Here is a 236809-nt window from a genome sequence, read left to right as displayed (position 1 = left end):
AAGGGGTTATATGCTTGGAGAGGGAGGTATTGGAAACTGTCAGCGTGCATACTTAACTCAGGAGGATGGGGGGAGATATCATATTTTGAAGAACTGTACTTCGTTCATGAAATTCATTTCTACTGATAAATGAATCATCTGTTTGAGCACCTACCATCACCTTGCCCGTCGACATACCCAAGTTCTTTCCTCAACTCTCCAGAGCTTATACATCCTAGAGGACCAAATCGATAAGTTCATAAACACATGTTGACACAATGAGGCTTCCCATTGCTCTGGGCTCTTCGAGGTATAGGGCTCCGAGATAATCCTGAACCAGGAGACTTTTCTTGGATGCTTCTATCGTTATCAAGCAATTGGTGAGAATTTATTGAAGCTATTGTCCTTGTTGCTGTTTGGTCGATAGCAGCCGAAAGCAAGTCACATGATTCTGCATGATTTCCTATAAAACATCAAGGAATGAATGCGTTACTGGCGTGATATCTGCATGCTTCATTCAGGAGACGAAAGTTTGAAGACTTTCATCATTTTGCCCGTCCATGCACAAATAGCAAGTGAGTGAAGGGAGTAGTAAATTAACTGATCATTGCACTGTGAGTAGATGGGGATTGAAGCTGTGACTCGACTCACATCAAATAGTCGTTAGTTTTGGGAATCTACTACGCTACAATCCGTGGGCATATCGAGGTTATCATCCATTCAACGTAAATGAGACAACTCTCAATATCTCGGAGATCCTGGCCATGAATTGTGAGAGTGCCTCTATCGGCAACAACGACACAGGATACCTAGAAACTAGAGTTCTCAACCTTATTAGTGATTTTGGCCAATCACCCAACTCAATCACGACCTCGCCAAGCATTTCATCAATTGATCGATGCTACCACCACGCGACGGCCCATAGCGTTCTGATGATACGATAGTCAAGATCCATAAATTGAGGGAATTATTATAGCTTTTTTTTTTTACATGAGCTTGAACCTTAAAAAGCCAATTGAATACCGGTATGCGTTTCGATTGCCCAATCATCCCATCGAATAATCTCTAATTGTGGTATGATTGGGTGAATGTGGGGTCTGTTATTGTCATAACCTTACATCGTATTGTCAAGTCGGTAATCATCGTCAATTGGTATTCATTTTTGGCTTAATGACATGTTATCAAAGGTTCGGAATAGGTTGGAATGGTCGCGTGTGACATGTAGCTAGAGAAAAGGAAAAGGAGGGGGCGGAGAGGAGAGGAAAGGAAAGGAAGAGAAGGTGACAGGGGTAAATTCCCCGCATTGTCCGATTCCAATGCTAATCCATAAAAGGAAAGGTCAATTGTCCTCCTCGTAGCTACCCCGCATTACAATCCAACACGTGAGGAATATGGTGATCTTTTGCTTGCTCGTACGACCTGACCTTGTTTCCAATACTTTATAACCTCTTCTTCCCCCTCTTCATCCATTCAACCTGAATACCAAACTTTCATCAAGTCAATCATCTTCTTCAAATCTTCATCAACAACTTTAACCACTTAACCAATTCAACACCATACCATTTTGATATACCTCTTCAGTCGCAATCATGTCAACCGCAGAAATTCCTATCATCAAAGTGTTATTCACACTTCATGCTGGCATGGATGCTTTGGATTTCATCGGTCCCCTTGAAGTTCTTAGCCGTGCTCAGCATGATGTTAATGATCCAAGTAAGTTTAATTCATGTGCTTTCATGATTGAAGATGCTTGAGGTCGAGTGCATGACTCTTTGTTTGTTTTTCATATCTACCTTTGACAACCTTCGTTTGTTCAATTGCTAACCTCCAACTCTGTCATTACAGAATCCAAGGCATTCGATTGCAAGTTCGTTGCTGCCGAGGAATTTACTGTCTCCAATCAAGGAGCTGCATTCCGTGCTCACTTCAATTACAAAGATGCTTATGCCACTCTTTCACAATACGATATCCTCATCGTTCCAGGTGGTGGATCTGATCAAGTCCTCAAAAACAAAGCTGAACCTCTGGGTCTCATCAGAGCTTTCTCTGATTTGCAGAAGAAGCACCCTGAGAAGGAACGCACACTTCTATCCATCTGTACTGGTTCTCTCTTCCTTGCTCAACAAGGTATCCTTCATGGTCTTTCAGCTACCACTCACCCAGACTACTTCGCCAAATTCGAGAATATCAATAGTGAGGCCGCACAAAGAGACTTGGCAGAACGTTGTGATGTTGTTGAGGAGAGATATGTGGTGAACAATCTCCGATTCGATATCGATTCTCCAGAGGAGAGTCAATATGTTCGTCGCAAGTCTGATGCTAGACGTCCATCAAATGCTCGTAAGGGTTCCAATGCTTGGAAGGAATCAAACAATCGTCGTGAAAGTAATGCTCGTAGAGCTGCTTTACGTCTTGGTGGTCTTCGCGTTATTACCACCGGAGCCATCACTTGTGGACTTGATGCTAGTTTGTATCTTGTCAGCGTTATGGTCAATGAAGAGACTGCTGGCGAGATTGCTAAGTTTATGGAGTATGAATGGAAGAAGGGTATTGTTGTTGATGGAATTGACATCTAAGGCGTTTGGAGTTGGAATGAAAGAATGTGTTCTACATTAAAGCATAGAATGCAATGGCTAGATAAATAGCTTCGGATGGTAATTGGGAACGGAATGGATGGATGGACGGATATGGGTTATAACGATATGATATTTCAATGGATATTTAGCTTAGGTATACTTACAATCTCAACTTTTTTTTTGCTCTATATACTATTTTCTCAAGATGAAAGATGATATCAGCGCAGTTTGCGTTTAATATTGAGATGAGATTCACTTCTTTGTAGAACCTTATCTTACTCTTACTCTTACTCTTAAAGGGATGCTTGGACTATCTATTCTAAGTAGGAATTTATGTAGGTACTTATCTTTCTTTCTTTCTTTCTTTCTTTTTGATCGATTGATTGATTGGTAGGTTTGGTGGGTTGGTGGGTTTGGAATGAGGGAGGTTGGAGGGCTATGAGGGTAAGAGGGTGAGAGGGTTATGGTTCTGTGGATGGCTGGTGTAGTAAGATACTTAGGTAGATATATGAAGGGTGCGGGAAAAGTAGATTGTCTCGCTCTTACCCAGATAGCTCTCACTCACTTTCATACTTTTTGATGTTGTGTTGCAACTCTACAGATCTCGGTATTTCTGGATTGTGTGTAAGGCAATTGATCACTCATTATTAGTTCATCTCATCGTAGTTTGTTGTTCTTTAATTCTCACTTTGATAGTGTTACTTTGACGGCGTTTTGTTGGGGGGGGTTAAATATATTTGATTTTTTGTATTTTTTATCTTTTTAACTTTTTTATGTCTTTTTGATTTTTCGTCCTTTTTTAATCCTTTTTCTGAATCCTTCTTTCTGTTCTTTTTTTGTCTTTTTATCTTTTCATCCTTTTTTTTCCTTTCATATTTTGAATCATCCATTACATTAAACATTAGATGGAGGTGAATGACAAGAGACTTCCCTAGGTATGTATGGATGACCTCCTAGAGCTTCTATAGCTTCTATAGCTCCATGAACTCCTAACTCCAAAGCACCTATAAATCTCATAATCCCTATAACTCCCTGAACTCTCAAAAATCCCAAGACTCCTAAGACTTCCAAAAAAACTTCCTAATATCGAAGCTCAGTCCACTCCTCATCTACTGCACCATCTTTCCTCTCAACCTCAGCCTTGTCCTCGAGTTCATGCGTGATATCTTCCATGCCGCCATTTTTTCCTTTCTCGAGATCATCCATTTCAGCATCTTGTTTCTTATCACCACCCATATCTACCTCGACTTCTTGATTGACTCTCGTCTCCAAGTTCTCAGCGTCTGTTTGCGAGGAGTGCTCTATGCTAGAAACTGTATTTGGGACTTCTCCCTCCATCTCATCTTCAGCTTCTTGGTTTGCCATCGAATCATCCTTGATAACCTCTTCTTGGGCCGATCTCCTTTGCCACCCATCAGACTCCCTCAGCTCCTGTTCTTTTCTCAAATCATTTCTGACCTGACTTCTAATCTCCTCTTTTAAATCCGATTCTCTACTTCCCCTACGATCATATATCTTTTCCAACTCCTCGGTCCAATAATCCTCAAAGGCCATCATATGTGTCCTAAACTCCTTGAGTTTCTTGTTTTCCGCTTCCTGCATTTTACGGACTTCCTGTTCCAAGATGTCATACATTCTATTGATCTCTCCATCAATAGCATCGATTCTCTCACCCTTCATCTGTACCTTTTCCGCTTCGCGTTTGAGTTTTTCAATCCACACCCTCAAAATTTCATTACTACTATCATGCTCGTCTAATCTCTCCAAAACCTCCTCCATTTTTGCTTCTTGGGTCATAATTCTCGTGGCCAAGATATCAGTTTGTATCTGGCGATCCTCCTCCATCGATTGTGCCCTGCTCCGTTTGTTTCTAGCTTCTGCGTCTTTGACTCTCGATACGGCTCGTAAGACACCGACTTGTGCTTGGAGCGACTCCATAACTTGTTCCATGCGGTTTACTCGTTCTTGCTCCTTCTCTAATGCAGTTCTAACATTGACAAGTTCCACTTGTGTTTTCACATGTTCGTCAACATTAGAGGTGTCATCTGTTTCTCTCACTTCCTCGGAGGATTGTTCGATTTTTGTGGTTCTCGCTTCTTTCGTGTCGTTCGTCTCGCTTTCCACTTTGGTAAGTTTGGTTGAATTGGTCGATATGGTCACTTTGGTAGTTTGGGCATCTTCGTGTTCACTTCTGTCGCCTTGCTTGACCGAGTATCTCAATAAAATTGGCATGAAAGTCATACCGAATATATATAAGAAAAACAAGATAGCCCAAACTTGACGACAGCCTTGGTACCATAATAATTCCTCATCAGTGAGAGGAGGTGATAGAAAGATGTATAGAGGATCAGGAGGACAGGAGTATATGAAGAAAGTAATGCTAGCAGCCTGGGTGACGGCGTAGGCTATTTCGGTTGCGATCTTTATTGATCTGATCATGATGATAGTGTTGGGTGTTGTAGCTCTTGGAGATGATGTGGATGTACTTTTGATGTAGAATCTGAAGTCTCGAAGTTGATAATGGTGTGAGGCAGGGAAGCCAATATGAAATAATGAAATTGTTTTCCTGAGTTGAGTGGTGGTTGTTGAGAAGAGAAAGAGAAAAAACTTGTTCAAATTGGGGACAATTTGAAGTATTTATATGTGTGGTTTTCCAGTAGAAGTCTGACGTTGAAGCCATTGACACTTGCTTAGACATTTTGACAGCTTTAGCTTCAACGTAACTCGATTGGGAGGAGATCACCCCCTCAGTAATACTAAAATAGAATATCAGAGTTGATCGGCGAGAGAAATTTTCGTCTGGTGGTATACCTAACGATGAAATTTGGGAAAAAGTTGTACTAGGTGATCTAGTCAATCTCTCAATAAGTATAGTCTATGAAAAAGATCGACGAACGTTAAGGAGTGCTGTCATATTTATAACTTTCTACAGTTTGGCGGGATAGATTAAGCTTTTTTCGGTTAGCTGCTACTCGTAGATGACAGGTCTCAATAGCTTCCAAGGTCAAATATCACGCCATAGAAATCGAAACGTCATTTGGAGAGGCGTGGAGAAGGCGCCGTTATCATTATAGTATGAAGTGAAGCTTACAGATCCCCCAAAAGTTGCATCTGCCATATGAATATCCATCATTAACTTCGTAAGCTAGATATACATTTTGACGCCATTGAATCATTCGGACTGTCCTCATAGGTCTGAAAATTTCTATCGAGTAGTTTCCTCTTTTGTAAATGACTTAATGTAAAAAAGAAGAATCACTTCAGTAACGCATCTGAACAGCTAGAAAATTGAGGAAGAAGAAGTGGTGATCCTAAGCTAAGATGAAACGCAATTCACCTAATCACACAAACTAGATGAAATAAGTGACGTGGAGGTGAGGATTAAGTATTTCCTCGCATATAGAAAAATGGATTTTATAAAGAATGAACATGATTACTATTGAACTAGTCATACCCCTTAGAGTTTTAACGTTAAGCTTATAATATATTATATATCTATTTAGGCTAGTACTTTCTTTTATTACTAATATCATAAATGAGTATCTACAAATCTAAACTTTTAAATTCCTTTTAATTAATTACCTTAAATCTTTCGAATTATATGTAGATTTTGATTAATTAATTTACCCTTCTAACCTTTAGCTTTTTAATTTTTAGTAATCCCTTTTACAAGTATTCATCTTAGGCCTGATTTGTTTATATATGGTAATACAGGCTATAAGGTGATTGGTATGTTTGATATATCGAGGTATTTGATGTATAATTGAAGAATCTTATTAGTCGATTGTTTATAATTAAGATTCCTAAGATTTATATATAGTTAATTGAGAGCTGTGAATATCCCGATTGGGCTAAATGCTTAGCGAATCCTATAAAATCCGAATTAAATCGAATTTTTAATTTTGTTAAATTGAATTAAAAACTGATTGAAAAATGAATCTAAAGTATATTAAGGAATGAAAACGAAACTTGAAAAACTGAATCAAATTTGATTTGTCGAAATCGATTGAAAGGTGGGTTTTAATTATATCAAAAAGTAGGAAAACTTGAAAGAGAATTTAAGATGTAAATATGTTGAATTGATTTACTGATTTTTTTTTGAAAATTGAAGAGATGTTAAAGTTGAAAACGGGAATTCGTTTTTATGTAGGTCATTAGAAAAATGGATTTTATAAAGAATGGATATGATTATTATTGGACCAGCCATACCCCTTAGGGCTCTGGCGTCGAGCTTATAATACATTATATGCCTATTCAGGCTAGCACCTTCTTCTCATATCACCTTGTTCGAGATTCATTGCCAGACGTGTAGAACACGGTGCAGTCTGGCAATCGACGCTCGAAGTATGAAAAGTTCCCGTATTATAGTGCAGGTAAATAGTATGTAAATCTTGATTGCAAGTAGCCCTCTGTGATTCCGGTCATGTATCTTGCGATTCTCAAATATATGTGAAATTGCCAAAATGACCATACATATGAAAGTATGTGAGAATTAGTGGCAGCTCGTGAAGAAGGAATGATGCACGGGAACTAGATTTGGCCCAAAAGGAAATTGAAGATGGAATAGGAAGAAAAAGGATGACAAGGTTGAAATGAACAAACTAGTAGGTCTGAGTTTGATCTCCAATTGACTTATTTCGACATATCTAACTTCGAAGAGTTCAATTAGATCGTCGTCTCAAGTAAAAAGTTGAATTGATCGGAGCAACGACAGCTTCTACTTTTGACTCTCATCCAAATCGGCAATTCGTTTTGTATTCATATTTCAACTTCGAAGACAATGCACGTTTTGACGCTGATTGACAAGTATGTCTTCGTCATTTATGTGGTTTACACCTTGATTGACATCGCAACCCCGATCTCATCAAGATTTTTGGAATTAATGATAAGTATTACACGCGATCTTTGAGGTCTCAAATTCCAAGAGGATAAATTTGGCTCGCTCTACGTTCGTTCATTTTAGTATGTTCTCAATCAATGGAGCCTTCTCGTTTGGAAGAGGCAGTGCGAAAATCCAAGAGAATCACTTCTGCCTCGACGATTTACCATTAGAGGAAACACTTCAACACTTTCGCTGCTCGCAGGATTGCATATTCCGTCGCTCAGAGAATGAGTCACCATGATATTACATCTTGAGCGAATTGATCATAGTATGGTGAAGATGATATCATCTTCACCCGGGTCTCTGCGGCATTCGACAAAGAAGAAAAATTACGCTACACCCGTTGCGAAAGAGATAGGGGAAACTACCATTCGTCGCTGCATGGAAGACCTGGTTTTAAGGACCAAATGTTGTAGAAATTTCCTCATCTGAGTCCACAGTCAAAGCTACTTTTCGAATGATTTTGACCTAGTCTTTACATGTGAATCCAAAAGAAATCAAAGCCATGGCCACGTTCTGCTACAAGATTTCATGTACCAGATACTTGTCCTATCAAGCTTACTTTGCTGTGTTGGGCTTTCAAACCTCACTCTGGGATACTCTGGTAATTTGAGTCCGCCCATAACAAAAAGGGTTCTCAGTGAACAGATGTAGCTCCATATTCTCGATCACCTGAATGCTAACGCATGGAGTGGATGGGGTTGATTTTTACGAGACAATGGAAGCGCGATTACATACGACTTGCTCAAAATCCGATAAAATAGTTCGAAAAGAAGCGCAAGACGAGCCTGCAAGTCTGACATCAAAGAGCGACTGAGGAGGCTGGTGATGAGATGAGCCTTTACCTACTCAGTTCTCTGTAATACGTGGTCTGAGAGCATAGCTGGAATGAAAGGCTAGCCCTCTTGGATGAAAGGTCATGAATATTGAACGCAGTGAAGCTCCCATGGAAATTCTGGTAATACGTATCAAAACCCAATAAAATCAATCCATTATAGTAGTCTCCAACCAAGCGATTGTTCCACGAGAACAATCCGCATTTCCAAACTCTCGCCCAGCCACCGGCTCGAGCTCAACATTCTGTTTCCGCGGATTAGGGATAGGAAGATAACTCACAACCACCCACGAAACCGAACTGTGCATTAAGTCAGAGGGAAGGGCATGAGAGCAATCCGGCCAACACCAAAAATGAGTTGCCTCATTGAATATACAGAAATCATTCTACGAAGTCATCAACACCCTCATCGAGTTATGCTCAGAATTCCCGAAACAAATCTTCTTCTTGAACCCGTCGTTCAGGGTTAACCGGCCTAGTCTATGCGACTATTGCTCAATATACCTGGGTAGAATGCGCCGCTGGTCAAGAGAAATTCATTATCCACAATCTCTCCCCAAGGACATCAGGCACATGCTTGGGACAATGAATCAGGGACGGAGATCCAATATTCCAGCACCTTTAGTCGAGTTGAAAGCTCTCACAATTGGCATAAATCGGTGGAATGAAGTCTGTACCCTGCAATAGGTATTTGCGTGTCCCCGCTACCATATATCAAAGCTGAAAGCTGAAAGCAGAAGAGATACTCGATTTTATTTATTTATCTCAGAGCCGCGTGCCACTAGTGCGTGAGCTACACGCCCATTCCAGGGAAAATATCCATAATTGAATATTGGAGGATAGGTTGGAACAAATCATTCCATTTAATTTCATTAATATTTCATTAAACAACCCAATCCATCCGGCCGACTCCGTATCCCCAAATCGCCATCTCCCCATTCCTTTCCAACTATTTTTCACCCAACACCATCTAATCTAATGTCCTCCTGTAGTAGGTAAGCCCAATGCTACCTTGAAACTATCATAAATCAACCATTGGAATGCTGTTAGTGTTCCAATCATTACAATTCTAACAGGTAGACCATTCCAAAGACCTCCAAATCCAATGTTTCCATAAATCCTCGTCATAGCCTTTCCAGCTCCTTCACCAGCTTTTCTATCACTGTTAAGTTTCGACACCATAACATCTGCTGGATGAGAGATGACAGCACAACCAATACCAGCAATATAACCACCGAGGAAAGAAACTCCGGTTTGTTGGAGACCGGAATAAGAGGATTTAGGCTTCCCCAAATAAGCGTAGATTTTGTTAACGGTGGTTTCAAAGGTTGCGAATTTCACCATTGTGTAAGGGATTTGTCGACCCCAGAGAGGATAGAGTCCTTTGTAGAGTCTATTTTAGGAGCATTTAGCAAAAGATTCCGAATCCCAAGAGATCTCTCGAAAGTAGAGAACAAACTTACCCTCCATAACCCTCCTCTTTAATAACCTTTGACATTCCCTCTCTCAAACTGTTTGCAAAAGGCGGCAAAGTAGTTTGCATCCTGACCTTGATAGCTTCAAAAGGACAAAGTGCCATGTCGGCCAAAAATTCCGCACTAGCACTGGCACCCAAGAAGATGGCGGTTTGATTCGCATTTGGGAATAATTTCTCGCCATATAAATATTTGAATACTTCATAGAAGCCGTATTTTCCACCACCTTGAAAACAATATCCCACGAATGTAGGAGACCATCCGAAGAAGACTCCGCGAAGACCTTCGGCACGGTAAATTTTGGACCAGGCGTTAAGGTTGGAGGTGTAGAGTTTGGAGTCGACTTGACGACGACATTTTACAAGATCAAGTGGAGTGACGGCGGTATGGGTTGGGCCACAGGCTGAGAGGAAGAGGTTGTTAGTTACGGAAGATCCGAAAGAGGAATTGAGAGTGTGCAATGGTTAATGGAGGGGTGAATAAGAGGGGTCATACCAATTATACCACCAAGTCCACAAGCTGCGAAGTATTTTCCACTGTATAGCTCGATCTTAGGTTGCGGAAGAGCTTTTTCGAGAGAAGGCATTTTGAGAGAGATCAACTGGTTGATTTGGGGAGAACTGGTTGAGGGTTGGGGATGTTTGTGTAGGTAGGTATTGGATGGAAATCCTTATCGCAGCTGCTCTTGAAGTCGTGGATTGTCAAGAACTTCACAATGGTAAGAAGTCTGTGTATTAATGATGTATAGAAGACAGGATGAGAGCAAGAGTAAAACAAAGTATTAAACACAAATTCTTCTCGACAGAAACTTGGAAAAGACACAATAAATGAGTGGTTCTTGGTTCTTGGTTCTTGAAAGTTCCAAAATTTGGTAGTAGACGTCAAATGGGTGGTGCCGATGTTTCTTGATAAGCTTCCGTCTCCTGTGTTGGTTTGGGCTGTTCCCGAAGTTCTACGAAGTACTTTGTAGTTCAATCTACAGGGGTAAGGTTAGCTATTCTATCAATGATCGGTTGTTAACCTTACGTCATTTCAGGATAGAGCGGATGTCGGAGTTTAATTCGCCTTTTGCATTGGATTATGATGCACATACGAATAGGGAACGTCGGAACCTTGGGACGGGAGGACGATGGATGGTAGATATTTGAAACGGCGGAATGTATATCAAGTGTATAAGTTATGTATAGAAGAATTGAGGTTTCGACTTTTACTATTGATGATCAGGAATGGTAGTGATGGAAGATGGCGGGGGGGGATGATCTACGGTCACGTGTAGGATGTTTCCGACTTGGCCGGTCCGAGCTTGTACTTTATTTTGGGAGGGTTTCTAAGCTTCCCTTCCCTTCACTTCACTTCACCTCACTTCCCTTCACTTCACCTCACTTGCTTTCTCTGCAGAGGTTGCTAGTTTACCCACCGCAACATCTGAGAACAAGGCTTGCCCTCTTCATGTTCATGAAAGCGGCTTCCTGGATCGGACACTGGCTTTTCAAAACGTGTTTCCTTAGGATGGGCTCTGATCATCTTGAAAACCTCGTGTCTTACGTCGTCATGTTGTGTGAGAAACAAGTCAATATTCTCGATCGGCCAGCCCTCCAGTTCACTTGCCCTACTTGATCCGCAGAGAAGATAGCATAGGAGAGAGACAACAAGTCGAAACATCCCATAGCTCTTGCGAGGCGAGTAGTGATAGAGACTTTCCATACAGTCTGGTTTGTTCTTACGAAGGCTCGGTATCCAATTTGTCTTCTTCATGTTGGATGTAAGCGCATCTGATATTGGGTCCATCAAGTCATGATGACAGAACTTGTCTGCTAACAGATATAGTTCTCCAGTGCACCATTTTCCGTTATCGTTTCTGCCATGTTTCAGCGGTAGCAGCTGGTCTGAGTAAATCCACTATATTGAACAAGCCATCAGTACGCAATACGGGGACGATCATACAGACAGAATAATATTTCTGCTTCATATAATAGAACTTCATTTCAAGGTAGGAGGAGATATAACCATCTGTACGCAAATGCATACTTTGGAAAGGTAGAGGGCCAGGCTTATTTAAATCACAGCTCAGAAAACAATACTTGCGGAGACAATTGTGTTGAAAGCATCGGGGTCATCTTCAGGTAAAGTTGCGGAGTTAGTAGCACCCTCCGTAAACTTTCTATTGAACATCTTTTTGAAGTATGGAACTTTTATTGGATGATCAATTTGTGGAGCTTGAAATGACCTGAACCTTCGTCCTTTCCGACGTGGATATTAACCATTTCCGAATCCATGAAACTCGAGAATAGTCAGTCCTCGGTGCAATCTAATCTTGGGGATACTTTGACTTACTGTTGAATCTCGACAGATTTCTCAAATGATTTATTGGCATTGTGTGCACCCATCTCTGCGCCTTTTACCTCCCCGGTCACTACGACAGTGTTCGGATCTTCATTCTCTGAGCCTTCCATCTCTGTTTCCGGCGTTTTCTTCTCCGGTGTTTTCCTTTCTGGCGTTTTTTTTCTCTCCAAAACCTTAGAAGCCAAAGTTTTGTCATTTTGCTTTGATGTGTTTTGAAAGAGCGAGGGCCGTAGCGGCAAGCCCACTTGAACTTAGCGAATAATACTGCCATATAGGTATTTAGCGTCTGCCACCTGGCGCCACCAAAGTGAATACTGCTAATCACAACTTCCCAACCCAGAAATATTCGATCCAGTCTTTTGGACCAAGTAATTCGTGCCCAGAATTGATTGAATACATCGTTGTCGTCAGTCGAGCGATTGATAGTAGCAGAGTGAATCGCCCCTTGAACATTTGTAATGAATGTTTGAAACTACGTAGGCTACAAGGTCTTAAGAGGGTGATCTAGGGTCAACTACCAAGAAAATTTTCAGAGCAGTCGCCTTGTGTCCCATCCTGATTATGGAAAATACCTATGTTGTGAACCAGGTACTGAAAGACTGAATTAATTGTCAACCAGTAAGATCGGAGCCCCAAGCCTAGTACACAATTCCTTCTTAACTGACGTTACGGCATCACTGGTGCCATATCTCACAGCACGGAGAAACAAATTGATGGTTTCTGTTATCAGGAGCAACGTACGGGTTACTTTGCATCACACGCGGCTCGTGTTTATAATTTCTCGCGAAACTCATAAATAGCGTCTTCGAATCTATCTTTAGTAGAAATATCAAGAAGAACAAGATGTCGACTGTCACAAGTTCTATCACCCCACCAAGCACAACAATTTGAGTTCTCTGTTAGTTGTTCTGCTAGTAACAAATACTCAATTCAATTCTGGAATCTGCCATTACGACCCAACCGTCTTTTCACCAATCGAACGCTCTGGTCAGGTCAAGTAGCTTACGACACGTATGTATCGAACTCCGATTTTATTTACCGTCATAGAGTTCGTACCAACTTATCTTTAAAAAGAATTGGCAACCAAACAATTCTTAACGAAAACAATTTCGCATCAGACATAACGAAACTCTTTAACTACGACTAAGCTTGAAGGGAAAACGAACCAACATGTCGGCTAATTCCACAATTCCGATCGAGGTAGATCGGTTAAGCACATACGCACACTCATCTTCATCTTCAGAAAAAAATGATGATGCAAAAAATCCTCCCTCAACTACAGAGGATGGGATTGCCCTCGCAAAGGCTAAAATGGACCGGGATGTAGCAGAGCAGAAGAGAACAGAAGCTGTATCCTTGAGGAGATCTCGAGGAGATCATCCTGAATTTCTTGAGTAAGCTAATATATGTTTTGTCACTTGAATCATACCTTACTAATTGCGTGTTAGGATTATGGGATTAGAAATTGTCGATATTCATGTGGGACCACAGAAAAAGCTCTTTCGAGTCCATCGAGGTATACTTTGCGATAAAGTGCCATATTTCCAAAAGATGTTTTCGAGTGGCTTTGTCGAGGGGCTCAAGGGTAAAGCATTCTTTCCAGAAGATGATCCAAAATGTTTTGATTTTTTCATGGGTTGGATATATTTTGGTACTCTGCGAGTTATTAATGCTTCTACCGCATTAGAAAAGGTTGAGTATGACTTGAACCTACTATCATTGTATACTTTCGCAGATAAACTATGCCTACCTGAGCTCATGGATCTTGTTCTCAATACATACAAAAACACCTATGAGAAATATAACAGATTCCCCAGGGTAAGTTTGGTCAGCGATGTATACCAAGTGACACCAAAAGACTCTCCTCTTCGAAACTTTATGTGTCACTGCATGTATTTTATTTTTGTTGAATACACTTCTGAAGATATTCGCAATTTTTGGATAACTGAGGACATGGCAACGGCATGAGCATCCACAAGGATTTAACCATCGACTTTCTTAATCTGATGAGATCAGATGCGCCAGGTTTTGCTCCTCAAGATCCAAGAGCCCTCCCAAACTGCGATTTTCACTGCCATAGAGAGGATGAGCCTTGCTCTCAAAGATCAAATTAAAAGATTACGATTACAAAAGTCTTGTGGGGTTAGCTGTGTACCAATTCTGCAATTCACTACTGATGAGTGTTTTGACTCTGCGCGGACATCTTGAGTACTACAAAGCTAGTTGAGGATACTATCCAGATAGGTATCTGTTGAAGAGGGAAACACTTTTATTCATGATCGATTCAGTCTTTTATTTGGATCTGAAATCATAGACATCTATTGTCCAACAGTTCAAAGCTTCAAGCTATCTCACAGGGCCGGGGGATGCAGTCCCATACAAGATTACCTGAATGGTATCTATTTTATGCTAGTCGGACACATAGAAGCTATCACGTATGAGGTATAGGGAAAAGACTATGAATGGCGATTAAGAATTGAACCTTGGCGGGCATGGGCTTATTTTCTCACCAGGGATAATATGCAAACGGGATTTTCTCGAACATATCACTTTTTCAATCACAATCATTTGTGTGCGGCGACCTTTATGAATAATGATTTCATTCCCTTATGTTGATAATTTCATGTTGATTATGAAGATTGTCACCTTTAGTCCTTCCATTCTATGCATCGTAATCGAATAACTGATTGGTTTCATCAAGTGATGAAGAGAGCCAAGCATTTAGCGAGGATTGAAATTTAGGGGAGTGAATAAGTGGAGCATTGAAAATGACAACATTCATAATTGTAGCTCAATCATTACATTCTAGAAATCTTAATCATCTGCTTCGACAGCTTAATGCTGAATGGCATTTTACAAAATGTTGGACTTACATAATTGACCGTCTGCTATAGATAAGTGTCTGCCAATAGCTATTCTAACCAAATCCAATCCCCAGCAACAACTATCAATATTCTCCACCCAAACTCCCAAAACTCCCATTTTATTATTATTAGAAAAACATGTCTACAGAATCTCCACCCCCGGAATCTCCACCCACAGACCCCCTACCCTCAGAATTCCTCTACGGATTCAAATACTGTCCCCACAAAATAGCCCACGGTAACACCTGCGGTATCTACCACTCAGGTCTCGGCTCCGGCAATCGAAGCACGTGCGCGTGTCCACCGGGTCTGGTAAAACTTAATAGAGAAGTGAGGGATCTGTTTCCAAAACATCTTTGTCCGGAGTGTGAGAGGGAGTATTTTCGACTTCATCCGGGGATTCTTGCGAGGATGACGCCGAGGTGGATTTTGGAGAGGGAGGGGAGGGGGAAGGGGAAGGGGAAAGTGAGGGGAGGGGGGTATGAGAGGATTTGAGAATTTGAGGATCGGGGATTTGGGGGTTTGAGGAGAGGATGGTGATGGTGGGGGTACGGGATTGTGGTGTGGGATGGGAGAGTTGGGATGAGAGTAAATCGTATTGCTGAAGTTTGGGAGAATAATCTATGTGTGTGTTTGATAATCATACATGCTGCTTGAGTTGCAAATTTTAATGCGCGAGTGTGTTTGAATAACATTCACTTGATTCAATTCTCATTAAAGTAATATAATGTCTGCGCGTTATCAAGCCTGTCAAAAAATTCTTCTCAGAAGTGAATATCCCCTCTTCTGCCCACCCACAAAGACCCCCAAAACCTCAATCCCCTTCCAATCCAATTTTTTTTCTCCCAATATCTTCAACTCCAAATCATCAAAAACTACCATCAGAAAACTATCAAAAAACATAATCTGACTTTATGGAAGAACGAATCACAACTGCCGATGAAAGGCCAAACCCAAGGATCCATTTAGAACCTGGAATGCAGAATGCGCAAAGGAAAAGAGGCCAGCACGGCCAAGAGCTCCAGATTTGTTTTGTGAAGATGGTGCGGTTTGGGTATTTATTTGTTTGGAAGGTTTGGATGGGGGATGTGATTGGGGGGAGGGGGTGGTAGGATACTTGGTGAGTAAATTTCTGTTTCGGATTACTATGTGGATGGTTTTCATAGTGTATTGCTGTGCGCGTTGGGGCCTTTTGTTCCTTTGGTTTTCATATGAAGCCATTACTGATACAGTGGTGCGGAATGAAATTCGAAAAGACGTGTTCATCAGCATCTACACATGATTATTCGGCATCAGTGGAGAATGAATCATGATTACTGGAAGGCTCACATCACTTTGCAAATCACAATGTCAAAAGTAGAACGGATCTTTGAGAAGTTCCGCGATAATTCTACCTGCCTCGTTGGGCTACGCGATTGCAAGAAGATATATGGCTTTGGGAATGATGGTTCATGTGGTGGTCTCGGAGACAGGACGGTGAGGATCAATGTGTGTTTGTGAGCTACGCAGAGCAAGGAAAGATCATGTGTGGATTTTTGGTGAGGGTAAGGATGCATTTGGGCTTTTGAGATCTTTCAATGAGAAGGAAGAAACAAAAGAAAATGTCGAGGCAGGTAAGGTGGCGCACGAGAGAGGAAATCGCCTGGTACTAACAATTTAATCCATCTCCTCAGTTCGATATGGATGATGATCGATCCAGTCACGAGACTCATGCATTGATTAACAATTCGGAAATTGGTATTATTATGATCGAGTCATTTCTGCGAAGACAAGAAGAAGCTCTGATTACTCAAATTACAATTCTTCCCTATCTGCTTTTCTCTATTCCTACCTTCTCAAAGAATACCACACTCACCAACTCCCCATCTCAATAATCGCACAGAACATCCCCTACAAACCCCAGAAATGTGTACACGCTACGGTTTCAAATGCAACAACTGCCAAAATAAAAGACTCGCCGATGCAAAAGAGATAAAACCATGCACAAAAGCCACTGGTCATCGACTTACACCTCTCCTTGTTCCGAAGGATTGTGCGAATAAAATCCCCACAGTAGCGACTAATATTGTATCGGAACCTATTCACGGCTGGTGTACAAAATGCTACGAGAGTACTAAGGAAGCGAGTAAGAATGAGAAGGTTAACGGATATTCTCCTGCTTTGTGGGGATAGATTTGAGACTTAGGAGTGGAGGTGTTGGATAAGTTTGGGTGATTATGGTATGTATGTTATGGTTATTGATTTAGTTCTGATTAGTATCGAAGACAGTCTCACGGACTCGAATCGCACATTTTCGCAAATGTTAACTCTGTAACTGTTTTGCTGGATGTCCTTAACCCTCTCAGTTTCGTCTACCTACGTTCAGTGATCAACTCCTAAGTCTCGTCCACCATCTCGATATTCCGTCTCAACACCGCCAAGTCTTCCAGAATAAGTCAACTACCCCACTTTCCGACCACCCCCTGTTTCCGACCACCTAAAAAATTCATATTATCTACACTTAAAACTTTAATAACTCAATAACTATTGAACTTCAATGAAATCGCCTGTAGAATCACTTTCTATAGCACTAGAGCTATCATCTACCTCATCTTCACGATCTCCAGCTTCAATTTGTGTACGCCTTATAGCTCTAATCCCTGCGAACTTCGAATTTGGAGATACCACAACCTTTCGCCTTTTTCTAGGTAATGCTTCATCTAATTGATATTCTAGCTTTCTAATCTTATTCTCTGCCTCTAAGAGTTCATAATCCTTAGCATCGAATCCTTTTATAATCTTGCGAAATAGTAATCTTCGTGTTGGCAAATCGATCTCCTTCTCTTGAATCATTATATCTCTATATTTTCTGATATCGGCTCCTTTTTGAGGGGTTTTCCATTGAATAAACGATGAATATATATTCCATTGAAGAATAGGATCATCATCAGATTCAGGATTAAGTGATAAAACCTCTCTATTGCTATTTTCAAGCAAAAGTCGACTCATAAGAGGTTTAGCCATATTTTTGGGCCAAAGACCACTAGCTTGCCACCCAGACTTGATATTTTGAATAGTTAAACCTTCTATTCTAGCCTTCTGATAGCAAGAAAGGAAATTGCGCTTTCCAATTGGTGAGGAATCGGATAATAGACTTAATTTATTAAGTTCGATTCGATATGCACTTTTTAGGGGTGAGAACACAGATAAATCGAGTGGTTGTAGTACGTGTGACGTATGTGGTGGGAGAAATAAGAGATATATGTTGTTATTAAAGCATTCTAACATAAATGCTGTAGTTTCATGGCTTCCGTGTCCGTCCAAAATGAGGAGTCTTGAATTTTCCGGCTGAATAGGGGTAGTTTGAGGGATATAGATCTTTTTCAGCCATTCTAAAGCTGTAGCATCTGTAGTCCATCCATTTTCTGTAGCGGTAAAGTTCCAATCCTTGAATAGAGTCAAATCTGTTGGAAACCATTGTTGTTGAACTGATTTTCCCTTATATATTACAAGGGGAGTAATGCTTTTTCCATTGGCTGAAATGCATTCTATAAAAGAGGTCCAAATTCGAGATCCAGGTTGCTTTTTTTGAATAAATCTTCGATCAGTGCTTCCTACTACTAGTCCATTAAGACCCTGACCCTCCATTATACCTGCTTCATCCATATTCCATCTGTTGGCCGGCTTAATAGCCTTGATTTCAGGGATTGCGAGGTTCCGGAACCACTTCTTAATAATATCAGATGTAGCACCTGAAACTCGTGCAGAATCGATTTGATGTTGCTTCTTAGTTCCAATATTAGGATGCCTTCGAAAAAAGCTATGTATCCATTTCTTTCCAAGTGAGGGATCCTCCCCTCGTACAATAAGGAGGTGCTCTGCCATCTCTCTGATTTGACGATGTGTAGGGCTAGTACCAAGAGCTTCCTGTACTAATATCCATTCTGCTAGTCGATTCTCCTGAATTGGAGATAACTTTTGAAGTATTTGGGCGCCTTTTTGATGCGAAACTCCACCATATATTCGATCGTGAAGTGTGGTACGTGGAACACCATAATCCAAGCTAGCTCTTCGTATGCTTGCTCCATTTGTAATCGCTCTAAGAGCCTCTGCGATATCTTCTTCGGTATATCTATTCTTCATATCACAATTATAATAATATCAAAATTTCAAATCAATTGATTAAAGCGTTGTTGAGTTATTCAAAGTATAAATTTTATAATTACTCAAAGCGGTGTGGTTTTTGAGGTGGTCGAAAAGAGGGGGTGGTCGGAAAGTGGGGTAGTTGACTTGTGCGCTACAGTTTTTCTCCGTCAACTTCTCTTTTCTTTCTCTATTTAGTTTTGGTAATGAAAGTTCATATCTCAGCTGGACTGAGACTTGATATGTTGGGGGAAAGGATGCCCATAGCATTTGTCAAATAAAACACCCCTTCTCAGCTGGATTGAGCTAAAGTATGGCGTTTTAAACTCGAGGGCCGAGCAGGAAGGAGTTAATTTAACTGTTTCTTTCTTTCATTACAGTCGAAATTTTATGTGTATTCAATGATAGCTTATTCTTAGAAAACATCTGTCAGGCATGAACTACATGATGACTAGATAGCAAAATGCGAAATTGTTTAAAAATTACTCATACAGCTGTGCAAGCTTGTGAATGTTTGTTTGAATATGTTGTAGAAACTGATTCGTTCTAGCTGGGTTGTTTTACTTTGACCTCGATCACCATCCAGCTACTTCTGCTTCCTCGATATCCCATGAGTGGTTTCGCAGTTAAAATTATGAGTGTAGATTGCGTTAAAGTTATATCATGCTAACGAAAAGCTTCCCTCGATCACTGAGCCGAATTCGCAAAGTGACAAATTCGTAAGGTGACAACTCATGAGAGGATTTTCCAAGCTGTTGCAAAGATTCTAAATTTACAATCAAGGTCGCTTTTCTTAGAGGGGGTGGAATTGAAGAAGATTACAAGAGGCTTTCGAAATTGGGTTTCAAGGGACGTCGTTATTTACGATGTACTTGTGGTCGGATAGATAGATGATAAGGGGTGGGAACAGAGCAGAACTGCTTCATGAAGTCATCGAGTTGCCAAACTATACTCTCGAACACTGTCATCAGCTCAGATCAGATACTTTAAATAGAAAGACTGCCGTCCTTTAACATGAAATCGATGACTATGACTGTAACTTTACCGCAATTTTACAGTAATAAATAACATATTGCATATCACGAAGTTATGACTAGCTAACTAACGTATTTGATTTTGAGGAATAATTGAATCATAGTCTGGCAATGTATTAAGAGAACCATTCATCATTATATTCTTCCCCTTTGTAACAAGACGCACTGAAATATTACCTTCAATAGAATATGAACAACCCACAAACGTTCAATATCATCAACCCTAATCGTGGTTCACATCAAGTTTATTATGAGAGTGTAGACTCGCGTTCAATTTGGCGAAGGTGTCTACAATATCGTCCCCGTGTTAAGGATTTGAAAGTCTTAAATCCACATCGTGATAAAACACGTCAAATGCCCTGGTTTCTACGAAAGCTGCGTTGTCGTAGCCCTGGTGGTGTTCGTAGCAAACAGGCTTCATTATTTAGGTATGTAAAGATCAAACCACAAACGTCCCCAAATCAATTGCCGCAGAATGTTAGCTCTGAGGACAAGGGGCAAACTGACCATTACAATTAGTGACACCAGGAAGACTTCTCAAGGTCCTTCCGCATCCGTGAAGGCCGCGCGGACATAAGCGTCGAAGATCAACTCCTCGCACCGAACCAACTCTTACCTATACAGCACCCTGCTAAGATTCTCGACCCAGCTCCACAAAAGGCATGTGTCGAGACTTCGAAACTTGAGACAATAGTTGGCGAACCTGCAACAGGAAGAGTCCTGTCTCCGGTATATAATGCGAACTATGGTCCATATGAAACATATACACCATCAAACTCAAATCACGAAATTGGTATGGCTTTAACCACACCACAAACAATATTGAACTATTCAAGCTCCCAAGAGGATACTCGAAACAATAACGTCCAAAAGAGAAGCGACAGAGACACCTGTGGTGATGCCAGATCCAATGGTACGTCCTCTTGGGGCATTTTGCAGATTGAAGAGGTAGCAAAAGGCACCGAACTTGTAGACATATCTACTTTGGTGCCAGCATATCTTCAAGCGAAAAGGAGACTTGTTGCCAATAAGATTCCTGCAGATGAAGTTGAGCATCAACCTTTGCCACTGTCAGCTTCAACAAAGAACCTGGTTCAATTATTGGAGATTGAGGCTTCTCGACAGGAGCAGGAGCAGGAGAAGGAAGAAATGGAAAAGATAAATCATCACAATGGAAGTTTACGAGAACCTAGAAAACCGAGGGATTCCAGAAGACGTGGGCAAGTTTGGAATAGTGAGGAAACGAGGAAGAGTTTCCTTGCGATAGAAGCTCTTGATGCAGTTGCTTTCGGATGAAGACTCACTTAAGTCATTCTATATCGTATAAGTAACTTAACGATTTGTATATTGAATTGACAGAAAACATGATGATTGCCTCGAAATATCATTATTTCTATGCTGATAACATGAAATTGTTGATTCATCATATTTAATTCCTTGGAGGTGTGTTCGATCTCGTGATCAATTGCAATGATTTTAATGAGACAACAAAGACATCACTGGAAGTGTTGTATCCAATCCCTCGACAGTATGTTCTTGGTTGGTAATATTCGAAAATTGAGAGAATCATTGATACCCGTGGACGGCGACGACGTAAGTCATTCTTCATTGCTGGCCAAGTGAAACATAAAATCAAATCTGTCCTCAGCCACTTTTACAAGAATCTAGACTTTATTAGGCAAGCTTCGGGCACATTACAGCCTAGGGCCGCCGCTTCTAATCGCGACGATTGTCTTCTTTCCGCTCTTTCAAATTTATTTCTCGGGATCTGTCATGTTTTTAAAGAGTGCAATATAAAGTTTAGAAAGAGACCAACAACTCTTTTATCTACTCATTATTAATATCTCTCCAAAGTATCATTTGGTCGCATTCAATTACGATCTCCTAATCAATCGCCATCATTTCATACCGATTCCTATTTCTAAACAAGGCAAAATGGCTATCAGTCCTCAAGTGTATGAACAATTTTCCCGAAACTCCATCTTGTTGTTTTCTCTCGAGATAGTTACTGATGATTCAAATAGAACTAACTTGATCATCATCCTCGGGATGATGCAAGTCTCGAAACGTGTTCCTCTTGAGGATCCCAACGTTTTGAATCTTGTCCGTGGGATTTACATTCTATCAAACGTCATCATCGCCGGCGTTTACGCTTACACTCAATATTTGATCAACAAGAAGAAGGGTATGTAGCCTAACTCATGGGCATAGCTATTCTGGATACTAACATGCCATTGGTATAGATATGACTACCCTCAAATACGTCGAGCAACCTCAAATGGGTTCCGCCGAAGAACCCAAGCTCGTCACCACCACTGTCCACAAATACGATAGCGATCAAATGAAGGCTCTCTACAAGGCACAATTGATGGGTGTTGGAATGATGGCTGTCATGCACTTGTACTTCAAATACACCAACCCTCTCATGATCCAATCTATTATCCCACTCAAGGGCGCATTCGAGGGCAACATGGTTAAGATTCATCTTTTCGGACAGCCAGCTACTGGAGACATGAAGAGACCATTCAAGGCACCAGCTGGTTTGATGAGCAGTCTTCAAGGAGGAGGAGCTTCCCCTGCACAAGATAAGAAGTCGATTGAAGCTGCTGAGAAGGCAGGTCGTGGAGGTGTTAAGGACGAATAGATGTTCAAACATCAGACATACACGATGTAATGTTTTCAAAGACTGGGGGGTCAGGGACTGGGGATTGGACTTCAAGTCTAGGGTATGGGGCGGTACAACTGGGGGATGGATCGGACAAGAGATTTTTATCTCGTTTGTATCATAGAGACAAGTAGATGGAAACTACCTTTCAATGCCATCAATACTTTCTATATCATACTCTACTAATACATTATGCATCATTGTCCATCGAGTTCCCGATTTTTTTTTTTTGGTGGCTCATTACATCCATCCACCTTGTGGTCTATCTAAAAGTATGAATGACGAATCTTTAGCGCACCCCGAGAACGCCGAGGCTGAACATTTTAAACTTGTCGCCACTTCTAGGATTCAGCCTTGCTACAAATTTACTTTATTAGATACATGGAACTTCAGGAATTTCATTATTGCCATATTTTATACAGTTTGACATCATGGAAAGATCAAATACTCCCCCGCCTACCAGAAGGACTAGATCTCAAGTTACATCACCGCCAACACCGGATGTTAAAAGAAGAATAGTCAGTACAAGGCAACCATTCATATCATTTGACCCCTCATTTACTAAGCTGTTCTATTAGGAAGAAAACAGACTCAAGGCTAAAGCACTCCGCGAACAATCTATAGCTCGTGAGAAAGCGTCTTCCTCAAATGATACCAATCGTACACCCTCGGGTTTTATTGCTACTCCCGATATAACTCTCGCGGGTCAAAAACGCACTCACTCGTCTATTTCAACCTCATCAATTCCCGCCACTTCTCGCGATGCGCGACAACCTACCAACGAGGTGCGAGCCGATGATTCCTCAATGCAAGCTGAGCGGAAGTTTCGGAAATACGTTGATCATGATTTCAGTAAGATGACGGATACGAAAGGTGGATTTTTAGCTGAAGAAGATGATCCATGGAATAAGGCATTACATGCATCGAAAGAGGGAGAGAAACCTGCGCATATGACACTGAAGGAATGGGAAAGACATCAGCTATTGAAAGGGTTGCGGAATAGGAAAGAGGGACCTTTCGAACCTGGTTTGAGTGTACTTGGAGGGGATAATAAGAAGTGCCGGGAATGCAAGAGCCTAGAGATTGATTTCGTGTGGGATGAAGTTTTTAAGTGTAGGGTTTGTAATGGGTGTAAGGAGAAGTTTCCGGAGAAATATAGTTTGTTAACTAAAACGGAGGCAAAGGAGGATTATCTCATTACAGATCGTAAGTTACATAGCTTCTTTGTGACAATGGGTTTGGACTAACATTCTCTGTAGCGGAATTGAAAGATGGAGAACTACTGCCACATCTCAATAAGCCCAATCCGCATAAATCACATTGGCATGATATGATGTTGTTCCTACGATACCAAGTAGAAGAATATGCATTTAAGACGAAGTGGGGGAGTGCAGAAGCATTAGATGCAGAATTCGAAAAGAGAGAAACAGAAAAGAAAAAGAGGAAAGAAGAAAAGTTCAAGAGTAAACTGAAAGAATTAAAGAAAAAGACGAGAACTGAGGCATACAGGAGAGGTCTAGCGGGTGATGGAAAAGGTGGAAAGTTTGGAGATGCGATTAGTAATGGGAAACATGAACATGAATGGGGTCAAACGGTGGAGAATGAAGATGGAATGAGTGTGAAGAGTTGTATAGAATGCGGGATGGAGGTTGAGGAATTGGAATTTTAAGGCAGGAATTGGTATGGATATGGTATGGATATGGGTACGAGTACAGGTGCAGGTATGGCATCGATGTATTGGGTTACATCTTCATGAGTCTTGAGAGCGATATGGAAAGGATTTGGAGTTTGCAATTCATATCTATGATAATCATGATCAAGACGGGAAAGGCGTGCTGGAGTTTGTTAATCTTTCGAGGCATGCAAATGTGCATGAAGGATATCTACGAATCTTTCATCAATCACCATACTTCAACACTTGCTTTTTAGGTGACAGGGATGCACATACACATTCCTTTTTCCCTCTTATGCAAGCCTCCAACCCCCCCCCCCCAGCTCGCTGCACTCGTGTTAGAACACCGATCTCAAAGTTATCCTTATGAAACGCGGTCATTAGGGCTGACACAACACCAATAGCGGGCATCAGAATGTTTTGTCGTGTTGCTACAAATTGAAGTATCATATTGTGGTGGTTTTTCAAATGGTGACTCGATATATCTCTCAGTGTGAGCAATTAAATACAGTGACAACTTATCTATGAGTCTTTTGTAGCCATTTGTCAACAGATCAACACGAAGGCAAAGATAATGTCCATCCCAATCTTAAGGTTCGAGGGGTCTTGTCCAGATTGTATCTATCCGCAGACCCCCCAAAAACTCAAATACCACAGGAGCTATGACCACTTTCAGTTAAAGGCGGCGTCACCCACACCTCCAAGACAACAATACCCCAGGCAAAGCGTTTATGATGGCCTTAAAAGCGGCCTGACACATGGATATCGCTTTAGAATTGGATAGTTGGCATGGTTGGTAGCTCACGATCTCTATTTGGAAAGAAACGCCCTCCTTCAGTCTTCCTTCTTACGATTTTCAATGTCATACGTTTCACTTACGCGACAAATTTGTACAGACGCATCATAAAACTTTTGCAGATTTACAAATCTCATACTGTTGTCTTCTATTGTACTTTAATTATCTCAAACAGTTCTGTGCGCAAAGATGTTCAATTGAGCATTGGTAGTTTACTGGAGAAAAATTAAGGCCTCGTTATCTTTGGCGACCACTCAACATATCTTGCGCCTACCCAGAGTAACAAATGCTCATCGTGCCCTCGAATTTGGATGCGAAATTAGCGCACAAGGCGGATTCTAGGTTATAAAAGAGGGACTGGCCTGGGCCTGGGGAACGAGATGGCCTGGCAGTCTCTATCTGGTATGGGGGGTAGTGGAGGTCAAAATAATGGAGGTGGTAATGTAGGTGACGGAGGGAATCAAGCGAATCAACCTCAAGGAACAGAATATACACTGCAAGGTATGCGCTCAGTCGTTTTGTTCTTGTGGCTAAACTAATTCGCAGTTAGGTGTTATGCGATTCTTACAAACTGAGTGGCATCGACATGAGAGGGAACGAAATGCTTGGGAGATCGAAAGACAAGAAATGAAAAGTAGGATAGCCAAATTAGAGGGCAATACTAAAAAACTTGAAGGGTCAAATGAGAGTTTGAAGAAATTCCTTACAATGTTGGAGAGAGTGGCCAAGGACCGAGAGGCACAATTGAAAGCGATCAAATCTGGTGGTACAGCGCCGGTGCCAGCAAATAAAGAGACCAAGGATAAAGGTTCGCGTCGTAAGTCAATTGAATAACTTGGGATTATTGAAAACTAATAGATGTAGCAACTAAAAGAGAGGCACATAACTCATTCCTCGTGGTTGACGGGGAACCCGATGCGAAAAAGGCTGTTCAAGCGGAGAAAGGTAATATGAAAGATTTTATGGACAAATCTCAAGGAGAGCTCACTTATCTCTTGATCGCACCACCAAATCCCATGCCACCACGAGAAGCCCCACAACCACCGGAGGAGATTCTACCTTTCGGAGTTAGCCAAGCCCAGCAGCAAAACATCGAAGAAATGCAACAGCGATACTCCGGATCAAAAGTCATGAGAGTACCAGAATTATCAAGAGCTCCTCCTGCGCCTTCTCCGACACCTAGCCATAATCCACCGCCAGTCCCAAGTCCCAATAAACATTCTGTACAAAATCCCGATAATCCAGCGCCAAGGTTTTTAGCAGAGCAACTACCTTTACCACAACCTTCTCAACAAGAATGGTCTTCTACATTTAGATCTCCAGAGAAAGCTCAACCGGCAGAGGAGCCCATAACAAAAGTCGACCATTCTTATGACTCCTATGGACGACCTATCGAAAATGAAGAAGCAATAGAGAAGTCAGGTTCTTCTGATACCGATGGATGGGACTTCAATGAGCCAACTCAAACTACAGAACAAGAAAATAAGATTGCGACTCAGAGACCTGATACAGACGTATTTCCATCAGCTCAAGATATACCAAAATCGCCTATTCGTGGTCTAGGCTCACATAGGAGAAAAACCTCCCTGTCAAGAAGAAAAAGTGGCGAACATGAACTTTCATTAAATCCAACACAAAGACCGGATAGTGGTAGTTTCAAAGTTCGATTCGGACTTAGAGGTCACCTAGATGCAGTTCGTTCGGTAATATTTACTGGAGGTGGAAGTCCTGGAGAACCAGAATTATGCACAGCAGGCGACGACGGTACAATTAAAAGATGGATCATTCCCGCCCGCTATGAAGATCAAGGCACATTTCATGTCAGTGCCAATGATTTGGATATTCAAAGTTATTTTACTCATCGTGGTCATGCTGGAGCTGTCATGTGCTTAACTGCTTGGTCTCCATCACAAAACTTTGCCAGTGGAGGACGTGCACAAGGTGACGGATGGATCTTCTCTGGTGGCCAAGACGCTACCGTTAGAGTATGGGAGCGAGGGCGAGTTGATCCTAAGGCAACTCTCGATGGTCATACGGATGCAGTATGGGCAGTCTGTGTACTTCCTGGTACAACTGGGACGATCTTTGGCCAAAGCAATGCTTTTGGTGGACCGGATCGTATTATTTTAGCGAGTGGTGCTGCGGATGGCACTGTAAAAGTGTGGTCTGTAAGCGCTCCTCCACAACTTGTATCGCCTTCAGGTGGAGGCAATCGAAGAGGTGGCAGAGTTCGAGGTAACTCAATGTCATCCGGTTCGGCATTTCCATCATCTCCTCAACCAAGCGTGGCCTCAACTTCGCCTTTCCATTACACATTAATACATTCGATAACAAGACCTAATAGCACCGCATCCCCTACTTGTATAACACCTTTAGCGACTTCGGGCGAATCCTTTGCTGTATCTTATTCTGACGCAACTGTTCTGGTATATGATACAAGAACTGGTGAAGAAGTTGCCTCTATGGCAAGTCTGGAAACATCTAATGGTACCCAATCAACAGGAGTCAATGCAATTGTTGCAACTACTACTGGCCTTGATACTTCCTTGAGTTCTGATTCTAGTCGAGGAATGTCTGAAGATGAGAATGTTGTTAGTGGTGCAACAGGTAGAAGTGGTGGTGTTGAAGGTATTATCATCAGTGGGCATGAGGATCGCTTCATTAGATTTTATGATGCTAATAGCGGTAAGTTACCCCCTAACCTCACCGACAATTCATGACTAATTAATGTAGGTCAATGCACATATAACATGCTTGCTCATCCAGCAGCCATATCCGCTCTATCGCTATCTCCTGATGGACGTGAGCTCGTGTCTGCTGGTCATGATGCTAGTCTACGATTCTGGTCTTTAGAGACACGTAGCTGCACACAAGAGATGACAAGTCATAGACTTATGCGTGGGGAAGGTGTATGCTCTGTCGTATGGAGTCAAGATGGAAGATGGATTGTTAGTGGTGGAGGTGATGGCGTCGTAAAAGTTTTTGCGCGCTAATTTGTGATAATACCCCATGTTCAATATTTTCTCTAATTTCTCCATTTGAGATGAAACGCATTTACATCTTCCACATGGATATATGGAATGAATGAACGGATGGTCGAAAGAAGTGGTGAGGTTGAATGTTATATGCATTACATCTCACATATGAATGTTCTTCGATTTGTTTGGCATTCTTTTTGCATTTTTCACCAATCAACATATCTTCTCACACAGTTAGGGGTTGTTTTTGTGTGGCAGAAGGGCATACTTCAGTCAAATTGTACGTTCATGATCTGAGAGTAGAAAGTAGGGATCGATAAATTTGGAGGGAATATTCCAACCTTAGGTGGAAAATGGCATGTGTTAAGATGAGATGAAAGATGAGATAATGTTTTTGTAGTTTAGATGATACTTTTATTTTTCTTCATTTGGCAGAAAGTGAGTCTGCTGATAACTTTTTTGATTGGCCTTTTAGCATTACTGATGGGAGATGATTTGATGATGGAAAGGAGGAAGAGGAATGGTGGATGTGTAGATTTGATGGGTGAATGCCCGGGTGAGTGTGAGCTGATTCGATAATTTGCGCAACTCGTTCATGGAAGTGGAAGGCATAGAGGTGTTAGGGTTATGTTATGGGAAAGTATAGAGCGAAGGCCAATCTTGTACAAACAATGGAATGAAGATACCTATTTTCTTGGAATCATATAAGAGTTTTGATCGTGTCATGTACGAGCAATCATGTAATGAGATCGAAGTAATGATGGGGAGTGGATTCTCTGATCTAATAATTGGGATCGAATTTGCGCATGGCATCTTGCAAAATTGTGCTCATTAGATATCATTATAGTTTAAGCATTAAAGACGCAACAAACATGGGTATAGATTGCTTTTCACCCGCTCTTCTTCTTAAGCTCAATAATAATCGTCGTCGTCCATCTCAAGATCTTCCCTCCCATCTCCATATAGAATTTCACAAACACCACCTAATGGGACATCCATAACAGCATCCGTACCTCGACTCCAGACTTTCTTCCACGCTCTCACATCAGCCTCTTTCCCTCCTCCAGTATAACCTGTACCCCTTTCCTTCTCCTTCCCTCTCCTCCTATCTTTCTCCCTAGCATTCTCCTCTTGACTAGCATGACTCGCTCCCGCCATTCCCCTCCCATCAACTAAACACACATTCGCAGCCCCATCTATAATCGTCTCCACATTACTCATACCCAGCGTAAGATATCCGGTATTGTAACTCGCGAGCGCAACATAGATATATACGAGGAGCATAACAATCCAGCTCGGTAAGGCAAGAGACCACCAGCGATTAGGATAATAGTAAATTCCTAGAGCGTGGAGGAAGGGAGATGGGAGGTAGGACCAGAGGAGGTAGAGAAGGAAGGTTAGAGAGGAGAAGAGGTAGAGGACAAAACCGTAGTATTCGTAGGTTGGAACCTTTGGGGAGGCCCGTGGGACGGGAGGCTCGAGTTCATCGGCGGAGGAATCGGGGGGTGGTGGGGCGAGAGGGTCGGAGGAGACTGGTTAGGGAGGGGGAGGGGGGGAGTGGTGTAGGAGGTCGGTTGTAGAAGGGGGGTGCGAAGAAATTGTGTTGCAGGGGAGGTGGTGAGGGGGATTCGGAGGATGAGGAGGAGCTCTGTCGAGAATGTGGTCGCGGCGTTAGGGGGTGAGAGGGATTTGGGTGTGTGGGATTTGATTGGTAGTGTGATTGGAAGAGGTAGTCGTCAGGGTCGGGCGGTGGGGGTGAGGAGGATGTTGATGAGGAGGTCATTTTGCTCTGCGATACAAGATGAGATTCTCTCGGTGAGCCTCAATGATCGTGGGCTTAGAGGTCTGCAAGTTTGGAAGTAATTCCGTCGTGATTATATTCAATTGCCGGATAAAACCAGGTGGGTTTGTTTATGAGCTCGATATTATTGGCTCACAGTGGGGGATTCGTGATGGACATCGAAAATCATGCAATCGTCATGCAGTATCACGTTTAACGTGCAGTTAAGAGATCCCATGCGTATCATTGAATGTTGTTGCTGAATATGTTGTGTACATATTTCGAAGACCATAATCTGTCATGCAAGTCGATGATATTGTGTCTACGGCCTTGTAAAGTTAATTTTGACAAGGCTGACATCTCATTTCATTCGTTGGTTACGTAGGCCCTAGGGATTTTAATTCGTTCTAGACCAATCGAGACATAGCCCCTCGCATCTTTCATATTAGGTAAGCGGATTTGTTTCCACCAGTGGGTGCATAGACTCACGGGACAGCTTATATAAGTAAAGCACAATTTCACACCAAGAAAGGTGATTTTGATAATTCAATTAAAATTCGAAATTTCAATGCATTTGTTTGAAATTGAGAAATATGATTTCTAAGTATAAGAATTCTATATAATTCAAAGATTAAATTGAAAAAATACAAATTAGAGCTTTTTTAATCAAATATATAATCTCCTAATAAAATATCTTAATAGGAAGATATAATATCAAAAATTTTGAGCTTAAATTTTGAGCTTTTATTTCTTTTCAATATAAACCATATTTTGACATTTAATAAATCATGAAGTTTTAAAAAATATTTAATAAACAACTATTAAAATTTAATAGAATTTTGAAATTGTTGAATTTTGGTGTGAAATTGTGCTTATTTCTTGAGTGTCCTACGAGTCCAGTCCGTGCAACCACTGGTGTTCGGATTCCAGTGAATTTGTTAGCAACTAAACTCACCATGACATTCACAAGACGTCCTGATATTCACACAATCACCTCGCGCGAATTATATTGCCGGTTCCAAGTGCTCTTGGCAATTTATACAGCTTGCGGAATAGATGAGCAACAGTTCTCCAGATTTTAGAGTTTGATTCTCATATGGTGTACACCGTAAGATCTAAGACAGAGTGTCATCCATGATATGATGGGTCCACTGATCCCACTGATTTTACTGAAAGACGTTTGCTAAATGGTAATCGGCAGTTGAATCTCCGCGAAGATAATCCATATGAAACTGAAACGAAATTCTACCAGTCTTCCACAATTTCCATTGCAACATGGAAATCAGAGATTTCGTACGACTCTCTGAGTATGTACCGTAGTTGGTGAAATTACAGGTGAGGGAAAATGACATGGTAACATGATGGTTGGGAAAGCTGTCTTGTCTTATAAGTTAAGCTCGGCCAAGTTGCTTTGAAGTCTATCATTCATCTGACGGGTTTGCAAGTTATATTCATTCGTTCTGTTCTTTACTTCCCTCAAAAGCAAGCTGCTTCAAACTTTTACTTGTTTAATCTATTTTTTTCCTTGAAAATATCATTACCAACTATCAACATGAAGTACTCAATTGCCATCGCAGCTCTCCTTGCAAGCTCGGCTGTTGCAGCACCAACAACGAAACTCAATGCCAAGCAAAGACTTGCTCAACGAAACAAGAACGCTGCACGTTCTGAATACTATAATGAGAGCTGGTCTGGTGCCGTTCTTACTGGTGCTGTTTATACTGGAGTTTCTGCTTCTTTTTCGATACCCAAGCCACGGGTTGGTACTACAGGAGAGACCTCAGCATCAGACTTCACGGCTTCTACCTGGGTTGGTATTGATGGATATAATTGCAACAACCTCTGGCAAGCAGGTGTTGATGCCACAATTGAGAAATCGACGGGTGAAGTTTCATACTATGCTTGGTATGAATGGTACCCCGCCAATACTCAAGTCATTGAGTTGGGTACTCTCACAGCTGAAGATGTAAGTTTCCTAGTCTTATTGCCCCAATGCAAGAACCAAACTAATAGCTCCAGGTTATCTCCGTAAATATCACCACTAGTGGCCTCAACAGAGGAACCGTTGTTATGGAAAATAAATCCACAGGGAAATCATACACCAAGACCGTTTCCTCGGCGAATACACTGTGTGGTGTTAGTGCTGAATGGATCATGGAGGATTTGAGCGTTGATTCTAGCGCTATCGGTCTTGCAAACTATGGAAGTGTTGTTTTCTCCGATGCAGTTGCTACTACTGCTTCTAAAACGGTCACACCATCTGGCGCGGAAATTTTGGATATTGAGACTAGCTCGAATATTGTCCTAACGAAGTCTAGTGTTACTGATAAGTCGGTTACCATTGCTTATGTTTAGACTAGAGAGACAAGGATGTAGTTTTGTATATATTGGCAGGGGCAGCGTGATTGAGACGCTTAGAATCATTATGTATATAGCTTTTAATATGATTCAGTACATACATGTGAGGGAGCCACCTAGCTAGCGTCCTGTTTAACTGAAGCTTTGTTGTCGGACCCCTATAATTTTTGATGGTTTGATTTTCACCTGATGCTGTCTGCTTAGTTGACATCCGTGTGAAGGAAGTTAATAAAAGCATCAGCCACAATTGGGCTTGGCTGTGGCTTCTACTGTGCGACATTTTCCCCAAACAGAGAGACAACATTTTAATAGTAACATCGCACTATTAATAAGTTATTCTATATACGCTGGAATTCATGACTATATTAGTTACACAACAAACCCCTACAACTGCACACGACTTTCCCATCCATCCACCGGTCTATCAATTGAGGGCGGACGCAATGAAGCTCCAGCGGGATCCCAATCTATTGATAACGGCTCATGGCTTCTGTTATATTTCATCCCTTTGAACCATAGTTCAAACCTTAAATCTGCTGGTGCAATTATTACTCGCACGGTAAAGGTAGCGAGATAGTATTTCTTCCGTTGTCAGAGCTTTCGATTTTTCGGTTCGAATTCTTCCTCATCGACCTCCTTCAAATCCGAGTGCACAGTGCATAGTTTTGAGACATTGGCTGCAGCTGTTCGTTGATCTTCTATATTTTTACTGGTGGGATTGGAACTCACAATGTCTGAAACTCGTGGGTAGATTGTTACGATCTTCGTGGGAAATTACAATCACTGTATCCCATGTTCGATTATTGTCTCCCGGAATAATCTTCCTCGTGAAAAGTCGGTCTCGAGCGGAGTCAGTCTCGATAGTGTCATCCTTGATCATTGTAAGAATGAGGAATTGGTTTGTGGAGGATTTCATTCACTATACCTTTTTTATAATGGGTCAATTTGCATCGTCGCCCATTTCTGCTTCTTGTTGTAAGGATCAGTTACGATGGTTTCTCCTACATGAATCGCGGGGTCGTATTCCTGACGACATAAGACACCATAACTTGCTCTCGCTCTGTGTTTTTTCTTGTGTTAATACTGTCGTCATACAAAAAGCGAAATGTTTGAGATACGAACACTCTAGTTTTCAGAGTCGCCGATCCAACTTTTATTCTTCGCCTTCCATCTATTACCAATCCCTTTACCACTGAAAGTCGTGGCTCTCGAGATTTTAAAATTCATATACGATGCGCTATTTGGCGAGGATTTCGATAGAAGTATTCTTCAATCTTGGTCTTGACATATTGTGAACCTCCAAGACCGCCACTCAAGACAAGGAATTTCTATGCATTTTGGCTAAAATCTCGTTTTTTTCGTTTCAAAATAACTTACCACATCATCATGGCTTCTATGCGTTTGCATCCAATCTAGTTGTTTGTCGATTTTACGTATTATACCAGAAATTTGCACGTCAAACGGATGTTGTATTTCGAATCTATGTTTTGTTAGCATCGATCGCCTTTTATATTCATTCACTCACCTTGAAAGTTGCATTCCACCTTTTTCAATCCGAATTCCCGGGTGATTTAGTTCTTTGTCAATCCCAAGTCCCAATTTATCAAGTCATAAGATATACATAGCATGATTACCTGAAGTCGTTCCGAAATTATGTTGAATAGACTGAAAGGATGAACTTCTCGCTAGTTTATGTGCAGGATTATCTGGAAGTTCTATGTCGGGATACGCATCCAATCGATTCGGTACGAGACGTTCGAATGCTCGATCAATCACTGTCGATCCGGTACCAACACCCTTAACTTTTGCTACCTGCTTCAATGCTGGTCTTTCTGGGCTTGGATCCGCTACTTTGACAAGACCAAGGCTGAGAGAGGTGATTAACGACTATGACTTAATACACTCACAGTGTGTCATGATTTGAATTTGAACTGGTACTTACTCGGTCGTTCCTCCACCTGCATCACAAATGAGGATGATATCTCCTTTCTCAAGCTCGATTTCAGAATTTGTCACAAAATAAACAGCTGCAGCTTCAGCTTCGCTCAATTCCAATTTCGCCGAATGCTTATCTGGATTTTGAGATGTGAAGCCTGCCGCACTCATCGCTTCTATGAATCTATTGACCGTGTCTTGAGCATCCCAGGTGGTGGGAAGGCTAAAAACAAATTCGATCCTTTTCTCTTTCCAACTCCCGGTAATTGCTTCAATACACAGTTTCACGTGCATATAAATCTGATGTGGATAACCCGTCACGAAATATTTTGCTTCGTCAACAGTTTCGGGCATATCTCTTACACCCCCTCCCGAGCTAAATCCAAACTATGCTGATCTAAGTAGATCTTGAAATGCTCATGTACTTTTGCATACTCGTGATATTCATCATCGGGATCACAGGAAACCCCACACGGTTTCATGTCTACCATTCGCATTGCGTGAATATGCAATCGTGGTTGGAGCTTCTGTTTCCTCGGAATCGGAAGGTAATCCGGGCCATTCTTGGATACTTTTGGTGGGATTGCTATTGCTTAAGTTGGACTATACGACTCCTGGGAGTGGTGTTTAGTATTTTCGTTTGTTCAGTGTGTGGTCTAGATTTACCAGTGTATGTCTGTCCAAAGTCAATCCCTACAATGATATCTGGAGCGTTGTCATCGAAGGGAGCCATCGCGACTGATGTGGTCTCTTTTCCGTGTGCTTGAAAATCTCTCCGGGTGGAATCGAGAAGGATGGAAATGAAGAATTTGTGATCAAGAGGAGTATTGATTGATTTTGAAGGTGTATCTTCCTCGAAGAATTTCAATAGTTGCACAGCACAATCATCTTGGATAATTTGACTTTTTAGATACACCTTGTCCAAGAACGTAACCATCAACCAGGCCATTTGTAATCTATTTGACAGTGTCGCTATACATTCAGCCCCCAGATTTCTATTCTTATTTGGAGAATTAGCCAATAACTGGTATTTCGCCCGCAATCTTATCAGCCAATCAACTTCGTTGTTTCTATCCCTGCTTGATTCTATCATTCGAGACTGTCATACTCATGTATGTTCATGCCACCACAAAGTAAGTGGGTGTGAATGCTCAAGAACTAGACTTCACATGGAGAGAATAAATCCTAAATCATGTATCTAAATGGAATTTCAAATATTTATTTAAATATCTAGTATTTAATCTAATCTAGAATATTAAAAAGATCTGATTGTTGTATTTAAATTAGAATATTTGAAATGTTTCATTATAGAATTCATTAGAAGATTGATTAAAAGGTTTCCTTGGTGTGGAATTTATTTTTGTTCGTTGTGTGTCATGATAAGACTTTTGTAATACACCTGTCAGATTGAACTTGCTTCTTAGCGATTCAAACCGGAGAATAAATAAATTTCGAATATCAACTAAGTCGGGTACCCTACTTTCGGGCCACCCCCCTTTTGGGCCACTTTTTACATCAAAAATGGAATTTTTAACTTTCTTATTTATGAATAGAATTTATTGAAAATTTGTATATATATAATTCAAATCGTTTTGAATCTAATCTGAAAATTTTCAATAAATTCTATTCATAAATAAGAAAATTAAAAATTTCATTTTTTAAGATTTTTGATGATAAAGAATGACCCAAAACAGAGGTGGCCCGAAAGTAGAGTACCCGACTTATAATCTTTAAAAAAAAATTCAAAACAGAGTACAGGAAATAGAAACACTAATTACCAATTAGAGCTTTCGAGTTCCCTATCGGATTGCAAACAAAACGAAAGCGCTGAGTTTCAATTCTACTCTCTGAATAATTTTCCAAGTCGAAACAAAGGAGAAAGAAACTCTGATTATCAATTCAAGCCTTCAAGTTCCCTACTGAACTATAGATAAAACAAAAGTAACGAGTCTTAATTCTTTCCTTTAAATTCTTTAGTATAATGTAAAAGAAGAAAGAGAAATACTAATTAGTGACTAATCAAAACTTAATTATTAATTATAAGTATTAAATCATTTGAAAAGGCATCAAGAAGAGAACTATTTAAAGCTAAATAATTAGAATATTTTATATAGTAATGATATAAAATAGAATAAAAAATCTAATATATTTAAGACTAAAGAGTATGCTTATTCGTAGAATATTAGAGTTGAAGAGTCAAAACAAACAGAAAGAATTGATTAAGTACTTATCTATACACCTTGACCACAAGACTATTCAATACTTAGGTACTAACATTCATTGGGTTAATCATAAAGAGAGAACCAAGCAACGATTCAAAGAAGCCAGCCAAGGTGATGTTGGACAGGGAACTACAAAACGCGTTCTATCTGTTTGGCGTAAAGCATTTGGCGCATATTCAGATCATAAATGATTCTGTCGATGTATCTCTCAGGCCGAAAGTAAAAGCGTATGATCATAATAGACGACCAGGAGCAGGTGCACAATCGGGCAAATATATGCGAGTTCCGAATACATTTGATGAGGAAGACGAAGATACACCTCTGAATCGAGCTAATTGGTGGGAGGAATTTGGATTGAGAAGTGAATCTGCTAGGGTTTGAACAATGACTTCTACCATAGAAACGTTAGAAAAGAAGGCGGTGAAAATGTTGCTGTAGCTTCTTCAATTTTGATTTCTTTTGTAACTTTACCTTCTCATCTTCCAAAAAAAAAAAACACAAATTTCACACAACCAACACATCAAGTCAGAACTATCGGCGCAGAGGGCAACGAGCAAATTGCTCTGTTGATCCCATTACCTTTCTATTTGCTCTCCTTTTTAGTTGATATGTCCTTTTTTCTTATTGATTTTGTCTCAAATTTGAACGTGTAAGACTTTTGTTCACTCCATGGAAAATACCTACTTTCGATCTATCGCTGACTTTTTATTTTACCAGATCGAAGCCGCTAATTTCTTAGAAACAAAAACAAGCCGAACAAGTTCTTTTCATAATGTTAGAATTTTGTTTACTCTACTCAATACACTTACTTTCGATCTATTGCTGACTTGTTATCGTGTCAGATCGAAAACTTCTTCTGGCCTGCCCACCCTCTCACTTTATTCTTCTATTCTTTCGCAATTCAAAGAACGATACGTATTCCCGTCACTCACTGTTGGTGAATAATTACTGACGTTTATAGTAAATTCTTAGGCACCATGTCTGATGATGCTTCGAGAAGCATGGTACCGTGAACACCAGCGGCTACCAGACGTATGCATTTGCTTGAAGGGGACACAACAAACAAGCGTGTGAGGTTAGCTGAATCAAACTAGCAATCCACTCCCAGTGGAGCAGAATCTCCAGCCAAACACCAAGAATCAAGACTTGGTGTCACCGCATCTCAGCCTGTGCAGTCAGCACCAGTGGGAACAACTTCTGAAGATGAATCCTCGGCTGTATCGGCTGCTACGAGAATTCAATCTCTTCTGACGACACCACAAAAGATATCAACCCCATTGGATCTAAAGGGGCCCTACACCCCAGCTAATACCATATATGTTGCAAGGCACATTCAGATGCATTTCTCGAAGGAGCCCAAGATTGAGTCCCGGTAGATGGACATGGAAATGAGTCCGAATAGGCTCAAGAATATCTGATCTTCGATCCTATGAGACTCTATAATAAGTATACTAAATCACTTATTAATATCTTACTAATTAAGAGATATATTGATGACTAATATATGTACAATATGATTTTATATTATAAAGTTATATTATTATATCATTATATCTTTATATATCTTATCAAACCGATTTATAATGGAATTGAATGAGATGGAATTATATGAAAGATTGTTGATAAAACAGACTCAATTGATTAATTATACTTTCTTTTTATTAAATAAATGATTTTATAAGATTCGATTTAATTAATCTTATTTATAAGTATAAAAACTATTAGGATTTCATTATAAACTATATAAACTTAGAATATTCTTTAAAGAAAACCTAAGAAAAAGCAAGCAAATTCAGCTCAATTAAGCTCTCTCTTATAATTTGTCTTCAATTCAATTCTTATATTATATTCAATTTGTCCTTCAAACTAGAGTAACTAAGTCTTTCATTATTACTAGAATATTATTATTATTATTATATTCTAGAATATTACCTCCAACATTATTTAATAACTTTTATAATGTTTATAAGAATTTATTTAATAGTTATATTAATGCTTATATATAGTAGTATGATCTAAGTTTTATTTATATACTTTTATACATCTTAAATGCTTTAATATATTTTTAATCATATTAATTCAAATATTAAATAAGTCTTTAATAAAATGAACTTTAATACAAGTCTTAAAATACTTAAGGAAATAATAAGGGGAATATTAATAATATGAAATTATTTCTTTAATATTAAAAAGCTAAAGATACTATATTTACAAATTATAATATTTGTATTTAAATTGAATTAATATAAAGAATAAATTCGAATATTTGAGATAAAGGATTTTATATTTTGAATTAAAAGAATTATATAAAATGTATAAATCTTTAAGTATTAAATAAGAAGATTATATAGGAGATGAGAATTTTATATATAATATATCTAAAGTTGTTTAACAGGCTGTTATATGAATATGTGATTTATTGTTTGGCACTCGTATACTGACTGGGCATTGAGTGTGTTGGAGTGAAGTCCTCGTATTCCAAATACTGAAGGCTTTATCATACCCACCATATAGACGTGTTTTCGAGAATCATGGTCCATTTCCTATGAGTCTATATGAATTTATTTATTTCTCGGTGTTCATAGAGTGGCGTTCTGGCATTATTTTGACTTAAAATTTATGGAGCTACAGCGCAAATGTGAAGTCAAATATCAAACCAGAACTACCAAATTGCCTTTCTCATCTCTTTCTTCTCCAAGTCTAACTTTTAGGTCGGAGTAAAAGCTTATTGAGGAACTGAAGTATGTGAGAGTTTGAAACCAATAGAGTTCCGTGTGTCATACGAATTCATTATTGGCAGAAAAAAGTCTACCAAATTCGTGATCCGTTCCGTGAAGATTGTCAAGGGAGTGTCTCAGATTTGAGGATTGGTTCATTGTGAAGCTTAGTAAATTGAAAAGCCTAATTGATCACAAAATGGCAGTTCTAATACTTTACCGTTAGCCGCGGGTATGATTGAGGGTATTCGGATCATACTACTCGTTTATCATTCCGACCAATTTTTGTGAAGTAACATCTATTTCGACGACTTTTCCAGCTCTCGACCATAGGATGATCATTATTTCCTTCCGTTTCTTAGGACTCCAACAATTTGGGTCTTGAGGGTCATTTCAACTACAGTTTATAAAACTCAGAGCGATGCAACACTTTAGAACAGCCTAAAGAGGAAAACACAACGAAAGAAAAAGAGATATCACATGCATTTAAAAATTATTGTATTGGGGGTACCATTTCCTTCACTTCATCTACTCAGCAACGTTGGTATGTCACTTGAAATGAAAATAGGAATCAGCAACCATTCATATTCCGCAACACATTTCAGAGATCAGGTTTTGGGATAGATACCAAATTCTCTTCGTAAAACCTTCAGGAATTCATCTAACGGTAATTCGTCAGAGTAATTCTGAACCATCCACTATAAAAAACGGTTACTGTTACGTTTAGGTGCAGGCGTTTGGAAATAAAACTTACACTCAAAGTCTTCTGGTGAATCCAATCAGGCTTTTCGGCAGGATTTACAATGAGCGGGTGTTCAGCTGCTTTTTCGGCTTCCTATAAGATATTAGTATGATTTGAAAAGAGTAAAACAGTGAGGTCAGAAATATGATATACAGTTTTCTCTAGTGCCGCCTTAGTTTCTTCAGCTGCCTTCTTCTGTTCAGCCTCCATATTTGCTTCAGCTGCCTATAAGATGTCAATATAATCTGAAAAGAATGAAATCACAAGTACAAGAAGAGAACATACTAATTTCTCGGCCTCCTCTTTCTCGAACTTTAAAATTTCAAGATCAGATGTTGATCGAAATTTCTTAGTTTAATTGGCATTTATGATCTTCGGAGATTTGAATCTTCCATTGAGTGTCAGCTCTCTCCCATCAATCTGATTATGCGTCAAAAAGTTGATCAGATTTTTTTTGCTTCTTTTGTCTTCTCGAGATACTTATGAATTTGTGGTTCTACTGTTATATATGATACTTGTCGGCTAATCATAATATGGCCAATCACTTGTAGGTGATTAGTAGTATTGAATTTGACCTGCAGCGACCTTAATATAATGAAATTATTTTATAAATCAATAGTAAATTAATTATATATTCAATTAAAAAAGCGAAAAGATGAAAATATTTATTAGAACAGCCTCAATATGATTATTCAACAAGATTATTTTAATAATAATAATAAAGATGTAATATAAAGTTAATAGTAAATTGAGTCTTATTTGAATCTATTCGAAACTTTGAAATTGAGTAAATAATATTTATTAAATTTAATAAGAAAATATTATATTTTATTATATTAAAAAATATGAGAACAACTCTTAATCAATTATATAGTATTAAAGTCTTAATATTTAATTAAAAGGTTAATTAAAGCTATAATTTATATTAAAATTTAGTATTATGTATATATTATATAGTTGATTTATTATTAATTTATAAAACAGATTTCATTATATTAGGATCGTTGTAGGTCAGAGTCGGTGCTATCAATCATTTACAAGTGGTTGACCATGTTATGATTAGCCAACAAGTAGTACGCAAAAACAATTGAGGTCTGTCATCTTTAATGGTCGATGGTTTGAAATTTGAAATTGTTAATTTTTTGTTGTTATATGTGTATTAAAAAATTCTCATGGCGATGGTTGAGAGAATGAGATCAGAATAAATTAGTGCGGAATTGAGCGATTGCCTAAATACCGCTAACCAAAACTAGACCTACAGTTTCCTCTAACAGCTCTATTGTCGGCATCTTACCACCAAAATAAATCTTATAGTCTCATTTAGTAATCAACTTGATATACAAACCGAAGATCATGCCTAATCAATTGACAAGGCAGAGACGTAAACAACGCCTGCTTGATCAACCAAGCAAAATCGAAGAAGACAGTAAGTGAATGTTCAATCTTCTCCTTGAGATTTATCTTTATTGTTCAATCCTAACTTCAGAGAAAGCTCCTACTGAAAACATTCCAAATAGCAGTCAATAACCAGAACACTCAGGTCGCAGGTACAGAAAGTAAGTAAGCCTACATTCCCATGTAGAATAATAATACTAATTTTCATATCAGCTTTAACAGGAAGAAAAAGAGTAAGAAGATCTGATATCACAAAGAATACTCGGAGAGCAAAAGACCAAGAAAGAGGCAGAGAGAGGTCAGTCATCTGGACTTCACTTCTCTATTGAGATACTGATGATGCATTTCTAGCCGCTGAAAATACCAAGGAACAAGTCGTGCAAAAGTATTAGCCCGGATTATTGCAGAAGTTCAAAGCAAACAGAGAGGTAAGTACACCACGAAAATTTGAATTCGCATTATTGGTACTCTAACTAGCTTGCCAATTCAGCCGCTAGAAACAAGCTAAAAATGCAAACATGGAGATTACTGTGCCAACTAAAGTTCCCAACCTTTCCTATAAACCAACTCTGAACAAATCTGTTTGTCCGGCACCACCTAAGAACAACCGCGGATCTGGGTCACTTCAGACAAACACGCTGTCTCATGGTTTATCATCCGATCGAATCATCCAGAAACCCCCTGAAACAACCGAACTCAATATTGATACAGCGCCTGAAAAACATCGTCAGCAGCATCTTCATAACACTTGGGAATCAAGGAATAGGGCTGGAGATGATCATGCTGAATCTGTCAGAGAACATTGCGAGAACCCATACGCGGTAAGAGAACAAGATAACTCTACCTATGCTGTCAACCATAGAGATGCTGCAGAAAGTGTTCAAATAACTACTTAGATTGAAGGAAAGATCAAAGAGATGAATATTGGAACAGAATCTGAGACGGAGGCTCTGAAAAAGAGCATAAAAGATCTTGAAAGAGTCATGCTGAACACGGCAAGGCTGATTGGTGAAAAGAGGGCAATATTATATGAGATAAAGGTAGGGAGAAAAAAGACCGAAGCTTCTTTGAGCAAGAAATAGACATAACATTTGATCCTATCATGTCTTAATACTTCTCTTGACTGAATAAATAAACACACCACGAGCTTGCCTCATTTGATCAGCATAATCCTATCTAAACTCCCCCCCCAAACGTTAGGTAGTTCCGAGTCAGAAAAACTCATAGTGAAGCAGAGCGATGATATTCCACTTCTGCGCTTTAGTATCATCGGTAATATCCTTCTCATCATGTCGAAACTCTGAAAACTCTCGAGTCCTTTGACTACCTTGTGACCCTCGGAACCACTCTAAGTTCGACTCCAATTTGAAAATTCACATGAAATTCGCTACCAAAAGCAAACATCTCACGAAGAAGAACATTTACGGTGTCTTATCCGATCTAAAACTTCTCTCTCATACTTACCATCCATCGCCCATTCCACAATCCACAAAAGCTCAAATACACCCCCAAGGAACCTACAACATCTACATCTACTCACCCATCATCCATCATCCCAGATCTTAAGATAAAAGATTCTCTTCTACTCTTCTAGTTCAAAAGAACCTCTAACCACTCGATCCATCCTACACCATTTTCCCTCCTCCCACCTCAAACTTGGCATTCCTCACAATTTCACTCTTTACTCCTCACTCCTCACTCAAATTCGCTCGAGTCTCCAAATTATCCAATCAGACTTCACTTCACTTCAGTCTGCTATTGATAATCATGGATGCTGAGGTGTCGTCAAAACTACCTAACTTATTAGTAATCCACTTAACCAATATCCCTACATCATGCACATCCCTGTATCGTACACGTTTTTAAACTCATTCTACAATAACTTCAATATTTAATAAGATATAAAGCTATAAGTTGTTTAAAAATATAATAAAATATAATAAATTAGAAAAAAAGATTTAAAACTTTTTTATTTAAACCTTATAGAAATCTTAATCTATTAGCCTTATTTTGATTATATAACCCCCTCCCCTTCTTTTATTATTAATTCATTTATTACTATTATATTAAAGGGCTTTATAATTTTCTTAAATATTAGATCTATAGTACATAAACCTTTTTAAAACTTTAAATCTTTTTTAATAAAAGATTCTATTGATTTACAAGCTCTTTTAACCTCCTTTTTAATATCTCTTTGTTACGGGAGCTGCCTCTAGGGTTATGTGAAAGTGGCTAGAGATCTCTCGAAATGGTTTAGACTAAACTTCAAGTAGGAATTCAATAAGGTTATAATTAATTGCAATTCTTATAACTATAATAATAAAACTAATAATTATTCTTGAGCATAAAGCTCTATATTATAATGAAACCTATACTCTTATATGAACCTTTGTTCTCTATTATCCCATTAATCCTATTCACTAAAAGTAATAAGAGTAATAAGATCCCACTAATCCCATTAATAACAATTAATAGGATTAATAAAATGATCCATTATATAACACCCTTCCCATAACTTTTAATAGTACTATTACTTATCTAATCTATACTTACTAGATAATTTGTAACTATTGCTCACCCTATATCTATTGTAGGGTAGATAATAACAAAAAATAGATACCTATTCTTTAATCACTAATTATTTATTTGATTACCTTTATCTTTAGTTACCCTTCAATTCAACTATCCCTACAATACTGTTTTCGTAGGTTTTAACACCAAGGCCTTAGGTTTATCTTATTGTTACGGAGGTACCCGCACCGCAACATGGATTATAAGATAAACCTAAGGCCTTGGTGTTGGGACCTACGGAAACAGCGCTGTAGGGACAATCGGCTAGAGAGCACAGGTTAGATAAGCGGTAGCATCATTATAGATCACGGGATGGACATCACGTGATCAGGAAACCGACTTGTCGAAATCGGCTTTACGGTAATCGACTTGTCGATTCATGAGGTACGAAGATCTATATAAGGGAATGAGTTTCATTATAATGTAGAGCTTCGTGCTCAAGAACAATCATTAGTTTCATTACTATAGTTACGAGAATTGCAACCAGTTACCAACCTTATTGAATTCCTACTTGAAGTCTAGTCTAAACCACCTCGAGAGATCTCTAGACACTTCCACGTGACCCTAGAGGCAGCTCCCGTAACACTTATAATCCATATTGCGGTGCGGGTACCTCCGTAACACTCTTATAAATTAATAATCCATCTTCTTTTATACTACCCTTTCTTTAACTTTAATTATTTTCTTTTCCTTTTTAGCTTTTTTATTAGCCTTCTCTTATATCTTAGCTTCCTTTTCCTACTCTATAGCAAGTGTTTTCTCTAATTAAAAAATTCTAGTTTTTTTAATCTAAAAGGGGAAATATAAAAAAACATTATCAACCTTTTCCTTTATAAGATTTAAATATTTGAAACGAGTTTTTTTCTTCTTTTTCATTTTTAGAGTCTCTTTTAGACCTTTTGCTCTATACAATTGAATATCAATTTTAATTGTATTAATAAAGGTAGCCTTAAAAAGCTTCGAAGTAATCTCAAAATTCTGATTTCGTTGAAATTCTAATTTAAATTGATATAGAGCTTTTAATATATATGGTATTTTAAATTTATTCCCTATAAGCTATATCGATATTGTTGGGACAGGGATCATGTGACTACGCTAGCGTTGACGCTAGCGTCTTCCGACACTACAGTAATACGTTTCGTAGCCCTAGCTTTTAGAACCTCAAGCAATATAACAACAGTGTGAACCATAGTACTATATTGACTTCACCATCCCCATGGTGATACCAACAGATATAGATGGTGTAATAGCTCTTTCTGGTTCTATATTAGGTATAGTAGCCTCCTTGTTGAATAAATAAATACCCGTTTTTTCAAAGGATTGTAGTATATTATGGAAAATCGCAGATTAAGCCCAAGCCACTTTAAAGATAGCCCAAAAATTGTATTTCAATATACTAATTAAACCCTTGTTTTTATATATTCAATTATTGAGTTCTATGCTATAATTCGTTAAAAGGGGGAAAAAGTAGCTTATATTGAGTGGTTGTAGTCGATATGTAGAATAAAGAGGTAGAATTAATAATATAATTTTCAATTCATTATATTTTAATATAAATTCTATATTGATATAGTTAAAATAATTATCTACGATTAATAACTAATATTCTTTACCTGTTTTTAAATGTGTATGGTGTTGAAAAACTTTTGTAAGCTAATTAAGCCTAAAAGTATTAAATGATCACCTATTACTTAAAACTCCGAAATAAATTTGATCTTTTATATCCACCTTATTAACTTATGTATCTTATAAATTGTCTAATTTTTCTTTATAGATTAAGGTAGATGAAAGAATTGTATCGTTAGTAGTTATATATATTAAAAGAGTGATAAACTTTTTTAATTTATTTTATTTAGTTTTTATAACTCTACCTTTTTTATATATACTAGTATTCATTATCCTCTTTATAGCTCTCCCAAAATCAATTAAAAATCCTTTCTTATTTCAATTATATATGTTTTTCGGTGTAATATTATATTTTATAATTTTTTTTATTAATTAAATAAATAAAAGAAAGAAATTAATAAAAGCTTTTTTAAATAATATAAATCAATAATAATATAAAATAGTACCAATAAGATTATAAAAATATTTAAATATATCCATATTATTAGCCTTGATATACAAATTATTAATATAATAAAGATATCAACTTTAAATATAACTTTTATATTGCTTGATAAAATTAATTATTTAATTCTTCCCTATACAATACTTTTTTATTTCTTCTACTAAATTCCTAATTATAACACTTATAGAAAGTATAGATTTTTATATTAACTTATTAATCTGATTTAATAAAACCTTCTTCTATTCTAATAAAAAATATTGATATATATTAGTATAATCTATCTTATAGAAGATAGTTTTACTTTTATATTATTTTGAAAGTATAATATAATCGACTTTATATAAATAAACTATCTAAATATATTTAAAATATTCTTAATCTTTAATATAATCTAGTATAAGTTTTATACAGCTTTTTAAAGATATATTATCACAATATTTAAATGGTAATATTAATATTTTTGAAAGCTAAAAAAGCATGTATGATACAGGGACGTGCACGATGTAGGGATATCGGTTATCTTCACTAAGGTTAGAAAGTGGATCCATCCATAAGATTACACCCGATTTCATAACTAGCTTTCAAAATGTGATTTCATGGTCTCACAACCTTTTAACTAAAATCAATTAATTATAAAATCCTATCTTTATTAATATAACTTCGAAATCAAAAATTTCTATAGTAAATAAAAGCTATCATTTTATTAAATCAATTTTTCAAATTTGAATTGATTTAAAGTAATATAAATGAAATAATAATGATTTTAAAATAATATAATATTTCAAAGGTTTTCATAATTAATTTTCAAAAGAAAGTCTTTAGTTTTTAGATTTTCATTTTCAGATTTCTATTTCAATTAATATAATTCTAAATCAATTGAAAATTAAGTGTATAGTAAGTTTAATTATCATGTATTATAAAATATTATTTTTATTAAAATCAATATTAAATTAATAAAGTTATTATAGAATGAATAATAGAAATATAATATTTAGATGTTCTTGATGAGGTATAGAAAAGTTATGTTTTAGAAGCTAGTTATGAAATCGAGTATAATCTAATCGTACACCTCACTCAAGATTTTCCGAGGTAAAGCTACTATAATACTAACGTGCACCTAGGAGAAACAATCTCGCCTTACTAATCATTATATCAAATTAATGATCGGCTCTTATAAACAGTCAACTAGTTTCTAATCAAGGAAAGTAAAGATCCTTACAAAACTAGTATCCCCGGCCATTGAAAATTTATATAATCTTATTGAAATTAAAAAATTTAATGTAGTTTTTGATACTATTTGATTTCTAAAACTTTACTAAATCTAACAATACATTTTGCTCTAAAATCCTATCAGAATTGGAACTTTTTTTTACCAGAAATAAAGGATTTTGTACACTAATTTTTCATTTCGATGTATTCCTCACCAAAAATATTAGAAAGAACACTTGCTTTCCAAAGACATTTACTTTCTCCAACTAGGAACTAGTCGGCCGCTTATGAGAGCTGATTATTACAGATGGCAATGATAAAGGTATAGATAGCTGGAGGTTTGAAGTAGGTTAATATAGGTATGTATGACTTTTTATATGCTACTTAGCTTTAATCTTCATCAATTTCTTGTGTCGGTATATAACATACATCTTGATCAAGCACGACCCTTACAAAAAGAGCCACCGATTGTTTCTGGCGGGGTATCATCACCCTCACCAATTTCATTGTCATTTGTGGAATCCACGGGCTACGTGAGTATGATAGATACTTTAATTCAAGTAGTTATATATATATCATTAATCTAATTAAGAATGTACAAAAAATTGCAGTAGCATCAGCAATATCAATATCAACAAAAAGAGTAGAAAGCCTAAGCCATCTGGAGGCGCCCCCCTTCTCAAAAACACCAACCCATCCTAAATAATTACATATTAACCCGCCATGCCCAAACACCTAATGACGAGGAGCCTCCATCTTCTTCTCCGTCGTCTTCGTATTATCACTCTTTGAATCTTTCTTAAAAAGTGCACTCAAAGCCCCTAGCTTCTCCTTAAAGCCCTTCCCACTACTCGTCCTAACTCTAATCAAATAATACAACAAAACCGCCATGAAGATATTAAAAACAATGTAGGAGAAAACAATGCCATAGTCTCTCCATCGAGTACTATAGCTCATCGCTACCGATGAGAGGTATTGATCTGCAACGGATAAGGAACAATATTTACAATCTGCTGTAGCCTCGGGGTTATAGACGGAGCCTCCAGCTGCCGCGGCATATGACTGGAGATAGCTACCACAAGTATCGCCAGCTGGTGGTTGCATAACTGCGAGTTCATTGTTGGAACAAATTACTTGACGACCGGAGAGACCAGTAGATGCGATAGCTGAAATAAGATCTGAAAATATGTTAGCATTGATATTTACTAATGGGAGTGAAAGGAAGAACTTACAAGTTAAAGGCGAAACACGATACATAAAGATCCAAAATCCAGGAAGTGCTTTTGGAGGTTGAAAGACACCGTTAAAGGAAAGGGTAAGTGAGAACATGAATGTTGCGATATTACCAGCAGTTTCAGCATCCGGAAGAGCGGCAATGAGCATCTGTGCGAATGTACTAGCATAGACAAAAAATTGGACGAGAAGGAGGAGAATAAGTCCTTGACGACCCGATGGTGGAATACCATTTTTAGTATAAATTGGATAAAAGTAGGACGCAAATACCATGATACCAAGGAGAATTTGACATGGAATTTCGACGGCGATATTAGCGATGATGAAAGCTTTCCAACTGTAGGCTTTTGATGGTCTTTCTCGAACCTCATAAAGGTCTCTTTGTAGAATGAATCTAGGCATAATTTGTTGTACGAGAGTGGTAAAGATAATCGTTATCAGGAAGATGGAATAGAGAACATTTTGGATACCTTGTTGAGATGAATCGGCGTGGAAGAATGAAAATCCAATGAAGAGGGCAGATGCCACACCAAAAAGAAGTTTCGAGTAAACATAACCTGGAGTACGCCAGTATTGTTGAAATACACGCTTCATAACCTCAAAAAGTTGAATGGTGAATGGCATAGCGAATTCGCCATGGGAATTACTATCTTCTTGAGATGACTGATGCACCATTTCTTGTTGAATACGTGTGATCTCTGCTTGAACACCCTTTGCTTCATCACTTTCTTTCCATACTTGATGCCTAGATTTGATCAGTCTCGATAATGACAAGGAACGAGGATCAATCTTACCAATCTTGAGTAGATTTTCCTTGTGCACCAGCACCAACCATTGTCAGCATATATTCTGCTGGATTCTCATCCTCCCCACATTTGGCCGCACCATGAGATTCAAAATATCTAAGTAGAGTCCCCGAATTATGACCGATATCTCCAAAATAGACAGTTCTTCCACCTTTTGCTAAAAATAGCAATCGGTCGAATTCTTGGAATAGAATGGCACTAGGTTGATGTATAGTAGCCAAGACCGCTTGACCATTATCGGCTAACTTTCTCAAAAACGAAACAATTGCCCATGAAGATTGTGAATCCAAACCGGAAGTAGGTTCATCCAAGAAGAGTAAAAGTGCAGGTTTGGCAGCCAATTCGACACCAATAGTCAATAACTTTCGTTGCTCCACATTCAATCCCTCACCTGGAACACCAACCACTGCTTCCGAGAACTCTTCCATGTTTAACATCTTGATAACATCTTCCACGAAATCATACTTTTCTTTTTTGGAAACAGATTTTGGTTGACGTAGCATTGCGGAAAATCGAAGAGCTTCTCTAACAGTTGTGGTTTCAAGATGTAAATCTTGTTGTTGAACATATCCCGTCTTTCGTTGAAAGGATGCGTCGAGGGGTTTGCCACTAACTAACATATCACCAGTGATTACACCCATAGAAACTCTTTGAGCAAGAACATCAAGTAGAGTTGTCTTTCCTGCACCAGAAACACCCATCAATGCAGTTAGAGTGCCAGGCTTGACCCATCCGGATACATTATCAAGAAGTCTGCGAGGTTCATTCTTGATTTTAATGTCATAACAAACATCTTTCCATGTAAATACATCCGTTTGAGGGGGTAATGCTTGAACTTCGTCTCCTTGTTTGTCCGAGTCGTCTCCTTTGACAGCAGAACCATTCCCGGTATATGCTTCTTCGTCGTTCTTTGCAGCTTTCTCGGCGGCCAACAAGTTCGTTGGTACATGTCCCCGACGGAAGACTAAAACTTCGGCTTTACTGTCTGTGGAAGAATTGTACTCTGTTGCAAGGAGGTAAAAAGCTAAAAAGAAAATCATGAATGCAAACAAGAATCCCAAATTACGCCAGATGTGGGAGTAGGAGTACTGAAATTTCGCTTGCAAATAATCATCGCCACTGACTGTAGCCGAGCCAACAACAGAGCCTGCAATAGCGCAAACAAAGTTGGAGCCAGTTTGAACGTAGCCAGGACCTGTTGGTACTAAAGTCGAACAAACAAACTCTCGTCCGTGTAGTTCATTGACGAATATAGCTTCAAATGCATATGAAACTGGATTGATCCATGAAATCCATTTGAACCAAGGATGCATTAGTGGTCTGGGAATGACGAAACCGGTATAAATGATAATTGCAAGTGTAACCACACCAGCTATGGCTAATGCTTGGGATAAAGTTTTCGTTGCTGCTGCAATACTGCGGTATATTTGACTCATCTGAACTGTTTATTAGTATCGTGAAATCAATACCACGTGAAAGGAATAATTACCGTGAGAACTGCAACAAAATTAAAGAGAAAAAAGACAAAGAATGCACCTGCTTCTCTTCTCAGACCAGAGAGAAAGTATAGTGTAACGTTGAAACACGTGCCGATGGCGAATTTCACCGGTATATCAACGACAATACCAGCCAAGGCTTCAGTGAAAGGATGATAAAATGCGTAAGATACTTGTTTCTCTACGATCGGTCGTTGAGAGTATAGAGCGTTGATTTCTGAAAGAGCGAGCAGGGCATTGAGTAATACCGCAAAGAATAGTACACCTCCTTTTTGAAAGAAACTTGCTGTATTACTCGGTGTATTGTAAAAGATAGATCCGATGATCAAAGCCATGATAATTTCTCCTACTATTGTGGTAACAGTGGATGTTTTGTCGTTCCATAAGCGTTGAACTGCTCGCTTTGCACAAAGTTTTGTCTGCATGGCAACGCTGACTGTATATGGTGACTCTGGCCGTAAATGGTCTGCTTGAATATCCTTCCGACTTGCTTTGAACTGTTCCAATGTTTTTCCACCCATTGGGAATTCCTCTTCGTGTGATTTTATTTCGCTCATTACTCTCTGAAAGATCTTCGAATCTTTGAAGTATTTCTCAAATTCTTCAGGAGTTCTAGGAACCTTATTTTCATAGCCGGGTCTTACTTTTCGTTCTGAGGGGTTGGTGATCGAAGTCAAGAAGTCACCAGTGGTTTGACGGCTATATCCAGTCAGTCTTGTTCGAATAATTGCATGTAATCATGACATTTAATTGTGTGCACTTACTTTGGGCACTCCCAGCCCATATCCACGAAATACTGCTTCGCTTGGTCACAAGGGCCATAATAGATCTGCCGACCTTCATAAAGCACGATAGCCTTATCAAATTGATCATAAATCTGCTGACTAGCTTGATAAATGGCAACCAAATGGCATGAACCCCATAGATTGGCAGTCATCCGCAATGATTTTGTAAACTATTATTTGAATTAGTGATGTCTTATTGATCGCTACGCTGAAAGTTTACTTACCTCCAGAGCAGTTGCAGCATCTAACCCACGTGTAGAATTGTCCCATGAAGCGATGGGTGAGCCAGCCAAGGCCATCTCGGCAATACTAACACGTTTTCTCTCACCTCCAGATACACCTCGTACAAAATCGTTACCGACTTTGGTATTGTACGTGTGGGATAATCCATAAACAGCCATAACGACCTGAGTCATATGCTTTGCCCACTCCGAGCGGGATGTTCCCTCAATAAGTCTTTGTTTAGGCGTTCGTACACTTGCAGCAAATTCTAAAGTCTCTCCAACAGTCAAATGAGGGAAATGCTTGTCAACCTCTTGATTGTATACAATTTCACCACGGAATTCTTTGAGCATTTGCTTTTGTGTGATACCTATGATTATTAGCATTATCACTGGTCATTGGGTGTATGAACACAACATACCATTATAATGAATTTCCGATTGTGGCTTCATGTCCAATCCGTATAGTTCCCCCATCAAAGATTTAAGAAACGTGGAACAACCGGAACCAGGTCTTCCGAGAACAATCAACATCTCTCCTGATTTCAAAACACCATTGAAGTCATTGAGGATAATCTTCTCCGGACCTTTTCCTAAAAACTCTCTGAATCTTGCAGGTGCCATCAACAGAGAGGCGACATTCTTTTGCACGTTTATTGCTGATCCGGAACCACATACTTTTAGGTTCTTAAATACAATTCCAGCACGTCTTTCAATGACATGATTCTCATCAGCCAGCCTCACCAACCTATATGTACGATTAGTCTGTGTCAAAATATTCACTTGGTCATGCAAAAACTTACATCCTGGCCCATTTATATACGTCGAAACCTGGGGAGTTGGGATCCAACGTTGAATCATCTAACTTAACCCCATGCAAGGAATCTTGTTTCTCCAACTCATGTGTTCCAGCTGATGCATTGGTTAAAGTTCTTCCAAGTTGAGAGCCCCCGAAACTTGAAGCTATTATCTCTAATTGTTCTCGGTCTCCTGCCCTTATTGATTCGAATTGTCTTTCGCGAGCATTTCCGGTGGTTTGAGCAGGCTTCAATGTGCCATCTGGATCTAGGGAGTCATCGCTGGTTGATGATATTGTTCCTTCGACATCATTCTGTTGATTTGATATGTATTGAGGTTGAGGATTTAGGATATTGTCTGATCTTTCAGGAAAATAATCATGACGCTCATGCTCCGAAGTGGAAGCCATGATCGACTGGTGCGCTCGTCCTGTGGCTCAAGCTCAATTGTCGAATGTCGGGTAGGTAGGTATAGCTAATGTTGTCACTGACAAGGATAGAATTTTGGGATATGAATAAAAAAGGATTGATGATGGATATAAAATTAAGACCAAGAGACGCGGTGAGCTAAATGTTTCTTTGGGCTTCCAAAACTCTGATGAAGATATAAGAGCAAGAATGCAGTTGAAAGTGAGTTAGATCAAGTGCTTTTTCCATCGATGCGCGGAGGGAGTTATATCTCTTGTATAAATAAATAAACAAATCCAACAAACTCAGAAGTTGACCGCCGTTCAGCCACTGTCAAATGGGTAAGTGGCTTACTCCATTGGTCCCAATATGACGGAGAATACACAAAGGAACTCATAGATTGTGTGATGCCGGATCATAAGTGATGTCCCAATTTCCGCTCACCAATGAAAGTTCTATACACCATCAAACAGAACGTCAACCCGAGATACTAGATACGAGATAGCGGTACCTACCGAGCTACCCAGCTCTTAGTATGGAGATTCTAAAGTAGTGGGGGGATGCTTCGCCCACATTATGGAATTCGGATGTTGACAGAGGAAGTGCTGTCGATCTTACTAGGGAATTCCTGTCAGAAATCCTTGACAAAAGATCGGAAAGACATATGAGCGTGCGAATTAATGTGATGAGAGTGATAACAACTCCCTCGTAGATGATTTCACATCCAGGAATCTTGCAAACTTGATGACAGTATCGGAACTTTGACTGGTCAAAAAGTATCCAGCTGACAGATAGCTTCTTCACCCCCAGCACATTCCATTCTTTACAAGTGTTACTTTCCGGCTATTCATAATATGACTAATCACCCTAGGTGGTTGATAGTACCAACTCCGATATGCAGCAACTCCGATGTAGTAACTCCGATATGCTCTATTTTTTCAATAATTAATATCAATTCAACTATATAATTAATCTCATATTGAAGTACATGAAAATAATCATTGGGATTATTTCAATATAGTTACTATATTATCTTTTTATTATATTGTTTTGAATTATATAGTTTCTAAGGATTAAATATTGAGATTAACTTATATAATATTGAAATAATTATATAAGCATGTCGCTTTTCTCAATAGATTATTCAAAATATCGACCTCACAATAATGATAAGCTAATAATATCTAATAAAATAATTCCAATATATATTAAAGAGACAGTCAAGAGCTATAACCTATTATTATTATATAATGTTTGATTGAATTGATATTAATTATTAAAAAATCGAGCGTATCGGAGTTGGTACATGTCGGAGTTGGTACTATTAACCACCTAGGGTGATTAGTCATATTATGAATAGCCGACAAATACAGGGATAACACAATATCTGACAATACTTGACGGAATCATAGTCTGTGATCTAACTCGGTATCAGATGAATGCAAACTGTGCGTATAAAAGCCTAAAAGAACAGAACCAAGTTTTGAATTCAACTACGCCGTTCTGACGGGATAACAGAAGAGATGATAAAGATAATCGTAAGTATATCTACGAGATAGATACTTGATGTATCCACTAGGTAAGATTACATATCTCTACATTATCATGGTTGATGGAGTTGCTGGAGTTGGCAGTTTGAGTGTGAGAACAAAGAAGGGCAAAGAAAAAAGAAAAAGTGGTTGAATGTCAATAGTACACAGCCCTGCCACGTCTACTCCGTACCCCTTCATGGAATCTCGTTCGCTTCGTGCCGTGATGGATCTACACAGGGGTTACTATTGGGATGCCGGCAGTCAATACGACTGGACGACTAGGAGACTGGCAAGACTGGTTACTAACCATAGTAACCTTAAATAAAACGCACATACACACCCATGCAGTGAGCAGTGTAAAGAAAAGTCCAAACCTTATCTCCATCACAATCCTCTTCATAAAATCTTTTCCTTCCTCCGGATCAATGCCCGATTCTCCGTCCTCTGTATCTTTACCCCGTACTGATGATGTAAATGCATTTTTTCTATCCGAACCACTCTAGAGTCTAGAGCCACCACTCTATATGAAAATGTTTAGTCCAGAACCAAGAAGAGTTAGATCTATGGCATTTTGTGCATTCACCATAACACTTATGCATGTCGTTACCGGTGACACGGATGAGATAGAAGGAACTCAATAGGGCTGACAACGATATGGATAACCTAAGTACACAACTGCGCCTTGATGAAGCCAAGGACGATTACTTAATCGCCCATCAACCAATACGAGAGAAGCCTTCGTTCGTATCGGATGGTATCTATCACTCCGCGCCGAGCCTTCAGCCAGGTCGAGATTGTTTTTCTATTGAACAATCATCAGCCACTTACCTCTGCCGAGACGCTATCAGTAGATACTTACTCCTTCGTTCGATCGATTCGCATGTTAAAGATCTTTCTCTACCTCCTCGTTTTCTTCATCCTTTTTCATCCTTTGCAAAGACGATTGATCAATCGAGATTAGAGGCGTTTGTTACCAATCCGAGTTCATTCATTGAGGCTCTTGACTCAATCAGTTGAGTCCGCTAAGCTTCAAATGATATTGTCATATATATACTTGAGAAGATTTCTCTCATAAAAGGGCAGTACCGGTATGATATCTTTACCTATGTGTCAATGATCATAATTTGCTTCATTCTCTCATAAAAGGCCAGTATGATATCTTTACCTACCGATGTCTCAATGATCATAATTTGCTTCGTTCTCTCATCGTTAGTCGCGACAAGGTGTTTTGGTATCACGTGATCATATCATCATCTGACTCGTGCACCTTCCCGTCACTTGACTTAACACCTTGGAGGACTTTGGTAAGATGACTTTTCCCGCCTGCAACACAGTGGAGTATGAGGGAGATGAGGATCAAAACAAAAAGCAAAGAAACGGGTAACATATTCGCAATTCGCAATATTCAATGCTACAATTGCTTTTGAAATGAGAATTTCTTTGCATTGTGTTTCGAAGCAAGGATTCCCCTTTCAAACATGAGCGCCGTGTTCACTATGCATCATGTGCTTGAACAACAGCATGAAACTGCATTTTATCAATTCTGTATCAAAATCAAAACATGTTCAAAGCGAAATGTTACATTTTTTCCTTCTCGAACGTTTTTGCTTCCTTTTAATATTTACATCTCTGTCGAGTGAACTGAGGTTCAAAAGATGGCCAACCATATATATTATGAACTCCCAGCGGATGCCATAGAAATCACTCCTAGACCTCTCACTTCATCACAAGCACAACAACAACCTTCATTGCCTCCGCGGAAGCCTTCAACTCCATCACCTGACGATAATGAGCAATCGACAATTCGAGGTGTACCTGGAGATGATCCATCTGCTATACCTCTACCACTATTTACACGTCGATCGAATTCGAACCTCTTAAGTCAAACTTCAGCAAATTCTACCCACAGTACTACACCAACTCCTTCTCCAAGCCGGCCTCCTATACCCACAGTTGAATCATACGACAGCTCCTTCGAAAACCCATCACCTCTCCCGCCCGACAGATCAGATCCAAATATCCATACCGGCCCAGCTCTTCCACCCCGAAGGATATCTCAACACAATCCAAATGAAGTTTACTACACCCGAGATTCCCATAGGGTGATCGCATATCTTATACCTCTTCCTAAACCAATCGATGTTTCTGATGCAGAATTTCCTCAGGTTAAACTCTCCTACCATTGTACATTGGAATTTCACTAATAGTAAATTAGCGCTATCTAACATATACACCACCCGCTGCTCATCTACTTAAACCAGCTGAAGGCATTAAAGAAGGTAAACGACATAAGGGAAAACGAGTCTGGCAGCGCGAGGTATATTTTCTTCATCTGCGAAATGTGGAATTTGATCACGTGATTCACAGCTGATCATTCTTTCACATTAGGTCAAGAAAGCCAAAACTTATGATGGTAAAACAATGAGTCTCAGAGGACTTCATAGTAAAACCACTAGAGGAGTAGTCTGGGGAATCAATTCCATCAAAAATACAGACATAACATTTCTCAACCGAGTGCCACGAAAAGGTGTTTCTTCCCTTTGCCCATTCCTCGCCAAACTCACACTAATCCCCACCCCTTCTTTTTTAGAAATTGAAGAACTTCACCTGATATACCCACCCACCATTTCTTATTCACCCATCGACCTCCGCAACCAATTCCTTTCCCAATTAAGCCGCACCAAAACCCGTGCCAGAAAACACGCTGCAATATCTACTCTTCTCCTCCTCCCCTCCCTCCTAATCGACACATTCGCCGCCGTAATCTGGCCTTTCGGTGGTCTATTCGAAGTAGACGCCGTATGGGCTTTCACCTCCGTTCGCGGCTATCTCGTTTCTCGCTCTATAACTAAAAGATTATCCTCCCAAGACACAATTCACGATCACGAACAAATGCGCATCCAAGATCGAGAATTATACCTCCGCTTTCATAAATCTGAACAATTGAGAATACTAGAAAGATATGTCAAAGAGTTATGTCATAAGCAGAATCCAAAGAGATTTGCAAGTGCGGGGGTGCCACCGACGGAAACGGAGGTTTTGAAAGCGATGGGATGGGAACCGGATATGAGGGGACGGGTTAAGAGTGGAGAGAGGGGGGGAATGCCGGAGGGTGGGATGAGGGATTGGGATGATGAAAGGTGGCAGGAACGAGAGGCTAAAGATGATTTATTTGGGGTTCTGGGGAAGGGTGCAAAGAGTTGGGATGGTTGGTGTAAGAAGTGGGAGAAAAATCCAAAGAAGGCGGAGAAGAAGTGATGGGAGGTGAGGTGATGAATGTTGGAGAGGAGTGTAAAATGATTGTATGATTTAGTGTAATGTAATACATGAATTTGTGTTCCTAGTTGAGACTTGAACCAGCACTCGACTTGAACACTGGTTGGATAATTAAATCAATACATCTGGTTGACCCAAATGTTCGTACTCTTTTTCCATCTCGTCCCAAATTCGATCACGATCTGCATCTCGTGCTTCTTGAGTGAAATTATCTAGCCAACCATATGTACCTTCTAGAAAATACTTGATTTTCCGTCGCTATACGAATCGTGTAGATAGTCAGTTCCGTATTTTACACATGGTTCATTACACATGAGAATTTACTCACCATCCACTCTTATTTTTCTCCGTTCTCCACTTGTATGGGAATAGCCCAGGTCACATTCTAAGCACTAGACTTCTTTCCGTAGAGCGCAATCTCCAGCAGAGATCTGGTACAAATCCTAAGATCCCAAGAAAAAGTCGAATTATCTATTCTAGCTCTGTATGTGGTAACTCATTAGAGAGCGACTCTTGTACCCCAGACACAGGATAATAGACGGTGTGAGAAAGAGGGATTGGTACTGCGATTGTGGGTGCTGAAAGGATGAAGAGAACGATGGCAACGAGATTTCTGAGGGAGTTGGAAGTAGTGTTTAGGAATTGCATTCTGAATGAGTTGATTGTGGTATAAGGTCTGGTTATCGATTAGCTGTGAGTATTATTGAAAAGAAACGAGCGTACTCTTTGATATTGAAATCGAATTATGGAACTATAGCTTTTCTTTGCCCCTTACTGCTGCAGGTTTTGACCGACCACACAATGCTAATATGAAAGTTTTTTGTTTCCTCTTCTCGTTCTTGAAATGAGCGAGTACTTATATCCTAAATCCTAGAGCCTCTGACTTTTTCGGCGTAGATTTGTTGTTGATTGGGCGGTTATGAGCAATATTGATCTTGACATAAGATACCCACTTGGATATATCTGGTCTTCAGAAATCGTTCTTTTACTAGATATCAGTGGTCATGAATGAGGTGATTCGATGCGTTACGAAAAGTATCCACTAAAATTCTTGTTGAAAGTCGATGAGAAAGAAACGAGGATGACTTCCAAATTCTGGAGCGAGAAAGAGGAAGCAATACTTGCTCTCCCTTTTGTAAAGCCCAGCATATGTTAACACGTTCTTCCCTACATTCCAAAGATCCCTGTTGTGAGTAATTTCACGCGTTATAATGATGGTCGTGTTGAGGAATGCAATACTTTAAGGATTGCTTGGCATAAATCGAGAATAACATGTTCTGCATAAGAGTCACTTGACCCTTAGACGTGATACAAATGAAAAACATGAGGACGGTTCAGTGGCTTGCTGTCATAGATTCTACTCTCACATCAAGTAAGTTGAAAAAGATATGATGGACAATCGACAAAACAACTCAACCAAGTATCAATAAATACCTAGGTAGGTATTCGATAGAAAGAGACCATTTTATCTCCTCTCATTACAATGGAGTATTCTAGACATCGCGCACATCACTCAAAAACACACCGTCGAAACTTCCCATGCCGAACATGCCATATTTTGCCTTAAGAACAAGCGTGATGTTGATTATGAAATAATAATAAATTACATTTGCAAAGCACAAACTGTTGCTCCTGGTAGTTGTGACCCAAATGAAGATAGAAAGACTGTTAGTTACCATGCATGATTTCTTGGGACCGAGAGCAAGACTGATAGACGTAGGTAAAGACATGTTGTCTAGTACATATCATTACGAATGAGATATATATTTTCTCGTGTTAGCTTCTCTTGTGTCAGCCCGCTGAAAAAGAGACGTCCGGGACTAATGATTTTACATGGAATTAAGAGTCAAGAGTGGATAAATCAGCCCTATCATCTGCAAAAGCGCTACGAGGAAAGCCCTAGGATTTGATATCGAATGTAGCTAAAATAGATTTGACACGACTAGATGACCACCAAATCTGATCATCCGATATTTTACTACAGATCGAAATGCTCGAGTCTTTTGAGGAATTTTTGTGCTTTTAAGTGATCTAATCCTCGAAACAAGAGGGTTTTCAGTGGGTAAATTCTCCAATGGTTCCATTTAGATTCAAATGTATAAGTAAGCGGAAAGCGAGGTCAAGGCACAGGAGAGTCACATAGGCTACATAAGTAGGTGAAGTGAGGATTACCAACCAACTATCAGTATGGCTGAAATGTAGAGTGCCTCAGCTTTAGACAGGTTGATGGAACTACCAACATAAAACCCTCTTGTTGACGGCAGGTGTGGGACTAAAAATACGAGGTACAAACAACGGATGAAACTGGAAATTTCAGGTCCATACTGTACATTCAAGGGCCAAGAAGGCAAATTCGCAGAGCCAATATTCATCCTGTCATTGCAAGGGAAGGGATATGAATACAATTTGGAGGCATTGGAAGAGTAGCGAAGATTTATACGTTCCAAAGTGAATCCTTGACTTGTAGTTAAATGAGTACGCTTGAGTTAAATATATCTCAAAATGAATTCAATATATGGTGTAAATCTATGACTACATCTTAACCCTTATAAATGGAGATATCTAATTAATCTAATACGGCTTTCCCTCTTTTCTTGCTTACCAAGATTACCTCGACTACATGACTGCCATGTATGAAGTTATAGGTGAAGCATATTCTCAATATTCACTCGAACTAATTTTCTCAAATTACCCACTTCGAGATTATGAAGACCTCGTAGAAAAACATCAAAGCGGCGTTCGCTTGGAATCAAATTACCTTTTCGAAATGAAAGGCGCAATTACCTCTTTGAAGCCGTATTATTAGCTTAAACCATACTATGTTTTCGAGATATTTCGAGCAGTACTATAGCGCAGTACTCTCATGAAAAATTCGCCTAGTACTCTCATGAAAGATTCACCGGTACGGTGTCGCGTGGTATCTCAAGCTCTCCAAGCACCATAAAAGGTTGAGCTCTCTCCCGCATACACTTTTACTTTCTATCAACACAAAATTAGAACAGAACTTTAGACTCTTCACGCAAAAAAGCATCAAGTCTAACCCTTTCTCTGACTCTTTTTTACCTCGATACCCCTCACATCTACAGGAAGTGAAACGTAACTTCTTTTGAGGAGCAAAGAACTGACACTACTTCAGCTTAAATCACAATCGAAACTCTGACACCTACTGCCTAACTTCAAAATGCTCTTCTTCAATCCAAGCCGCATCATGTCAAACATGATTGGGTTTCTCTCACTTCTCTCATTCCTCTCAGTCACTGTCCCAATCGTCAACGCGAGCCCAATTGTCTCCAATGCAGTTTCCCTTGCACCTCGCGCCGACCCTGGATTTACATGCCACATGGCTCCCGAAAACTACTGCACCATCGGTATCACCGTAACTCCATCGAGAATCGCCGTTGATCTCCCTGAATTCATCTATCTTTTCGACAGTTACTGCAACAGATATGGATTCATGGAATCGGGTTTCAATATCGACATGGCCAGCTGTCTTCCATATAAGGTTGTCGGAACACTAGCAGCCGAAGAAAGGGCCATGGAACGCATTGCAACCAACCCCAGCATTTGCTATGCTGGTAGATGTTGGGGATCAAATGACCCTTGCTGGTATAGAGTCCCTATTAGCAATGGAGAGGACCAGTGGCAAAACGTTTGTGTATTCCAATGTAACAACATGAATGCCCGCCGAGACAACACAATTGAGGCTATTGATGGAGCATTAGTTGATATTAAGGCTCTTGACGGAACAATTGAGGCTCGTGTTGGAGAAACCATTGAGACTCGTGATGGAACAATCGCGCGTCGAGGAGATGTCTGCCATCATGCCGACGCTGGCTATTGCACTATAGCCGTCACGGTCACACCCTCAAGACTCGCTGCGGGAGCCACGGATGATTGGGTTTACCTTTTCGACAGTTCCTGCCGTACAATCGGAGGCATGTATTCGGGCCAAGACATTGATATGGCCAGTCAACTTCCATATAAGATTGTCGGTCACATGGCATTTCAGAACCAACGTCTTACCGCCTTCCCTGACTTCTGCTATGCGGGAAGATGTACCTCTGCGTATGATGGTTGCTGGATTCATTCCGATATTGGCAATAATCAATGGGTCAATCGTTGTCAATTCCGCTGCAATTAACCACAATGTTGACCGTCGAACACACGAATGATTCAGCAATGCTGATGAAAATTCAGGAAAGCTGCATCTATCGAGGTGATCGACTGATTAAAGAAGCAGATCAATCAGTATCGCTGGTAAATAAGCATAGGAATTACTTTTTGCATGGATTTGACAGCTTATGCTGATTTCGGGTATTTCTTTTGTTATCTGATGGCAGGTCTGACATCTCAGAAAGTTTGGGGGTCGTGATACCAATGGTTTGATTTGGTTTCGTATTTGAGGGGCTTAAGCTTTTTAGCGTCGGAATTTATATGTAGCAGACAGGTGCTTCCCAAGGTGAGAACCTATCTAGACTCAATGAAGCTACGAATAGATCAATGATAAAGAAAATACGTTAAAATCAGTCTACTTTCAATATGTGTAATTGTTTATGCAACATGTGTAGAGTTTCTATTGCTTTTGAATTGAATCGCAAAAAAATGAAAAAGTTGAATCAGATTACGTGTAAAATGAGTGTACCTAGGCACAATGTAAGGAAAACGAGAAGGTTGCCCCTAAATGAACATTACCAGTACAGTATATTGAAAGTTGTACCTCGGTTCATTCTTGGTGTCGCCTGGAATTTCCTCAACTACTGAGTCAATCACACCACACCGAAAGAACTTTCTTCCAGTTTCGGTCCTACTGATGATTGATCTTGAAAAATCCTTTAAAACAAAATTATAAACAAAGTTTTCATCTTAGCGAAGGGTATATCCTATAAGGAACCATGGCTACTATACTAGAAACGCATAGATATCAGTGCCGCATTCCGTGCGTCACAGGCGTTGCCGATCTAGAACAGCCGAAGAATGATCTTGAGCCCCCAAAATCACAAATTTTCCTCCCATTCGGTTGGTTGTCTAGCGGTAAACATTTAAATCTATGAGGCAAAGGTAGAAAACCTTCAAACTTGCCGAGGTTAACTGATCATTTCTTGATAATACGGCCGCAGTGGGTCATTAGTTTTGTGGATTTTATGTGGATTTACATCATACTAACCACAAGAACTTTCATCCTACCCAGATATTATTCAGTAGTGAAGGGTATCAAATAATAACATAATAAGGAGGATCTCTCGCATCATGGATCTCTTTCTTCGTCCATCTCAAAGATTGTGATCGTCTCTCTGTTCGAAATCCCCATAAGATTTTAGATTTTTTGCGTGCAATATGTTCGACTTAGCACCCCGCCCCGATGAACCGATCGTTGTCTCAACGACTCATAAATCATATCGATTAGGAAAAGATAGAGGATTACCACCTCATCTTGTTGGTGAACAGAGCAACTATCTCGTCGAACTAACAGATGATAATGACCCTGCCAATGCAAAGTCATGGACTTTTGGAAGGAAGATGAGAACTGCTGCAGTTCTTGGATTTGATACTCTCATCGCATCATGGGGTTCATCTGTATACTCAGCAGCTGTGGCACCAGTTGCCTACGAATTTGGTGTCAGTGAGGTTGTGTCTATTCTTGGTTTGACTTTATATATATGTGGTTTTGCAACTGGTATGTTTATCCTCTGAATTTGTACGTTGAACATCGTGGCTAATGAACATCTTATAGGCCCCTTGTTCTTCGGTCCAATATCTGAACTCTATGGTCGAAAGAAACCCGTAACTTTAGCATGCTTTGTTTTCACCTGCTTTATGTTTGCAGCGGCAACTGCAAAGGACTTCCAAACATTGATGTTATGTCGATTCTTCGCAGGTGTCTTCGCTTCTTGTCCTTTGGCTGTCGTCGGTGGTGCTTTCGCTGATATGTTTGGAAACGAGACTCGAGGTATTGCTATTGCTGCTTTCTCAGCTTTGGTGTTTATCGGCCCCTTCATCTCGCCTATCGTTGGAGCATTCATCACTGTGTCTCACCTTGGTTGGAGATGGACCGAATACATCACTGGTATCATGGGTGCTCTCGCTTTCATTCTCGACATCTTATTCCTCGAGGAAACATATACCAAGACACTTCTCCAAAGCCGAGCAGGAAAGATTCGAAAGGAAACTGGCAACTTTGCCATTCACCATATAAGTGAAGAAGAGATCATCACCTTTGATGGTCTTGTCAGAAAACACTTGTTCCTTCCATTCAAGCTTCTCTTTGGAGAGCCAATCGTGTTCCTCATCACCCTGTACACCGCTTTCATCTATGGTATCTTATACCTTTTCTTAGAAGCCTACCCTATTGTTTTCGCCGAATACCGTGGAATCGACCCAGCAGTTGCAACACTACCATATTTGGGAATGATCATTGGTGTTTTCTTCGGTTGTGGTATCGTCATTGCCTTCGAGCCAAGATATAATCGTAAACTAAAGGCGAACGGTGGTATTCCAGTTCCAGAGGAGAGACTTGTTCCAATGATGGTTGGTGCTTGTCTATTCCCTTGTGGTCTATTCTGGTTTGCATGGACAGGAAATTATCCATCCATCAACTGGGCCGCTCCAACTGTCAGTGGTATATTGACTGGAGCTGGTATCATGACCATCTTCTTACAAGCTTTGAACTACCTTATCGATTCGTATCTCTTTGTCGCTGCCAGCGCCATTGCTGCCAATACCTTCCTTCGATCTTTCTTCGGTGCTGGATTCCCATTGTTTGCCACAGCAATGTTCCACAATCTTGGTGTACAATGGGCTGGTAGCTTGTTAGGTTTCTTGGCTATCGCATTTTTACCAATTCCTTTCTTGTTCTACAAGTATGGTGAAAGATTGAGAAAGATGTCTCGGCATGCTCCAACCGATTTCGGTGTACCTAAGAATCAGCCAGTCGACGAGGAGACTGGCACTGCAGTTACCACTGCTACACCTTCAATTGAAGAGGAGAAACCAAAACAGGTGGTTTAATGCAATATATTATGATGATGGTTACACTGATATGTTGGATGGAATGACTAATATGAAGTATACTTGTCTATGATTATTTTCATGAGATGATTTCACATCGTTGCATTTTGATGGCGTCGTTGGTGTCAATACCCTGGTGGAAGCGTTGCATTTTTTAGATAGAATAGAACTCATACACCTTAATTTATATATCATATATTAGCAATAGGTCGCAGTTTTTGGATTCATATGTGATATATCAATCGTGATGTGTGGGCGAGGAGGGAACGAGCAAGCACACAGATTTGACTCCCGTCACATGACTGGAGTAAAGTTGCCTTGACTTGTGAACCCGTAACAACGGACTGATCTCGTTCTTATCTTCACCACCATGTATAATTACCCCTCTCGAGTGTTAAATTCGATTTCGTACCAAGAGATGACAGGCATATATACCCGCAATCTCATGCGTTATGCACATTGGAATCGATCTGGTTAAGGCAGTACGTGGAGTACATGCTGCTTATTCGGTGGAGATACTATACTCAATTTCTTAACTAGCTTCCAAAACATGATTTTTCTAACGTGGTTTATCAGTAAATGGATTATATCAATGAATGAATCACGTTCATTTCAATTTACATTTTTTTAATATATGTTTTATTAATAATTTATAATGAATTTGAATAATTAAAAAGCTTATATACTTCTTATTATTAAAGCTATTTAGAAAAATAAAAAAATAAGTATTCGAAAAGCTGTAAAAATATATAATATCCTAAATATAACATTACAATATAGAATCAAAGGTTTTACCTCTCATTCCAAATATCAACCTAAATCTTATAATCTTTTAGAATTAAAAGAGAATATTATTTCTGAATATATAATCAATATAAATTCAAAAGGTTTTCCACCTAAATTTAAGAATATAGAAGATATAATAAATTATATTCTTAAATTAAGGAGTATGAAATGTATTAAAAAGCTTTAAATATATTAATTTATAAAGTATTGAATTGAATTAAAGATATATTTTAATTATATTTATAACTTTTAAAAAGCTTTTTATAAGGATTCTAAATTCTTTAAAGAATAGTTTTAATTAGTTGTAAATATATAAGCGAAATATAATATTTTGAATAGAGATTTCTATAATTTCGATGAAATAGGTTTTATGATGGGGATTATATATATAATAATAGTAGTAATTAGTATTGAACGAAATAGTAGAAGTAAGACAATACAATTAGGTAATCAAGAATGGGCTATAGTAATAATATGTAGAAACGAAGAGGGTAAAATTATTCCCTTATTTTTAGTAGTTCAAGAATAAGTTTATCTTTTTAATTGATATACTAAAACAAATCTTCTTATAGAATAAACTATTAAATCTATATTTAATAAATGAATAAATAATAAGATAGATTTAAAATAATTGAAATACTTTAATAAGTATATTAAAAATCGAAAAAAGAGTAAATATTAAATATTGATGCTAAATAAATATAAAAGTTATAAATTAATAGCTTTTCAAATATATTATAAAGAGAATAATATTATATATTTATATTTATTATTATATTCAAATTATTTAATTTAATCATTTAATATTAACTATTTTAATAATCTGAAATGTGTTCACAATAAAGGAGCAGGCCAGTGGAATGCATGTATTATTGACTATGTAGATTAATTGTACTAAGGTAAAATCTAACTACGAAGTGGAAGTGATATATGCACAGTAGCTTAGAGCACGTGCCACAACTTCCAACACTCCCCCAGAGAGCTTACTCTCTCAGCTTCAGTAGTTAGTTTCTTTAAAATTCCTTTTATACGCCCAATAACTGATTGCTTCGAAATTCGTTATTCCTTGATCGTAGGGTTACTGTTTTAATATGGTAGACCATCAAAATCCGATCGTATGCGAACAGACCTTAAGCTTATCTGTTATTCCACGTGATTTTCTTGAAATCATTAATTTTTTTTTTTTTTTTTTTTTTTTTTTTTTTTTTTTTTTTTGATAAATTCGACGTAAGATGAATCCAATGAATCTGATGAAATAGGTGAAATGGGTGGATTCAGTGATTTTGGTCGATTTGGTCAATTTGGTCGATTTAGTCGATTTTGGAGCACATACCACAACTTCCAATACTCTCCCAAAGAGCTTACTCTCTTTGAAACCCCAGCATGTTCTTGAATCTCTCAAATATCACCCTTGCGCATGGTTTTGTTAATCCATCTGCAGCCATATCACTTGTATTGACATAGCTGGTATTGACTAGATGTTTTTCTGTGAGATCTCGAATGAAGTGGTGACATATGTCAATATGCTTTGATCGCTCGTGTAGATGTGGGTTCTTGGTTAACGCTAGCGCTCCTTGGTTGTCTCCGAGCATTTGAACTCCGCTGTTGCTCCCGATATACTGTGGTCGCTCTAAGTCCCTCAAGAGTTGGGCTACCCATTGCCCTTGTTTGGTGAACATCGCCATGGAAATGTACTCAGCTTCTGTACTAGATGTAGCTACAGATGTCTGCTTCTTGCTTGCCCATGAGATTGGTCCACCATAGAACATTACTACCCCACCAGAGATGCTTTTTCGATCGGTTCTATCGCTTGCCCAGTCTGCGTCGGTGTATACTTTGATGGTGCGTTGTAGGAGGTCATATTCTTTGCAAATATCTGATTGAACTCCCCCAGGCCCAAAACGTAGTTTCTGTTTAATAGTTGACCTCAAATATCTCATAAGGTTTTTGAGTGCAACGCTGTGATGTTTGGCAGGGTTAGACATAGCTTGTGCTAATCTCCCGAGACCGAATGCGATGTCCGGTCTAGTGTAAACCATAGGGTGGATCGTACTGCCGATTGCTTGCTGGTATTCGTTTACATCAGTGAGCTCGTCGTCTGGGAGCGTTGGTCGTAGTTGGTTGTAATCCGAGATTGGTATCTTCCTTGGAGTGTGTTGACCATGGGAGATCCCGAATCGGGTAAGCATTGCATCCAGATACTCTTCTTGATCCATAGTTAACACTCTCTCTGATCTGTTACGAATGATGCGCACTCCTAAGATCTTACTAATCTCCCCCAGGTCTTTGGTGTTGAATCGAGCAGAAAGGTTGTGATAAAACCATTGAATATCTCGTTTTTGTGCAGCAGCAGTAACAATATCATCTACATACACTAGGAGAATTAGCTGGCGCGGGTGATTGGTGTATAAACACGGATCCGCAAGGCTTTGTACGAAACCCATCTTGGTTAACTCTCCTTTCAGAAGAAGGCTCCAATCTCTACCAGCTTGCTTTAGCCCATAAAGACTCCGAAGTGCATGTAGAACGCGGCCGCGACGAACATGAACACCTTGAGGGGGTGCTAAATAGATTTCTTCTTTCAAGTGTGATTCGGTGAACGCATTTTTGATATCGAAATGGGAACACTCGAGGTCCTCTCTTGCAACAATTGCAAGGAAAAGGCGAAGAGTATCGAGTCGAACAGTGGGGGCGAAGGTTTCGTTGTAATCTTTACCTAAAACTTGGCTGAACCCTCTAGCCACTAATCTGGCCTTGAATCGCTCTACCTTATTATCCTTCGTCTTAACAACAAATACCCATTTCGTTGAAACTAGATTGCTCCCTTGTGGTAAAATGAACTCTTCCCAAGTGCCATTCTTGACCAATGAGTCTACTTCTTCTTGAATTGCAGCTTGCCAGTCTTTCGCGTGCTTTTTGTCTGCCATTGCTTCTTTATATGTATTCGGTATCTTGATCCCGAGTATTTCCGTTGCTGGTAGAGCGGTCTCAGCTTCTGCTGGTGCATCTGCTAAAATAGTCAAGATCTTCGAAGCAATTTCATTATTCGTCTCCTGTTCGAATTGATGAATATTTGGAATGGCAATCATGGCGTGCTCAATTGATTCTGATCCTGGCTTATTTAAGGAAGCAAGTAAGGCCCGAATGATTTTGGAGTCTCTCTGTTCTTCTATATCGTCGTCATCGCTTCTCTTTCTCTTCCTAAGATTGTATCTCAAAGGTGGTGTGGAAGTAGATGCAGATGTAGATGCAGTAGGTGGTAAAGTTTCATTAGGTAGTGCAATATCAGGTAATACACTCTCAGGTAATGTACTCGAATTCGATGGTGTATGATCAAGTGGTAAAGTTATATCCTCAGGTGCCCTTGACTTCGGTGGTGTATGATCAGGTGGTGAAGTTATATCAGGTAAAGTAACATCACTTTCTTTGTTGTTTTCCCCTGCCGGTCTTGTTAAATCATCAGCCACTTGTCGGATATTTCCATATTCATCTTCATCAAAGCGTGGTATTTCAGTCTTTGTTCGTTTTGGTATTGGCAAGCGCACCTCTATCGAGTCTGTGATTATTTCATTTGGTGATATTGGTGGATCGACTGGAATAGACGATGATTCAGGGACATTCTTAGGTCTGCCGCGAGGCCTGCGATCAGGTTCTATATTCTTGGTACCTTGTGATCCAGCTACACAGTTTCTGAGTTTGAGATCCAGATCCCCTCCTTTGTAGCTTTCGTCGATTGTAACACGATAAGAGCGGTAAGTATAACCTAGCTCTGGTGAATAAACCTTTATATGCTTGGTGGTGTCTTTTGAGTATCCCAGGAATATCCCAACCCTTGCTGTGTCGCGAAGTTTATCATGCCTTTGTCCTTTTGGGATGGTTTTGGGGTTGATATAGGCGTAACATCGACTCCCCCAGACCTTGCATGTATCGATATCTGGTAATGTGCCTGTAAATGCTTCGAGTGGGCTTCGATCGATTTCATTTGCATCTGGGCCAATACTAGTGCGGTTTCGAATGTATACGTCGTGCTCGACAGCTTCGTCCCAAAATTCTAATGGTAAATGAGCTTCTTTCAACATTGCTCTCATGTCGGTTTCTGCGGTGCGTATATTGCGTTCAGCTGGACCATTTTGGTGAGACGATACAACCACTGTAACCTCTGATCGCACACCAGTCTTCCATGCCCGGACGGCTTGAAGAAGCTCTGGTGCATTGTCGGTTCTGGCAGCAATTACAGCTACTCCTGTAGCAAGTTCAATTTCTTGCTTCCAGGCTTTCAGTAAGGGTATTGCATCGCTCTTCTGTTTCAATAGGATGACCCAATTTACCCTTGTGGCGCTATCGATAATAAGGAGAAAGTATCTGTGCCCTCGAATGGTCCTTGGGAAAGGGCCAGCAACATCGAAATGGATCAATTCTAGCCTTTTGGATTTTTCGTGCACTTAGTTGACTTGGGATTCTGTTAGTCATCTTTGTGAGAGCGCACACTTCACAGACATCAAGAGTTGAAGGGACCTTGATCGGTCTCTGGAGTGTAGTGACTTTGTGCAGATTCCTGATTTTGTCAGGGCCGAGATGATTGAAGCGTCTATGCCAGATAAGGTATCTTTCCTTCTCCGTCATGGTTAATTCTTCGACTTCCCCTTTTGTACCATCAATGATCTCTGCAGAGAGCGCAAAGAATGCAGAATCTTCGTATCCTGGTTTCACATGCGAGATGATATACATCCCATCTTTCATTGTTGCTTTGATGATCTTATTATTCTTATCGTTTTCTGGTGTGAAATACATCTTCTTGAGACTGAATGTACCCTTGAGTCCTGCCTCACAAATTCTCTTGGCTGAGAGCAGGTTGACCCCCAATCCAGGTACATATAGCACACCAGCTAATGATGTCCTTGTTCCATCCTTGCACACCATGTCCACTGTTCCTCGCTCATCCGAGTACATAGCTCCCCCACCAACCGTTATCCTTCGTCGCGGAGTACGAATTAGACTTCTGAATAGAGAACGTTGGTCAGACATGTGTGAAGTGGCGCCGGTATCAGCGTACCATTGCGATGGGGATGCCTTACTAATACTTTCTTTGGTGAGATGACAATGCTCAGAATCAGACTCACTATCGACGACACTTTCAGTAGCATCGGAGCTTGATTCGGCGATATGAGCCTTGTGCTCCCTGCGTTTTTTGTCTTTTCGCACTGGAGAGGTGGATTGTCTTCTCTTCTGTTTGTGCTTTGAATCGGATTTCAAGAGACGCTTGGCGCGACGGAGCTGGAAGCATTTTAGGACTGAGTGGCCAGGTTTGTCGCAGAGTTCGCAAGTGATGATGGATGTGTCGGTCTCCGAGCTTGTGCTAGCCTTACGCTGGCGATGAGGTGGGACATATTTCTTTCCTTTTGCAAGGTGTGCCGAGTCTCCAGAGGTCTGGATCTCTGCCTCTTTGACCTGTAGATGCTTGATCTTATCGTCAATGCTTAGAGTAGAACTGACGACACGGATCATATCAATGATGACTTTGTACTCATCAGGGAGAGACAAGGTCAGGCTTTGAAAGAGTGATTTATCTGTACACAAAGCACCGGCTGAAGCATCCGCAGATAAGAGCTTTCGTCGAAGATCCTTGAGCTTATCCCATGCACCTATAATAGTCATATCAGGGGTATCGTCGAAAGAGAAGGTCTTGATCTTGAGGAGGTACTCGTCTGCTGCGATATCATCGATTCTGGAGTATTTGACGGCTAGATAATCCCAAAGTTTCTTTGCTGTATCATATTCGTCCACTAAAGCCTCATCATCGTCAGATAATGAGCGACAGATGTAAGATAATGCACTAGCGTCGTCCTTAAGAAAGGTGGCCTTTTTGTCGATATTGAGTCGAATCTTTGTAGTGGTACTGCCGCTGCCGCTGGAGACTTGAAGTTCTTCGAAATCCTGGATTAAGTTGTCGGCTGCTGCAATCCGTGCATATTCATGCAATGTCTTTTCGCATGTATAGAACCAACCTTTTCCTCGAAGTTGAATTCTTATTTGACGAGTCCAGCGTTCGTGATTCTCTTGAGTGAGAGGAGGGATGCGCTTGGAGTAATCCTTGGATCCAGTGTCTTCGTTCATTTTGAAGGTTCTGCAAGTAGAAAGCTTGCGTCGATGACCTAGGCGTGATTGATGGTGGAATGAAAGAGTGGAAGAGGAACTGTTTAAGACTGCGCTGTCCCGATTGGGATGTACTAGTGTTTGAAGGGAGAAATTCTCTTCAAGGCGGGGTAATTAAGAATAGTGAATTTTGATTTGTAGATAATGATTTTTGAAGTGATATCGAACACTATGTAGCAGGTGATGCTCTTCAGCGTTAAGCTGGAATGAATGGTCTTTTCAGTAATAACTCGTAGTTTTCTTACTTGAGGAAAAGGCGCGATGTAAGTGGTTACTTCGCTGTCGCTGCTCAGCAATCTGTTTGCTGTGCGCACCTCGTATGTTGACGTCGCGTTGCGTAGGAGCTTCTCGTCGTCAACCTCTCCTTTGGCAACGTAAGCTATTCAAAGAGCTTTCGGCCTTAGTCTTACTGCAGAGCTACCGGGCTCATAACCTGTTCACAATAAAGGAGCAGGCCAGTGGAATGCATGTATTATTGACTATGTAGATTAATTGTACTAAGGTAAAATCTAACTACGAAGTGGAAGTGATATATGCACAGTAGCTTAGAGCACGTGCCACAACTTCCAACAAAATGTTTATATAATAATCAAATTAATAGATTTATTAAAATATATATTAATTATATTTTGAAGATTGAATTCTTTATAGCTTTTAAAATTGTATATAAAAAATCAATTGTTTTTTAGAATATAAAATCAGAATTCTAAAGAATAGATTTAATCCTATTTAATTCTAAAACTATACTCTCAAAATTAGATATTTAAATTTATATACTTACCCCCCCCCCCTTTTTCAATTTAGATTAATAAATCTTTCAAACCCCTTGTAATTCAATTAAAGCTCTTTTTTAATTAATATTAATCAAATTTTAAATAACTTATTATCAAACAAGCTCCCCTATATTTATATTTGAGATTATATTAACTTTAATTAAGAATATAGAAAGATTAACTTATAAAAATCCACTTTTAAATATAAAGAATTATATATTTCGAATAGTAAATAAAGTATTAAATAAATATTGATACAAAAAAAAACCTAATTATATTAAGAAGGAATACTCATTGAATAAAAAGCTCTTGATATATTATATCAATAAAAGATTGATATTTAGATTTAATATAATGAGCATTAAAAAGAGAGTAAATTCAATAGAAAAGTATCTTCTATTCAATATTATAATAAATATAAAAAGATAGATTATAATATAAGAATTTATTAAAATAATATAATAGATTTTAGATTATTAGAATCTTTATAATTTCAATTAATTGATTCGATTATTATTGAATAATATAGTTTTGAAAGTATAAATTGAAATGAAAATAACCTATTTACTAATATGACCTACTCACTGATAAACCACATGTTACAACAAACATCACATGACACATTCGCGTATTACATGAGAAAGTCTTGAGGAGCTACAGGCTCCAGGAGCATACAGATCCCAAAGGCTTTAGATAACAAAAGTCTATATAACAAATGAGTTTTATTAGAATATAAAGCTTTATGTTCAAAAACAATTATTAGTTTTATTACTATAGTTATAAGAATTACAATTAATCATAACCTTATTGAATTCCTACTTGAAGTCTAGTTTAAACTATCTCGAGAGAACTCTAAACACTTCCACGTGACCCTAGAGGCAGCACCCGTAACACTACGTTATGAAAACAAAAATCTAAAAACTAAAAAGTTTATTCAAAAGTTAATTATAAAGACTCGTAATATATTATATTATTTTAAATCAACTATTAATTTATTAATATAATTTCAAATCGCTTTATATTTTAAAGAATAATTAAATCGATTAATATCTTTTAATTAATGAAAAGTTTTTTTACTTTGAAACTATATTAATAAAATTAAAATTTTATTTCTAATCGTTTTCGGCAAAAAGGTTGCAAGACCATAAATTCATGTTTTGAAAGCTATTTAAGACATTGAGTGTAACCTTATTGATGACCGCATCTGACACGCCCATCTGATAGTGTGTCGCTATTAGGCCCTGGGCCGCATGATCTCTCTGAGCTGAAGGGAGCCTCGTAACGCTTAATGCACTCTATGCCTGGGAGTCGTAACTTTTTCGATGTGGGCCTTGGTCCTTGGGCCCATTGTAGTATGGTGGGGAGCAAGTGATCTATCGTGTGCACGCTGTGAGATCGTGTTAGCTATACTGTAGAATAATTATTATAAAACCATTACTTATCTTCTCAAATGACGGTAAAGATTATACACGAGATTTTCAGTTCCAGGTTTATACTTTAGTTACATGATAGCTTTCTTCGTTCTCAATCAGGTGAGTAAAGAGAATTTGTAATGCGAATAAATAATAGATGAATAAATAAGCTAGCGGGAAGGATAGGCCACCCACAAATCGTACAGGGAACAAAATAGCAATGCGATGATATATGACTGTGATGGATAATGTTGTTTGAAGTCAAAAATCTCGATATATGAAGATTGAATGAATAATTGATATAAAATACTAATTAGCTTTATATATAAGCGAAATAATAAAATATAAGGGTTTTATTAATTATATTAATTTATTATAATACTGCTTTTAAAATTCTATTTTTAAATAATTCTATAAAGTACTTTTTAGAATTGTATAAGAAACCTCTATTTTATTAAACTTTTAAAGCTTTTATTTTGAAAAAATATAACATTCGAATTTATCAAAATAAAAGAAGTCAATTTATTATTATTTGGTTTATTATCAACCTCCTTAAATATTAAATCTATATTATTACTTTGAACATTTTATTATTTAAAGATAATTTGAGATTAAAGAGTAGAAGTATATGTTTTATATTATTCTAGAATATCTTATAGTAATATTCAAGCTTTTTATTTTAAATAGAATATAGATTTGATATATAAACAAATTAATCATGTTATTAAAATGTATACAACATTTTAAAAACGCTTTAGAAGATTCCTTCTTTCAAATATTTTTCAGATTAATGAGATTATTTGATTTATAAGTGAATTAAAGATAAATAGATGTATACTACATTGAAGAGTTATTAAAGCATTATTTTAAAAGAATATTAATGAATTTACTATTAGATTTATTCTATATAAAGTAGATTATTAATAATATATTGTTTTTCAAAAGCTTTCTATTTTAAAAAAGAATTAACAACTTCAACTTCAATTTATATTAGATTATCTTGATTAAACTAACAAACGATAAGATATTATTCTATAATCTAATGAAACTTGAGTTTTTATAGAAACATATAAAAAGACCTATATTATATATCGAAAAGATAAAGTTTTTAATTTTACATATATATTAGAAAGAAAACAAAAGAAAACTGAATGAATATTTTAAGAATACTTTTCAAGGAAATCAAATAAAGGACTAAGAGTATTTTAAAAAAAGAATTAAGGTTTTATTAATACTCAATCCTATTAAGCATATATAATACTCATTATTTATAATTAAATGAAATGAATTCAGGATATATATTTATATAGGACAGAGTATTAAAGTATATTATAAATACTATTATTCAAGATCTTCTTAAAAACCAAATATTAAATAAAAGATTAAATTTGGAATTATTATCCCATCAACAAAATGAACTATGATACACTTAGGAAAGTGGTAAAAAAGACTTGGAAGATTATACTAGAAGATTATTTAAAGGGATTGATTAGATTTATAAAAAAGTGTTATAAAGTAGTAGTTGTTGTAAATAATATGTATACTAAATTTTAATAATAATATTAATAACTTTGTATATTCAAATATACCTTTACAATACTTCTATCAGCTAAAGTTCATTATATTAATTTTTAAAGAGCATAATGTTTTTATTAAATAAAACCCCTATATATGAGGGAAACTACGGTCGCTTTTTGATGGGTTTTACATTACTTACTCATCCAACCTTCGTAGGTCAGCGTCCATGCATATAGGGCATGACCATGGACTTGACGTTACTAGGTCTTGGCGCTTTGATCAGTGCACTCTCAACCACCCACGTACTTCAAACACCGCGCCAACATAAATGAGCAGCATCTCTTCACTAAATACACCAACATGACGAGCACCGACAGATTAGCATCCGCGCAGAAGAGACAGCGCATAGCGACACCAATCCTTAAAAGCTCGCCTACCCCATCTCAATTGCGTTATGACTGAGTTAACTTTGAATAGAAGAAGGATGGTCTCAAGACGTCAGCAAAACAGAATCACAACGACAACTGAGAAGCTCAAGCGCTAAAGAGGTCCAGCAGCCTCGGAAGGATACTACGTCTCCCTTCCCACACAAGGAAAAGGCATCCGCACTTCATTTTGATTGTCGCACGTAGCTGATATATCCACAGAATTGCCCAACTCCTCCAAAGACTCGCAAGCGACCTCGGCAACCTGAAGTCGAGCGAGATACCGATTACAGACAAATTAAACGGCCTCGGAAACCTGATTGGCAACCGTCACCAGCACGGCAACCTACACACAAGAAGCGACGGCGAGAGACCTTAGATCCCGTTCATAAGAATTCGACAGACCTTTCTCGAAAGCGGGCATGGCCGTACTCTAGAAAAGCTGCCGTTGAGCCTTCAATTGGCGAAGGGGAAACTGATCCAGTCCTCCATTGGATAAAGACGCATAAGTGGCCCAACCGATACTCTGAACAGAGTGATGACAATATAAGCCATCTACTTGCTAAGCAAAAGTCTACAACCTCCTTACGTCGAAAGCGATCAGAATCATCCTCCTTCGTACCTCCCTCGGTCACACCAAGCTCGACTACTCCGAGCGATCAGAAGCCAAGAGAAGTCAAAAGTGCCCCTAACCAAGATGCACGCTATGAGACTTTACTCTCCACCAAAGGAAGCTTCATGGATGAGTCGGATTTAGGAATCACAAAGACAAGCCAGCATACATATCTGAATTTGCTTGATGCAGAACAGACAGTGCCCACTGATTCATTATTTCGCGATGATATATTCAAACGCACTTGTCGGGGTATCACGAACAGAAATGAGACAAGGATCATCCGGGATATCTCATTATTGATTGTGCCCTCCGCGGAAACCCTTGCGAAATACGGCACTGATTCTCTTAATATCTTAATTGAGAGCGTCAACGAAGGCTGGAACAATTCTGATCCTCTAACAAGCATACGCCCCCAGCCTGACTACTCTGTTGGATTCAGGCGTGAGGCGTTTACTAAAGAACAACTGAACAAGCTTACTCCTTACATTGGCAATTTCCTCAATGGGGACCACTCGCTGTTCATGGCCACGTACTATATGTACTTTCCGTTTCTCACATGCGAGGTGAAGTGTGGTTCCGCAGCGCTCGATGTTGCAGACCGACAGAATGCTCATAGCATGACTCTGGCAGTAAGAGGTATTGCAGAGCTCTTTAAATACGTTGGTCGCGAGATGGAGGTACACCGAGAAATCCTTGCCTTTTCAATCTCACATGATCACACTTCGGTTCGAATTTACGGTCATTATCCCGTTATTGAAAAGGGGAAGGATATCACTTTCTATCGCCATCCGATCCACAAGTTTGATTTTACAGCATTAAATGGGCGAGAGAAATGGACGACATATAAATTCACTAAGAACATCTATGATCTATGGATGCCGTCCCACTTCAAACGAATATGTTCTGCTATTGATGCGATACCGGCGGATCTGGATTTCAGTGTCCCTGCACTTTCCTCTCAGAGTTTTGGACTTTCAGGGAACCTCGAACGCTCTCATCTTTCAGAATTAACCGCGCTCGAACCTCAATCGAGGGAGCCCAGCCAGCAACGTGTTAGTGATATAGGAGATACTACTCCAAATACCTAATTTACTGGTATTAGTCACTAACTGCTGGCTGTAACAACATTAAACTCCCCTCCTTACTAACACTGACTTCCTTCCTTACTAGCAATAACTTCCCTCCCTATGTGAAATATATAATAGAGATACTACAGAATAAATAACTCAACGTAGTATAACTACGCTCAAAGTCTAGACTTACCTACTTGATAGATTCTCATCTCTTTTTTTCACCTTTTACTATGACAATTTCACATTCTATTGTTACTGTAATAGGTATAATTTCCAAAGTTCATACCCGGAATATCTAAGAATTATGCCTTCAGAAGAAACCACCCAAGCTCTTCCATTTGATCTTGATTCAATCTGCCTTACATCTCTGGAGAAAATTGGCGAAAGAATCTCTGGAGAGGCTCATCTCGTCAAGGCCTTTGGACGCGATGTCGCTGCGAAGACTATTCAGTCACCGAAACATGTGAGCGGTATTGACATGGAAGACATTGAGGAAACAATATCAAGCCTCTATCGAAAAATCACAGTGCTTCAGTACCTTGGCCGGCATCCTTACATTGTACAGCTCATTGCAGCCTATGAAAAACGCATCTGTTTAATTCCTCTTACCGTGCCGGTTCTTCTCTTTGAATACCGTTCTTTTGGTAAAGATGATAAGCGCCGTCTCCCATCTTCGCAAACCCTCTTTGAAAGTTCCTTTACATTGGTCTACATGTTCGAATCGTTCACTTTAGTATTTCTTTCTAAATACTTGTTACAATTCTATCTAAACTAAATCGTCTGAATATAGTATATCAAATCTGAAATCATTTTTATTATCGAAATCTTTTAAGTAATATTAGTTAAAAACGAAAGCGCGTCGCACACCTTGACAAATCCTGGAAAAGGCACACTCAGATAAACAGGGCTGGAGCATAAACTGTGATACCACTATGTTCTGTGATGTGCCTCGTTGTTACAGCTAATGCAACAACAATGGGGCACCACCAGTTGACGGAGGGAAATGAAGGCAATGACTGGACAATCATTGTCAGCTAGTATTTCTATATATCCTAACAGTCCTTCCAGACTATATGAAGATTTCGTTGTTGAAGCCTTATTAAGAAAATGCCTAATCATATTTTAAACCTTAGATTTGTGCTCGGCCGAATACCGTTTTACGAGATCCTAATAGTATTTCTCACAGTGGCGCTCATAGTCAATCGATATCTTGTATGGTCTCGTCTTCGCCATATTCCTGGACCACGATTGGCACCATTTTCAATTTATGGAAGCTCAAATCAGCATTATCCGGCAGAATGTCAGAAGCGTTGAATGATGTGTGCGAAACATATGGTTAGCATACCTTGATCTGACTCGAATGTGCCATGCTTATTCAGTCACAGGTTCATCGGCGCGTATTGGACCAAAAGATCTTATTTGTAGTGATCCTCATGTCATTCGACGTATGAGTACTGCAAAGTTAGGATATCTTCGATCGAAATTTTATAGTTCTTTCGCTTTCAACCCTGATCGAGATTCCATGATATCGACTACAGATGAGAAGGTTCATGCTGACTTGAAAATGAAGACTGCTGCGGGTGTAAGTATTCGTGTCAAAGAATCTGGTTATGGAAACTGTGTTGATTCATTTGATTAGTATTCGGGCAAAGGTTTTGAAAACCTTGAGCAATTAATCAATAGACAACTTGATGCATTCATTGATTTGATTGAGCAAAAATATCTTTCAACACCAACCGATTTCCGACCTTTTGACTTTGCTAAAAAGAGTCAATACTTCACATTGGACGCAATTACAGATGTAGCATTTGGAAAGCTATTTGGATGTATTGCTCAAGATGACGATATGTACGATTACATCAAAACAGTTGATCAACTACTACCCGCTGCAAAAATTGCAGGAGTCTTCTCGTAGTTGTTAAGTTTATCACGAAGTTTTATTCTCAAATCATTTCTACCTAGAGAATAAGCTAAGCTCGGTCTTGGAAAAATGATTCAGTATGGTTGTTACACCCACACAAGGAAAAAAGCTAACAACCAAAGAGTTGCAAAAGACATTGTTGCGAAGCGATTCGGAGAATCCAAAAGGGTCCAAAATGGAATGCTTGATTCTTTCATTGCCCACGGACTCACTCAGAAAGAAGGTAATTCCGAGACATTGCTTCAAGTGTTCGTTTCAACTATCTTCTCATTTTTCGGGCCTGGAAAGCTAATGCGACACAGAATCGCTGGTACGGATACGACTGCCACGGCAATTCGAGCCATGCTACTTTTTATTACAACTTCTCCAACTTGCCACACGGCCTTGCAAGCTGCTATGGACGAGGGCGTCAGAAATGGCAAAATATCTTCCCCGGTGACTGATACTGAAGCAAAAGCAATCCCTTACTTACAATCAGTTCTCAAGGAAGGTCTCTGAAAGTTTGCTGTAATTGCCGGTCTTCTACCAAAAACAGTACCTGAAGGCGGCGATATCATTAATGGCTTTATTGTCCCAGGTGAGACTGATATATCACTCAGTTCGATTACTATTACGAATTCGAAAGACACGTTTGGATCAGATGCAGATATTTTCAGGCCAGAAAGATGGCTCGAAGCTGACGACAATGAAAAACTAAGGAAAATGACTCTCGCAGCCGATTTAGTATTTGGATCTGGGACATGGTCTTGTTCCGGGAAGAACATAGCCATGATGGAGATGGGAAAGGTTCTTGTGGAAGTAAGTTTCTCTGACATTGGGAAATCTAACAAGCTGACACCAGAAAGTTATTGAGAAGATTTGATATATCCTTGGTGAATCCGACCAATCCGTGGAAATCGTTTAGTGCTGGAGCATACATAGAATCCGATCTATTCGTCCGGTTCGTCAAAAGAGCACATAGATAGATGAGACTAGAAACCTTGTGGATACTTCAGCGAGGTCCAAGATTCTAACTCAAGGTATCGTCGCAAATCTGACAAGGTTCACTTGGAAGCAATCATACATAAATATTGACATATTTATTTCTAGCAAGAAGTCTCTACATACCTAGGTACCAATTCACTTCTAAAGGATAGTCGAGACATCTGTTGTAGCGCGTGCTTGAGATTATGAAGTTGATTTTTATTTTTATTCTATCGATGACCGTACGAAGGTGAAGTCTTTCGAAATATCACATGACTGCACTTTTACCATTCTACATGTTTCGAATACATCAACAACTCAAATGACTAAATTACCACTCCTGTGATTCACAGCATGTGAATATGCGAGAATGATTCATAATACTCCATCAGTATTCTATTGTGTTAGTCACTTCGATGCAAAGCGAAACCGAATTTCTCTACCTGCAGCCGTACAAAGTAAACCTTCGAACCTCCTGGATAGATTTTTCCCATACCGAGTCTATCCATTTTATCCAACCGTACAAATTTTGCAACTCATGTTGGTTTTTGCGCTTTATTCTTCAATATCAGCATGGCATTTTTAAGTACTCACAAACAGCGCTCATTCTTCTCACCATGCAACAGTCTCCTAAATCCCCAAATGATTCCCTACACGATCAAAATCGCACCTCATCCTTCCACTCCCTCCTCAATTTCGCATCCTTAAGTCCTTTACGCACATTTTTAGCCCGCGCTCCCATTTCATCAAATAGCTCATCCGCCTCCTCAATCAGCACCCCAGCCCCTTGTATCCCTCAAATTCACCCTGGCGAGTACGAGACCTACAAATCCGTCAATAAACTCCTTTCAACATTTAAATCTCGTTCCATTGCTAAAGCCCGTCGGGCAAATGCCAAAGCCAAAGCACAGTTTCCTCATAATGAAGAGGAAGATACATATCGTAGTATCCACTGCGGCGATCAAAATTGTTGTTTTTCCTCGCCCTATTCATTTTATCGCACGCGTTCAAGCTTATCTTCATCTATTGCGCGATCTAAAAATCACCGATCACAATCTCGATCTCGATCCGTTTCGAATCCAAATTTACCGCTCGCGAGTTTGAAAGGCGATGAGAAGTCTCCATCCCCGCCGGTTTCATCATTATCCTTACATCCATCTCGCAGATCCCTTACTATTACTGGAAGTTCGAAACGGTCGGCTTCGCTTTTTTCGGGAAGTCCACCGCCATCGGGAAAATCGCTACGGCCTTTGTATGAATACCCTGAGCCGGTTGGATCGAGAAGTTCTAGTTGGTTGGATGGACAACTAGGTATGGAGATTGAAAGATCGAAGAGCGTGAGTTGGGCTCCAGATACGCCGGTCAATCGTCGAAGAAGCGACAGTCAGCATTATCGACCGAGTAGTTTATCTCTATTTTCATGGACGTCAGAGGACATCGAATTAGGCTTAATGAAAGAAAACATACCAGTGAAAGAGATAAGAGAAACAGAGATTGCTTATGAATGGGATGGAGCTTTTGGATGGACACAAGCTTGTAAGGAATGTGGGAGAGAAAGATGTGTCAAGTGCTCAGGGATTGTGATTGAACAAATTGTTGAGGAGGGAGAGACCGTCACTGGGAAGGAAGGGATGTTTAATATTTGTACGCCGTGTGTACATGGATTTTGTCCAGGGACAAAGATTTGGTTGAGAATTAGATGTAAGAAGTGTGGAGAAGTGGGATGTTTAGGGTGTAATAAGGTATTTGCGATGGAGGATTAGGGTGGTTGGAACATATCAATAATGAAAATGGAAATGAGTGGGTCGGACGAATGGTACTCAATAATCCAAAATACAATGCATTGATAAATCTTTCTGCTATTGTAATTAGACACTTGTGTATTTCCATTAGGTATTCTGTAGATCTGCGGACACGAAAATTTGAAATATTTGAAACTTTGCAATACAAAAATCTATGAATCCAGAGATCTTTATACAAAGCTCAAAGGATCAGTGAAATGACCATTCGAAGCAATTCAAACATTCTAATCATCAACTGTGATTGGAGGATGAGATACTCTAACCAGAACAAGGCTATGCTGGGCTTCCAACGTCATTGAAAGACACTCGATCGACTATTGAGTAGTATATTGATAAAACAGAATGAAATTCAGAGCAGGAACCGTGTCAATTTTTTGAATGAAAATCTTTGGAGGGCAGGTTCTAGCCATGCCGATGACCATCTACCGTTCTCTGCATATCTTTTCGTGCCCCCTGTCTCTCTGATCAATGATTCTTGAACTTAAAAAAAAAAACGGCTTCAGACTCATTCATGATAGAATTTTACAGATACCCACACTAGGGGGCGAAAAGCAAGAAATGAATGCACATAAGGGCAGCCATAATCATACTTCAACAATAAGGTCTTCATATATCGGCTTGCTTGCTTGAACAAGCTATGTAGATTGCAGTATCGTATTTCCGCGAAAGAAAAAGGGATCAGGTGATAGACGTGATTTTTATGACAAGCACGACTACTTTCTGATTCTTAATCAAAACAAGAACACCAATTCTGTTCCTTTAGTGTTCATGTAACTTATCGCTCTCGCTCGCCACATATCGCACGTGGACCACGAATTTATCCTCGAGGCCACCCTCAAGTACAGCATTTTACTAACCACATGACACATGCCAGAATGGAATGGGGGATCAACAGACGACCAGCTATGCAACCTAGGACTGGACCGGTCAGGCACATGTATGAGGATTGTTACCTTTTTACTCTGTAGAGATCTAACAACAGGCTCTTAGGGAATCTGTGAGCATCCCTTGAGGTTGGAGTCTGAGATGGTAGGTCCAGGGTAATGGATGAAATATGGGTAGAGGTCTAACTCTGATGGAAGATGGAAGAGTCAACCGTCTTTTTCCGTTTCAATCAAAAGATGCTTTGAGGTATGAGTTGAGTTTACTGTGACAACTGGGCGAACTGAATCGATAACCGCATTGCTTCAGAAATCTTGCAAACGAGGATGTAATTCTCGATTCAGACCGTAGCCTGAGTTTGAGAAATGGGAAGATGTAAAATAATTATGACAAAAGGGCAATATCATGGCCCAGCTGCAACAAACATTTCAATACAATTTCCAGTAATTGAAAAGGTTCGACTTGCTAGCTTTGCATCTCTGATGTCGTGAGTTTTTGCCATCTTTCGCGACCGGCCCTTGCGGTACATAGGATGACGCGCAGATGATGCTTGTTCTACATCTTGTATGCATACCAGGTATAACAAGAGGTGTATGCTGAGTATGAAAATGGGGAAAAAGAGTGTCTAAACAATTCAACAGCGAAGATTAACCCAAAATACTAAGGCCAGGCCAAGAATGTTCTTACCACGTAAAGATGTTAAGTTATCGGATAAACCCCAGATCAAAGTCAAAAGTCCAAAGAAAATAATCCGTGCGCTGGATTGACACGTGATCCAATCCTCAGGTTCATAGATTTCCCCCAGATTGTTGTTGAATCAACGACAAACATCAAACCATGACAGCTTTATGAATACTTAACAACTCTCTTTGGCCTCTTCTTCTCTTTCATCTGTATCTCATGGCTTCACAGGTAAGTCTCTCATCATTAACGTGGGGCTGCTACGAAAGTAACCATCACATGGCGAAATCATGGTCCCTCATGGTAGTGAGAGTTCCTACACAATCTCCATATATCTCTTTCACCACCATCTTCATCTATCTTTTGTACATCTATGTATGATAATTATCACATTCTCTATCATTCTAGTAAGTTTAAAAGCTACCCAGTCAAGTATTGCTGTTGCTTTTCCACTTCTTCTCTCCTCTTTGAACTCTCATCTTTCCAGATTCACACAAGCCTCGCTTCGGCTACCAGTCATCATCAAGGATTCCAATCAAGTAAAGAACGGCTACATACCTTCTATCTTATTACTGTCACTTTTCAAATCAACGCGCCTTCTTTCTGTCAAACATCAACATACAAACTCATAATTCAAAAAACATCAAAACTTACATCTCACACATCAACTTCTACCTCAACATTTAGGTTTATTCTCAATATTTTACAATGGCCGGCGGAAAAGGAAAATCTTCCGGTGGAAAGTCATCTGCTGGAGGCAAGGTTGGCGCAGATGGAAACAAGAAGCAACAAAGTCATTCAAGTAAAGCCGGTCTTCAGGTTAGTATTGCGCAAACTTTGTATTTCTTTTTTCTTTGCTTCTATGAAATGTTGTGGTTCGATTCGGAGGGGGACGGAAACTACGATTTTTACAATAGCTACACCCCACCAAGTCGCGTCAACTTTCGATCTGCGAACAATCCCTTGGAACAATTACAGACCGTCGCGATACACATTAAACTCGATGACCACGAACTCCTTTCCATGACTCAACTATTTGTCCAAAGCCTCGTCGAGGAGGTCTTTTCGACGCGCACCGAATATCAACAAGATGTGCATACGCGAGATAAATTTTCTCATCCTAGGAAAACCTCGATTTCGGAATACCTCTTTCTTTGCTTCGAATTGCGCAACAATTGTTAGATTTATTATATGCTGACAAATTTTGAATGCAGTTTCCTTGCGGTCGTGTCAAGCGTTTCTTGAAGAACAACACCCAGAACAAGATGCGCGTGGGAGCAAAGGCAGCAGTTTATGTTACAGCGGTCTTAGAATACCTAACTGCTGAAGTACTTGAGCTCGCAGGAGTAAGCTACATCTATACCCCACGACTGCATAAAAAAAGCATCCACTGATCAATTTAGAACGCTGCCAAGGATCTTAAAGTCAAGCGTATCACACCCCGCCATCTACAACTTGCCATTCGCGGTGACGAAGAACTCGATACACTCATTCGCGCGACTATCGCTTTCGGAGGTGTGCTACCACACATAAACCGCGCGTTACTTTTGAAGGTAGAACAGAAGAAGAAGAAGACTATCGAGTCCGCATGATTATCGCAAACAAACACGTCTACGATTGATTTTACGCACTCCGATTTTTTTGCGCTATTTCCTTCTTCTCTTTCTAAGGGTTCAGAGTTTGATGGTGTCTTGGGGATATCTTCTTTTTGCTTGGTTTCATAATGGAATTGATTACTTATCATGGATCGGACTATGAGATAGGATTATAAAAGGCTACATGCGTTGATCCATGAATGAGGCACAATTCGGTACGACTTCTCTCCGGATTGTTGTGGACCTCAAGCCGATGTACTATTATCGATTTTGAATGAGATCGGATATTACTTCAACTTCACAATAGTAAATGTGATGTCCAAAATGATTATGCGGTACCTTGGATACCAACCCAATGCTAAATGTTATACATTCCGGCAATTCGCAATCTCCACTTCCTCGAAGAACCTCCCAGTTGCAGGTCTATCAAATTACTCGAATCAAACCCATGTGGACCATTATCGAATATGCTTCCTCCTCTGTTCATCCCAGGGAGTGACCTCATCAAGATCATCCTCATCATCACTATCCTCTACTGTATAAAGCATCTTCAACGGACTACTAGGTGGACTTTCAATCTCTACACTAGCTCTCCGACTTTTGCTTCCTTCTCCTTCTCTCACCCTGAGCCCCCCCAAATCTCCATCCACCACCTCTCCTACCATCTTTCCATACTGCACCTCTGATAACCTCAATCCCGTGAGCTGTTCAATCTTCGCTATACTTTTCCGTTTCTTCACCCGTATGAATTCCCTTACATATCCCTTTTCATCCTCTTCCGTTTCTTCTTCTCCTGCTAGATCGTCTAGTTCTGGAGGATACGGGACTCCCAAGCCATCTTTCGATTCCTGTCTTTCATTTTCACGTTCTTTTCCTTTCGGACTCGTAGATCCACTGCCGCCATAATATATATCTGCAAAGGCGGTATGACTTGTTAGAGGGCTAACAATAAATTGCGCCTCGTGTTCTAATCCGCGTTTCTCCGCTTCCAAATTCCTGCGTCGTTCGCGCTCAACAGTTAAACTTAAATCGGGAGAGGTGATATCGGGCGTCAGATTTGAGGAACTATGGAATTCGCCATGAGCACGAGTAGCTGGTGGTGTAGTAGCTGCTATATCAAAAATCAACTGTTGATCTTCTCGTTCATCATCTATGCGCTGACGTTCCTCGGCACTAATGGGAGAAATGGGGAAAATTAGCTCCGGCTCGCTTGTTTGTCGCGTTTTGGGAGTTACTGCCGATCGTAAGTGTAGAGTTTGACATTCTGAGGGGAAATCGCAGTCGCGGTAACAATCTTTGCCTATTTTTAATGGAGGGATGAAGAGTGGGTTGTTCAGAGAACGAGATTCGGTTTTCAGGAGAGAGATTTCTCGTCGCCAGTGGTTGTAATGTTCCCAACCTGTGTAGTCAAATTCGGCGCGACAGCCACGGGGTTGGCGACGACGTTTCTTCTTCTTTTTGGGGGGGACCAGGGAGGGAAGGGAGCCAGTGGAGGGCGATGGAGACACGGGAGACACGGGAGAGGCAGTTTGTGGGGATGGGGGTGGAGTGGGCATAGAACAGAAGTAGTGGCCGTCTTCGACTATAGAGTTCGCTATTAGTAAATGCCATGCATGAGGGGAAATGAGGAGATCTTACGGCAACGACGAGTGACACCAAGACGATAGACGGAGTGACATATGTGACAGCGCCAAATCCATGGGTATGGTATAGGAGGTGGGGGTTTGTGAAGATGTGGCGAGATGGGTGGGCTGGGTAGCAGGCTGCGTTGGTGGAGTCGTCGGGGTGGGGTTAAGGGGGAAAGGGGTGAGGGATGGGATGTTGCATGTTTGAGAAGAGAAGGATAGCTGGGTACAGTTATGTATTGTGGTCGGCGATCCATCATACCTTATTATGGTATCGTCGTTGCAGTGGTTGATCAATGATAACTTGTTGATGCGCAAATCTCTTGAGAAATGGGATAGAATAGGTGTTGATGTCCGACGGGATATTTCTTTGTTCGTTACTGGGAAACTATTTCAACAATGTACTCGCTCTTGTGTATTGAAAAAAACTCATCCAACGCCAGCGCGATTTTGCCGATGTCAAGAAGTCAAGAAGTAAATGACGAAGCTTTAAGGATTCCAAGTATGATTTCGATGTTCTTCTCACGAAACTTTCCAGGCCTTCAGTCACACATTCCGTGGCTGTGGCGGCAATTATTTGAAAGTAGACTCGTATTTGAATAACCTGAGGCTCCAGCCACAATGTCAATAGCAAGGTTCAAAAAGGACAATCCACTCAAATGGTGATCCTACTTTGCTAATCAAAAATATGAGATGGAATGACAAGAGAATTGAGAAAAAAAAACAAGCAATCGAATAAGAAACGAAAACCTCTATAGATGAGCAATTAAAGATTTACTTTCTTAAATTGTCTCATTCTCAGCTATTTTGTTAGGTTCACCATCTGCTGTTGAGACGTCTTTGTTTGGGAGGCGTGATCTTTCTTTCACAGAATTATTCCGTCTAACTAGATTAGAGGCGTGTGTAATGTATCATTGATAGATAAGCAACAAAGGAATAAATAGTATTGTAATGAGAATGATTTGAAATGACGTTTCAAAATCATATGAAAGTTGTCAATTTATTGAGACTTCCGATCGACAACCCATCGGCTGTTACGCGATATGTAAGATGGTTTAAGCGCTGCCAATTGCGATGGATAGTTGTTATGTGGGTTAAACTAGACTTTTCGGGCAACTGTCTTCTGAACTATATTTCTGGTGGCTCGATATTCAAATTCACGTGTTTGAACATTGGTGTTGAGTTTCCGACATTCAAAGTCCCTAGATACAAAATAGATGTAGACTCCCTAATCTGGTTTGAGTTTCAAGATTCTGCGATCCTATTGGGTCGCTTTCTGGTTGTTGGTGGTCAACCGCCAAGTGTCGGGTGGCCGATAGTTCTCAGCCAGCACCCTTCAAGGTTACGGCGAGTGTTGAGAAATCACGCATCCCGGAAATACAACATCGGGGTTGACATGGCCTTGACGTCGATATTCTCGATAAATAGGTGCTTTATCACTATGATCGACATGTCAGTACGAGTTCTTAAACACTGCACATGATCTATCGTGTGCTATAGATTGATCAATGTCGGTGTTTCGAAGGTATAATCTGTGTGATGTATGATAGGGGAAGTCGTGTCTTCCTATGCGTTCTTTCTCAGTCCATGAACGAACCATCTATGTGTAGGCTATGGGCTTTACCGTTTTGTGATGAACAAAGTCATCAAGCATTAAAGCCTTAGAAGTGTAATTTCTCCAGCGCTGCAAATCTCGGTTTCTAAAAACCTAAAAGAAGTTCCAGCGTATGAGGGTCACTCTCCAGCCATATTGCTGAATTCATTTCAGTAATTATACCACCAACGAGTGATAGCTTAGGATAGATTTGAGAGATATAGCAAGGGTTCCTACAGATATGTCGTGCTTGAAAACTTTCATGTGGGTTATAAATGGACATGCGAGTCAAGAAAATAGCATTTCCATGTGTTTGCGATCTCCAGAGGTATAGTTTGACAGGTTGGAACTAAATATACGATTTTCGAGATCAATGTAGACTCTTAGAATTCGGATATTTAAGGCTGAGCAGTTCCTGAAGTGACGTTGTGGTTGGCACAAGGAGTTCATGGACGCATTTGAGGCATGAACCATTCGTTGAAGCACTTTCAGAAATGATGAATCGACATCATTCTGTTTGCATATCCAAGTAATCGATGTTTGAATCGTCAAAATCATGTAGTTTCGAGAATCCAATCTTTCAGTGAAATCGGAATGTGAGTGATAGTATGAGAACACTAGTAAAGGATAATGTATATTTCAACATTTGGGTTGATAAAAGACCTGCTGGACCATCCAACTTGATTACAAGCCAAGTTAATGATTACATAATATTACCACGTGATGCGTAGCAATAGTTCAATCATGATTCTCGATTTCTCATGACGCGGGTACATCACCCTCGTCAATATTTTTATCATTCATCAATTATCAATTGAGTCTTATCGTCTTCAAAACCTAATTGGCGAATTGAGGCTCATGTTATAATCATCAACAGTCTTCGAAATCTTATCTTCCAATATATATTCAAATTCGGAGACACGACCTCGTCTGCCGGACAAAACAGAAAGAGACTGGATGATCTATAACAATGAGGCCGATCGTCCCATAACGATATGCTGAGATGTCTCGTTGCAAGCAGCAGTCATGCAGGCTTATATTCACCCTTGTTACATTTACGTACGTATCCCCTTGCTTGTCAGAGTAGCATTAGTTGAGATGTCTATGACTAGCTTTTACTGATAGCTCATATTTACAAGGTACTTGATTGTTTCGTATGAGGCCATATACAGTAAACAGGCATCATTCAATCTGTATGGCTGCGGTACTATCATACTCCTGTGCGGCCCTGCATCCAAATTTCACCGTGATTGGGATACACCACGTCTGCCAATGACTCTAAGTGCGGGGATCCGTGAGTTCTGGTGTGTAGTCACCGCATACTGAAGCCACTTGAAGATCTGAATTCCAGGACTTTCATATGGAGTATTTTAGGATATACTGGATTGATTTGGTCTTGTCCTCACAAAGCCCCACCTTTTTCAGATCAATGGATACACATTGGAACGGCGATGTCTTTATGCATTATCTAGATACTTTCTACAGTTCATTACGCTACTCGATCATCCATTCCTGCTGTAGGAACACGATCGATATTAAGATATTGCCGCATCTAGCCCTGCGCCAGCTTTATGACGATTCTGATTTGATACCAACTCTCCATGCTGAATCGAAGGAGTGTTCCCTGTTTCTCCCAATATTGTTAATATCATGAACCTGAAAAGACGAATCTGTCGATACGCTCGGTGTTCTGAAAGTCTCAGGCGGGGTATTGCGTTCATGGATTTGAATCCATTCGCCGCTCTCATAGGTAGAGAAAGTCCTATATCCAAGCCACGCTCTTCTTCCATTATAACCTTCAAATTCGAATTTCATATCGATGTTTCGTAGACGATTTGACTCTGGGACTATTGCTATCATTTCGCCCAGTCCACTTTCCTCAATTTCTCGGATTCTCTCGGCCACTTTTGCAGTCAACAAACTGTTCCAGAGACCTTCCTGCCTATCAGCCTGGTTTAGTAACAGGATAGCTTTGTTTCTTATCCGTCTATGTCGACATTTCGTGGCTACTAGGAACAAGGGCTGTATTATTTCGTTGTCTAGTGTGAAACTCGCGGCTTTACGACAACTCATCTGAATATTTGGAGGGTGGATAATCTCGGATGCCCAATTTACCATTGCCTCGAATTCCAAATGAAAATCATCCCAAAGTAGCTCACTCGATTCGTTAAACTTTGCAGAATGTGTTGTGGAGGTCGTGACCAATACTTGAGTCATAGTTTTGTGCAGGCGGAGAAGGTCCCTCGCCCTCATTTCCATTGAATTGACTTTCTCAATATCACCTCGCTCGGTTGACGTGCTTGAAAATGATTCAAACGCTCGGTTCCAATTCTCGAGATGAGCCAACAACTGAAATTTGGTTTCCTGGCTGGTAGAGAGAGGAAGGGGGACGCCATTATACATGGAACAAGATAAGAGATTTCTAGCGCTATATGTCCAGATTGATTCCATTGCCTCTCGCGCTTGTTCAATGTTCAGAAACCTGTCCGGAATAGAATTCGGTGAAGAGCCAGATTCGCCGTCAATTATGCGTGCCCTGGAAGTTAAAACCGAGGCTTGTGTATCTAATCTGCCGAATAGCATACGGAATATTGAGACGGGAGTGTAGTCCTCAGGCAAATCATGTGAAGCAGGAGTCGAGTGTCCGGAGACTTGTAGCTCTGAAAATATCTTTACTCCGCCGTCGATATGCGCCAGAGCAGAGTCGTGATGCCCTCTTAAGGTCTTCATATGCATCATAAGTTGGGATTCAAAAATTCAAACGAATCGACGGAAATCACAAAGACACTTACCTCGAAGCATATAAATAGTATGCAGGTTGTTAACGCAACGTTTGCCGACTTACATGTATGCTTGGACATGTTCGGTTGCACCAGACAGTTTATTGCCTTCACATATTGACGCACGGCAAAGGAGTTCTCCTCAGCATCTTCCCTTACTTTGGAGATAAATCCATCTTCCAACTCAAACCTCTCATGCAGAGACCCGAGCGCAATAGCTGCATGTCGTACAGCCGGCTCACGATGTGAGGCTTGCAGAACGAAACAATTCCAAAACTTCGAGTCAAAACAACCGCTTAGCTGAGGCGCAGTTTGTTTGTGGAAAAAGTGGAAAGAATGCTGTTCCTGGTCACTGACAGCTAGCGATGGAGACAAGAAGTCGGGAATTATTGTAGGTAGTTGATATATGGCGCATCTGGAAGATTTTGGGACGACTGAAGACGAAATCGCACTAGGCTTGGGGTTTGGACTAGGCGTGCAATGAGCATAGCCGTCACATTGACGTCCTGTTGCGGCACATTTCCTACATCCGGGTCTCCCTTCGTCGCATTTTACATGGCGAACCCTACAAGACGGATGTCAGTTGACAGGTTCGCGCACAAAATCCGGCTTCAACGGTGTTGTTCAAAAGAAATTCGGAAAATAGACGGCTCTACCATTGATGATGTATCATTAAGTGAGAACCTAACTATAAAAAAAAGTATTTTGGCATCTCCAGAATTGATCGATATCAAGAAAGTAGAATGTGAAATATGGACTCACTTGCAAGTTTTGCAACCCGTCTTGGCTCTTGTACTGAATGCTCGAGAGCGTTTAGGAACTTCCTTCTGTATAACTTGCTTTGTCGAAGCTCCAACCATGTTGAAAGAGCGTAGCGGATGTTGATGACTAGATAATTGAGATGATTCTTTATACACTTTCACAATTCTCACACATTCATGTGTTACGGTAAAGGATTTATATTCAACCAACCAGTCCTGATAATGGTTTGATATGAAGGATTTCGATGATAGTGTGCTGGCTGGCTAGGCTTATGAGCAAAATGGGAGATGGACTTTCCCGCAGACAATTGATTCAGCGATTCATATACTATTTACCTTATGCTTAAATGTGGCCAGGTCAAGCTATAAATGATCCACTCGATTCATTTACTGACCGGTCGCCCTATATGACTATGACCGGATGGCGAAGTATCCATAAGCCAGATTTTTTGGAATTTAAGATCATAGTATTGGACTCCATACTGCGCTGGTCTTGGAGATACCGGGATTACTGGACGCATAAGGAACAGGCATTCTTGACAAGCATAGCAGGGTCCACCACCCCTCGCCGTCTCCGTGGAAGATGAGCGAGCTGGCCAATCAGATTCACAGTGAGCTAACCCAAGAACCAAACTTCATAATTACTGGGAGAAGCTTAGGGTTTTGAGAAACAATAAAGATTGAAAATTGTAAGATATCAACGGACCATTTTGGTGAACGGAACTTGCCTCCTTCATTTGAATTCCCGACTAACATAAGTAGCGAGATTCTTCAAACGTTCCCTTTGCCGCTATACTTACTATCACTAAACTGTATTTCTACTTAATGTAGAAACCTATCCGAGATGCAGGGCAACACGCATACAATAATCGGATTATATTTGTCTCCATCTTTCCGGGCTATACTATCACGTCTTTCTCTAGCCCCTTGATTTCCGCCAATCAATTTACAACGTCAACTCCAAAGCCAATGAAATGCGTCATACACATGGAGTATTGTTAAGCCGTATTACAACCCATTTTTGGATGACCTAAGAATGGATATATGAACGCTTTACTTCGGATTGATATTGTTGTTCTTCCTGCAACTCATTAGCTATGTCAGCCACATGATGACGGCTCGGATCATCTGCGAACGTTGAATCGCCTCCTGAAGTTTACTCCAAGAACGATATCCACAAATCCGTCCAACCATTCCAAAGATGAATGAACTTTGAACCCAGGGTTTTGCACCTAGCTATTTATCTGACTGATGGCCAAGGCTCAGATCCACAAACCTCACGTACTTGTGCCAGAATCTGTTTATCTTATCGCTAGGCGCCCCATCAAAACTAAATTTGGTTCGAATTGACAGGCGCCATGATATCGACACTTTGGGAGTTTATTAGCGGTAGCAAAAAGCTTAATTGGGATAAATGCACAATACAGTAAGCAATGGTCACAATTGGCTAAAGATGTACAAGAAAATGTCGGGTGTAACCAACCATCACTTTGTATATCATCCAAAATAATTCTCTCGCTTCACATTACTGGTATGAGCTTTGTATACCTTGCTCCTCCCTACACTAACATTCGGGACAAGATAGATCAATCGAAAGTCCACGAATAGTCCGAGGCTCAGCATAATGCAGAATTTATAGAAGTCTAGCTTAATCTTTTTAAATCACAAAGAAAATAAAGATGATTTTGTGGATGGGGTATACAATCGCCGTCAAGAAGAGCTCTTGGTGGCTCTTACAGTCTTTCGAGAACCAGCAACTTATTGTTTTACCATATCGATGAGCCTGGCCTCTATCTCAGTTCAACCGCCACTTACGCAGAATCGTCATAGGTTCCTGACGTCGCAAATTCATGGTAACACAGTGCAAGATGTTTAGCCACGCAGTAAGCACTGTATTTTCTGGGGCGTACACGTTGACATCGCCAAGTATTTCCCATAAGGAGTAAACATCCACTGCTGATATCTATTTGATCATTTCTAGTACAATGATTTAATTATGACTGAACGTTCGTCACCATTGAAGCATTTACCAGAGTCATATACATGCAACACAGGGCCAAATTCGTTTAATATCTTGGCATAATCCTCTAAATTTCGTTGCAAATAGTGTTGCACGATTTGAATCGCAAGCGGGAACCACAAGCGATTGAAGATGATTCCCAACCGCCATTATCCCCCATGTTACACAATTAAATGCGGGGGAACTAATTAATTAACATTTCATTGACTTTTGGGTGTTCAGCCACCGTGATATCTTCCGGGAATCAAATACGAGGCATGGGGTATTAAGGTTAATCATAAAATTCTGGCAATATGCTTGAAACGACAATTTTGTTGAAAACCACTTCTATATTTGTCCAGACCTTATCAATTACCTTGCAGAAACTGGTTTCATTCGGAACATTCAAATCTACATCAATTCGTGGATCTTGACATTGGTAAAGGAGCTTGCCATGTCAGATCAAGTCAGCAATACAGGTTGTGGATCTACGTATGTACGAGAGATATGACAGTGCGAAGCTTGTAAGCCCCCGTAAGGAGCCTGCGAATTATTTGTTCAAAATACGATATCCCAATTGGGAGAGCACGAGAACTCGCCTCAGATTCACAGAAGTTCATGATGAAAGGATAATAAATTGAATCCTATATATCATTAACCTACTCTTCGTTCTCTAAACTTCTAGAAAGATGGCTCGAATTATTGGTCCGCAAAGTTACACATAATCCTGTCATTCGATAACTTTGATATTTAGTTAAATTCTTTGCCTCCGCAATGACTGAGAGATCCGCCGGTCCAAATTTGGATATCTTAGGTCGGTGCCTAGTCCTGATGCATTCAAATTTCCACAAGTCAACCTCACAGTAATGAAATCGAGCAGAGCACGACGAAAGATGACAGATATTTCATCTTTAAAATCCCACGCTTTTATCTCGTTGACACCTTTAACTATCCGGATTCAGGTCCTGGCTCTAGTCCACATCTTCACATCGGCGAATATCGCAACAGCCTCTTAGAATTTGATGAGCTACATACGTGCTGATTTCCTACGAGAACTTCGCCGTATCAGCTGTATACATAATCTCCTGGGTTGAGACGGCGATGGAAAGGCAGATTCGAGTAGATTGATGACATGCTGATGTTCATTCGCGTACTTAATCTTCTTTGGGAAGTACCGTTCATACCAATTATATGAATTCTTTACGAATAGCTGTTTGAAATCGATGTTTGCATCTACTTCTGGTATTTCCATGGAGAAACAGACAGAGGCGACATAAACATCGTGGGATTGGAAATATGATGGGCATGAGTATCATGAGTGATTAAGGTCGCTACGATATCATATCGTCATCGTGAACACCAGATCATTTTCCATACTCCTCGACGATCTAGTAGTCGTCAAAAAATCCTCCATTTTCATCTGATTTTTTGATCAACGAAGAGATGACGATGTCAAGATAAAGAGAGTAGAAGCCAATGATCAAATCAAACCATCAACCGCGCTTACAGCTTCACTAATCAATACTCTTTGGTCAGGAAAGAAGCAATACTGTGTCTTCTCCAAGAAAAAATACCCTCATTTACAGTGTATCAATTCTTCACGAATCTACAGATCTTGGCATTCCGGTCCCTCGAATCACCGATTCTTAAAGATATCTATCTAAGGTGGCCATCATTTACATTCTTGACGAATCATTACGAATATTCAACGCGGTGGAATCACTTAGAACTGCAAATGTGTTCTGTTATGTCACTAGTTCCTACTCACCTAGGTACTTTTAACAACTCACCAAACAAACCTCGACATATGCTACTCGAGTAGACAGACACAACAAGAATATCTCTATGAAATCTCAAAATAACTTTCGACACGACTAATCATCCATTCCACCAAAAAGCGAGATCGGGTCTCTCATCAAGAAGAAGCAATCAAGAACAATACTCCGCTTGCTTGATTGCTTCCTTCCTTCCTTCCCCTCATCTATTTGTTCCCTAAAAAGATCAATCAGACCTACATCTCTTTCGCAAACACAGCCTCTCTTCTTCTCCTCAACCGAGCTTTGAAGCAATACTCGACTGTGATGGTTAACAATACACATGTGTAACTACACGTATATACCGACATCTCTACGCGAACATCCAAGAACTACATCCAAGACCACAAATCACAAACCCAAATCATCGACATCCAACCACCAAATTTTTATCCCTCAAAACTCCACACCTCAGACCTCGTGCTACCCCCCCTCTCTCTCTCTCAAATCTCAGATTAGCAATTGTCTAAAGACTCATGTACTCATATGACTGACTACTTTTATTTGTCTATCATCCATCCATCCATCCATCCGTCCATCCATCCATCAGTATACACACATCCCTTCGTCCCTCCGTCCTCCCCATCTCAAAGTAAGTATGTACCTTTTAATTTCATTTCCCGTCTCTTCCCTCCTCCCTCCTACTCCCCGAAAAAACGGATGGGGCAAAGGGGGGTGGGGAATAATTAACTAATCTCATCCCTAAATATCACAATACATCATCATTATCATCATCATCATCATCACTCTTTCGCTATTCCAGTTCTTCAATCTACGCATAAGTAGATCTAAAAATTGATCTTAATCTCAATTGGTATTTTCTACTCTTCTCTTATACTGTTTTTTGTACTCTTCTCTTATACTGTTTTTTACTGTTCCGTTGTACCATTCTCTTGAATATTGATCTTTAATATTTGATCTCCGATACTAGTATTTCATACTATTCTGTTTACTATTGATCTTCAATATCAATCAACATAGGTAGGTGTAAACAATCGCACTCACTCAAGTGCTTACTTCCTTTCTTACTAGGTAAGCAACCTCCACACCGCAACCCCTCCACCTGCCACGAAAGAAAGGACAAGCAAGAGACGAACGATCAATCAGCAAAAAGATCTGAAGATTCCTTTTTTTTTTTAAAAAAAAGTAAACGGTAAAATAGCAAAAATGTGAAACGCCATGCATGCATGCGCTATGCCTGCCCCTGCTCCATCTCTCCCTGACGGAAAAGAAAGGAAAGAAACTGCCCATCTGCCCCAAAATCACCGTCACCATCAGCATACCATCAGTATACCATCTTCCCTTCAGCATACCTAGTTCAAATTCAAATATCCACCCCCATCCCCATCCCCATTCTCACAAGAAGTATGATATGAAAATGAATATGAACATGAAATTTTCTCCCTTTATCTTTTCCTTCTTCTTCTTCCTTGCTCTTCCTCCTCTCATGTAATATCACTCCATCCATCCATTCCATCTCTCCTCAGCGGACAAATAGAAATGGAGTAGTTCAAGCGAACATACAAAGAATTCCACGAGCCGAAATCTAAAAAGGTAAAAAACCAACCAACATAATATCCACTCGCAACTATCAATCCACTCAAGGTATCCACCCACCCATCCATTCCACCTAAACCACCTCCATTTCCATTTCCATGGAAAGAAAAACGCCCTTTGACACCAACCAGCCTTAACATCTTATCCCATCCATAATTTTTCGCATTTCGTACTATCCTCATGCACTCAATTTTCCATCCTCAAATCTTCCGCCTCCGCTTATTACTCGCGTTATCATTCCCATTACTATTTCCATTCGAATTCCCACTCACATCACCCATCCCATCATCCGCCGGACTCGTCGATTCACTACTCGCTACCGTCTCGACAATCCTACTCGCTCCATTCCCATTCGATGCCTTACCATTCACACTCCCATCATTCACACCATCCATACCAACATCAAAATGACTTTCTCCACCACCATAGCCACTCCCATCAACTCCATTACCAAAATCATCAAAGTTAAAACTCGGATTCCCGGGACTCCCTCCACTATAAAACGCCTGGGAATCGAAAAATTTATCTAAATCCAGATGTGAATGTTGAGGATCAATGGATTCAGCACCATTAAAATACGAGTCGCCTTGAACACCAGGAATAGAACCCGAAGGACTGAGAGGTGTAAGATTTGCAGAAAGATTTGCGATCCGATCACTTTGCTGTTGTTGTAATCCCATCAAATTTTCAATCTCAGCTTGAGTGTATGCCATCTGTGCGAGATCAGGAGCTTGAGGCGCCGGGCTCACCAGTGCATTGTTAGAACCTGGAGCTGATGAAGTGCTAGCAATGATATTAAGCATATTACTACGCTGTTCCGAGGTAAGCGGAGAATTTCCATTTGCATTTTCGTAATGTGTGAGCATATCTGGAAAGTCCATGACATTATTCTCCGGTCGACTTTGTGAATTAGCATTTTGAATGATATTCAACATATCTCTTTGCGGTTCAGTCTTCGTCGTCGTACCATCACTAGGAGATTCGAAAAGTTCTTCAACGGTTCCGGAACGTGGAGTAGAATACTGATTTCTTGGACTAGAAGCAGCTGTTGGAGCTTCAGTAACCCGACTACTTTCTCGTTCCGGTGGTCCTGCTGTCAATAACTTTTGTGTTTTACGAACCACCGGACTAACACTTCCAGCTGCTGGTTGCTGCTGAGGAGTTCCAAGGTCACCAATATCCACAACATTGCCTTGTTGTTGATGTGGACCTTGTTGATTTAACCCAGTTTGAAACATCCGAGTGATATTTTCAGCTCCCTGTCCATCCAAACTTCTGTTGTAGACCGTAGCAAGAAATGTTAGAATCGCATTAATCGAACTCTCATGACGTTCATGAAGATTCTGAAAAGCCATGGCTTGTTGATAGAGTTGATTATGATCTTTCCTCAGACGTGCGATAGCTTGTGAAATGGTGTTTTGTTGTTTTTGAATATCAGAGATTTGACCCTGGACAACTGCAATTTCTCGTCGTTGTAGTGGTCCAGATTCTGGCGCGGCTGATATCGCTCGATTTGTGGCTGCATTGTTGGTATAATTATTCTGACCAAATTCTTCAATATCTCTTGCTTCATCATCGCTATCTCCATCTCCCATCTCCTCAACTTTCCCTCTCCTCGGTCCCCCCTCCTTTCGAATCTTATTCGTTCCACCCTTCGGTTTATTAATGAGCCATAGAAGATTTGGATGTCCACGCTTGAAGTAAGGATTGTAATATTCACTCGGGCTCTTATTTTTCCTCTCACTCGCCTTCATCGAATTATCGGAAAGTCCAACTCTCTTATGGAAACCATACATGTTCAGTTGTCGCACGAAAGAGGCATAATTATTATGCTTAAACAACTCCGGAATCAACGTTTTCGCAAACTCATCCTCATCCAACACCACAAACGAATCACCTCGATCAGACCATCGTATAAGTTCCGTATTTTTCGATTCATCAAGAAAGCTACAAAAGAAGAAAGTCAGCGCAAACAATCTCAATCGAAGCTCGTAAAAGATGAAGCGCTTACCTGCTGAGCTTCTGCACGAATGGTGGGATCTGCTTTCTCTTTGACTGAGCATCTCTTTTCGCAATAGCTGCCTTTTCCTCCAAAGCTTCAATATCATCATTTTCCCCATTCACCCCATGCCCATTCTGTAAATCCATCATCGAGTCGTCAAAAGCTCCCCAAGCATCACCCGCACCATCGTACGTCCGCGGCGCAACAAGTTGGCGATTGTTGTTCACATTCGGTCGACGAGCCAATTGCGTCGAGTGAGTTTGCGCGGCAATGGAATGGTCGAAAGCAGTGGTTGTTTGCGGTAGGCCGGAATTGGACCCAAACATATTCATATAGTTGCTCGTGGTTGGATCTGCGAAATTCTGAGATTCAGAATTTTGATTCCAGCGCAAGAATTCGGCACTAGGCAACTGGGTACCTGCATTATATGTTTGTTGCATTTGCGGTGTTTGAATCGTAGACGAGGCTCCCGGTGCAGCTCTTTTTCTGGGATTGGTGGAAGACATGTGAGGAGAATACATTCGATGAGGTGTGTGTGCGGGGTGGGCGTGGAAGGTGATCCTTTACCGGATGTGTAGGTGTCGTTGCCGAAGTAGATGGAAGGGAAAGTAAAGGTAGAGAGGTGTGAGGTGTTATGTAGAAATGGAAATTGAGCTGCTGTATTGTGGTGCCGTAGCAAACGATTCACGGGTCCCAAGTCGAGGCTACCTGCAGCCTCCCTAGCGACTTCAAGCGGAGGATAGATGTGCGACGCCAAACTCGAAAGATAAATGGATTGCTCTGTGGTGGAAAATGTTTGCCCTTTAATTTTTGTGCGATTGTCGCGGGAGATTCTGGTAGAGGCTCGGGGCGATGAGTTGATGGAATTGTGCAGGAAGGATTGAAGGTATCTATAAATGAAGATGGCGGATCAAAGGTATCGACGGAAGATATGAGTCAATGGTAGATGTGTTGAGATGATTCTTAGAATAAGTGATTGTTCAAAACAAAGGTTGAAGGAGGTGGAAATAGGTAGTGGGGTTATGTATGATGCAAGTTGATAAAGTCGATATTTCTCTTCGTTGTGTGTTTTGGTTAGGTACTGTGCTTTTTTTTTGTTGATTTTTTTGATGTTTTGATTGGAATTGAAACTTTTGACTACCTAGGTACCCAGATGAAGGATTGGTGGAAAGAGAAAGACGGAGATATAAGTTTTACATTATATTGATAATTTTCAGTATAAATTGATAATTACTCTGTCTATTTAATATAGGAATATACCTAGGTAGAGGGTAGATGGATCAGATTATCAAGTGTACATATGATGATAATAATGTTATCACTTCATACCTCTCTCTCCCTCTTATATACTCACAAGATAGTCCATACATAATATTACAATATATATATATATGTATATAAAATCCCTATCCACATCCATTCCTTCCCTAATCCAATCCGTAACTCCGGAGTATACGTATCTACTCTCTACCTAGTAAGTATATCGTACCTCCAACCTCCATCCTCCACCCAAATCCGTCTTCTGACTTTTGTCACTTCAGAAATTTCAACCCGGCCCCCCAGCTTTCAATCGATGATGACAATGCTGACTAATAACAAGGCTGACAACTCTTCCAACCAACCATGATCCATCCCATCTATCTTGTTTCTCTTCACTCCTCTCATGATCCATCAACCTTAAATCTTTACAATCTTATCAGCCAGCGGAGCAAGCGGACCTTTCAATCCTCTGATCGATAAATCGCTAGTGCATCACAGAAAATCATCGACTTTTCATCTTTTGAATTAGATAATGTTTATTACTAGCTCAGTGGGTCGGGTGGGGAACGGGAAGAAGAACTAATTGGGAGGTATGGTTACTATCGTAAATACATACCTGGCACTAGCAGATAGATACCCACCCAGCTGACAACCAACCCCAACACCAAAGAATCCACACCTCAATCAAAACTCTACTCATCAGTGATCACCTCGATCAAAATCCAATATCAACCCCATGAACCCTCTCCAAACTCCAAACTCCAAACTCCATTCCAACCTCCAATCTCCCAACCAAAGTCTCCTATCACAACCCAAAATCCAAAAGAACCTAAACTCCAAAAAACACACACTCCAATCCCCATCCCCATTCTAAACACACCTACCTACCTACCTCCCTACATACCCAGTAACCATTTCTCAAATCTTCGTCTAATCCTGCAAATTTTGGTTCAGTTTAGCATTCGGAATTCTCCGTCGGTCGCAAAGCAGAGGTAGCCTGACCTGGCCCTGGCCCTGGCCCTGGCTCGTCCGGTAGTAGTTAGTCCATCTATCTATCTACCCCGAAGCTATTCATCCAGATATCTTCCTCCAAAAGTATATCTATCTTCCTTTACATCACAGAGAGAGAGTCGAGATATATCAACATTAACATTAACATTCACATTCACATTAAAATCAACATAGATAATATCTATCCACCCGAACCACCCATCATCTACCTTTCAAAAGTATATCTTCACTGCGTCAGAAGAGATCAATCAAAACGTTAAATACTAATTCATCTCTCCCTCTCTTTTCCCTCCTCCCCCTCCTCTAATACACACACTCACACACACACACATCACAAGGAGTCTGGAGTTCTTAATCCAATCCAAAACCATCTCATCCACATCACATCACAAACAAACTCACACTCAAGAACATCCCAGTATCATACTATCGGTACCTCTACCTATGCCATCCTATCTTCTTATTATACATACCTAATCGCCAGCCACATTACACATTGAACACCTGAAACTCATTCAAAGAAATTTATCCCAAAAAACTATATCTTCAAAAAAGCCACATTCATCTCTCCTATCACACAAAAAATTTAGAAATTTCATCTTCATTTCTACCTAACCTTCTCCTTTCTACCTATCTACCTAAATCCCTATAAATCGGGGGTAAGCCCCCAAACCCCCAAGCTCGCTACGCTCGAAACCTTTCTTTGAAATCTGAAATACTGATCCAAATAATTGATTTAATTTGAGAACTTCCATTCATTGCTATCCTTGTAGACCGTCACCACAAGAGTGGTCCACGGACTACCAAGAGATCCAGGTCTCTTCCATTCTCTCGTTCCTTTACCTTCTGGATTCTTCTTCTTTCGACAAGTCGCCCATCTCCTCATCTTCATTGTTCACTGTCGCATCGTCTGCATCACTTTGGAAGAAATTACTAAAGCATCGATTTAGCTTCCAGAATCATGACCAGAGAGATCTTCCCTCTTTATGTCATTTGAAACCATTCCGTCATGTGAACCATTCATCACATTTCCTCCCATCACCATTACCATAAAGATTTCCTACTTAGCTCCTCTCCCGGCCAAAGCCGACCCTCTCGCTAATTTCTCGTTCCTCTTCATATCCCATTCCCTACCAGTTGAACCTCCGGCTTTCGCCTCTCTTTTCGCCTTCATTTCCTCCCTCAGCGATTTAGCTTTCTCTCTAGGATCAATAACCACCAATTCTTCTTCGGCTTTCTTCCTATAACTGAGATCCTTGCCTAATTTATCCTCTTTGAAACTTAACGCATGAGACATCCACCCTTTGTCATTAAAATCTTCGTCCTCTTCTTCTTCCCCTTTCGCTTCCCATGATTTACAAGACTGACAATTTGCAATAAAGTGTAAATCACACAGTGCAGCTTCTTCATCATCAGCCGTTCCATTTTCCTCGGATTTCGATTCAGCTTCGTCATGTGATACAGGCTTAGCCACTTCCTTTTCAGGTGGTGCAGTTTCCAGTTTCTCTCGAAATGCTCGTAAGATATCTAGAGCTGCTTGATCGTTACTAGCATTTGACTTTCCATTTGCGTTGCGCTTTCGTCCACGAACGGATGTTGCTGGAATCATGGCTTCCAAAGCCGATTTCTTCTTCGCAGGCTCGGCTGCTGTTTGAACATTTCGCTTCATAGATGCCTTTAGTTCCGCTATTTGCGCATTTGTGCGATCTAGTAAAGAGGTAACCTTTTGAACTTGAGGCTCTGGAGAGGAAGAAATATCTCGTTCGAGTTTTGCGGCTCTATTGGGCAACGGTTTGGGGGGTGCTTTTGCTTCGGGTTCTGGTGACGATTGAGGAGATTCTGACGATCGTGCTTTGGGCGCCTTCTTTTTCGACACGGATTTAGTCTGAGATTCCGGTTCCGGTTCATTATCTGCAGTTCCATCATCCATTACAATCCTCGTGTCAAATTTCGCTTTTTTCTTGACGACTGGTTGTTCAACAACTTCCTCCCCATCATCTCCAAAACTTAACAACTGTTTCCCAGCTTTCCTCTTCTTTTTCTTTTCTGGAGCTTTTTTCTCGGGAACCGCAATTTTTGCAACCCTCTCCCTCCTAACCATATCTTTGAACGGATTGACCAACACTTCCACCCCCGTAATCTTCGTAGGATATAACGGTCTCTCTCCATCTCCACACTCCGCTTCCCCCATCCTCGCCAAATTATATATCGTCTCGCCCTCTACCCTTCCAAATAACGTATTCTTCCCCGTCAACTCAGGCGTATCTCCTAGAGTCAAAAAGAACTGACTCCCATTCGTATCTTTCCCTTCATTAGCCATCCCCAACAATCCTCTCCTATTATATTTTATCCTGCTATGAAACTCATCCTTGAAGCCTACTCCTCTCGGTCCCGCATTTTGACCTTTTCGCTCTTCCATTGGCCATACGCCATTTTCTTCAGAAAATTCGCCGCCATCGTATATCGATTCCCCACCAGATCCAGTACCTGTAGGATCACCACCTTGTAGAATAAAGCCCGGGACAAGTCGATGAAATACCGTATTATCGTAATAGCCATCGAGGCAGTGTTGCAGGAAATTACGAGATGCGAGGGGAATTTGTTGCGCCCAGAGCTCGAGAGAGATGTCGCCAGAGGTGGTGTGTAGAATGCATGATGCAGTAGGTTGAGGTTCGAGATTATAGAGTGATGACATGGTGAGTTATACGAAGGAGCAAGTCCGACAAATTAATGAGGCCTTGTGAGATGTGTTGGATGTGATGATGGAAAGATGTCGATCAATAATTTGACTTCTGACGGAATTTCCATGGAGCTAGGGTGAGCTCAAGCTTACATAATATTCACACTCAAAACATGAGATTAGATGAGAAACCTCCAATGCCAATGAGCTCCAACAACCAATCAAGATTCATATCAACAGGCCAACCAACTAATAACTATCTATCTCCATCTTCACTTCAACTTTCATTCTAGATTCGTTCCCCAATCTGATTCACGAAGCACATCTCATCGCATCCAATCAACATAGTACTCTCTCATCTACACTTTCGCCCTATCTAGAATTCACATCTCAAGTGTTCTACCAATCCCCATCCATCAACGATAACATCCTTGAACCACGTGGGAATGTTTCAACTTTCTGCTGTTCAACATCTGTAGGTATATCAAGCCAAGAGGCTCGGATGCAAAGTAACCTTCCGTACGGAAGTCCCGGCCCGAGTGGTATCGAAATGGCGGTGAGGGTCAGTAAACAGTCAGTAAACAATCGGGATCTGTATTGTCAAGAAGATAGTTACAATTCGGCTGATAGAACAACTCAGGACAGGAACATATCAAGTAGAGAATCACAAATAGTCACAAAGCATATGATCATGAAACAAAGTAGGCGATGAGCGATTGTTTTCCCTATATCCTATTATTTCCCCACCACCAGACGCCGTGATAACATGATAATATCAATTGCAGCACAAATTCAAGCGCAAAAGGGTGCATTGAAGCCCTACTCCATGTCTCATCCAATAAGCGTCAGAACCCAACACACCCTGAAATCAAACATGCACATATGGCCTTCAAGCCCCCCTTCTGAAACTAATAGTCCCAGCAACAACAGTACAAGAATTTTCAAACTTCGATGACCTAGAGGAGCAGTAAACAATTAAAGTACAATGATTTTGTATTCCTCAATCAGCCCTAGAAATTCAACTCGAGAACCAGCGAGTAGGCATCGATGTTGGTTTGAGTCGATATCTGGAATATCAGACCAAGGTAATTTTTATAATTTTATAGCATGATAGGACGTTACGGTCGTCAATCGTGGGTAGAAAAGGGGTGTGGCGAGCCCCTATTATTATCGGATTCATTGTCCAAAGACGTTAAAATAATCCGGATCCTAGTTTTGATGGATACCGAAAGGAGGTCATAGTAGCGTTATCGTCAAGGTTGCCCAGTCGATTTAATGGTATCCTAGTTGTTTCGTTATATGTCGTCGTTCGCGGAAGCCAATCGGTGATAGTATTAAGCAAAATTTGTATATACCGCGAGCAAGAAGAGGTCTAAAGCTCAGGGGGCTCCCAAATGGGAGATCGAGGTCACAAATGTAATTACAGTAACAAGAGCCGAGCTTGACGAGCCTATTTTTAGGCACATCAGAAGCTCTGAAAAAGATCGCATGGAAGTGAACGTGTTTCCGCTGAGGGGAAGGGGATGACAACTAAACGCCGCTGCCCGTAATTTGACGTTATAACGGGTAGGAATATATCGCGTCAAAAGCTCTAAAGTTCGTAACGTCGTAAATCTCTTGGGGAGTATTACATGAACCGAGATGCAGAGGTGAATCCGTTTCGCTCAGATGAATCTGACATTCGGTTAGCTAGAATTTTTCAGTATAGATCAAGACGACTTACCATCACTGCTTTTGCTACCATGACCATTTTGTCTGTTGCGGGAGAATCCTGATCCCCATTGGTCACTTGTAGGGCCCCTTGGTTGTCTCTCTGGAACTGCACTTTGTCCATTTCTGGAGCTGCTATCTTCGAGGCTTCCATTGACTGGACGCTGGCTTCCAATAGGACCAGCGTTTGATGTGTAGCTATCTCTTTCCTGACCAATGCGTCCGGGCGCGTTCGAACGGGGTTGACGATCGTATCCAAGTGACATGTTGCTCATGCCGTTGGCAAGGAATGCATCCTCTCTGAGACCTAAGGGTCCTGCGGACGTAGGAGTCAAGTTGGGAGTTCCACCGGTAACTGATCCAAGACCATAATCGTTGCCTTGGAATCTGGCAATGTTCTGGGTCATATTAGCTGGGAAGCTCGCCGACGATGGTACAGGCGATGGCGTGTAAGAGCGCAAGTCCGCAAACGATTTGGCGGTTCGTAAATTACGATCACCACTAAGTAGATCACGTACCCCTGGAGAACCTGGGATATCCAGGAGACCGGAACCTTGTCGGCCCAGCGTGTGCATTTGGTAGGCGGCGTCATTGGCTCGCTGCTCACTAAAATCGATCGTCGCAGCTCGGTTGAGTCCACGACGTTGGGATTCGTTATAATATCCAGCTTGGATTGAGTTCAAAGGTGGGCTGGCAAGCTTGGGCTTGACAATTTGTACTTGACGAAGTTCGCCATGTCCTTGGGAATGGTGATCTAATCCCATGTTGTGAGCCAAGGTGTGGATTATTCTTCGGTCCGCAGGAGAAACTGTAGGCGCGAATGTCAAAACTTCTCTTTCGGCATCTTGTTTGAAGAAGAGTAGCTCGGTGTAATAGTTCAATGTCGTTGGATCATTCAAATCGTACTCTGCTGCAAGAATGTTAGTTCAGTAGTTTGTGCGCGAGAAGAAAGAATCAGCACTGACCAGCGGTACCATTAGTGGTGGCAACATTCTGACGCATGTTTACAGGTGAAGGGGATGTAGTTCTCAGGCCGGAATTCATGGAAGTCATGGATCCTGCGGTATGAAGGGAGCCAGTGGACATGACATTTGGTGCGCGATGTTGCTCTTCAAGCTGACCGCGTCTTTCTCTCTTATCGCGTTCGATTCGATCGCGCTCTGCAGCGGGAAGCATCTTCTTGTACTCTACTCGGAGCTTTCGTCCTTGCAAGTCCATGTGGTTCAAGGCATCGATGACTTGTTGCGTTTCGCGAGCATCAGTAAAGTTAGCGAATGCTAAACCCCTGAAAACCCCATTATCAAAGTGATAGTTAAAGGCATATGGCAATGGCAATCCCATGTTAGACATCATTTCTGTCAGTTGTTCTTTCTTCACCGCAAAAGGAATATTTTTAATGACGATAGCGGTTGGGATTAGCTCTTCGTGGTCACTTTGCTGATTTGGTGGTGGGGGTGAACGATGGGAATGCTGAGGTTGTTCAAACATGCCAGACAAGTTATGCTGTTGTAAGGACGTTTGGGTGATTGGACCGCCGAGGGATGGAGTACCTGGATTCATCCAACCCTACCAAGTGTCAGTTTAATCTTTAGGGGCGCGCAATATTCAATTCGTAAATGATTAAGGGGTAACATACAGATGGGATTTCAGCTCTGCGAGCTTGTTGTTGTTGAGGTCTCATACGGCCTGCTGTGCCCATTGTGCTAGCGCCATTCGCACCTCCATAGTTCCAAGTCTGACTTTCGTAGGCATAATTCACGTTGTTGGAAGGACCTCTGTAAGCGGCTTGATTTCCGTTGTATTGTGATGCGTCGTCAGAAGCGTAAAGTCCTCCTCCATTTTGAAGAGGTGCTTGATAATTGTCCATAAATTGTCGCGATGATTGGCGATTAAGCGTCATATTGCCATAAGCTCCTCGACTGGTCGCTGGCGATCGATTTGGAGGATAATCCTGGAAGATCTCGGAATACTGTTGACTCATCATGAGAGGCAGATATTCTTGACGTTAAGAAAGAGAAAAGAAAAGTTTGTTGCGATGCAAGAAGCCGGTGGGCACGCTTGTCAAAGCTTTAGTCCGAAGTGTGTTCGCACAATAGTACCCCCAAAGATTTTGAGCCAAAAAAAAGAGCTTTCGGACGATGAAGTTCTCACACCAAATCGAGATGAATAGATGTTCGCGGGATGAGTGTATAAGATAATCGACTTTGATCGATCGAGTTTTTAAAGATATTTAAGTTGTAGTTGTAGTTGTATTTAAATTATTTTTGGATGTGGGTGGGTGGTTGAATTGAATAATAACTCTGATGATAGGTATTTTGTACTGGGGGGGGGGGGAGTGTGTGTTCGATCTCCTTGCTGTGGGGAGATTGCGACCAGAAGTTAATTGGGAGATTGTGAAATTGACCTATTTTCTATTGTGGAATGAGGGATAAATAAAGTGACGACTTTGACATTATATTGAAGAAAAGAGACTCGACTTCGAATAGACAAAGTATCAAGAAGATGTTAATACTTGACGCGGGTGGGTGGGAGGAGAATCGAGGAGGAATGAAGAATGGAAGAGCAGAGAGGAGAGGAGAGAGGAGAGACTTTCTTCGAGGTGGTGAAATGATGGAAGGGGAGAAATCTGCTTTAATGATTTTATTAAACCTGGGAAGAGAAGCCAGAAAGTAACTCCTTAATGAAGCTAATCTTGAATAAGGTTAGTTTAGATTACTAGGCACTTAAACCATCACCATCCACAATATCTACCTAGTACTTACGACTGTGATGGTATAAAGTACCGTACACACACACACACAGACAGATACAAGATATGAGTTACATATATCATACATACATACCTAGGGAGACTCGCTTCCAATCATCACAAAATTGAAGGGGAAGGGGGGAGAAAGGGGAGGGGGAGGTGATGGAGATGCGGAAGAGGAAAGGGGATTATGAAAGAGGTTTCGAGTTGAGGTAGTCGATATCTAGATATTGATTATTGATCAGGACCTAGATCGGTAGGCAGGTCGGTAGGAAGGTAGGTAGAGAGAGAGAGAGAGATAGGAAAATAGATAATAGGATCCAATGTTTCGGTTTAATAATACAATTTTAAAAAAGGAGTCTCTTCGGAATCTTTTCTTTTTTGTATGTGATTTTATAAGGGGAAGCAATCCATGAAGAATTGCTGTGAACTTGAACTGTGGTAATGATGATTTTTATCGAAAAGAAAGGCCAAATAAAAATCACTAATTCAATGACAATAACAATAACTATCAATAAATATACTTTTCCATTTCCTTTTCCACCACCTCTCTACCTGCCGACCTATATTGTAGTGACTTTCGTCATTAGTTCTAGCTCGTATCTTCAATACAAGCCATTCGAATTTCTTTTCCTAGAGAATGTTGAAATTTCTTTTGATTTTTCTATTTTAAACTTTCCTTGCCATTACTCATTCACACATCCCGTGACCCCCATCAGCTTGATCAATACAATTTCTCTGATGTATATTATCTGCATCCAATACCCGATTAAGATAAGATGGACGGAACGAAGAAGATCTAAAAGGGCAGGACAAGAAATGACTTTAGGGTATTTCTCGGGTGTGTACTCCATCAAACCAAAGGTAAGGAACCGAACTCGATTTACTTGGGATTTGAATGTAGTACATGGGAACTTGGGGTGGTTCCGATTATCGATTATGTTGAGTTTGAGTTTGAGATGGGATGTTGTGAAGCATGATATCTTAGAGTGCCGGGTAGGTAAGGTAGTTGATTGATAGCGAATGAACCCATGAACGATAGATATTGAGGTCTGAGGATGTCCTCCTTGTATTGGACCCTGAGCAATATACATTCATATAAACATATACTCGTTAGTTAGCACTTGGAGAGTCGAGAAATATCAATTGAAACCCCCAAAATATACATCTCCATCCTGCGTACGGCGTACATTTCCATTTCAAACACTAACTATCACTATCAAAATAAAATCAAATACAATCACAATTCTATCCATCCATGCATCATCGAGTGTTGATTGGTTCGTGTGGAACAGGTTTCTGCAGTGATGGTGCGCTTCCTGCAGTTGGTTCACCATATGTTGATCAGTGCAGATTTACATCTCATATACTTCGTACATGAGAAGCGGTACGGAGTGCCTACATCAATTCATATAATTCGTGACATCTGAATATATCTACTTGGGTGGAAAGGTTTGAGAATACCTAGGAGCCTTTATGTATGTATGTATGTATGTATGTATGTATGTATACCCAGGTATCTACACATATGCAATTTATAAACGATACAAACCCGGAGTAACTCCAGAGGAAATCCAAAGTAAATCACTCTGCATCTCACTAGATCAGATATATCATATCATAAGTCGATACATTTTCGTGATTCGGTAACGGTAACGGTAATGTGGAATGGGAGTACCGTATGGAGTACCTACCAGGAAGTATACCTTGTACCAACACTCAGAGTATGTCCTTCGAGATGCTCCCTAGATGCTCCTGAGATGCAAGTCATGGATGAGAGACAATTACCGGGAAGTGGATTTCGTGGATTCCACCATAGAATACTTCCGTACCAAAGTCCAAAGTACCCAGATGGGGTAACCTCAATCTTGATAGATTAATCAAAAGTATCCATACCTACTCCTCCATACATCTTTTGGGAAATTTCATGGAAGTTGTAGAAATCCATTTCTCGTAGACTCTGTACCTACTTCGTAGACTTCATCGCCTTCTTTTTCCTTTCTTTTCCTTCTTCCTCCCGTATTGGGTATAGAGTTCATCCAATTACAATCTATTGGAGCAGGGTAGTTCTACGCCTCCAACATACACAATTGGAAAGCATAAAAACTTATTTTATCACTTCGTACACTACTCGGGACTGGACTCGTAAAGTCAAATCAAAACAAAATATCCCGAACCTCTATAGCAACGAACGATATTGAATCTTCACTTATTCAGTCTTCAGTCTTCACTCGTTACTCGTTACTCAGCACTTATCACTCCACGTTTTCTGTTATATCAAGTTCTCATAAGTTACAACTATCAAAACGACTCAACTAACCACCGACAATCACAAATCACAGTCACCCTTCTTCTGTCTGCACCTCCAACCTCCACCCTCATGTTCCCTCAAACTCAAACCCCCCATCTCACCGTCCCACGTCTTACAAATTATACCAGCTCAATATCCCCTCCCCTCCAAATGACACTTCTTAGTTCCTTTACACAATCCACTCTGCCGGTTTTCTTTACCTTCTAGAATACGAAGAACCGCAATGCTCATTTCGGAATATATCATCTCACAGTTCCAGTACCAAACAATTTCCCAATTCCAGAAAGAAAACAAAATCACCAAAAGAACGAATCCCCAATGTTCGAGGCCCACGCATAGCCTTTTACATTGTTTCCTAAAACACGACCAATGAAACGTCACGGAAGGAAACACCACGCCTCACCGCAAAGATGTGATTCGACCTGGATCACGAACCCCTTTTTCAAAAAGGATCCATCATACTCAATCCAGTTAATATCTGCTGCGGGGCGAACCGATATGATGATCAAACTTTCACATACTAAAGGGACATGATGTGGTCTGTTCGCAACGATACGATGTGTGCTTCTAGTCCCCTATTTTACCTGACCCAGTTGGGTTTTAATATTGAATCTTTTTCTTTACTCACAGGAAATCCATCGATTGCGAGGAAGCCACGAAACCTTCCGACGTTCTCAAAGGAAATGCTCATTTCCAATTCGATGATTGATTTCTAGACAATCAAAACACACCCTTCATTTTTCAAGACATTAGTAGATCGGGTCCGAAGATTCCAATTGTCTGGAGATGATTACTATTTATGTTATATAATTGGAAGCGTATAATACTTCAAAACATGTCAAAAAAGCAATCTACTATCCGGATGAATTTCTTGGCTTCCAGACATGTCAATCCCGTCAAATGAGACTTTCAGAATTTTGACTCAAGTCAGTTCATCGTGTTCTCAATACCCTTCCAGATCCCAACAGGTTCAATAGTTGGAAGTTCATTCTCCTCATCACACTATCCAATCGGAATCACTATCTAGATCCCGTTGTCAAAAGGCTGAAATGATAAGAATTATCACCATGGATATACGAGAGAAGAAAATGTTCCGATAGGTAGGTATTTATTGTAGCATTTCCAACTTGCACATATACCTTGTTCTCTTACATCACTTATCCTTTCTCGCCGGTACTCTTTTTGATCATGTGATGCGCTAAAGAATCTCTTCTTGGTTCGCAATTTCAAATGATGTGAGGATTACGAATCTGAGAATCTGAGAATTTGAGCTTTCTCATCACATGAATTGGAGTACGTCAACAAAATTCACAGTTCGATGTCCAACTTACTTTTCCACCAGCCATGAAACAGGAAGAGTGGAGCACCCCTCACCAGATATCATCATCAACGATAACCCTCGACCTGGGAATAGATCATCGTGGGATACTCGAGAGCTCGCCGCGAGCCGTCTATCTACCCTTTGGAACAGAAGATCCTCGTGCGATCAGCAGCAGCTTTGAGAAAGAGGTGATCTGTGCGGTGAACGATGATGTCGTGTGCGCAAACTTGGAATTTCGAGTTTGCGGCTTTGCTTTACTTGCTTTGCTTTACTTGCTGTGCTTCGCGGCTATGTGTGTACGACCTAGTAGTAGGTATCGTATTGACAGACGCCGGGATCGTCAATGGTTGTTATTGTCACGCTGTAAGCATCTTACTTGGTATTTCTTGGGAATGAAATGGTTGGTGCCGTGATAGGCGGTGCCTTGTTTGGGGGGTTGCGACGTTCTTTCTCCTCGTCTGGGTAGTAACACCATTGATGAGTTTACCGTCACAGTAGGTAGGAAAATTGTTGCTTCCAGCTCATTTGCTAGATTGGCTCTAGTAACTAGGTACCTAACAAGGTCAACTCATCTCTTCAATACTTTTTGCACAGCCATATCCATATCTACACATATGCGATGTAAGTTCAACATCGCATCGAGTATGTAAAATCTAGACAGACCATCAACTCTCCACATCTAACTCTCATTCCATTCCGTTATCGGTATTGCGCGCAAGGGACCCGGTGAACAATATCTACTTTTGTATTTATGTTATTGGTTGGTTTGGATAGATGGATAACTCTGCGAAGATTCTAATATAGACTGGGTATTTAGGATGCTACGGGTGGATGGGTGGAGTGAGGGAAAATGTTGATAGATGAGTATCTAGGAGATGGTAGGTAGTAAATAGATAGAGATCTTTAACTAGGTATATGAACAAACTATCTGGTAAGTTAATCAGTCATTTCCTGCACTTGTTATTTCGTCTAGGGAAAGTGAAAATGAAAATGAGAGGAGGTAAATGGTTAGTAGATAGATTATGGATGGAATTTATATTATCGCATCTAGATTACCGGAGTCCAAATATCATGTATCATACTATTATACCTAGACTCTGATACTAGATTTCTGGAATCGAAGTGTGGATGTGGATGTAGAAATGATACTTGGAAATGATGTTGATTTATTTATCCTTTCTATACACCTCAATCTCGTAGTTTCGAAGATCTACCTGAATCCCATTCTTCTCGCGAGGGAGGGAGGAAGGGAGGGACAGGGTGGATTTCTGTGCACTGCAGTTTGCTATATTATCATATGATGGTTTGCTTCGAGTCCATGGTAGCATTTCTTGGATGAGAGATTACCTGGTATGCATTACGGTGATGGGATGATACAATGTGGGGATGATTTGGGGGGGGGGGAGAATATGTTAAGATGGTGAAGTAGAATGAGAGATGCAAGACGAAAAACGAGATTCGGCTACCTTGGTGAGTGTTTAGTATATAGATTATCGGAGGAAGAAGAGGAATTGTTTGGGATGAAGAGATAGCTTGTTAATACTCGGATATTTAGATATTTAGATACTCAGATACTTGGAAACTTGGACACTTGGAAACTTGGATACTCAGATATGTAGATAGCTAGGTAGGTTGGTAGGTTGGTAGGTGAGAGATAGGTGAGTAGATATCGATGATCAAATACTAACACAGTCATAAATGAGTTGCTAGGGGAGGTCGAAAAGACCAAAGTTGAAGGATTTACTTTTTTAGATTGGTTCCGAAGCGAAGGTTATGAATGATGATTTGTTGGGGTTGTTGGGGTTGGATACTGTGTTGGTGTTGGGTTGGGTAGATGAGATATCGGGTTGAGGAGGTTGAGGGAGTAGATCTGAATGAGCTTTTGGATATCTAGTGGGTGGACGGATGGATGGTAAGGTAAGGTAAGGTAGGGTAAGGTAGGGTAAGGTAGGGTAAGGTAGGGTAAAGTAGGGTAGGTTAAAGTAAGAGTCGCTTGGTAGTATATTGAGCTAGAGAGCAGTGGGAGGATGTAGGAGGAATGGATGGATGAATGACTGAATTTGAGTTTCTATTGATTCTGTAGTGATGAGTTGGTTTTAGGGGGAGTGGAAGAGTGGAGGATGCATAGGTATTGGATTGAGATATCGAGATTTCAAATGTGAAATGCTAGATACTAGGTAGGTACAACAGTAGACAAATCAAGTAATCTAATTTCCGCAACGAAGTATTTGCCAAACTTTACATTGAATCTCCAAATCTGAAATACATCATTCATACAAGATCGATAAATGATAAGATAGACAGCCAAAGAGAAGAATAAGAAGATATCTAGTCTAAGTTCACAAATCGAATACCTACTATCCACCACAACCTCACAAAATCTCACGTGGTAATTAGGTCGATGAAACACACTCTCTCATCTCTAATTCCAAGATCCACAACACCCGCGTTGAACTTTCATCTGATCTCATTCCATCCCAAAAGAAGAGATGAGCATACAAAAACCCAGCAATCGTCCAAACCTCAAATATATGCAATCATCCATACTAATCCAAGATCCTATTCAAAACATCATACATCATACACTTGACACACACTTGACATACACTTGACATACACTAAGAAAATTAACTTCCAATTTCCAATTCCACATCCACCGAATCCAGATCTATCTATCGAGTTCCTTTTCCTCCTGACTCATGACTAACTCTTCTAATAACCATCTCTTACTATCCCCTTCATCAAGCCTTCACACACAAACGTCATGTACAAGATCATTCCCATCTTTCCCACAACCAAGAAAATATACTACCTACCCAAGTACAAGTAGATTTCGAATCCATACCAATAAGTAACTAAATAAATCGTCCCTATTCATAAATCCAAGAACTTCCCAATCAATCAATCAATCAATCAATCAATCAATCACTTAGTAACAAGCTATTCCCCTTCAATCCCCCCCCACACACACTCCCAATGAACTAATTCCACACCAAAAATCCTCGCACTCGCCTCAACCTTCCACATCCACATCCACATCCATCAACTTCCCAAATATCACCTATCACATACTAAAATCCCAACACGCAATTTCCCAGTTTTCAGTTCCGATACATAAATTCCTTCTACTCTACCCAGTCTCAAAGATCGACAGACAGATAATTTCTATATAGATATCGAGAAACGATTTCAAGTTTTCTCCACGTGTCACACCGGTGGATGTTTAGTCTACCTACCGGACATCTTTCAAGCATCTTCCAAGCCCACACTTGGACGATCTACAATCTGTCAGAGAACCTTAAGTCTTCACCCCTCCCCTTAAAAATATTGACATCACGTACTCAAAGTTCAAGAGGTAGAAGAAAATTGGATCTTGTTATAGAAGACTGGCTACCATTATGCCAACCATACCCCTTAGGGCTCTGGCATCGATCTAATCATACATTGTATGCCTATTTAGGCTAGCACCTTCTTCTGTAGATGATCACCTAGAAGGCTAAAATCCATTCGTCATGTGTGGATTCCAATTTCGAAAGGGTGAACTTGTTATTGCAAAGGTTTATCACTTCAAGTCTTTTTATCATAGACCTAATCTATGAGAAGTCATGCGGACATTGTGTAATTACACCCCGTGAGTCTATAAATATCACATAGTATAAATTACCCTAGATACTGAAGACACATTGAAAGAATTCTTGTGAAAAAATGACACACGATATCAAATATCCATGTTAGAAGTCTTGAGTTCCGGAGAGGAATGCTCCATAAAATGGGAGAGCAAGAGAAAAGGGGGGCTTTGCTGATGACTGTGCTAATGGCTGTATCATAGAATCGCTTGGGTTGGCCGTCAATCAAAGTCGTTGTTGAGTCATACTAAATGGATATAAAAGAAGGAGGAGTTGAGGAACATAAGTAATTACCCACGAGACAATACTTATGAGGTGAACCGCAGTACCTGTACCGGAAAGAACTCGAATACCATTCGATAATGCAAATTATATAAAGGGGTTGGCAGACGAGAAGCGAATACGAAGCACGGCCTAACTATATTAAGACGGGAACATCAGATGTGTAAGTCTGACTGGGATATAAGGGATGGCACAACATCCTCGATCGATGGCCTCCAGGATGGCTATCTTGTTAGTAGTAACGAGTAACTTCCATTCTCTTTCGAGAATCAGGAAGAGCCAGAGCATCAGTGTGTGGATTGTGCCGATGAGGCTCATTTGGTTTTACAACACTACATTTTTGTGAGTAACTACCATGGTGACTAAAAATTGGAATTGCTTCAAATTAGGAAGATATGCTATTTGGAGGGGGGGGGGGGATTTGCGAGAGCTTACATCGTACTCATGATAGATAGGACTGGTGTCTCATGAGAGCGAAGTCACATCGAACTTTTCTCACTACTTATGGGATGAGATCAAGTCGTCAAGGCTGGGAATCAAGGTCAATAGAAATGGTGAATCTTCTTGCTCGAACAATAGCCAGTCTACATCAGCGGTATTGTGACTGGTTATGAGCCGTCTCACCACTCTCATACAGATGATTGGAGGCACATTCGCTTCATTGCATATTGCCATATCCAATACGTACCAAGATGTGCTGAAATATGGGAAACTGATGTAAAATACTCAGTCTCATTCAAATGTTAGGTTCTATACTTAATGCAATCCTAGAGCAGAATGAGTATTCCATGTCAGATTCCAATATTTCAGTGAATTCCAAGTAGTATTGAATATGTGAAGTTGCCGAATGTGCCTGATATCATTTGTGGAAGGATGGAGGGGTTAAAAAGTAATTGCCACTATGTTGACTTGCCGATAAGCTGAGTGTCGAGAATACCAAGGGGATACTGTATCTATATCGGGAATGTCAGTATGCCTACTCCAAAGAAGGATTCATGGGGACTGCTATGATTCTTCCATGAATCATAATCAACTGGCGGTTACCATTCTTCTAAGATATAGAAAACGTCTTGCAATGGTAGTTGCTTGACAAATCCCATCATTCCACTACGCTCATTGATCCGCTGTTCTCGTCAGCCTGTCATACCAATCTCCATACTAACCATACCCCTATTTTGTATTTATTGTCCTGTCAAGGTTCTCGTCTTGACGTAGGTCATTTCTGTTGCTCTGTTGTTGTCCTGCCACCAACTTCTCTCATAATTCACCATTGTCCTTTACCATTTCCTCATTGTTTCTTTTTGACGAAAGTGGGCAGAGGAAAATGACTCTAGAATGCCGAAGAGATTTGTAGCTGGTTCAAAGAGACTGTCCAGCTCGACCATTCTCATCTGTGGATTTCCAAGCTGAAGGTTATAGAGTTTCAGGTCATCGGACATCTACATGAAGGTATCGAGTAAGCATTTCTCCAAGATGTAATTCGTCGTCGACACCAACTCAGGGACGGATTGTTGACACGAATGCTACCTATCCTTCGTTACTAATACGACAAAAATCTGTAGTTTATTAGTTTGTATGTATATCTTTGCGGTGCTTGAGAACAAAACCCTGCAAAAGACTGGCCTGATAGGATTCTTAGTCGAGGAACTCTTTGCAAGTTATTGGCTTCCTGCGATCTTATAGTTTATGGGCACTGAGCTCAATCCTGGATCCAGAGTTGAGATGCTGCATGAAGTGTCTATGTGGTAGATTAGGCTTGTCGCTAGGATCTGTTAAGGGTAGCAATCTCGTAGCGCCTGTGTTTCATAGTCGACGGCTCCATATTCGGCTTGCTCACCAGCCTCTGAAGGAGTCTCATCTGCGAGGTTTGGCATGCTGAGATCTTGTATCTGCTCGTTCCATCGTTATGATTCGGTAGAACCAGTAGAACCTGATTCATTCTGATAATCGCCGGCGAATCCATTTCTTGTGTAGATTTGGAATGAATGGGTAGAAACGAATTTGTCGCACTGGCCTTTCATCTCCAAAAACGTCACGTCGACTTATTGGAGACTTGCAGAAAGGAGGGAGTTGTCGCAAAGCGGCGAAGGAGCCTTCTAGAGTGTATCGAAACCGTACGACGAGGATAAACTGTGGTGGTTGATTAGTTAAAGTTTGTCAGCTGCTAAATCGAGACGTTGAGTAAGTGTTGTTGGTCAACTAATTGTCTGGAGATTGAGGATTCTTTTGGAAAGTGGACTTGGGAGAGACAAGGATACCATGATAATGTCGTCAAGTCGAGGGGTAAATATTTGGCATCGAGGTATAAATGGCAACGAAAGAGGGAGGGGGATAGTATAGGAAAGGATAACACCGAGAGCTTTTATATAGGTAGGTAGATTAATATGATGAATTTTATGATAATAGATACTATTGATATGAGAAAAGGGTGGATGTCGAACAATAAACATGGTGAAATTGGTGGGAAAAGTTTATAGCCCACAGAGAGAGCAAGGAGTCTCAACTTTATAGGAATTCACGGTGCAATTCCGGCACATAGAAAATCCAAGGCGATAATGTGTAATGCCTCGAATCAAGTGAAAATAATACAAAATAGAAGGCATATCAAATCGTGTTATCGAGAGCGTAAAAACGACAAGTGTGTGTTCGCTCAAGTTGAATACACTATTGTTGGATAGAAGTTGGATATCTTCTCAAAACACTCTGAAATGACTCCTTTGTCAGTTCGTATATCATTTTAATCATATTATTCTATGTACCCGTGGTCGTTTATCTTCAAAAGCTAGTTGGATACATCTTCTTCTTTGAAGAGGGGAACGTTTCATGTTTCTGTCGCTTGAGATTTCAAGACCGCGCTCTTACTCTATATTTGTAGGAGCCTCTTTTAGATAGTACCTAGGATGTAGTTTCTCTTCTCTTCTACAGGAGAGGTGTTGAGAAATTTCGACTTTCAAAGATATAATTCGACGATTTGTTTCCATTTACCTGTAGTGGCTCAATGTAAGCGATAGCACATCAATATTAAAGGTCCAAGGTCTTCCCACTCTGAGGTCTCCTCGTCTCGCACCATCCTGTCGAATTGCGACGATTAGAATAAGAATGGGGTCTTCCTGACTTTTGTCTCCCAAAGACCTGAACGACACCTAGATTGAGAGCACATGCATTTTTCCTCAATGGGACCATCATTTCAGGATTCAGTAATGGAAGTGCAGAAGTTATCGCCCAATATGGTTCACCGAATCGAGGAAATTTACGCGGAGTCCCCATATGCATCCTGGTCATATTTCTATATGAACTGCCACACGTGATTCTTGACTTTCTCTTGCCAAGGAACTATCATAGACTAAAGTTATTTTCTACTTTGGGAAACGACAGTGGACCCTCAGTCCATTTGGAAATCCGGGGGAAAATCCATAAAAGTTTGAATATTCCTTGCCCAATTTCCCGTTATGATACCAACCTCGTTTAGTATTGTTTTCCAATGGTATCTCGAAATTATAGGCATTCAAAGGAATATTATTGAGTTGCCAAATGCCTCTCTGTGTGGACGGGGAGGTTATTTGGGGAAAGGAAAGCACGTGTCTCTACCACTCTCCTATTCCATTTCAATTTTAGCTCAAAATTCATATGCATGTTCGTCTAATTGAATTATGGAGCATGCTGAACGATTGGTTGAGATTACCGACGTCAAAATAAACTCAAACATTAGCGAGGAGGCTCTGCTTAGGGGCGAGCACATCAAAATCGAGTTTCAATTGTTCTTACATGCATAGCAATGAGATGAAATATCTTTTTGAAGTTGTTCCAACTATTATCTGTTACTCCAAAGTGTTGTAAATATAATCGAGGTTTGAACAACTCAATAATATCGATTAATTTTACCTCTTAGTCAGTATTTTGGTATGATTTTCAACATGACGATCTTGACTAGCACCCCGCTTAATTTGATTAAATTTCTTAGTATTCTTAGCTCTTGTATGTCTATAAAAATTCTGATGGATATGGTTCAGAAGGGACATGGGTCTTCGAAGGCATACAATTTATCTATTTTTTCAGTGAAATATGTCCCTTGAGGACAGGTAGTCGCTCATGATTCGAGTATCTTGTGTTGCTGATAAAAACCTGAATCTTCCACTGTCATTCCCCAAATACCATGAAGTCTTCCCATGTCAAATTATTACTTGTTTCAGTGAGCTGTCCATGAAACTTTGAAGTGTAGTGATGGAACGAGATAAAATCATCATACAAACAAGATTACTATTAGTTGAGCGTGTCTTCCTTACAACTCCTGAGCTTATTGACCAGCAAAGAGAAGGTGCGAATATGATGATAATAGTAGAATCAAAAGAATCAGTAATCTACACAAGACAGGCATACGATTGTAAAGGTCTTCAAAGCGGATGATATTTTCAGTCCCTGATGTTTCCCAAAATTATTGAGCTTGAAGGATTATAGATTTATTCCTCGTTCTTCGAGTTCATTTCGTATGATAAATCATAATGTTCTGGAACATCTGGACTGCCATGGTGAGTGGTGGGACGAGTTCAACAATTAGAATGGAAGGAGAGATGAATAGGATTGGAATGATTGACTGTCAAGCAAAATTTCGGCAACCTTCAATTGTACTCGGGTAGATTGCAATGTAATCGGTATATCACAGTGGCTCGTAAATCTGTGGTTCTCACGCAATCCGAATCGATCCATACAGACGCCATTCATCATATGAGGTGAGGAAATAACCATCACATTGAAATACACTGTCGGGGCATACACATCTATAATTCTTTGGAACCTCCACCCGTAATGTCAATGATGGAATATGAAATAGTACTAACGACATATATATTATATGATGGATCCCAACTGAACTTTAAAGTTCGAAGTTAACATACCTAGGTATACATCATGTAATATTCATTCAATGACGAAGGGATTTACTCTGTTGAATCAAATAATAGCCATTCAACGACCGTGACATGATCGTTCCGTTTAGTCCATTAGAATTTATCTTGATCAATGAAAAGTTAGTAATAATATAGCATTTCACCTGGAGCTAAAAGTGTTAAGCTTCGACTATAGTACACACGATACCATGAATAGAGCTAGATACCAATGGCTTGATGATCGCCGTATCTACCGTAAGAACAAGTTATTTCAATTTCTCATATCTGTATATAAAGAATTGGAAGCCCCCTTGATTTCATCTTTCCAATGAAATTTGCGAACACGACACAATTTTACTTCCACAACTGCAACAGATAGATCATCAAATCACAACAAAGTACGTGGTCAAAATCTACCCCTCTCGTTAAAATTTTGTCGTATGAGTGCAATTCCACCCACCCTTGCTAGTATTGTCTCTTGTCTTCAGATAGAAGCAAAGTATGGTACTCCTATCTATCACTGACCTTACAACCCTTACTGTAATCCCAACAACGAAAGACATCTAATTCTCAGTTTCGTTGGAAAATTGATATCATTCGAGCCTATCGACGCATTGATACATTCATTGCTATTTAGTATCATTGAGATAAGCGAGTTGTCTTAAAAGGTCCACCTACATCTTTCGGAACAGTGAAGATTCTCAAATCAGTCTGTCACCGCAGAGTATCTCGTTAGCCGATGCAGTCGATTATATTGAATTAATCATCATTTCCATAGTTGTAGATTCTTTGGAATACGCTGATACATCGATGTAGACGAGACTAGAGAAACCAAGATGTCTTTTACTGTTGGCCTATGATCTAGTCTCTTAAACCATCTGATTGTTTAATACAGGCTGACATTCCTTGTATTGTAGATCCTCGAACTCAACACTGAGCATTGATTCTTCCCAAAATGGAGTCAGATACCAACAAGACGGAGGTAGAAGTTCCTAACCCATTGCCAGCTGATCTAGTTGAAGCCGCCGAGATCTTGTTGGTACTGGTCAACAAACGTGTAACCGATGAGGAGGCTGTTTGGATCGAGGAAGTACGCCAAAGACCAGAGGTCCCTCCATCTGATGATGAAGACGACGCAGTTAGCTCTGATGCAACTATTGATTATCGCGAATCACCTACGCCAGAGCCAACACCACCAAACCCTACTAAACCACTATCGCCCCCTGAAACGCTTACCGAATCGGATGACTCAAAGAGCAGGTCCAGTCAAGAAGCTGTCTCTCGACCACTCAAGCACGGTGTTGCCAAAAGGAAGCGGGGAGCCGAGAATGCCAATAGTAGCACTGCTACACCTCTCGCTAAAAAGCCCCGCCAAAGAGCAAACAAGAGCTCTGCCAAAAAGCAAAAGTCTGCTGCAGCCAAGGTCCCAATGACTGCAGAGGAGAGAAAGGCAGCTAGAGAAGCCAAGGCTGAGGAAGAGCGCCAAATTTACCGGCAAAAGGCGTACAAGCCTCGTGCCAGAAAGGAGCTCGACGTTAAATTTGATGCAATCGGTGTTCCACTAGCAGCCGAGGGAATCCCAGCTGAGTTGGCCGTTGTCGAGAAAAAACCTCGCGCTGCTCGCATCAAATCAAAGCAAACACAATCTCAACCATAGAGAAGGAGTTCTAAGCTGTTTCGGCTTGGATATGGTGGCTTGGATTGGATTGGATAATGTGGCGTTGGGTTTTTGTCATTCTTGCGTTTGGTGATTGGGTTGGTCTTTACACTATATGCGACGTGCGTGTTCTCAAGGTATATGATGTGCAAGTTCGCTTCGGATATCATGGGTGCTTGAGACGCGGGATTCTTTCTCAATACATCGTGCTGCTTCCCGGTCAGTCGTTGATACATGTTGAGAGTAACAGTGGAGTTCTGATACGTGGCGGATATTGTGAAGGACGGGTCCATTCTTCTTGCTTGCTTGTGCGAGTGGCGCAGTTTGACTTTGGCTCTGTTCTGGCTTTTAGGTCAGTCGAGGTTAGTTTATGGAGGGATGATGAGGGTTTTGCAAACCAAGTGATGTAGGTTATTTTTAACTCATTATCCTTAAACATTGACTTCATTGTGATTGATTGAATGTGATTCTAAGCTTGGATTGTTATACCCACATTGCTTCACAGAGGTTCCATCGGTAAACCACTCGCAATGTTTTATCTGATTCTATGTAATCTGCTCTACTATGAATTCAACGGCGCAGGAAGCCTTGTCATTGCCTTTTCTTGATTTTCAGACGATATACTATCAACACTTACCAATGATACATTAATGCTTCTCACTTACACCTTCTACTACTGAAGTGAGTAAGGTGATAACAAAGAACATCTAGGGATCTATGATACTTCTCCATGCCCCCCGCAATCCACACCAAAATACATCACAACAAATTAAACACTTATCTACCTATCTCTCAACTTCTCAACCCCTTCATCCAAAAGTCACCATAATCTCCAATTACATTTAAACAAATAAATCCCACCATAATCAACAAGAATAAAAAATCAAACCTCTAAATTCACTCCTCATTCTCTCCATTGATATCAATCACTCCATTCTAGACCATCTCTACAACCACAAAACCAATACTTATGCTCAACTTATTATTAACCCCAATAATGAACAAAAAAGCTCATTTTCCTCTCAGCAAGATTATAAAATATCTGTAGTCAATTGAGCGATGGGTAGTAAGTTTGTGTAGGTAGCTCAATCATCATGTGCCATTCATTATCATCGTATTGATAAAACACCTGCAGAATCAAGGTTCACATGAAAGTGGAAATATTCAATACGCCGAGAAGGAAAAGTTTGACTTGATTTCTCACGTAAAGTATCACAAACGCGATGGTAGAGACCGCGACGATGTAGATGACTCTCAAAAGTCAAATTTTACTACTCACTGCTCATTTTTCAAAGAGAAGCTTGCTCTTACCGCGGAGATCGGGATATGTTAGGTATGATGGCTGTTGCCTTTTATTATTCATTCTTGGATTCTTGAAACGGAAGGAGGTGTGGATAATACTCTATTCGCCAACCTACCATTGAAAGTATGGGTGAATATTCTTTCCGGGAGTGGAAATCATGTAAGCATGGAAAGGAACTACTCTGTAGAGGCCGTTGCACAATTCGAGTATTGGGAATGAAATATAAGTCGACAGCATAAATTGATATGGCCATTAAATTCCAATCCTTAGCTAAGAAATAGTCTATCATATACATGAGTCACGGGTATGGAGAGGTATCAGTTTGCAATCGTAATTCTATTCTTGATTTTCAGAGGGTATTGAAGTTATTTGACATGCACTCTTCTCTTGATCCTTTGCAAAGGTACCTGCCACTATCAGTGGGAAACAGGCGGTTGCTTCAACATAAACTTTGACACTATCCGCTCCAACCTTGATCTTTCCCCAACTAACTGCTTCATCAGGTCTTGCTCCAGCATCACTTCCATCGAACTCTTGCGCAGTATTGATGTAAACTGCGCTCTCGGCCCCGTTTCTCATCAAGCAGGCATTCGCAATGTGATGTTTGACTACACCTCCACCTAGAATAATCATTCCTGCTCGTTTGGCTCGTACAGCCATAGTGTTTATCTTACGGATATCTTCAACGAGATCCACGCGGAGTTGAGCTGGAGAGGATTTGAAAGTGTGGAAGTAAAGCATATCGCCCAAGGAACCATCGGTAAGTGCTGGGCAGAAAATGGGAATGTCATTTTTGTAAGCCCAGTAAAGTAGTGACTCTTCATTATTGATCTCTTTGCCCAATCTTCTGATGATTTTACTGGGTGTCCAGTGGATGTGGTTGTCTGTGTCGGGATCTTTCTTTGATTCCTCCTGCTCAGCAAGCATGGTATCGAGAATGGGCATTACCCAATCTTCAAACGCGCAGTAGTTGTTATTGGGAACAATGAGATTTCCAATACGGTTTTGACCTTTGGCACGTAGCTCAGCTCCAGGAGTAGAGAATGAGCCCATGTAAGTGGGACCAAGACATTTAATGATATCTTCTTCGACACCACCGGCAGTAGTGACGATTGCAGAAATATGACGATGTTGAACGAGATAGCGAAGAGTACCTCGAAGTCCACTTGAGATCAAATTCGAAGTGTAACCAAGGAAAATGGTGGTACGATCTGTTGGTTCTTGACCACGCCATGCACGCTGATAGTGTTAGGTTTTGTACTAATGATGAGGAGAAGATTCACGTACCATATCATTAATTATTCGAACAGCTTCACCAATGGAACTTGCTTGAAAGCCCATATTATTCATACCACTCAACAGATCATCAACGGTAATCGGGCGACGCGCAAATTTGTTAAAGTCAAGCTCTTCGACTTTTTGCGCATTGACTGGCATTTCATTTGAAGGGACGAGAACTGCATCCATGACGGAGGATGGAGGTGCTCTATCGGAATTGGATGTTGAGGCCATTTTTGGCTTATTTCTCTTGTATATTGTGGTATCGACTGTATACAAAGTCAAATTCCAAGAAATAATAACGAATGTGTTGTGGTCATGTATATTTTCATATGTCTTGGTCAGGAGATGTGATCAAAAGTTTTGATGCAGGGAGAAGCGATTTGTGGCCCGTGTACTTCGTAAGGTTAACAATTTAACATTTTGAGGCTCTGATTCGAGTGTCGAAATTTTACACTTCTCTTCAAGCCACATCTTGAATGATTAGCTAATAGGTCGGGTACTACCTAGGTAGGTGGGTATGGGGGCATCCATATCGATATTGTGGCTGAAGAGTGGAGCACATAACTTGTGCGACTTCAATAGGATTAAATCATTGCGGGGAAATGGTTAAATGCTTATAGGTACCTGTACCTAGGTAGGTTATGGGTTTGAGTATGGGATCATCAGAACATTATCTAATGTGCAGGGGAATCATGGATGATTTAAGAATTGATTAGGTAATCTTGAAGCAGATTCCTATTGAGTAAAGGAGCTGGAGGTTTTCACTATGAATCAATATAATAATAAATCGACGAATCAGCATCGATTGATTCCTTTTGAAAACAGCACAAGTGTGGCTAATCACATGATATTATCGAAGCTAGGCCCAAAAGCTCTGAGGCTGAGGTCAAAATTCGAGGCTATAAAACCTTGAAGGATCGGACCGCAAACAACGAGTTTTGATTGGTCAAACTTTTAGAGTCAAGTCGAACTATATCGGTCGTGCTGCGGGAATGAACAATTGCGGCAACCTCAGTATTCGATCGAATACATTTCGCATGCTTCTCGAAATTCAGTACTGCACCAGCAACAACATTCAGTGCTGTCATTCAACATCAATACCCACTGCTTACACTTTTGACATTGTCTTAGTATCCGCTCCATGAACAGCAGCGCCGGGCCAGAGTCGTAAAGGCATTGGCCATACTGATAAATACTGGTAAATACTAGGTCGTCAGTCGCTGAAATATCGATCAAAGGACGACAGGTCACTGGGGACTACTACCGATTGTAGTCTTCCCCTCTTGCAAATCTCATCACAATGTTTGTCGCTCCAATCATCATCGTATGAAAACTGATTCTAACCTCAATCTTCCAGGACTCGACCACATACATCACCTCGCGCCCGCTCTCCTGTGGATCGATCTCCAAGGCGATATCTCGACTCCCGCGATTCCGATACTTATAGAGGGGCTGCGCGCGGCAGTGATAGGCGCCGATCGCCATCGAATTCAAGAGCGAACACTGCCGCATTTAATCACAATCAAAATCGAGAGCTTTTCTCAGATAGGCATATACTTTCACGAGATGCAAATCGAGATTCATCATTACGCGACCCCCCTCGAGGACCACGGGCTGGATCCAAAAGTTATATTGATCCCCCAAGCGGCCCTAGAGGCAATAATTTTGGTGATGGATATCGAGGCGATTTTGGATATCGAGGTGATTTCAGAGGTGGCAGAGGTCGTGGTCGCGGAAGAGGTAGCTGGCGGGATGAGAGTAGAGACCGCGATCGGGATCGGGATCGGGATCGAGACCGTGGCCGAGAAATAGAAAGAGAGAGGGACTATAGAGATGTTCGAAGGGATAATAGAGGACCTTTGGTACCGTTTCGCGATGATCGAAGCCGCGATCGAGAATGGGGTGGTCGGGACAGCTTCAAAGGGCGAAGGCCTTCATCTCCTCTTGGCAGGGGAAGATCTCCTAATTACAATAGCAGAGATACTCGTGATGTACCTTCAAGCCTGGACCTTGATCGTGCTCGAAGAGGCTCACGAGACGGTCCAATGTCTGTTACCTCGCCTTCATCCGAGTCATCTCAACCATTTGTTCATGGCTACGGTAGGGCAAGGGGAAACGGATTAGCACGTGGACGTGGACGACCTTACAATTACGATGAACACTATCATCGACCTCAAGTCCGCAGTAGATCTCCTGAACCGAATTTTCCACGTAGAACGCAACCTTCTGCAAGTAAGTCTCATGATTTGATTATTTTTCCTGTTTTGGCACTTTAATTCTGATCCTGTGCATGTTTCTACATTTGTTTTCTGTGAATGATGCTGACCATGTGAAGCTCCTCCTCCTCAAGTTCCTGCATTTGGTTCAACTGGAGCATCGGTCAGTAAAAGTCCTGTACCTGGTGTATCGGTCCCAACTGCGCCCCGTTTTCTTGCCGGCCGTGGAGCTCCAGGCAGCCTCTATGTTCCTGCGAAATCTATAATTCCGCAGTCCATCGAAAACCCCCCACTAGATTCCAGATCGGACACACAAGTTGTTGCAACACCAGAACATAAATTTGATGAGGTAGTACGAATTGACAAAAAACGTCGCCAGCGAAAGCCCTTATTCGGTAGACGCCCACCTAAAATACCGATTAGTGATGATTATTCCGACTCCGATTTGGACCCCTTCAATGATGATGACCCCGAGGATGAGATCAATTTTGAGAGTGAACTAGCGGAGGTCAGGCGTAGCATGAATGATGCTCGCAACAGACCCGACTTACCTCCTCTTGACCAGTTCTTTCTTGTCAATTCGTTTCGAGATCTGCCTTTGTTATTAGACACAAGAGACGTTTCGAATACTTTAACCCAATCTGTTGGCTCTGAGTCCGCAAAGGATACGCCTCACGTACCGACTGGGGGGGGAAATAAATCTGTATCTGAGCTTGAACCTCACTCAGAGCCTCAGAAAGAGTCCGACGTAGTGTTGGACTCGACGAAAGAAATGTCATCGGCCGATTCTAAGTCCTCTGTCGGTGAAGACCAACGTCCAGCTCCCCCATTTCTGAAATCACCCATTCCAGCAGCAACAATCGACTCGAGCGAAAATGAAAAACATCAACGACATTCAAGTCAACCTCTAACTATGGACCCAGGAAAGCCAGCTATACCCTCCCAGGAACCACGATTAACACCCAATGCTGTCATCAAAGATTCCAATTCCACTACTGATGTGATCACAAAAGATTCTATCCCCAAAGAAGCAGCCTCAACGCCAGCAATTCATCCTGCTCCAATGCTCATCGAAAGGAGCCAGTCGCCTTCTGAAGGAGAATCTCGCACCCCCACCAAACCCACCGAGATCGATGTTGATATTTCCCATCCCACAGTCACAAAAGCAGATGCTGAGAACTCGAAGGACCCATCCACTAAACAGAGTTCCTCCAAAGCGGGTGTATTCGAAGAGACTTCCCTAATAGATGATGCATCTAAAGATACCGCACCCTCGTACATTCAACCTGCTACTATTGAGCACACGGATCTCCAGCCTTCTACGACTGAGTCATCACTATTATCACGAACTGATCTTGAAAAAAACACCTCCAACAACATCCAAGCCCTCTCTAGCGTGGAGCTTCAACATGCTAGTGCAAATATCTCTAGCTCAGAGAAGCCATCTTCTCCTTCGTCATCAAGAAACCATTCCGAGCGTATCTTGGAATCGCTTGACGACAGAAGAGTTGTTGGAACATCAACAGATATAGCACCGCCCGTGTCAGACGAAGCATCAGGATTAGCTGCTGAGAAGGATAGAAAGTCAGAACCTGAACCAGTCTACAAATTTCCATTATCTCTAGGAACTATTGATACTGAGATCCTCCCAGATGCTCAAGCACCTGAAGATGATTCATTAATCAGCCCCAGAACTCAGGCTCCGATCCAAAGATCAATGGGTAAAGATGCAGATGGTGATCATCAGATGGAGGGTACAGAGACATTTGAAAATAATGAATCTGCAAACCAGGAGGTAGTCAATGACATGGGCAATTCCGGAGAAGATATTCGCCGGATTCAAAAAGATCAAGATGGTCATTATGATTCTGCACCACAAAAGATGCCTTCGCCAGTACCACAGGCCCCAGAACTAACGATGGAGATCCCCGAAGAAAGCGATGATGATGAAGATGAAGCCGAACAAGCCGGATTCCAACTTTTACGGCAAAAGCTTGTTCAACAAGAAGCCGCTCTCGAAGAGGATCGCCAGTCTAAAATTCTCGACGCTGTCAAGCACCCTAGGGATACAAAGACACCTCCACCGGAATCTTTGCCAATGTATGATTATAGTAAATGGGACGAGGACCCCGAGTTCTTGAGCTCTCTTGAAATTGCACCCGATGCCGAACCCTCTCTTACGAGGTTTATGGAAGAAAAAATGGCGCAGAAATGGAGAAGACAACAAGAAGAGGGGAAATTGTGGGCGGACAATTATGCCAAATACCGCACATTTACTGATATGGATATGGATCCAATTGCTGTACGAAGTAGAGAAGCATTTGCTAAAGCCCAAGACAGGGAAGCCGAGGAATCGGTCGAACGAGGCAAATCGGTAAATGGTTCAGATCCGAAGACAGAGGGTCAGCGGCGCACTGGGAGTAGATTTGCGACAGACCACGACATAGAACGCGTCCTTCGTGAATCCGAGCGTGAAGCCAAAGAATCGAAGGAACAGCAAGAGCAGGATGCCAGGGAAGAGACCGCTAATTCCAAGGAAGCGAGCATTCCAGACATGTGTTGGGATGATGAATACAAAGAGACTATGTTTGTAGATACTACGCATAGGGTTTCATTTGAGCGATCCTTTCGCATGCTTGAATTCGGAGAGTCCATCGACAATTTCACTGAAGAAGAGGCTCGGATTTTTCGAGAGAAGTACTCCCATTCTGGCAAGCAATTTTCTGTCATCGCAGAAAGCCTTCCAGATCGTGATTACAAGGCTTGTATTCAGCACTATTATATTATTAAAACAACTGACGAATGGAAAGCGATCTTCAAGAAGAAAAATAATCAGGTTAAAACTGGTAGGAGGAAAGGAGCGAAAAAATCTAGCGTCCTCATTACCAACATAGAGAATGGAGGCGGTAATGACACCGACGCTACACCTGATGTCGAGAATGGAAATGAACGACGTCGACCTAGGAGAGCTGCTGCTCCAACCTGGAATTTTGAAGCACCTCCACCAACTGACAATGAAGGTGCCAGCCCTGCACCAACCCCAGCGAAAAGAGTTGCTACCCCAAAAGGAGATGCGAATGGCGACTCGGCTCCACCCAAAAGAAAAGTAAAGGTTCCACGAGAGAAGGTTCCAAAACAACCCAAGACTAGTCAACTTCTAGCAGCTGCCCCATCTCCTGCTGCCCGCAACGATGATTCGCCGAATCCTCCTCCATCAACCGCTGCACCCGAGCCTACTCCAATAAGACCTCCTGTAGCTCCTGCTCGCTTTCCTCCACATGATAACATTGTTCCTCAACAACTTCCAGCATTTTCGCCACTATTTTTGACACCTGAAAGACTTACACTAGCTAATCTAGAGGTTCCAATTGCACCTGGACGTGTTGGATCTGCCCCTCCAACAGCTGTTGAATCTCAACCGGATCGTCGTTCTACTGCCCAACAACAAACTTCAAGCTATTGGAGTGTCCCGGAGGTGCATGACTTTCCTGAATTATTACGACATTTTGGTACAGATTGGCAAGGAATTGCAAAACATATGGGAACAAAAACACATACCATGGTATATAACGATATATTTTCTGATTGGCTTGATATCAAGAAAGGGAAACCAGGCTTTAAGCGGCTGGCTAACATTACTGAACAGGTCAAGAACTACTATCAACGCTCGGTTGATTCTGGAAGTAAAAAAGAATGGGAAACGATTACTCGAGATGCTGACTCGAAACGTGAGAGAGGCGAATCTACTGGACCGGCACCAACACCAACAGCTCCAACAAAGCGACGATATGACCCCACACCTGCTCCTTTATCAAGATCAGCTTCTGCTATGGATCTCGATGAATTATCTGCTAACCAACCTATAACTCTTTCCCAAACCTCCCCTCCTCAACCCACATTAAGTACTAGGTTCCCAGCTTTAGCTCAAGCTGGGCCAGTCCCCCAATCCATGAATCAAACGATAACTCCTAGTTCCTTGCCATCTAAACGCTCCCATCATCAGGCTAATCAACACAGCTTATCTCAAATTCCTCAACAACAACAACAACAACCGATATCAGCATCACCATCAACAACAGCCTCTCAGATACAACCACAACCGCAACAAATTCAGAGTCAGCAAGTTAGACAACCAAGAGGTCCTGCTATGGGCTTCTTCACGACTGATAATCAACGTCCCACATTACAGAGTAATCTTTCTCAACAATCTCAGACTGCTTCGCCAATTTCCGATCCAACCACACTCGCTTCTCAAAGATCAGCCCGGGTCGCTGAGGAAGCCCATCGAGAGAGACAGAAGGCTCTCGAGCATGAGGTAGAACGAATGTCACAGGAACAACAACAAGCCATAAAAAGGCTAGCTTTGCAAGACCAGGCCAGACGAGAGCAGCAGGCTATTCGAGAGCAAGCTATTCGAGAGCAAGCGATTCGAGAGCGAGAACAAGCCCTTCGAGAGCAACAAGCTATGCGAGAACAGACACATCGTGAGCAACAGCAAGCTTTCCAGAGACAAGAGCAGATAAGGGAAATGGAGGCTATCGAGCGGCAGCAACAGCAACAAAGGGAAAGGGAGTCGAAACAAGAACAGTTAGATCGAAATCTGAAGAGAAAACAAGAGCGTGATCATGAGCAGCGTGAACAACGAGAACAACAAGATCGAAAAGAAAAGCGAGAACAACGAAATTTTCAGATGAAGCAAGAGGAAATTGATGTCCGAAATCCACAACAATATGAACTATACTCTGCACACTCTAGCCGTACAGGATCAATGGCACCTACAAGACCCGGAGTCACATATCCAGCAGTCACCGCAACGGAGATTCGAAGACAAGCACCGTCTTTAGCACCAAACCAACAATATCCGAGAAGTCAAGGTGTCAGGAATTTGCTTAGTGATGGTATGAGTGTTGCACCAAACTTGATTCCATCTCCCTCTCCAGCTTTCGGTCGATCAGGCATCGTTACCCCGCCCATTCAAGAGCAGTATTCAACACCACCACCCCCACCAGCGGCTGTTGCTGCTATACGTCAGCAAGACACACCAAGAAAGACTTCCAATATCATGTCCTTGTTGAACGATGAATCCAGTGAGCCTAGTAGAGCTCCTCCCATAGCACAAGTCCAACCAAAGAGAGTTGGTGGTTCCGCGGCAATTCCCATTCAAAATTCACAAACTCCACCACCTCAACGTTCATTACAGACTTCACGATTTTCATCGCATTCATCTCAACAGTCGCAACAAATATCCCAACAAATTCAACAAAATCAACAGATGCAACAGCAGGCTCAGCATCAACTATCTTCTCAAACTAATCCACAGCATGGGTATTCCCAACCATCTTCCCAATCCATGCATCAACATTCATCCTCCGTGGGTCGCAGTTACACACCAACACCTTATGAAGGCCGAAGTCATGCACCTCCAACTGTACAACATCACCAGATGTATTCTCAACCCTCTCGCCAAGCAATTAGTTCGCAGTCTTCATCTATTCGTCGAGAACCCTTAAATGAAATAAATGCTCCGAGCGGATACACACGAAGTCCAATTACCAAGCTTAATGAATCACCTTATTCTGCTACTCCTCCTCCTGCTAGTCAACAGATGGCACGTCAGACAATGTCGTCTCCTCATGACTTACCTCAAGCTTCTGATCGTGATATGTATAGTCGTCAATCACAGTTCGCTGTGCCACAACAAACGAATACACCGGTGGACTTCCATTCAGGACCTCAAGTGGCAGCTAGTCATCGATCTATGGCATTCGGACAAAGTGGACAAAGTGGACATCGAACTCCACCAGCACCACGTGGTCAATGGATTCAAGGTCATCAAGTAGGCCATCATGTGCACAATTCACGACAAAATAGCTTCGATGCCCGAAACTATAATGCTGCTCTATCTACATCAGTTTCAGGTCAGCAAGGTTATGCTCAAGCACCTTCCCACCACATGCAATATCAACAGCAACAAAATCAAGAGCGCTTTGAGCATCACTATGAGAGAGAACGTGAGAGAGAGAGGCAGGAAAGGGAAAGAGAACAACAATATTACCGAAGCAGGGATGATCAACGGGATCCGCGTAGATAGATGTTTTTACGATTAAGATTATTGGGAATACGACTTGAAATTGTTGGCATATCCTAATCACCTGTCAGTTGTTATAATTATCCACAGGCGTAATCTTTGGTAAAGGATTCTGACGGAATTCGGAAAGTTTTATGGGTTAGCTGACTGAAGCTACCTTGTACAATATGTAACTGACAATGCAATTAAAAATCAATCATTACTTCATCACTCTACAGGTGATATCAGTGATACTGCAGTCATTTCCCCCTGGTTTTGGAGGTAACAGGTGCTGTGAAAGAGAAAGGTTGAGTGGAAAAATGAACAGGGAGGCATAGGCATGACTTGGAAGGTAAGGGAAAATGCGAGAATGTTTCCACTTGATATCAATCTTTTAAGCTTTCCATATTGTATTTGAATGGCCCACTTTAGTAGTAAACTAGGTATGCTTTTGGACTGGAAGTCAGGACATTAGCTGTGTCGTTTGCTATTCCTGTTTTAAACATTTCACGTACACTAGATGGGAAATGAGTATTGAGCTGTCCAATTTGTACTTGTACTGCTAATATAAGCATATAGTGCCAAATCTTACCATCATATGTATCATCCATTTATTGAAAAATTGTAAAACATTCATTACTATGAACCCAGCTCGGAAACCCCAATCAAGGTGCTAGTCTTTGCTCGATTGGAGATATCTACCTGGTCCTGAAATCCCTTTACCGCAAATTTCGCCAAAGTGTAATACCCTTAGCAAAGTCGAGAGCACGGCGTCGTCCGACTGTGTCTTCATCGTCTTTTTCATAGACCTCCGCTGGCAGAACGTCAAGTAAAGCTTTAACTCTAACTTTGACTTTCTCCTTCTCAATTGTGCTAACTTCCATGTATTGAACCTCTGGCCATTCCCAGGTGGAAAGATCACGTATATATCCCGCTGGTACGAATAATCAGTTGCGTGATTCGATATCTTTGAGACGTCATACTTACCTGCGATTTCTTCCTCCTTGTCTGAAGAATAAAAATCCTCAAGGGTGTGCTGAAAGACACAATATACACAGTCCCTCAGTTCCTCCATATCGAAATCCTCAATAACAATGTCGTATTCATCGTCATCAATAAAAGACTCGAGACCCGCACCAAGTGCCTCCGTATGGAATTCGCCAATTTAGCTTGAGAATGTCGTGTTTGGTGCCGTTGGGACGAGAATCGGGCCGCTCCATACTGTCTCTTTTGTAGGAACTAGCAAAGTCAATTCCTCTAGATCTGGGAAATCTGCAATTGCTAATCCTGTATCTGAGGCGTGCATATCACAAGGCCATTCGATAGATTCTGCTGGTATTGCTAGACGACGAATTTCTTCGTATGCTGGCATTGGTATGATTTTTCTGTCGCTTGGATCCATTATATTATCACGCCACGCGATGGAGAGGTTGTAATCCAACCATACGGTATCGATTTCCCAATTGACATATATGCGCTTGATTGAAACATAACCATCCTCGGCTTCTTGAAACGGGCGCTTCTGTTCCCAGAATACACCATGTACTTGTAAGGCTTGATCTCGAGATTCTCTATTGACGGAGAGAAGAGAACAGGGAGGGGTCTTGAGAATGTGATTTCGTTCGAGTAGCATCGGTTCGTGATGATCGATTTGTACAAGATCACCCCAGCAGTATTGCCAATGTCCTATTGTGCGTTCTGTTGGCACAATACCGATGCGCACAACTTTTGCTTCTAGGAGAGCCTGCTCCCAGATCATTGTCTGTGAAAATCTTAGCGGGAATCGTGGGATTACTTCAAGGTTGTCTTTAAACTAGCAGAAGGATACATTGAAATGTTTAACGTACTCGAACTTCAAGAGGAAGTTTAGGGAACTTCTCAAAGAGCACTTCCTCATCTTCTTTGAAGAGCTCATCTCCCAAAGCTGAAAAAAACCTGTCCGATCTTTCCACTAAGCTCAGAACTTTTAGACACGTTTTTATCGTCCAATGTTGTATAGATAAAATCTAAAGTAGAAGATGTGATTCCGTGGAAACGACCTGCAGTCACCAGCTCATAAAAACATTCGTTTCTGCTGGCAGACTGGATCTTTCCATCGGAAGGGACACTGGTTGCTTTAATCTCCTTACATTCATCTCTGAGGGTTTGGGAATCTTTATGAGAGATATCACTTGTTGAACTTCTGACAAGGTCAAAAATGACATCGGAAATACTATATTCTTCTTCCAATTCATCTTTTGGGCCACTTGAAGAATCTAAGTCTTTCTCAGTTTTGTATTCAAGCTTCATTTCTCTAGGTTCATTGTGACCAGAAGAGGGGGAATCTGGTGTGTGATCTGTCATATTGTTATTGTTGCTGATGTTGAAAGATGTGTTTTTTTGAAAGTTGGCAGGCTTATGGATTGCAATGGGGGACAATATTATAAAAGATGTACATAAAACGGTTGGAGTGCCTACTCTGACTGATAAGAAACCTCTTCTTAGATTAGCGTAAATGAGTGAAAGATTGAAGAGTGAAGTCATTGATTCGAAACACGTTCTTTGTGCCAATTTGAATTCTGAACTAATCACCGTCAGAATTATATACACAGCTGTATAATCATTTACCAACTACTGTTAAAAATTCTAGTACCAAATATGTAGCAATAACTATTTTAGTATATAAGATTAGATAATAAGCATTTCCATGACCATCTAACTACTTTTAAGAATGGATCTAATATTGAAATCTTCTACATGTGATTGATCCCATAATATAACTTTTACAACAAATGTTGATGAGTAGTAACCGATTTCCCCACTATATACACATCCCTACTACGTGCACAACTTTGAAAATATTAATATTATAACTTTAAACATCAATGATATACCTTTAAAGACTTGTATAAAGTTTGTATTAAATTATTTGAAAAAGGTTCAAGCTTCTAAATATATTTAAATAATTAATTTTTTCAAAATTAATTGATTTATACTTTTCTAATGACATAAAAATAAAACCATTTTAAAAAAACAATTCTTTTTTAATATAAAATAAGTGTTTTTTAATAATCAAAGAAGGTTTTAATTGATTAAATTAATAAGTTGATATAGAGATTTATTCCTTTTATAAGTTGTATAGTTAGAAACCTTATAGAAAAGATTTTAAATAAAAAAATGAAAAAGAATTGAATTAGTAATTTTGTTAAAAAGTATTCAATATATCTTAAAAGTCGATATCTTTATTATATTAATAATTTGTATATAAAAGCTAATAATATTACTATATTTGATTACTTTTGTAATCTGATTTGAACTATTTTCTATTATTGTTAATCTTTATTATTTAAAATATTCTTATTAATACCCCTCTTTTTTTAATTTAGTTGATAAAAGTGATTATAAAATATAATATACGGCCAAGAGATATATACAATTGAAATGAGAAGGACTTTATAATTGGTATAGGGAGAATTATAAAAAGGATAATGAGTACTAACATCTATAATAAAGGTAGAATAATAAAAGTTAGATAAGATAGATTAAAAGAGTTTATCATTCTATTGATAGCTATATGCATTAATAGGATAGCTCTCCCTTTTGTTTTTATTTATAAAGAAGACTTAGGGGATTTATAAGATATATAGATTCAGAATATAAAGAAAAAGGATAAAGTTTATTTTAAAGTCTTAAGCAATAGGTAATCGTTGAATGCTTTTGGTCTATATTAGCTTATAAATATATTCAATTCTATTATATATTGAAAAGCAGGTGGAAGATATCTTTTACTTATTATTAATAATCATTTTAATTATATTAATATGAAATTCCTTTCAAAATATAATAAATTAAAGATTATTGTCTTAATTCTCCTCTCTTATTTTATATATTGACTACAGCCTCTTAACATTGGAATCTTTAGTGCCCTTTTGATGAATTATAATACATTATTAAATAATTTGATGTATAATAATAAGGAGATTATTAATATAATAAAACATATATTTTGGAGTATATTTAAAAAGATTTAAAAGCTTATTTATATAAGATATAATATCTTATAATCCTTTGAAAAAATGAGTATATATTCTATAAATAGGAGTCTTACTATTGCAGGTTATGCGCTTAGCAGGGGATTGACTAGGCTGGATTGGGAATAGTACTATAATAGTACTATATGGGAAGCTTAGGCTTATAGAATTTATAAATAGAATTACTATTATTATTGAAGCTTGAATTGTTATTGTATTATATAATCTTGAATACATATAAAAGTGGGTTCTAGAAAAAGATCTGAATACAGGGACCTAAGCCACTTATTTATGCTTTTTTCCTGCCCTCTATACAGCCTATAATACGTAGGTGGCGTACATGAAAATTCTGATTTGAAATCAATATTTTGATTTGAAATCAATTTCTTTATTGATTTCAAATCAATTTTATAATAAAGAAAAATTAATATTGCGTCTGTCATTCCGCATTTGGGCTAGCTTCCACGTGATATTTCAAATTTTTCAAAATAATGAATTATTATTTTGAATAAAGAGCTAATAAAGGATTTCTTTTTGAATAAAGAATTCTTTATTTTATTTTATAATAGTATTCTTCCTTATATAAAGAAAATAAAGAATATAAGAAATTTTTCTTATAATAACGTAACGTATGGGGAACTCGGACACTTTTTCAATTATTCTACACGCGATCTTGTTCTACGAGCCACACAATCCTCCAATTCCAATTCCGAATCACTTGAACTATTCTCTAGCTCTTCTTCTTCAATCTCTTCTTCTGATTCTTCAATTGGGCGTTTGCGTGGCCGTCCTCGTGGCTTTTTCTCCTTCGGTTTTTCCTCCGCCTCACGTACCATTTTCAATACTTCCTTAGTACTAAAGACAAATTGACCTTGTAATTTGACTCTTTTGCCTTTAGTTCTTTTCTTTCGAGTCTCAATTACCTCCTGAGCATCAGAGAGCTGTTTCCGAAGTAGGGCTATCTCAGCATTTTGAGATTCTACAAGCCTAGTCATTCTCTTGGCATATCGACGAGTTGGCGATGCAGGAGAACCACTGCTTGCTAGAGCTGTATTAAAGATCTGATTTGCTTGCCTTAGTTCTGTTCCATCTGGAGGAGAACTCCTGAGTATAGACAAGTCTAGGTCTTGATTGGGGGTTCTCATTTGTGGAGTAGAAGGTTGCTGGGAGGAGTTAAATGGTAATGAATCGAGTACTTTTCGTGGGGCAAAAGGTACTAAACCAGCTCCTCTCCAGCCAGCTTTAATATTAGAAGAATTCAATGCTTTTTTTCTAATATTTTGAAAGAGTTCTACCCATTCAGCTCTTTGGATTCGCTTTACACCAGCTCGAGAATATCGATCGACCTCTAAAGCATGATATCGTTTCATTGGCCCATACACCGCAATATCAAGTGGCTGAAGCAAGTGAGAGCAATGAGGAGGTAATATAAGTAAATCAATATCATTATCTATACAGAAAGCAATAAAGCTACCTGTAATATGGCTTGAATGGCCATCCATGATCAAAAGTCGAGGTCGGTCACCTGACACTTTCTTGGATTCTGGTTCGAAAACCCTTTTTAACCATTCTAATCCATGGCTATTTGAGGTCCATCCATTTGTACTAGTAGAGAACTGCCAGCTTTGAGGTGTGTCCTTTGGAATCCATGCAGAATTCGTATTCTGAGCCTTGAAAATGACCATAGGTGATAGAGCATTTCCAGCTGCATTGACACATTCAAATGCAGTTATCCATTCTTGCTTGCCAGCTGTAACTTTCCAATTCGATTTCTGAGTAGAATCGACTATAATGCGCGTACTTTGAGTACTTCCAACTCCAAATCCGGTTTCATCCATATTATACATATCATCTAATTCATACTTTCGCTCAATGAGACGCGTGCGAAACGCGTCAAACCAAGCCTGAATATTCTCCGGAGTTGCTTCTTTAGCCCGATTAGACTCTAATTGACGTGAATAGCATGTTTTAAGTTCTGGATGTCGTTTTTGGAATCTATAGATCCATTCGTGGCCTATAGGTGGAATTTCTGTCGAGGTAGGATTTCGAGATGACGCGACCCGAACGCGTCGAAGACGAATTTCGTCGGCCATTTCCTTCACCAACATAGGTGTAGCAGGGAATCCAGTGATGGTAAGTTGTGAAATCCATTGTACAAGAGTATTTTCTTCTGCGTTTGAAAGAATTTGAGCCATTTCGTGGGTTTGGGAACGTGTTTTCTTCCCAGCCAGCCTATCAGCTAGGGTAGACTTAGGGACTTCAAAATGCTCTGCAGCCTTTCTAATTGATTTAAATTCTTTCAATTGAAGTGAAATTATAGCCTTTTGAAGCTTCTCTTCAATTTGAGCAGATGTAGAAGGTGATTGGGTATGCATAATAAAAGTTATTGCGGTTTCAAGTTGGTGATGGGCTAAAAGTGTCCGAGTTCCCCATATGTCCGAGTTCCCCATACGTTACGTTATTGAATTTTTATTATTTTATTATAATAATAGAATTTTATTATTATAATTAGTTCCCTTAATATTATAATAATATTAAGTGATTTAATTAATATTTATTAAAAACAACACTTACAATCGACTATATTGCTCCAAAAGCTTCTCCTATATCACCTATATTATTTAAAATTTGTAGGAATACTCTTACTACACCATATACATCAAAAACAATATGTAGAATGAAACTAGAATTTTGTTGTACTCCCATCTATAAGATTATTTTAAAGCTTTTTAAGGTTACAATTACATTAAAAGTTGAAGCTTTTATATAAGGACATAGATCTAAAGGTTTAGAAAAGATTTTAAAATTTAAAAAAAGAAAAAGAGCTTATTTAAAGTATTTAAATCTTATTAAAGAAAAGGAAAATAATATATTTTTATAATTACTTTCTACTATTATTAAAACTAAAATACATCAAAAAGATAAAATATTTAAAGAAAAATAAGAGAAGAAAACTAAGCTTCAAATAAAAGCTAAAAAAAAAAACTGAAAAGGAATAGAAGAAGATTAAAATGAAAAAGAGAATATTGTAAAAAAAGATTGATTATTAGATTGTATATAATATAAAAAAGAAGATTAAAAAGATTCTAAAATTAATAAAATTTTTAATCAAAAAAGATAAAAAGTTCTTCAAAACTTTTTCTATTATAAATCTAATATTGATAAAGATTATAAAGCTTTTTAATACTATAAAAACTAATAATTTAAAGAGGAAAAAAAAGAAGGTTATATTACGATCTAATAAAGAGTAAGTATTATAAGTTCTATTGAAATTCAAAATCTGAAGATTTTATTACGTTTTTAAATAGTATTATATCTTATCATTTATTAATTAAATTGCTAGCTCTTTATCTTATAGATTGGAATTGTTATTAATTTTTAAAGTTATTCAAAATAGGTGATCGAGATCGTGCATATAGCAGGGACGTGCATGTAATAGGGAAATCGGTTATTCATTCCACTCTATTCAATACACTCTCGGGTAATTGTATACTCCGAGCAATATTCTTAGATTTTAGAAGGATATCAACTTCACATGAAACTCCAGCAACTTCTGAAGACTAATCATCAATGACTTTGATCTTTAGAGAACCATTGATAATATTCTGCAACCTCGGTATCCTTTGGCTTGAGGATAACTTTGTGCCCTCATAACCAAACCCTGCCAGGGAAACTTTTCGCTATCTGAATATTCCCACGAAATTCCATTTTCACGGTCTCTATGTCTGCCAACGAAGATTTAGAGATTTCGGGCACCAAACCAGATTGGATCTTGAAAAGAACAGATATCTTGTACTCTGCAATCGATAATTTTGGCCTTAATTCTGTACAAACACTTCCGGCGTGCATGGTGGATATGGGGAAATCCGATTCGAAAACTACTGAAACCGCCGATGATAAAAAGGGATTCAACATCACTGTCGCAGGTGAAAGAGTTACGGTGGTCACCAACGGGGGTGATTCTGGTCTATTTGAGTGGTTTCCAACGGAAATAAAAGTAAGTAAACATGATCGCAGTAGGAACTATAGATGTCATGAACCATGAAACAGAGAACTAAGCAAAGTCCCATCTAAAAATATAGAAATACGCATTCCAAGCTCCAAGAATTGTTCTCGCTTCATTCAAACAAGTAAAACGTAATTCCTCATGCGGCGGTCATTTTCGACCTATCTATAGTGGTCCGCGAATTTCCCAGCTTTTCATAAATCGTCTGACTCGTCAACAAGCAATTCGAAAATATGGTTGTTTATACAATAAGAGCGTTTGTCCTAGTGGATCCATAGAAATACCAAAGATCAATTATAATGCCGCCAATGATACAGTGTGGCTCCGCGAAACCGAATTTTGGTCAGGGTCAAGCAGAATAAGATTCCCCTTGATTGTTCTCGGTAAGAAGTGGAGGGTCCGAAGGTTGGTCATTGATTCATCGTCTCGAAAAGCTCTTATAGAGATGGAGAATCTTAATCGCTTGTCTGTTGTTCTTGCTTCTCACTTTAGTAGATTGCGGCAACTAATTGTCATTGTGGACCATCTTGATCTTACAACTCCTGGTTAACGCGACGAAAGTACCTTTATAAACTCCTTGCCAGAAAGTTTCCCAAAAAGCCCCGTTGTTACCAAATATTCACCAACAATTCTTTCCTTGTCCGAAGAATTTGTAGTTGGTGTCACTCACGGGGAATGGAAGCCAAATCATTGATACAAATCAGTCTGTTCTTTGACGCACTCATTGAAGTCCCATTTCATGTGGAGACAGGAGACAGGAGACAGCGCAGACAATATCGAACCCAATTAAGACAATCTCAGCGGAAGATCTTCACTGCGCTCTACGCCGTAGAAAGGCGCATGTTGAGACGTGGAATAGTAAACTACTTTCTATCTTTTTATGCTAAACATGTAACGTACTTTGCCAACGGTGTAACAAGCAGATCATGGACACGAATCAAGATGCAGGCGGGCCAAATTATTTTGAAAATGGACTGTACCATCTGTGAAATTTCTAGCCGCTACTACGTACAAAAACCTTGAGGAAATAGATCGCAGCTAAGTGAATATTGCGACATGATAGCATGTGACTGTATATCAGAATCTGAGGAACGTTGGTAGTGTAATAGGAGTGAAAAATAGGATCTGAAAAGCATAATTCTAAATGATTAGCACGAAATGTATTCTATCATTTTGGTTCCTCATGTCGATTAAGTGTGACCATTATTTACTCTATAAACCCCAGGCCTTTTCAGAACAGATCTTGTCATCTTTTCTCCTCATGGTTTGATTGTTAAAGTCTTAAATGTATACAGGGATACACACGTCTCGCAGTGAAAAGCCACTTATCGTTCTTGAATAGATCATCTGGGAAGCTTGAAAACATGTAATTTCCTCATTAGAGCATCAAGTAATGTGTGGGTTATCTGTATCTATGTTTGATTAATTCATTCATCACAGCTGCACCTTTCATTTTCTAACAGGCTCTGTGGCAATCCACACCTCGATTTGATATCCATTCCTACACTTAGCTAGCTATAAAGGGAAGGAACCATATGAGTGTATTTGCCTGGAAAGGTTTTTGCTACCTAAGCGATGTTGATTCCTTCCGGATTCTATAGAAGGATACTACAGACCTCGGGATCTTGTGTGATCATGTTGCTTCCTCTTCCTCTTCTTCTTATTCTTTGAACTCAACAACACTTTGCATCACTTTATTGATTCAACGAAATATTGTTCTCATCAATTTCATACTGAGCTGTTAGTAATCGATAATTAATTCTATCCTTAGACTTCTTAAAACCTGCATTCATAACTTCAACTCTCGGTATTCGATAGCCCTCCCAGCTAGATCAAATCCATCTCCAAGCTCAAATGAAAATTTGAAGTTATAAGACCGACCTCCGCAATTATTCCCATAACGTCGATTGACAATCAGATACGATGAACCCTAATCTAGGCAAACTATACTATGCATTCACAACCCGTCCAAAGGAAATGACAGCATGGGAGATGGAAGATTGGGTGGACGGACAGTCGAAAAGAACAGGCAGGGGATTTTACGTCCCTAAAGGCGAAATTTTCTGTCGTGTGCTTAATCAAAATGGGATTCTATGTAAAAACACGGTATGTCCCGACAAATACACCCCAAGTTATAGTTAATTAATGATCAGTTAGAAAAATTTCGGGACGTCGAGTATTTTGGTTCATTACAAAAGATATCATGTGGTTGAATATCATACCTCAGCTCCTCGCAGCCGTACTAGAACAAAAGTAAATTTACATTGAAATGAGTTTGCAATTGGCTCATATTTTGTAGGAACAAGCAGAACGGTCCAAGAAGTGTTTCGAGCAACAAGTACTTCAAGTGCTGCGAGCAAATAATATCAATGTAAGTTTTGAGCTCCGGCTCCTTGTTGATTCAAATTAATGTGTTATAGGAAAATGGAACTTGGGAGGAGTTAACAGAAATGATCAAGAGATATGAGCTGCGTGAAAAGCAGCTTGGGTCTAAGAAGGCCACCCAGATTAGACAAGCGTATGACGCTAGCGAAGCTAATGAACAGGATGATGCAGCTTTAATAAGTATAAGACGACCCGTCGCAGAAGTGTTTTCAACTGTAATTGAGAACAATGCTAAATTGGCCAAATCGATTACCGCCATGGGGAAAGCAACTGAAATGGAAGCTGAAAGGCAAAAAATGGTGTCTCCTCGTAAACGAGCGGTTTCTGATATAGGTAAAGAAGGGATTGAAAAACGGGCTAGAACGGAGGAAAAGACTTCACTATCGGCTGGCGGAACAATTGAGAATAATCCCCAGTAATACTCTGGTCTGAAATCAGCTTCGAAGAGGCATGCAAGAAAGCAAATTACCCCTAAGGACATCGATTTTTATCCGGTCAAAGAGCGCAAGAGTATAAGGTGTGAACTATTGACTCATTGATTCATGGTTAAATACTGAATATTTCCAGGCATCATAGCTCTCTAACATCTCTGGCATCAGTACCCTTTCGCTTTCGATTTACATCATGCTCCAGCAGGTATTAAGGGTACCAAAAAGCGATAAGCGGTACCGCAAGCCTGAGACGAGTGGCCAAGAATCGGAGTAGTTGTGTCTTTCAGTAGAGCAATCGTAAGCATCATGTTCATTTTGCTGGCTCAAGTAGGCTGAGGTCGCTATTCAGCGTTCGAGTATGGCTGTTCTAACTTAAAAATCTCTTACCAGCTACCCTTATTGCGGTCCATGGCTACAGAGAATGTTAAGTTCTAGAAATATGGTGGAGACGTATCATTAGTAGTTTATTCTGAACAGAACATTATCATTTCTAATTTAGAATTCAGTTTCAAGTGATTAGTGATGCTCATTAAAGATTCCGTAACATGTCGGAACGAAAAACTAGGTATTGACATTGTATTTATGCATTCAAGGACCAAATATGAACACCCGTCATTTAGCTTTGTTAGCAATGTATTGCACCCCGAAACAGTTCCCAATACTCAATGATTTAGCTATTCCATTTTCAACAATGACGTTGAAATGTTTTTGGTTGGTCCTTGGAGCTTAGCATGGCATAGTATTGAATGAGTAGAATCCTGAATAGCTAGTTCATCAGTCTACTATGCAGAAGGGGTGTCGAGATATCGTGATTGTTGAGGCAGAATGACTTTGAACTCCACCCGCGCCCTAGAAGTTCTCTTTGGGCTCTGTTGAGAGACTAATGTACAGTATATTATCTGTTGTTTTGGAACAACTTTCAGCACAGCTATGTTTAACTCAACTGCGTTGATACTGGAATTCCTATCAAAAAAAAAAACGCTGGCTTCAAGACCATGCTCGCTAAAATTTTATACCACTCTCTACGTAGCTTGGCAATGAAGTGGCTCAAGTTGTGAGATTAGACCTGTTTTTTTTGGTAAACTTCTGAGTCTACTTCATGTAATTTTATATTTCTTGTGAAGAATTTACACTTATTTCACCAAAGTGGAAAAGGTCGCGGCGATTATCTTGAACAATGCGGAGTAAAGAAGTGGGCTGAATCAGGTGCGGAGGGATGGGGACTCTCATTGCACTTTGTTATCAATACAATGAATCATGACTTATCTATCTTTTTGATTCTCATCTAATCCAGGGAAGATAAGTATCCTCTCGAGTGAATATAATGGCTGAGTTTGTCTGCACTAAACCTATCAGGGTTAATTTCTTGGCTATTTCATCTGTAGAGTCAACGTCGTAAAACTTGCTACCTACATACCAGAATTACAACATCAGACTCTCATTTATATCATATTCTTGCTTACTTTCCAGGATGCTTCGATTTATTACTGATTTTCAAAAAAAAAGACTCGAAAGAATTTCAACCGCTATCACAGATCATGAACCTCACAGGAATCATCTGTTTCTTCACAAAGTCAAGACCATCTCGAAACAGTTATTATCCAAGGTTTCTAATTCTTCATTGAATCGAAACTTGGACACAAATAACAGTGCGGGCGAAGCACAAAATAATGGAGAAGTTCTTGATGATGCTGAGCCATGGGAGGAGGAGGAAGAAGAATGGACGTTTAATGGATTTCAAGGCTTGCCAATTGAACTGAGAGTGAGTGTCTCATTGCTAATGTCCAGTAATACTCCACAAGACTTACTTTTCAATGAAAGATAACTGACACTTGTGCATATCAACAGCTTGACATTTTGGAATTGTACCTCGAAGAACCACGCATTACAACATTGCATTTCGTCTCATCTGATCTTCTACAACATGACCACATGTTTGGAAAGCGCTTTCGTCTTACGTGTGGTTCTTTGCCCCCCATTCTATGTCTCAATCATGAGTATCGAAACATATTTCTTGATAGGTTCACCAAGCCTGGAATGACAAGATCGCAAACAACTTTGAGCCTTGAGGATGCATTAAAGAGAATCGTCAACGAGAAACGCAATACCCCCTTGCGCGATTCTTTCAATGATGGATCGCCCAGTGCATTTCCTATTTACTCAACACGCACGCACAGAAACATAATCTACAACCCTAAAGACATCATCTGGATTCAAGGAGACTTTTGGCTCGACGAACTACGAAGATCAGCACTTGCTCGCTCAGCTTTCCACAATTTGAAATATCTCGCGATTCCGTATAAAACACGACGAAAATCTCTGTTCGAGCTTGAAGATATGCTGAGCTTCCTCAGTTGCATCGTCTCGACATTTGTAAATCTCAAGGGCATTATATTGGTACTAAAAGTCGAAGACGTAGTACCTGAGAGACCAATTTACAACGGCGAGATACAATTTTATGCTCCAGGAAGAATTAGAATGGTTTCAAGTGTTCGCCATGATGTCTCTGTTGAATCCCAAAGAAGTCTTTCGCAACGTTGGAGACAGGCATTAGGCAAGCCAGTAGCATCGCCAGAAGTAGAAACCCATACTGAATACTGGTCAGCAAGACGATTGGCATCAGATGCATGGATGATACTTGATTTTATCAAATCGCGGGCGATTGAAGCTGGGAATCGAGGCTGTGAGTAATATTCTTGGGTCCGCGAATTATCAACTCATCACATCATCTAAATATTTGACTAACTAATGGGTGTCAAACTAGTTCCTGTTACTCCCTGGACAGATCCAAGCGCGGTCTCAGGATGGGAAATACCGTTTATTCAAGTCGTCACCGCGAGTCTGAGTACATCCAAAGGTGAAAGAGATATAGTGCCTACGATTAGACTAGAGGATTGGAATGAGGAATAGGAAAAAGGGGTTTGGTGCCAGAAAAAAATTGTACAAATTACGGGGGTATTTCATGCTGTGAATCGTCTAGCAGATGAGAACTGGTCTGTGGATGCGGCCATAAAAGCTTCTATATGTAACTGATCAAAGGTATCGTCACATTGGGAAAGAAAGCGGTAGTCTTCTGTGTCTGCGAGATATTTTGGCAAATGATGAGGGTTTATTGGAAAAGGGCCGTTCTTGTACCAATGACATGCATCAAACAGTGATACGACATCTTTGAGAAGCTTAAAGTGATGTCTAATGATAAAAGGTTTCTGATGCAATTTGCACATTAATCAGACTTATGAATATAGGTAAATGAACACTCAAGCTTGGAACAGCAAGTTCCTCTACTGAATTTGCTAGCTTGCTTGGGGGGTAACTGTGAAAATGTATATAACATTGCGAGTCACAAGAGAGCATTTAAAACGTAGCGACCATAAGCATAAGCATGAAAGCAGGACTATCTCATTATGAAATCAAAACGAATGTTTAACAAATCCTAAAATCATTTCGTTAAATCCGGAGAGTAGTTTTTCCCGAGGAAAACAGTGCCGCCGAAACTCTCGACTACTATCAAACATTCATGGAAGAGTCAAGAAACATGTCCGTCATAGTAGACCTGCACTCCAAGAGTGCGCCCATTTCTTCCGCATACTCAGATCGATCTTCACCAGGAATTTATCGAAATTCTGCACTCGTCAGTTAGTAGGCACAGCGAGAACCAGGTCAAATCATCAATGCTTGATGGACTGTAGGGTACACTCACAAAAACGACCCAAAAAATTACTCCTCCCCAACAATCTGATTCGGAGAAGTAACTTTCGTCCCATTAAGCCAAAGCGACGGCAAAACAAGCGGAAACTGCAGCGCACCGCCGAATTGCAAAGCATAATTTTCATATTGACCTAGCGTAGTTTTCTTATCACACACATCCTGAGCCATCGTGTACAAAGTTTCCTGGACCAAGAAATTTTGGCTAGAAAGACTGATGCAGGCGAGACATTCGGATGTTAGGGCTGGCATGCCAGCGTTGCAAAGACAGCTTGCGATTAATTCGTCGCGGGCGGTGGGATTGCCGATGGGTGCTTTGATGTCTTCGAAAAGATCTACTTGACAGGACTGCCAGTGCTGTCGCATTTGCATGCATGGAGCGTCCACTATGATGTTGGTTAGCTGGGGCTCAAATGCGTCAAGGAATAGAAATGATAGGAATTGATGGATACTTACTGTAGCAATATAGAACGGGAATATCAGTTGATTTCCCCCACAATCCGACGATGGATTGTCTGGATTCGAGAGGAACTGTTCCAGCTAGCGCAGTTATGATGAATGCAACAAGTGCAGAGACAAACATGAGGACCTTCATAATGAAGAGTTGGAAGGAATGGCAAAATTAATAGATGAAAGGATGCTAAACCAATTTGGAGTCGTTATAGGTGCTCTTGATTATTTTCAAATATGATTGTGTAGTCTGAAATTCAAGAATTTATTGAGAGCATATTTAAAGGTAGATACACAGAAATCAGAAAGTCCTCCTAATTTCATTGAAGATGATGGATAATGAAGGCAGTGAATATTAGATAAGTAAATTAGTCACCTGAAACCCAATCTTGGAAGACAATGACCAAAATGAGACCACCTTGCTATAAGACACAATGATTTGAGAATAAGGTTTGCCTAAGAACAGATGACTATAATGACAATAGGACGATTTAGAACATCAGATGCAGCATACCTGTGCTCGCTAATTCGATGTCCGAGACCTTGGCAGGGAAATACAATAGTGCCTGGCAACCACCTGTAGATCTAGCGAGTGAAATATTTTTCTATCACCCCTTCAAATTGCAATTACAATTGCAGACTTATCATTCTTTGAAGGTAAGTCATGATAAGGGGGATGTACATTGCGAAGGATCTACACTAGAAGGAGAAGTCCTCAAAAAATCCATGGAGTATGTAACTTTTGAATTTTGAAAGGTTTCGATTAGATATTCAAAAACTATATGTATGGGTATTGTATGACATCATCTAATGACTGCTATTCCAAAGTTGATAGCTGATTTAGATATATGTCAATTTGTCAAGTTCTATGACCATCTAATCATGCGTTTCATGGAATAACTCTCGAATATTGATTCAAAAGATACAATCATGGGAGAGAAGCCAGTTTATTGTAATTGAAAAATTAATTTTAGGTGCTATGTTAAGATGATTCGGATATAAATTGGAGGACGAAGATTGATCCACAATCGTATGTCCAGCCCCAGAAATTTATAAAATGAATTCCGACTCAATGCGGTAGTCTGATCCTGGGCTTGTCATAGATATTCAAATTCTGATGAAGTCCTGCTAAATGTCATGACTGCACGAAGCCTTGAAGGAGTTGACCTGAAGGGCTCTGACCATTCTTTCAAGCTCGAAAAGCAATGTGAGCAGCGATTTTAGAAGAGAAACCCGCGTGCGTTGTAGAAATCCACAGAACAAATCACAAGTAACGGTCTTTTATCATTTGAACTAGAAAAAGGGTAGCAAATGAAGAAGCTCAGTACCTGGCTTTGACAATTTAATCGCGCCCTGGATGTTTCCTTTTCCACAAACTCCGAAGATGTCAATCGTTTGTTGGAAAATGTGACTACAATGCAAATAAATATCTTTATAGATCAGTTGGGTATTCTTGCTGGATAATTATATCTCGGTGGTCACCAAAAGTTCCCCCACCCTGAATTGTTTCCTCGTCAACGTCTTTCTCCCATGGCTTACGACGCTTTCGTGCAACTGGCTTGGTACCCTGATCCGTCAGAACTGTATCGGGAATATCACGGATTCCCGGGATTGTGGCACCAGCTGTGATTAAAGCGACAATTTCAGCAAAAGATGGAGGATATGGTGGCGGTGCCTTCTCATCAGCTGTAGTGGTAGCAGGTGGTAGATCATTTTCATGGTCGGGATGTGAAATATTGGAAGATGAAGGATCATCTGCTGAACTGGCGCTATCAGGCGTAGGGGCGTCAGCAGAAGAAGATGTGGATGCATGAGTGGCCAGATATTCCTTATATCCATCAAAATTGATGTCAATATTCTTCTTACGAGAGAGATAGAAGCACTGAGCCCGAAGCGTCAATTCTCGAATTTGATCAGGTGAAGATGCATTGCCCAATATAGCTGATAGACCACCCTATTTTATGTTAGTCGATGATATACCAAAACGTATAACTATGAATAACGCATTGACGGCAAATGCAGGAGGGATAATGTTGCCGAGGCAAATAAATGAGAGAATATAGCAAAAAGCTTACCTGGAACTCATTATCTGTATCCCATGAGTATGATACGAGATCCTTGTAAATGCTGATATCACTGCTTCCTGCTTGATCTAAAGTCTCTGTCGCCATTCTGGAGAACGAGATGAGATGGCGATGAAGAGAGAAAAAGACAAAAAGCTACTGGTGGAAAGCAGATGTCGGTGCAACATAGAAATTATGGTGGTAAATGGCGACGTGGACGAGGCCGCTTATTAGATGGTGGTTGTAAGGCCAAGAGAATCAAGAGGGTGAGGAGTTATGGTGTTGTGGTGTTGTGATACTATTGAGGTAAATCGTTGATGTGGTTGATAATGTTATTATTGAATTGTATTGGAAAGATATAGAGGTTTAAGTAGAGAATACTAGGTAGCTCTCGGCAGTAGATAGATCTCAGATTCACTACGATGATGAGGTGGGGTCACGTAGGTGGTTGTGATAAGGCTGAGATGATCCCAGACGGTGGGTTGACGTGTTCTATAGGTTCATTTGACTAACCGTAGTGAATTTCCAAGTTGCTATATGGCTTGCCGTAATTGATCAATCCAACCAATCATATTACATAATCCCGTCGATTGCTGGAGCCGTGGGACGGGTCCTATACCAAAACAGGAACAAACTTCAAGCGAGCGCTTCCTTGCCGCACCGCACCTTAGCTCTAAGCTTTTCGCCAGAATAACACTCATGCCCTCCACAAAAGTAACTCCCAACATTAAACAACTCTCTCTCTCCAACACACCTCAACACCATACATCTCAATTGCCCGATATCCAACAAACTCTTTCTTTCTTTTGATCTAACTCGTTTTTTCGTTATTCTACAGCTAGTTGTGTGCTGTGAGCTGATCGCAGTTTAACAGGGCATCATGTCTGAATTTATAGGGTGAGTTCCAAGGCTGAAACTGAAAGATCTTCTCCAACATTCTGCATCACATACTGACAAAGGCGCGTTTATAGATCAAGGATATCCCTGGTGTCAAAGAGTGATATTAGGTATTTACGATGGTTAAGTCATTTTTGGCCCAGTGTTAACGCGAGTTAAGATACGTCGGGACACTTCATGAGATTAACTCGGAAAACGCAACGGTGGCCTTGGAAAATGTCAAGTCTCATGGAACAGAAGGACGAAAAGAAAACCCCGATGAGGAGATCGCAGCTTCGGATAACATTTACGAATATATTGTCTTCCGTGGCGGTGATGTAAAGGATCTGCGTATTGAGGAAGCACCTGCGCCCAGAGAAAGCATCCCCCCACAGGTGCCCAATGATCCTGCGATTCTCGGAGTAAGTGAACTATCCTTTATAAGCAGCGTACCAAGTTATTCTTGGTGGTACCTATCGACTTCCTTTTAGTGATGAAATATTTCGGATGTTAAATCATATTGTCTCCGAGAGCGCAAAACCGTGTGGAGATTTTCCGTTGCCTTCCTTCTGATCTAGACTCCCAAATCATATAGTCGTTATTTGATTTTCCTAGCATTTTGGCTAACAAGATCGCGTATCATAGAGCGGAACTCGTCCAGCTCCTACATCCGCGCCAGGACCCCCTACTCCTCAAAATCAAAATCCCCGAGGACCTCCACCACAAGGACAAAATGCTCCCCCGCAACAAGGACCACCTCCAGGAATGGCGCCATTTGGGCAATATCCACCTCCTGGATTTTATCCTCCTCCGCCTGCAGGATGGGGTAGAGGAGCTCCCCCTGGTCCAGGGTTTCCAGGAATGTCGCCATTTGGTGGCCCACCAGGCTGGTATCCTCCACCCGGACATGGATTTCCTCAACACCCTGGCCAATTTCCCCCTCCTCCAGGCTATGGTTTCCCACCACCCGGTCAACATTTCCAACAGCAAAATCAGCAACAAAAGCCATCGCCAATTGGACCTGGTGCGAACAAACAACAAACTCCTACTTCCGCAAACTCAACAGACAAACCAGCAGATGTTCAAGCTCCTGGTGCTGGAAACAATGCTGGACCAGCTCCCAAGCAAGCAACACCACCTCCTTCCAAGACTTCACCAACTGAAGTAGATGCAAACACTACAAGACAATCTCAACCTACAGCTCCTCCCGCTGCTCGAGCTACCCCGAGTGGTCCTAGAAACGGCGGTCGCGTTCAACCAGCAATTCCATTAGCTAGTCCTGCAGTAACCAAAGCTCCATTACAAAACACCACTTCTTCTGCAACTCCAAAACAAAATGATACTTCCGCAAGTTTGAGAGATGCCACACAAGCTGCGACTGCCGCTGTTGCTGCTGCAATGGCTAAACTCCCTCCAGTTGGAGGTCAACAAACCAATGGAAGCGCAGTTGATAATCTAACCAGAAAGGTCAACGAAATGCGAACAACCGAACCTGTTCGCGCTCCCAGACAACCAGGCACTAATGGGTTTGCCGCAAGAGGAAGAGGCCGTGGTGGTCGGGCTCCCGGTCCAGCCAAAGTCGATGTCCCTGCCGCCGACTTTGATTTCGAATCTGCTAATGCAAAGTTCAACAAACAAGACCTAGTCAAGGAGGCTATTGCTGGATCTCCCCTTGGGGAGCAGCCTCCTGCGCCCGAGGCTGAGGTTGAGGAAACCGCACCCAAGGCATACAACAAAGCTACATCATTCTTCGACAACATATCAAGTGAGGCAAAGGACCGCACGGAAGCCGCCGGAAACAGAGCGGGTGGACATCAATGGAGAGGTGAAGAACAGAAGAAGAATGTTGAGACATTCGGCCAGGGAAGTGTCGATAATGGCGGCTACCGTGGAGGATACCGCGGTCGTGGTCGCGGCCGTGGTGGATACAGAGGAAGAGGTGGTTATGCCGGCAATGGACAGCCTACACGTGGCCGTGGTACAGGATATCGAGGTCGTGGTGATTCCCAGGCCATGCCACAATAAATCTTACCAAATCATGAATCGAATTTTGCTGGATCAGGATAAGTTTCTTTGCTGTGTATCAAAAACTTTTCGATGAATTTTTTAATTTCAGATCAAAACAGCAATGGGGAGGAGCAATTTTCTCAAAACGTGTTTACAGTCGTTTTCTTTTCCTTTTTTTTTTTTCTTTTTTTTCCTTTTTTTCGCGTGTATTACCACGAAGGGTCTCATGATTGAGACTGAGATATTACTGGACCTTCATTGGCTTCGGTGGCGCGTGAAGTAGGTCAATCGAGAATGTAGGGAGTGGGTCTTTTTCTCATTCACAAAGACAAACAGGTCTCGTTTGATATCAAACTATACTACGGGAGTTGGGTGTCAATGATGAGACAAATAAAGGTTGGCTGAAAGGGCTGATTTTGCTTGGATGAAGATTGTCATTCATCTTCAATGAAGAAATTTGAAAATTCTTCAAAAGGGGAGGAAAAGTCGTAAGAATCAGATGAGCATGATTGAACGAGTGAGAAAATGGGGATATGAGGTTTGATGGTCAATACAAAGGTGGGGAACTAGATACTGCAGTCTACATCTTCTGGAAATGCAAGAAATAACTATCAAACCAATATCGTGATGCACATCTTATGCTTTGGGAAATACTATCTTCAATTGTATTTTTATTTATATGGTTAAAGAGGGTGTTCGTTCATGTTCTATGCAGTTTGGGCATCAGTATGTATCATGTGATGTAATGCATTCTGGGATCCAATTCCAAGTTACCCATGGTACCTATATATTATTATGTACTGTATACTCGTAACCCCTATCATCTCGAACAACTAACCACTTAACTCACGAAGAACAACTACACTGCATAGCTCTATCCCCCCTCGGCACATCCCCACACCATCTTTCTTCTTCCTCTTTATCCCCATCCCAACTTTCCTTAAATGGATCAGCTACCATCTTCATGACTCTATTCAATACCTCTCTCTCGCCTCCCTTATCCACCCTCTTAATAATCTCATCCAAAACCCATCCCTTGGGTATAAATTTCGGATTCACTTTCTTCATTGCGATCATGCGGTTTTCGTCATCGCCGTCCGGTCCCCAATCTTCGTATATTCTTCCTTGCCATTCCTCAAGCCAGTCGCTGAGACGAGCGGTTGCTGATTCCATGGTATTGTTAAGACCGGTTACGCCTTCGTGGTGCAAAAAGGTGGTGGAGATTTCTTTTCGGGAGGCGCTGGTTTCGAGGGAGGAAATGGGGATGGAGGATAGTTTACGAAAGAATTGGTTGAAGTCTAGCTCTAGGCTTTCCATTGTATCGAGGAGTTCGCTGTATAAGGTTTCGAAATCAGGTTCTTTGAATGTTTTGAGTCCGAGACGGGAGGTCATGAGACGCTTGTATTCTGCTAGGAAGGTGGCTTTGTATTCTTCGCCTACGCGGGTTATGAGAGCTTCTGCGCGGGAGACGATTTCGTCGGCGGCTTCTTGACGGACACCTCTTTCGATGAATTCTTCGGAGTCGACACTGGCACCGGCGCCTATAAGTTCACCGAGAGATTCCCCTAGACGGACGAGATTCCACCAGATTATGGTGGGTTGATTGCGGTAGGAGTAGCGTAGCATATGGTCATCGTGATTAGGAGTATAACTAGGGTCGAAATTGTCGAGGAAAGCAAAGGGTCCAAAGTCAATGGATAAACCAAAGATAGATGTATTGTCCGTATTGAGTACACCATTTGTAAATGCATACGCTTGCCATGCTGCAACTGTCTTTGCATTGCGTAGTACAATTTCGCGATATAGACGAGTGAAGCGATTTTCTTCTAATCCTGCCGGACCTTCAATTGTGTCCTTCGATACTCCTCTTTCAATTTTTTCTGACTTTCCATCATCTGCAGAATTTCTTCCTGGTAATGATTCCCACCCTTGAAATACATTCTCGGCGATATATGTGCAAAGCTGTCTTATCAAAGCTCTGTCGCCACGCGCTCGTAGTATATCGAATGTTCCAATACGTAACCAAGATTCGGCGAATCTTGCCACAATAGCCCCAGGTTCAAGTGTTTCCCTCCTGACTTTCGAAAATGGCAAGAGAGTCAAAGATAGAGCTCGAGTAGTAGGGATCTTTAATCCGTTCAGTGCCTCAGAGACAATAAACTCCCTAATACTTGATCTCAACACGGCTTTCCCATCTGCAAATCTTGAGTATGGCGTTATTCCTGCTCCCTTCAATTGTAATTCGTATCGAACATTACTATTTGGATTTGTCGTCTCGAATAAAGAGATTGCTCGTCCATCACCTAATTGACCTGCCCAAGAACCAAATTGCCACCCACCATAACATTGCGCCCATGGATATCCACCCTCCAATTTCTCTTCATCCCATCCTAAGACTTTATTGCCCGCAACCGTTTGTTTGAATTCTTCCGTCGATTCTTCTCCCTCTTTAATTCCCAAATCTCTCATGGCAGTAGGACTTACAGCGAGAAGTTCTGGATTTATCGAATGTTCGGGTCGAACCCAAGTGAATAATGCGCCCTTTACCTGCCGAGGTCCAATTTCATCGCGAGCGGTCTTGTGTGATGCGGCAGGCGTTGGAAAGAGAGGATCGGGAGGCAGTGATGAGGTAAATGTCCATGATTTGGGAAGGTATGCGAGGGAATTTCCGGCAAGGGAAGAGGCCTTTGAGGTACTGTTTTGAGAGATATGAGATGCCATCTTAGCTATGCGCAGGCGGGGTACTCGAGGACTTGAGAAGAAATGCAGGAGCATCAACCAATGATACTATGGATGCTCTAGATGCTCTAGATAAACAGATGCTAATAAGTATTGTATAAATCTTGGGAAATCTTCAATGGATACCGTGAATGAGTATGGTTGGGGATTCGATGGAATACCTACTCGTAGATACCTTTGATTTGTGTCTACGAAGTAGTGGTCCTTAGTTTTACGGGAGGTGTGGTGCGAGGGTGCGTGGGGTTGGTGGGGTTGATGAAGTTTAAAATCGGCATGGAGCGGGAAGGAGGCTCGGAGGTTTACCTCCTTCCCCGCTCTTCAAGTATTGATAATAAATATCTAGGTTGTACTTGGTAATCTTACCTACATTTCCCTCTTCCTTCATTGTCGTTATACATGAATACCTTCATCAATTCTGCTTTCAGATTTTCCACACGTCCCCTCATAAAACGTTCTTACAAACTCCATTTCTCTGCAATTACTGTTCGTTACATCATGAATTCTGAAACCTCGGCATATCAAAGTTCTTTTGGAGCTGGAGGCAACTCAGGTGATTCTCCAAAGCAAATGAGTCAATTACAAAACCTCAAGTTAAATGACGGGACTGAGATTCCAATGCTTGGGTACGGCCTTGGAACTGCTCGTTTCAAAGCCAATGCAGACGGTCAGATCGATAATGAGATTGTGAAAACGGCTGTGATGGCCATCCATGCTGGCTATTATCATTTAGATGGAGCTCAAGGTATTTCTTATCATTCAATACATTCAAATGATTGTCATTGGTAACACTTATTCTTAGTGTATGGGAATGAGACCGAGATGGGTATGGCAATCAAAGAATCCGGTGTTCCTCGAGAGAAATTCTTCATAACTACCAAAATCACCGGTACCCAAGTAGTGGACACGCAAGCTATATTTGAAGAATCTTTGAAGAAGCTTCAACTCGACTATGTCGATCTTTACCTGATTCACGCTCCATACTTCGCCAAGACCCCTCAAGATTTACAGAAGAAATGGGCAGAAGTGGAAGCAATTCATGCATCCGGGAAAGCGAAATCTATTGGAGTGTCTAACTTCCTTCAAAAGGATATAGAAACTATTTTGGAGACGGCGAAAATTGTCCCTTCCATCAACCAAATCGAATATCACCCTTATCTTCAACATGGATCTCTGATTCCTTTCCTTCGCGAAAAGGATATAGCAATAGCAGCCTACTCTCCCTTGACCGCTGCTGTTAAGGCTTCTCCTGGACCTTTGGATGATACCTATTCTCTTCTAGCTAAGAAGTATGGTGTCACACCAGGTGAAATTGCATTGAGATGGGTTATTGATCAGGGAATCGTGGCATTGACTACTAGTGCAAATGAGGACCGATTGAAGGGATATCAAAAGATTAGACAGTTTAAGTTGACACCGAAGGAGGTCGAGGATATCGCTAAGATCGGTAGCAAGAAACATTATCGAGGATTTTGGAACGATAAGTTTGCGCCGGATGATAGGTCATAGAAGGTGTCATCGACGGAATGATCGAGCAGGATTCAGCAATCATATTTGATTGGCGAACTTGTTTGCGACATTCAGTTTCTTCGTGCTTGCGCCGGCATCTCATCCCTTGGCCGGTCTTTGTCGTCAACAATACCAACTTCTAGTTTTAGCGTTAGCGAATATAATGAAAAGCATGCATGACCTCATCTAATTGGGTTACACCTCGTATCGAGCAAGTAATATATTGAAAATATGCTAGGAGGGCCTAGGTAAAATAGTCAGAGCACAGTAATGAACGTACTTATACTGCTTGAACATTCTTGCAATGAGTGATCATGTATCTTTGAAGCAAAACACAGACACACCGAGGACAGAAATACCAGCACATCCAAGCAGATACTCCAATAATAGTCGGCTTTTTAAGCGGCTGACTCCTCACGTAGTTCCTAACGGGAAAGCAAGTATTTCCATATCTTATTTCTGGCGAGATAGTTTTGCAATCACTCTAGATCAAGATATCCATTTCTATTCCATATAACACTCAATCTAGCAACATATAGTATAAGAGTTATCGAATGACTTTGCATCCCATTAAATTACATCGATCTTACAGGCCGGGAATACTTGCTTTCCTTCCCTTGAAGAGCCGACTATTAACCTTATACTTTCGGGGGTTTTTATTAACCTTAATTTAGACCGTTTAGGTGTTGAGATGTGATGTGTTTTCGAGGATTGGGGGGCTTGTAGTTGGTGATATCTGACGTTTGTTGAATCTTGGTTTTCTGGGAAATCTGGAATGTTTCTTGACTTGCTATTTGATGTAGAAGTGGTAGTGCAGTTAAAAGAGTATGTTGGGGTTTCTGTCTTCGTGTTGGAGGAGGGTTGCTTTACTAGAGGCCGGAAATCATACACTTGAGTCTAATTTCTACACGAAATGTGGCCTCCATAGTCCATGGGTCTAATAAAATTATTAGAGCAATTTAAAGTCAAGTTCTCGTTTGGCAATCATTAAGTGTATGTGATTCTAATTTGAATGATGAGAGAGTGGTGCTCTATTCCGGCCTCTTTGTTCGTAGAGGGTCTACCCGCCAGGTTGGATTGCTTAGTCATTCACAATATCAACAAATTTCTACTTTAAGGTTATCATGATGTGAAAATATCACTGACATCCACCCTCCATCTTCCATCACTACCACCTTCAAGCAAGTGGGCAATCCCCTCACCCCGGATTCAAGATGTTGGAAAAGTATCTCCTTCGAGAGGCTAGACGGGATAAGGAAAGATCTGTTGAAGAGCAGCAGATATTCTCGCGCAAATTTGATCTTCATCAATACTTTTCACCGGCTAGTAGGAACACTAAGAGATTCATTTATTATGATCATTCTACTGGGATTTCTCATGTTCATGATGCTAATGAGATGACGGGCGACAAAAAGAGTTTGGTGCTTGCTGTTGATGGAGCTTGTCCTCATAATGGGAGCGAATTGGCTAAGACTTCATCCCTCGGGGTTTTCTTCGGACCACATTCGCCATTCAATATGTACGAAAAGATATCGAGAAATGATGGGGTTAAGCATACCAACAACTATGCAGAGCTCATGGCAGCCTCCTTCGCGCTACACCTTATCAAGAATAGTTCTTTGTTCAAGGAATGGAGAGCAAATCATGAAACAGGACTCACTGCTATCATTATGACAGATTCATCATATGTGTACGACATTTTCACCACATGGATTTGGAAGTGGCGTAAAAACGACTTCGAAGGCTCTAATGGTCCCATCGCTAACAAAGAATTGGTTCAGAACATTGATAAGATGATTCAGATCCTCAAGAATCGCAATATCGAAGTTCGTTTTTGGAAGGTTCCGAGAGAAGACAATGAAGAAGCAGACAGATTAGCAAACGCAGTTTTCGCAAATAAATCTATAAACATACGGGGAGATATCATCAGCCGGCCATGTTCACTAAGTAGTTTATACGCCCCCCACAGTATTCAAGCAGATAATCCTTTACTAGAGCATTTTGGACTACACCATCTCAAGAACAAATCTTTTGTGCCATTGATTGAACTCATTCTGCCATTGGTTCTCTCAGGACAAGACACCCAACAAATTTTTCTGTCTTTGATAGGTCCAAATTGCGACGGAGGATCCTTTTGGCTCGCGTGGAGCTTCATTCGCTTGGCCTTGTATCTCGTTTTAGAAAGCAAGTTTCACACTGCTGGCGAAATCATACCTGGATCGTGGCAGCCCATAGAAACAACCAGATTCGAGTGTACTGCTTATAGTAATTCTTTTCCGAGGGAATTTTCAACTGATCGTACTACAACCATGAAGCGAATGAAAGAAGAATGGCTATACTTGAATGAGGAGACAGTCAATTCTCTCTTCATGATTATGGAGAGGATAAAGGACACAATTCGTAGGGCACCCATGATAACCATGGGTCCCTTCGTTGAGGCTACGACAGGGTATGCGGATGCTATTGATACAGAGCATTGAACTTGATCCGATTATCATGTTAGACTGACATGGCATTTGGCCCAGTGTTAGACCAAAGAAATGTGGACAGAGTTGCTGGTAGGATGTGTTTGTGCGACATGATTCCCTATCATTCTTCTTTTTGTTGAACCCATGACGTTTTCATCGGATTTGACTACCTTCCTCTGAGCTGTCTTTGATTGGGTATGGTACTGTGGCGAGAGGAAATTATTTGATGGTCGCATTCCGATCTGGATTCTAGGTCGAAATTACACTTCAAGCTACCCGTTCCATGCAAAGGGTGTTCGCAAGCATCCTTTCGAAAATTACTCTCGTAGATATTCTAAGAAGTGGTGGCCTGTCTCTTTCCTTTTCATCCGTACCGGCAGCCTCTATACTTGACCATCAACCACCTAGATATGCCTGTAAGTCAAGAGATAAAGCAATGAACATCGCCTGCTCAAAAATCATAATCTTCTCAATAAGATCCCGCTTTCGTTTCAATGTTTTCAACTCTCCGGCTGCTTTTAGGGAGTTTGGAGGGGGGCTTGGAGGGGGGTGGGGGGGGGGACAGGTGCTCAAAAATTGATAATGACAGGAGACTCATGCATTGGACTTTCGGGAAGATTCATGAAAGGTTGGCTATGGGACGATTGAACACTTAGACTAGTCAGACAACCGATCTCCGCGAATGAGATTTCATGGGATCAATATATTGACAATATCTTAGCGCATCATTTTCTTCCGCCATCTTCCTCCCTCTTCTTGTGACAGTACAGATCTAACAAAACAACTTTGAAGTATACATCTCAGACCCTTCACCCGCTTTCAAGATTTCATAACTCGATTTCTCTAATCCCTTCACATTCACCAAATTCACAACCTCAACATGCGCATGTTTTTCCCTAGACAATTTACACCTGGACCATTAACAAGGTACCCCATAACATGGCCCATAGCTTTCGAAAATCTCAAGATCTCCATGAATTTTCTCTCGCTGACCTCCGCATATACTCGAGTTCACAATCCTCACAGATTCGAATTCGGATTCTGCTGTTGAGGACTCCTAATCCGAAATCCCAAATCTCTGCTTGTCCAGTCAATTTTCTCCCTACGGAAAATCACTAACACCGAAGTGACTTATCAGCACTGTAAAAAACACCTTGAAATCATCTTTCTTGATGATCCTCCGTGACAAAATTTTCTTTGACGTCATAATACACAATACATGTATTTATTGTATTGCTTCCGGCCTCGAGTTTGTTATATAAATAGAAGATAGGAAATACCTAGGTAGATCACGAAGATTCACAAAGGCTCAGGATAGCTTGAATATCTCAGACGGTTCCGTTTCTCTAGTTATAAGATCAGTTTCTCTCGTTTGAATCATCTCGATATCCACGGGATGTCTGCGATTGGATTGATCTTAGCTATACACACGCATTATCTATATACCTGCTAATCCGTGTTTGCATGCCTCAGTATTTGACATGACATCTCTGTAAGAAAATTAAAGACGTATTTTACCGTCATCTCTATTTCTGTTTCCGCATTCTCCAGAGTCCTACAAAGGTGCATCAGCTACCTACGCTCGACATATTAAGCTACTTGTTAATCAACGGTCCTAATAATATATTCGATTTCCCATTGTATCAGCCAAAAACATCCTTCTCTATATAATACCCAATCTTCTAACTGCCCTCTCATTCTCTAGGGGAGCATCCTAAGATTTCTGTACACATCCCCCTCTCCCTCTCTCCCAAACTTGTCAAAATCAAAATCTACACTCATCCATCTATCTGTATTCTCAGGCACGCAGTTGAAACCAACAGCAAAATTACCGAAAAAATAAGAGTGGACATACAACAGTAGGGATTCGCTGGTGGTCACCCACCCAACTACTAATCTACCGATCTGAGGCTTGTGTATGGCAGAGCGGACGGGATGCCCAATTCTCCTCAGTCTATGGTCGTATGTGATTGCGATGATTAGTTTGATGTTTATATAGTTCATGTGTGATATGATGTGGTGTGGGTGTGCTTTTTGAGTGTTTATTTGAAGATCGAAAGGGAGAGGGAGTTTTTAGGGGCGTGGGCACCTTGATTCAGTCTCTTGTTGTCTTTTGGTTTGAGGAGTGTGAATGTAGATGGAGAGGACTTATATAATGTGGTGCTGATAGGGTGGAAGTGGAGGGTAGAGACTATGTATGTAGTAGTAGCTATGGGGGTGGGAATCTTGGTAGTTTGACACTGTCTTCAAGAATGCACTAATATGAGAGTATATCGAATGGAAGATTTTGAAGACCGGACGATTGGATGCTCATTGCGAGGATTTAGAGAAGGTTTGGTATCTAGGATTGTATCAATGGAAAATTCCAACCCTCGAGCGAGGAGAAATTCCAATGGATATCATATCATGAGTACCTAGGCATATATACTGAAGAGGAGAATTTGAGAGTGTATGCAAAAGAATAATAATCGAAATCAAGCTAGTTATCGCATACGAATTTTCTATTCGATGAGAATTAATAGTGATCAGATGTGAAAATTTAGATTTTCTTCGTGTGATTGATAGTATAGTGCAGTCAAGACTCCACGACCACGAACAAACCCCATCACTTGACGGAGGCTGGACTCAATGTTATATCTGATGCAAGATATCATTACCACAGAAACAAAAGAAGGCTGGAAAGATTATTTATTCCCCCCTTCACATTTTTTCGCGGCCCCCAAAGCTTCCAGCCACATCTCCGCACACACCATATACTGACCACCACCAACACTCGCCAGCCTTTCTCTCAATCATTGTTCACACAATACCCATTCCTGACAAGAGATCCAGGTCCCTTATATATTCCCCGCCACACGATGCGACATAATCATCACCCGGTAACGCCCCTCTTCGCAGCATGTAGAAATGTCGGTGTGATATCCACACTCTCGTGGTGCATATTTTTCACCCCACCTGTGCATGCGACATGCACAATTTCCCCCACCGTTATATCGTCAACTCTGTAAATCCCGCTCGCGATGGTGGTTGTCAGGGATACGCACGAGTCACTGTGGAGCTTTAGCTTTGGGATTGGCGAGTTGGTGCAAGTGGATGGAGTGTGTGAATGGGAATTGAGATTTGGAATCGTGATTATGATTTGCATATCGTTGCGCTTGGGAAGAGTCATATTATTGGCGACGTCCAATCACATTGGTATATGGTGTAATGTCGATGAGACAGTTTGGGACATTCATTGATTTGACCCGTTATTCATTGAAGGATAATTCTTATTGGAATGAGAATGTCTATCATAGTTCATCGTCCGAGCCCGATTCGGTCTCAGATCCATCATCTGCAGGTACCGGAACTGGCTTTTTGGCAAATGGTAGTTCTCTTTTAGCTGGTAGCTCGGCGATTTTGGTTGTCTCTGTTGATTTAGGCGCTACTTGCATTTCCTCATCCGAATCATCTTGAACAATATTTTTTCCTTTGCGACTTTGAGGTTTTGACTGTGGAGCATTTGCCTCATCTTCAGTCTTCTCATCCGAGTGGTCAGGAGTTTGTATTTCTTGTTGGTCTGATTCGTCGGCAGTATCATCCTCCTGTTGCTTTTTGTCAACATCCATTTTTTCAAAAGCATCATCCGAATCTGAGCTTTCAGCCTGCGCTTCCTTCCCGGCTTTACGCTTCCCAGTTCTCGATGCGCCGGCGGTTCTGAGCTTTCCAGATCTTGTAGCTCGCAATGTATCGACTTTTTCTGGATCAATTTTGGCGCTTGCTAATAAGGTTTGTTGGTCCCTTATTTTGAGCTTCTTCTCATTCTGCAAGAGGCTAAACTTCTCCAACAGCTGAATCTCATAGTCGGATTTTGTTTTGTTTACTTCCCTAAAAGTTTCATTGAGTCCATTCAGCATTTTCTGTTGTTCCCTGTACTTAGGGTTTAATGCTTCCAACTCATCCTTTGCCGAACCTGCCGATTTTGTTGCCAGAGCGCACCATTCAAAAAGACCAATTTCTTCTTCTTCAGTTTCGTCCAGTTTGATTGCGCCGAGACGTTGCTGATGTATAGTTAGTATGTAATATGATAAGATTGCCAACGTAATGACTGGGAGGGTACGTACTTTGATCCCTTCGATAACTTTTTGGATCACGAGCGTCACGGCTTTCTTCTCCACTTTAGCATGAACCTCAACTCCTCTGGTCACATTCTCATTCCCTCCCTTCGGCGGCTCATGAAGCAGAGTGGATGACAAAATCAGAATCCATTCTTCGTCGCTACAGGGAGAACTCCTCGACTTGAGTGAAGATAGTTTGCTGTGCTTTACTAGAATGAAAATTAATATTAATTTGAGGTCCCGCAATTAACGCATGAATTTGAAAATCAGGGTTGAAAATCAGGGACCTCCAGCGCGGGACGATCCAAACAAAGGTTGGAGCTTACTTGAGACCGCAAATACGAGTTCACCATCCGTCCCAACTAACTTTAGATCTAAAGGTCGCGACCCAGCGGATTCGACGTGGAGAAGAAAAACTTCATCTTGATTCGTAGCGCTGGATGTAATGCGAAGGACCGCTGGAAGTTGCTTCGCCGCCATAGTATGGTTACGGCTGTGTTCCTGGTACTGGTCGAATTCGGTTCAATACGGTTGGTTGGTGATGAGGGTGATGAGAGTGATGAGAGTGATGGAATTAACGAGACTAATGAGATTAATGAAACAAGAAAGCTGAATCAAAGGATGAATGAGGGAAAGGAAGATGTGAATCCGTATTTAATGTTTCAAGAGATGAATTAATAAATAAGTTACAAGCAAATATAATGATGATATAACTAATCAATTTATTTACTATTTGCTTTGATACCCAGATATCAATGGTAGATCTGCTGGTAGATCAGGCAACGATGAGGAACTTATTTTCTATTGCTCACTTCACACCCATTCTGCCTAATGACAGATATCCGACTTCACTTTAATTCAGCTCAACACGAGGACTGAGAAAAAAGTATTTACATGGTATTTACATGGTATGATCCATAGCTATTATAGTACGGGTACGGACGGGTACACTTGTATGAAATACGATACCATACGGTCCATAATGCATACCATACCGTCCAAACCTACCATACCATACAGTCCATACTATACAGTCCATACCATACAGTCCATACCATATCTTCCATACTATCCATACCAGCCATACTATAGACCCAGTAATAAATCCAATAATACATCCAACCAAAATATTAAATCCAATTTAATATCAAAAACATCAATCAAATAAAGCAAATAGCACCAATCGAGTCAAGAGAAACATACGCGTCGCGATTAATATTCCATTTTTTTCGTCCAACACACCCAATCATTCCTTCTGATTCGCATCAAATCCTCGTGGCTGGTCAATTCCCATGATTCTTTCCTCAAATTAGCCAGCAGAGCTTCAATCATTCGACCCATCCACTCAATCCCCCGTGAACACTGAATACAGCGGAGAACTAAATTTTCCAACCCACTTCAACATTCAATACCCACCCGCCAGGAGTGTCAAGAGATTCATTACCTTTCGAATTTCCAACAACAATTCTTTGCTACCTGCCCTCAAAAGGGCGCTGGAGGTTTGGATACCAGCAAAGGTGGAAGAAAAACATCAACATCAATACCACACCCATCCTGATACTCATTTCAATTGAAGCCAGCGGACTTAAAATAACCAGATTCCAAGCACCGAGCACACCGAGCACCACAATTTCGAAACCAGGGAATCACCATTGCGACCACGAGTGCACTGATTCACTCATACATTCATTCGCTCTTCAATCAACACGAAACAAAACAAAGCAAATTACAGTTGCAGTTGCAGTTCCTCCTTCACGACAACGTCGAGAAAAAACACTCCGATCTGCAAGTTCTTTACGACATGAATTCACGATAGTTACTTACCCGCGATTAAGCTGATTGAAAAACTTGAACTCCTCTTAAAGTCTATAATTGAGAAGTAGTACACGGTCGCAATATTTTATCAAACTTTCGATCTTTTGCGACATACAATCGGGGCTCAAAATGGACCAATTGGTATTGAAGCCGCGGGCACCTGTGGAGGACGACGTGGAAAACTGGGACGATGACGACCTTGACATTGGGGGCGATGATTTTACATTTCGAAGTGCCTCAGTAGCAACAACTGCAACGATTGCGTCGACACGCAGAGAATCGGTCTCTTCACGTTTATCGATAAGATCGGACTACAACGAGGAACGACAAGTACATTTACCAGAAGACGATGAACGAGCCATGAACGATGCGATCGCTACAGCGAAAAGAGCCGGTATACCTTTACCGGAAAACGTACCTTCCTCGGCCTTATTAGGAGGAAGTATAAAGAGACTTGGTGGAAGAAAATTAAGAAAGGTGATTTCAGATGATTGGGATGATGGAGATATTGAAGTGCCAATCGGAGAAGCCTTAAAAATCAAACAACAAGATGGGTCCCAATTCCCAGAAACTCTACGTCAAGTGAGCGGTTCTGCATCTTTAAGCCCGCAGAAGACATTGATGGCTGCTCCAATATTTCATGTTAGCCCAAGGCCTGAATTAAAGACGAAGGTGGCATCGTCGAATATGCTTGATCGCTACAGAGATGAGGAGGATGATGACTTCTTTGGAGATGGCGAAGCAACAATAAAGGTTACAAAGAAACGGAACCCTCAATCTATGGCACCTTCCGTCACATCAACGAAGCCAGAAAAATGTAAGGAAACCGAAGAAGATTTCGAACAAGATCTACAACTTCCTTCAGATGGAGCTTTGAAGCTCACTACTCGTAAAGATATCCCGAAGACCCCCCAGAGTATCCAGGACGATTTTGACGACTGGGGTGAAGGCAGTTTAGGTACTCGATTTGGTGGAACGAAAAGAGATGGTCGATCCAATAGGAACTCAGATTCCTTTGCTATGAGCCCCAGTATTGCCAGTTCCATGACTGCTGAGAGTGAAGATGAAGGTCTTGAAGGTTTAGTGTTACCGAGTGGCCCTCTCAATTTCGAGGATATTCTCAAGAGGCGTCAACTCAATGATTGGCCCGAACGTCCAGTAGAGGTGAAGCAACCAAGAAAAAGTTTGGGTGGAAAGGATGACTTCTTGACTGGACTTGAGATTGGTGATGGAGATGTTTTCGATTCGAAGAAACTCACATTAAATCGTAACGTAAAGGTTAACCCTACTAAACAACAAAGCCCAACTCGGCCCAAGCCATCGGTTTCATTAACGTTCACAAACAAACCTGCGCCTCCTGTCACCTCCCGGCTCCCTAGGCCACATGGACATGAACGTATTCCATCATCTCTCGAACCTGTTTCGGAGAGTGGTGGGCCAATACCAAGTCGAAATCGTAGGTCGCAATCTAGGTTGGGACATTCAGTCCATTCTTCAATCAATAGTGTTGGGTTGTCTAACGCACCATCTTCTAATAATCCAATACCCCCATCAACTCCTCGGCGTCGTGAACTAGGCGCAAAGTTATCCACATCAACTCTGCGCAATGAGCCGACAACGACCAGTTCCCAACTATTGAAGCTCAAGCGGTCAATGCCAACCATGAAGACTTACCAGCCTTCGCCAGCTAAGCCAATGCCTACACGGTATGAGAGACCTCAGTCTCGGACGGAGATCAATAATAGGCCACTCTCAATGTCTCGGTCCAAGGAACCTGTCGAAAAAGATCGATCCGGAGCTGAGTCTAGCATGTCCTTTGTTAGAAAAAGTCATGTTCCATTCTTACCTGCTGGTGGTGCTTCCAGTTCTCAATCGCATCATGTCACTGCAAAAACATCCCGGCATCTTCGCCGTAACGACTCTGAGTCCTCAACCAATAGCGCCGATTTTCGTCCACCATCGAGAACGCTTTCAAGGCAAACATTTCGATCGCCCAGTCCGCGCAGATCTCTTCGGGGCGCCGATATGCTTGCTCGTGAAGCTACCATGAAGCGACAAATCACAAAACCCGTTCGACGAAGACATTTTGGTGATGGCTGTGAACTTGATGCTTTTGACGATCTACCTACCTCACGAGATGCAGAGCAAAAGTTTGTCAAAGAGCCAATTGGCCGTGGTCCGCCTAAACAGCTTTCACTTCGCAACAGAGCTCATCAACATATTATGCCCATCCGAAACTCATCACCTATACCTCTAACACCATTGACACCAGCAAAGACCAGGAGTGAATTACCGCGCTTTGCGCGCGATACTGCCGCCAGCCGCATGGCTCGCGAAGCAACATCATCTCATCGCACCGTCTCTGGGTCTGGAGCCCCTCTTGCTGCCCTCACAAATCAATGGAGAGCAAAGGTTTCAGCAACAACTGGACTCAGTCCTGTTCATGCACAAGGTTCACTTCGATCAAAAAAGAATAAGGTGCCCCAAAAGCCACAACTTATTAAGCCCATGGGAAATGTAAACAATCCCAGATGTACGTATACCCTCCGCATTGCTTTTTAAACTACCACTAATCTTTCTTTGTAGCTGTAAAGGGAATGCAATATGATCCGGTTAACTACCGATGGGAAGGAAACGAGATTGAAGTATCGGCCTTTGATATGCCAGCTTCTGCAACCCCGACAGCTTCAATACCTGTACAGACACCAAGAGCGACAGCACCGCAAATTTATCGGGAAAAAGAATGCTCGACACCTCGTCCTGCGCTCATCACCAATATAAACTCTGCCCAGAATGTCCAAGTCGTTGGCGGAATGGTCTTTGACCCGCAGCGTATGTGTTGGCTTAAAATGCCAGGGGACAACAAAAGAGCAAAAAGCGAATCTGGTGATACCATGGATGGATTTGATGCGCTCGATGATGAGGATGATGTCTTTAAGGATGTTCCTGATCTTGAGGAAGGGCCCTCTAAGGAGTCTGATGAAGTCTCGGGTTCGAAAGGTGAAGGCGCCAGTGGTCTCAGCGATTGGCTTGTTGGTGAAGAGTTTGATGTCGGTCCAGAATTTGTTAGGCGACAGAGAGAAGAAGAAGACCGCTGGAGGAGAAAATGTGAGAAATGGATCGGCGCCGCACGTAATACTGAAGGAAACTCTTGGAGATGGAGTATTCGAGACGTAGTAAATGAATTATGATCAGATACCAGGAAGGAATTAGGCATGAAGGCATGCTTTTTATATTCTTTGGGATAGTCCATTATCGAATGGTAAAGACAGGAATTTTGATGAGGTGGATAGGTCGGATCTTGGTTTGTACTATGAGATGATGGTTGGGGATTCTTTTTTATTACACTATTTGCATAATGCTTCCGTTATTTTATTTAGGAATTTTTGGACGACACGACATCAGGCGTATTTTTGGGAAAAAAGAATATCGTTGGTTTTGGTAGGAAGGCTTTGTTATTTTATTTACGTGGATGGATCGGAATGCCATACCCAATACCCACACGATGATACATGAAAAAGGGATTCATGATGAAAGAAACGAACAAAAGCTTAATAGAGCTACGAAGGTTATGACTGTTATGATCGGGTTTATACTTGACTACCTGTATTTTCTTGTATTCTACTCCTATCATTTACGGTTTATTTTTTATTTTAGGGGTTTTTTTCTTCCTAGGGTTTTCCTTCTACTTATTTCAGTATGCTGGGTTCGTTGAATTGAAGAATAATTATATGGCATGGATATCGTCATGGGTAGTTTTGTTGGGTGGAAGACTTTGGGGGGATGGGGGGGAAAGAGGGGGGACATTTATATATCATGAATTGAAATTATAATGAAGTTCTTTATTTTAGTATTAGGGTTTGGTTTTGAATATGCTGTTGAAAGTAATGTAGTAGGTGGTTTGCTGGTGTAATGATGTGATGTATGTGGGACGATTAGTATAGGGGTATAGGTATTGGGATACATATTGTGAGGTGTGAGGTATGAGGGATGTATTGAGTAATGAGTGATCGCTAACGCGTGCACAAGTAGGTAGGTAGCGCTACTCGCTATTGTTTCATTAACATTACCTCGGAAAGTTTCTTAGGGTTGATTGGCTGGGTAAGTGATCGCTGTGTTGTGTACCTAGTAGGTATATGGGTATGGGTACGTAGATAGTGACTCGCTAAAGAGTGGTTTTGGTGGGGTCCGCGTGGGTGTGATACCGTGCCCCCCCCTTTTTTTTAGGGGGGAGGGAAAGATGAACGGGTATTGTATTGTGTTATGGTAGTGTTTGATAGATTAGTGTATATATATCTTGTGAAGATTGTAGGATGAGAATGGGAGGATGAGGATGGAAGGATGTGATAAAGATGTAATAAGAACATAATCTGGGAGTAGTTGCTCTCATTGAGAGGTTTGGTGGTTTCGCTGAATTAAAATTTGGTAGGAAGGGAGGAGTGGGTGTTGAAATAGGGTATCGAATTTCTTGGGAATTCGGACGGGAGTTTATCAGATTTGTATGTTTGTAAGAATGGTAGGTCGTACAGTTCTTTGGTTTCTTTTACGATCTTGGATTTCGTGTGGACTGGTGTTTTAATGGGTGTGAGCTTGTCAGGTACAGAGGTTTGGATGGGGGTTTTGGATGTTGGGTATTTTATTGCGTGCATGAGGATTTGGTGGGATAGATGGAGAGGTTGAGTTTTCAATGGATGGGGTGAGCTTCGGATGTTTCGGGGGTTTGAATGGTTTGAGAATTGGAGATTGGGTTTGGTTTTGGGATGCTGTGGGCGCGACGAGATTGAAGGGATTTGAATGGGAGGAAGATATCTCGCCGAGGGGGTGGAATATGGAGGAAAGTTGGAAAGCTGGAGAGGGGAAGGCGGGCTAATCTTTTGATAGGTGTTGATGAGTTGAGGGTTGTGTTGGCGTGTGAATGAGACTGGGGTTATTCTAGAAATGGTGGAGGTACCTCTGTTATTATTACTGTGATCTAGTGATGCTTTTAAGATTACATTATGACTTGAGAAAGTTTGAGTCATAGTTGACTATGGGTATGATTAATTATCAAGTCTGAAACTAGGATTTTTGATTTCGGGAATGACTCGAAGGTAATTTTATACAAAGCATCATTCGAGAGAAGAAAGCTGATTTGATGATTCGAAGTCTCGAAATTTATCTTGTTATGGTGTGTGATTTGAGTAAAGATACACCTCGACGTTTCGTACTTTTTTTGCGTGTATAATATGGGAAAACGTGACTGGAGGTCTAATTTTCAAGTCTATTTTCGATACGATTTCTCGAAAATTGGATCATGACTCCAGAATTACCTCGATATAAGCTCTTTCCAAATAAATCGTGGCTGGAAATGGTGAATGTTCAGATTCTCTTGCGAAATACACCAGGATAATGAGTCGAATGTCGAACTATAAGCCGGTTCTGGGCATTATTCGAGGACAAGTCACCCGAGAAACAATTTAAGAGTCAATGGTAAAATGATTTTGAGGGAGCTTGGAGTTGCTTTGGAGTGCTTAAAAAGTCTTGGACTTTCCCTTGAGGCGGAAGTTTAGAAATCAAAGCCGAGTCTTGAGAGTGAAAGCAAAGATCAAGTGCAAGGCAAAACAAACATAGATTCTCATCAATAAATCAAATATATTTACCATCCCTAACGTACTTCCACATCCATCCATCCGCCTTCTTGTCCAACGAGTTGTATATAACTACTTTCGGATTTATATCTCAGAAGCCATCGCCATTGATCGACCTTTCAGAGCCATTTTCACTGTTACGAACCATCATCATGTCCATATGTTACAGTCCAAGACACAGATTTTCAGGTAGGCTCCTGTCATAACATCTTATGATAAAAGTATACTGACCGTATTTTTAGAAGATATCGATTCCGAGAGAGTAGAAATGGAATCTTTCAGCAGTCTGCGGTTGGACCACCCTAATCGCCGAGAAATTCATGCGAATCTGCAGGGAAGATTGCGATATCTATTGGACTGTCTCCGCAGTGAATATACAAGTTTTGAGGGAAGAATCCATGAATTGAAAGAGGAAATCAGTAGTCCTTCAGCCGGCGGAGGTCGAATGGAAGTCATGCGTGACAATATGCTTGGAGAGATTCTCGCGGAAATCGAAGTTTTGAGTCGTCAGCAGGAAAGTTTAAGTACAAGTATGAATACTGTATCAATTTGGGGTGGAGAACTTCGACAAGCAAGATGGCCATAGTGCTGCTATCGATAAAGATTTGAAGAGTATGACAGCCTTTTGATATAGATAGGTCCACTCGATGTATTAAGGGGGTGAGCGGAAGAATTTGCAGTTGGGGAGACAGTGTGACATCAATTACCGAAATATACTGCTAGAAAGCCTGAGTGGAGGATCTGTTTGTACTGCAGAATGCCTGATTTTACAGACTAGCCGAGTTTTTCCAATCAAATGAATCCTAGCCCAACCTTTATTGAATTATCTGTCAATTGGGACTTGTGTATAAGATGATTTGATGACAAGATTTCTTAATTCATGATTCCAATATTGATCTGAAATCGATGGCATTGCCATTTCGAAATATATATAAGACTACCACAACCCCCAGAGATTCTTGAGAAGTACCAAACTCGTTCAGCCTGCCACTTCAAAATCATACACCAGCATCAGTGCCACTTTCAAAGAATCACAAGACCGACCACTCAATATCTATTCTGATTCCGATCATCATTATGCTCAAACTCTCTAAGATTGTAACACCCAACGACCTCCGTCAGTATTCTTCAACAATCCTGGAATAGGGAAATAGCCATACTGACCTGATACTAGCGGGGTGAGATGAAGAATTCAACGATGTGTACGCAAAACTCAAGAAGCTTGATGAAATTGACTGCAATCTTGAACGAAAGTCAAGTTTGGACCGTGCCATATTTATTAACAATCTAAAGAAAAAGATCATTCGTGAATTGAACAGGAGTATCCATGCAGAGCGAGTCAAGATCAGTGAGAAGGAGGAAAGACAGAAAGAGGTGGAAGCTGTCAAGTTGAGTATATTGAATCAGCATCCACCGAGTAGTGAAGGATATAAAGCTGCTCAATTGTCGCATAACACTGCGTGTTGTATTCTTATTTCATACCAGACAAAGCTTCCAGATAAGCGTCGAAAGTGTAAAGAGCATGTGCAGTCTTGCGAAAGAGTACTCAACAGTTATTATCAGTAGCATTAAGATGAGGAGAAGGATAGTCACTTGACACTCCCTTCACATTATGACGAAGATTAATAGATTTCCTTCCCTCCGTGCGTCTATGATAGTTAGCTGAGGACTGAATGAGACGGGCGAAGGTATCTAGGTGGAGGATTTTACTAATCAAACAAATAGCCTGAATTTTTATACTGGTTTAGCTTCTACAATAGCATCCATTCTAGTCCAACCTCGATCAAATTGATCTATTAAAATGTGACTCTTTGTATCATATGATTTGAGAACAAACTTATTTGATTCTGTGATTTCGATGTTTACGCAGAATTGATGGCACTATCATTTCGAAAGACATTTAAGAATATTATGAAGTATGATTCGAATCGCAAAGGGGTCTCTTTGAGGAATCATTTGAAGGTTTTAGGAGGTTTATGAGGCACAATGTGACTCAAATTGCCTTTCTTATTGAATGACACAGTGATTTGGAATGACTGGAGATTCCTCTTAAGGGGCTCAAGAGAGCACAAATACTATTAATCCCCGTCTGCTTTAATTCCAATATCCAGAAACAGTTGATCATCAAACACCAAACATCAAATCGAAAGCTCACAAAATAACACGCCATAATTTTCATTGACCCCCTCAATAGGAACCAAAGCGCAACAACATTTGGTCATCTCCAGTCACAATTCTCGGTTCATCAATATTTCGCTCTTACATCATCGAATTTTGTTTGTTCAGCCTCAAAGTTCGATATCTCTCTCTGAACTACACTATTTAATGTCTATTTTCCCAACAAATATACATATGCCTGATATTCCATCTGTCGATTTGAGCTTCGAAGCACTCATGTCCGGACTCGGGCCCCAGTCTGAATACATAAAACATACCAAATATACAAGTAAAGTATCACACACTCTCTGTTTAACAAAGCAATGCTGACTTCTCATCAGGTCGTATTATTGGCTTGTTACGATTGATAAGGGATCTCAAAGATGTCCCGGACAGCTTGTACTATGAAGCTCGTCGCAGTTGTCATGATGGTGTCGAGGAGCTAAGGGAGGAAATCTTGCGCGACGAATACTCCTTGAACCGCGAAAAAAAGTGCTTGAGAAAGAGATTGAATTTAGATCTAGCCAAGATTGGGAAATAAAGTCGGGACAAGCTGGAGCTCCTCTGAACGGAAGAGACCATCAAATCATTAAGAACCTTCTGGAGGGTGCTGTGCAAAAGAAATCCGAGAAATTTGAAGGTGTGGGAATGATCAGAATGTGGAGTTTGTTCACAGATAGAGCATATCTGGATATATTGATCAAGCGCTTAAAGCCAGGCCATGGTATGCAGGCATACAGGATCAAACCAGTCATAAATAAGTACTACAGAGGCGTTGCTCCCGATCGAGGTTCTTGTCGATCCTAGCCTCTCTTCCACATAAGCTGCACCTCAGACCTATCTCAATCCCTCACAGTCTTGACACTTTGGTGAAGTTTGGAGCTGCAAATGCTAAAGAATACAAGTGATGAATTTTGTTGTGGAGCAGAAAGCCTGACTTTTCCAGTAACTAGACGAGCTTCTAAAATAGAACGCATTCCAGTAAACCTTTCGCTGTCCCATATGTAATATGATTGTGACACAAATTTTGAAACTCGAAGACTCAAACTAGCAGCCCATAGAACGCTGACTTTACACGGGTGAGTTAGTCGTTGTGTTAGAGCTCATAGGTATTGTAGGTCTATCATAGGAGTAACAATATTCGGTTTTAAGTGACTAAACTGGTAGGATTGACAGAAATGACATAAAAATCTATCATGCGCTGACTTAAAACTGTGCTCTTAACGCGATTTGCCGCATGATTTGAGGGGAGGTGATTTTAATGTCGAATTATGATATGATCGAGATGCTATGATTCGAATCAAATCCTTAATTTAATCATACAATAACACTCTAAGAACGTATTAAATAAGTTCCAACTCCCCCCAAACCTATGCTCAAATCTCAGAAACAGTTGCACATCAGACACTGAAATTTACAAGCTTTCTCTCAAATTAAATCACAACTGTTGTGGAAACGCTCCGGTGTTTATATGTCTTATTCTTTGCGGACTTCAGTAAATAGGAAATCTATATACCTCCTTAATCCAACTTTGACCCTCTATCAAAATAAAAAGCTGCTTTTGTCAGTGCCATATCAACAGGTCTACATTGTAAGAGCTGCACTCACAAATTAGCGACATGTTTGTTGTTTCTAGACCCAGCAGACACTTCCTAGCCGGTAGGTTTTTATTTTCTTTTGTTGTAATACATACGAAAGAAAATTGTCCTGACATATCACTAGATGAGGTCGACAAACTGGTCAGGAATTTCGAGCTTCTCCGTCCATACAAGCAGGATAGTTCAGCAAAGTTTGAACAGGCGAAGACGGATCTTGTTGACATAATGAAGAGACTTCGTCTTCAACATGATAAGGATCAGGAAACTGTTGAGCAGCTGAGGCGTAGACTTATCGGGTTGGTGACGTCCAAGCTCCGAGCACAGGCGAATCGCGATTTTGAATTATGTGATTTTTTTGATGCAGATCATCAAGATAGTTCGATTCGGAGAGACAAACTTAATGCTGAGTTACGTAAAATGGGAGAAGATATAGCCAAAATGTCCGGGCTATTGACTGAAGAATGATGCTGGGTAGGCTAAGGAGTCTGGCTAGAAGATAGCACGGTTGGAATAAAGCCCCGAATTTCCGATCGAGTTGAGTTTCTAGAATATAATGAATGCGTTGCACTTATACACCTTCTATCATATACAAATGCTTCAGCCGAGAAGAGCCAAGCTATTGAATACCCATCACCACAAGAAGAAAGGAATATTCTCTGTTCAAAGTGTTTCATTAATAGCCGTCCTTTCTCATTTGATGTTCCGTTTTGATGTCTCGTTAAGCGATGCTTCGGTCTTCAGATTCTTTCCACAGAGTTGTAAATTCACTAACAATTGACCCAAAAATGAGCTGCTCAGAGATACGGAGGCTGTTTGTCGATAGCCTCGGGGTGATTGATCCTCGATGATTATGATAGTGACAAGCTTATGAATGACGAATCCTACATATATGATCACAATATTGACAATTTGACAAAGTATATTGAGAGATTGAGGGTATTAGACGTATAGTGGGATGGGAAAAACAGAAATGTCTCAATACGATATCGCGTTTTCCGCCCTAGGGGTTCTGATATTTGACCTCGTAGTGAATGACTAGTATTGCACGATCATATTTCTAAGAATTTTCGATGCATTACTAAATTACTAATCAAATCCGAGCCTTTTTCGATGGTAATACCAAAGATAGTAGACCTTCTCTTCCTCTCAACCCAACAAGGCCCAAATCTCCACCGAAAAAATAAGAGCACAAACCAGGAAAACTATTACGAGTGTACACTGCAGCTATATTAAGTGTAGAACTACTTCACGATAACAACTTCTATTATCAGTCTCTTAATAGTCGGAAATCCCAGACCAAAGATTCATAGCTGCATATTCATTCTTGCTGCCATATAATAGATAAGTGCGAGCGGGCAAATCACTCAGAACCGAGCCTCTCATGGGGTTCGGCTAATTTACCGGCCAGAAAATAGCCGATTCGGTCTACTCGCTAGCCCAAATAAATTTCGACAATAATTATTGCAAATAATAGAGTCTAATATCTTTATTTATCCAAGCCGTTCTAGTATGTAAGTCATTTGCCTTATTGCAATCTTCTAACCAAAAGTTATCAGCATTTCGACTTCAAATGTATTTTGCCGTTTGTCGTCCTACCATGACCATAATTTTGATTTTATGGGGTTGCAAAAAGCGTTGCAGGTCATGTTCGAGACCCTCAACTCAACCTCCAATGTCTTTATCTACAGCTTATCGTTTAGCAAATTCCGCTATCTTGCTATCTTGCTAATTTACATGTTTGCTGAGGTGCATGTCGAAGCCAATGTTCGAAGATAAAATTTTCTTGCAAGCATTCTGAAATGGCCCGCCACAATTATATAATTGGAAGAGTTTCCTCATTGCAAATGTATCAAAGGTAGTTTAATCCACCAGGTCCTGGCTATCTTGTTTTACAAATCAGCCCTTCAACGTAACACGCACCACTATTATCATTTTCGAGACGAAGAAGAAAAACACGGTCAATCAGTGATATTACTTGGGGAATTTTCCGAAAATAGTCCCCAAAAAGCTGTGGAGGTTGCGAGACTTGTATTTGGTGTGAACGACAAGAATTGTGTTCGAGTCAATCTTCTCAATAACCGGTGTAAGGCTTCTGTAAATTGGGATTATACTCTTCTGTGTGAGTTTACCGAGCGATGGTTTAGTGTTATGTGCGGCTCTGTAAACGATCCTCTTGATAAATCGGATTTTGGAATCCTTGGTAAGCTATTTTGGAACACGATGATCTCTATAGATGGAAAGGAAGAGTGGTCAGCGCATGAAGTAAGTACTTACTCATAAACTTCAAATAATAAATACTGACAAGAGATCTTGGGTAGAGATTCAAAGCTGAAAATTTCTGGGCATGGTTAGCTGCAAGGACTTACAAACTCAAACTCCATAAGGAGATGTGTAACGTACACGAAGCTCGATACGAAAGCTATTCCCATCTTCTACATCAATGGCGCAATTGTAAAATCCGTCGCCCTTATCAGGATGAAACAAATTACGACCGTGATCGTGATAGCAAGATCTTTGATGAGTTAAACTTTTATGGAATCGAGCAAAAAGAATGGGAGTTCAGTAAAAGCAAATCTAAACTCTCGGGTCTAGTGAAAGAATTGCTGCGTGATAGACAATCAGAACTTGAGAAAAAACGAGCAAAAATCCTCACCAAAGCGAGAAGTGCGATGCGTAAAGCGGTTTGTGAAGTTAATGCTGGTGATGGCTACAGTAATTCCCTTAAACGTGTCGATGACCTGCTAAAACTAAATGGAACTTCACGAGAAGCATGGTTGGGGAAGCTTTTATTTGAATTACCTGCTTTAGCGCTTCTTGATACATTCCGCCACTACTTACAGCCTACAGCTTCGGAGTTAGAAAAAGGCGATCGACAGGCCCAAGAAGCTCTTGATAAATTAGATAAACAGCGTAAAGAATTCCTAGCAACAATTTCAGTAAAACCTGCTAAATCGCCGAGTAACTGCCGGTATAATCTATACGAGCGTATAAATGACTATCTTAAAAACGCAACCGGTAAAGACAGGGAACGTCGAGCGTTGAGAAACCAATGGGAGAAAGCGAAATATGACTATAGCACTTTGGAAGGTGTTTGAATTTGTGTGATGAATTATTGCCGCGCTCACATACTGGTCGTGAAAGGTCATCTGAGATCTCACAAGCGCAATATCCCTCTCGAAGACGAAGCAATGAAGCACCAGACTCAACATCAGACACAGCACCTTCGTTGAGGAAGCCAGCTTCATCGAAGCCAGTAACTACCTGCAAGCAACGTGCCCAGATGTGACTATTAGTTCTTCATCGAAACTCACACCTCCTGCAAGACAATACTCTCGATATTCTTACGACGAAGATTTCAGTGACTCCTCAGTTCCTGAGTCATCTACTAATACAAATAGAAAGAAAAAGGGGATCGCGAAGATAATGAATTTAGTTCAAAATTCAGGCTCTAGCAGAAGATCAAAGACAGAACACCGCTTATAAAATAATTCCCAGTCTACCTCATGTAGACCAACTTTAGACCATTTGGCTAGGAATCTATGAAACGAGCTCGCTAGCAGCTCTGAATCTATCCAATGATTTTTGATGCTAGGAATAAGTTATATATTGAGGGTTCAGTTTTTGATTGATGCGAAAGACGATAACTTATTTCTTCATGTAATAGGAACGATCGTTATACATACCCACACATACGAGATGTACAAAAATAACATACGTCATTGAAACAACCAAAAGATGAGAATCTTCACTACCAAAGTGATTTTATAACTTATGGGTGCGGGATTGCCATTAACCAACCCCAAACAAAATGATTCCTAGTCGATTTCCCACTATATCTGAGTGATCCAATGAGCTTGAATGATCGAATCTCCAATCCATATACGTACAAGGCAAACTACCCGCGCATTGTGTGTGTTGGTCAGTACTCAGCTAGACATAATATGCAAAAAAAATAAGTCTCACCAGAATCAAAACATTCATCCCTTGTGACTCATTTCTTCTCTGCTTAGAAACCCCAGGGCATTCGTAACACATCGTCTATAGAACTTTCTAACTAACCATCTTAGATAAACTACCACCCTCTGGACCCTAAAAAGGGCCACTGGAGTACTACAAAAGAGCTACTAACCACACTCTAGCAAGGTTCTTTAGAACACCAAAACTTCTTTCAAATAAACAAAAAAGCATGTATTCTTGAACTATCTTCTCATGAAACCCCAAACCTTAAAGCGTGAAATTCTCTGCCTCGAAGGTGGGGAGAATTTCGCTAGTAAAACTAAGGAGAAGCTAGTGCTTGTTATTTGTTATTTGTCGACTATTCGCCCACATACTTAAGCCGATATACATTAAGAATTATTTGACCTGCGACTGCAAATGCGAGGGTTGAGGTGGTCAAGTCGTCATTGTAAGTTAATCTTGAAATCTTGGAATACACAGCGACAAGGAGTTTTGATAGAGAAAATTCTATCCAAGATGTGACATTCATAGGCGGAATTTGTGGCTAGATGCAAAGATGATTATTTCCCAAGGAGACACACTGTATGCCACGATGAAAATCCATGTTTTCAGATGCTTCCAAACTTTGGATTGAATGAAAAGTTTATAGTGGCAATCAAGATAACCTTGACAAAATGCTTATTGAACATAACAGTTGCCATGATGTTGGACCCATGTGCCCTGTTTCCGTATTGAGAGATGAATTGTCAACACAAGATCTCTGTAAAACAGAATGATATTACCACATTTTTATGTGCCAACTCCTCAACGTTGTCCATACAAATAAGCACATAAAACTACATAGCCGCGCGATGCAAAAGTCCTCAAACCTATATATAACTACGCCGTCCAAGTACATACCACATAAAGATCCCCGGTATACCTGAATGACCGTAGAACGCCAATGCACGAACGCCGCCAGATAATGCAATATAACGCCATGACCGGAGAAAACTAACTCTCCACTTAAGCTTGACCCTCAAGTCTACTTTTATGAACTTGCTCATTAAACCATTCTCTTCCAGCCTCTTTTCTCTCCATAGATTCTTCTTCATATAAATCCATATCATCATCTCCCAAATCACTCGTTTCATCCCACAATTTATCGAACTCCGAGTTAGGTCCCGAGGCCGGTACAGCCCAGATATGTTCTCTTAATCTCTTATGTCTCTCGCGATCCTCTTCGATTCTCTGTTCAATCTGTCTCTTATCCAATCTCCCGACCCCATTCGGTTTAGCCTGTTTAGGCGTAGCATGTTGTGAAGTTCCATTTCCATTGGCTTCGTTTGCGGGCGGAGAAGACATGAGTACGTCGGGTTGGGTATCGCGTTCCTTGAGACATTCTTCGATTTCCGTAACAGTTTGAGGTAGGAGGAAGGATTTTTGTTGAAGGCCTTGGAGAACTTTGCGCACTACTTTAACATTGGCGGCTCCGGATCCATCTTCTGGCGCAACTGCATCAACGACCCGTAAGATATCTCTTTGCATCATGCGTACATAATCATCGTGTCCTTCTCTCGATGCCATATCGCATAAAATTTCGATGAAAAACATGATGTTTGCTCTATTGTTCATAGAATTCTGTATTTCAAGTCAGCTACATTATTTTCAACCCAAGTCGCTACCATAAAATTTCAGAAACACGCTTCCTTCGTTTTGATTCCCACAGATCCAATCTCTCGACACAAAACAAGAAATTTATAGACGTACTCTCTCCAGTTGTTCCAGAATGCAACTATGCAAATCTTCATCCATATCCCTATATTTCAACGCATACTGTGCCGTCTTATTCGCACTCGTAACACTCGCATTTAGATGTTGCAAATACTGCGTAAAGCGAATGCGCACTTCGAAGGGATCCATCTCTTCTTGCGATGGCTTAACCTTCGCTTTGAGCGGCTTGGTTGGTATAGGATCTGGTAAATTTGCGCGAAAAGGCGACTCTTCAATGGAATTGAGAAGTTCACTGTTGCGCAGTGGAGCTGGTCTGGTGGTATCCATGATGTAGTTTTGAAGCACTATACTCTATTGGGTGAGATTTTGGCGGTGGGGCGATGGCAGTATTTTGGTGGGATTGGGTGTGGTGGGGAGGGAGCTTTGTATGACTTCTGACTTCAAGGTTAGAATCTCAATATTGCAAACAGGAGATATATATCAAGAAGATACTTCGAGAATATATTTGAATTACTTACTTTGATAACAACTCCGATTGAAGAAAGAGATAATCAATATGAGTTCTTTAATTGAACATACGGAATCAGAAATGACCTTGACAGTTCTTGGTTGTGGTATGTTTGTGTGTTTGTTTTTTTCTGGACCTCTTTGATTGACTAGAGGAGCAATGAGTTCGAGAGAAAATTACACTGCCAGATTGGATCAATTTATTGTTTTGGAGACGGTGGCGTGCCTGTCAAGTACGGTAGGAGCCATCAGTCGTCCGTACCTGTTCTTGTAGGCTCTGGGACGAGATATGAATATGTACCTCTCCCACATGCGCAGAGAAATTATATTCATGTCACACTTTACTATATTCCTGTATCTATCAACTAAATCACTTGGACAATAATATCTTAGAGGCCAAATTTGATTTTCATGCACATCTGTTCAGTATACCAATAATTTGTGGATAAATGTCTCTCATGTTTTTAACTTTCCTTGGAAGCCGCACCTAGAACATGGATCAAAAGACAGATCCAAACTGATACTTCAGTGTAGGAACAATGGGTATAGGAATTCTCTCTGGAATACTTAGCTCACTCAATATTCCTCAAACCCCAAACCCCATTCCTCTAACCACATCAGGAACCTCAACTCCCGCCTACCCAAACGAGGCACCCACCTTTCCCCCCTTCAAAGTCATCGCCTGCGACCGTCGCCCCGAATTCACAAAAAAAAGTACAACAAGCATTGTCCTCCCATCTCCTCACAACCAACATCGTCATCCTCCAAAACGAGAATGTCCTCGCCGTGCAGCGCGCCGCTATCATCCTCCCAGCCTGAAAACCCTATACAATAAACGAGATCCTATCCGAGCCCGGCATGGCACAAGCTTTAGCCGGTAAACTCCTAATCAGCATCTGCGCCGGTGTGCCTATCGAGCAACTCCAAACCTTGCTCTTCGCCGAACAACAAAAGATCTCACCGACCTCGCATCCGCTTCTGACCCCTGCACTATCGTCCGCGCCATGCCCAATACCGCTTCCCAAATCCGAGAATCGATGACGGTAATAAGTACCTTTACTCCTCCCCTTCCTGAATGGACAACTGCGCTTTTAACCTGGATTTTCATACGCATCGGTGATAATATTTTTCTGCCTCCTTCAACCTTGGATGCGTGTACTGCTCTTTGTAGTTCCGGCCCGGCGTTTTTCGCATTGATGCTTGAGGCCACCATAGACGGTGCTGTAGCGATGGGACTCCCGCGAGCAGAAACGCAGAAATTGGCGGCGCAAACTATGCGTGGAGCAGCTGGTTTGGTTCTTTCAGGTGAAAATCCTGCGCTTCTGAGGGATAAAGTGAGTACCCTAGGTGGATGTACGATTGAGGGATTGTTGGTGCTTGAGGAGGGAAGAGTTAGAGGGACGGTAGCGAGAGCAGTGAGGGAGGCGACGGTTTTAGCGGGGCAGCTTGGAAAGGGAGATGTGGGGGTTGATGGGAGGAGGGTCTGGGTTTTCACGAGATTGAACGATTGGGCTTGGTATTTAGCTATGAGCAATGGGTGAGAGGAATGGAAAAATAGCTGGACAAAATGAAATGGGAAAATTCAGGGAACTGGGAATATCGAAATTATTTGCGCAAATAACTATTGGAAACATTTTCATTTGAGTTTCGTTGTGTGCTGATTTTTTAAGTTGAACTAATTGACTCTAATGTTCAATCTCTCTCTCCAGATTTATTCTTTCCCATCCGAAAACCAAAGATTTCAAGCATTCCCTGATATCATCCCTAAATTCAATCACACCCGAACTCCATGATATAGTGAGTACCGCTTTACGATATCACTTTTAGTACACGTGCCTCTTCCATCCTATACCAATCATATTACCACATATGCTATTCAAGAAGCAAACTTCAACCTCTTAGCCAAAGGCTCCTCATTTTCATCTTCATCTTCATCTTCATCTTCACCATCCTCCTCGTCCTCCTCACTAGCAGCCCTCTTTCCATTTCCATTAGCCACACTCTTTCCCTTCCCCTTTCCAACGGCAGTCGATTTATCCATCTCCATTCTCTCCTCAACCATCTCAATCAATCTTCCATAATCAGCTTCTACGCCCATTAAAGCTTCGTTTAATTTATCAATTCTTTCTCCACGATCAAATTGTGCCAATGCATCTTTGTTGTGACGATAGAGACGTTGTTTCACGAGGAGTTGCCAGAGATAATAGATGTGTTCATCTTCTTTTCTGGGAGGTGGGAGAGACTTTTGAGGTTTTCCCGTGTCTCGCAAAAGGGCTGCTTTGGCGGACGGGGGTATTATAGATAGGAGATACATTTCATGAAGGCGAGCGAATTGTCGAGGGGCGATTTTTAATTGCATTCGTAGCTTCTCGTATGCATCGGTGTCAAAGAGTTTGGCTGGTGCTGGACCTTTAGGGTTGATTTTCAACTTTGAGTCCAGTTTTAGTTTAAGGAAACGTTCGTCTTTGAGTAAACGACCTAAATCGTTGATGTCTCTTAAATCATCAAATGCTTCATTCGGATCCTCCACTGTGATTTCTCTTGTATATGGGTCACTAGATAAGTAGTCGAATACAGCATTATAGAATAGTGATCCTTTGCCCCCGCTTTGGAAAGGGGGTAGAATGAGAAATTGCGATATCCTTGAGCGACATGGAAGAGTGTTAAACGATACACCATCAACAGGGATTGTAAACTCGGGAGTTATTTTGTCGCCATTGGGGGATTGTGGAGGAGTAGCGGGCGTATACACGAAATAGCGATAAACAGTACAAAAGCCCATGAATATGTAGGATGAAGATTTCTCAAAAAATGAGGCTGCGGCTGGCTTCTTGTGGTACAAGAAGAACACTGTCCAACGTCCAAGATCATCTTCCGATTCATCAAGATCAAGCAATGTTCCCCCTTCAATAAACAATGGGACTAGAGTTTGCACACGCTTGATGGTTTGTTGAATAACGGGATCCGAGAGATTGCCTTTCCATATTTCGAATATTTCTCCACCGACCTCAATTGAGCGAAAGAGTTCTCCTGGTGGATGCCAATCTGCTGGAGTAGCTGAAATATGCGATTCAAAAACACTTGATTTTTCAAAAGCAGCTGTGCTGATGTTAGCAAGAGTTTTGGGAGCTTTGGAGAAGCGAACATACTCTTGGGTAAGAATGGTTCCAGCACTGCCTTCAGGTCTGTTGGTTCTATATCACCGACTGCTCTAAATTTCTTGTTGTAGGTAATTTGGAGGCCAGGTCGCATATCACAGGCATTATATTTTAAGTTGATTCTCAATCCCTGATATCCGAATATTGATTCCTCATCCCCGAATATGGGATATGTGAATTTTGGATTGAAGATGTGAAGTGAGGTTAAGCCTTCTGTGCTGGGGGTGACAAGGGAGATGTAAATGGCCTCATTTGAATCGGACGACCCTGTATTTCATTACGTTAGCTTCTATGAGGTATGAAATTGATCTTCGTGGAGTATTGCTCGTCGGCGCATTTGATTCCACACGGAGCATCGGGGGGAAGCAATAGAAAGCATTTTTTGTGAGGAACACGACCGATCGACTGGAACAATAAAAAAAGCTCTGGGTGGAGGAAATTGAGAATACCTACAATCGGAATCGATTTCAGCCATCTTTGCGACAGTGGTTTTGCTGTTCCTGTGAATGCGAAAGGTAGATAGGTCTGTTGATTGATTGTCGTTGTCAATTGAGACCGATTGTGAATATTCTTGTAACCTTAACAGGTTCAAAGCTTCACCATAGCTTGATAAATCGCGTAGGGAGTAGAGTGATTTTCCGCCGAGACGCGTTTTCTCCCCAGAAGTTACAGGGATTTCCAATCAAAATTACTTAACGTTGTGGCACTCTCTAATTATTATTTTAGTTTAGTTCAATCTGGTGGTTCAGCCTCGTTCGTGCATTGAGTTAAGACCCCAAATCTGTCATCCCGGAGTGACGAATTTATTTCTTTATAAAGGGAGTGGGAGTGCGCAATCATTGGTAAAAACTATCTTTCACCTGCTTTTCCGAGGATTTAATAAATTGTCTTGTCTCCTCTCTACCTATTGTGGTTCTGGTTTCGAAATGAAGTGGTGATATCCCTTTTGATCTGGTATTTATAGGATTGCGACGTAGATTTTAAAGGTGCAAATAGAGGGTATTCACGATGTTCGACGGTTTATTTATGCTGCTCATTTTGAGCGTGATAATGTGTTTGAGGTAATTTCCCTACTCAAAACTTGTATTTTATATGCTGACGAAGTGTTTAGTTGTTTTCTTGCTGGAGCAATTCCATTATCTATGACCTTATCGCCGTCCCAACTTCGATTAATATCTACGATTGGTATGGGAGTACTTGTCGGGACTTCGTTGGTTGTTATTATACCCGAAGGAATTGAAGCAGTATATACTGCAGGATCTCCGGCACATACTCATGGAGCACGGAGTATGAAGGTTCAAGAGAGAAGCTCTGAGCTTTCATGGGTTGGTGGAGTCAACACAATCGCATACTCGAACAAAGCAATTGTCAACCGAAGACATGCCCAGCAGAATTCGAGGACTGCGCAGCCCGTAGAAGTTGAGATTATCACCAGGGAAACTCTGGCAGAGGAAAAGGAAGATAGTGCACCAGAAAAGTCGAAGGAGAAACTCATGGGTGAAAGCGATGTGCATCACGGCGAGGACGAATCACCTACATTTTGGATTGGTTTATCACTAATTTTGGGATTCATCCTTATGTTCTTAATTGACAAGGTTCCAAGACATGCTTCCGAGAAATTACAGGCCCCGGTAGGTCCAAGGCAAATATCCCTCAACAATCTATCTCAAGGAATATCAAACATCTCTTCGTCTGATGAAGAATCAGACGGCTTTTTCCAATCACTCACGCCGAGCCCGAAGCAAAGTCGTAGTCTGGCTACAACGACAGGGCTTGTAATACATGCGTCGGCAGATGGAATAGCTATGGGCGCATCCGCCTCTACATCCAACACGAAACTAGGGTTTATCATTTTTATTGCAATCATGGTCCATAAAGCGCCTGCCGCCTTTGGACTTACATCCGTCTTACTGAAGCAAGGACTTTCGAAACGAGCAGCACGTGGTCATCTCATAGTTTTCAGTCTCGCAGCTCCATTCGGTGCCATCACGACGTTTCTATTAGTAAATATTCTCGGTGGTGGTAATATCGAGGGAGCCAAAGGACAATGGTGGACGGGAATGCTATTATTGTTTTCTGGTGGAACTTTTCTGTGAGCAATCCCTAATTCTTTCCCAACGAACCTAGGGCGGACAGGGCTAACAACCAGTAAATAGATATGTCGCGATGCATGCTATGCAAGAAGATTCGGGGATACATTCCCATGAACACACAAATTCTAATGGGTATCTGGACGGCATCTCACAACGTAAACAAGCGAAACCTCAAATGAGAGATACGCTCGCGGCGGTAGGGGGAATGTTGATCCCTCTATTGACGCAATTTGGTCATGACCATTGAGTGGACGGTTAGATGAAGAGGAGTTTGTATATATAAAAAAGGGGAGAAAGGGCATGGAATGGAAAGGAAACTCATGCTCGTCCTTACGAGCTTGCAGAAGATAAAACGCATAGATGGATGTTCTTGTGAGATATAGATGGGGCACCGAAGGAAGGAATACGATACCAATTATATTACGTTCCTACCCACTGGAACTTTTGGGATATTTATTTCCGTTATTTTCTCCTAATTAAGTTTGCAGTCAAAGATTGAAGAGGGGGGGGAGATGAACGCATGATTCGCTTACATCAAAGCTCCACTCCGAGACACAACCTTGGATCTCGAAACACTGGACCCTTTGACTCCATACTATTTTTAGAGAACAGACAATTCAGATGTATTTTACCATATTAATGCGGATTGGTTTCGCTTCATTGTTCTGGACGAAAAGTCCTGCGCTTTTCGATATTGAAACCTTGGAAAGGCTAAGAAAAGTTCGAAATGTAAGGGGTAAAAAGGTTGGAGGATTTGAAACGGAAGATATACACATGCACAGCCTTCTGTTTCCAGCATATTGGCTTAAGCCTTGAGTTTAACCTTTGACTATTGAAAAGTTGGTGAGCGTGCTCCCGATTTTGGTGAGCAGAGCGATGATGTATTTGGGAAATGTTTATTAAGAGGCCTTATCGCGATAACAAAGGGGAGGCGATTAGGTAGTGTTAGATTAGATTATTTAGTGGCACAGCATGAGTAGGTAGTTACTAGCAAGTGAGTTTTTCGCCCCCCCTTTTTTGAAGATGGATGGGTGGATTCTCGATTTGCAGTGATTCGTGATATCATGTGGTAGGTTTTCCTGAAAGAGTATGATTTGTGATGATGAATGTATGTGGTGAAAGACAAAATAGGTCATGTGGTGTGCACTGATGTAGGTTGGATGAGATGAATGGATGTTCATTGCGTAGAAACTGTAATTTGCATCTTACAACTTTCCTAATGAGAGAAGAATGGCGCGATGATGAACAGGAACAGGAGTATGCGACGATGAGATAACACATAAGATAACTCGGGTAATGATGGCGACACTGTCTAGATCTTAGTTGCTATTAGGCGCGTGGAAAATCAGATCTAGAGTAACTTATTGATTTTTAAATGGAATATTTGTAGCTATGTGACAGTTCCACCGCCACCACCACCACCACCACCACCACCAACTCAATCAGTCAATCAACGAATCGGTACCAGAACTTAAGCCCCCCTTAGATCATAAAGTTCATTCACTGAGGCTCTCATTGAACTACTACTCTGGTGGTAAGATAGAGATTGAAAGATCTCAGTTCTAGTTGACAGTCTTTCACAATTCTGCACTATCGATAAAGTCATGACGACGAAGACCTGAAATCATTTATCAACTTAGGAGCGAGTGATGTTGACACTTCAATAGGTAGTACAGACAGTACAGATACAGATAGATCTGCCCCTCGATTTATAGATTTATAAAGGAGGAACAATAATAAACTTGGAGGATCATTCATTCGATACTAGGTAATTCTACCATGTGTGATTGTCTGTTTGCAGTACCCTGCCATACCTTGATCTGGATATCTTCGAGTCGATAACATTCATCCCCAAAGACATCTCCATCCAAGACCGTGACACAACTCTGAATGGCCATACCGGCATCACATAGAAGCCATTCGTGATAACATACTAAATGATCATCCATTTTTTCTACTTTAAAGTTCTTCAACATCCTTACTTCATTAACAAATTATCCCTGGCTACTAGGCATGACCGCAATAATGACTGAGACCACCCAAAAGTTCATTAACTCCAATTAGCAAAATCCACCCACGACCCACGACCCACGACCCAACGACGTTCCACTTCCACTGGCTTACCACACAGAAGACTCGCTCTCATCTCAAGATCAACCTCAGCCCAGCCAGTACAAAGTACATTAAAAGTACGAAAGGATCTATATCACTCTCTTTTGGAATATTATCCTATCGTCCAACAATCCAACAAGTATAGACCATATCACTACGATTGATTCTTGCCATTTATATTCGTGATCGGTATAGATATTAATACATACTTGATTCAAATTGTGCCATTAATCATCGAGTTTCAAGCCTAACGACAACGCATTCGAATGTGTTCCCTTGGACACTACGTTGCACGACCTTCTCTCAACACCGCCTTTAACACACGTTAAAAGACGATTCCTTGGTTTAAATCTAATATATTCGACTTTCTATCAATTGGCGCAATTGTCTTTAATTTCTATGGTCGAGATTTCATCCGTTGATTGTCAATCCAAATCCTTCCCTTAGTCTCAAGCCTCAATCTAGTCAGGAAAGACCTTCACGACCTCCGCATCTACGATCATAACCCTTTCTCAGCCGTTTGACTTCGACGGAACAATTGGTTGAGAACAGAGAATAAGGAGAAAGCGGGTATGGATAATTTCAGACCTCTGAGCTTAACAGACAGAAGGGCTTCCATTGCACCCATCGAAAGAGACGGCGAAATGTCTCCCACCCGACCGTTGACGGTCGACACAAATGGCGACTGCATTCCAATGCCGCAACGATTAGAAAAGATCCTCAGTAGACCAAGAGGTCCTCCGACTCCAAACATGACGACTTCTTCCGCCGACATACAATCTCCCACACACTCGAGTCATGACCCCCCTCCCCCTCCTACACCGGCAGCGAGTCCAGGTCCTGATCACCCGCAACCAGATTGGAGTGAAGCGGGAGAGAAGGAGGACATATTTTTATCACAAATCAGAATATACTTCGCGCAAAGCTCAGCACCTGAAAGAACGAGGATATTGGGAGATCTTTTGAACTTGTGTACAAGCCAACAACTAAGCTTTGTACATCAATATGTTAGCCCGTTACTGAAGAAAGATCCATTTACCACTTTACCAGATGAACTATGCCTTCGTGTATGTTTCCATTTTACAAAGGTGAAGCTCAAGCTAATTGATTTGTATAGATTTTGTCTTGTATCGACGATCCGAAAGTACTTGCGCGCTCGTCTCAGGTTTCGAAACGTTGGAGAGATCTTCTTGCAGACGATGTCACTTGGATGAAATTATGTGCGAAGCACGATTATGGTCGAAGAATGTCAGAACATCATCCCGTTGCACCTCTGATACCGTCACTTCGACCTTCCCCACACCCCGTTCATAAGGCATTACAAGCAGGAGAGACGTCGGCCTTTGCACATTCTTTTCCCGGAATCAGCTCAGGATTGTCACAAGTCCCTGGAAGTTCCAGAAGCTTTGATAGTGCTACTGCCTCTGGCGCATTGAGAAGACCAAAGATTAGGTCATATAAATCACACTTTAAACAAAGATATTTGGTCGAAACCGCCTGGCGGACTGGAGGACAAAATATCGCAAGGCATATTACACAAGATCAGGGTGTTGTAACAAGTCTACATCTGACATCAAAGTACATTGTCGTAGCATTGGACAACGCTAAGATCCATGTTTTTAACACGGATGGAAATGCACAAAAGACCTTGACCGGGCATGTAATGGGTGTTTGGGCAATGGTACCATGGGAGGATACCCTCGTTAGTGGAGGTTGTGATCGTGATGTGCGAGTATGGGACATGGCTGCTGGGTTTGTTTTCCCAATCACATGTTTGGGACATGGTACTAACAGATAACAGGGAGAGTTTACATACTCTGCGTGGACACACTTCCACAGTTCGATGCCTGAAGATGTCTGATGCAAACACTGCAATTTCAGGGTCTCGAGATACCACTTTAAGAATTTGGGATATTAAGACTGGAGTCTGCAAAAATGTCCTTGTGGGTCATCAGGCAAGTGTTAGATGCCTTGAAATTAAAGGAGACATTGTTGTTTCTGGAAGTTATGATACTACAGCTAGAATATGGAGCATTTCGGAAGGAAGATGTTTACGAACACTCTCGGGACATTTCTCCCAAATCTATGCCATTGCTTTTGATGGAAAGAGAATAGCTACTGGAAGTCTTGACACCAGTGTTCGGATTTGGGATCCAGAAAATGGGTATGTATTTTCGATTGAGATGCAAAAATGAAACTAACAAATAATTAGATGCTGTCAAGCTATTCTTCAAGGACACACCTCGTTAGTTGGGCAATTGCAAATGCGAGGGAATACTTTGGTCACTGGTGGTTCTGATGGGTCTGTTCGTGTTTGGTCTCTTGAAAAGATGGCCCCCATTCATCGATTAGCTGCTCATGACAATAGTGTCACAAGTTTACAATTTGATGATACACGAGTGGTTAGTGGAGGTAGTGATGGACGAGTCAAAGTGTGGGATCTCAAGACTGGCCAACTTGTTCGTGAACTCACTGCTCCAGCCGAGGCTGTCTGGAGAGTGGCCTTCGAAGAAGAAAAGTGTGTGGTTATGGCAAGCAGATCAAATCGCACAATAATGGAAGTAAGTACCATAGTCAACCTCTTCCACTGAATTTTATTAACATAAGTTAAGGTGTGGTCATTTTCTCCACCAGAAGATGTTCTGTATGAGAACCCCTATGGCCAACAAACTCCTCCCATCACTGGGCCCGCCAGACCATTAAGTGCCATCGAATACCGGAGTGCTAGTCAAGACCAAGCTATGCAAGGGATCATGACACATGAAGCATCTTATCAGAGGGATGATATTGAAATGGTCGATGCTGGACTATCGACAGCTCCTTCACAAGCTACCGGGCCTACTTTCTTTCACGAAGATGACTGATTCTGGCCATTTAACTAATCTATATTAAAAGCACTCACTAATTCGATTGCTTCTTTCACGTACTCGGTCATGGAATCTATAGTCACTACTATCATTTCTCCATTGAGAGATGATTACAATACCGTGAGAGAATGCGGTCTCACATATTTCACTATCATCCTTCCGCAATCCTCATACATCACCTACCTATTTTATGTCCATATTGATTGACCTTTGATCGATCAAAGCACAGAAGACTTGTTTATAAAGAAGCAAAGAAGCATCTGGGGCAGGGCGTTTTTCATTTGACTGGTTGGCAGAATGGTACAGATGATTTTTAATAGCTCAAATACCAATAGGGCAAGGAAAGGGGGACAGTTCAAAGGAAAAGATTTAACCGGCGTAGCATCGAGAGAATTTGCATTAGGGATTCCCCACGGTCAGGGAGTTACTTGCTTAAGCTTGTCCTTTGAGTTGGTAGGGTAGCATAGTAAAAATGCGAAAGAATCAAATCTATGCTTTGGCTTTTCTTCTTGAGTGATCGATGAATGAGGACTGACCATGGAAACCCGAGTTGGACAAGAGGGTCCGCAAGTAAGGCCGACGAGGCCGAATGGTAAATTGTCGGGCTCTAGAAGATCCGGTACACGTGATCTTGGGTCGGAAGCTTGAGGAACAATCTGTCCGAACTAAACCAAAATGGGACTACTCTAATCGAAGCATCCCAACCATCAACATCTTTTGTTTGGCAGCTGCTGAGAAATTTCCACGAGTTATCTACCGCCTCCCTCACTCCCTACAACACATTCTCTACCACCACAACCATGTTCTCGAGAGCATTGAAGGCACGATCTGCCGCACCTCTGCGCAGAAATGCCATTTCCAGAGCTGCTCTCGTAAAGAGAACGGTCACCACAGACGCCGCCTCCGCGCACGCCGATAAAGATGCTGTCCCTCAGGTAAGATTTCCTGTTGAGCTATCCCAATTGACTATTGCATACATGAAATGTGTATATTGATGATCCCCTCGGAGTATAGGAAGATGATAAACCATTCACATTACAATTGTCGGACGAGTCTTTCGAGACCTACGAGCTCGATCCTCCATCCTACACCATGGAGACCACCAAGAAAGAGTTGAAGCAGATGTATATCGATATGGTTTCTATGCGGTAAGAATATGATTTGGTATCACGACCGAACTTTCCGCTGATGGGAAAATTTAGTCGTATGGAAATGGCAGCCGATAGACTCTACAAGGAGAAGAAAATTCGTGGTTTCTGCCATTTGTCAACTGGTCAAGAAGCTGTCGCCGTCGGTATCGAACACTCTCTTACTAAGGAAGACGACATCATTACTGCCTACAGATGTCACGGTTTCGCTCTTATGCGCGGTGCTTCTGTAAAATCTATCATCGGTGAATTGTTAGGTCGTCGTGAGGGTATCGCCTACGGAAAGGGTGGTTCCATGCACATGTTCACCAAGGGCTTCTATGGTGGAAATGGTATTGTCGGTGCTCAAGTTCCAGTTGGTGCCGGCTTGGCTTTTGCTCATCAATACAATGGCAACAAGAATGTATCTGTTGCTTTGTACGGTGATGGTGCCAGTAACCAAGGTCAAGTCTTCGAGGCTTTCAACATGGCTAAATTATGGAAATTGCCAGTTCTCTTCGGCTGTGAGAGTAAGTATCTAATCTGACTATGAGGCTGAGTGTATACTGATCGTTTCAGACAACAAGTATGGTATGGGTACCGCAGCCAACAGATCCTCTGCTCTTACCGATTACTACAAGCGTGGTCAATACATTCCTGGTCTTAAGGTCAACGGAATGGATGCTCTCGCTGTCAAGGCTGCTGTTAAGCACGCTAAGGAATACGCCAACGCTGGCAACGGTCCATTGGTCCTCGAATATGTCACATACCGTTATGGAGGACACTCCATGTCCGATCCAGGAACCACATACCGTACTCGTGAGGAAATTCAACGTATGCGTAGCACCCAAGATCCAATCGCTGGTCTGAAACAAAAGTTGATTGAATGGAACGTTACAACCGAGGATGAGTTGAAGACAATCGACAAGGAGGCAAGAGCAAAGGTCGATGCGGAGGTTAAGGAGGCCGAAGAGATGCCTTTCCCAGACGCTACCCCACAAATTTTGTACGAGGATATCTACGTAAGGGGAAGCGAGCCTCAATACATGAGAGGAAGGACGAACGATGAGAACTACTATTATTAGGTTGTTGGTATTGGAGTTGGTAGATGGTAGATGGTTGGAAGGATTGGAAGAATGAAATGTATAGTATGAATGGCTGACGGAACGATCGAATTGTTGGCAGAACGTGGTATGATTGAATGATAGATGGGTGGTCAATGCTTGCAATTCTCTTCGTTCGCCGACTCACATGTTACACCTACCTCCACTACCCTGTCTTGGTTTCGTTTCGTTTACTGTAGTTGAGACGAATTGAGCGCATACCCTATTCTAATACTGATTGATACATCGTGTGGTCCTGAGGCACCTGGTGTTATTAAATCCATTGTAAGGTTCCTTCACCTCCCCTCCCACTCTGACCACTATCTCCTGGTCGTACAACACCTCCATACCCCAAGTGGGAGGAAGTCTTTTTTGAATGGTTCGTCATCCACCTGGTGGGACAGTGGGTGGAAAATTCATGCTCGACGATACGATACCAGAATATTATGGGAGATCAACCAAGTATTCACCTAACCTGCCTTGTTTTGGAAATGAGAGGTGTCCTTTCCATGATGTAAGTAGCGACGTCAAAACCTGAACTTGTGGCAGCTAGACGCGAGTCTAGAGGTAGTTTAGAGGTAATGGTTCATTTGGTACAAAGCTGACTGTCCAATCGGATACTAAGCTCAGCTTATGTAAACGCTGAGTTTTCGATTGCTTCATGCTAGTTGAACAGCAGGATGATCATTCTCTGGAATTTATACCTAGTTCCTTAGCTAGTATCACTGGTCGAGTTTACAAGAGTAATACTTTCAAGGCACTCCCTGTAGCTTCTCTTATTGCTGATTGAAAAAATTCGTCTAGGATTCTCTATTAATTCTTATTATATCTTCCTCATTATCTCTACTGACCTCTTCCTCGACAGCTTCCTTGACACCTTTTCAAAGCATTGAGATTCTCATCCTCGAAGCAGATCTTATCATCCGACTTTTAATCAATTACCATTCTAGAGCTTCCGCTGTCATTCTATTTCAAACACCGTTCGTTGTGCTCACACTACATCACATGAACCATGGCGACCTCGAGCACATCTACATATTTTGAAGATCTGCCCATCGAGCTTCGTTGTCCTATTATGAAGTCGGCTTGTTTCGAGCAACGAAATATCGATGTATCATTGCGTACACTCGAAATTGTCGCGACCTTGGGAGGACCTGAGTCGGTGACTGCTTACGCTGCAGGTTCACTGATTACCTACACTAAACCTCCACCGGTCCTACATGTTAACAAAGAGTTTAGGGCCGAAGCCCTCAAATATTATAGCCTTGTAGACTTTTCATGTCCAAGATATAGCGGTGCACTAAAGGGATCTCAGTTCTATATCAATTGGAAGACAGATAGATTGTGTTTCAGCTCAATGATTGATTTGATGGCTCGTGAACGAGGCTGGTATGGCCCAGGATTATCTCTGGCTGCCAACAAAGTACGCAAAATATGTCTGAAAAATGGCCTGAAAAATTTGGGCTGGAATATAGCAGACATTGAAAGTTTAAGGATAGTAGAAAACTATAGATTAAGCGCACATCAATCGACGGAAGTGATGCGTACACTTCCCTGGAGTCATCTGATTGACGAATTTGTTATCTTCTACAATAAAGGGACGGATAATTCCAATTCTAGAGGAGAAATTGTTAAATTTGGTTCGGCACCTTTAATTTTAAGTGGAAACAAAACATGGCTTGATGGTATACATTTCAATACAGCGAGGAACAACTTCCAGACGGGAAACGTTACGCAAGGTGCCGGTGCATTCTTCATTGATCATCTCGATGATCTTGATTGGCGATGGTGGTATGATCATGAGCTTTTGGGTCAAGAAACGACAATGCGTGCTTTCGAGCAGGGGCGAGAGGCAAGAAAAGCTGTGAATCGAGTGCGTCTTCTTTATAACGTTGAGAGAGTGGAGCCGCGACAATTTGAGCCGTCGGTTATAGTCCAGATTCCTAGATTACCTCCCTGCCTGATGGGGTCAGAGCCCCCATCCTGATCCTACTTGCTCGCATCTATTTTCTATGGACATGCCTAGCGAATGTCAATGGCTTTCTCTCACACAGTTTTACAATTGCATTGATGATACCCTTGGCATTGAATAAAGCTACATTGTTGGATTATGGCTGCTATGGCTATTTGAAAAGGACGATCAAAGGCGTGTGACCGATTCCGGTTCGTAAGACATTTCTTTGTAAGTACGATTTGATATACGGGAAACAGAACAATCAATCACGACTACGATTTTAGTGGCCGGATCAATTTAGAACTCAACAAAGGGGCCGCTATGCATAAAGCCAGCTATTCAATCTATGTCTAAACGGCAAATAATCGTTGCTGCAATCGATCGCCTTCTCGAAAAGTTTGTATCGCACACGTAACGTTTTCAAGTACAATAATAATTGGGTATAACATGACCGATATAACTGGACGCCGCAGACAAGATTCACCGCACTCAATACCAGGCTCGTTGACTTTATCAGAAGGGAGGACGCAAATTCTAAGTGGCAAAACAGAGGTTGGACGTAGTTTCAGCAGTCGCGACGCGGCTGATCTTTCGGGAACAATTCAAGATTCTGGTGAACGGCCTGCAATGCGTTCGCAAGATTTTGCTGGTGGTCTTGGTGGTAGAGGTGGTCCTGCATTACCGGGAACGGGAGATGGTGAGAATGATTTGTCTGGCATTGGGAGACCGGCTGAGGGTACAGGACAGCCGAGTCCCAAACCTGCGGAGGCTGATAAGGATCTGAAATTCAAGATCACTCCTCCTGCAAAACCAAAGCCACAGGTATTGGACATTTCACAGTTCAAGAATCCAGATGGCTCTTATGATATGGCTAGAATACAAGCTGTGGTATCGACTCGGGTTCAGACTGGTATTCGGGAAACGAGAGCGGAGCGTCGGGCCCAAAGGGCTCGGGGCTCCACGGTTTCTGTGCCAGCAATGAAACCCCTCGATACTTTGCAAGCAACGAAACCTTTGGGTAGGGAAGAAGAAGCTTACCCTTCGCAAGGTGGTAGATCGAGCGGGCGAGGTGGACAACAACGGAGACCGCGAGGAAATCTTAATCTCTCCCCTATTGCTGAAAGAAATTCGATGGGTAGTAAAGAGACGGAAAATCCCGAAAGTCAAAAGAAGACTGTTTCACCTGGAGATGGTGAGGATTTGGAGACTGGGAAGGTAGATTCGGATAAGGGAAAACGGTCTGCCGTGGAGCCTGTAGCAGATGATGACGGCAGCTTATATAGTGCATCTCCTCCAAGACACCCGGTTCCAAAGCCTTTACCGCATGGTTCGAATGTAAGTAAATCTAGCACACGCTTCGCAATTACACGTGCTGACCTAAGTAGACTTCTCCAGGCCGAAAAGAAAAGTATCGTAGATGGGCTGCCGAGCCTGCAGATCCACCGACTGTCGAAGAAAAGTTCCAGGAATGGGTGGACCGTGGTAGAAGCTCCGAAGGTAAAACCGCAGCTCAAGAACTCGAAGCGTGGGCACAAAATGATCTATATGATGCACGCGAAAAACATCTGGCATGGCTTTTTCAACAGAGAAGTGCAGCGAGTCGCCAGCTCAAAATTGGAACCGAGCAGAGCAAACTACCCCAGTTGGAAAACGTCATCATCCAGTGCACGCTTAGTATCAAAGAAGCTATCAGGTTGGAAGAAAAACGGCAAAATCGGAATGCTTTCAGAAATAATGTGAAGTTAGAAACAAATGTTTTGGTGAAACGCATATTGGAGGAAGTACTTCAAGAAATGGATCGCGAAATCGAAGTTGATGAAAAGGTCGAACAAGTAAAACTCCAGATGCATTTGCGTCCCGATTCCGTTTGGAGAAAGGCGTTTGATATGATGCCTGCCGAGCGAGCGGCGCTAGATATACAGGCTGGACATCACTTCGCGGCACCTGCACAACAACCATCACCTATGGTACTTCGAGAGTCTTTCGCCGAACAACTTCTGAGAGATAAATGGGAAAAAGAAGATGCGCCTGAAGAACTTGAAGATCTTTTTGATCATATTGGTACATTCTCCGATTCGCAAGAGAGAGACACATATTGGGAAGCTTTCCAAGATATTCGTCGAGCCATATTACTCCAAAGAAACAAGGAATTGACGGACCTGTGGAAACAACAAGCGGATGAGGTGAAAGCCGATCGACAAGATGCTTGGCTGAAATCGGAAGCTGAAGCTGAGAAAAAGCTATTGAAATTACGTCAACTTGATAAACCAAATAAGGAAGAAGAGGAGGCAAAGAAACGTCACTTTACGGACACTCTAGCGGCAAAGGTAGCAAAGAACAAGGTTGAGGATGTGGAAATGGGTAAGAAGCTTGAGGATATTGAGGGGGTATGTGATCCGCCAAACGTACCACCGGTGGCAGGGCAAAGAAAACGGACGGATATTTCTGGACTTTTGGCAGCTCTTATAGGTAGGGGAGTTTATATACCTGAACCAGCTACACAAGGCGAAAAGGATTCAGGAAGAAAAGGTCTACTCAATGTCCGCACAGCGCCTAAAGCAGCTGGAGACATTGGAGAAGCTGAGGCAGCTGCAGCCGTTAATGTATCTTTGGCTCCGAGAGATTCCGCGGAAACAGAACCTCGAACAAATTCAACCGAGGAAGAAGAGAAGATACCACTTCCTGAACCACGTCCTGGTTCGCCCTTTAGAGCTGAAAACTCTCTTTCGCCGATTCAAGAACAAAGAACAAGTCTCACTTTTGAAACGGATCGTGAGGTTGCAGATTTCTTGGAATATATGGCGATGGTAAGACATAACGAGGAGGTAGTCAGGACAGGAGAAGGCGAACCTATTGATCCAGAGTTGTTGTTGGAAAAAGAAAAGACGGTGATGGATTCCGGTCCGATTGACCCAGCCGAAGAGGAAAAAAGTCAAAAGCGGATTCAAGCCGCGAAGAAAAGATTAGAAAAAATTGTTGCTAGACTGGAGATGCCCAAAGAGGAGCTAAAGGCTCTTGAGGAAAAGGAGCGCAAGCAAAGGAAAATGGCCAGAGAGAAGAAAGATCGTGAAGAGGCGGCTGCCTGGGAAGAAGCTGAAAGACTCAGGAAACAAGAATTGGAGGATGCGGAGACAGCGAGAGGTAAGGCCGAAGCTGAAGAAAAGGCAAAGGAGGAGGAGAGAAAAAGAAATGAAATTGCCAAAGGGAATAAAGCCGAGGAAGAGAGGAAAGAGAGAGAGAAAATGGAAATGGCGGTCAGAGATCAGATCAATAAGGAGAGAGAAGAGAAAGCGAAAGCGGATAAAATTGCAAGGGACAAGATGGCTAAAGATTTGAAAGACAAGGAGGAGAAGAAGAAGCCAGATTCCCCAACAGGTTTTGCTGGAGATATCTTGGCCAAGATAAAAAATGATCTCCTGGCAAAAGCTGGAGGAGTCGATCTTTCCAAACCAGCAGGTGAAGCGAAGCCAAAGCAGGAAAACAAGGATCTTGATGATTATATAAAAGAGATCAAACGCAAACTTGAAGAGGAAGGACGTGCGCGGAAAGAGAATACGGGTAAGGGCAAGGACAAGCCTGAGGAAGGTACGGCAAAGGACAAAGACAAGCCTGAGGAAGGTACGGCAAAGGACAAGGACAAGCCTGAGGAAAATCCACCTGCTGAGACTGACTCTGCCAAAAAAGCACTCATTGAGAAGGATAATAGAGAGGAAGCCGCCCGCAGAAGAGAAATGGAGCGAAAAGATCTCGAGGCTGCCAGAGTACGAAATGAAGAAGCGGAAGCGAAAAAGAAATTGGAAGCGGAGGTAAGAAAGAAAAGGGAGGCGGAGACGGAGGCGAAAAAGAAATTGGAGGCGGAGGCGGCAAAAGATAAACCGACGGTAGACTACGCAGCCAGAGACAAAGCCGAGCGCTTAGCACGCGAGGAACGAGAACGTGAAACGAGAGAACGCGAAACGAGAGAACGTGAAACGAGAGAACGTGAAACGAGAGAACGTGAAACGAGAGAACGTGAAACGAGAGAACGTGACCGCTTAGCTCAGGAGAGAGCAGATGAATTAAAAAATAGACCAGCGCCGACTGCGGAGCAAAAAGCAGAAGCTGAGAGAAAACGTGCAACGATAGAAGATGAGAAGAAAAGACGGGACAAAAAAGCACGAGATGAGGAGGTCGAAATCCAACGGCAAAAGGACCAACTTGCAGAAGAACGTAAGGCTAAAGAGACTAAAGATAAGGCGGAAAAGGAACAACTTTGGATTGAGGAGGAGAGAAGGCAATTAGCGGAAGGTCTGCGTGAGCAGAAGCGGAAAGAGCGCGAAGAAATGGAACGTGTGGAGCAAGCGGAGAAAAATCGATTAGCAGAAGAAGAAATGAATCGTCTGTACAACGAGCTTCAACGTGAGAAATATCAGCAGCAGAAGGAGAAAGATCGAATGGAAAGAGAAAAACGTGATCGGGAAGAACGTGAAAAAAATGAACGTCTAGAGAAAGAGAAGAGAGATCGAGTGTCGCAAGAAGAAAAGGATCTTAAGCAGAAAGATCTCGAAGAGACTACACGTTTGAAAAAAGTGGAGGAAGATCGACTGGCCCGCGAACGTATAGCGAAGAAGCGGAAGGAAAAAAAGAGTGAAAGATCAGTAAGAGTAGAAACTCTCGGGTCAGAAACAAAAGATCCTGATCTCAGAAAGAAGAGAAAGGAACGTGAAAAGAAAGAGAAGGATAAAAGAGTCGAAGAGTTAGCTGCAGCAGCTGCACTTGCAAATAGGGCTGCAGGAGGTGGACTTTTCCAAAACATCGCCAACAGATTAAATTTTCCCGATCTGTCCTGGTTGACTCCCAGAGGTCCTACACATTTGCAAGTAAGACCTGCTGCAGATATAGCTTCCAATCCTCCATCTCCATCTGTTCATTCTCCTGTTCCGGCTGACTACGAGTTGGCCCCTGATTCTATAGCTTGGATGCACGCTTATGCTGCCAAGGCTCCTGCTCGCAGAAAAATCAGTCTCAATCTTATGATTTTCACTTCTGCGAAACATTATTTGCCGGATGCGACACCGCCGCATTATTTGGCCTGTCATGATATTCCGGTAGTGTGGAATGTGTCGCAGTTGAAACGACATCTTTCGGCGATCGTACAGAGGGCGAAGGTGGGGGGGAAGAAAACTATGAAGTTGAGGATTGAGAGGAGGTGGTTGAAGAATGGGAGTAGGACGTTATTGGAAGAGGGGTTTAGGGATTGGGAAAGTGCGGTGGTAGTTATGGTGGAGGAGGGTGAGAATGTGGAGGAGGGGGATTGGAAAGAGTGTGTTAGGGAGGCGGATGGAATGGCGGGCTGGATAGAGGGTTGGCCTGGGAAGGGAGAGCTGAGTATGCCGGGGGATAGGAAGGCTTGGTTGGCGGAGGCGTTTGAGGGGGTTTTTGAGGGTCCGTTGATTGGGAAGTAGAGGGAGTAGCGGTGATGATTTTGATGCTTTGTGATTCGGTTATGGATGAGGTATATTCCGTTATTGCAATGAAATTTGGTCTCGTTTGTTCAAGTATGTAGTTTATCAAAGTTTGTTCATAAAATTGTTCTTTTGATAATCAGCAATTTATCTCTAGTTGAAATTGATGTGACTTGATTTCTTCAAATCAAAATGCAACTGTCCCAAAGATGTCATTCTTTTCAATAGTGATTTAATACGACTCTTCTGTTGGTATTTTCTTTTTAGTCTTGATTGATTGCATTCTTTACTAGCGTATAGATGAAGCTTCCCAAACCTCTTTTATTGGAGATCGATTTCCCCTCCTCCCTTCAAGGAGTATTACAGTGATAGTTATTAATACAAGAGTATATTTCAATACAAATTCCCTCAAGTTAGTAGGATTCATCCAAAGTACAGTGAATGATCTCAAGTTGTATGTTATAGCTAGGTAGCTGTACTGGATGAGCGAGGGTGCTAAACTAGTAATATTACAAAATGTTAATTTTCTAGAGTGGTGAGTAGAAAGAAATATAGAATATCATACTACAGCACCTTTTGCTAAGTGCTTTTTTGTATGCCTAGGTAGGTATATATCAATTGAATCGATACTCGAAGGAAGTATTCATCATTTTCTTACTACTAACATGAAGAAAAAAAAGTGAATTGTCGCTCACATGATTGACGAAATAAGACCATAGATTCTCGCTTAAAAATCTAATTTGCTCAAGCTCTCTCAAATAAAATTAGCAAGGCTTGTCAGATTTCTCAATCCAAATTTTCAACATCTTGTATTCCTGACTCTGATAAATTCGATAGGTTATGTTGACAGCCACACCCTTGATACTTCTTCAAATTGAACACAGCTTTTAAATTGGAATTACTACCACCAGCCATGTCTTCTACCCAAAATATTGCTTCTCCTGACAAGGATCGCAAACCTTCATTAAGAACTCGAGTTTCAAAACAACCTGATGTTAAAGAACCATCCAATTCGGCTCAAAGATCCCTTCGGCCGCTTCTTAAACAACCCATGGCTACTACCGGAACAGGTGCCGCGTCTCTAATTAATACTACGGCCACAACATCAGCAACTGCTAACACAGTCGGAAAGTATCGATCAATTTATCCAAAGCTGGATACGGAACCGATCCCAAGTGAATCTTTGGAACGCATAGCGATATTTCCCACCCGTCCCTTTTCTTCTTTCTCACTCAAAAAGAAGACAAAACTTTGCAAAAAGGCCCCACGACTTTCAAAAGAGCTCCCACCTTCAGTACTAGAGAGACAAGCGATCTCTAGATCATCTTCTTCCATTGCAAATCCTACAAAAAAGTCCGTAAAGGCTCACGATAAGCAGGCAGCTGCTACTTTAGCCACACCATCTATCTCTCCTCTTACTCATAATACAAGTCATACTATCGATTCTGTGGACGAGGATAAAAAGCCAGCTACAAAAACAACAATGGCATTAAAACAATCTAAAGGTCCATCCTGGGTCCCATCTCAGAACAGCAACAAGCGTAGTCGCGAGAAGTTCGAGGAACCCGAGGAGTAAGTGATCTTTCCCACTATCATCATTCCTCACATCTAACAATTTCACAGAAAGAATTACATGATTAGTTGTGGTCTCGGCGGTCAACTAGACGATTACGCAACATTCTACTTCCCAGAAACCGTTTTTAGAGCCATACTCGAGCTCGTACCTCTCTTTCGAAAATTTCGCAAGCCTTACTCCAAATACGTCTATATCCGCGGATACATGGCTTCATCTTCCAGAGTTATCATTCAATGTCTTACTCAGGGTACAATCATGCCGCTTGAATTACATAAACCAGGACGAGCTGAAGGTCTTTCCAATTACCATTTCGTACGTACGTATATTATGGCGAGTGATTTTAACCTCCCTCTATTGTGCGATAAGCTTATGGATTCGGCTACGAAAGAGTTTTGGGGCAGTAGTGAAGAAGCGGTTATCTTACCGGATATTCGGGACTTGCATACTGTTTACTCGCAAACGGAGCAAGGTAATCCTTTGAGAAAGCTTTATATTGCAGTCTTTTAGTACGTTCCCATAACATCTTCCTCTCCCCTTCCCTCAATCCTTGAACACACAATAACACAAAATTAAGCTGGCTCTTGACCTCTGATGAATGCAACCAAGACACAGGCATCCCTAAAGTTTCCAGCACCGAGCTTTGGAATCTCCTCTCTCGCTCTGAAGATGCTGGTGTAGACTATATCGACTACTGCAGAAGCCAAATCGCAGTTCGTGGAACTCGTCAGCATCCTCTTGATCCACGAAAATGGAATTTATGCGAATTGCATCAGCATTTTTCATATGAGGATTGTCCTAATTGGATTAAGAGTCCTAATGCGGTCTAGATCATAATTGAACTTGCGGCGTTGAGGATTCACTGGCAGGATAATTTTAGGTAAACTGTACAGTTTGTAGATATTTCGAGAGAATTCGACGGTATGGAGTGATCTAAGATCAATATCCGCAACTTGGAAATTCTTGGTGTAATATGAAGTGGGTTTCTGATACCTTTGATGGGGGATGATAGTTACATGTTTCATGAAGATATTCCATCTATGCTTCTACAAGCATACGGAGTTGCAACGGTTTAGAAACCCCTGTTGCATTTCTGCAGATAGTTTTTGTTTCCAAATTGAATAAATTTCTTAAAGTATGCTTCTTTTAAGATTTACTTACATTCTTTTGCTTCTTTTGCTTCTTTTGCTTCTAGCTGACTATCATATACCGGCTTTTTCTCTAAAATGTTTGAAACCGGATCTTGGTGGCATCTCGTCCATGCTCAGAGTGATGTTAGAATTGAGAGGAGCGTCAAGAATTGAGAATAATAAGGGCAATTTATGTTTCACACAATTATAAGTTAAAGAATCAAACTCTCTTGAGTGACAGAGCACACCAATAGATACTTCAGCGTTTGGTACTCCAGCTTTCAGTAAACATCACTCTATTACAGGTTGTATAGGTTATAAAGTTTCATGTACTGCTGCGTCACCCGAAAATGCTTTGGTCAGTCAAAATTACATAATCAACTCACTTCAATGTCTCTCTTTCTTCATCAATACTTGTCGCGTTGAATTTTGGCGCAACTTGTACCTTCCAAAACACTTACGTCTGTCTCAAACGTTCACCAAACCCTTCATTTTTGTTTTTGAACTTGTCTTAAACGACTTTTCGTCTGTTGTTATCTTTTAAGCTCAAACCGTTCTCATCTCTTCTGGAGATATCAACTCTGGGCAAGATATGGTTGGTCAATCAAGGAAGAGAAAGGCGAGTCAAACCGACTTAGGAGTGGTGGTTTTATCAGATTCTCCAGAGGAGGATGACATTGAGTAGAAAGTCATCATCGCAGATGTCACGAGAGATGTAATTCAGAAAACTCCAGCATATCATAAATCTCCGGATGTTTTAGGGCAGTCCAGAACAGGAACTTCAACTTCAACTTTGGCTGGGAGAATAGCGGGTACACGACACTCATTTCTCGGAAAGAACGGTACGCAGATGTTGAATATTTATATTGGGGAAGAAAAAATGTTGTTTTGTATAGGTTTATATGAAGTAAAAATTGTTTCTTAGATTTTATATCGCTCAGGATCTACGTCAACCGAATAACTAATAAGCAATATAGGTTTACAAAGACTTATTGTGCAGCAAGGTTGAATTTTTCGATAGAATGTTCAACGGAAACTACAAAGAGGCGAATGAAAATGCGGCGGTACTCTGAGAAGATGATCGTGAAGCGTTTGACATGTTAATGTGCTGGGTCACAAACGATAATATCCGGTCACTTAGGGGTCAAGATTTCCGCAAGACATTGCATCTCTGGGGTTTGGCGGACAAGCTCTGCTTGGGAAATCTAAAAAATTACGTTATGGACACATGGCGAGAAAACGATGATTCAATTGAAAATTACTACGTAGCTGAGGAGTTCCGGTACATTTTTAAGAAGACAGCAAGCAAATCACTACCCCCGCCAGTATGCTACCCGTATGCTTCGATTCCAGTCATTAAAATCGCCAGCTAACGGGCGTGGGTGTTCGATCGATTGTCACGGCGAACCAATTCCATTATCTGATGTTGATGTGGCCGCTCTCACAAAGCTCTTAGCTAAGAATGAGGAAATCCTGGAGAGTTACTTGGAAGTAGCAGGAAGAGAACATAATGCGAGTGGCAATGTGATGGGTCCCAGAGTGTTCCGTTTTTATTGAATATGCTATAATCGTCCCGGTCGCTTGTTTCAATTTGCTTCTGAAAGAATGACGATACTCTCCACCTCGAATCTATACGATGCTCGGTAATATAGGTTCCTTTCGCGTTGCTGGGAATTCAATTTTGCTTTAGGGGGACGATGGCGAGCAAAAGCAGATATGGCACCATGTCATCTTACATTAGAAATTTCTGAGCCCACATCAAGCGCGTATAGACAGCTATCATATCTAATCTAATGTACGTCAATGATCATGAGTACTTAATCCTTTCACTATTCCAACTGATCTTAGACGGTTGTGGGCGCGATACATTATCTGAGTACAAAAAATGTGCATAGATAGGATCAGGATCTTTCGCAATTGAATCATGCTTTCGTCTCATGTATTTTGATTTTTTTAATAGCTTCACTCAAATTAAATTCATCCATAAAGTGTTGGAAACTTGGAAGTGAATACGACAGCAGTAGCCTTGCGAGCTTCCCAGGCGTCTTCTAGGAAGTCAGCTCCTCAACATAAATAAGTCACCTTTATTCACGATTTATTAATCACCAAGAAATCTTTGAAGTATCCACCTATAGGCAATTCCGAACGGTCTTACGCGTCGATTTCACGTAATCAAATATGGCTTCAAAGAATAACTCAATTTCACAACGGTAGCTTGCTCTGCCATTAAAGATTCACTAAGTTTATGCTCACCTACCTCAGCTTTTCAAAAGGCATAAACTATTGTGGAGATAGATTCATACTCAGATTTTCAAGCCCTTGTTTTTTAGATCAAACAAGGCTTCCGCGAATCGCTCAAAAAATCTGAAAGATGTCTCTTTTATGGGGTAAAAGTTCCTTCTTGATCTGATACGAACTCTCTGATACTAAACAATTTAATATTTTTGCAGGCACTGAGATGGTGGATCTGTTCGTTGGGCCTGACAAGAAGCTCATCCATGTTCACAAAGGCATTCTCCCGAAGAAAATTCAATACTTTGATAAGATGTTTGATGGCTCTTGGATCGAGTCTGCCAATAACTCAGCTATTTCTCCTGAGGGTACCGTCGAGTCATTTGACTTGCTCATAGGATGGATCTACCGTGGAAGCTTGCGTCCGCTTCAGGAGGATATCAAAGTTAATGGAAGACTGGGCGGGGACACGTTCGATCTATACGTGCTTTGTGAGAAGTTTTGTCTTGCCGAAGTAATGGACGAAATCATGGACGCTATACGAACCTACAAACATACTAGGGATTTTCATGGGGGTTAAGAAGATGGTTCTGGCTTATACAATGTCCCAAGAAGGATCAAAATACCACTTGTATGCACTAGACTCCTTGCTTTACGTATTGAGTAGGAAGAGCTTTCGGGAGAAATGGAAAACTCCTGAGATTTCAAGGGCTATGAAAAATGAAGTCTTGTGCAAAGACTTCCTGGAAGCTCTGAGAGACCAAGTCTGTAAAGGTATCAAGGCTGAAGACCCGAGGTTTGGGAGCAATTGTTTATATCACACCCACGCTCTGATAAGGAGTGCAGTCAGAAGCAGATAAAAATAACAAGAGAAAAGCCACAGTTGATCCATAAGATTTATCAGTGTTCACATTCGTTTAGAAAGCTCTGCTACTCGAGTTACTGTGATTTTAATTTACCAATATCACGCAGATTCTAGAACATAACCTCTACTTCCTTCGACTATTTGTGTGAATGAAAGTGCTGTGACTTCTCTGCAGTAAATTTAGCATGTAAATTAGAAATATATCTACATCTAATATGAACAGCCTTACAAGTCCAATATGTACTTTTTTGATGCTAGGGCACAGTCGGATGGCTGAAGCGAAAGTCCGTGACTTACTAGTAACTACAAACATCTCTCATCTTTTAGTCAGACTTCTTAGGATAATTCACTTTTCTGTCTTGCTCGAAAGGATTGATTTACACGTAGGATAAGTTTTTCAATTCACCTCTTGGAAAATGTTGCTCCTTTTGCAATATCTCAAACCATTCACCCCAAGTGGTCGATCTTCGTGAAGGTTCTATTACCGCTGAGATCCGTGGTTCTTCAAGCCACTGTTTTCTCAGTATTGATCTTAAAAATTCATACTGATTACACGGGAAGCTTTTGCTGCTTGAGCCAACTCTGAAACGCTTTGCACCAGACTTTTGATCCCGATCTTGAAGCATGTCGGGATTCAAGCCTCAACGTTCTAGTGCTGGAGGGTTTTTGGCGGCTAGCGGTGGGAAACAAATCGGAAATGCGCCCGCGACCATGCTCTCAGCTCTACCTGCAGCTTCGATCGTCGAAAGGACTGTCGAGGTTAAGAAATCACCAGCTCTTATATTTCTTAAGTATAAGTCCAGAAATTGGATGTGAATGATACAAACTAACTTCTACCAGCAAGACAGAGATGGTAGACCTCATAGCAGGCCCCGGAGAAGCCCTTTTTCGAGTCCATAAATCTTTTATCTGCAACAAAATATCATATTTCGATAAAATGTTTAATGGTGGATTCAAAGAAGCAAAAGAGAATTCGGCAAGATTTCCGGAGGACATTCCGGAGTCTTTTGATATACTTATCGAGTGGGTATACTCTGGACACATTCGATTTTACGAGGTTGAAGTCAGCGCCAGACCGGAGAGCTGGAACTTCCTGTGCTTTTATGCGTTAGCAGAAAAGCTTGGTCTCACTCAGTTGGAGGATCGTGCACTGGATGTCTATCGACAGAGTTGTAAAGCTAAAAATGCAACTTTTAGCATGGACTGGGCTACAAGGGCATACCAGATCACTCCACAAGGGTCAGCACTTCGGCGATATGCTATCCAGGTGTTGGTTTGGAGATTTCACACCCAAGAAGATTTGGGTTTCAATCTCAATGACCATTTCATCAAGGCAATGCAAAGCGACAGTGATATCTTTACAGACTTCATGCTTGCACTTCTCAAACATGTCAAGGTGGCAATACCAACAGATCCGAGAGTCACTGATCCAAGGATCCCTGCCACCAAATGCGAATACCACAACCACACAAAGGACGAGGACTGTTATAAGTTTAGGAGAACTTGAGTAGTCATAGGAAGTTTTGTGAGAGGATTTCTGTTGAGATGATATGATGGTAGAATCAAGGAGTCTTCTATGTAGAGGTTCGACTCAATATACCGTCGTTATATCTCTTCCTTTGAACGACTACAAACTTTCACATCACGTGTATTGTGATACTCATCCGTCTCCATGAGAGTGGCGCATGACCTTTTAATTTTCTAACAAAGAGATAAAGCCCCTATTCTCAGAACTCGCGAGTGATGTTTGGAATCCCATTTATCTATCAATCAAACTCACGATTTTTGTTGCGCCAGGTCTCTCCTGACATTTAATTTGGTCCAATTGATGTCAGTCCAAACTTCTTGTGCACTATGACGTGTTGATGTATTTCTTTGCGTTTTATCCACATATATTCTTTAGCCCTAGAAAACATTACTGTATATTCAGCCTTTTCTCTTCCTCTTTAGTTCCAGAACTATTACTTTCGAATGAATGTTCACATATGCAAATAGCAGCGTTTGAATCTTGACCACATGTTTTTGATTGGCTGTTTGGGCACCCTTAGAACATTTTGAGGTGATATGAGACATACCACATGAAAGTCTTTGATAAGTCCTCGAGGTTTTATTGAACTACGATGATCAATGTTCAATTTGGAGCAAAATGCGGAAACTCGTGGACAGTCAATGAAGTAATGGCTATGGGCATACTTCACCTTACAGTTACATAACATTCGAGAATCGATGTGTTTTTATGAAGGTGGTGTATTGGCTTTCACTGATTCTTGTTGATCTTCGTGAATTCTTTGTAAGAGAAATGCTCATGACCCCCGAGTACTCAGCATCATTAGAACCGCACGTGACTACGTTTCTATGGTAAAATGTGAGAACCATGGCAATATGGATATAGATGTAGATATCATTGTGAATCCATCGAAACCATACGCTAGACCTATTTTGAACAATCCGGTAAAGTGAATCTACTCACTAATATTGATTGCTTATCTTGGTACAAATCTCAATGATTACTAGCAATACCTATTGGAAAATTCTTTACTTGCCTTCACGTTACATTTCATAAACGCAAAATCATTGCAAGCTATCATATAGATCGAAAAGCAAGATTCAAATTATGTACTCTTCAATCTCTAATAATTACAAAGAGAAATCACTAGTTTGTTTCTCAAAACTTAATATGAATTTAAAAACGAAATTGAATTCAACTTCAAAATTGCTTCCATTTTTTAAATTAGTATTACTTTTAATTACCTTTTAAGTGTTTGAATAATATTAATAATAAATAGTAATATCGATATCAAAATAATTAATCTATATATTAATTCAATTTATATACATTATCAAGTATATAAGCATATTCTTTATACTAAAATACCTTATTTTGATAAAATATTCAATAACTGTTTCTTTAAAACTTCAAACAATTTTATAAAGTTTCTTAAAGATTTATTTAATTTATTTAATATCTTACTTGAATAAATATATTCTTAGTATTACTTATTTCGATTATTGAATTTTATTTTGTTCAATAAATTTTGTTTCAATTAGGACACTATCAATTTTTACCTATTTATAAACAAACTATATATACTAGGCCTTATAAATCAGACAATAAATCTTTTATAATAATTTCTTAAAGACTATAACCTTCTAATCTCAATTGAACAGGTAATCTACATTTACAGAAGATCGAAAAGCAAGATTCAAATTACACACTCTTTAATCTCTAATGACTTGTTACGGGAGCTGCCTCTAGGGTCACGTGGAAGTGTCTAGAGATCTCTCGAGGTGGTTTAGACTAGACTTCAAGTAGGAATTCAATAAGGTTGTAACTGGTTGCAATTCTCGTAACTATAGTAATGAAACTAATGATTGTTCTTGAGCACGAAGCTCTACATGTAAGGAAACCCTTTCCCTTATATAGACCTTTGCACTCTGCGATCCCATCGATCCCACTCACTGAGAGTAGTGGGCGTAGTGGGATCCCACTGATCCCATTGATAATAATCGGTGGGACTGATGGGATGGTCCATCACGTGATACTAGTCCCGTGAGTCTTGTCGTCCTGTCTTATTTCCTGTCCTAGGGCTAATCCCTTGGGAGCTTACTAATCCTAGCAAGACCTCTCTTGCTTACTGTGTCCTGTATTGCTTATTCTTCTTAGGACCCTACTGTCCTAGGAACCATGTCCTATGATTCAGTGTATTCTATAACTAATACTATATACATGCCTGAGGCTTTCCTTGGGTGCCTAGTGTCCCCCGGTATACTGCAGCTGAATCACTGAGGCCTATAATATCATTATAGCCTATAAGTCAGTGATTCTACAGCCTGTTACTAATCCGTTGTAACATGACTACAAAGAGAAATCACTAATTTGTTCCTCAAAACCTAATATAAATCTAAAAACGAAACTGAATTTAACTCCAAAGTTGCTTTCATTTCTCAGATTAGTGTTACTTTTAATTATCTTTTAAGCATTTGAATAATATTAGTAATAAATAATAATATTAATATCAAAATAATTGATCTATATATCAATTCAATTTATATACATTATTAAGTATATAAGTATATTCTTTATATCAAAATATCTTATTTTAATAAAATATTTAATAATTATTTTTCTAAAACTTCGAATAGTTTTATAAAGTTTTTTAAAGATTTATCTAATTTGTTTAATATTTTATTTAAATAAATATATTCTTAATATCATTTATTCCAATTATTAAATCTTATTTTGTCTAACGAATTTCGTTTTAATTAGAACATTATCAATTTTTACTTATTCATGAACAAACTATATATATTAGACCTTATGAATTAGATAATGAATCTTTTATAACAGTTTCTTAAAGACCACAACCTTCTAATCTCAATTGGACAGGTAATCTACGTTTACAGAAGATCGTTGCCGAGTTCAAAACTACGTTTATACGTATTAAATGACTTACTGTTTGATTTTTCCCTAACGCAGGAGCCTGAATCAACACCTTTAGCCCAATTAGTGGATATCATAAGAGAAGAGACTGATCTGACTGCAGATTTCCTCATAGCCGTTCGAGATCAAGTCCGTGGTGGCCCAGTGCTAACCGATCCATCAACCGGTGATGGTAGCATTTATCATGTTCATGGAGAAGGAATCAGTTGCAGTTGTTTATTGAATGAAAGAAAATAGAGCTAAAATTCGAAGAGTGTCCAGCCTCCTGGAGTGGGAAGGATATCCATGAATTTTTGTACGGGATGAAATGGGAGCGACTGCAATGGCTTAAGCTCATATAAATCTTCTGTAGTCTGACATAGTCAATCAATTCGTCTAAACTTTACGCTCATTTCTCGAATCGTGAAATTTTAATATGTAATTTATGCTAAGTGAACCTACCAATTACCAACCTCTTCCGAATCTCATTTCGAGGATGGTGTTGAGGCCAGAAAATAGACCACACATTCTTTGAATGCATACACCATTACTAAGAAAACTTTCAAAAAGTTTCTTCCAGCAATTTATTTCCAGACCCTGGTTATAAAGTGAATAATTCAGTGTTCTTCCTACCCTAGCTTTCATATTTAATCGGAGTCTAAATTATATATTGTTTATAATAGTTCTTCCAACCCAACCCTAGGGAACGACTGGAAAGTATTGTAAATACGTGTTTGTTGAGTTCAAAGGACATCACTCTTCATCATAGATAGAAGAATATACAAACGCCTTATTCATCTAATTTTGCTCCCTTCACATTATCGCGTGAAGCGATGCCATCTGAAGTGTAAACACCAATTTCCTAGAATAGTGTTCATCAATCTTCCGATTTCTATTTCTTTCAGGTATCATCATGCACCCTGTTGTGGAATCATGTTTCACAGTCGGATATTCTCGCATGTGCAACCTACTTAGATCTCGAATATTCTCTAGACCAATTTTCTAAAACTCGACAAAGAACCTTGAGACATATAAAGATCCTTTGAAGGTATATCGATAAGTTGTTATGTTATTTAACTTCTCGTATCCAAAATTACCCGGGACTCTTCATCGATCACTTGAAGGTACTATTTTATTACCCAGTCTCGCTTTAAACTCAGAGTGTGCTAATGCTAGAAAGGCCAAGCAACTAGGAAGAAAAACGAAATGGATCCCTCGAAGAAAAAGAAGTCGGGGACCAGAACGTCGTTCTTTAAGTGAGCACAGTGTCTCTTCATTGTGGAAATGTATATACGCTTGGTGGCGTAAGAAAATCTTGCTAATCTAATTTAACTAGGAAAGCGGAAATCCAAATGGTAGAAATCCGCGTTGGGGAAGAATTGAAGTTGTTCCGAGTTCACAAATCACTTCTATGTACTCGCGTACCCTATTTCGATAAGATACTCAGTAAAGGATTTTCAGAAAGCATAACGAATAGTGCGGTACTCCAAGAAGATAACACTGAAGCTTTCGACGTATTGGTAGATTGGGTCTACACGAATAGACTACCACCAGAAATTGCTTCTGGTATCCGTCGATATATTCTGGCTGACAAGATCTGTCCTCCTGAACTTATGGACCAAGTGATGGATAGAATAAGAACCGAGTATCCGCTTGGCCCACCGGATGTTTTAGATATTTACAGCAGACTGCCGAACGGTTCCAAGCTTCGCGTATTTGCGCTCGATCTAATGACTCTCGAGTTTTTCAATCACAGAGAATCCAATTTATCTAGTCTTGTAGATATGAACGCAAAGAACGAGGAGTTTGCAACAGACTTTCTGACCAACGTCCGAAGTTGTATATGCCATCCGATGTCTGTTTCCACGCCTCGGAGGAACCATCACTGCGCGTATCACTATCAAAAAGATAGAACGTGCAAACCCACGGGAAAACTTCAGACATGAATTGAGTATCACGTGGCAATGTTCAATATATTGCTGATTCCAGCTGGATCCCGAATAAATTTGGATCGATATGAAGAGAATTAACAACTTCGAAATAAGCCTCGAGTAAAAATTAAATGGGAAATGACTTTAATGTCTCAAAGAGAACTTCGTGGTAGAGAGCGAGAAGATTTCCACCATTTATGCTATTACAGAATCACATTACGTCCTACTAAATAGTTGTGTGAACATCTCAAACATTTCATAGCTCGCGAAGATTTTCCATTCACCATCTTGCATTCTCTCTCCTTGGAAGCACCAAACGCCTCAATATTCTATCTGCATCGTGCACCTACTTTAATTGATTCATGCTTTCTAGATTAATGCACACCAAGAAATCGGTGTATCATGTGTCTCCTGAATTACGCGACTATGGCTTACGTAATCTTCATAAATTTCAGAATCATGTCAAGCCAATCTACAACGCCAATATACAAGAAATATCGAAACAATACCTAATCATCACTTGATCTGAATGTGAGATCGTCCAAAGTATATTATAGGATAAATTCTCCTGGACTGCAGTAATCATTCTTAAATCTCTCACTAGCTTTCTCAAATACCGTGATATTGATTGCTAATTATCTTCTACATCAACTCGAATTCGCTCGGGGTGTTTTACCTTTGGCACAATTCACACTATGTCTGCATCAGCTCAAAATTAAATACACCATCAACAGAGTTTATACATGCTGAAAAATTCTAGAACGCCCACACAATCACTTCTGATGTGTATATTCATTTCGGTCAAAAGAGGTTTAACACAACAAGTAATACTTAAAGGAGTTCTGAGACGCTTGGATAATAAATACTACCATAACAACAAACATCCCATAATCCCATTACTGTTAAGCTTGACATCTTTACTGTCACTACCAAAACGGAAAGTAGAATATGTATTTTGTAGCAATGTCGATTAAGGTACGGAAACAAAATTACGGTCCCTTAAGCTGCGAATCCGCGCAACGCTCGTAAACTTGAAAGACAACAGTGTGCAAGAGTCATCCAAATCAAAGAAAAAATCGCATCGCACTCCTCATTTGCTAGCTTATAGTCGCAGACCTGGCGTATTTATATGTACGCCCCGGACCGCTAGTAGCCTGAGTGAATACAGATTATCACGATTAACCCCCATTCTATAGACAGACTCGCATGTGATCTCAACATCGAGTTCAGTTGATAGCTCTTTATATACATCTAGATGGCATTTACTTTCAGCTCTCGGAGATCTAAGCATTTGTTAGAGAGAACCCAGGGTGGAAGAGTCATTTTGGGGCTGACAAAATTGGGTCGGAATTGGCCTTGTGAATTTACAGTTAAAGTGTTATTTCCCTTTCGTCAAATTCGGCGTGTATCGTTAGAAAAATGACAGCAACAAGCATGTAGATGAAATTTAAATCGACAGCTAGATAAAAAATAGATAGATGGCAATACCAGTTTATGTGAACGCCTGGTCCACATCGATATTTTCAAAGATTCTTGTTGCTCACTTGAAGAACTTCTGACTGCCTAGGGTGTCCGTATAGTGGTCACTGTTGAAAAGCGATGCTATCATCCGGATTTAATTGATCGTGTCTTTTATATTGCGAAAGCGCTTCACACCCGAAATTTGCTGAATATGGAGATTAATCGAGAAAATCTTTCCAGAAAAACCTAAGTAAATCTCACTGCCAAGAAGAGTTAGGCGGCGTTTACTTCCATAAAGCCATGTCAATAACCCCCATAATTTAAAATTAAGTGTAGTTGAATATCAGATTGCGCCGAAGTGGTCTTATGCCACCATTTCTCTCTCGAAAATCCTTGATCTTGCAAGTAGTTGAATCTCCAAATATCTTACCCACTAGCGTCAATACAATACTAAAATTGATATTCACAACAAAGATTTTGGTGGCAGTAACAATGAATAGAAGAAGCAATTGTACCGACAACAGGTGAGAATGAAACTTTCCTGATTCCTCAACTTGCTATATGCCAAACACCAGGATGACAACTTTACAATCAAATTCTCTGCTTGATACCATTTATAATAATTCTAGCCAGTAAACTCATACATAGGTTTTCTGAGCAATTTCCAAAAGCTAGCCGCAGCAGATCCCATGTGTTCATCTACACGATTGGCAACTTGATGACTGAAGTAATGTCACAGTGAAAGAAACTTTTTATTCCCCACTCACTCCGGATCTCTATTTTAAACTTGTCGCTCTTCTCATCAAGGTAGTCTTCGTGTAAATAACCACTGAAAATGCTACTTTTTCCTTGAAACCTGGTTGATCAAAGATAGTACGCTGGAGATCTCAGCTTGGTTATAAGGTATGGCTTCTCCAGTCAAAATTAGACATCTCTTCATAGTATTGAATATCTGCCTCTTCTAAACTCATCGTGTCGAGGGTTTTCGGTATATTTCTGTAAGCCGCACGCGAACAATGCAATTTCTCCCTACTCGAGAGTCAACGTGCTTGCTAGGTAGTAGGATATGATGAAATGATATATTTTGGACTGCGCGATTTGGTGTCTCTACTAGGGTGGATAAAGGGACAGGCGAAGCACATGCTCTATCCTCCCCGACAGATGAAATCGATGAAATTGATTTGAATTTCATACACTAATGTAAGAGCGCGGCGTTTGTTGGTAATGTGTTGTTATATCGTGAGAAATTAGGGTAAGCAGAATGCGGCACAGTAACAAAACTTATCAAGACTCCATTTTTGATCCACCCTATTTCTCCGCAAATACAACCACAACAAGAACCAAGCTTTATTTTTCGTAGACTGGTTTACAGTTTCTTTTTAACTTGATTTTTTAGACGCGAGAAACGTCAATCACCTGAACAGAGTTAAATTTATGAACTGAGACTGTTTCTTTGAATCATCCTTTCTAAGTCCTCGGAAGAATTCACTATGTGGTGGCCATTTGGTAAAAATTACCCCGAGCGTCACGCCGAATATGCCGATGGTCAGGCCTACGACTATATCGCGATTGGAGGTCTTTCCACTTGTTCACTTACAATCTATCTCTCCATATCACAATTTCCTGACTCCTAGCTGACAAACATCTCCAAACCAAAAGGCGGTACAGCTGCTTGTGTCTTAACTTCACGATTGAGTGAAGATCTAAATGTGCTGTCCTGCTTCTTGAGCGCGGGCCCGCCAGCGATAACTTCATGTCCCGCATACCCATTGTATCATCAAACATCTTACGCTCTGATGGTGGTGCTTCGAGTTGTGAATGCGAACCTATGAAGTATTTTGATGATCGCCGAAGCTTGGCATTTTTGCGGAGAAGTTATGGGCGGAGGCTCTAGAATCAATAGTATGGTGTACACACGTGGTACTGCTGCAGACTATGATTCTTGGGCACAGCTTGGTCATCCGGATTGGACTTATGGCAAGCTCTTGCCCTATTTTATTAAAAGTGAGACTGTCGTGGGCTCACATAAGTCGGAATATTGTGGGACTTCTGGTGTGTAGTTCTAGCCAATACTTACTGGCATAATTTTAGGCGCTGATCCCGGTGTAGGCCCATGGATTACCCAGAAATTTCCTTTTCATACTTGGAGGTTCGCAGCATATCGAGTGTAAGTACATTCCAGTATCTACAATATCTAAGTCTCGTTTGCGTGCGTCGCCAAGGCTTACTTTTCCCAGCTTTTCAAACGCTGCTAAAGCCCTAGGCTTTGTCCAAATTGACGACCCAAACACACCTGACGTCATGGTCGATGGGCTCCCAACAGTGTTCTTTACAGTGAATGAGCAGCGACAGAGAGTATCTACCTTCGACACCTTTCTTCCTCGAGAAATAGTCTTGAAAAGAGAGGAGCATTTGACACTCTGCACTAACACGGTTTTATCACGAAGTGCCTTCTGAAAAGAGGACAGAGTTCTGCGTCCCGATAGAGTCTTCTTCAAACTTTCTAATCCGAAATCTGACAAGATATATTCGGCTAAAGTCAAGAAAGAAGTCATCGTTTGCTCGGGCACTCTAGGGACACCCCAAGTCTTAATGTTGAAGTATACCACCATTTCTCGATTTCAAATACTCGTCAAACGGTCAGGCAAGCTGACAATGAAATTCAACAGTGTAATCGGTCCCCGGAAACATCTAGAAGAACATGGAATCAGTGTTATCAAAGACCTACCAGGCGTTGGATCCGGATTGGTACGCAGTCAATTCTCCAATTTTATGACTCATGGAGAATATCATGCTGACCTTATGATAGAGCGATCATCACGGTATTCCAATTGCATGGAAGGTTCCAGTCAAAGAATCACTCACTAGACTAACGATCCATCCAATGCTAGGCGTACTTGAATCCTTCAAACACATAGTTTTCCGTTCCGGCATTCTCAGCTTGCCCATAAACAATATAACTCTATTCGTTCAATCTAGAATACTCGACCAAGACTATACCGGAATTGACAATAAAAAGCTTGCCACAGCAAGTAGTCAGATTCAAGATTTGATTCCAGATATTGAGCTTATGCCTCTCGCCGTCACCGCCATGGATGATTTAGAGGAGCACCAACGTTTATTTTCCAAAATGGGTATGTTCTCCATCTTGGCCACTCTCGCGAAACCAAAATCTCGAGGGACCGTTCGTCTTGGGTCTTCAGACCCACACCATAGACCGAAAGTTGATTTTGGCATTCTATCAAATCCTGAAGACTATGTCGTTGCCCGAGCCTCTGTGCGACTTTCCTTGAAAATTGCAGAGACTATGAAGGCTTCTGGATTCCCGCTACAAGAGAACATTACTTTCCCGGAAGATAAACAGGCCAAAGATGCGACGAATAACAATGATGAGGAAATCGATAAATTTATAAGGCGTAGGATCAGGACGATATATCACTATTCTTCTAGCTGTAGGATGGCTCCTGTGGATGATGCTGAATCTCCTGGAGTGGCGGACGATCAGCTGGAGGTCCATGGTGTGAAAAGTTTGAGAGTTTGTGATACTAGCATATTCCCACAGATTATTTCGCATCACTACAAGCGCCAGCTACAATGGTGGCAGAAAAGTGTGCTGATCTGATCAAGAATCATGGTTGACAGGAAACTCAGATGTAAGAGAGAGTGTTTAGCCAAGAGTATTGGGATTTTGTGGTTGTCTACCGCGAGATTACGTTTCTTCTGGAACATGGCCTCGAAACGTTTTCTGAACATTCCTTTGGACTTTTTTGTTGATTACGATGGAACGAAAAATCATCTTCGCTCACATCTGGTAGTATATATGAGAGAGTAGGCTTTGCTCATCAAAGATTTCACTCGATTAGCTTGGCCTCTCAGTGTCAATGACTCAGTAATTTCAGTAGCCTTTAACAGTCCATTGAGCCATCTATAGGTCATTAAATATTTTGAGTAGCACGACTTTAAATCTATGTGGAGTTATGATTTCCTAAAACACTGTAAGATCTCATATAATGACCGATAAAGCATTACACCAGCTAGAACCTTCGTGGTTGTGTCGATCCACAAGGTGCCGGCCCACACAAGCGGCTATTACTAGTTTTCCTCCCCACCAATTCTTCCAGCGGCATCATATCAAGATCCGCCTGCATATTAGCAGTCGGCATCCGTCTCCTATATCTATAAACAATAAACAAAATCAAGCCAGATACTGCACATATAACCACCAGACTCCCTACAATAGTCCCTGCCACGACAGCTGCTTCGGGGACGGCACTCATATCACTGATTCTATCATGATAGAGTCTAGAATGGCAATTGGATGATGGGTTTTGGTAGAATGTGCTTGAGACTTGTACTGGTACGCCGTCGAGTCCAAAGGATGAACGATTTCCCGTGCTTGGTGCGGTCAATGATGGCATTATCGGTGTATGCGTAGCATATGTGATGATACCGTCTGCACCAAGATATCTGAGAAGGTGACCGACTGTTGTTTGTCCTTTGTACACCAAGTTGATATCGGATCTTCCATATGGTTTATGTCCTTGGCATGCAAGGATTGAATAGTTTCCTTCGGGCCCGACAAGAGGAGTTGCGCAGTAGGGAATATCGGAGCCACTTTACAAAGTGTCAGAATAGGTCCGAAAAGAATTGTAGCAAAACATACCAACGAACAATACTCGGATTCGCAAAGCAAGAGCTATCACAATACCTAAGTGCCTTGTAGGGAATGCAAGAGGTGAAATAATCTATCGACTTCGTATGTCCACATCCCACTAATTTAAGAGAAGAATTCCAAAAGCAGGTTGCGGAACCCCCACATGTATATGAATTATCTAATTTTGATTAACATCGTTGTACAAGATTGATGAGTATTCAGTACAAACCAGGGTTGTGATCTACCCATCCACAAATATTTGGCGACTCGTATGTATGATTGGCGCTGGAAAACGACGCTGTAATCAAAGAAGGGCTTGGTGTTTGAACCGGTAGCCAAGACGTAGTCCGACTTGCGATCGATGTTGAAGGAGCTGCTTCCCAAGGAATTGCATCAACTTGGATGACATGTAGAAGCACAGCTAAAAAGCTTAATTTTGCCATAGCAGTCGTACATAAAAGCAATATGACATTGAAGAGGATGCTCTTCGTAGCCGGATACGAACAACATTGAGTCCTCGACTCTAACACGAGACTTTCCTTCATTAACAAAGCCAAACTCGGTGAGAAAGCATGTGGATGTGAGATCTTAAATAGAAATCAATTGTTGAAGGGTCGGAAACATTCCAGCTGGGAAATTACTGTTTTGTGGCGTATTGATACACAACGAGCCACCTCCACCTTGCATCACAGTAAAGTCCCGATATCAGGACCATGCTTTGTGAATCACTAATTGCTTTTTATTGAAGCTCGAGGCGCTTGTCTCAAAGTTACACAAGACACTGATCTGATTGATCAATTACTCCTCATTTATGGCGGTGTATCTAAATATCTAGCTCCTTTTCATTTTGGCAACCTCAAAACATTTGCTAGTTGTGTATCAAAATCATCCCACAACTCCGTGAACGCCTTGGCAATGTACATTAAACCATTCGTTACAATGGAGCTGCTGCAGCATCCGATTCGGCTATTGGTACCTCGGCAATAGCTTGAGCTGTATCTACAGCATGAAATCCATCAAGAGTTACCTTCACAGCACCTGCTTGAACAAGCTATGTAGAGTTAGCATTATGAAGTGGATCCTTATCGACGTGTACTTACAGCGCGGCTCAAATCATCAATTAAATCATTCACGTCCTCAATTCCTACACACAATCTAATGATATCTTCTGGCATCTGTCTTTCCTTTCTGGTCTTCGCATCAATACTAGCATGACTCATTTGGCAAGGCATGCTGATCAGACTGTTGACACAACCAAAACTGACACTAATACCCCATAACTTTGCTGCTTCAACAATTCTCTCAGAAAGAGTAACATCGCCTGTTTCGAAAGATAATACAGCTCCAGCTCCACGAGCCATGGACCAGTGAAGATCATATTGAGGATGGGATTTCAAGCCAGGATACCTTACACGGAAACCATGTGTTTCAAGAAATTCAGCAATCGCTTGGGCGTTTGTTTGTTGTCGTTCCATACGGATTGCCAAAGTCTTTATTCCCCTCATGAGTAAGAATGAATCGTTTGGTGAGAGTCCGCAACCAGTAGAATTAATTGTGAAGTACATCTTGTCTCCAATGGCGGGGTCATTGAAAGCTAGAACACCAGCCATGATATCGTGATGCCCAGAGAGATATTTTGTGCCTGACTCATAGACTATATCTGCGCCGAGATCCAAGGGATTGCACAGCATAGGAGAAAGCATGGTATTGTCAACGACAACTAGAGCTTTCTCATTCAACTCGTGTGCTGTCCTTGCAATTGTCGCAAGATCGACAATCTTTATCAAGGGATTGGTTGGTGTCTCGAGCAAAACCATAGCCGTTTTAGGACCCAAGACTGCTTTGACTTTATCAGGTGTAGTCGTATCAACATGGTGTACAATTATTCCAGTATTCGCAGCCAAGTATGTCAACAATCGATTGGTACCTCCGTATAGATCGTCTCCTGTGATAACTTCGTCTCCGGGTCGTAAAACTCGTGTAATAACATCTAATGCTCCCATGCCAGAACCAACGACCAGCGCACGGTTAGCGTTCATGATCTTCGCGAGATGTCGTTCCAGATGTGTTCTTGTAGGATTTCCGGAACGTGTATAATCATATTCTGATCCACCACCTGCCAGATTTTGTTTGAATGTGGCAGATTGATATATCGGCATGCTTGAAGCTCCATATTGATCCTTAGTCTCGGTGTAGACTAATTCGGTGGCCAAGGCATATCTTCTGCCATTGTGAGGACTGGATGGTGCAGGCGAGGGAGGAAGGTTGTGGCCATCAAGGTCAATTTGCGGGAATCCTTTCTTGAGGGCACCATTGGCTTTGCCAGCTCCAGATGCTTGTGAGGAGCCTGATGGTGAAGACATGTTGGTATTGTGTTTCAAGGTCGTGTGAGATTGTAGAAGCGGGGAAATTTCAATTGAAGCAGCAATGATTCAAGAGGATGATAAATGATAAATCGAACTTGGACTTGAGATTGAAGACTGGTATAATATATCAAACTCTTGTAATTTGAACAAATGGTTATGGTCGATAAAAGTATGTAAGAAAGTATCGGTTTTGTTTGTAAGACTCAGAAATTTGGTTCCCCAGATATAACTTTGTAGGCAAGATTCCGTAGCGCCGTGAATCGGACTTTGACTCTGAAGATGTGGGGTTGTTTGACGCTAAAAATGACGTGCTCACTTATCACAATCCGCCTCAAGATAGGGATGATGGTAAGCATTCACATAGAGAGGGGTATAACAATAATAATGATGAATAGGAGGTAAACGAGCGAAGTGAAGAATTACAGTAGTATCATTTCGATGCGGCCCAAAAGGTGGATGATGTTAATCCGTAAAGGTAAGAATTGGTGAAGCTTGGTAATTTAAATCATCATGAAGTATAAGTTAGTTTCATTGAATCATGAAGAGAAAAGAAAAGAAGTTTTCCTTTCTTTGTTTCTATATCATTACAACCCTCCAAACGCCGTGCATAGCTACCTAGTATATTACAACGAGATTGTACTTAGATGACCAGATATACGTGATAAATTCGTTAATCCATTGATTCAGCAACGCTCTCTTCAACATCTTCATATCCATCACTAGAAGTCGTGCCTCTTGTTGTTGATGTAGTTTCTGCAGCTATGTGTCGTGCATGATTGTCTTTAATGATCTGTCCGCCCCCTTTTCTACCGAAAAAATCCTCTGTCCGTACACCTCGAACATTCGAATGGTCGACCCCGCTCATGGATATACCTCTTTCCCTCTGTTCTCTGATGAATTCTCGAACTGGAACCATAGCTGCATCTCTACATGCTTCCTTGATATCACTTCCTGACATACCAGCCATAACTCTTGTAAGATATTCAATATCGAAGTTATTCGGGTCGGTTTTTGTATCTTTGAGAATCAAATTCAATATACGCCTTCTTTGCGAGTTCGAAGGTAATGAGACAGGGAATTTCTTGGGCATTCTTCGTAAGATTGCCTCGTCAATATCTTGAATTCGATTTGTAGCACCAAGGATCATGATTCTAGCTGGCAATCCGCTTTTATTCGATGAAGTGAGACCATCCCAGAGTGTCATAAACCTAGAATCGTTAGCTAGAATTATGAAAGATTGGCAAGATTTTACTCACTCTGCTTTGACCATACCACTGGCTTCATGTTCACCACTTCGTCTTTGTCCCAATACTGCATCTATCTCATCGATGAACACGATACTGGGTTGCAACTTTCTGGCCAAAGAAAATACTGCGCGGACCAGCTTATTTGAATCGCCATACCACTTCTCTGTCAGAGTCGAAATATGCAAATTGATAAAACAAGCTCCACTTTCATGCGCCAGAGCCTTTGCCAACATAGTTTTGCCGCACCCTGGAGGACCATATAATAATACACCTGAAGGTGCAGATAAAAGAGGGGATGAATGCGAGTATAAATGAGGCATCGTAAGAGGGTATATAACGGATTCTTTCAATTCTTCGATAATATCGTCCAGACCACCAATGTCTGTATAACATCAGCACCTTAGTATTTACTTTTTTGCAAAGGGTACTCACCATCAAAACCGACAGGAATGTCCTCTGGAGCTACAACTTCCATGGCAATCTGATTTTCATATTGATCGAGGATCAAATCTTCCTTGCGAGGGCGGCGAGACTTTCCTCTCCCTGAGACTGTCTCCTCTGAGTCTGAATCATCATCACTATCCCTTCTGTTCAGTCTTCGCAGATTCGCCGCGGCTTTTAATCTTGCTTCTTCGTGTTGTTCTTTCTCAGCATCATTCTGAAAGGGTAGAGCCGGTATTAAACTCTTTGCGACATAGTAAAAAGAGGCAGTCTATGAATGTCAGTTACATTAGTCGTTGTAAAGCAAATTGTGAGGATCTTCAGGGCGTACTCACAGAAACAACGATCAATAATAAATCTTGTAAGAGGCCATACTTCCTACTATTACCATCCCCCATCATGACGCGCAAAACTCAGAGACAGTATGGGCCACCTAATCTCAATGCTTCGATGCTTCGAAAAGGGAGTTTTAAGAATAAAGTGTATCAGAAACGCGATTTTATAGTTGTTCGTCTAAGAAGAACTGAATAGCTGACTCGAAATCGCGACGGTTTGCTTGTGCTGTGGCGTTTGTTCGGTGTCTAATGTGGCTGAAAAAACTTGAGAGGCTTTGACACGTGCTCAGACCACGGATCTGCAAGGGTAAATTCCGATGAGCCACAGAAGCCACTCGTTTAACTTTGTTTACTTTGGCAAGAGGTTTCCCCTCGATTTTGGATGGAACTACCCAGTGGCCTCAGCAGTTGCACTTATTAAATCTTCTCATTTGAATTCTCAATTGTCGCAAATCAAACCACTCCAGCGAATCAAACTCTACCAACTTAAGACGATATTCGCAATTACATGGCCTCACCGCTAAAATCGCGTTACTCATTCACTCATCTCGCGTCGCAATCCAAGCGCATTGTTCACATTAAATGTCGAAGTTCAAGAACTCAACACTTGCAGGACTGATAGGGTCAGACTCAGAGGATGGTCAATTGGTAGAGCGCACAATGTCGAAACAACAATCAAAAGATAATACGGCTGCGAAGAAAGCACGAGGAAGACCTAAGACTGCTCCATCAAAAGTTACAAAAATAAAGTCTCCGGCGCGTCGCGCAAGTGGAAGAATCAATGGGAAGCCAACGCCAGAATCATCACCCCAGGCGAAACGAGGAAGAAAGAATGTTCATACAGCCAAAATAAATCGACAGAAGGATACTGGGAAGGAGGCAGAGCAAATTGATGAGAAAGAAGACGTCAATATGGAGGATGCAGTTTCGGGTGATGAACTAGATGGTGAGGTCACTGCGCCAAGGGAAGTTGAAGCAAAAGTTACGAAAAAATCGACTGCGACTCGAGGTAGAGCCGCTAAAACAGTGGTTCCCGAACCAGAAATCGCAGAAGAAATCGTAGCACCCGTAAGCAAAAAGGGTAGGCCTGGAAGAAAGGGCAAAGCAAGGGTACAAGAGGAGCCTGTTACAGAACAAGAGTCGCCTGAAAAGGTTATTCAAGAAACTCAAGTACCAGAAACAGAAATGGAATTGGAAGAAGATATCGAAGAACTGGAACAAGAAGATAGCATACCTGAGGTGAAAAGGAAAGAATCTCGCTCGCACAACGGATCACGGCAACGACAGATGTCCGTTTCGCGGCACCGAGCGGGGAGTGTTTCGGATACAGAGAGGAATGAGCCAGCTGTCAGACGCAGGCTTGGCGAACTTTCAAAGAAACTTGAGCATGTGGAGGTAAAATATCAAGATCTTCGAGAGGTCGGGGTCAAGGAAGCAGAGAAAACTTTTGAGCGGTATAAAAAGGCGGCGGAGGAAAAGACAAAAGGTACGAAACTTTAGTGCTAGGAAATCAATCGGGTACTAACCTTGAGTAGCGTCGAATGAACTTATCGCTTCTTTGAAGGCCAATCTAGCAACTCAAACTTCTTTAGCAAAGGAAACTCGAAGTTTGAAGAAAACAATTGAATCGCAAGACGCATTAGTCACGAACTTACAAGCCCAAATTCATCAACTGGAATTGTCGTTATCAGAAGCACAGGTGGAGAACAAGACATTATCAACCAAGCTTGCAGCAAATCGTAAAATAACAGCGTCATACGAAAGCGCAAGTAACAAGGTTCCAGGCAGTGCTATAAAAGCTAATGGTGGTATGCGCATTATTGGAAGTCAAGAAGCAGCTCAAGCTGCACAAGCCGCTCAATTGAAGGAAGACCTATACAGTGATTTAACGGGACTAATCATACGTGGTGTCAAACGAGAAACCGAAGAAGATATTTTTGATTGTATTCAGACAGGTCGTAACGGTAGTAAGTTGCGCTACGTCCTCTTGAGATGATGACTTTGTACTGACTTTAATACTAGCTCTTCACTTCAAACTAGGCGTTGAGAGCGAGAAAATGGCAGATGGTGATCCAGATTGTCGATATACGCCACTTTTGGATCCGAGTAGAGATAAACCCTTATTGGATCTATTACCAGACTATCTTGTTGATGAGATAGAATTTCCAAGACCACAAGCTGCTAGATTCTACGCACGAATTACGAGAGCACTTACAGAGAAACCTGCAAGTATGGGTGGACCTGTTGAGGAAAGTGATGAATAGAAAATTTGTCTCGGGCGTTGATTTGGCGGCTATCTTCGGGAGGGAAAGATTTAGGTGTTTGGAAGCGAAGGTTACATTTATTGAATGTTTTGAGAGCAACAGTCTTTATGAAATGATACCTGTCTATATGATACCTCTACATTTGCTACTTATCCTTTTAACATAAGTTAATTACAATCTAAATGCAATCATTTTACTGTCTACGCAGAAGGCGCCATTATCTTCAATTTTTGATGTCAACTTTCAAGCTGACCGATACATGTTTTCATGTGATTCGTACTTTTCCATGAAATAAATATATGCAGGTTACTCCGCTTGCTACTTTACTTACGTCCTTCAGATCTATCTGTCGGACTCAGAGCAAGTAGACTGGAATTCATTCGCCTCCTCCCCAAATTCAAAACCAAACAAGTATACGACTGAGCAGTCTTCTTTAACTAAATACTCCCAGATATTCAGGCTCCAACGTCGACGTCTATTTCATACCTCGATGACTTCGTTTCTGAGTAGAAGTGAGTGTAACCGTTCAGGTTTTGGAATCAATCATTCCATGGAGGAGGTTATTGTACAACCTACATCTCTTTTGAATAACCAACCATACAGAATGCATTGTACTCCAGATATTTTAGACTGTGATAGGATAACTGTACTTGGATGATATCAAGATGAATACGTACACACAACATACACATATGCATTCCAAACCAGACTCTAGCCTGTAGCCTTAAAGACTTATGAAATAGTCCTGCTGCAATCCGGATCAAATTCATCCGACTTCGAATTCTCGCAACTCGAGACGTTGGGCTACTTACTGCTTAGATATTGTAGCTCTCAATAAATCCAGGCATTCGACATGAATCCAGTAATCGAATTCATCTTGTAACCAAAAATCATTCATTGCTGAACTATACCATCTGTATTATTGGATATTGAGGCCCTCGTCATCCAATGAGCAATCACAATATGAGCTTCTTCCAGTGTTACAAGATCTATCCAGAAATGTTGCATCACTCGTGTAATCAATCGTCTAACTTCTAATTACTTATAGAGTAGTTCCCAAGGTTATGTATGTATGTATGTATGTATTAACGAAATTACTCAGGATCTTAAAAATCTACAAGTCAGGAGTGTAAACTGCTACAACTAGTTCCCTCAAAGTTACAATCGCCAGAACTATATGGCATTACTTTCACCTAATCCACAGGAAGATGAGGTCAACGAGATGTGAATGACTATCAGGCCCTCAACACTATTGTAATTTTGTCTGATTAGAACACACATTATGAACCGATACATAGATTGACCAGTAACCAATCAGGTCCCTTAGAGAAAATCAATTGACGGGCTTAGATGTGTTCATATTGTATCATAAGGCTTTGAAACGATTGATCAAAAATGATATTGGTAGTGTACTTTAGATGTGTATATTATTGGATAGTATTATTGGTGATAAGTGATCTAGATGATCGGAGCACACTTGTATCAATTTATCAATAATCGATCATCCTCGAACAATGTTTATTTTGATTGCTTTAAGGTTTGTATATTGTAAGGTTTGAGATTCAGAAATGTTGAAAAACAACCATATCCCATTACGTGAGAGAGAAATTTTCGAACGTTTCGGTAGCGAGGGTAGGTCCGATTTTTATATTACTCCACACGTTCGAAGAGCTTCTAAGGGGAGAGAGACCCCTCCGAGCCCTCCTCCTTTTCCGTCCCGTAGGGTTTCGGTTCCCCATGTATTATCGCTATGGAATTCAACAGTTTTTGGGTTGAGAAATTGATCAGACAGGTAATTTCTATTAGTCTTACTAGGACTAGGAACGTTCGAATTTTTGTATAGAACCACAAAAGGAAAGAACGTTAAATAGAATTCGATGTTTTTCCTAATCTGTATAAATCGCATCTGCAACCCTCATTTAGATAGGCATCATTAGTCATTCATTCGTGTACCCCACCAAGACGCAAGAGAAATGTCAAAACTCCAAATTTCAGTGATTCCAACCAAGATACTCGATATCAAAAGCTTTAAAAGGCAAAACAAAACACATACAAGCTGGCAAAAATGGAGGGCCGAACCGGGGTTCGAACCCGGGATCTGTCATATTCTATCACGAGTATACGTGGGGAGAGTATCCCGAAACAACAATCCTACCACTGGACCATTCGGCCTAATTCTATTTGGCGTTTGTTGTGGCTGCTATTTCAGTATATCAAAGTGTGGAGCGTAGCAGCATTGTTCTGGTGATTCGGTTGCGTAACATGAAACTTTAGTCCTGAGGTTATGGGGGTGAGAAATGCTAATATGTATGGACTGCTTTCGAGTGCGTCATTTTAGATATTCATTCGAAATTTGACATCTCATTCAGATTGTATCAAATACAAAACCTGCGGAAAACAGAAGCAAATGTATTGCATACTACCAACACAGGTTATGAAAATTATTCCTTCACTTTTTACAATTACGAAAAATCTGATTTTGATTTCGGTGTTTCGCTTATTTTGGATCTGGTGAAGGGGCTCCACTGAATGTAATGAATCGCACACCAAAATGATATCCTAGGCATTTGAATATCAAATTTGAATTGGGTTACTCGAAGAACTTAATTGTCTAATCTGGATTTGAACATTAGAAGAATTTGATGAGTCAATTTCGATTTGGATATCAGGAGGAGGTCTTGATTGTCCATTCTGAAGTGAATACCAAAAGAACTTAATTTTGAATCTGAATTGGAATATCGAAAGCGGTTCACTGGTAAATTCGAATTAGAATATCCAAAGGTGCCAAAGGATTTACAAGGTAGTTAGTTCACTTGGTATGCAACTTATCGTTCGACCCCGTGGTTCCTGGCGTGAGAAGCACTGAGGCACGTTCACAGTGGATTTGGTGGGGAAAATAAGCTTGCATGCACGAAACATCTTTTGGGCGCATGGCAAACCATACATTAAGGCTGAACCACCAGAAAGGTATCAAAATATTCATTCATATATGAGGTTTCTGGAAGTGAATATAATGGCTCATATGATAACGACCAAATTCACCAGATTTCACCGCCAATATCTTTCAAGATATTGACTAACGCTTTGACCGAGATTACTGAAACATTTCCGACAGTCATCTATCTTGGCGATTATGATACTGCAACGACTCATTTTAATGAAATGGGGACTCAAATCGGCGGTTTGGCATCACGAAAAGTGATGGTCAATTAACAAACAAACTCAAATGGATCATGATTCGCCCCCACCAGCATACAGTGAGACCCCGAGGCCATTACGGCCTTACAATGGTGCGAGCCCCTCTCGAATTCAGCGCAAGCCCGTAACACCCCAAACGAATACGGTGACGCCCTTGGGAAGCGATATCGATAATTCGACGAAGTATGGTCGATATCTACCAGAAGACGACAAAGCGGGGAAATATGGTGACAACAATGCTGCTCAAACTTTGGTGTCGCAATCGCAAACAGTTTCTATTCCACTCGCCGGTTTTGAGACCCTTCAAATCACCCAAACAAGTACGACTATTGAAAGAACAATTTCTGCCCCCGCGGCCCCTTTAAATTTACCAGCCCCCTATGACGTTCCCAAAATCGCAAACGAAATATCATCAGAACTATCATCCACTCCATCCACATCCTACGTCTCAAAAGCATTTCAAGAAGCACGGCATTTTGCGGGAGGACTCATATCACATCCACCAGAAAGCACAAAACACTTTTCTATTCTACGACATTCACATGGTCTAGTATTTTATCAAGGTTGTTCCACAACCCTTACAGTTTCAATCTTCTCGGATGCACCCTTACCACTAGATCGGCAGGTATGGCTTCAAGACAAAGGGTGGTCTGGAAATACTGGGATGCGTCTGAAAGCTTTTGTAGGAAATAATAGTAGTTGGATTAACGTTACACCGACGATCCCCATCTCAGCAGAGCAACTGAAAGAGAGTGATGAGCGAGCCTGGCAGCGAGATATCAAGAAATTTTTGAAAAAAACAAAACATCCCAAACATATATTGCGCGAGACTCTTGTAGTCCGCATACCGGTCGAAGCAAGTGATGGGTATTTCCACCTTGTACTTTGTCAGGGCGAGAAGAAAAAAGTTTTATGTCCAAGTCCTGTTTTCCGTATTCTTTCTGCTTCGACAAGTCCTTCTTCAATGAGAGGTGCGAGTTTGAGTACTTTACCATTGGAATTTGGGGCTATGGCTATGACTGTTTATGCCAACAAGACAATTGGAGGATTGGTTTCTCCAGTTACAGCTACTGCAATGAAAGTTGCTCAACCTTTTATGCCTTCTAAAACCCGGAAGGATGCAGCCTTGGAACTTTATGGAAAAAGTGGAACAGAAGATATGGTGAAATCGACCATCACAAATGGAAATATTCAATATAAGGAAGCGAGAAGTTTCTCATATAATCAAGCTGGAAGTGGAGATAACGAGTCGGGACCAAGACCGCCTTATCCAATTTGTTTCATCGCACGATCTGAGATTGAAATGAAAGTGGGAGATTATTTCAGTATGCCTACCATGACTTTATCCGGCGTTGCAGAACATATATCCCATCAACTCCGAGGTCATTATTTCGCATGGATTCGACGATGTCCTGGTAAAGGAGCATCACGTCTCGATACGGATATCTGGTCTCAAACCGTAATATCTTCATTACCAATGCAAGCCTCAAATCTTCACAAAGCAACGATTATTGAAGCCAGCAAAAGAAAATTCAAAATTCATTTCATATCCGATTGTTTCGACTCTCAAGCCTACGATATGAAGAATTTGGAAATCAAAGTTATGGGATTTATACGTCCAGATGCGCATCCTATATCTGCAAATGAGATAGAAGAGGAATTGGTAGCTTCACTCAATGATATCATTTTTGCGCAGACGATACTGGATCAGCCGGTTTTTGCACCGGAGATGGGGGAAGGACAGGCAAGAGGATTGTTGGAGAGAGCTACGACGGGATATGCGGATGTGAGGTTGAGGGCGCAGAGGGAGTTGGACAGAGTACCTTTGGGTAAGATGGGGTTGAGGATGGAGGTGGATAGGTTGAGGGATGAGGGGGTGGGTGTGAATGGATTTTTTGTGGTGAGGTAGAAGAATGATTTATGATGGGTGGGTTTGTTGGGGTGATGTGGATGTAGTACAGTTTAATTCTTAATCTTTAATATACGATCCAAATTCAAATACCAATATCTACGTAAATAGATAATCAAATCAAATCAAATCCAAATCAATCGTTGAACCATACTTCTACATAACACTCAACTCAAACTCCCCTCTTCAAAACCCCTTTCATTTCTTCAATTCCCTAAGATCATATATAACATCTTCACACTTCATCTTCATTAAACAATCCTAATACATACATACATACATACATACATTAAACTTCATGCATAACATTATCTAGATTTCAGAAATCTAGAGTCGAGACGCTAGAGATTGTTTCTATTCTTATCCTTAGTGGTGATGTTAGCTTAAGAGTAAGAGTAAGAAGATATCCGGAATCGATGTTGATTTCAAGAATATATTAAGACTCGTTTGATTAGATGCTCGTAAAAATATCAGGCTATATTGCTCCTCGTTTCCTTCAAACTCATTCTTCTCGTCCTCCACCAACCACGCCCCATCCCATCCTTCTCCTTCTCGATATCCCTCCTCTATCTCCCTCCTCACATCGTCATCTTCCTCTTCAATTCCCTTCTCCCATTTCCCTTCTTATCTTCTTCTCCCTCTGTCTCTTCCCCTTTCCCCTCGTATTTTCATTTCCAATCTCATATCCTCATTCTAGTATCCATCCATCCCGAAAGATCCTCATACTTCATTTCCAATCTCATATCCTCATTCTAGTATCCATCCATCCCGAAAGATCCTCATACTTCATTTCCAATCTCATATCCTCATTCTAGTATCCATCCATCCCGAAAGATCCTCATACTGCATTTCCTCATTCTCATTCTCGCAATCCAGATCAAATCTACATCAAGGAAAACCTGGAACTGATTAATCTCTTCTGGAACAGCGTATCCAATTTGATTTTGATTCTGTGAATTGGTGATTTGGGGATTCGAGGTCGTCTAGATTGTATGGGTTGAGTGCGCTGAATGAGTTGAATGTGTTAGGACTCTAGATTTATACCGTGCGATATCGTGTATTTCCCATGGCGTAGCGAGAGACTGGGAGTTACAACTTGCGATATTGCGATGGAGTAGATATAGATATACATAATTAAGAGATTACCAAACCATTTTATTGGTACTTGGAAGATACCTCAAAATGCCAGGATAGTTATACTTACTCTTCCTTACTCACTCTCTCTCTTTCTTTCTATTTATATCTATATCTATAACGTAGTTTATCAGTGCGTACACTATATCAGTACATACACTACTTTTATCTCAATTTACACTTTCAAACCCATATTATTCAATAACAATTGAATCAATTAATTAAAACTATTCAGAATCTAATAATCTAAAATCTATTATATTATTTTGATAGGTTTTTATATTATAACCTATCTTTTTGTATTTACTATAATATCGAATAGAAAATGCTTTTCTATTGAATTTACCCTCTTTTTAATGTTTATTATATTAAATTTGAATATGAACCTTTTGCTAAAATAATATATCAAAAGCTTCTTATTTAATAAATATTTCTTCTTAATATAATTAGGTTTTTTTCATATGTTAATATTTATTTAATACTTTATTTATTATTCGAAATGTATAAATCTTTATATTCAAAAGTGTATTTTCATAAGCTAATTGCTTTATATTTTTAATTAAAATTAGTATAATCTTAAATATAGATGTAAATGAGCTTAATTAATAATGAGTTATTTGAGATTTAATTAATATTAATTAAGAAAAAGCTTCAATTGGATTATAAAGGGTTTAAAAGATTTATTGATTTAAATCAAAAAAGAAAAGAGTAGATATATGAATTCGAATATTTAATTTCGAAAATATAATTTTAGAATTAAATAAAATTAAATCTGTTTTTTAGAATTTTGATTTTATATTCTAAAAAATAATTGATTTTTTGTATGTAGTTTTAAAAGCTATAAAGAATTCAATCTTCAAAATATAATTAATATATACCTTAATAAATTCATTAATTTAATTATTATATAAACATTTTAGATTATTAAAACAATTAATATTAAATAATTGAATTAAATAATTTAAATATAATAGTAAATATAAATATATAATATTATTTTCTTTATAGTATACTTAAAAAGCTATTGATTTATAACTTTTATACCTATTTAGCATCAATATTTAATATTTACTTTTTCTTTAATTCTTAATGTTGAGCAAACTTGGTAAGATGTGTATACATAATATATATAATCAAAAGGGTTGTTTATTTCTGTTTATCCTCTTCGTATAAAAAGGGAATTATTATATCTATATATATGTACTACCCCCACTTACACACTTTATATATATATATAAGGTAAAGCGTGACATGTAATGTTATGTTGGTGGTCACGTGTTCCGACACTTAATATACTTATTAAAATATTTCAATTATTTTAAACCTATCTCATTATTCGTTCATTTATTAGATATAAGTTTAATAACTTAATTTATAAAAAGATTAATTTTAATATATTAATTGAAAAGATAACGTGATTCATTACCGAATGAATTATATCACTAAATAGATTACTTTCATCTCAAATATTTATGTTTCAATTTAATATGTATTTTATCAATCAATTATTATATAATTGAATAATAATGAAGCTTGAATACTTTTAGCTATTAAAAATATTCAAAAAGATAAGAAACTTAATATTCAATAATCTGTTAAGTTATATAATATACTATATACAATACTATATTATAGAATAAATAGTTTTACTCTTTATATCGAATTTCTATTAAATGATAATAATCTTTTGAAATTAGAAGAGGAGATTATTATTCAATATATAATTGATATGAATATAAGAAGTTTTATATCTAAATATAAGGAAGTAGAAGATATAACGAATTATATTCTTAAATTAAAAGAAGTAAAAAGAATTAGAAAGTAATGGGTGTATTGATTTGTAAAATGTAATAAAGAATTAAGAATGTGTTTTACTTATATTTATAACTTTCAAAAAGCTTTTTATAAAGATTTTAAATTTATTAGAGATTGGTTTTAATTTATATTAAATATATAAAACAAATTTAGTATTCTTGGTTATAATTTATAGAATTTTAATGAAATAAGCTTTATAATAGGAATTATAAATACTGATATGATTGTTATTAATTCTGAGAGATTCGGTAGGAATAAAGTTATATAATTAGGTAATTGAGAATGAGTAATATTGATTATATATGATAATAATAAGGGGGATATTATACCTTCATTTCTAATAGTTTAAAAACAAATATATCTTTTTAATTAATATATGGAAATCGATCTTTCTATAGATTGAATTATTAAACCTATTTTTAATAGATGAATGAACAATGAGATAGGATTAAAATAATTGAAATACTTTGATAAATATATAAGAAATCAAATTAAGGATAAATATAAAATATTAGTATTAAATAGATATAAGAATTATAAATCAAAATTATTCTAGAATTATTATAAAGAAAGTGATATTAAATATATATATTTATTATTATATTCAAGTTATTTAATTTAGTCTTTTGATATTAAATGTTTTGATACTTTAAAATAAGAATATAATATTTAAATTAAAGGGTTTATAAAAGTATATATCAATTATATCTCAAAGGTTGAATTCTTTATAGCTTTTAAAGTTGTATATTAATAATTAGTTATAAATTAAAATATGAAAACTAGGTTTCAAGAAGTAGGATTAATTTTATTTGATTCTAAAGTAATACTTTCTAAATTAGATATTCGAATTTATATACCTATTCTCCTCTCTTTCAATTTAAATCTTTGAATTTCTTAAACTCCTTATAATTTTATAAAAACTCTTTTTTAATTAATATTAATTAAATCTTGAATAACTTGTTATCAATTAAGTTTTTCTATACTTTTATTTGAGATTGTATTAATTCTAATTAAAAGTATAAAGAGATTAATATATGAGAATATACTTTTAAGTATAAAAAACCATATACTTTGAAAAACTAATAAAATATTAAGCTAATGTTGATATATATAAAAAATATAAATATGTTAAAAAAGAGTATTTATTGAATAAAAAACTATAGATATATTATTTCAGTAAGAAATTGATATTCAGATTTGATATAATAAATATTAAAATGAAGGGAATTCTAATAAAGAAGTTGTTACGGGAGCTGCCTCTAGGGTCACGTGGAAGTGTCTAGAGATCTCTCGAGGTGGTTTAGACTAGACTTCAAGTAGGAATTCAATAAGGTTGTAACTGGTTGCAATTCTCGTAACTATAGTAATGAAACTAATGATTGTTCTTGAGCACGAAGCTCTATATTGTAATGAAATCCCATTCCCTTATATAGACCTTCGTTCTCTGTTGTCCCACTGCTTCCCACTGTGTCCCACTGGGCCTTACTCAGTGGGACTCAGTGGGACACCTTGGTCAGGTGATATTTTAATCAATCTAGTCATGTGACGACCTCGGTCGTAACAATTAGTTGTGGATTATAGAAAGTTCAATACGTTTATCAAGAAGGATCGATATCCATTTCTATTAACTACAGAATTAAGAGATCAATTGGGCAAAGCTACAATATTCACCAAGATAAACCTGTGCAACGGGTATTATTTGATTAGAATAAAGAAAGGTAAGGAATAGAAAATCGTTTTTAAGATAAGATATGGGCTATACGAATATCAAATTATACCCTTCAGGTTAATTAATGTACCAGCTATTTTCATAAGACTTATGAATAATATATTGTTATAGTACTTAAATACTTATTGTATATACTACTTGAACAATATTTTAGTATACTTAAACAACAAGATTCAATATATCAAAGATATCAGTAATATTCTTGAAAGTTTAGTTAAAATTGATTTGCTATATAAATCAAACAAATATGAATTCTATATT

General features: G+C 40.5%; 66 protein-coding genes across 66 annotated transcripts; 43 read left to right on the top strand and 23 right to left on the bottom strand.

Annotated features, from left to right (window-relative positions):
* Positions 1-1568: 1568 nt before the first annotated feature.
* EAF01_007663 (uncharacterized protein) lies at positions 1569-2555 on the top strand (the record flags this gene model as incomplete). Its single annotated transcript, XM_038915919.1, has 2 exons — positions 1569-1692; positions 1825-2555. The coding sequence occupies 2 exons, from the start codon at positions 1569-1571 to the stop codon at positions 2553-2555; spliced, it is 855 nt and encodes a 284-aa protein (XP_038768390.1).
* Positions 2556-3635: 1080 nt separating this feature from the next.
* On the bottom strand, positions 3636-4994 carry EAF01_007662 (uncharacterized protein; the record flags this gene model as incomplete). The annotated part of the gene is made up of 1 exon (XM_038915918.1): positions 3636-4994. One exon carries the CDS (start codon positions 4992-4994, stop codon positions 3636-3638), a length of 1359 nt encoding a protein of 452 aa, XP_038768389.1.
* Positions 4995-9008: 4014 nt separating this feature from the next.
* On the bottom strand, positions 9009-10934 carry EAF01_007661 (uncharacterized protein). The gene is made up of 4 exons (XM_038915917.1): positions 10774-10934; positions 10243-10723; positions 9736-10150; positions 9009-9665 (listed from the first exon to the last, which is right to left on the bottom strand). The coding sequence occupies exons 2-4, from the start codon at positions 10331-10333 to the stop codon at positions 9248-9250; spliced, it is 924 nt and encodes a 307-aa protein (XP_038768388.1). The 5' UTR covers positions 10334-10723; positions 10774-10934; the 3' UTR covers positions 9009-9247.
* Positions 10935-11151: 217 nt separating this feature from the next.
* EAF01_007660 (uncharacterized protein) lies at positions 11152-11502 on the bottom strand (the record flags this gene model as incomplete). Its single annotated transcript, XM_038915916.1, has 1 exon — positions 11152-11502. The coding sequence occupies one exon, from the start codon at positions 11500-11502 to the stop codon at positions 11152-11154; it is 351 nt and encodes a 116-aa protein (XP_038768387.1).
* Positions 11503-12786: 1284 nt separating this feature from the next.
* EAF01_007659 (uncharacterized protein) lies at positions 12787-14120 on the top strand. Its single transcript, XM_038915915.1, has 2 exons — positions 12787-13484; positions 13539-14120. Exons 1-2 carry the CDS (start codon positions 13261-13263, stop codon positions 14056-14058), a joined length of 744 nt encoding a protein of 247 aa, XP_038768386.1. The 5' UTR covers positions 12787-13260; the 3' UTR covers positions 14059-14120.
* A 972-nt stretch (positions 14121-15092) lies between these two features.
* Positions 15093-15325, top strand: EAF01_007658 (uncharacterized protein; the record flags this gene model as incomplete). The annotated part of the gene is given in 2 exon segments (XM_038915914.1): positions 15093-15266; positions 15281-15325. The coding sequence occupies 2 exon segments, from the start codon at positions 15093-15095 to the stop codon at positions 15323-15325; spliced, it is 219 nt and encodes a 72-aa protein (XP_038768385.1).
* A 2152-nt stretch (positions 15326-17477) lies between these two features.
* On the bottom strand, positions 17478-19076 carry EAF01_007657 (uncharacterized protein; the record flags this gene model as incomplete). The annotated part of the gene is made up of 1 exon (XM_038915913.1): positions 17478-19076. One exon carries the CDS (start codon positions 19074-19076, stop codon positions 17478-17480), a length of 1599 nt encoding a protein of 532 aa, XP_038768384.1.
* Positions 19077-20299: 1223 nt separating this feature from the next.
* EAF01_007656 (uncharacterized protein) lies at positions 20300-21406 on the top strand (the record flags this gene model as incomplete). The annotated part of the gene is made up of 2 exons (XM_038915912.1): positions 20300-20538; positions 20653-21406. 2 exons carry the CDS (start codon positions 20300-20302, stop codon positions 21404-21406), a joined length of 993 nt encoding a protein of 330 aa, XP_038768383.1.
* A 639-nt stretch (positions 21407-22045) lies between these two features.
* Positions 22046-22754, top strand: EAF01_007655 (uncharacterized protein; the record flags this gene model as incomplete). Its single annotated transcript, XM_038915911.1, has 3 exons — positions 22046-22065; positions 22135-22295; positions 22354-22754. The coding sequence occupies 3 exons, from the start codon at positions 22046-22048 to the stop codon at positions 22752-22754; spliced, it is 582 nt and encodes a 193-aa protein (XP_038768382.1).
* A 452-nt stretch (positions 22755-23206) lies between these two features.
* Positions 23207-24444, top strand: EAF01_007654 (uncharacterized protein; the record flags this gene model as incomplete). The annotated part of the gene is made up of 3 exons (XM_038915910.1): positions 23207-23293; positions 23354-23981; positions 24035-24444. 3 exons carry the CDS (start codon positions 23207-23209, stop codon positions 24442-24444), a joined length of 1125 nt encoding a protein of 374 aa, XP_038768381.1.
* A 1179-nt stretch (positions 24445-25623) lies between these two features.
* Positions 25624-28236, top strand: EAF01_007653 (uncharacterized protein; the record flags this gene model as incomplete). Its single annotated transcript, XM_038915909.1, has 4 exons — positions 25624-25744; positions 25794-26060; positions 26108-27928; positions 27977-28236. 4 exons carry the CDS (start codon positions 25624-25626, stop codon positions 28234-28236), a joined length of 2469 nt encoding a protein of 822 aa, XP_038768380.1.
* Positions 28237-28909: 673 nt separating this feature from the next.
* On the bottom strand, positions 28910-30361 carry EAF01_007652 (uncharacterized protein; the record flags this gene model as incomplete). The annotated part of the gene is made up of 2 exons (XM_038915908.1): positions 28910-29753; positions 30328-30361. The coding sequence occupies 2 exons, from the start codon at positions 30359-30361 to the stop codon at positions 29134-29136; spliced, it is 654 nt and encodes a 217-aa protein (XP_038768379.1). The 3' UTR covers positions 28910-29133.
* Positions 30362-31553: 1192 nt separating this feature from the next.
* EAF01_007651 (uncharacterized protein) lies at positions 31554-32356 on the top strand (the record flags this gene model as incomplete). Its single annotated transcript, XM_038915907.1, has 2 exons — positions 31554-31967; positions 32021-32356. 2 exons carry the CDS (start codon positions 31554-31556, stop codon positions 32354-32356), a joined length of 750 nt encoding a protein of 249 aa, XP_038768378.1.
* Positions 32357-33289: 933 nt separating this feature from the next.
* EAF01_007650 (uncharacterized protein) lies at positions 33290-35243 on the bottom strand (the record flags this gene model as incomplete). The annotated part of the gene is made up of 9 exons (XM_038915906.1): positions 33290-33419; positions 33482-33530; positions 33591-33687; positions 33737-33839; positions 33885-33936; positions 33994-34226; positions 34302-34681; positions 34769-34897; positions 34992-35243. The coding sequence occupies 9 exons, from the start codon at positions 35241-35243 to the stop codon at positions 33290-33292; spliced, it is 1425 nt and encodes a 474-aa protein (XP_038768377.1).
* Positions 35244-47956: 12713 nt separating this feature from the next.
* On the bottom strand, positions 47957-52969 carry EAF01_007649 (uncharacterized protein; the record flags this gene model as incomplete). Its single annotated transcript, XM_038915905.1, has 8 exons — positions 47957-48399; positions 48454-49199; positions 49249-50696; positions 50750-51455; positions 51521-51711; positions 51766-52133; positions 52185-52510; positions 52566-52969. 8 exons carry the CDS (start codon positions 52967-52969, stop codon positions 47957-47959), a joined length of 4632 nt encoding a protein of 1543 aa, XP_038768376.1.
* Positions 52970-56154: 3185 nt separating this feature from the next.
* On the top strand, positions 56155-57757 carry EAF01_007648 (uncharacterized protein; the record flags this gene model as incomplete). The annotated part of the gene is made up of 4 exons (XM_038915904.1): positions 56155-56664; positions 56715-56816; positions 56888-57026; positions 57090-57757. The coding sequence occupies 4 exons, from the start codon at positions 56155-56157 to the stop codon at positions 57755-57757; spliced, it is 1419 nt and encodes a 472-aa protein (XP_038768375.1).
* A 3199-nt stretch (positions 57758-60956) lies between these two features.
* On the top strand, positions 60957-61916 carry EAF01_007647 (uncharacterized protein; the record flags this gene model as incomplete). The annotated part of the gene is made up of 1 exon (XM_038915903.1): positions 60957-61916. One exon carries the CDS (start codon positions 60957-60959, stop codon positions 61914-61916), a length of 960 nt encoding a protein of 319 aa, XP_038768374.1.
* Positions 61917-62984: 1068 nt separating this feature from the next.
* Positions 62985-64982, top strand: EAF01_007646 (uncharacterized protein). The gene is made up of 2 exons (XM_038915902.1): positions 62985-63449; positions 63507-64982. The coding sequence occupies exons 1-2, from the start codon at positions 63110-63112 to the stop codon at positions 64778-64780; spliced, it is 1614 nt and encodes a 537-aa protein (XP_038768373.1). The 5' UTR covers positions 62985-63109; the 3' UTR covers positions 64781-64982.
* A 10774-nt stretch (positions 64983-75756) lies between these two features.
* On the top strand, positions 75757-77551 carry EAF01_007645 (uncharacterized protein; the record flags this gene model as incomplete). Its single annotated transcript, XM_038915901.1, has 1 exon — positions 75757-77551. Exon 1 carries the CDS (start codon positions 76586-76588, stop codon positions 77549-77551), a length of 966 nt encoding a protein of 321 aa, XP_038768372.1. The 5' UTR covers positions 75757-76585.
* Positions 77552-77840: 289 nt separating this feature from the next.
* On the top strand, positions 77841-80422 carry EAF01_007644 (uncharacterized protein; the record flags this gene model as incomplete). Its single annotated transcript, XM_038915900.1, has 8 exons — positions 77841-78250; positions 78723-78871; positions 78922-79118; positions 79176-79447; positions 79580-79705; positions 79760-79947; positions 79993-80255; positions 80303-80422. The coding sequence occupies 8 exons, from the start codon at positions 77841-77843 to the stop codon at positions 80420-80422; spliced, it is 1725 nt and encodes a 574-aa protein (XP_038768371.1).
* Positions 80423-81037: 615 nt separating this feature from the next.
* EAF01_007643 (uncharacterized protein) lies at positions 81038-82183 on the top strand (the record flags this gene model as incomplete). The annotated part of the gene is made up of 1 exon (XM_038915899.1): positions 81038-82183. One exon carries the CDS (start codon positions 81038-81040, stop codon positions 82181-82183), a length of 1146 nt encoding a protein of 381 aa, XP_038768370.1.
* A 1784-nt stretch (positions 82184-83967) lies between these two features.
* EAF01_007642 (uncharacterized protein) lies at positions 83968-85705 on the top strand. Its single transcript, XM_038915898.1, has 3 exons — positions 83968-84604; positions 85000-85131; positions 85189-85705. Exons 1-2 carry the CDS (start codon positions 84159-84161, stop codon positions 85028-85030), a joined length of 477 nt encoding a protein of 158 aa, XP_038768369.1. The 5' UTR covers positions 83968-84158; the 3' UTR covers positions 85031-85131; positions 85189-85705.
* On the bottom strand, positions 85706-87738 carry EAF01_007641 (uncharacterized protein). The gene is made up of 2 exons (XM_038915897.1): positions 87019-87738; positions 85706-86962 (listed from the first exon to the last, which is right to left on the bottom strand). The coding sequence occupies exons 1-2, from the start codon at positions 87263-87265 to the stop codon at positions 85839-85841; spliced, it is 1371 nt and encodes a 456-aa protein (XP_038768368.1). The 5' UTR covers positions 87266-87738; the 3' UTR covers positions 85706-85838.
* Positions 87739-90168: 2430 nt separating this feature from the next.
* Positions 90169-92239, bottom strand: EAF01_007640 (uncharacterized protein; the record flags this gene model as incomplete). Its single annotated transcript, XM_038915896.1, has 3 exons — positions 90169-91323; positions 91392-91944; positions 92142-92239. 3 exons carry the CDS (start codon positions 92237-92239, stop codon positions 90169-90171), a joined length of 1806 nt encoding a protein of 601 aa, XP_038768367.1.
* Positions 92240-96752: 4513 nt separating this feature from the next.
* EAF01_007639 (uncharacterized protein) lies at positions 96753-100777 on the bottom strand. The gene is made up of 2 exons (XM_038915895.1): positions 99522-100777; positions 96753-99457 (listed from the first exon to the last, which is right to left on the bottom strand). The coding sequence occupies exons 1-2, from the start codon at positions 100031-100033 to the stop codon at positions 97711-97713; spliced, it is 2259 nt and encodes a 752-aa protein (XP_038768366.1). The 5' UTR covers positions 100034-100777; the 3' UTR covers positions 96753-97710.
* Positions 100778-102843: 2066 nt separating this feature from the next.
* On the bottom strand, positions 102844-104478 carry EAF01_007638 (uncharacterized protein; the record flags this gene model as incomplete). Its single annotated transcript, XM_038915894.1, has 1 exon — positions 102844-104478. The coding sequence occupies one exon, from the start codon at positions 104476-104478 to the stop codon at positions 102844-102846; it is 1635 nt and encodes a 544-aa protein (XP_038768365.1).
* Positions 104479-106090: 1612 nt separating this feature from the next.
* On the bottom strand, positions 106091-108157 carry EAF01_007637 (uncharacterized protein; the record flags this gene model as incomplete). Its single annotated transcript, XM_038915893.1, has 4 exons — positions 106091-106137; positions 106187-107083; positions 107139-107739; positions 107810-108157. The coding sequence occupies 4 exons, from the start codon at positions 108155-108157 to the stop codon at positions 106091-106093; spliced, it is 1893 nt and encodes a 630-aa protein (XP_038768364.1).
* Positions 108158-112577: 4420 nt separating this feature from the next.
* On the top strand, positions 112578-112967 carry EAF01_007636 (uncharacterized protein; the record flags this gene model as incomplete). Its single annotated transcript, XM_038915892.1, has 1 exon — positions 112578-112967. The coding sequence occupies one exon, from the start codon at positions 112578-112580 to the stop codon at positions 112965-112967; it is 390 nt and encodes a 129-aa protein (XP_038768363.1).
* Positions 112968-122300: 9333 nt separating this feature from the next.
* Positions 122301-123002, top strand: EAF01_007635 (uncharacterized protein; the record flags this gene model as incomplete). Its single annotated transcript, XM_038915891.1, has 1 exon — positions 122301-123002. One exon carries the CDS (start codon positions 122301-122303, stop codon positions 123000-123002), a length of 702 nt encoding a protein of 233 aa, XP_038768362.1.
* Positions 123003-124641: 1639 nt separating this feature from the next.
* EAF01_007634 (uncharacterized protein) lies at positions 124642-125817 on the bottom strand (the record flags this gene model as incomplete). The annotated part of the gene is made up of 2 exons (XM_038915890.1): positions 124642-125544; positions 125593-125817. The coding sequence occupies 2 exons, from the start codon at positions 125815-125817 to the stop codon at positions 124642-124644; spliced, it is 1128 nt and encodes a 375-aa protein (XP_038768361.1).
* A 910-nt stretch (positions 125818-126727) lies between these two features.
* On the top strand, positions 126728-133893 carry EAF01_007633 (uncharacterized protein; the record flags this gene model as incomplete). The annotated part of the gene is made up of 4 exons (XM_038915889.1): positions 126728-126753; positions 126944-127818; positions 127922-131364; positions 131449-133893. 4 exons carry the CDS (start codon positions 126728-126730, stop codon positions 133891-133893), a joined length of 6789 nt encoding a protein of 2262 aa, XP_038768360.1.
* Positions 133894-134588: 695 nt separating this feature from the next.
* EAF01_007632 (uncharacterized protein) lies at positions 134589-136212 on the bottom strand (the record flags this gene model as incomplete). The annotated part of the gene is given in 5 exon segments (XM_038915888.1): positions 134589-134803; positions 134857-135013; positions 135092-135631; positions 135717-135820; positions 135834-136212. The coding sequence occupies 5 exon segments, from the start codon at positions 136210-136212 to the stop codon at positions 134589-134591; spliced, it is 1395 nt and encodes a 464-aa protein (XP_038768359.1).
* A 5388-nt stretch (positions 136213-141600) lies between these two features.
* On the top strand, positions 141601-142435 carry EAF01_007631 (uncharacterized protein; the record flags this gene model as incomplete). Its single annotated transcript, XM_038915887.1, has 2 exons — positions 141601-141876; positions 141962-142435. The coding sequence occupies 2 exons, from the start codon at positions 141601-141603 to the stop codon at positions 142433-142435; spliced, it is 750 nt and encodes a 249-aa protein (XP_038768358.1).
* Positions 142436-143808: 1373 nt separating this feature from the next.
* EAF01_007630 (uncharacterized protein) lies at positions 143809-144689 on the top strand (the record flags this gene model as incomplete). The annotated part of the gene is made up of 4 exons (XM_038915886.1): positions 143809-143991; positions 144043-144138; positions 144185-144256; positions 144306-144689. 4 exons carry the CDS (start codon positions 143809-143811, stop codon positions 144687-144689), a joined length of 735 nt encoding a protein of 244 aa, XP_038768357.1.
* A 1483-nt stretch (positions 144690-146172) lies between these two features.
* Positions 146173-147611, top strand: EAF01_007629 (uncharacterized protein; the record flags this gene model as incomplete). Its single annotated transcript, XM_038915885.1, has 3 exons — positions 146173-146463; positions 146550-147384; positions 147466-147611. The coding sequence occupies 3 exons, from the start codon at positions 146173-146175 to the stop codon at positions 147609-147611; spliced, it is 1272 nt and encodes a 423-aa protein (XP_038768356.1).
* An 807-nt stretch (positions 147612-148418) lies between these two features.
* On the bottom strand, positions 148419-149001 carry EAF01_007628 (uncharacterized protein; the record flags this gene model as incomplete). The annotated part of the gene is made up of 2 exons (XM_038915884.1): positions 148419-148792; positions 148863-149001. The coding sequence occupies 2 exons, from the start codon at positions 148999-149001 to the stop codon at positions 148419-148421; spliced, it is 513 nt and encodes a 170-aa protein (XP_038768355.1).
* A 1287-nt stretch (positions 149002-150288) lies between these two features.
* On the bottom strand, positions 150289-151027 carry EAF01_007627 (uncharacterized protein; the record flags this gene model as incomplete). Its single annotated transcript, XM_038915883.1, has 2 exons — positions 150289-150810; positions 150932-151027. 2 exons carry the CDS (start codon positions 151025-151027, stop codon positions 150289-150291), a joined length of 618 nt encoding a protein of 205 aa, XP_038768354.1.
* A 772-nt stretch (positions 151028-151799) lies between these two features.
* Positions 151800-153820, top strand: EAF01_007626 (uncharacterized protein; the record flags this gene model as incomplete). Its single annotated transcript, XM_038915882.1, has 4 exons — positions 151800-151816; positions 151891-151926; positions 151977-152217; positions 152441-153820. The coding sequence occupies 4 exons, from the start codon at positions 151800-151802 to the stop codon at positions 153818-153820; spliced, it is 1674 nt and encodes a 557-aa protein (XP_038768353.1).
* An 828-nt stretch (positions 153821-154648) lies between these two features.
* Positions 154649-156523, bottom strand: EAF01_007625 (uncharacterized protein; the record flags this gene model as incomplete). Its single annotated transcript, XM_038915881.1, has 1 exon — positions 154649-156523. One exon carries the CDS (start codon positions 156521-156523, stop codon positions 154649-154651), a length of 1875 nt encoding a protein of 624 aa, XP_038768352.1.
* A 339-nt stretch (positions 156524-156862) lies between these two features.
* On the top strand, positions 156863-158335 carry EAF01_007624 (uncharacterized protein). The gene is made up of 2 exons (XM_038915880.1): positions 156863-157283; positions 157341-158335. The coding sequence occupies exons 1-2, from the start codon at positions 156938-156940 to the stop codon at positions 158045-158047; spliced, it is 1053 nt and encodes a 350-aa protein (XP_038768351.1). The 5' UTR covers positions 156863-156937; the 3' UTR covers positions 158048-158335.
* Positions 158336-159261: 926 nt separating this feature from the next.
* EAF01_007623 (uncharacterized protein) lies at positions 159262-160527 on the top strand (the record flags this gene model as incomplete). The annotated part of the gene is made up of 1 exon (XM_038915879.1): positions 159262-160527. One exon carries the CDS (start codon positions 159262-159264, stop codon positions 160525-160527), a length of 1266 nt encoding a protein of 421 aa, XP_038768350.1.
* Positions 160528-163805: 3278 nt separating this feature from the next.
* EAF01_007622 (uncharacterized protein) lies at positions 163806-165092 on the bottom strand (the record flags this gene model as incomplete). The annotated part of the gene is made up of 3 exons (XM_038915878.1): positions 163806-164555; positions 164619-164821; positions 164939-165092. 3 exons carry the CDS (start codon positions 165090-165092, stop codon positions 163806-163808), a joined length of 1107 nt encoding a protein of 368 aa, XP_038768349.1.
* Positions 165093-166556: 1464 nt separating this feature from the next.
* Positions 166557-169618, top strand: EAF01_007621 (uncharacterized protein; the record flags this gene model as incomplete). The annotated part of the gene is made up of 2 exons (XM_038915877.1): positions 166557-168960; positions 169014-169618. The coding sequence occupies 2 exons, from the start codon at positions 166557-166559 to the stop codon at positions 169616-169618; spliced, it is 3009 nt and encodes a 1002-aa protein (XP_038768348.1).
* Positions 169619-172206: 2588 nt separating this feature from the next.
* Positions 172207-172640, top strand: EAF01_007620 (uncharacterized protein; the record flags this gene model as incomplete). The annotated part of the gene is made up of 2 exons (XM_038915876.1): positions 172207-172243; positions 172297-172640. The coding sequence occupies 2 exons, from the start codon at positions 172207-172209 to the stop codon at positions 172638-172640; spliced, it is 381 nt and encodes a 126-aa protein (XP_038768347.1).
* A 1766-nt stretch (positions 172641-174406) lies between these two features.
* On the top strand, positions 174407-175018 carry EAF01_007619 (uncharacterized protein; the record flags this gene model as incomplete). The annotated part of the gene is made up of 3 exons (XM_038915875.1): positions 174407-174500; positions 174553-174703; positions 174736-175018. The coding sequence occupies 3 exons, from the start codon at positions 174407-174409 to the stop codon at positions 175016-175018; spliced, it is 528 nt and encodes a 175-aa protein (XP_038768346.1).
* Positions 175019-175830: 812 nt separating this feature from the next.
* EAF01_007618 (uncharacterized protein) lies at positions 175831-176274 on the top strand (the record flags this gene model as incomplete). Its single annotated transcript, XM_038915874.1, has 2 exons — positions 175831-175870; positions 175934-176274. 2 exons carry the CDS (start codon positions 175831-175833, stop codon positions 176272-176274), a joined length of 381 nt encoding a protein of 126 aa, XP_038768345.1.
* Positions 176275-178029: 1755 nt separating this feature from the next.
* EAF01_007617 (uncharacterized protein) lies at positions 178030-178904 on the top strand (the record flags this gene model as incomplete). The annotated part of the gene is made up of 2 exons (XM_038915873.1): positions 178030-178071; positions 178128-178904. 2 exons carry the CDS (start codon positions 178030-178032, stop codon positions 178902-178904), a joined length of 819 nt encoding a protein of 272 aa, XP_038768344.1.
* Positions 178905-180299: 1395 nt separating this feature from the next.
* On the bottom strand, positions 180300-181806 carry EAF01_007616 (uncharacterized protein; the record flags this gene model as incomplete). Its single annotated transcript, XM_038915872.1, has 2 exons — positions 180300-181386; positions 181516-181806. The coding sequence occupies 2 exons, from the start codon at positions 181804-181806 to the stop codon at positions 180772-180774; spliced, it is 906 nt and encodes a 301-aa protein (XP_038768343.1). The 3' UTR covers positions 180300-180771.
* A 229-nt stretch (positions 181807-182035) lies between these two features.
* On the top strand, positions 182036-182867 carry EAF01_007615 (uncharacterized protein; the record flags this gene model as incomplete). Its single annotated transcript, XM_038915871.1, has 2 exons — positions 182036-182093; positions 182521-182867. The coding sequence occupies 2 exons, from the start codon at positions 182036-182038 to the stop codon at positions 182865-182867; spliced, it is 405 nt and encodes a 134-aa protein (XP_038768342.1).
* A 123-nt stretch (positions 182868-182990) lies between these two features.
* Positions 182991-183527, top strand: EAF01_007614 (uncharacterized protein; the record flags this gene model as incomplete). Its single annotated transcript, XM_038915870.1, has 1 exon — positions 182991-183527. The coding sequence occupies one exon, from the start codon at positions 182991-182993 to the stop codon at positions 183525-183527; it is 537 nt and encodes a 178-aa protein (XP_038768341.1).
* A 335-nt stretch (positions 183528-183862) lies between these two features.
* On the bottom strand, positions 183863-185619 carry EAF01_007613 (uncharacterized protein; the record flags this gene model as incomplete). Its single annotated transcript, XM_038915869.1, has 3 exons — positions 183863-185085; positions 185136-185411; positions 185598-185619. The coding sequence occupies 3 exons, from the start codon at positions 185617-185619 to the stop codon at positions 183863-183865; spliced, it is 1521 nt and encodes a 506-aa protein (XP_038768340.1).
* A 238-nt stretch (positions 185620-185857) lies between these two features.
* Positions 185858-188286, top strand: EAF01_007612 (uncharacterized protein). The gene is made up of 3 exons (XM_038915868.1): positions 185858-186205; positions 186256-187236; positions 187301-188286. Exons 1-3 carry the CDS (start codon positions 186153-186155, stop codon positions 187482-187484), a joined length of 1218 nt encoding a protein of 405 aa, XP_038768339.1. The 5' UTR covers positions 185858-186152; the 3' UTR covers positions 187485-188286.
* An 836-nt stretch (positions 188287-189122) lies between these two features.
* On the top strand, positions 189123-192805 carry EAF01_007611 (uncharacterized protein). Its single transcript, XM_038915867.1, has 5 exons — positions 189123-190416; positions 190467-191101; positions 191151-191513; positions 191562-191910; positions 191962-192805. Exons 1-5 carry the CDS (start codon positions 189922-189924, stop codon positions 192211-192213), a joined length of 2094 nt encoding a protein of 697 aa, XP_038768338.1. The 5' UTR covers positions 189123-189921; the 3' UTR covers positions 192214-192805.
* A 211-nt stretch (positions 192806-193016) lies between these two features.
* On the top strand, positions 193017-194759 carry EAF01_007610 (uncharacterized protein; the record flags this gene model as incomplete). Its single annotated transcript, XM_038915866.1, has 4 exons — positions 193017-193151; positions 193231-193364; positions 193419-193873; positions 193923-194759. 4 exons carry the CDS (start codon positions 193017-193019, stop codon positions 194426-194428), a joined length of 1230 nt encoding a protein of 409 aa, XP_038768337.1. The 3' UTR covers positions 194429-194759.
* Positions 194760-195458: 699 nt separating this feature from the next.
* EAF01_007609 (uncharacterized protein) lies at positions 195459-196433 on the top strand (the record flags this gene model as incomplete). The annotated part of the gene is made up of 1 exon (XM_038915865.1): positions 195459-196433. One exon carries the CDS (start codon positions 195459-195461, stop codon positions 196431-196433), a length of 975 nt encoding a protein of 324 aa, XP_038768336.1.
* Positions 196434-196847: 414 nt separating this feature from the next.
* EAF01_007608 (uncharacterized protein) lies at positions 196848-201844 on the top strand (the record flags this gene model as incomplete). The annotated part of the gene is made up of 2 exons (XM_038915864.1): positions 196848-197735; positions 197786-201844. The coding sequence occupies 2 exons, from the start codon at positions 196848-196850 to the stop codon at positions 201842-201844; spliced, it is 4947 nt and encodes a 1648-aa protein (XP_038768335.1).
* Positions 201845-202757: 913 nt separating this feature from the next.
* On the top strand, positions 202758-204247 carry EAF01_007607 (uncharacterized protein; the record flags this gene model as incomplete). Its single annotated transcript, XM_038915863.1, has 3 exons — positions 202758-203416; positions 203468-203926; positions 203995-204247. The coding sequence occupies 3 exons, from the start codon at positions 202758-202760 to the stop codon at positions 204245-204247; spliced, it is 1371 nt and encodes a 456-aa protein (XP_038768334.1).
* A 2671-nt stretch (positions 204248-206918) lies between these two features.
* Positions 206919-207359, top strand: EAF01_007606 (uncharacterized protein; the record flags this gene model as incomplete). The annotated part of the gene is made up of 2 exons (XM_038915862.1): positions 206919-206934; positions 206998-207359. 2 exons carry the CDS (start codon positions 206919-206921, stop codon positions 207357-207359), a joined length of 378 nt encoding a protein of 125 aa, XP_038768333.1.
* Positions 207360-208268: 909 nt separating this feature from the next.
* On the top strand, positions 208269-209151 carry EAF01_007605 (uncharacterized protein; the record flags this gene model as incomplete). Its single annotated transcript, XM_038915861.1, has 2 exons — positions 208269-208435; positions 208485-209151. 2 exons carry the CDS (start codon positions 208269-208271, stop codon positions 209149-209151), a joined length of 834 nt encoding a protein of 277 aa, XP_038768332.1.
* A 4119-nt stretch (positions 209152-213270) lies between these two features.
* Positions 213271-214010, top strand: EAF01_007604 (uncharacterized protein; the record flags this gene model as incomplete). Its single annotated transcript, XM_038915860.1, has 2 exons — positions 213271-213320; positions 213401-214010. 2 exons carry the CDS (start codon positions 213271-213273, stop codon positions 214008-214010), a joined length of 660 nt encoding a protein of 219 aa, XP_038768331.1.
* Positions 214011-217297: 3287 nt separating this feature from the next.
* On the top strand, positions 217298-219095 carry EAF01_007603 (uncharacterized protein; the record flags this gene model as incomplete). Its single annotated transcript, XM_038915859.1, is given in 7 exon segments — positions 217298-217508; positions 217548-217623; positions 217694-217902; positions 217918-218056; positions 218126-218204; positions 218266-218991; positions 219006-219095. 7 exon segments carry the CDS (start codon positions 217298-217300, stop codon positions 219093-219095), a joined length of 1530 nt encoding a protein of 509 aa, XP_038768330.1.
* A 395-nt stretch (positions 219096-219490) lies between these two features.
* On the bottom strand, positions 219491-220553 carry EAF01_007602 (uncharacterized protein; the record flags this gene model as incomplete). The annotated part of the gene is made up of 3 exons (XM_038915858.1): positions 219491-220070; positions 220120-220288; positions 220340-220553. The coding sequence occupies 3 exons, from the start codon at positions 220551-220553 to the stop codon at positions 219491-219493; spliced, it is 963 nt and encodes a 320-aa protein (XP_038768329.1).
* Positions 220554-221044: 491 nt separating this feature from the next.
* On the bottom strand, positions 221045-222473 carry EAF01_007601 (uncharacterized protein; the record flags this gene model as incomplete). The annotated part of the gene is made up of 2 exons (XM_038915857.1): positions 221045-221161; positions 221211-222473. 2 exons carry the CDS (start codon positions 222471-222473, stop codon positions 221045-221047), a joined length of 1380 nt encoding a protein of 459 aa, XP_038768328.1.
* A 513-nt stretch (positions 222474-222986) lies between these two features.
* On the bottom strand, positions 222987-224705 carry EAF01_007600 (uncharacterized protein). The gene is made up of 4 exons (XM_038915856.1): positions 224500-224705; positions 224156-224435; positions 223733-224105; positions 222987-223684 (listed from the first exon to the last, which is right to left on the bottom strand). The coding sequence occupies exons 1-4, from the start codon at positions 224563-224565 to the stop codon at positions 223147-223149; spliced, it is 1257 nt and encodes a 418-aa protein (XP_038768327.1). The 5' UTR covers positions 224566-224705; the 3' UTR covers positions 222987-223146.
* Positions 224706-225081: 376 nt separating this feature from the next.
* On the top strand, positions 225082-226763 carry EAF01_007599 (uncharacterized protein; the record flags this gene model as incomplete). The annotated part of the gene is made up of 3 exons (XM_038915855.1): positions 225082-225985; positions 226035-226466; positions 226522-226763. The coding sequence occupies 3 exons, from the start codon at positions 225082-225084 to the stop codon at positions 226761-226763; spliced, it is 1578 nt and encodes a 525-aa protein (XP_038768326.1).
* Positions 226764-229989: 3226 nt separating this feature from the next.
* On the top strand, positions 229990-231870 carry EAF01_007598 (uncharacterized protein; the record flags this gene model as incomplete). Its single annotated transcript, XM_038915854.1, has 1 exon — positions 229990-231870. The coding sequence occupies one exon, from the start codon at positions 229990-229992 to the stop codon at positions 231868-231870; it is 1881 nt and encodes a 626-aa protein (XP_038768325.1).
* Positions 231871-236809: the final 4939 nt, after the last annotated feature.

Source organism: Botrytis porri, assembly GCF_014898465.1.
Source record: "Botrytis porri strain MUCL 3234 chromosome Unknown BPOR_010, whole genome shotgun sequence".
Taxonomy (NCBI): Eukaryota; Fungi; Ascomycota; class Leotiomycetes; order Helotiales; family Sclerotiniaceae; genus Botrytis; species Botrytis porri.
Note: the sequence above shows the minus strand (reverse complement) of the source record. Positions and strands in the feature narration are given on the sequence as shown.

What these genes read in the sequence shown, in the direction of transcription:
- EAF01_007661 (XM_038915917.1), bottom strand. Translation starts at nt 10,333, where the DNA reads ATGCCTTCTCTCGAAAAAGCTCTTCCGCAACCTAAGATCGAGCTATAC. An exon ending in TGGACTTGGTGGTATAATTG is followed by an intron (nt 10,151 to 10,242) that starts GTATGACCCCTC and finishes TCTTCCTCTCAG; the next exon opens with CCTGTGGCCCAACCCATACC. An exon ending in AAAGAGGAGGGTTATGGAGG is followed by an intron (nt 9,666 to 9,735) that starts GTAAGTTTGTTC and finishes CTCCTAAAATAG; the next exon opens with ACTCTACAAAGGACTCTATC.
- EAF01_007659 (XM_038915915.1), top strand. Translation starts at nt 13,261, where the DNA reads ATGTCGGCTAATTCCACAATTCCGATCGAGGTAGATCGGTTAAGCACA. An exon ending in GATCATCCTGAATTTCTTGA is followed by an intron (nt 13,485 to 13,538) that starts GTAAGCTAATAT and finishes ATTGCGTGTTAG; the next exon opens with GATTATGGGATTAGAAATTG.
- EAF01_007646 (XM_038915902.1), top strand. Translation starts at nt 63,110, where the DNA reads ATGTTCGACTTAGCACCCCGCCCCGATGAACCGATCGTTGTCTCAACG. An exon ending in TATATGTGGTTTTGCAACTG is followed by an intron (nt 63,450 to 63,506) that starts GTATGTTTATCC and finishes AACATCTTATAG; the next exon opens with GCCCCTTGTTCTTCGGTCCA.
- EAF01_007642 (XM_038915898.1), top strand. Translation starts at nt 84,159, where the DNA reads ATGTATGATAATTATCACATTCTCTATCATTCTAGTAAGTTTAAAAGC. An exon ending in CAAGTAAAGCCGGTCTTCAG is followed by an intron (nt 84,605 to 84,999) that starts GTTAGTATTGCG and finishes TTTTGAATGCAG; the next exon opens with TTTCCTTGCGGTCGTGTCAA.
- EAF01_007641 (XM_038915897.1), bottom strand. Translation starts at nt 87,265, where the DNA reads ATGATGGATCGCCGACCACAATACATAACTGTACCCAGCTATCCTTCT. An exon ending in TGGTGTCACTCGTCGTTGCC is followed by an intron (nt 86,963 to 87,018) that starts GTAAGATCTCCT and finishes CGAACTCTATAG; the next exon opens with TCGAAGACGGCCACTACTTC.
- EAF01_007639 (XM_038915895.1), bottom strand. Translation starts at nt 100,033, where the DNA reads ATGTATTCTCCTCACATGTCTTCCACCAATCCCAGAAAAAGAGCTGCA. An exon ending in TTCGTGCAGAAGCTCAGCAG is followed by an intron (nt 99,458 to 99,521) that starts GTAAGCGCTTCA and finishes CTTCTTTTGTAG; the next exon opens with CTTTCTTGATGAATCGAAAA.
- EAF01_007624 (XM_038915880.1), top strand. Translation starts at nt 156,938, where the DNA reads ATGAATACCTTCATCAATTCTGCTTTCAGATTTTCCACACGTCCCCTC. An exon ending in TCATTTAGATGGAGCTCAAG is followed by an intron (nt 157,284 to 157,340) that starts GTATTTCTTATC and finishes ACTTATTCTTAG; the next exon opens with TGTATGGGAATGAGACCGAG.
- EAF01_007612 (XM_038915868.1), top strand. Translation starts at nt 186,153, where the DNA reads ATGTTCGACGGTTTATTTATGCTGCTCATTTTGAGCGTGATAATGTGT. An exon ending in AGCGTGATAATGTGTTTGAG is followed by an intron (nt 186,206 to 186,255) that starts GTAATTTCCCTA and finishes CGAAGTGTTTAG; the next exon opens with TTGTTTTCTTGCTGGAGCAA. An exon ending in TTTTCTGGTGGAACTTTTCT is followed by an intron (nt 187,237 to 187,300) that starts GTGAGCAATCCC and finishes ACCAGTAAATAG; the next exon opens with ATATGTCGCGATGCATGCTA.
- EAF01_007611 (XM_038915867.1), top strand. Translation starts at nt 189,922, where the DNA reads ATGGATAATTTCAGACCTCTGAGCTTAACAGACAGAAGGGCTTCCATT. An exon ending in CAGATGAACTATGCCTTCGT is followed by an intron (nt 190,417 to 190,466) that starts GTATGTTTCCAT and finishes TGATTTGTATAG; the next exon opens with ATTTTGTCTTGTATCGACGA. An exon ending in CAAATCGCACAATAATGGAA is followed by an intron (nt 191,911 to 191,961) that starts GTAAGTACCATA and finishes ACATAAGTTAAG; the next exon opens with GTGTGGTCATTTTCTCCACC.
- EAF01_007600 (XM_038915856.1), bottom strand. Translation starts at nt 224,565, where the DNA reads ATGATGGGGGATGGTAATAGTAGGAAGTATGGCCTCTTACAAGATTTA. An exon ending in TATTATTGATCGTTGTTTCT is followed by an intron (nt 224,436 to 224,499) that starts GTGAGTACGCCC and finishes TGACATTCATAG; the next exon opens with ACTGCCTCTTTTTACTATGT. An exon ending in CATTCCTGTCGGTTTTGATG is followed by an intron (nt 224,106 to 224,155) that starts GTGAGTACCCTT and finishes GATGTTATACAG; the next exon opens with ACATTGGTGGTCTGGACGAT.